The sequence below is a fragment of the Bos mutus genome, chromosome 7, assembly GCF_027580195.1.
Source record: "Bos mutus isolate GX-2022 chromosome 7, NWIPB_WYAK_1.1, whole genome shotgun sequence".
Lineage (NCBI taxonomy): Eukaryota > Metazoa > Chordata > Mammalia > Artiodactyla > Bovidae > Bos > Bos mutus.
In genome coordinates this window covers 49,819,584-50,033,482 of record NC_091623.1, presented here as the reverse complement: position 1 = coordinate 50,033,482, position 213,899 = coordinate 49,819,584, and the positions used below count along the sequence as shown (strand labels likewise).

The window sequence follows — 213,899 nt, the reverse complement described above, 5'->3', positions numbered from 1 at the left end:
CCACTGGGGATGTCCTGTATCCTTCTAAAAACAGTAAATTCTAAAGTTGGATGAGAATAATTTTACATGTGTAAATGTAATTTTTTGCATTATTTGTAAGGAAGCTGTTGACATACTTTGTTATATGAATCAATATGATAAACTTGAAGGGATTATCAGGATGTGTAGCTGTTTTGAGCAGTCAGTTCCCAACCTTCCACCTCAGCATACCTCAGTTGAGAGTATTCCCATTAGTTACAGACCCACTATAGCAGTCATACTTACATCAGTAGGGGGCTGAAGATTCTTTTTTTTATTAAGATGTAATTCACATACCATGAAATTTACCTTTTTAAAGGTAAGCTATTTCCGTGTTTTTTTAGCATAGTCACAAAGTTGTACAACCATCACAACTGTCTTAATTCCAGAACATTTTTATCATCCCAGAAAAAAGCCTCATACCCTTTCACCCCTGACAGCCCAGAAACCACTAATCTACTCTGTCTCTAAGGGTTTGCCTGTTCTAGGCATTTTGTATAAATAGAATCATTCACTATGTGGGTTCAGTATTTGGGTTCTTTCACTTCCTATAATGTTTCAAAGTTCATCCATTTGCAGCATGTATCAATACTTTGTTCTTTTTTGTAACTGAATAATATTCCATTGTGTGAACGTGTTAGTTGCTCAGTCGTGTCCAACCCTTTGTGACCCCATGGACTATAGCCCGCCAGGCTCCTCTGTCCATGGCATTCTCCAGGCAAGTATACTGGAGTGGGTTGCCATTTCCTTCTCCAGGGGATCTTCCCAACACAGGGATGGAACCTGGCTCTCCTGCATTGCAAGCAGATTCTTTACCATCAAGCCACCAGAAAAGCCCCATTTCATTGTGTGGATGAATAGATAGGTAGATAGATACTGCATTTTGTTCATCCATCCATTGATGGATGTTGTGGGTTGTTTCCACATTTGGTCTTTTATGAATGGTTCTATCAATATGTGTACTCAGATTTTCGTGTGAATGTACCTTTAATTCTCTTGGATATATCCCTAGGAGTAGAATTGCTGGAGTATATGTTAACTCTAGGTTTAACTTGTTGAAAAACAACCAGACTGACCTCCAGGCAGCTGTATAATCTCACTTTCCTGCCAGCAATATACAGGTGCTCCTGTTTCTCTGCCTCCTCACCAGTGCATATTTTCATTTTTCTAAAAAATTTTGCCATGTCTAGTGGGTTTGAAGTGGCACCTCATTGTGGCTTTGATTTGCATTTTTCTCCCTGGCAAGAATACTGGAGAGTCCCATGGACAGAGGAGCCTAGCGGGCTACAGTCTGTAGGGTCTCAAAGAGTCAGAGACAGCTGAAGTGACTGAGCACGCACGCATGAAAAATTCTAAGGACATTGAACATCTCTCATGTGCCTGTTGGCTACTTGAATATCTTCTTTGGAGAAATGTCTATTCAAGTCCTTTGCCCATTTTTAATTGAATTATTTGTCTTTTTATTATTGTGTTTAAGAGTTCTTTATAAAATCCAGATCCAAGGCCCTTATCAGGCTTCCCTGCTCAGATGGTAAAGAATCCACCTGCCATGTGGGAGACCTGGGTTCAATCCCTTAGTTGGGAAGATAGATACCCTGGAGGAGGGCATGGCAGCCCACTCTGGTATTCTTGCCTGGAGAATCCCATGGACAGAGGAGCCTGGTAGGCTACAGTCCGTGGGGTCACAAAGAGTCGCACATGACTGAGTGACTAAGCACAGGCCCTTATCAAATATATGGTTTGCAGATATTTTTCTCCTGTGAGTTCTCTATTCACTTTCTTGATAGTATCTTTTGAAGTACAAGTGTTTTTGTTTTGGGGGTTTCTGTGGGGGACTCCAATCAGTCTATTTTTTGTTTGGTTTGTGTTTTGGGAGTCATATCTAAGAAACCATTGCCTAATTCAAGGTCACAGAGACTTCCAAGAGTGTTATAGCACTTATATTTAGTTCTCTCATCCTTTTTGAGTTAATATATGTATATGGTGTGAGGTAGAGGTCCAACTTCTTTTTTTTTTGCATGTTGGATATTTATTGTCCCAGTACCATTTGTTGAAGAGATTATTCTTTTTTCCCAGATGAGTCGAGGCACTCTTGTCAAAAGTCAGTTAAGCGTAATACATGAATTTATTTCTGGACTCTGGGTTCTATTTTATTGGTCCCTATGCCTGTCCTTGTGCCAGGATCACGTGGTATTGATTATTGTTACTTTGCAGTAAGTTAGAAATTGGGAAGTGTGAGTCCTCCAACTTGTTTTCTGTTTTTTTTTTTTTCCCCAAGATTGTTTTGGCTGTTCAGAACATTGCATTTCCTTGCATTTTCATATGAATTTACAACAGTTTTTAATATCTGCCAAAAAAAAAAAAAAACAACCACCTGGGATGTTGATAGGGATTACCTTAATTTGCAAGTCATTTTCAGGTGGTAGAGTCATCTTAGCCACCTTTATCCTTGCAACCTTGCTAAACTCAGTTACTAGGGCTAATAGTTTTCCAGTGGATGCCTTAGAATTTTCTATGTACAAGATTGTATCTGCAAAGAGAGATCGTTTTAGTTTTTCATTTCCAGTCAGGCTGCCTGTTATTTCGTTTTCTTGTTTAGTTGCTCCTGGCTAGAGCCTTCATCAGTGGAATGTTGAGTAGAAGTGATACAAGCAGACATCCGTGTTTTGTTCCTGATCTTAAGGGAAAAGCTTTCACCCTGTCACCGTTGAGGAGGATGTTAGCTGTGGGATTTTCGTTGACATCCTTTTATCAGGTTGAAAAGTTCCCTGTTGCTTCTAGCTTGTTGAATTTTTTTATCATAACATTGATAAACATTAACGTTTCATCATAACATAACACAAGTTTACTTTTCCTATGCCTGTTAAGATGATTGTATGGTTTTTGTCTTTTATTTTATTAATATGGCATATTACATTAGTTGATTTTCATATGTTGAACCAACCGTACATTCCTGAGATAAATCCCAGCTGGTCGTAATGGGATTATGTTTTTATAAATTTCAGAATTCAAGTTGCTAGTATTTTGCTGAGCATTTTTGTGTCTACATTCAATGAGGGATATTGGTCTGTAATTTTCTTGTGATGTCTTTCTCTGACTTGTTATCAGTGTGATGCTAGCCTTAATTACAAAGTGTTTCCTTCTCTCTTGTTTTTTGAAAGTGTTTGAAAAGAATTGGTGTTAATTCTTAACTGGTAGAATTCACTGGTAAAGCCATCTGATCGTGGTCTTTCCTTTGTGGGAAGTTTTTTCATTACTGATATACTCTCTTCTTTTAGGCCTATTCAGGTGTTCTATTCTCGGTAACTCAGTTTCAGTAATTTGTGTTTCTAGGAATTTGTCCATTTCATCTAGGTTATCTAGATGAAATTAGATTACCTGGCATAAAGTTGTCCATAAGATTCCCTTATAATCCTTTTTATTTCTTCAATGTTGATAGTAATGTCACCTCTTTCATTTCTGATTTTAGTAGCTCGAGTTCTTTTTTCCTGGTCAAAAGCATATGCACTGAACATTTATGCATGGTTTAGCTAGTTATGCCTAGATAAAGATTTGTAAATTTTGATCTTTTCAAGGAACCAACTTTTGGTTTTATTGCTTTGTCTATTTTTCTACTCTGTTTTATTAATTTTCACTCACATCTTTATTCTTTTCTCCTTTCTGCTTACTTTGGGCTTAATTTTTTCTTCTCTTAAAGTGAAGATTATGTTATTGATTTCAGATCTTTCCTTTTTAATGTATACATTTTAGCTATAAATTTCTCTGAAACACAGTTTCACCCATCCATAAGTTTTGGTACGTTTGGCTTGTATATCATTCATCTTAGGAATATTTTCTAGTTTCCATTACGGTTTTTCTTTTGACCCATTGGCTATTTAGGACTGTGTTGTTTAAATCCCACATATTTAGTAATTTCTCAAATTTCCTTCTGTTGTAGAGTTCTAACTTCTTTCATTTTGGTTGGATAACGTATTTTGTATGATTTCAATCATTTTAAGTATATTGAGGCTTGTTTTATAACCTATGGTCTGTCCTGGAGAATGCTGCGTATACACTTGAGAAGAACATGTATTTTGCTCTTCCTGGGTGCGTGCTCTAGGTCTAGTTGGGAAATAGTTTTATGCAAATCCTCTGTTTCCTTCTCCATCTTCTATCTAGTTGTTCTGTCAGTTATTGAAAGTAAGGTATTAAAGTCTCCAGTGATTACTGTTGAACTGTTTATTTTTCCCTTTGATTGTGTCTAATTTTGCTTCATGTGTTTCAGGGCTCTGATGTTAAGTGCATATGGAGTTAGAAGATTTTTAAAAGCTGCACGCATTATTCATTACATCTTTTTTGTTCATTGAGCTTCACTGGTTCAGTGGTCCTCCTGATATTTCTAGCTAACTCTAAATACTAGAGTGTGTTTGCTGAGTGTGTTTCACCTTACCCTCCAGAATGGGCTCTGTTACCAAGACATTTTCCTCAATACCTACAAAATTGTTTTCACTTAGTAGTATTTTCGTAAATCAATAGTATAGTTTCTCCCCACCTTCCTTTATCCAATGGACATCAAATGAATCGTTCCCTCTCCTCTATTTCCCATTTATGGTGAATTATTTTCCTTCATCAACAATCAGAAGATGTAGGACTGTTTAATGCCAGTGTTACTGTTTTATTACTGTCCTTTCACCCTTTTCACATTATTTCAAGTTCTAGCAGAGAGTAGGACTAAAAAAAGTAGTGCTATTTCGGCCTAATATAAAATTTTTACAAAAGAAACAAAATGAGTGAATTACTAGGATATGGCTTTCCATTAATCTTAGAGAAAATTTGTCATCATCCATTGAAATTTAAACCTGCTGTATTGTGGCTTTGAGATTGAACTGACATCATCAAGTTTTTACATCTCAAGTATTCATGGTCTCAGTGCTCTTTTTTAAAGCATGGGATCTATTCCTTAGAACCAGAGTTAGAATTAGCATCAAAATGCAATTGCTTATGCTTCATGGGCATGGTGCTATCAACTAAGAAATCAACTTTATGGTTAAAACAATGTATGAAATTGAATAATTTTTTGTTTACTGTTTTAAAAATTATTGAGTGATTGGAGATTCAGTTCAGTTCAGTCTCTTCAGTCATGTCCGACTCTTTGCGACCTCATGAATCACAGCACGCCAGGCCTCCCTGTCCATCATCAACTCCCGGAGTTTACTCAAACTCATGTCCATCAAGTCGGTGATGCCATCCAGCCATTTCATCCTTTGTCGTTCCCTTCTCCTCCTGCCCTCAATCTTTCCCAGCATCACGGTCTTTTCCAGTGAGTCAACTCTTCACATCAGGTGGCCAAAGTATTGGAGTTTCAGCTTCAGCATCAGTCCTTCCAGTGAACACCCAGGACCAATCTCCTTTAGGATGAACTGGTTGGATCTCCTTGCAGTCCAAGGGACTCTCAAGAGTCTTCTCCAACACCACAGTTCAAAAGCATCAATTCTTCGGTGCTCAACTTTCTTCACAGTTCAACTCTCACATCCATACATGACCACCGGAAAAACCATAGCCTTGACTAGATGGACCTTTGTTGGCTAAGTAATATCTCTGCTTTTAAATTGCGATCTAGGTTGGTCATAACTTTCCTTGCAAGGAGTAAGCGTCTTTTAAAAAATTTCATGGCTGCAGTCACCATCTGCAGTGATTTTGGAGCCTCAAAAAACAAAGTCAGCCACTGTTTCCACTCTTTCCCCATCTATTTCCCATGAAGTAATGGGACCAGATGCCATGATCTTAGTTTTCACTTTCCTCTTTCACTTTCAACAAGAGGCTTTTTAGTTCCTCTTCACTTTCTGCCATAAGAGTGGTGTCATCTGCATATCTGAGGTTATCGATATCCTGGCAATCTTGATCCCAGCTTGTGCTTCTTCCAGCCTAGCATTTCTCATGATATACTCTGCATAGAAGTTAAATAAGCAGGGTGACAATGTACAGCCTTGACGTACTCCTTTTCCTATTTGGAACCAGTCTGTTGTTCCATGTCCAGTTCTAACTTGCTTCCTGACCTGCATATAGGTTTCTTAAGAGGCAGGTCAGGTGGTCTGGTATTCCCATCTCTTTCAGAATTTTCCACAGTTTATTGTGATCCACACAGTCAAAGGCTTTGGCATAGTCAAGAAAGCAGAAATAGATGTTTTTCTGGAACTCTCTTGCTTTTTCCATGATCCAGCAGATGTTGGCAATTTGATCTCTGGTTCCTCTGCCTTTTCTAAATCCAGCTTGAACATCTGGAAGTTCACAGTTCACGTATTGCTGAAGCCTGGCTTGAAGAATTTTGAGCATTACTTTACTAACGTGTGAGATGAGTGCAATTGTGTGGTAGTTTGAGCATTCTTTGGCATTGCCTGTCTTTGGGATTGGAATGAAAACAGACCTTTTCCAGTCCTGTGGCCACTGCTGAGTTTTCCAAATTTGCTGGCATATTGAGTGCAACACTTTCACAGCATCATCTTTTACGATTTGAAATAGCTCAACTGGAATTCCGTCACCTCCACTAGCTTTGTTTGTAGTGATGCTTCCTAAGGCCCACTTGGCTTCACACTCCAGGATGTCTGGCTCTAGGTGAGTGATCACACCATTGTGATTATCTGGGTTGTGAAGATCTTTTTTGTACAGTTCTTGCCACCTCTTCTTAATATCTTCTGCTTCTGTTAGTCTGGAATAAATATGGCATTTCAGAGTTTTTAAACTGTTCTTGGACAAACTTGTAATGTGTGAAGCATGGGTGGTTTCATTTTTTATACACACACCCATAGTATTTTTCAGGAGTATTTTATTTCAAGGAAGCCTCAGTGTTTACAATAGACCGAAAGTGGGTAAGAATTTAGTCCAAAGAGCCTCCAACAGGAATGTAGCTCACTTGATCCTACCCAACAACTTCAGTCCTGAAGAAATTAAATCTGATTTCTCTTTGGCCAGCTGGGTTGTAACTTTAAACTTTTTAGTAGTTGAGAAAAAAAGTCCTGACGGTTCCTTGACTTTTTATCTACCAAATTATTTGGTTATTCTAAATTCCTTACCAAGACAGTTTAAGAATAGAACTTAATGGCAACAAATCATACAGAGAATCCAGTTGAAATAGAAACTGTCATTCTAGATCTCTGCTATGAATCCAGATAGGAGAAGACTTAACAATAGCTAGCAGTTCAGATCGCAGGACGTGCCGAATACCATGCTGAATGGTTTAGGTGCGTTATAATTTTCATCTTGGCAGCATCCCAATGAAAGAAAGGATAGCTCTTTTTTCTCTTAGAAATTTTTCCCTTTAAGAAACTACAGCATAGAGGTCAAGTGACCAAGATTGCTCACCTATTAAGTGGCAAAGTCAGAAATGAGACCCTGGCAACCCCGGTCATTGTTCCTAGCTGCTGACCACCTCCCCCCTTTAATCCGTAATAACACAATAACAATAGCTAACCTGTAGTGCTTACTATGTGACAGGCACTCTTCTAAATATTTTGCATATGTTAACTTATTTAATCCTTGCAACAATCCTACTATTAACCCCATTTTACAGGTGAGGAAAGAAGCTTAGAGAAATCCAACAACTTGCCAAAGCTAAAATGTTAGTATGCAGTTGCAGCAGACAGTCTGGCTCCAGTATCTGTGGGCTAACCCCCTTTCTGTTTTTGTCGCTTAGAGAAGCTTGCCAAGTGGAAGGCAGACTACAGGGCGTGCTGACCACTGGACCCGTGTGTGCAAAGTAGGAAAGGCTGAAAAGTGTGATGGGCTTGGATTTGAGACACAAGCAGAATTGGTGCGAGAGGCTTCCTCAAGCTAGATGGTGATGCTCTGCACGGAGTGCGGGCTTTTCAATGGGGAGAGTATGAAAAGGTTTGTGCATTTTAGAAGGTGTGAATTAGATGCAGCCTGGCTCCTGAAGTTAAAATAATGAGGTCACTAAAGAAAGCAGCTAAAGTTGTCGATTTAGAACATTACCAGCTTAGAAACAGCTAGCCGATAAGAAATGGGATGAAAACTGTTGAGTCAGTGATGTGGGGAAGATTCTAGAAGCCTCATAAGTAAAGAGACCTTTAGGAAGAATTCACTCTGTACAGCAGAGCTTTATCAGTGTATATATGCCCTCTCAACAGTACTGCTCAAAGAGAAGTTTTGAAATTGTCTTGGGGAAATACTTTCTTTATTGAGGAGTCTAAAAACAGGTAGTACTTCCCTATAGCTCAAACGGTAAAGAATCTGCCTGCAATGCAGGAGACCAAGGTTCGATCCCTGGGTCGGGAAGATCCTCTGGAGAAGGGAATGGCAGTCCACTCCAGTATTCTTGCCTGGAGAATTCCATGGACAGGGAAGCCTGGCAGGCTACAGTTCATGGGGTCGCAAAGAGTCAGACATGCCTGAGCGACTCACACACACACACACACACACACACTAAAAGCAGATGTAAGTATCAGGAGCTAGGGCAGCAGCTGAACCTGAGTTTGGCCTGAGTATAGGTAGGGTAATGGCAAACCCACGTGAGGAAAAGATGCCCAGGATGGGTGTGCTGTATTGGCGGCAACAGCTTGGCCATTCTTTAATGAGGCTTCAGAAAACAGAAGAAATCTAGTAAATCTGTTAAAATTATTCAACTCCTTTACTCTTGTTTTCATTTTTTCTTTTAAGTAATACTTAAAAGTTTTTCATTAAAGTTCCTTTTGGGGAAGTTGTTGGGTGGTCTTTCTCATCCTGAGTGGGGAAGCTAAGGCACCACTGCCCTCTGCCTCTAGGAGGCGCCTGCGCCTTCAGGCTGCCGCTAACACTCATGGAGAGGTTGGGTGCCTGGCCAGAGCGGGGCCCACCCTGACCCTTCCTCCAGAAGGCTTCTCTCCTCGTGACCTCCACACAAGCACGCTGCCACACATGACTAAAACAAGAACAACTTACACACACGGACAATGAAGAATCATTCAGAAATCAAGGAGCAGGTGCTTTCATTTTTTTTAACCTTTTATTTTGTATTGAGGTATAGCCAATTAACAAACAGTGCTGTGATAGTTTCAGGTGAACAGCAGAGGGATGCAGCCATACATATACCTGCATCCGTTCCCCCCCAAACTCCCTTCCCCATCCAGGCTGGCATGTAGCATTGTGCTATACAGTAGGTCCTTTCTGGTTATCCATTTTAAATAGAGCAGTGTGTACATTTCCACCCGAAACTCCATAACTATCCCTTCCCCCCACCCTTCCCCCAGCAGCCATAAACTCCTCAAAGTCTGTGAGTCTGTTTTGTAAGTAAGATCATTTGTATCATGTCTTTTTAGACTCCACATAAAACAGATATGACACTTCTCCTCTGACTTACTTCACTCAGTGTGACACTCGGTCCGTCCATGTCGCTGCAAGTGGCATTATTCTTCTTAATGTCTGAGTGATACCCCGTTGTATGTACGTACCGCATCTTTATCCGTTCCTCTATTGATGGATGTTTGGTGGCTTGCGTGTCTTGGCTACTTTAAACCGTGCTGCAGTGAACATTGGTATGCCTGTATCTTTTCGGGTCATGTTTTTCTCTGGGTGTATGCCCAGGAAGGTCATATGGTAGCCCTATTTTTAGTTTTATAAGGAACCTCTATGCTGTTCTCCATAGAGACTACCAATTTACATTCCCACCAACAATGTAGGCGGATTCCCTTCTTTCGACACCCTCTTCAGCATTTATTGTTTGTGGATTTACAAATGATTTCATTTCTCTTATGTCCCAGAAAAGAGAGTTTTCTAGGATTTTGCTTCTGGTCACACACATATCATAACTATAATATAGGAAAGTTGTGTCTTAGAGGGTAGGGGTAGTTTATAAAGGCAAAAAAAAGTGTCACTCAAATTACATTTGGGAAAACCTCTCAAATCCCAGTGACATGCTGACAAGGGATACAGAAGATTGAAGCTTACTGAAGAAGCATCAGAGTCCGAGTCAGTCTCCCGGCGGGCAGACACTCCTGGTGTGGGGTGACAGGCTGACTCATCCCCACTATTAAGTGTTCTCTCTTCCCCCTTCCTCTTCCCCCTTTCACTTCTGGCATTTTTTGTTGAGTGAGTATAAATACAAGTTGAAACTCAGGCTCCCACTCTCTAAACCGGGCTGGAATCCTCTTCAACAGAAGTATTCGTGTGCATTCTAGGACAGACCGAAAAGGTCACAGCAGCAGAAAATAGTATTTAGGTTCCTGTCCAAGAACAGTGATAAGCTTTGGTTGAAACAGTTTGAATTTTATTGACCTTCTGAGTACTTGACTTTCACAACCAGCTAAGTTAACTGAACACCCAAAGCGCACCTCCTCGGTCCCATGGACTGATGGGATCCACACATTCAAATATGTAGTCAGGCAACTGAGGTGTGAATCCCAGGCCAGCCCCTTTGTGCCTGGGTCAGTCACTTAGCCTCACAGCCTCAGTTTCTCAGCGGGGGAATGGAAGTTATGGTAGCCACACAGGGCTGTGAGAAATAAATTTGTGAACGTGCCTGGCATATAGTGTCACCCAATAATGTGTGTTTCTTCCTTCTTCGTATGGAAAGATGGACTGATCCATAAAAGTCCTTCCTAGTATTGATGATAGGAAGGCCTTGCTCAGGCATCCTTCAGACCAGGAAAGGCCCCACACTCCCGAGGTTTTAGGACTGGTCTTCTCTTCTATGCTTGAGTCCGTCAGGCACCTCTGCCTCTCCCTCTTGTCCACCCATGGTCATCTTCATCAAAGAACAGGGGCCCCAGGTCCAGGGAGGAACTCATGCAGCCCTCAGAAAGGTCTCTGGGAAAAGCTGTCTCACTTCCAGCAGTGATCTCTGTTTTACACAAGGAAAGCTTTATGTGAAAATTCTGATCATTTGTCATTTTTCAACAGGTACAGCCACCATTAAACCCGGAGCTTTGCTGCTTATGAGCAAATATTTGCATCTGATCTAGAAATGGGGCCCACTGTTAGGCTAGAAATGATACAGATAAAATAGGAGAGAAGGGAAGGCGAGTGTAGTAACCCTCATCCACAGTAGCTTACACATCCACAGGCAGTGTAAGCAGTTAGCCTCACTCCGAGTGAACTCTGATGCCTCCCGGTGAGGTAGACTTGAGCATTGACTAATTTCTTTAAGAAGACACAAGATAAAGTTTGTAGATTACATTGTTACATTATAGGAATGTGAGGTTTCCACAGTGAAAGGGATTCTTAAAACTTGCCAGGTCCTTTAGTTACTTTGTAGTCTGACTCTATTACAGCACTGAGTGCTGAAAACTTGTGCCTTCACTATGTTCTTTTTTTAATTTCTTGAAAGAGAAATAGGAATATTGTACTTTTTAAATCCAAGTTGTTACCAGGGCCTTGGGAAGTTTGTGAAGGCCTTTGTAAAGGCCTTGGGAAGTTTTTGAAGTTTAATTTCAAAATTTTTATAGTCTCAGAAAAACTATACCTTCTCATTTTCTATTGCCATTTCTTATGCAGCATAAGAAACAAATCAGTTGATGGTGTTGCAACTAGGGATCTTTAAATTTCTTTTAAATATTTTCTGCAGTTTGATCATAATTATATTCTAAGTTATGTTTTAAGAGTACAAAACTGAAAGAAACTTCATTTTGGATTCAGATTTACTTGTATTCAACTTCTAGCTGTATGGTTCTGAGCAAGTTTCTTAATCTCTCTGAGCCTTAGTTTCCCTCTCTATGAAATAAGAATAACTTATCTATCTTGTTAGCTTGTTATGAAATTGTATATAAATGTTGTTTTTCCTTTTATCCCCTATCTCTTGTACTTAGAAATCATCTTAAATTATTTTTCTAAGTAAATATGTACTTGGCTTTTAAGAAGTCGAAAAAGTACAGAAGGGTATAAGGTGAAAAGTACGTCTCCCTGCCTCCCAGTGCCCCGGGCCTCATCCAAAGGTTTCTGTTGCCTACATGTACAGTTCCAGAGAGAGTTCATGCAGGTAGAAGCCTATTCCTTCACATGTACCTTTTTAAGACAGTTATTAGCATCATATATGCATTGTCCGTCCCCCAAAAATCTCTCCTACACGTAGTTTTAAATACATTATCTATCGGTCACCAATCTGTTAATTTGCCTTCAGCCCTGTGCTAGGTCGCTCAGTCGTGTCTGACTCTGTGCCCCCACAGACTGTAGCTCCTCTGTCCATGGATTCTCCAGGCAAGAATACTGGAGTGGGTTGCCATACCCTCCCCAGGGGAGCTTCCCACCTTTAGCCCTAAAGGGAAAAAAAGTACATTTCTAGGGCTTTCTGTCAAACAAAAGAATTCCTATCTTACTTATATCCACAAAAGAGAGTTACATGACAAATTAGCATAGGATGTTTCAAAAATTAAATGTTAACATCCCCAAAGAAAACTTTATACCTTTGAAGTCCAGAAATCTCAGAAAGGGACTCACAAATACTTTCACAAGACTCTCTCATGGTTTCATTTGTAAGCAATTAGGACTTACACTTTCGTGAATGTCTCCTGTCTTCATTTTAATACTTGTAGTGCCCCCTAAATGACTCTACAGGATACTGTTTCATTTTTGCATCTGCCTCAACTATTCCTTAACTATCCGAATTCCTTTTTACAAAAGCTTGCAATGTCAAGGCTGTTTGCTAGAACTGAATCAGAAAACATATACTTAAAATTTGAGACCAAAAATATAGGAAACAATATTATATAGGAAACAATCCAGAAAAGATACACAGACCATAAAACTCTTCTCCCCCAATATTTGGAGATTATCCCACATCAGTGCATATAGATCTGACTGCTTTATTTTCTTTAATATGAAAAAGTGCATCATGTAATGAATCCGTTCTCAACTAATGAACATTTCAGTTACTTAAAATCTTCATAACCTTTATGAATGTCATATAACTGCCAAAAATCAATGATAAACAGAAATAGCAACTGGTTTAATTTCTGGCTTTTTCATTATTTATTAGTGTGAAGGCCTTCTTTATTTCATGCTGAAATAATTCCAAGTTAAAATTATTTCAACACTAGCCTCAAGCAAAATCTCAAAAAATGACAGAATGATTTCTGTTCATTTCTAAGGCAAACCATTCAATGTCACAGTAATCCAAATCTATGCCCCAGCCACTAATGCCAAAGAAGCTGAACAATTCTATGAAGACCGACAAGACCTTCTAGAACTAACACCAAAAACAGATGTCCTAAAAAAAATAAAAGATGTCCTTTTTATAATAGGGGACTGGACAGTTAGAACTAGACATGGAACAACAGACTGGTTCCAAATAGGAAAAAGAGTACGTCAAGGCTGTGTATTGTCACCCTGCTTATTTAACTTCTATGCAGAGTACATCATGAGAAACGCTGGACTGGAAGAAGCACAAGCTGGAATCAAGATTGCCGGGAGAAATATCAATAACCTCAGATATGCAGATGACACCACCCTTATGGCAGAAAGTGAAGAGGAACTAAAAAGCCTCTTGATGAAAGTGAAAGAGGAGAGTGAAAAAGTTGGCTTAAAGCTCAACATTCAGAAAACGAAGATCATGGCATCTGGTCCCATCACTTCATGGGAAATAGATGGGGAAACAGTGTCAGACTTTATTTTTTTGGGCTCCAAAATCACTGCAGATGGTGACTGCAGCCATGAAATTAAAAGACGCTTACTCCTTGGAAGAAAAGTTATGACCAACCTAGATAGCATATTGAAAAGCAGAGACATTACTTTGCCAACAAAGGTCCGTCTAGTCAAGGCTATGGTTTTTCCTGTGGTCATGTATGGATGTGAGAGTTGGAGTATAAAGAAAGCTGAGCGCCAAAGAATTGATGCTTTTGAACTGTGGTGTTGGAGAAGACTCTTGAGAGTCCCTTGAACTGCAAGGAGATCCAACCAGTCCATCCTAAAGGAAATCAGTCCTGGGTGTTCATTGGAAGGACTGATGCTGAGGCTGAAACTCCAATATTCTGGCCACCTGATGCGAAGAACTGACTCATTAGAAAAACCCTGGTGCTGGGAAAGATTGAAGGCTGGAGGAGAAGGGGACAACAGAGGATAAGATGGCTGGATGGCATCACTGACTCAATGGACATGAGCTTGAGCAAGCTCCAGTAGTTGGTGATGGACAGGGAAGCCTGGCGTGCTGCAGTCCGTGCAGTTGCAAAGATTCAGACACGAGCAACTTAACTGAACTGAACCCCCTTCAGGCCATGCCTCAGTGACTCAGGCCTATGCCCCTGTACTAGCCCCTACTTTTCCCTGAAGAACATCCTGGAAACTGAGCTCACCAAGGACCTCTGGAAAAGGAAAGGCAAGCCAAACCATTCTGTTCAAAAGAAACCACAGTCTCAGTACCATAGACAAGCATAAGCAGTGCACAGCTCAGACCCCAAGCTTAAGTTATAAAAAGATTTACTTTGAAATTATTTTACTTACAAAAAAAGCACACATTTCCTATCACCCAGCTTCCTCTAATGTAAAAATCTTATATAATTATAATTCAATTATGTAAACTCAGAAATTAACATTGATACAATACTATCAGCCATTTACAAATCTTATTCAAGTTCCACCCAGTGTCCCACTAAAATATTAATAGTACAAAGACCTCTAAAACATGCAAAATTGTGGCAGACTCAAAACACACATCATTCAATTCTCTTTATATAAAATGTCCAGAAAAGGGAAATCAGTGGAAACAGAAAACAGATCACTGGTGGCCTAGGGCTGGGACCATGACTGGGATGGTGGTGTTCAGTCTCTAAGTCCTCTCTGACTCTTTGCAACCCCATGGACTGCAGCATGTCAGGCTTCCCTGTCCTTCACTATCTCCTGGATAGTCCATTGAGTCAGTGATGCTATCTAACCATATCATCCTCTGCTGCCCTCTTCAACTTTTGTCCTCAATCTTTCCCAGGATCAGGGTCTTTTCCAGTGAGTCAGCTCTTCTCTTTGCATCAGGTGGCCAAAGTATTGGAGCTTCAGCATCAGTCCTTTAGGATAGACTGGTTTGATTTCCTTGCAGTCCAAGTGACTCTCAAGAGTCTTTTCCAACACCACAGTTCAAAAGCATCAATTCTTCAGCACTCAGCCTTCTTTATGGTCCAACATTCACATCCATACATGACTACTAGCAAAACCATAGCTTTGACTAGACAGAACTTGTCAGCAAAGTGATGTCTCTGCTTTTGAATGCACTGTTTAGGTTTGTCATAGCTCTTTTTCCAAGGAGCGAGCATCTTTTAACTTCATGGCTGCAGTCACCATCTACAGTGGTTTTGGGGCCCACAAAAAGAAAATCTATCACTGTGTCTATTTTTTCCCTTTCTAATTTCCATGAAGTTATGGGACCAGATGCTATGATCTTAGTTTTTTGTTTTTGGGTGTTGGTTTTTTTTTTTTAATGTTGAGCTTAAGCCAGCTTTTTCTCTCTCCTCTTTTACCCTCATCAGGAGGTCTTGAGTTCCTCTTTGCTTTCTGCCATTAGAGTGGTATTACCTGCATATATGAAGTTGTTATTTTTCCTCGCAATCTTGATTCCAGCTTGTGATTCATCCAATCCAGCATTTTGCACAAAGTAATCTGGATAGAAGTTAAATAAGCAGAATAACAATATACACCTGTGTCACACTCCTTTCCCACTTTTGAACCAGTCAGTTGTTCCATGTAGGGTTCTAAAAGCTGCTTCCTGACCCACATACAGGAGACAGGTACGGTGGTCTGGTGTTCTCATATCTTTAAGAATTTTCCACAGTTTGCTGTGATCCACACAGATGATGAAAATGTTTTAAAACTGAACTTGGTGAAATTTGAAAAGTCAGTAAATTTGCCAAAAAGCATTGAATTTCACACTTAAGATGGGTGAATGTTATGGTATGTAAATTATACCTCACTAAAATTGCTTTTAAGAAACAGTACAAAGAGAGAGGCTTCCAGGTGGGCCAGTGGTTTAGACGCCACACTTCCGCCACAGGGGGTGCAGGTTCCATCCCTGGTGAGGGAACTAATACCCCACATGGTGCAGCTTGGCCAAAGCATTAAAAAAAAAATAGTACAAAGGACGCTTGTAAACGCTTCCCCTAGCTTCTTCAAAAGTTAGCACGTTACATAACAGTGGTAATGTGGTTAAATCCAGGAGACTAACATTGATCCAAGACTATTAATTAATCTGCAAACCTTATCCAAGTTTCAGCATGTCATTCATAACATCCTTCTTCTGGACCAGGACCATGTGTCCTCCAGTCTGAGCCAACGGGACGGGTCCTCAGTGTGTGTTCATCTTTTATCATGTCAGCACTGTTGTGGAATGTGAGTTCTTTCGTAGATGACCCTCAGTTTGGACTTTCTGATGTCTTCACATGATTAGACTGAGGTTATTCATTTGGGCAAGAATGCCACAGAAGTGATGTGTGTCCACAGTTCTTACCACAACCCTAAGCTTTACGCACAAAGAAATAACATTCAGGATGATGTCACGTCTTGCTCTTGACTTAACCCACTTGTTCCCAGCTCATGCTCTACACTGAGATTCGTGGCTCACAGTTCATGGCTCTGAACTTGGCCCTTCTCAGCATGATTCTCTTTGGGCACCTGGGGTCCCTTAGGCACCCCCAGGGTCTCTGTCACCCTTCCCTGGCAACCCTGTCCCTTTCTGTGTTCCTTGTTGGATTTCCGTCTCCCTACCCTTCCAGGAGTACCTGGGAGGAGATGACTGTCCTCTGCCTGGTCCCCAAGCCCTGTCCACGTGATGTAGATGCTCAGAGAAACATAACTAACTATGAATGAGCAAGTGAGTGGCTACCCAGGTGGCCTGGCGGCCTTTCTTTTCTCCCTCTGGAATCCATGGAACTGTCCGCCATCTCTGCAGTTTTATCTTTTCCATGCCATGTGATAGGAATCACAGTAGCCTTTTCAGATGGGCTTCTCTCACTTAGTAGTATGCATTTAAAGCTCCTCCATGTCTTTTCATGACTTAATAGCTCACTTATTTTCAGTGCTGAATTATATTCCATCGTCTGGGTGTACCAGTTTATTTATCCACTCACTACTGAAGGACATCTTGGTCGTTTTCAGGTTTCAGCAGTTATGAATAAGGCTGCTATAAACATCTATTCTATGTGCAGATCTTTGCATAGATGTAAGTTCTCAGCTCATTTTGGTAAATACCAAAGACTGTGATTGCAGGATCGTATGGTAAGAGTCTATTTAGTTTAGTCAGAACCCCGCCAGCTGTTCTCACAGCGGCTGTACCGTTCTGCACGCCCATCACAACGGGCGAGAGCTCCTGTTGCTCCACAACTTGGCCGGTATTCAGTGGTGTCAGCACTCTGGACTTTGGCCATTCCAGAGGATCTGCAGCGGTGTCTTGTCATTTTGATTTGCATTCCCTGATGACATGTGATGTGGAACACCTCTTCATGTGCTTATTTGCCATGTATGCCCTCTGGTGAGGTGTGTATTAAGGTCTTTTGACCTTTTTTTCAATTGAGTTGCTTTCTTATTGTTGCATTTTAAGTCCTTGGTATACTTTGGGGAATAGCCCTTTATCAGATGTGTCAGATGACCAGCCTTTTCTACAAATGCTGCTGGGACACAGGACATACAGAGGTGCATAAACAAACTTGCATTCGTATCTCACACATATCTGAGCAGTAGATCAAAATGGGTCATATTCTTAATTGTAAAGCCTAAAGCAGTAAAAGTTTCTTGAAGAAAACACAAGAGAAAGACTTTGAGACCTTGGCTTAGGCAAAAATTTCTTAGAACACCAGTGATCCGTAAGGGGAAAAGAATGAATTAAACTTCATCAAAATTTAAAATTTTTGCTCAAACATACTACTAGAATTAAAAGGCAATCCATAGACTCAGGGAAAATATTAGCAAACATATGTTTGATGAAGGATCTGTAACCAGAATATATAAAGAACTCTCATGGGATCGCATGTAATGTTTAAAGATACTGAATCACTATGTTAGACCCCCAAAACTAATATAATGTTTTGAGTCAATATATTTAGAAGAAAAAAAAAAAACTTTCCTATCTTGATAGCAAGAACATTTACTGCCAGGAGCCGGTGAGGCATTCCACTCGTGACAAAGGTCATGAGGAAGGAGGCTCGGCATACGCAAAGGCAGGATCGAGCCTCAGGAGTCTGCCCAGATATTCTCGAGCATCTACCCCCCAAAAAACCAGAGACTGCCTACTTTATTGCTTTGTGCTCTCACCTCTGACTTTACTGGGGGCTGTCCCCTACCACCATCTCGCTCTCTCTGTCAAAGAGTTAACTTACAGCTCCAATTAATAAAGTTCCTGGGCAATTAGGAGTGTTTAAATCCATACCTCTCAGATGGCTCTCTAACTCGCCTGACAAGTTTACCCGGACTCCTGCAGCTATGTGTACGATTGTTTACAGTCTCCCAGCCTCGAGAGGCACGGGAAGCTTAAGATATTCAAATAGCTTAGAGCCTCTCAGAGAGTTAGAAACTGTCAGAATAAGACTAGTAAGGGATTTCATTGATGAATCAATGCTTGTTGCCAAGTTTTCACATCCCCTGAATTGTATCCTTGAATGTGTATTAATTAATAGTTGGTATGTAGAAAAACTAAGTAGTGGCCTTGGTGTTAGTAACTTTAGACCCTTAAGGTAATAAATTATTTCCTTTGTTGTAAACCCATTACACATCCACCCTATAGGAATACAATTTTATCTTTGGAAGATGGCGCCAAACCTTAAAATAATTACTCTTAGAGAAAATAAGTCTTGTTGATAAGACTTGTCAAGACTTGTTGATAAGTCCTTGTCAAGAGTCATAAAATGTTAGTAGGCCTTCTGGCCAGAAGATGATGTAAATCACCTAAACCATTTGTATACGATAAATTTGCAGGAAAGAAACCCTGGTTTTTTATAAGAATCAAAGACTGCTGACTTTGCATCCCCTATTAGCCTCTATGTGTAACTTAGGGTATATAAGCCCCTGTTGAAAATAAAGCTACAGGCCTGGCTCACCAGCGCTTGGTCTCCCCATGTCATTCTTTTCACATTCTGGCTGAAGTCTCCATCTGGAGCGCGGAACCCACCACGCTTACTAATTATGCCTGGGCTTCTAAGACCCACTCGAGAAGGTGTCTAGGGTGAGGCACCTTCCGCTATTCGAGAGGGCGCCTGCGGCCTACGTAAGTGGTGCAAACTTCTTGTCTTGAAGTTTTATTGGTCTCCCGCGTAAACCAAGCTACTCAGCTTCTTTTCTCCACTGATTTTTCCTACTGAGCTATCCTCATTCTATTATTCTTTATATCTCTAATTAGCATATAAATAGTCGCCTAGGCCGTCTCTCCTTCGAATACCCTGGATCAGCTGGGGCTGGTCCCTGGCAATTTACCTTGGAAAAATTGGGCAGTTACCTTTTGGGCTTCCCTCATAGCTCAGTTGGTAGAGAATATGCCTGCAATGCGGGAGACCCCAGTTTGATTCCTGGGTTGGGAAGATCCCCTGGAGAAGGGATAGGCTACCCACTCCACTATTCTTGGGCTTCGCTTGTGGCTCAGCTGGTAAAGAATCTGCCTGCAATGCTGGAGACCTGGGTTCAATCCCTGGGTTTGGAAGATCCCCTGGAGAAGGGAAAGGCTACCCACTCCAGTATTTGGCCTGGAAAATTTCATGTACTGTATAGTCTGTGGAGTTGCAAAGAGTCAGACACGACTGAGCGACTTTCACTTTCAGGAAGGATGGAGGAAAGACTAGCCAGGCATTGCAGTTTTCACCAGGGGCCTGGCCTTGAGTTCAGTCAGTAGTTTCTGGGTCTGAGAACTAATTAAGGTCTGGAAATGGGATAAGGGATTATGAATTTTCCTGGGGCAGCTAACCTACCTTTCTGCTTGTCCATCCTTCTTGGCTGCAGCTGTCAAGCAGCCCATCTCTCCTGTCACTAGGAACATTGTTCTGTGAGCTGCCCCTCCAGATCCCAGCATCCTGATCTTGCTGACCATCATGGTCATCAGTGACACGTGGTTTCTGACAGTTCTGTGCTGCCATCTAACCTCTTTGATTTCTTTTTATTTCAACTAAGCATTTATTTTAAAATTTCTGAATTTCTAGCCTCTGTTATTTCTGACTCTTACTACTTCCTTCTTTCCCATGAAGTAAAGTGAAGTCACTCAATCGTGTCTGACTCTGCAACCCCATGGACTGTAGCTGTCAGGTTCCTCCATCCATGGGATTTTCCAGACAAGAATGCTGGAGTGGATTGCCATTCCTTCTCCAGGGGATCTTCCCAACCCAGGGATCAAACCTGGGTCTCCATCACTGCAGGCAGACTCTACCATCTGAGCTACCACCCAGTTCTATAAAGTCACTTCCTGTCCCCCACACAGACTGCAGAAGATGGCCACTATGGGCTTTTGAGCAACGCTTATTTGGCTCAGACGGTAAACTGTCTGCCCGCAATGTGGGAGACCCCGGTTCGATTCCTGGGTCGGGAAGATCCCCTGGAGAAGGAAATGGCAATCTACTCCAGCACTCTTGCCTGGAAAATCTCATGGACGGAGGAGCCTGATAGGCTACAGTCCATGGGGTCGCAAAGAGTCGGACACAACTGAGCGACTTCACTTTATGCCCCCATCACTAGTGCATCCATTGTTGCCTTGGTAAATGGCAGGCTCTAAGGAAAGGGGGATACATACTCTTGGGTCTTTGAGGAGACTGGGACACAGAGCTGATTTAACACTGACATCCAGGGACCTGAAGCACCATCACTGACTTCCTTCTTGGAGCAGGGGGGCAACCTAGGAGTCAGGTGACAATCCAAGCATACTCTGGCTTCCCAAATAGAGCCCCAGCCCGGGTCTTTTTCACATGAACCACTGGGTCCAGGACCCCTGAGTCAATTCCCTGGTTCCTGCATGCTTCATTAGTGTGGTCACATGGGGTGGTTGGCAGTGCGTGAGAAACAGCTAACAGTCCTGAGACTGATGTCCTTGCAACCTGCTTGCAAAGCATCTGGGAACTTAGATTTAGGAGGGTTCCCACCACTGATAAAAATGGCTCACTGTGTCAAAATTGTTTGGGTTTATGTTGAACATCTGCCTTCTTTTTGGGAGCCTGGAATCTTAGTACATGCCAGCAGAGGGCACCTGTGTGACCTGCTGCTAACAAAAACCTTGGTGCTGAGTCTCATGAGTTTCCCCAGGTGGCAGCTTTCCACATGTGTTTGTCATCATTGCTGGGAAAATTAAGTGAATCCTGTGTGTCTCCACTGACAAGAGACTCTTGGCAGCTTGAGTTGTGAGTCCTTATATTGATGACCTGGTGTGAATTGACCTGGTGAGCAGAAAGTGTTGAGTACATCAAGGCTTTGGTGAGACGCAGGCGCTCCGGAGCGTCGGGGGCTTGTCCCCTTGGTGAGGTCACCAGGCAGTGGCATCTCAGACATCGGCTTGGAGCTAAATACAGGCTACTGCACTTTGCACCTCCTATCATGATGAAAGGAAGAGTAAACTGGGTTTTGGAGGCGGCACAGTCCATACCTGGGGACCCTGCAGAGACACATACGCCAGGTGGCACAGAAGGCTGTGAATAGGGCCATGGGGAGGAAAGGCCTTTGCAGCAGGGCAAGCAGATGCTGCTTGGCCCACAAGACTCAGCAGGTCCCCGGGACTACAGGATCTGCAGTGGACACAGAGATGTGACGTGTTTCTGGCGAGCCCCAGTAAAAGTCCTAGAGCGTAACCTCCAGCTGTTTAGTCACTAAGTCGTGTCCGACTCCTTTGCAACTCCATGGACTGCAGCCTGCCGTGCTCCCCTGTCCGTGGGATTCTCCAGGCAAGAGTACTGCAGTGGGTTGCCATTTCTTTCTCCAGGGAATCCAGGGATTGAACCCATGTCTCCTGCATCGGCAGGAGGATTCTTTACCACTGAGCCACCAGGGAGGCCCATTTTTCTACCTTACCTTATTGTCAAAGTTTGATAACTTTGACACTGACATCTCTAATCCACTTGGAATTAAGTTGCTTTTTATGTCAGTATGGGGTTGCATTTTTGCCCCCAAACTTTTTTTAACATAATTTTATACTTAAAGCTTGCAAGAAGAATATAAAGAATTTCAATATAGCCTTAACCCAGATTTCTATTGTTTTACTATATTTATCTGTCTCTGGTCTCTTTCTCTCCATACCCACAGACACACACAGAGACATACATACACACACACACATATTATCCTTCTGAGGCATTTGAGGATAATTTGCATACAAAATAGCCCTTTGTTCATCAATATTTCTGTGTGTATGAACATTCTCTTGTACAGCTAGAGTACAATGAGCAACCTGTATGCAGGTCAAGAAGCAACAATTAGAACCAGACATGAAACAATGGAATGGTTCTAAACTGGGAAATAGTACATAAAGGCTGTATATTGTCACCCTGCTTATTTAATGAGCCTGGCATGAGAAATGCCAGGCTGGATGAAGCACAAGCTGGAATCAAGATTGCCAGGAAAAACATCAATAACCTCAGATATGCAGATTACACAACCCTGTGGCAGAAAGCAAAGAGGAACTAAACAGCCTCTAGATGAGAGTGAAAGAGGATAGTGAAAAAGCTGGCTTAAAACTCAACATTGAAAAAACTAAGATCATGGCATCCGGTCCATCACTTCATGGCAAACAAATGGGGAAACAATGGAAACAGTGAGAGAATTTATTGTCTTGGGCTGCAAAACCACTGCAGATGGTGATTGCAGCCATGAAATTAAAAGACACTTGCTCCTTGGAAGAAAAGCTATGACAAACCTAGACAGTGTATTAAAAAGCAGAGACGTTACTTTGCCAACAAAGGTCCATATAGTCAAAGCTATGGTTTTTCTGGTAGTCATGTATGTATGTGAGAGTTGGACCATAAGAAAGCTCAGCGCCAAAGACTTGATGCTTTTGAACTGTGATGTTGGAGAAGATTCTTGAGAGTCCTCTGGACTACAAGGAGATCCAGCCAGTCCATCCTAAAGGACATCAGTTCTGACTATTCATTGGAAAGACTGATGCTGAGGCTGAAGCTCCAATACTGAGGCCACCTGATGCAAATAACTGACTCATTAGAAAAGACCCTGATGCTGGGAAAGATTGAAGGTGGGAGGAAAAGGGGACGACAGAGGATGAGATGGTTGGATGGCATCACTGACTCAATGGACATGAGTTTGAGCAAGCTCTGGGAGATGGTGATGGACAGGGAAGCCTGGCCTGCTGCAGTCCATGGGGTCGCAAAGAGTCGGATACGACTGAGCAACTGAAAAACAACAATTACTGGTTGCTCATTGGAATGGTATACATCCCAATCAACTCAATTTTATAGAGTGTTTAGTGACACAATTTGAAGAGACTGAAACAAGATATATCTAATTTATATCCAAAAGTAGTTTTATGGTCTAATTGGGGAAGAAAGATAAAACAGCAGCAAGTAGGACAGCACACAGAATCAGGTGCTTATATTTCACAGAGAGCTGCAAACCCTTCTCTTGATTTAAATTGCATTCATCAGTTTCAGGGCTCAAAGGGCTAGAAGGGACTTTAATCCAAGGACTTTAATCTGCACTAAGAGAACTTTAAGCCATTGATAATAAATTGATCAGGTTTCCACTTCTGGTAATGTCATACTAGCTTTTTGCAGTCCAACCATCAAACCAAGCACAACCAGAAAATATGGAAAAAACATTTTTAAAACATTGCATTTTAAGACATTGAAGAGCTACCAGTGCAGTGAGGACTTTGGGAGCCACAAGCCCAGAGAAAAGGAAAGTTCAGTACTGGGCATTTGAGGCATTTGCTAATTCACAAACAATAGCTGTGAACTGGCCAAAATGTGGTGGCTGATAAACTAAGATAAGGAGAACTTAAGCAGTCCTGTTGAGTTTGTAGACAAAACTTGGAGTTCAAGACCTACCAAGGAGAATGAGCCATGATAAACACCCTTGGCCTTCCATTAGAATCCCTAAAGGCCTACACTATACAACTAGAGGATGAACCAGAATTTGACTAGCCTTCTCAAAAATTGGAGCCCAGCTTTGCATTTGCTTATTTTCTATTTGGATTCAAGTGATATACCCTTACCCTAAAAGTGATGTTCCCCCCTTCCAAGGCAATAGGAAATACTCTGGATCAAGGTACTGTCAGCAGCAGCCTCAGAGTATCACAATACTTTTCATATATCTCTAGCAATCCATCAGAAATAGCAGGTATACCAGAAGACCAAATGACCAAAAAGAGAGGGAGAGAAAGAGAGAGAAACAAAGAATAGATCCAGCCAGAAGACCAAATGACCGAAAAGAGAGAAAAAAAAAAAAAAAAAAAAAGAAATACATCCATAAGATATATAATTATTGGAAATATAATACATAGATTTTAAAATACCTTTTAAGTATTTTTAGGAAACCAATGACAAGATGGATAATTTCAGCAACTAAATTGAAACAACGTAGCATTACATGGAATGTGAAGGCTGAAAACTATAATAGTTGAATGTAACAACTCAATAGAAGGTTTAATTGAACTTCAGTTCATTCACTCAGTCATGTCCGACTCTGCAACCCCATAGACTGCAGCAGGCCAGGCTTCCCTGTCCCATCACCAACTCCCAGAGTTTACTCAAACTTATGTCCACTGAGTTGGTGATGCCATCCAACCTTCTCATCCTCTGTCGTCCCCTTCTCCTCCCACCTTCAATCTTTCCCAGTATCAGGGTCTTTTCTAATGAGTCAGTTCTTTGCATCAGGTGGCCACAGTATTGGAGTTTCAGCTTCAGCATCAGTCCTTCCAATGAATATTCAGGACTGATTTCCTTTAGGATGGACTGGTTGGATCTCCTTGCAGTACAAGGGAATCTCAAGAGTCTTCTGCAACACGACAGTTCAAAAGCATTAATTATTTGGCACTCAGCTTTCTTTATGGTCCGACTCACATACATACATGACTACTGGAAAAACCATAGATTTTACTATGTGAACCTTTTTTGGCAAAGTAATGTCTCTGCTTTTTAATATGCTGTCTAGGTTGGTCATAACTTTACTTCCAAGGATTAAGCGTCTTTTAATTTCATGGCTACAGTCACCATCTGCAGTGATTTTGGAGCCTCAAAAAACAAAGTCTCTCACTGTTTCCACTGTTTCCCCATCTATTTCCAATGAAGTGATGGGACTGGATGCCATCTTAGTTTTCTGAATGTTGAGCTTTAAGCCAACTTTTTCACTCTTCTCTTTTACTTTCATCAAGAGGCTCTTTAGTTCTTCTTCGCTTTCTGCCATAAGGTGGTGTAATCTGCATATCTGAGGTTATTGATCTTTCTCCTGGCAATCTTGATTCCAGCTTGTGCTTCATCCAGTCCAGCATTTCTCATGATGTACTCTGCATATAAGTTAAATAAGCAGGCTGACAATATACAGCCTTGACGTACTCCTTTCCCTGTTTGGAACCAGTCTATTGTTCCATGTCCATTTCTAACTGTTGCTTCCTGACCTGCATACAGATTTCTCAAGAGGCAGGTCAGGTGGTCTGGTAGTCCCATTTCTTTCAGAATTTTCCACAGTTTGTTGTGATCCACACAGTCAAAGGCTTTGGAATAGTCAGTAAAACAGAAATAGATGTTTTTCTGGAACTCTCTTGCTTTTTCCGTGATCCAGCAGATGTTGGCAATTTGATCTCTGGTTCCTCTGCCTTTTCTAAATCCAGCTTGAACATCTGGAAGTTCATGGTTCATGTATTGCTGAAGCCTGGCTTGGAGAATTTTGAGCATTACTTTACTAGCGTGTGAAATGAGTGTAATTGTGCGGTAGTTTGAGCATTCTTTGGCATTGCCTTTCTTTGGGATTGGAATGAAAACTGACCTTTTCCAGTCCTGTGGCCACCGCTGAGTTTTCCAAATTTGTTTTCCAAATTTGATGCAGCACTTTCACAGCATCATCTTTTAGGATTAAAAATAGCTCAACTGGAATTCCATCACCTCCACTAGCTTTGTTCATAGTGATGCTTTCTAAGGCCCACTTGACTTCACATTCCAGGATGTCTGGCTCTAGGTGAGTGATCACACCATCGTGATTAACTTAGACATCACTGAAGAAAGTATTTATGAACTGAAATACAGGTCAGGAGAAAATATTTCAGGCTGCTGCTAACCTGAAACACAAAAAGGCAAAAGAAAAATACATAAAAAGGCATAAAAGAGTTTAGATCATGTTGAAAAAGTCTAATTTACATGTAATTCAAATCATAGAAGGAAAGGATCTAGATTGAGGCAGAGCAATATTTGGGGAGATAATGGCTGGGAATTTTCCAAACCTAACCAAAGACACCAAACCACTGATTCAAGAAAACCACACCAACAGTAAAAGTAAGGGGAAAAGACAAAAAAAAATTTTTTAAGCAGTTAGAGGAATAAAAGTTATCAATACTTCCTTTTTGAGAAGAAATTCACATAACATAAAACTAATGATTTTAAAGTGGACAGTGGCATTAGTATATTCACAGTGTTGTGTAACCACCATTTCTATCTGGTTTTTAAAAGCTTTAAACATCCCAAAAGGCAACCCCTACACATTAAGTTCTTGCTCCCTATTCCACTCTCCCTTCAGCCCCTGGTAACCACCTCATCTGTGTTCTATCTCCATGGGTATACCTGATCTGGACATTCATATAAGTTGAATCATATGGAATATGTGACCTTTTGTGTCTAGCTTCTTTTACTTAGCATGTTTCAAGGATCCATCCACACCATAGTATGCATGTATCAGTACTTCATGCCTTTTTATGGTTGAGTAATAGTATAATAGTCTATTGTATATATGTCACAATTTGTTCATCCATTCATCTTCTGTTGAACGTTTGGGCTACTTCTACCTTTTGGCTGTTGTAAATAATACTGCTATGAATTGGTATACAAGAATCTGTTTGCAGACTCCCCTGGCCGCACAGTGGGTAAGAATCTGCCTGCCAATGCAGAGGACACGGTTTCAATCCCTAGTCCTAGAAGACTCCACAGACCATGAGGCAACTAAGCCCATGTGCCATAGTCACTGAGCCCGTGCTCTAGAGCCTGCCAGCCGCAGCTACCGCACCTGCGTGCCACAAGGACTGAAGCCCGCACACCCGAGAGCTCGCATGCCGCGATACGGAGCCTGCATGCTGCACGCATGCCCCTGAGCCTGTATGCAGAACCTGTTTGCTCTGCAGCAAGAGAAGTTACCACAATGAGAAGCCAGTGCACTTCAAGGAAGAGTAACCCCAACTCGCTGCAACTAGAGACAGCTCGAGCGAAGTAACGAAGACCCGGCACAGCCAAAAATAATAAAGAAAAAAGAACCTGTTTGCATCCCTCTTTTTTAGTACACTTTTAAAATTGTATTAAATTTTGGCTGTGCTGAGTCTTTGTTGTTGCAGGGGCTTTTCTCTAGTTGCAGAGGGCAAGGGCTGCTCTCTCGTTGCGGTGCCCCAGCGTCTCATGGCAGTGGCTATTGTTGTGGAGCGCAGGCTCCAGGGCACTCGGGCTTCAGTAGCTGTGGCACGTGGGCCCAGTAGTCGCTACTCCCCAGCTCTGCAGCACAGGCTCAATAGTTGTGGCATACAGACGTAGTTGCTCCAAGGCATGTGGGATCTTCCCAGATCAGGGATTGGACCCTGCTTTGGCAGATGGATTCTTTACCACTGAGCCACCAGGGAAGCCCTGCACCCCTCCTTTTAATTATTTTAAGTTTGTACCTAGAAGTGGAATAGATGAGTCATATGGTAATTTTATGTTTAATTTTTTGGAGTGAAGTCGCTCAGTCACGTCCCACTCTTTGTGACCGCAGGGACTGTGGCCCGCCAGGCTCCTCTGTCCATGTAACACAACATAGATAAGGTGGCTCACTGGTAAAGAATCCTCTTGCCAATGCAGGAGACGTGAAAGCGGGTTTGATCCCTGGGTTGGGAAGATTCCCTGGAGGAGGAAATGGCAACCCACTCCAGGATTCTTGCTGGGAAAATCCCATGGAAAGAGGAGCTTACTGGGCTACAGTCCACGGGGTCACGACTGAAGTGACTTAGCACAAGCACAATACCCTTTAAAATGGTCAAGATGGCAAATTTTATGCTATGTTTTTTACTATAATAAAAAAATCAATAATAAAAGAGTATCATGGCAACTTGTGGTAATAATCTCTAAAATTTAAATGAACAGGTTCCTTGAAAATACTAAGTACCAAAACTGACACAGAAGAAACAGGAAATCTGAAACAGAAGATCTAAATTCTCTGAATTTATTTCTGCCGCTGCTGCTGCTGCTAAGTCGCTTCAGTCATGTCCAACTCTGTATGACCCCATAGACGGTAGCTCACCAGGCTCCTCTCTCCCTGGGATTCTGCAGGCAAGAACACTGGAGTGGGTTGCCATTTCCTTCTCCAGTGCATGCATACATGCTAAATCGCCTGAGTCGTGTCCGAGTCTGTGCGACCCCATGGACAGCAGCCCACCAGGCTCCTCTGTCCACAGGATTCTCTAGGCAAGAATACTGGAGTGGGTTGCCATTTCCTTCTCCAAAATTTATTACTAAACCTAAGTAACAAAGTCATAGTTTAAACTCTTCCCTCAGAGAAACACTCCAGGGATAAGAGACTAAGAAGTACAAACTGCTATGTATAAAATAAGATACAAGGATATAGCATATGGAACACAAGGAATATAGCCAGCATTTTATAGTAACTTTAAATGGAGTATAATCTATAAAAATATTGAATCACCATGTGGTATACCTAAAACTAATATAATATTATATATATTATATTATGAGTGTTATAATACAGACTATACTTTAATTTTTTTAATGATTTTTTTTAAATTTGAACTCTAGACCTGGATGGTTTCACTGGTGAATTATTTATAGTATCTCATGAAGAAATAAAACAATCCTACACAAATTTATCCAGAGAACAGAAAAAGAGGAACAAACTAAGTTCCTCATTGCAGGGCTCAAGTCCTGCAATGAGACCAGCATAACATTAACACCAAGCATGACTAAGACATTACAAAAAGGAAAATTACAAGTTAATTTATTTTATCAATATAGATACACATATTCCAAATAAAATATTAGCTAAATGAATTGACAATATATAAGTAGGAAAAATTACAGCCAAGTTAAATTTGTTAAAAAATGCAAGGTTGAAACTCAGTGGGATTCAACACATTAACAGAATGAAAGTGAAAAGTCATATTTTTATCATAATAAATACAGAAAAGGCATTTGCTGAAATTCGACACCCATTCTTCCTTATCTAATAGAGTATTCTTCACTGATAAAAAACTAGATGGTAAGACTTTATAAAGGTATGGTAATTAAGATTGGGAGGTATTGATGCAAGGATGGATGTATAGCTTAATAGTACAGAATATGGTCCCCAAACAACCATGCATTTATGGGCACTTGGTCATGTGAAGGTAGCACTGTATAGTAGTGAGCATGAGAGTGGTCTTTTCAATCAGTGGTTGTCCATCAGCTGAATATCTATAAAGAAAAGCAAAAGTCGCTCAGTCCTGTCTGACTTTTTGAGACCCCATGGACTATACAATCCATGGAATTCTCCAGTCCAGAATACTGGAGTGGGTAGCCTTTCCCTTCTCCAGGGGATCTTCCCAACCCAGGTCTCCCACATTGCAGGCAGATTCTTTACCAGCTGAGCCACCAGGGAAGCCTAGGAATACTGGAGTAGGTATCCTATCCCTTCTCCAGCAGATCTTCCCAACCCAGGAATTCAACCAGGGTCTCCTGCATTGCAGGCAGATTCTTTACCAACTGAGCTACCAGGGAAACCCTATAACAAGAAAGTGAATCTTAATTCCTACTTTACACCATACTCAAAAATGAATTTGAAGTGGAACATAGATCTAAATGTGGAAAGTAAAACAATGGAGCTTCTGAAAGATAAAACAATATCTTCAAAACCTTGAGATAGGCAATTTCTTACATAGGAGTCAAAAGAGCTCCAACCATAAAATAAAAGATAGATAAAGTGATCCACACTAAAATTAAGAAATTCTGTCATAATACACTATTTTAGAAGAAAACCTATAACATTTATAGCAAAGTAATAAGTAGTATTTATATATTACTTACATAAAGTCATAACAAAGGACTCACACTCAGAATAAAGGAAAAGACTGACAACCTGATAACAAAATGAGCAAAAGAAACATTTCAGGATGAGCAAGATATACAAATAGCCTAAAAACATATAAAAAAGTGCTCATCCTTTTTAGTCATCTGCTGCTAAGTCACTTCAGTCATGTCCAACTCAGTGCGACCCCATAGACGGCAGCCCACCAGGCTCCCGCATCCCTGGGATTCTCCAGGCAAGAACACTGGAGTGGGTTGCCATTTCCTTCTCCAATGCATGAAAGTGAAAAGTGAAAGTGAAGTCGCTCAGTCGTGTCCAACTCTTAGCAACCCCATGGACTGCAGCCCACCAGGCTCCTCTGCCCATGGGATTTTCCAGGCAAGAGTACTGGATTGGGGTGCCATTGCCTTCTCCGTTTTAGTCATCAGGGGATATAAATTAAAACCACAATGAAATACCCCTTATATACCCACCAGAACTGCAAAACTTTTTAAGTCAGAAAAACATCAAGAATTAGTGTAGATATAGAGCACCTGGAATTCTCAGCCACTGCTGGGGGTAAAAATTGGTGCAGCCACTTTGGAAAACTGCCAGGATATACATCTACCTGAGACCCAGCCATTTCACCCCTAGATTAAACTGAAGAGAACTGGATCCACATGTGTGCAAGAGATACATAAAAATGTGTGTGTATGTGTGCTAGGTCACTTCAGTCACGTCCAACTCTTTGCAGCTGTATGGACTGCAGCCCTTCAGGCTCCTCTGTCCATAGGATTCTCCAGGCAAGAATACTGGAATGGGTTGTCGTGCCCTCCTCCAGGGGATCTTCCTAACCCATGAAAGTCTTTTGCATCTCCTGCATTGGCAGGCAGGTTCTTTACTGCTAGTGTCACCTGGGAAGCCCCCACACAAAAATATTCCTAACAGCAGTATTCATAATAGCTCCCAATGGAAACAATGCTCATGTCCATTAATAGAAGATTGGGGGACTGCCCTGGTGATCTAATGGCTAAGACTCCAAGCCACCAATGCAAGGGCCCAGGTTCAATCCCTGATCAGAGAACTGGATCCCACATGTCACAAATAAAAGATCTGCCACAACTAAAAATCCCACATGCCACAATTCAGGCACAGTGCAGATTAAAGAATAAAAATCTTCTATTTTTATTTTTTTTAAATAGAAGATTAGATAAATAAATTGTGGGGCAGTCATACCATGGAGTATTACACAGCAACAAGAGTGAACAAACTACTGCTGTATTCAATGACATAGATGAATGTCACAACATAATATTGTCTGAAAAAATCCAGGCATAAAAGAATATATACTCTGTTTCTATTCATGTAGAATTAAAAACAGGCAAAACTAAACCATGGTCTGAAAAGTCTGAATTGTGGTTTCCTTTGGAGGAAAAGAGAAGGTCTGGTGACTGGGATCAGTAGAGGTCCTTGTAGAGTGCTGGGAGGGTTCTGGTTCTTGACCCAGTGATTTCACAGGTATCTCCTCTGTAAAAACTCACCCAGCTGTAAACTTATACACTGTGCACATCTGTATACAGGTTATACCTCCATTAACAGCTTACCTAGTGACATCATGTCGCCGATAATAAGAATCAGTTAATCAGTAAACAAGGTGTTTCCAGGGGTTGAAAAATTTACCATGCTTTCTTGGCAAAGCCAGCATCATGCTTTTCTCTAAAATTCAGCTGCTTGTGTGTTCCTCTCTTGATATTTTATTTTTCTCAAGCAAACTGGTTAATAGCTGGGTAGATTACTAAGTAAATTCTGACCCATGGTTTATTACCAAAGATTTGGTGTCAGCTGATCAATACACTAACACAAAAAACTTAGGTCATTTCCACTTCTGGAGGCTTTAGTTCTTCCTGCAGAGCAGAAAACTTCCTCTTTTCTCAGTTTCTTTTGTTTTGTTTTTTAAATCTTTAAGCTTTAAGCCCAGTTGGACTGTGCAGATTCTTCTGAGTGCTGAGACTCAACAATCAGAGATCAAATATCCCATCTCTTACTTGGGACTCATCTTAAGAGGTCTGCTTATACAGATGGCACGCATCTTTTAATTCATCCCAGTTTTTTAAATACAGAAGTTTTTAATAAGGAAAGTTAAACAAGAAGAAGTGATCATGAAATGCTTTCATTTAAAACTATATATAATATCTTTCCTCTCCTCCCTGTCCATCATATCATTTAAAAAAATAAGAACAAAGTTACAGCAATTATAATACCTTATTTCAAGACTCAAAGAGCTGTAGTAATCAGGACAGTGTTGTGTAAGTGTGAAGATGGACAAATGAGGACTTCCCTGGTGGCCCAGTGGTTAAGAATCCACCTTCCAATGCAGGGGACATGGATTCAATCCCTCCTCGGGGAACTAAGACCCCACATGCTGCAGGGCAACTCAGTCTGCATGCCACAGCTAGAGAGCCCACGCGCCCCAACTGCTGAGCTCAGGAGCTGTGGGGTCACATGCAGCAAGTGGAGGACGCCTGCGTGGCACAGTGAGAGGCGTGGCACAGTGAGAGCACCTGCACGCCGCAACAACCCCCACGCGCCACCACCGAGACCTGCCACGGCCAAACAAACAAATCAACTGCCCAGAAAAAGACCACACCGATTGAATGATGGATTTTCTTTTTTTTTTTTTTTCCACCTTTTTAAAAAAATTGGAATATAATTGCTTTACAATGCTGTGTTAGTTTCTGCTGTACAATATTATGAATCAGCCATATGCATACATATTATGTAGAGATATGGATCAGCTCACAGTGGCTGTCTGAGAAAGGACTGGAAATTACTGGTCTTAACATGTGTAGAGCTAATCATGTAAAGGAACTTTGATATAGACAGAAACTTTTTCATGCATTCTGACCTGTCAGTCTGCCCAACTGATGACCCTGTGCCCTCTCCTACCTCCACCGGCCTGCTTAGCTCAGAACAGAAGCCTTCAAATGTATAAGTGGAATCTTTTTAAGAGCACCAGGCAGCTTTTGCTGGGAGAGCGCCAGTGGTTAATCTCTTGGGGATCCAAGCACTGACATTAATATATTTAAAGTGTGCTTACACTGAGGGATGTCTGTATTCTTTTCATAAGAGCCCAAAATGGACATGTTTGAGAAAATGTGATGCTTTGAAGATAATCCACGTTCTTTTCCTTCAAGCCAGGTGGGGAGTGTAGACCTGACAACCTATTAAGTCCATTTTTCTTGCTCCTTTTCCAGGTGGTCACTTCTTCCATCGGAACTCTCTGTCCCCTCGAAGCCTGGTGTACGAAAGTGAATTCTCCACAATCGAACCATCTTTGGACATGTATGATGAGAACAAAACCTGATTTTTTTAAGTGGACCGTCACTTCCCTTTGATTTATGATCGCCTTTCTTGTTTTGTATTCTTCTGTCAGTGTCCATTTTGGGAGAATGGCAGTGCTTTCCAGGCACAGGTTGGGGCTCAGGGTTACAAAGTCCCCCAAGGTGAGGCTTTGAGGGCAGCTTTATTGCCCAGGTGGCCTCATGGCACGGAAAACCTCCCCAAAGCTGGCCACTGAACATGGGCCCCAAGAAGCCTGGCTGTTTCCAGAGAAGAGGCGGGGCCCAGGGCTTAGGATTGCTTTGCCAATGGGCTCTGAATAATCACATGCTATTCTGTGTTGGGGTGACGCTGGGGTTCTTAGATAACTTTTGTGCTCCCCACTCATAAAGCATACTAAAGCCTGTCAGCACTGCTTCCCACGGGTGCAGGGCACATGTTGCCGCTTCGTGGACTGCTCTGTATCTTCCTGTCTCTGACTTTACTTCCTGTTAAAGGGCCTCCTTCTAAGGGTTCCTAATAGAAAGCCTCGTCTTTTGTTCCTCCTCTGAGGCTGACCCCGAGCGCTGCAGCGGGGCCGCAGGCTGTGCGGGGTGGGCAGCTGTTCATGTTGTTGCTGGCCCCCCTAGAAGAGCGTGGCATAAAGTGAGCAGTACTCCTGTGACCACTGAGACACGGAAGGTCTTGTCCCCGAGGCTGGTGGACCTGTCTTCTTGGCAACTGCTGAGGGGTATGGGGAGGGGTTGCTCAGGAGGCCAGCTGGGCATGGTGACCCCTGGGTGACGGCCCGTGGTTGTCAGAATGAAAAAGCTCAGAGTGCTTTCTTGAGAAAAACCAACCACCTCCTTGCTGTGAGATACCACATAAGCACCCCTCTTAAGTGTACCCACCCAGCCCAGTGCCCCCCCGTCAGCCTCAGCTGAAGCACGAAGTGGGCCCAGGAGCTCACGGCATTGCAGACATCAGAGATATGTGTTCTTCCCACGTTCAAGCTAACCTCTCAAGAAACATGTATCTCCAGAGAGCGCCCAGCACAGAACCACAGTGAGCTAATGGATGAAACCGACCGCGCGTCCTTTCTGCTCAAGAACACGCCATAGTTCCGCCTGTTCTCCTGCGGATATGAGCTGTGTAGAGATGCACCTGTAAACCCGCAGCTCCTCGTGTAAGACTGGGCACTTCAGTTCCATGTGCCTGGAATGTGATCCGGCAGCAAGCCACGCAGACTTGCCCTGTCATTCGTATTGACTCTGTAGGACAGAGCCTAAGGGGAACACTTGCCATTTCTCCTGTGAAGCTGGCTTCTCCTGCTGTGATGTGTTGCTCAGATGCCTCAGACACAGTGGTGCCTGGAACGCAACGCCTCAGAGAATCAGGGTGCGGTGTCACCTCCGAGTGACCGGCAGCATGCTATCATTTGAGGCGGGAGCAGTGCAGAGTTAACAGCTTTTTCTTTTGAGCTTTAAGCAAGGGCTTTTATTTGGTTTTCCTTTGTACTCTAGTCTTTGTACTATAAAAATATTTTTGATAAACAGTTCCAAGAGAGTACTGTTTAGAAAGACGGGTCTGCCCCCTGGCTTTACGTGAGAGAATGTGTCTCAAGGAGAGCAGAAGTTGGTCTATCAGAGGTTCCAGACACGCACCTGCGTTAGTGTTTCGTTTGGCCATCTTCCAGCGAAGGTGGCTCAGTTCTGACCATGTTGTCACTACCATGACCTTGTTTTCCTGAACCAGAACTTAGATCCCAGTGGAGCGTCTTCTGATTTGTGCATTATGAAAGCATATATGTTAAATTTCACTCCAGACATTCCTTTACTGAAAAGAAATGAAATTACTTGAGAAGAAACTAAAAATTTAGACCCTAAAAGTCTGCCTATTCATATAATATTTGAATTTCTGGTAAATCTAGGGCACACATCCACTGTCAAATAACCAAAGAGGCATTCCTTACGAGGAAATTCTCTCAGAATAGTGCTTCAGATCCCAATTCTTTCCTAAAACTTGGGGCCACTTTCCTACTCAGCTACAGAATGTCCTGCCTTTGTCCGGAGAGACAGTAACTTCTCCGGGAAGGTCATATCTTCCAGGAATAGTGACGGTAGCATTTTTTGTCCCAAACAACACGTTGTCTCTTTGCTGTAGCTGTGCCAAGGGGAAATCCTCTGTCCAGCCTCCACGCCACCCCCAGGGATCCTGGCAGAGGACGGGACCCCAGGCTGCTTGCAGAGAATGCACTTCTCACTATAGGCAGTCCTGCCCTGAGAAGCTTGAGGTTCGGGGAGCAGAGTGTCTTGGAAAGTTGGGGTTTAGAGACGTGTTTCTGCCCTATATCTCAGTTTTTGCAAGTCTTACAGCTGCAGTGGTTATTAGCCAGGAATGATATGATAATCTCTGATTGTTTTTTGTGAGTTTGAGGGGAAGGGGGCAGAGAGTACTATTCGAAGAGTGGGAGGCATAGAGGAGTGAGCTTCTGAGCTTCTTACACCACAAACCCTCTGACCCTTCAGGAGACTGCTCTGAGCTGAGCCTGGCTCCCAGTTCTCCCTCTGTAAAGACGGGCATGGCCTCCACCCTGTCTCCAGGCCGAGCTGGGTGAAAAGCCAGTAGGCACCACAGGACAAGTGTGGAGCTGGGCCTGGAGCAGCCACATCCGTTAGCTGATCTGTGAGGAACTGGGTTGTGACAGGTAAAATGCAAACTTGACAATTTGGTGGTTTTTAACTTCCTAAGGGAAGAACTGCCCAAAACCCTGCTTTCTTTTCAGGAAAGAGAGGGAGAGAGCAGAGGCGCTTGGTCAAGTAACAGCCAAGCTGTCCACAGTACAAGGGCTAGGCTTGGTGGTGTGCGTGGGCAGCGTGTCTATCCAGGGCTGCCCGCCTCTGCCCTCTCAGGGGGAGACAGGCTTTACCACCGGGAGCTTGTCTTGACAAAGTCTGGTGAGTCCCACTTTTGAAGAAAGGCCTGGCCCAGAGGAGTGTCACGACACACTTCCCTGAACACCCTGATGTAGACTGCACCAATCTGAAGCTGACAGCCCAACTTCTGAAAGGTGGGGCTGCACAAAGTTTAAGCAAAATAGAATAACTAAATTTGACTAACTTTATATTTACTGTGGGCTTTATAAGCTCTTCTCATATTTTAATACCCCTCACATCCAGTTCTTTTCTTGACTTATGTGTTTTATGAAACTGGTTTTAATGGAGAAAAAATCAAAATGTTATCTTGCTTCGTGTTCGCCTTTATCATCTAAGCGGTGATTCTGCAGGAAAACAAGGAGATGGTGTTAATATCTGGTCACCTGTGACAATGGTTGGTGCTCATAAACTTCATGAAACAAAAGCACCATTTCCAGGAAGCAGCATTGAGGGAAAAGGTAGGAAGTTCTCACTAGATGCCAAACACATACATAGGGAGTTACAGTGAATCCAGTGATCATTAGGCTGTTACTAAAACTGGCACATTATCAGCCAGCTGAGATGTGAGCCCAAATGCAATGGTGGTGAATGATGAAGAGGTTTCAGGGCGTAGATGGAAGGGTGTGGTGCAGCTCAGGACCCCCACCAGCAGGACCTGTGGTCGCTGAGGATGCCATGCAGGCCAAGGGGCTGAGACCAGCAAGGCCTTGAGTTCACCTCCTGGGAAGGGAGAGCTTTGCTGTGGGGAGGGCCCACATCTCAGCTTTGCAAAGAGGAGGAGCTGGGAGGGGGCGGGGTGAGCCGGGTAGGCCTGCGGTGCCTGGGTGCTGGCATCTGGCTGAGAGTGGGGGAGGAGGGAGTCCTCAGATTGATTCCGAAGCCTAGTGCTGGTCTCAGTGACCCAGGGGGTTGGTGGGACACAGGGGGAGAGAGACATGGGGACAGTTTAGATCTGAGGGCTGGCAGGACCTCTAGGGGAGGCACAGAGATACAGCCCTGGACCTCAGGCAGAGGTGTGGGGAGGCAAGGGTGGTCAGGGTGTGGCTCCACTGGGCATCAGAATACTGGAAAGCTGTGTTAAATGGACACATTACCTAGAGCTACCAAAGTAGGCACCATGTCAGCCAGTCCTCGCGTGCCCCAAATCTCTCCCTCCCCTCCTTCCCACACACACTCACTGGGGTTAGAGTCTCCTAAAGTGGGTACAGACAGGCCTGGGGGTCCTAAGCTAAGCTCAGATGATGATGGAAGCCAGAATAGGGCAAAAATTGCCCACTGATTTGAGAACCAGGACAATGACATTTGAGGACAGAAGGGGCTACAGACAGCAACTGACTTAGAAAAAGCCACTGAGCAGAACTTCCCTATTCAAGAAAAGTGGTAAGAAGAGAAAAGTGGTAGTCACTTCACTGCTGTGCCAGGAGAAGCCTCACTAATGCCCAGAGATGGGGTTTGGGGTTATTAAACTCAGAATTCACTCCCAACTCCATATATGGGGCAACTGCTATGACATCCACAGCTTAAAATAAGTGTCTTCCCTGTTAAAGGCAGTTGTTAAAAGTGAGATGCGTCGACTTTTGCCTTTTCTTTTGGCCTTGTTGGTAAATCACTCCAAAGTCCATTTGGAAAAGGATGAAATGAATGTCATGTTCATGGCACATCCATGGATGTGGTTAACATTCTTTCAGCAGGACTGGAGCACGCCTTAAAGATTTTAAGTTTTGTTATAGAGAAAATTCAGGGAAAAAGGCTACAGAGGTAAGGTGCCTGTGTTTCCTTCATGAAATTGTGTTTTTTTTTTTTTTTAACTGTCCTACATAGCAGCAGGAAAAACAAAGCATGCCAGTTCCCACAACCAGAGGAGAAGGGTTTCTCCCACAAGAGGCCGTGTCCCCAGCTGGCCAGCCCCTATCACTCCTCTGGGAGTCAAGTCAGGAAGTTTGCCCTCTTTCTTAGGGGTGCCCTGAAAGATCCCCAAAGGCTGAACCTTGGAGAAGAGTCCAGTGGGTCTCCAGTGGACATGGGGTAAAAGCAGTCACCTGAATTCTCCAGAGCTGCACCCCACTAGCCTTCAGTGATCACAGAGGAGAGGCGATGCTGTTGGTCTCGAGTGCTAAAAGAACAATATATTTGCCCAAGACTTGACTCTCATGGTCCCACAAGGCCCTGGGAGGCTCCCGGTTCATAACTTGGGACTTAACTGGGGTTTTGCCTCTTGCAGTTCACAATAGCTCAAGCCATTTTTTTCTTCACTTTGACTTGCTGGAGAGAAAGACACTTTGTGACAAACAGAAAACAAAGAAACTCTGAACTTTATGCAGACTTGAGTATCAATGTTTCAGAAGGATTCCGCGCTCCTGGAATCACTCAGACCTCTGTCCCAGGTCTCCTAGTTCCTCCCACTGGATCGCCCACACACATGTCCACAAAAAAACAGGGGTCTGAGGTGACACAGACCCGGCTCAGCAGCCTGAAAGGAGTAACTTTCTCAGAAACGGCAGGCCTGGGGAAGCACTGCCGGTGGCTCAGAGGCAGCAGCCAGAGCGTGCCTACTCAGGCTGACGGTGGCGTCCAGCTCAGCTGTAAGCACCTTTACAAACCGCACCCCTTCTTCTTCTGTGGAAGGGCCAAGAGCTGGAGGACGTCATTAGCACCCTTCTGGCAGCTGCAGTGGGGTCTTGACCCACTGGGACACAGCTTCTAGGGTCACCCACTCATTTAATGCTGGCCGGAAATGGCTCACTTCTCACCAGTCCGTTATAGTCCACTTGGGCAGGACTGTGTGCAGGCAAGAGGCGTTCTGGTCATCTGGGAAGTCTGACTAGCTTTCATCAGCTCCTTACCCCTCAGGTGACAATCACTCTCTCCAGCTTTTAGCAACTTAGAGCTATCAGCCTCTGTGGAGACTTACAGATGATTGTTCTGAGCTATTTTTACAAATTTAACCCAACACAAAGTGAATTCTAATTTGCTGTAGGAATTATCCTTCATCCATAATTATGTCCAGGTATATTTACACTTGGAGAAGAAAATGGCAACCCATTCTAGTATTCTTGCCTGGAGAATTCAATGAACAGAGGAGCCTGGCAGGCTACAGCCCATGAGGTAGCACAGAGTTGGACATGAGTGAGCATGCACACACATACACACATCCACACTATGTGATATTTAAGGAGTTTTCTAGTGACTGGGCAGTACTGAGCCAAATGTTTGTGGAAACAGAAGAGGTGGAGTAGGTAGGTCATCACGTCTCAGGCCATTTCTTTCCCAGCTGAGCAAGCTGTTCCTAAGCAGAAAGACTCACTGCCTACTGCCTACCAGCATGCCACAGGACCAGGCCAGTGGGTGTGACCAGCGCCAGAGTCCCACCTCCTCTGCTAGGTACCCAGCCTGAGCTGACACATGCCATCCTAGAGAGAAGTGAGAGGGTATCATGTCCATTCATTCCCTGGCAGCCCAGGCCTGTCTTGCTGACCCAGTTGGAGGAGCGGCACACTTGGCCCAATCTTAGGGCCAGAAGCTGGTGTCTTGGGCTGAGAATGGAAAGCAGGGTCCACTTCTGAGTGGCAATGACTCTAGCTAAGGAAAATGGACCCGGTGGTTATAAAAACAGGAAAAGACTCCAAGCTAGGAAATGCTATTTGGAATATGGGGAACCCCATCACCTAATAGAACAATCCTGTTCCTAAACAAGAGGAGATGTTGGTCCAAGTCCTAGGCCACATAGGTCACAATTGTTTTTTTACCTTCAGTAGCTTTTATACTCACGTTAAAGTTAGCGCTTTCATATTTCGGCCATTCAAAGAGCTCAGTGCCTCTTCCTCTGAGTTTCTGCAAACTATGCACAGCATCTCAGAGGGTGGCATACAAAACTATTTTTCTAACTATAGCACAGGAAGTTTGGGGTGGGGGAGGCTTGGGATATACCTACATGTAGCCAACGACTTATTTTCCCACCTTGAGGGATGAAAGGGAGACTGTATACCTGAGTTTAATTTGCCATTGGATCTCTTGTACCAGAAAAAACACATATCAAATATCCAAGAAGTAAAATTGATCACTAGCTTAATCTGGGGACTCACTATAAGGAAGGGTCACTTTGACTAGAACACAGATACCTACAAATACAATGTGAGCTGATTTCTTGGCAACCTTTAAAATGTTCTGGGCAGCACAACTTCTAGGTCTGTACAGTTGATGTAAGTATAATTAAGTAGTGAAATTGTATGGTATATACCTATATGCCAATAGTGTATACCTGTATGTGCAGGATTTGCTAACATAACCATTTCAATAAAAACTTATTGAAAAAGATGCATTGGCCACATGGAGTGCTGTTGGTGGAAACCTGTATCAGTGAGGACTCTCTTGGTTGCAAATGACTGAAACCCCAACCCAAACTGGCATAAGTAAAAAAATAGTGTGGTGTTGCCCAAATGCTAAGTCAAAAAAAAGTGTAGTGTCTCCCAAAAGCTAAAATGCCATGAGTATGCGTATATCACTTACGGAATGTTTTGGCCCTCAAATACTGAAACCAAGACACATCTGCTAGTTATAGCCTCGTTCGCACAAGAGCTGGTCTGCCTCCCCAGGAGACCAGAGTGGTATCTCCTTGACCCTGACTGGCTTGGTTGGAAGCACATGGCCATCACCGAACGAGCCACTGTGGTTACAGAGGTAAAATGTGCCATTAGCCAAGGCCAGAATTGGCTCTTCTTTGGCAGCCACGAGTGCATTCAGCTTCACCTGAAAGACAGGAGCTGAGAGTTGAAAGACGTGGTTGCTACAGCAAAATCATGATGGAAGGAAGAAATGGATGTTGGGGCAAAAACAGCAAATGTCCAATACATGTAGAAAAGAGTTGGAACCAGGAAGGTGTGGACATTAATACTACTTCTGCACTTATTAGTATGAAATTGGCAAATCACCTGTCTGGATTTCAGTTTTATCTCTTTAATATTGACCTCAAAATACCTATCTTCTAGGGTAAATGAGGGGAGAAGGCAATGGCACCCCACTCCAGTACTGTTGCCCGGAAAATCCCATGGATGGAGGAGCCTGGTGGGCTGCAGTCCATGGGGTCACTAAGAGTCAGACACAACTGAGTGACTTCACTTTCACTTTCCACTTTCATGCATTGGGGAAGGAAATGGCAACCCACTCCAGTGTTCTTGCCTGGAAAATCCCATGGACAGAGAAGCCTGGTAGGCTGCAGTCCATGGGGTCGCACAGAGTCAGACACGACTGAAGCGACTTGGCAGGCAGCAGGGTAAATGAGTGGGGATTGGATTTAAAATAATGAAAGAAATAGGCTTAAGATCATATATCCAGTTACAGCTCAACAATTATATTAAAATGGGCAAAGACTCTGAATAGACATTTCTCTAAAGAAGATATACAAATGACCATCAAGTACATGAAAAGATGCTCTCTCACCGTATCTCACTGTGTGCACTGTTGCTGAACCCATGGTAGGCAAGGCACGAACTAAGAGGCTGAAAGAAAGTGCAGGGAGCTGTAGGAACTGCAGATGCGTTTATTCTCTCCTGGCTGGCGCAGCAGACATGACATGACGTGACCGCACACCACCACAAGGGCTTTCCAGCTGGAGCTTATACGTGCTTACGGAACAAAAGTAGCCTATGGCCAAGCGAGTACCTTGTGACACGCCTGCCCAGTGCCATAAATGACTCAGCTGTTACATAATAATCATTATTACAAAATGTGGGGCAAGAGTGAGAGAGCCAGGCTGAGAGAACCTGACCACAGCCATCTTGGCTAATTTGCTCTTTCCCTGCTGCTGCTGCTGCTAAGTCGCTTCAGTCATGTCCAGCTCTGTGCGACCCCACAGACGGCAGCCCATCAGGCTCCCCGTCCCTGGGATTCTCCAGGCAAGAACACTGGAGTGGGTTGCCATTTCCTTCTCCAATGCATGAAAGTGAAAAGTGAAAGTGAAGTCACTCGGTCGTGTCTGACTCTTAGTGACCCCATGGACTGCAGCCCACCAGGCTCCTCCATCCATGGGATTTTCCGGGCAACAGTACTGGAGTGGGGTGCCATTGCCTTCTCCCTACAGATGCTTAATATCAAAAACCACTAGGGAAATGCAAATCCAAACCACATGAGATACTACTTTATATCTACTTGGTGGCTATAATAAAAAACATAGTAACAAGTGTTGACTAGATATGGAGAAACTACAACCCTCACACATTACTGGTGGGAATGTGAAATGGTGCAACTGCTTTGGAGAACAGTTTACAGTTCCTCAAATACATAGCTTTATCATATGGTCCAAGGGAACTGAAAACATGTTCACCCAGAAACTGGCACACAGATGTTCATAACCATGTTATCCATAACAGCCAAAAAGGGGAAATAACCCACATGTCCATCAACTGGTACATGGATAAATAAAATGTGGTATATATAAGCAACGGAATATTATTCAGCCATAAAAAAGAAGGCTAAAACACAGATGAGCATTGACTCCGTTACAGTAAGTGAAAGAGGCAAAACACAAGAGGCTGTATGAACCGTATGACTTCCTTTATATGTGTCTTCCCACTCACACTGGTCACCGAACCCAGGGTAGCTCAGGCGCAACAGGGGAAGCTGGAAGAAGACTCGGAGGAGCCGCAGGGACTGCAGGCGTGTTTATTCTCTCCAGGCAGCGGCAGCTGGGAGTCTTCAAAGACTACTGATAAACTACGACAGACAAAAGCGGCCCACGGCCGAGGAGGCGTGCAGGCCCAGACCAAGGTCAGCATCATCGTTGTTTACAGAACATAAGGTATGAGGCTGTGACAGTCACAGGCTGTGTTGTCAGTCACCCTCTCCAAAATATGAAAAGTCCAGAATAAGCAAAATTATAAGGATACAGATAGACTGATTTCTTGGGGTGGGGGGTGGAAGGGGTTGGGGTATAAGGAATGACTGCCAAGAGCTAAGAGGTTTCTTTTTGAGATGATGAAAATATCCGGAATTCTGCTGCTACCTCCCAGCCTAGCGTGCTGTGCTCTCTGCCTGTTCCCATCAGGGCTTTGCCTTCCTCCTGGCGTCGGATTCCCTCCTTCACAGAGTGTTTAGGGTCACAGAACTTTGGGAATACACTAATCACTGTCTTGTGACTTTTACAGCAGTGAGGTTTATGGGAATGTGAATTCCATCTTTGAGATTAAGGGAGGAAAATGAAGTAGGCTTAGCACATTCTAAGTGCTCTAAATGTTTTTTTTCCTTCTCACAAAGAATAGTTCTCCAAAGGTGGTCTCCAGATTAGCAGCATCAGTATCACCTAGGAGCTTATTAGAAATACAAATACTCTGAGGTGGGGCCCAGCAATCTGCTTTAACGAGCCCTCCAGGTGATACTGGCGCACACTCAAGCAGCTGCACCATTTCACCTTCCCACCAGTAATGTGTGAGGAATGAAGGCACAAAATAACCCTTTACCTCCCCTCAGGGGATTAACAAGTACAGTTGACCCTGGAACAACACAAGTTAAGGGCACCTACCCTTTGAGAAGTTGAAAAATCTGAGCCTAACTTAATGGCTCTCTGAATCCAAGGTTCCCCTCTATCTACACTTTTGCATCTGAGGATTCATGCAACCACCAATTATGCAGTACTGGTAGTGTTTAAATATTTTTTTTAAATGAGAATATAAGTGGACCAGTGCAGGTCAAACCCTAGTTGTTCAAAGGTCAACTGTACTACCAAATTCTTCAAATTTCCAGAAAGTACAATGCAGATCAGTTTAAGCTTCCAAGGTCTTAAAACAGGCCTCTGCATTCTGGAAGTTGGTTCGGATTCTCAAGCAATATTTCAGAAGACTTAATCACTCTGGCTGTTAACCATAAAACTACCTATTCATACCTATATCTATTCATATTAATATTAGATTCTTAAATGCCAGTGATAGAAACCCAATTCAAAACCACCTTAAGCCCCTATGAATGATTCTAAAGTGCCCCCCTTCCCTCTGGCTTCCTGCAGGACTCTGGCGGCCTAGTCCAGCAGACAGATACTGCATTCCGTTTAGCCCTGGTGGCTCAGCAATAAAGATCCCCCTGCCAAAGAAGGAAAGGCAGGTTTGATCCCTGGTCAGGAACATCCCCTGGAGAAGGGAATTGCTACCCACTCCAGTATTCTTTCCCTTCTCCAGGGGAATCTTTCCAACCCAGGGATCGAACCTGGGTCTACTCACATTGCAGGTGGATTCTTTACCAGCTCAGCCACAGGGAACCCCAAGACTACTGGAGTGGGTAGCCTATCCCTTCTCCAGCGGATCTTCCCGACCCAGAAATCCAATCTCCTGTCTTGCAAGCAGATTCTGTGGGTCTCCTGCCTTCAAGGCAGGAGAATCTGCCTGCAAGTCAGAAGACCCCAGTTGGATTCCTGGGTCAGGAAGATCCACTGGAGAAGGGATAGGCTACCCACTCCAGTAGTCTTGGGCTTCCCTTGTGGCTGAGCTGGTAAAGAATCCGCCCACAATGCAAGTAGACCTGGGTTGGGCAGATTCCCCTGGAGAAGGGAAAGGCTACCCACTACAGTATTCTGGCCTGGAGAATTCCAGGGACTATATATAGTTCATGGGGTAGCAAAGAGTTGGACAGGACTGAGCGACTTTCACTTTCCAGTATCCTTGCCTGGAAAATCCCATGGACAGAGGAGCCTGGAAGGCTACTCTCCGTGGGGTCGCAAGAGTCGGACGTGACTTAGGGACCAAACAGCAAATCTTGATTCATGCCTATTGCCCCAGGCGACATTAACACTTCCCTCTTTCACTCAAAAGGGTCTTGTGGACTGTGAAGCGGTCCACCCCTACAGGCAAGCACTGGGAGAGCAGGGATCCCACATGCCCAGCCTCCCTCTGCTGCTTACCCAAGCTCGTGCACAAGCCTCCTGGGCCCCAGGCCAGGTGCTGCCCCCGACCCCAGGCCCACCCAGCCTCAGTGACCCCATCCATCAAGTGAGGGGACTGCACTGGTTTCTGAGGACCCCGCCGGCTTCCTAACAACCCGCGCTGGACTCCTTGAGATTCCCTTCGTCTTAGGCCCAAGCGTCAAAATGAGTTACCACAACAGACTAACACTTTTCCAGCCACCCTTTCCAAATGTTAACAGGCACTGGTTTGCTCTGAACAGTCAGCTAAAAATGTATTTCCAAAGGCTATTCCTTTACATTTTCCCTGCAAACCCTGGATAGGTTTTTACAAAATGCCAGGCGCCCTGCTACCTGTGAATTCAACCATTCCGGCCACAGGCCATTGGCCCCGGGACTGAACCGCTCCTCGATGAGCCGGCCGCGCGAAGGCCTGTGGCTAGAAGGCCAAGAGGGAAGCGGAGAAGGCCGAGCTAATCCGGCCTGCGAGCGGAGGCCAGGGCCGGTGGGCGGGGAGAGCGGAACGCGCTGCGAGTCCCGAGGCCCCGCTGTCCCGGCGGCCGCCAGGGGGCGCCGCCGGCCGCGCGCCCCGCCCCGCCCGCTCGGCTCCGCGAGGCGACGGCGGCGGCGCTTCCGCCCGGCCCGCGTCGGCCGGGTGAGCGCGGCGCCGCGATGTGGCTGGGCCCGGAGGAGGTGCTGGTAGCCAACGCGCTGTGGGTGACGGAGCGCGCCAACCCCTTCTTCGTGCTGCAGCGGCGCCGCGGCCACGGCAAGGGCGGCGGCCTCACGGGTGAGAGGCGCGCGGTGGCCGGGCCTGTGGGCGCCGCCGCGGGGCGGGCGAGGAAGGAGCGCCGGGAAGCGAGGGCCGGCCGGCCGGCCAGCGCCGGACAGGCCGGGCCGCGGAGCGTCGCTGCGGACGCGCACGTCGTCGCGCGGCGGGGCAGGGAGGCGTGGGGCCGGGACGGGAGAGGGGCGGGAGGCCCGAAAGCTGGCCGCGGGCGGGCGATGGGGGCCGGCCGGGGTGGCGCCAGGTAGGGACGGGGCTGGGGCCTCGAGGAAGACATCTGCGCTCGCGTCAGGGGGGCGGCCGGGGAGCCTGCGGTCAAGCGGGGAGGCCAGAAGAAGGCTGGCGGCGGCCCCTGCGGGATTCGGTGCCTGGGACCTTCCCGGGGCTCAGCGGAGGCTTGTGCAGCTTCCCGGAACGGATCTCACGGCTGAGAGTTCGCGGGATCTCCTGGGCCTCTGCTTCCCCCAGGCCTCCCAGGAGGGGCCGAGGGACACAAGCATTCCTTTCCTTCTTCTTTCCCCGCTCACCGAAGAATTGCCTTTTTAGTGAGATCAGAGTTCCTCCCAGCTGCTGCCTGACTCAGCTTCCATCTCTCCAGCTTCTCCTCATCCGTCTTTCCCTCTTCTTGGTGCATTGGACCTGCAGAACGAGGCTAGCTGGATCACCGATATACGTGTTCTGATGACCTAGGCAGGGTGCCTCTTTGCCCATCTGGGCACTACACAGGACTGCATCTCCTGGGGTGTGTGGCATTTGGGTTCCCGGGGATGTCTCCTGGGCACTCCTTCTACAGGTGTTGTCCAAAGTCCAGGCACTGCCAAAGCAGACCTGGATCAGTCTTAGGCCAGACCAGTGCCCGTGCTCCTCTGGCGGCCCATTGTTGCCATTTAGGACCTCGGACCCAGTGTTGCCGGGTCTTCTAATTATCAAGAGAATTTTCTGTGAAACGTCGTAATGTTAAATATTAGAAGCTAGTATAGGCCTGTCAGGCGCAGACAGAGGCTTTCCATGGGAGAACGCTTCCTTCAGCCTCTCCTGGGCCACCTCCTGATGTGGAAGTTTGTGGGGTTACCAGGAAGACTGTTGTCTTCAGTGCCTTGAGCCCCCTCCCAGAGGCCTCTGGAATCGCAGGAGCCAGTTCCGGACCTGCGTCCTGGACTAGGCTGTTCAGTGGAGGTTAGACAGCAGCCCCTCTGCAGAGACTGACCGGTGGTCCACCTCGAAGCCTATGTAGAAATTAAATGCTTGGGTGCCCAGTACCTTCAGGTATATCAGCATACCCATATTTCAGTCTTAGTGCTTGCTCTGTGCTCTGCATTTCCACAGGTCACCTCAGTGCATGGCTGGGTCCCTCTGTGCTCTGCCTTCCTGTGCGGAGAAGGTTCTTTCTACCACACTCATCTCTCCATGTCCCCCAAAGCAGACTCTCCAGTTCCCCCTGGGAACCATGCCTTGAACTCTCTGCCTTAGCTATGATTAGTCAGTTCTGGCATGGCCTTTGCAGTGGCCTTCTCTGTGCCATGATGGACATTATGGTTTCCTGAACACACTCTTCTTGCAGGAGGGACAGTTCACAATGTGGTTTTATTCGGTCTGTCTTTTAAAGACAGATGCCAACCTAGTTCTTCATTGATGACTGTGATGACATGGTCTGCCATTAAAAAGCTTTCAAGTCTTGCAATATGGATATGCCAACGATATAGGAATTAAAATTTCTGAGACCAGAAGAGAAACCTCAGCATGAACAGTTAAAAAAAGTTTATTCCGAATACTGAAAAATCTTGAATATGCCCCTTTAACTGCAATTTACAGAGGCATTTTAGAACATTTCAGTAAAATAAACATTACAGACTCCTGACTTGGATGTATGTGAAAATTACCTTCTTTTGTAACTGATTATTTTGTTAGACTGGAGGGTGAAAAAGCAGATTAAAATGGAATATGAAACAAGTGTTAAAGTCAAGCAATAAAATCAATAGTAATTATTCTGGCATCAATAGGAAAATGGTAACAAAATATTTTCAGATCATACCAAAAGCAGCATTTTATTAAAAGGAAAAAATAGGGACTTCCTTGGTAGTTCCGAGGTTAAGAATCCACCTGCTGGGGTTTCCCTGGTGACTCAGTGGTAGAGAATCTGCCTGCCAATGCAGGAGATACAGGTTTAATCCCTGACCCGGGATGATCCCACGCGCTACAGAGCAACTGTTGAGCCTGAGTCATAACTGCTGAAGCCCACGCGCCCTAGAGCCTGTGCTCTGTACCAGGAGAAGCCACTGCGGCAAAAAGCCGTTGCAGCACGACTGGAGAGCAGCCCCCACTCACCACAGCTAGAGAAAAGCCCCAGCAACAAAGGCCCAGCCCAGCCAAAAAGAAAGAAAATTCGTTTTTAAAAAAGGAAAACTATAGGTCCAATATTCCTTATGAGCAACAAAAAGAATCAGCCTGCAAATGCAGGGGACACATGGTCTATCCCCCCCGCTCCAGGAAGAGTCCATGGAGCAACTGAGTCCATACTCTAGAGCCCACGCTCTGCAATGGGAGAAATCGTCACACTGAGAAGCAGCTAGAGAGTAGCCCACACAGAGCAATGAAGACCCAGCGCAGCCAAAAATAAAAAATAAATAAGCAAACCTCAAATATGAACAATGGACAGGCTTTTATTTAGCTGAATCATTCAATTAATGAAGAGGAATAAATCAAATAGTTGCAAAATGTAAACATTTCCTCTGATTTATTGGGGAAATAATGATGTTGACAAATGTTGATGACATTGTGATGAGAAGGAAAACTTGAAATGTCCTAAAATGCTTCAGAGATGGAAAAAAAAAAATGGGACAATTTGGACAATACTAAAAATTTGCCTGTTATTTTCCATCATGACTTTTGAGGCTACATTATCTTCCTGTTGTTGATGTGGAAAATGATGTTAAATATCATTGTCTTATGAAAAAGACATCAGAAAAAAAAAAAGAAAAAGACATCGGAGTATACAGCCAGAAACGTCAGAGAGACATGTCATAAGAAATGTATCTGGCAGTTAATAAATCACATTGTTTTTCTGGATTTTGTGATATTTGCGGTATTGTTTTGTTTAATATTTATTTGTTTGGTTGTGCTGAATCTTAGTTGCAACATGTGGAGTCTTAGTTGCAACCTGGTCTGGTTTCCTGACCAGGCCCGGAACCGGACCCCTGCACTGGGAGCGTAAAGTCTTACCCACTGGACCACCAGGGAGGTCTTTGTTGTTTTGTTTCGTTGTACTTCCTCATTCTGACAAATGCTAGTTTTCAAGTCTGATTTTGCATTTTTCTTGAAGACGGCCTACTGGATTACGTGAGCTTTGAGCCCCGTGAATCAGCCCCTGCCTGCAGGTGTTTCTGAGTCAGGAGGATAAACAGGAATAAGTAGGAGGGGATTTTTTGATAGGGATCAGAAACTGGCTGAAGGCTTTTGAGGAAAAAGAAGTAATTTAATGGACTCAAATGACGTATGATGTTTCACGCTCTGGGCTGGGGCTGTGGGGCAGTGCTCCCCTCGCGGCTGCCTCCAGCCGGGCTCATCTCCCAGCACAGCCCTCCCTCACCCTCCCCTCTCTCTGCCCTGTTGCCAGGTCTTCTTGTGGGCACCCTGGATGTGGTGCTGGACTCCAGCGCCCGGGTGGCCCCTTACCGCATCCTCCACCAGACCCAGGACTCGCAGGTCTACTGGACAGTGGCGTGCGGTAGGTGCCTTGAATCACCAGGGGTGCTGGGCAGGGCCTGACCCAGAGAGGGAGGGACTCAGCCTACTGAGAATCTGGTGCTGCCCTTTATTCAGACAGCACAGGCCAGGCCAGCATCCACCTTAGGAAGGCAACATGGCTATGCACGGATGCAGGGCAGGTGGAGGTGAGTGTCACGAAGCCCTGTGCCTTTCCAAGGGCTTGGCCTTGGGCAGTGTCCGTGTTCTGCTAACCTTTTGACAAGATGATACTATTGATCATTTTTCATGTACTACATAATTTTTTAATTCACCTACTCACTAAAAGTTATCTGTAAACCCCAAAATCAATACTTGTGATTGTGAACATCTGTTGAAGTATGTGTGTGCAGAGCAGTGAAGAATTTGAATCACCAGACACACAGGCTCCCCGCTGAGGTGGAGCAAGCCACCTCTCTGCCTTCTTGTTTCAGCAGTCAAACCATGAACATGTCTCCTTTTAGAAATCTAAGCGCTGTGCTTTTCATGTTTTTGAGTTACCTGTTGATGACTCTGCTGTTTAAAATGGCCCCAAGTATAATGCTAAAGTGCTGCGTGGCGTGTGGTGCTTTTAAGGGCAAGAAGCTGTGATGTGCCTTAGGGAGAAAATATGAGTTAGAGGAGCTTCCTTCAGGCGTGAGTTACAGTGCTTCTGGCTATGAGTTCAGTGCTAGGGTATTAAAAGTATGTATTAAATAAGATGGCTTTAAGCAGAAAGACATAAGACAAAATAGTATTTGGATCAGTTGATGAAAATGTCGCGACCAGAAGCTCACAGGAACTTAGCCCTGTAGCTCCCCTGGGAGCAGTATCAGCAAATTCAGTGTTCTAGGAAACTCTGTAGAACACAACCACTGTGAATAATGAGAATCGGCTATAGTTGTCCTAAGGGGAAACAGCCACCCTCCTGAGAATCCAGGAGGAAGTCCCCTTTCAGCGGGACCAGCCTGGCTGAGGTCCCTGGGATTGAACAGCAGTCATAGCTGGCTCTCAGACAGCACTTCCTGCCTGCCAGGTATGTGAAGCTCCCAACAACTCCAGAAGGGAGAGCGTTGGTTTCCCCTATTTTAAAGCTGAGGAAACTGTGCCCAGAGGGGTTAATAAACTTGCCCAAAGTCCCACGGAGCTCTAGATCAGACCCCAAGTGCCTGTGTCCACTGTGTCCAATGCTCTCTGTGCTAGCAGCCAGGGTCACTGCTCCCCAGGGTAATGTTTTTCCTTGGAGACCTGAGAAGGCGTGATGAGAGTGTTCACAGCTGGACTGCAGCTATAGGGGCTGGGATTGGGTACAGGGCACCCTGAGCGGGGCACTTGCAGGAGCCAGCGGCTGCCTGTGTGGGGGCACCCAGGGCAGTTGATGTGTGCCTGGGCCAAGAAGAGCTGCTTCGTGCTGAAATGGGTCCTCAAGGTGCTCATCTGCACCTCAGGATCCTCCTTCTCAGAGAGTGCATGGAGAGGGGGCAGTGGCAGTGCGAGCAGCCTCTCTGCGGGAAAAGAGGCGTGCGGTTGCTCCGGGGGCCTGTGGGAAGCCCCCAGGGGAGGGGTGCGCTGCACTGGGGAGCTCCTGCCCTGGCCAGGCCCCTCTGCTCATCTGCCTGTGCCGCTCTGTTTTTGCCCACACGGCTCTTCAGTTCTCCAAAGCCAGACCCCTCCTCACACCTGCCACTGAATCTTGACTCCTTAGGTCGCCATTAAAGGACTTTTCCCCTTTAAATTTTAAGTACTATTTCTGTTTTTCCAGAAATTTTTATGAGTTATCTTTTTGATTCTTAGAGCACCTCAGAGACAGGTACAGTTATTTTCATTTTATAGGATGAAGCTGAGGCTTATCCTCAGCTTAGGTTGAGCATGTAGCCCAGAGCCACCTCAATGGAAAGTAACCAAACCATAATGCTAATCCAGGCTGCTCATGCCCTCAAGGAGTTACTCGTCTGGCGGGAGAGCTACAAGGGGCTTCCCTCGTGGCTCAGTTGGTAAAGAATCTGCCTACAATGCAGGAGACCTGGGTTCGATTCCTGGGTCAGAAAGATCTCCTGGAGAAGGAAATGGCAACCCAGTCCAGTATTCTTGCCTGTAGTAATCCCATGGACAGAGGAGCCTGGCGGGCTACACTCCATGGGGTTGCAAGAGTCGGACAGAACTTAGCAACTAAACCACCACCAAAGGACTTTCAGGATCTGCTTGCCTCCACTTCTTCCTCCCCCAGCTCACACCTGGCCTTCAGCCAGACAAGACACTTGCAGGGCCTGACGTCCTTCACCACAGCTGTCCTGCTGATGTGCCTACAGCATCCCCCCGCATCCACGTTGCCTCCCCCTACTCTGTTGAGCACCTGCCTAGATGTCACACTGTATAGAAGCTTTCCCAGACTCCCCAGAACCACGTACCGCTTCTCGCTCCCTTGGACCTGCCAGGTCCCCAGCAGCACTTTTGCACTGAAGGCTTGCTGCTCTCCCACCAGACCAGCAACTCCGAGAGGGTGCAGGCAGCTGGGTTAGCATTATGGTAGGTCACTTGCCAGCGAGGTGACTCTGGGCAACATGCTCAACCTAACTGTGCCTCCGCTTCATCCTATAAAATGAAAATACCTGTACCTGTTTCCAAGGTGCTCTAAGAATCAAATAAGATAATTTATAAAAAGTTCTGGAAAAACAGAAATAGCACTTAAAATTTAATTAGCTATTACATTTTTTATTACCAGTACCCGGCATAGAGATAGTTTCAGTATTCACTTGGTACTAAATGATTTCCTAAAGGAAATCAGTCCTGAATATTCATTGGAAACACTTTGGCCACCTGATGCTAAGAACTGACTCGTTGGAAAAGACCTTGATGCTGGGAAAGATTGAAGGCAGGAGGAGAAGGGGACAACAGAGGATGAGATGGTTGGATGGCATCACTGACTCAATGGACATGAGTTTGAGCAAATTTCAGGAGTTGGCAATGGAGAGGGAAGCCTGGTGTGCGCTCATGACTGAACAACTGAACTGAACTGAAATGAAGATCAAGTTGCTTTTAACTAATAATTCTTTTGTGTGAATATGTGTAAATATTTATAATTAAAGTTCAGGCAGATCCACACAGGTATAGTGAAAAGATTCCTTTGTTTTAGGTTGCCAGCAACATGTGTGTGAGAGTTACATCATGTGCAAATTAAACCTTCACATTCAAATATGGGTTCTTGCAAAAAAAGCAAGCAAGAAAGAACTCCCTTCTCCTAACAACTAGGCCTTGGCCTCTATGGAAAAATGAAAAAAAAAAAAAATTCATGGATGATTTAGGAACTTCTGTTTATGGTTATCTCTTGCTATAATCATCTGTTGTTACGCTTATCGTCATGATTATCACTGTTAGTGTGTGATTCTGGGTTTAATCGTCTTCACATGGACATTTTCCCACAGACCGTGGGAAAGGGTCTTTCCACGCTGTTGCTTGTTAGGGTGGTGAACTGCTTGGGTAAATGTAAAGAAACAAAAGAAATCAACCCTAACCAAGACAGGCTGGACTGTGACTCTGGAAGACAGAGCTTGAGCAGGTAGCTGGGCCAGAGGAGATGGCAGGGACCAACTCGGCCTGGCCGGAATGGAGCCAGGACGGGGTCTTCAGCTGGTAGAAGAGTTGTGGCCAGGCAGGAAAGGATGGGGTGGCCAGGGATCTGTGGGTCGCCCACAGTCATGCGGAACTCGCGTCTCTGCTACAGCCCCCTCCATCGGAGTGTGTGGGCCTTCCCGCAGCCACAGAGACAGCGGAGCCTTCTGGGTGCCTGCAGTCGGCAGACGGTCCCAGGACACTGGAAAGGAAGCAGAGCCTTCACTCCTTTCCTTGTTCTTGTGTGAATTCATTTAGAAAAGAGTTCCTAAGTGCAAACCCCCTGCCAGACATGTGAAAACCCCCCAAAACTGGGGTGCCAGAGGGATGGGGAAGAGACTTGCCTCATTCTTTTACTTCTCCCGAGGCCCCTTTTCCCAGTTCCCTGATAGAGGCAGAGAAAGCAGCTGCCTCAGTCTTTGGGATGGCACTGGGCTGCCTCTGAGTTTTTCCATCTTCACAGGGCCTGCAGTGCCCTCGACAGGCCCTCTTCCTAAGGAGGACAGGGACCTCCCTCCTAGGTGAGGCAGACCCTGGGGGCCAGCTAGCAACTGAAAGAGTCAAACGGGGATGAAACAAAGGGTTCCTGGAAGAGACAGGATCCAGCTGGGATGTGAACTCGGGGGAGGAGGAAGAGCAGTCAGAGGCCTGGATGCGGCATCTGGTTCGGAGAGAGGGAGGGGGCCTCTGGCCCAGCAGGAGACCAGCCAGCCAGGGACCTGGAGTCCTGCAGGAAGCTCCCGCTGCCGCCTATGGAGGCCTAAATTCTTGGGAGAACTGCAGTCACTTAGACCAAGTCTGACTGTCTGGCTAATCAGCTACACGTGGAAAACCACATTAAGTCCTTTTGTCTCAAAGAAAAGTAAGTAAGCAAATGTGCACGTGTACAAACTATTTCTGGGAGGACACAAGAATCTAGCAGTCACTCTTGCTCTTGGTGTTAGAGGGCAATGGAGGCTTTACTTTTTTCGTGACTATCTGAATTTTTTTATTTTGTGTTTTTATCAGTACCATTTATGACTTTTGTTTATACACACACACACACACACATATATATATGGAAAGAGTAGACAGGTGAAAGATAGTAATCTTTTTTGTATAGCAAATTAGGTCACCCATTTTAAACTCTCTCTGAGTTTATGTTTAAGTCCTGGTGATTTTGTGATTTTCCTTTTCTTTATTCCACCAAACCACCCCTAGGTTCTTCCCGAAAAGAGATCACAAAACACTGGGAATGGCTGGAAAATAACTTACTCCAGACGCTGTCCATCTTTGACAATGAGGAAGATATCACCACCTTCGTCAAGGGCAAGATACACGTAAGACTCACTCTCCATACTGGTTCTGCCTCCCTTCTTTGGGCTAGCAGTATTCACCTATGTCATCCTCTGTAAACTTCAGACAACATGATACAGTTCTTTCCTCCATGAAGCAGAGATGGAATGAAGTGTCCAGTCCTGCTCTCTTGGCATTGAAAGGGGCAGGTGAACTCATTGTATGCAGGCCTCATCTTCTGGCCAGCCACCAGAGTCTGACTAAGCATAGCTGGGAGTTCCCATCCCCTTAGAGAGTGTTAGAACAAGTATGCAGATATACAGCTCTGTGACTAGTTCCTTGGCCAACAGAGGAAGAAGTTGGAAATGACAACTTATTATTAAAAATAATATGAAGTATATTTCTATCATAAAGCTAACATTACTTCAAAATGCACAGATATTTTGACCCAGCAGTTGCATTCCTTGGAATTTACCCTAGAGTGTATTCATATGTGCAGAATGACATATGTATCAGGATGTTCCCTGAAGCACTGCCAGGGAACAGTGCCTCCCAGTCCCGTGTTAAGAGGGAAAGCAGCTGTTCTTTCCTTTGCTAATCGAGAGTGATCATACTTGCTAACATAGTACTTATTTTCTATATGAATACTGTACTGAGCACCTTATATTCAGGGGACTTGATCAGTCATATATGATATTCTTAGTGGAATATTTTACAGGTAGCAAAATAATTATGAATGTGTAAAAACTTACCACGGCGATGTTTAGATTGTTTCCCCTTTAGGGAATAATTAGCATAATGAGCATTTATCTGAGAATGTATGTGTGTGAATCTGCCTCTTTTTCTTTCTGGTGGTTTATTGCCTTGGCTTAGATTCCTCAGAGGGCCCTTACTAGGTCAGAGTTTATGATACAAGCTTGCTTTGGGCAAGCCCTCGTGACTTCATAATGCCAGAGCTTCCTAGACCTGGGCAGATAGCACCAAGAGCTCCTCAGCAGTTCTCTGTGTGCCTTGGGGTTGGTTAGGACAGGACCTGTGTTGCCTTTCTAGTTCTAGGAAACTAGGCAAAGAGAGCAGAGGCAGGCCTTCACTCTCCTACTGAGCCAGCTGGGCAATAATAGCAATAACAGCAACATTATGGAATGCTTCCCTCATGCCAAGCCCAAACAAACTAACCAACAAAATAGACCAAAGTTCTCGATGAGTCAAATTAAAAATGGAAATTAGAAAATGTTGAGGTGAGGGGGGCTTCCCTGGTAACTCAGTGGTGCGGGATCCAATGCAGGAGACACGGGTTTGATCCCTGGGCCAGGAGGAGTCCACGGGCCACGGAGCAATTGAGTCCTTGCACCACAGCTATGAGTCTGTGCTCCAGACCCCGAAAGTGCACCCAGGGAGGCTCCGAGCTGCAGCTGCTGAAGCCCAGCCACCCCAGAGCCTGTGCTCCCCAACAAGAGGAGCTCCTGCAATGAGTAGTCCTCACAGCACGACTGAGGAGTTGCCCCCACGCAGCAACGAAAACCCAGGGCAGCCAAAAATAAATTAATTAAAAATTATTTTTTACAGAAGAAAAAATGTTGAGGGAATTCCCTGGCAAGCCAGTGGTTAGGACTCAGCACTTTTACTGCTGGGACCCTGGTTTAACCTCTGGTTGGAGAACTAAGATCCTGCAAGATGCATGGTGCCACCAAAAAAAAAGAGAGAGAACTGGACAGTTATAGAAATACTACTGTATATCAGAACTTGGGAGATGTAGTAAAAGCAGCACACAGAAGGAAATGTAAAGTCTTAAGTTTTATGTTTTATAATGACGTGATAAAAAAGAAAGGTGGGAGTTAGTGAGCCAAGTGTCCAGTAAATTAGAAGAATTCCAGAGAAACCAGGAAATTAGAAAGACAGAAATACAATGATCACAGAAAGATTTACTATTCACCCAAGACTCTATTATCCACCAGATTATAGTTGGCATTTTTTAGCAGTAAAATATTTTTTGATTAAGATAGGTACCTTTTTTTTTTTTAGACATAATACTATTACATATTTAATAGACTACAGTATAGTGTAGACATAACTTCTATATGCACTGTGAAACCAAAAAAATTGTATGACTTGTTTATATGTGCTTTACTGCTATGGTTCAGAACCATACCAGCAGTATCTCCAGGGTATGCCTGTAACAAAGGGAAGAAGTTAATTTCTTGGAAAATAAAGAAATGATACAGAAGAACAACAAATCAAAAAACAGATCTAAAATATAAATAAACCTGTGGCAAAAGTGATACAGGACGAAAGACAAAACCTCAAGCCATGTTGGGAATGAAATATTTAAAAAAAAAGCAGAGTTTAAAAAAAAGAAAATGCCATAAACAGCTTTACACCCATAAATTATAAGAATTAAGACAAGATAGACACTATTAAAATAATGTTTTAGTTTCCAATTGCTATTGTAACAAGTTACCATAAACTTAGTGATTTAAAACAGCAGAAGTTCTTAAGGCTTCCTTGGTGGCTCAGTGGTAAAGAATCCGCCTGCCGATGCAGGATACATGGGTTCGACCCCTGATCTGGGATTGTGTGCCGCAACTATTGAGCCTGTGCTCCCGAGCCGGGAAGCCACAGCTACTGACGCCCGTGCGCTCTGGAACCCATGCTCTGCAGCAAGAGGAGCCAGTGCAGTGAGAGGCTCGAGCACCACAGCCGGAGAGTAGCTCCCGCTCACTGCAGCTGGAGAAAAGCCTGACAGCAAGAAGACCCAGGACAGCCAAATGTTTAAAACACTAGTTTTAAGTAAGCACAAGTTTCTTATCTTACAGTTCTGCATGTCAGAAGTCTGAAATGAAATCTCATAGGCTAAAATCAAGGAATTAGCAAGATTGATTCTTGGAAGCTCTGAGGGGAGAATCCACTTCCTTGCTTTTTCCAGCTCTTAGGAACCTTGTAGGGCTTCCCTTTACTGACTCAGCAGTAAAGAACCCACCTGCCAATACAGGAGACACACGTTCAACCCTCGGTCAGGAAGATCCCCTAGAGACGGAAATGGCACCCCACTCCCAGTATTCTTGCCTGGGAAATCCCATGGACAGAGGAACCTGGCGGGCTACAGTCCAAGGGGTTGCAAAGAGTCGGACACGACTAAGCGACTAAATAGCAACAACAACAGGAGCCATGCATTTCGAAGTTTTTGGTCCTTAACTTTCTTTTTAATGCCAGCAGCATTGACGTCTTGATTGACTTGTTTAATCAATTAGTACCTCTCTTTCAACTCTTCTGGGAATTGGGATGTAACATCTTTAGTGTGTTAGTCTCTCAGTCATGTCCATTTCTGCAACCCCATGGACTGTAGCCCACCAGGCTCCTCTGTCCATGGAGATTCTCCAGGCAGGAATACTGGAGTGGGTTGCCATTCTCTTCTCCAGCAGAACATCTTTAGGGAGGCTGTTATCTAATCTGCTACATAATAGAACTGAAACTGAGACAAAGAAATAGAAAACTTGAATATGCCTAAAACTGTTAAAGAACTTAAATTAGTCGTTGAAAATCTACCCAGCGATCGTTACGGTGCACTTCTGTCAGCTAGCAAACAAAACCCGAGTCCTGGGGGCCAGGTGGTTCGTTCCATCGGTAGGGACCAGTACTCCAGGCCAGTGGGAATGCAGAGAAAAATGCAAAGCGGCCTGTCAGCCCCTTTGCTCCCTGCTTGGGGATCTCCCAGGTGCAGCTGAAGGAGTGGGGGCACTGGCTGAGACCCAGGAAGGGGGCCTGAAGGCCAAGGTGCCAGTGACGTCCATAGGCTGTCTGCGCTGTCTGGCGCTCACCATTCCGCTGGTGAGGCCCCTTCTCCAGCCTCCCAGTAGGCACGCTGGAGGGCAGCAGAAGACAAAGGTGGGGCCTTGGTAGTGAGGAGGGTGCTCAGATGTAGAGCTCGCTTCTGCAGCAGTGCTCTGGGGAGACAGAGAGGCAGCTTGAGAGAGAGAGATGTTGGGGTTGCAGGCACAGTGGTGCTGTCTGTACTGAAATGGAGGTGCTGCTCTTGGGTCCTCACCCCAGCTCCTGGCTGTATTTCCTACTCGTGGAGGCAGGGATATGAGGCTGCCAGGAGGCTCCGTGGAAGCATCAGTCTGGGCCACACCACTTGCCTTGAATTCCTTTAGCTTATCGAGTAGTCATACCCCCTGGAAGATTTACGTGTACATTTTGAGCCAGATATACTAAGAACCTGTTGTACCCCCGGGGGGTTTGGCTCTGTGGCCCAGGGGGATATCTCTGGGCACTGTGAGCCCACTAAAGATGCTGGCGGGACACAGCACTGACACGCCCTGAGCTGGGTGGGCCCTGCAGCTGGCCCGAAGGCCTTGAGCAAGGGCCAGAGGCAGCAGCCACCTGGTATGGGGAGGAGGGGGAGTGTCAGATACAGAACATCCTTCAGGACACTGGCATGAGGAATGCCCTTCATAGAACAGTGCCACAGCAAGATCCCATTTGGGCAAAGAAGGAAGGGAAAGAGCAGATGTGTGTATTTGCTTAAAGGTGCATCAATGCCAGCCTGTTTGGGAGAAAATCAGCAAAGTGGTTACAACAGCAGAGGAGATGGAGACTCCCTTCTCATTTAACTCCCTTTTCTACTATTTGCAATTTTTTTTTGCCATGTTTATGTATTATATTTTTCAGGTATTTACATTAAAATAACGAAAATGTAAATTTGAAAGTCTTTGCTCTGAGCTAGTAGAGAGAAAGAGCTCGGGGAGTTAGGGGAAGTCGCCTGCTGTGTGTGGCCAGAGCAGCTGTCGGGTCTCCCTGCTTGTGGCCCTGGGTCAGTGTCCAGGAGCCCCAAGTGCCGCTGACTGATTCCCTGTGTCCTCCTCCAGGGCATCATCGCAGAAGAGAACAAGAATGTGCAGCCCCAGGGAGACGAGGACCCTGGGAAGTTCAAGGAGGCCGAGCTGAAAATGAGGAAGCAGTTCGGGATGCCCGATGGGGAAAAGCTGGTCAACTACTACTCCTGTAGCTACTGGAAGGGCCGTGTGCCCCGGCAGGGCTGGCTCTACCTGACCGTCAACCACCTCTGCTTCTACTCCTTTCTGCTGGGCAAGGAGGGTGAGTGCAAGCAGCACGGGCTCCCTGCGTCACCCCCACCCTCCCTGCCCCAGCCTGCAGCTGGTGCTGGCATCCTCCTCTGCACTCACCCTCCACCTCGCCTCTAGAAAGTGCACCTCCTCCCCAGACTTCCGGACTTCCTGAGGGCTCAGCCTCCTCAGCCCCCAGATATTCTGTCCCCACACAACCACCAGAGTCTCCCCAGAAGACAGTGACCCATGAGCAGAACGCCCAGACTTGAGCCAAACATCACCTGGCCCTTGGGGGCTTCTGTCATGTCTGCGTCAACCAGCACAGCTCTTCACATGGTGACTTTCTACACAGGGCCTCCCCTCTTTCACGTAGAACATACCAGCGCCCCCCTCATCCCTGAGCGGCTGCAGGTTCCATGGGGCCTTGGACGTGCGCCTCTGCATCCACCTGCTGCGGGGCCCTCCGCCCAGGAAGCCCTGGCCTCAGGACAAAGAGCAGATGCCCAGCCAGCGCCCTCTGCTGCCATGTCACCCCCGGAAAGCAGCCCCAAGGCTTCAGCTGCTCTCCGTGTTCCCTTTCCCGGGCCCAGCGCCCAGCCATGCACACGCTTGTCCCAACCTCACCTGTCTCTCCTGCCTTCACATCTGCTCACGAGGCAGGGCCAGTGTCCTCTCTGTGCCGGCCACACCGTGTTGTGACTTGCCCCCAGAGCAGGACACTCCCCTCAGGTGGGGCTTTTCAGGTCCCGGGGCTCAGCTTGCTCACCTCTGCTTGTTCATTCATGCCGTCCGTCAGCCATTCTGTGGGCAAACCCAGGAGGTTCTTGGGACTGGGAGCTGGGTCAGCCCCGCACAGCCGGGCTCGGGCTGGGCACGGGGGGAGTCAGGAGCCGGCTGCCCGGCCCTGCAGCGGGCTTGCCCTCATGCCGTGTCTGTCCCCCCCGGCGTCCAGTGAGCCTGGTGGTGCAGTGGGTGGACGTCACACGGCTGGAGAAGAACGCCACACTGCTCTTCCCTGAGAGCATCCGCGTGGACACGCGGGACCAGGAGCTCTTCTTCTCCATGTTCCTCAACATCGGGGAGACCTTCAAGCTCATGGAGCAGCTGGCCAACCTGGCCGTGCGGCAGCTGCTGGACAGCGAGGGCTTCCTGGAGGAGAGGGCGCCGCCCAGGCCGCCGCGGCCACACAGGAACATCTCGGCGCTGAAGCGGTGCGTCGGCCCGGCCCGGCGGGGACCCGCCCTCCTCACCCGGCACAGGCACCCTGCGTGGGAGGGGCCCGCTGGAGGGTGGTTGCGGTAGTGCACGGAGGGCAGGAGCCTCACAGAGGCATCATCCTCAAACCTGCCGCTGACGCGGAGGGAGTGTCTCATGTATCGCTTCTCCAGCGCCGGGGCGGGGAGCGCTCGCGGTCTCCCGAGTCTGAGACAGGAAGCTGGGGCCCCGGTAGACAAGAGTAACTCGCCCCCGGCCCCCGGCCCTTGGCAGTGAGTGAGCGCCAGCGGAGCCCAGGACCGCCGCCCACCGCGGGAGCCGGGGTGGCCTCAGTGAGTCCCGGCTCAGGGAGCGCAACCGCCTTCCCGCCGGCCGGACGGCTCGGCTCAGGACCCGGGCGAGCGCCCTGCGCGGCTCTGAGGCCCTGCCACTCTGTGTGTGGGAACCAGCGGACCGAGGAACGCGGCGCGGGGCCGGCCTCGCAGAGCAGCTCTGTCGTTGCTGCTCCGTGGCAGCCTCAGGGGGCGCTCGTAGGCCAGGGGGAGCTCAGAGATGGCCGGAGTGAGAGGCACGCCCTTGGGCTCAGAGACCCCGGTCTAGGCCCAGACTTCTGCACCGTCTGGCAGGACGCTGTCCAGGGACGGCACTCGTCTCATGCAAGTGACCGGGTGGCTCTCAGAACCTCTGGGAAGAAAACAAGCAGGGCGGGACTGGGCAGGCTCTGGCACTGTCCATCGAGGGCGCCCGCCAGGCCCGGCTCAGGCTGCTGGCCGCTCCCCTGGGGCTGGGGGGAGATGCTCACAAGGGTTGGTCCCCGCAGGACGAGAAGCAGGCGGCCGGGCCCGCCTCACACCGTCATAGGCCCAGCGAGGGTGTGTTTCTCCTAAGCAACAGCACCCCGTGTTCTATGTTTTTTGAGGTTTTTGGTCCAAGCCACTCAGCAGGAGAAGGCAATGGCATCCCACTCCAGTACTCTTGCTTGGAAAATCCCATGGACGGAGGAGCCTGTTAGGCTGCAATTCATGGGGTCACTATGGAGAAGGCAATGGCACCCCACTCCAGTACTCTTGCCTGGAAAATCCCATGGATGGATGAGCCTGGTGGGCTGCAGTCCATGGGGTCGCTAAGAGTCGGACACGACTGAAGTGACTTAGCAACAACAACAACCAGGGATTGAACCTGCGCCCCCTGCAGTGGAAGCTCGGAATCGTAGCCGCTGCACTGCCGGGGAAACGCTAGCACCCCGCGTTTTCGTCCTCACTCCACACGTGCCTGTCGGCAGGCGCGTCTGGGTTCCCGGTGGGGCCGGGTCTTCCCAGTGAGAAGCCGCAGGGTGGGCGCAGGCATCTTCTGGGCACACCAGGCGTGCTCTTATTTGACCGCTCCTCTGCTGACCATACGGATGTGTGCATTTTCCTCCTGGATCATTCAATGTGCCTGTTCTATTGAACTCTGAGATCCCTGGGCACAACTTGCTCACAGGAGGACCCCCACGAGCCTGAGTCCAGTGTGGAAGCTGAGGACATGAGGCCCCCTAGTGAGTGTATCAGCCCTGACTCCTGCCCCCTTTCCCACCACCAGAGACCTGGACGCTCGAGCCAAGAACGAGTGCTACCGTGCCACGTTCCGACTGCCCAGGGACGAGCGCCTGGACGGCCACACAAGCTGTACCCTGTGGACCCCGTTCAACAAGCTGCACATCCCCGGCCAGATGTTTATCTCCAGCAACTACATCTGCTTCGCCAGCAAGGAGGAGGATGCTTGCCACCTTATCATACCACTGCGGGAGGTGAGCCCGACGTCCTCGCCAGCTCTCCCCTGACGTGCCAGGGCACCCGGCCAGGTCCCCAGCCTGGGAAGCCCCTCAGGATTTGGTGGCATGAGCAGCGAGGGCACACGGTTCAGCACCTCCCCGAGCACGTGTCATCCACCAGGCCCCATGGGGTATAGGGTGCACTGGATGCCCGCTCAAGGGTCACCCTCACCTGGTGGGAAGACAGGGTAGGCTTTGGCCTGCCCTCAGCACTCACACTGGTACATAAGGAAACCTCAAAAAGGACCCGCTGGGTCAGCCCAGCGGCCTCCTGTGTCCCTTGGTCCTGCCTTCTTGGGTCTTCCAGTTGGACTTTGGCATATCCCTGCTTTGGCTGGGCCTGGAGGGCACTGACCATGCCCCACCTACATCATGTCACCCTCAGAGGCCCCCTCACTGACCCCTCCTGACACCTGCCTTGGCTGGGGCTCAGGCTCTGGCAGTCATCGGAAGTCAGCTCTTAGCCTTTCAGGAGGAGGGTCAACTCTCACCCGGAAGCTAGCTCTTACCTGTCACAGGGATTTTTTTCTCTGGTTTCTTGGGCTTCCACAGTGACTCGTGGAAACAAGGCCATTTGCCCTGTGCTGCAGTGAAGGTTGTAGATAGTGAGGGGGAGCACCCCACCACCATCACCCAGACAGAACGCCCAGACCCTGAGGTCAAGGATAGATCCCAACAAGACATACTGGCTGTTTAATTACTAAAGCACAGTGAGGTTCTTAAATTAGAACCTAAATCACGGTAGTCTGATTCTGTTTAAAACAGAATGATGGGACCTCCCTGGCCTTTGTACAAAGCTCTGAAGTTGTGGGTATAGTCGTGAATAGGTGTGAGGTGCTGTGCTGCCTCAGTTTCCCCAAGGGAAGTCAGAGGCAAAGACTTAAAGGAGCCACAGCTCCAGGCTGGCCCCGGGCCCCACACTCCGTTTGGCACTAGGCCTGTGGGTTTGTCCTGGCTGCTGTCCCGACCTGACCCTGAGATCTGGGGGCTGGCTACAGACTCATCTTAAGCCCAGCTCCACTTCCCCTGAGGGGTCCTGACATCCTGACATCAGAGAGCTCTGGCTAACCCTGGAAGCTCTTGGACTGTGGCCACAGCTGGTCAGGATAGAGCCCCCTACCCAGCCCTGACCTCAGCATCCCATCCAGGGGGCTTCCCAGGGCCTCCTCACTCAGAGCCAGCCACACTCAGGCATCCACTGTGCTCAGTCACTTGAGTCATGTCCGACTCTGTGGGACCCCGTGGACTGTAGCCTCCCAGGCTCCTCTGTCCATGGTATTCTCCAGGCAAGAACAATGGAGTGGCTTGCCATTTCCTCCTCCAGGGGGTCTTCCCAACCCAGGAATCAAACCCCTATCTCTTAGTCTCCTGCAGTAGCAGGCCGGTTCTTTACCACTAGCGCCACCTAGGGCCGTTGAACCAGAACTACTGAGCCTGCGCACGAGAGAAGCGACCACAGTGAAAAGCCCGCATTAGTAGCCCCTGCTCGCCACATCTAGAGGAAGTCTGTGAGCAGCGGCAAAGACCCAGCACAGCCAAAGCTTAGTTAATTTTTCAAAAAAGAACTGGGCCCGTGACACGCATCAGGAAGTGCTGAGGGAGTGAGGGCTGTGGAGGTGAATGACTTCTTGCCTCGCTTTAGGACGGGGGCAGGACTGTCAGCCTTGAGGGAGCTGGTCAGGGAGCAGCTGGGCTCAGGCTCTGCATTCCGCCTCGTCCCCCTCAGGATGGTCTTCCGAGGCTGACACCCTCACACTCATCAGCAGTGGAGAAAATGGGGCTCAGATGTGCACAGGACACCCACAGCAGCGAGTGGCAGAGTCAGGATAGGAAGCACTCAGGCCTGCAGAGCCCTGCCTCCCCTCCCCGCCCTGTGCCCAGAAGGCAGCCTGAGCCCACCGTGTTCTCGCCTTCACAAAACCACGTGGCTTTACATCCCAAGATGCAGACCCCCAGATGGTGGTTTTGGCTTCTCAGGTGACCATTGTGGAAAAAGCCGACTGCTCCAGCGTCCTGCCCAGCCCTCTGTCTATTAGCACTAAGAGCAAAATGACCTTTCTGTTCGCCAACCTGAAAGACCGTGAGTTCTTGGTTGAGAGGATCTCTGACTTCCTCCAGAAGATGCCATCCAAGCCATCAGGTGGCAGCCGAGCAGAGAGTAAAGCCAGCACTGTGGACGCAGCCCCAGAGGTGAGGGGGCCCCCCAGAGCAGCGGGGCGGGGGCGGGGGCAGGAGGAGAGCCCTTGGGTGGAGAGGGCCCCCGCTTGGCGCCGCTGGAAAACCTCACCCAACCCCAGTCTCAGAGGCACTAGCCATGCACACAGGGCCCAGGGTCTCAGACCTCTCTGTACCCCAAGACTCCCTCAAGTCAGCCTGCCTGCCTCAAGCGTACTCCACACGAAAAGCCGTCTCTGCCTGGACCAGCCCCCTTCATCTCTGTCCCTCATGAACTTCTCCTGCACTGGGAGCCACACTGTTGAGGCCTGCCCCTTTGGGTTTATTTACCTGGCATTTCTCCCTTCAGTCTTTCTTACAGGGTTACCTTTTACTGCAGTCTCCTTACTATACCAACAGTATTAATAATTCTTTAACATCAAATACTCGTGTTTATGGGCTTCCCTGGTGGCTCAGCTGGTAAAGACTCTGCCTGCAATATGGAAGACGTGGGTTCGAATCCTGGGTTGGGAAGATCCCTTGGAGAAGGGAAAGACTATCCACTCCAGTATTCTTGCCTGGAGAATTCCATGGACTGTATAGTCCATGGGGTCACAAAGAGTCAGACACGACTGAGCGACTTTCACACTTGTGTTTACATTTTCCCAGATGTACAAGTACCTTTTACAGTTTGATCAGATTTGAATTGAGGTACACATAGATCATGGAGAAGGCAATGGCACCCCACTCCAGTACTCTTGCCTGGGGAATCCCATGGACGGAGGAGCCTGGTAGGCTGCAGTCCATGGGGTTGCTAAGAGTCGGACACGACTGAGCGACTTCACTTTGACTTTTCACTTTCATGCATTGGAGGAGGAAATAGCAACCCACTCCATTGTTCTTGCCTGGAAATCCCATGGACGGAGGAGCCTGGTGGGCTGCAGTCCATGGGGTCGCACAGAGTCGGACACGACTGAATCGACTTAGCAGCAGCAGCACACATAGATCATATATTTGTTACAGTGGATTGTTGTAATCTCTTTACAGGTCTCTGCTCCCATCTCTTTCTCCCTCTCCCTCTCTCTTTTCTTGCAGTATTTTATTGAAGGAACTGGTCATTTGTGCTGTAGAGTTTCTCACAGCCTGGTGTTTGCTGATTGCCTCCCCTGCAAGCATTTAATGGGTTCTTTTGTGCCCTAATTCTTGTAAGTTGGTGGTTGAGTGGTGAGATCCAGCTCGACTTTTGATTTAATTGTTTATGTTGGTGCGAGGTGGGGAACAGGCACTTGTAGGCAGGATTGAGCTGTGTACTTCTACCAAGAGGTGTACAATACCTGATTATTTGACAAGCATATCCTAAGTAATGCCCTAGGTAACTCATTAGGATTGCAAATGGGAGCACTCTTAATTCTATCATTTCTTCTGTTCATTAGCTGAAATACTTTTGTATAGAGAAACTTACCCTCATCAGCTATTTGGTCACCCTGAGGCACAGTTCATATAGAAAAGGCAGAATAAATCCTTTATTTTTTTATTCACCAGTTGTTAAAATGACAAGTTGGTTTTCTAGTATTCTCCAAATGTGACCAATTCAGCTTTTGTGTTTACTTTTTAGTATAATTATGAATTTACATATTTAAGCATCTTGATTTGTTTCAGCTCAGGAGAGTTTTTATCCTCATTCAGTCTATGACCAGAGGACAGTTGTTCAGGTGGCATGAGTCCTTTTGACATTACCGTGGCTTTGTTTGATCACTTCCTTCCTTCTTGGTATAACAAGATGTATGTGCTATTATCAGTCTAGATTTGTGAAAACATTAGAAGAGTCCATATAAAAATCCACCTGTCTGGCTACTCCAGGAAAATCAGGAGCTCTGGCATTGCAGGGCCTACATTCCCACCAGGTAGCATTAGAGCCATGAATTTTCCACCCACTAATCAATGCTCAGTAAACTATTAAGTAGACAAAGAATGGATGGGAAAGGAGCAGGCAGAATCAGTGCATGTTGGAGACTTTAAGAAAGTTTCTTAGAGGAGGTTGGGCTTGAGCTGTGATTTCAAGAAATAGTGAGGTTGGTCTGGTGAAAAGGGATGTGAGCAGGAATGTTGAACTGCCTTTTCATTCCCAGTGCCACAGATGACAGGACCTGAGCAGCCAGACTAAGCTTGGCCCCATGGCCCCTTCTGAGCACCTGCCCTTCTTCATCCAACACATCTTATTGCATTCCTGTTAAATGTCAGATACTCTTCCAGGTACTAGAAATAGAGCTGATTAGACAAAACTCATGCCCTTTTAGAGCTTATATTCTACTGAGAAAGACAAGTCAGTAAGGAAATAAACATTAAATATGTCAGGTGGCAGTAAGGGCCATGGGAAAAATAAAACAGGATAAAAGGATCAGGAGTGCCAGGGGACAGGAGGACTCTGATCAAGTGGTACTTGAAGGAAGTAAGGGACCAGCCAGAAAGTATCTGGGGAAAGGGCTGCTGAGAAGAGTGTAGACAGGGCTCAGGTCTGAGATGAGAGAGGGAGTGGGAGCCCAGAGCATATGGAGCCCATAGGCCTTTGTAAACACTTAGCCTTGACTCTGAGTGAGGTGGGAGCCAGTGGAGAGTTTGGACTGGAGAAGGGACGTGGTCTGTTTGTGTTGTAGCAGAGCTGCTCTGGCCGCGTGTTGAGAATGGAATCAAGGTGCAGCTGTCAGTACAGAAGCCACAGATGGCTACTGAGCACTTGAATGGCAACCAGCCCATACTGGAATGTGCTCTAAGCATAAACTGCACGCCAGAGGTAGAAGATTCAGAAAAGAAAGAGGAGAGTCCAATAGAAAATAGTCAAGAGACGCAGAGAGGGCAGTGGCACCCCACTCCAGTACTCTTGCCTGGCAAATCCCATGGACGGAGGAGCCTGGTGGGCTGCAGTCCATGGGGTCACTAGGAGTCGGACACGACTGAAGCGACTTAGCAGCAGCAGCAGCAGCAGTCAAGAGACGTGAGAAACAACTGAAGCAAAGAAGATCCAATGTCTGTGAGACATAGCTCCCTAAAGATGAAAAGAAAGCCACGGAATAACAGCTGATAGGAACTGCGATTCAAGAAGCTTTCTGAATATAAAAGAAAACTTAAACCCGCCTGGTAGAAAAGCATCTTGTACATCTGGAAAATCAATATGAAATAGTATGTAATATGTACACACTGAGATATAATCTAGCAAAACTGTGGGACTCTAAAGATTAAAACAAAGTCTTCTGGACAATCAGTCAAGAAACACCAAGTTATTTATGAAGGAATGGAAATCAGAGAGGCATCAGGCATTTTCATAGCAGCATTTTATACAAATAGAGCAACATTTTAAAAATATACAGTAAAAAAATGCTGTGGTCCCAGGATTTTCTATCTGGGAAACTGACATTCAGGTATCAAGACCACAAGCCATCAGGAACATGCAGGAAATCAGGGAAGCCATCAGGTTTTGATGAGTCTAATAGTGAACAACCTCAGAAAAGCAAGAAACAACCAGAGAGGCTTTGGCAGGTGCCCTGGTGGGAGCACTGAGTGTGTATATGAGGCGTAGATACAAGACGAGGAACAGGTGACAAGACACGTGTGATTCTATATGCTCTGGCAGCACAGAGTGTGATGCAAACGTGACATCAGGAAGTATGGCGAGCAGAATAAGCTCACTGACTGCCTTTTTAAGTAAGAACAAAAGTCTGTCACTATATGGCGGCAGGGGAAAGGATGGGGTGGGAAAAACAGAGCTACTGGCCAATTTGAGTATTGTCCCTAGGAGGCAGTCCAGTGTCTAAAAAGAGGGCACCCAGGGTATTAGATAAAGACATCATTAGGATGAAGGTAATTATTAGAACATAAATGTACACTTTCTGACACTTTCTCAAGTGAAAAAAAAAGTAGAGAAAGAGGGAAAGGTACAGTGAATTTAGGCAACTCTTTCCAGAAACTTTGTAGAAAGACCAGCTGAGACCCACAGGGGTGCCTTCAGGGACTGACTTTGTAATCAGTGTGTGATGTATATGCTGTAAAGTACATGGATCCTAAAGGCACAGCTTGGTACACTTTCACAACGTGTGAGCACCATCCAGATGAAGAATGAGGAGGGCTGGTAGGGACACCAGCATGATTTCTATACTGATGGTAATGAATCCAGTGGAGAGGGGTATCTTCTACACATGCCGGAAGAAGCTCTTAGAGGCCAGAGCGGTAGGATCTTGGGCTCAAATGGATGGAAAGTTGGGCCTGGCGTACACAGCCTCAGATGCAGGAGGGCAGGCCAGCAGGAGTGACCACGGATGGCCGTCAAATTGCTCATGCTTCTGCATGCTCAGATAAATAGTTGGCTGTAGAAGTGAGGAAGGCAGGTGGTTTGCGAGGTTGGTGCTGCAAGAATGGATAAGACAGTTACTGAGGGGAAGGAGAGAGAGACTGGATTAGGAGAACACAGGATTCCCAGGTGTGGGCTTCGGCTCACCATCACCCCAGGAACCTGTATGTCATGAGGGATGGTTATCGCTGAGGTCACATCCTTGAGTCAGTCTCCTTTCCAGCACTGAGGTTTTTGATTCTCTGCAGTGCTCTGTGGCCTGAAAGTCCATCTGTGTCCTTGTCTCTGCTGGGATCCTCGGGCCAGAAGCAGAAATCTCTGCATCAGGATGCTTTCAGTCTAGGGTCTTGCCCCTGGATTCAGACAGTTTGTCTTGAAAATTTGTTTGTAGTTGATCTAAAGTCCATTTTGAAAACACCAGTCATGGGCAGAGGACAGACCATGGATGTGAGAGAAAGAAGAAAGTGAAAGCCGCTCAGTCGTGTCTGACTCCTTGAGACCCCATGGGCACAGTCCATGGGATTCTCTAGACCAGAATACTGGAGTGGGCAGCCTTTCCCTTCTCCGGGGGATCTTCCCATGGACGTGAACCTAGCAGAATTTTCTCTCCTTTTTTCTTTTTTGTTAAAAACGTCTCTACTGAGGTAAGCTTGACGTTCGTATTGAAAGAGTACAGTTTGATGAGTGTAGAATATGTTCCCTGCAAAGCGGTCACAGCTGTGGTTCTTGTGTAGGGAGCGTCCGTACCCCTGCTGCATACCAGATGGGCCACGGCCGAGGGGGTCAGAGCTGATGAGCTCAAGGGCAGAAACCCAGCTCCGACCAAAGCATGCAGAGCTCCCTGGTCGCACGCTCAGCTGCCTGTCAGCAGAGCTGGGCTCTCTACTAGACGTGCTTTTCAGCCAGGAGGTTGTCATCCCCAGTTGTGTGTGACCCCAGGATGGCGGCACCACCCTCTGCATCCTCCTTGGCCTGTCCTGACATTCCCCGCAAAGTGACCCACAAAGTACCCCCAAGCCCCTGAGCCCCGGGGCGGCAAATACTAATTAGTTTGTGGCCACCACCCCAGGCTTCAAGGGATTCCACAAAGTGTGGGGCCAAGAGTAGAGAGAGATGTGCTGTGTCCCCCCAAAAATGGGGAGCCCCTGCGGCAGCAGAAGTGGATTTGGGGAGCCAGTGATCAGTGTCCATCCAATAGCGGTGTTCCTGCTGGTGGGTGCCCGGGGAGGGAGCTGAGGGGAGAGCAGAAAGTGCGCTCTGGCTCTGGCCTACCTGACCCTGGGCCCTGGAGCAAGCTCCCTACACAGACCATCGCCTATGACCGAGCGCTCACCTTGAAGTCAGGGACCTACAGGTGGAACCCAGACCACAAGCAGGGGACAGAAGTCTGTTGTCATCTACACTGTACTTGAAGGGGCCTAAAAACTTACTCTCTAGCCCTGCTGGGTGGAGACTGGGGGCCACAATTCCAGAAAGCCAGGGAAGAACCCTGAATATCAGGGCTTCCTTCTAGACTGTTGTCCCTCGTGCCCCTCTTTTTTTCTCCCAGCCCCAAATGCCCCCCAGGATATTCCCAGAACCCCCCAGGATCCATTTCTCTTGCTGTTTGGCTGGAGTGCCCCCTGGGAAGGGCCTACAGCCCTACCAGGGACCTGTTGACGGTTAGAGACGGCCCACGGGCAGGGACTCCCCACACACACACCTGGTTCTGGGTCTGTCTTGCATCTCCCCTCCCGGAACCCCAGCAGCCTTGTCAGAAGCGTGGCAGAGTGCTAAGGAGAGCCCAGTGTCCTGGAGGGGCCCTGGGGCTCTCTCCCGACCCTTCCCCCCAGGCTGGTCACTGTGGTCAGGGGCCTTGTGGGGCTTGGGGCCCGAGGACAGCCGTGTCTCCAGGGGTCAGCAGGGTCTGCACCCGAGGCTGGAGCAGGAGCAGGTGCTCCCCAGGGAGCATCCGTGAGTGTGGCCTATCAGGCCCTTGTAGGGGACACAGTTCAGAAGAACTCTCCTGGGAGCTGCTCCTCTCCTGGCCCTGAGCTCACGGAGAGAGGGTCTGACGGGACAGGCCCCAGAGCCTGGCCCGGGTGCCGGAGGGCAGTGAGGTGTGTGCTCGGCCAGAGAGGAGGCAGGGCTGGGCCATCTGGTGGCCTCCTGCCCGTCCCAGGGCACTGCCCGCCGGCCGTGGGGCTGCCACCTCGCTCAGGGCCTGCCTCTCTGCTCTGTTTCCCAGCCTTCCCCCGCTCCCCAGGAGCTGTCGGAACAGCCCGCCGGCCCGACCTCGCCCCTCGGTGGCCTCCCAGGGGGCCGTGCACAGGAGGCACCAACCGCCTCCCAGGGCCTGCTCAGACTCTTCCAGAGAAACACGCCCGTGGAGGACCTGGGCGCCAAGGGGGTAAGCCCAGACAGGGAGCCCCACCGCCGTGCAGGCCTGGCCGGCGGGGGCGGGAGGCGGGGGTGGCGTCTGTGACCCGCGGGTGACCCTGCGCAGTGCCAGGGACACCCTGCCTGACCAGTGCCACAGTGCTGACCGTGGGCTTACAACCGCCCACGGGGCCCCAGGGATGCCGAGGGCGGTGCAATGCGCAGCACCACCCCAGCCCTTGGAGGAGAGGTGGAGGTGGCATCTGGGTCAGCCCCGCAGACCCCCTGTTTGCGGCTCCCCCAGGCCAAGGAGAAGATGAAAGAGGAGTCGTGGAACATCCACTTCTTCGAGTTCGGACGCGGCATGTGCATGTACCGCACGGCGAGAACGCGGGAGCTGGTGCTGAAGGGCATCCCAGAGAGCCTCCGGGGGGAGCTCTGGCTCCTCTTCTCTGGTGAGCTGCCCTACCTCCCTGCCCCACGGCCCCCATCCACGCAGGAGCTCCACTGACCCCAGCCGGCCTCCTTTGAGTGGGCAGGCAGGGACTGCCACTTTTAGAGGGCAGGAATAGGGCTCTCGGCCGTGATGAGGTGTGTGTGCCAGAAGGGGCACGCCTTCCCACCGGCCATGGGAGGAGATCCGGCCTCCTGACGCCTCCTCTCCACGGGCAGGTTCTGACAACATTCACACCCTTGGCCACCTGAATGCTTTCAGGAGGGCAGGTCAGCCATTTGAAACGTGGTTGGGTGACTCTTCTCAGGAGCAGTCATGAGGGAAGCTCTGCCTGGCACCCAAGGGCCCCTGCCCATCTGTAGAGCATTGATGTCTCCACCCTGCCCTGTCCCTGCCCTCAAAGTCCCAGGCGAGGAAGAGGAGGGAGCCAGCTGTCAGCTGTGTCTCCACAGGGGCCTGGAATGAGATGGTGACTCACCCCGGCTACTATGCCGAGCTGGTGGAGAAGTCCATGGGGAAGTACAGCCTGGCCACAGAGGAGATCGAGCGAGACCTCCACCGCTCGATGCCGGAGCACCCTGCCTTCCAGAATGAGCTCGGGATCGCGGCCCTCCGCCGGGTGCTGACCGCCTACGCTTTCCGAAACCCCACCATTGGCTACTGCCAGGTACGGGGCTCAGCAGGGGCAGCTGCACGTGGTCCTGACCCTGAGTGACGGCCTTGCACACTTGCTACTGTGCCTCGGCCCCCCAGGAAGATCCTGATCCCAGAAAAAGATGAAATTAGAAACAGTGTTTGTCTCTCCCCTCATCCTCATGCTGTCTATTAAGCTGTCTTCTGTGTGCTTCTGGTCTGGGTCCTGAAGGCGTTGGATCGTTTTGTGTGTGTGTGTGTGTGTGTTATACACATAACATAAAACTTTCCATCGTAATCATCTGAAGTGTACAGTTCAGTGGCACCAGGTATATCATTGTACAACTGTCACCTGGTCACATTGATTTCCTGCAAATTGCCTTTTGGCAAATTGCCTAGAGTTGGGTGGGACAGTTTGTCGTTTCCAGGCTTGCTGGTTGGGAAGGGACAGCTCTGTGAGCCCCCCTCACTCTCTCTGTGACCACAGGCCATGAACATCGTCACCTCAGTGCTCCTGCTCTATGGCAGCGAGGAGGAGGCCTTCTGGCTGCTGGTGGCCCTCTGCGAGCGCATGCTGCCCGACTACTACAACACCAGGGTGGTGGGTGAGTGCCCACGGCTGGCAGCTCCCTGTGGGGTGGCAGGCCTTCCTCAGCACACAGCCCACAGCTGGGCTGCTGGAGGCCTTCTCGGCGCACAGCCCACAGCTGGGCTCCTGGAGGCCTTCTCGGCGCACAGCCCACAGCTGGACTCCTGGAGGCCTTCTCGGCGCAGAGCCCACAGCTGGGCTGCTGGAGGCCTTCCTCAGCACACAGCCCACAGCTGGGCTGCTGGAGGCCTTCTCGGCGCACAGCCCACAGCTGGACTCCTGGAGGCCTTCTCGGCGCAGAGCCCACAGCTGGGCTGCTGGAGGCCTTCCTCAGCACACAGCCCACAGCTGGGCTGCTGGAGGCCTTCTCGGTGCACAGCCCACAGCTGGGCTCCTGGAGGCCTTCTCGGCGCACAGCCCACAGCTGGGCTCCTGGAGGCCTTCTCGGCGCACAGCCCACAGCTGGGCTGCTGGAGGCCTTCTCGGCGCACAGCCCACAGCTGGGCTCCTGGAGGCCTTCCTCAGCACACAGCCCACAGCTGGGCTCCTGGAGGCCTTCTCAGCGCACAGCCCACAGCTGGGCTCCTGGAGGCCTTCTCGGCGCACAGCCCACAGCTGGGCTCCTGGAGGCCTTCTCGGCGCACAGCCCACAGCTGGGCTGCTGGAGGCCTTCTCAGCGCACAGCCCACAGCTGGGCTCCTGGAGGCCTCGTAGCCTCACCACTGGTCTCCCACTCCATAGGTTAGAAAGCTGCAAAATCTTCACACAGCTAGAAGGTGGAAAGCCAAACACAGACCCCAACCGTCCCTCCCAGACTTTATGCGGATTCCCTAGGAGTTGCTGGAAGTGAGAGAAGAAGTTAGCTTGGGGCCTACATTCACATCCAGCTAACTCTCATTAAACGTTTTTATTGTAGAAAATTTCCAAAATCATAACTAGAGCATATAGTATATACCCCCGTGTTGACTGTTATGAGGGGTAGAATCTGTGACCTTGTAAATAGATTTAGTTACATATATAATTAAGTCTGTTATCTAAAATGTCCTTCCTGTGCTGTTTTGGTGGGTGTCCACTCTTGGGGTCCTTCAGAATTGCCTCTTTTCCCCAGCTTCAGGCCAGGAGACACATAAGCTACTCAGAGCACTGTTTACTTCTGACATCCTAGAGAGAAATTAGTATTTCCCAAAAAGGAAATCCAAGTAAAGTGAAAGAAATCTTTTCTTTTCACAAAATGGTTTGGAAGCAGTAGAAAGGAAACTTACAGGATTTTTTCCTTTATTCCTTTCTCCATCCCACCTGCCCCTACCAGCCCTCAGTTGTAAGCAGAGCTGGCCAGGGACCAGGGGGAGCTTCCTGGACCTCAGACCCCAGGGTCCCACCTGAGGGCCTGCCTGAGCCAGGAACGTGAGCTCACTATTCAGACTCCTTTGTCCTCTTCCTAGGGGCCCTGGTGGACCAAGGCATCTTCGAAGAGCTCACAAGAGACTTCCTGCCCCAGCTCTCCAAAAAGATGCAGGACCTGGGGGTGATTTCCAGCATCTCTCTCTCCTGGTTCCTGACCCTCTTCCTCAGTGTCATGCCCTTTGAGAGCGCTGTGGTCATCGTTGACTGCTTCTTCTATGAGGGCATCAAGGTGATCCTGCAGGTGGCCTTGGCCATCCTGGATGCCAACATGGAGCAGCTGCTGGGCTGTGGCGACGAAGGCGAGGCCATGACCGTCCTGGGCAGGTAACCGCGCCAGCCTGCCTCCTCTTGTTGGGGAGCTGGCCAGTGCTCCCCTGGACCACACGACCAGCCCCTCCCCAGTCCTGGGTGCTCCTCAGTCAGCGTCCTGGGACTGTACCTACCACATGCTCAGCCTGGGGTAGACCTAGGGACACTGCAGAGGCAGGAGAGGGGCTCCTTTCTGGGAGAAGACAGAACAGCACTGGAGCAGTCGTTGCTTGGGAGAAGCAGTGGTTAGAGGGTGAGACCGTGGCGGACCAGAGCACACTGCACTGGCGGGCTTGCTGCGCGGGAGGCAGGTGGAACTAGGCCGAGCCTCCCATCTCCTGCAAAGGCTGGCTGGCTGTTACTCCCGCAGAGCAGTCCTGGTGCGCCGTCCCTGGCTCAGGAGCATCAGTTTCTCCAGGGCAGCTGGACAGGGAGCCCGTGCTGGGCCTGCTGTAGCTGCACAGGCTGATCTCCAGCTAGGCACACCTGCGGCCCAGGTCATCCTGGCCGCCGCCGCCTCCCTCAGTGCTCACGCCCCATCCTCACAGACTCTGAGATCCAGCCCCTTCCCTCAGTCCCCATACCCTCAGGGCCGGCCCCCGACAGCCCTTCCCAGGGCCCTGTGCCCACATCGTAACAGTTGGCTCTGCACCGGTTTCACTCACCAGCATCCCACAGGGCTCTTCCTGATCAGAATCTGACTCTGTTCCTCCCCGGGGACGTGGGGATCCCCTGTGGCCCTGGTGGTTTTTTGGACAAAGGAGCTAAGTCCCCAGCCTGACCTTCAAGCCCTTCATATGCAGGTGCTCTTCTGGGGCCTCCCTCTGGCCCAGGCCCTGAGCTCTGTACAGTCCTGCCAGCCCATAAGCATGTATCTGCTCAGCCTGGAACACCCCCAGCCCCCCAGGACTGCCAGGGACACCGTCACCTGCGTGCTGAGCTGGCCCAGGTGCTGACTGGGAGCCTGCAAGGGTCCCAGGCTGGCAGAGCTGTGGCTGCTCTGCTATGGGCCATGCCGGCTCTCTGTCCTGACAGGCAGCCTGTGGGCAGAGTGGGCAAGTGGTTTCCATGCCTGTCTCCCACACCAGACAGAGACGGGACCCTTCCCACAGAGCAGAGCCTGAGCAGGATCAGGGCCGGGGCCAGTGGGTGTGGAGGACCCACCACTTTCTCCCTCCTGAGTGTCAGGCCCAGCCAGAGTGTCTGGAAGGGTTTGAGGTCCTGGCTGGGCTGGTCCCACTGGAGTCAGGCCCGGTCCCGAGACTGTGCTCCTCGGCAGGGCTTCTCCTCCTGGAGCACTCCTTTGGTCTCTGATTCTTCCTGGCCAGAGCAGGGAGTCCTCACATCCCCAGGGACCCACCAGACAGAGGGAGTGTGTCATCACTCCAACTGGGACACAATTTTCTCCTGGTGTAGTAAGGTCTGGAGTCATAAAGGGTCCCCACTCGTGGGACCCTGGTGGCCAGCCTAGCTTTCTCAGAATTAAGTGCTCAAGCCTTCAAGGGGGGAGGCCTTCTCCCATTTCCTCCAGGGGGCACCTCTGATTTGCCAGGGCACCCTCCAGGGCATGCCTCTCTCTGCAGTGACCCATCTTTCACCCTCCTGGAGGATGCCCGGCCCTCAGCATGCTCGCTTGAGAGTCTAGGTAGATTAAGTCTCCACATCATTCAGCTGTGGGTGAGACATCCTGTCACCTGTGGGGGATCTAGACTCCTGTCCTTCAATCCTTACAGATACCTGGATAATGTGGTCAATAAGCAGAGTGTCTCTCCTCCTATCCCACACCTCCATGCCCTGCTGACCAGTGGAGATGACCCTCCTGAAGAGGTGGACATCTTTGACCTCCTGAAGGTGTCATATGAGGTCAGCACTCTCCAGGGCTATTTGGCCAGACCGCTCCATTGGACTATGTGGGTGCAGTTGGCCGTGGTGGGTGGCTGGCCTCTGCTCTGTGGTTCCACCTGATCTCACCAAATCACTTCTGACTGGTAGAAATTCAGCAGCCTGAGGGCGGAGGACATTGAGCAGATGCGGTTTAAACAGAGGCTTAAAGTGATCCAGTCCTTGGAGGATACGGCCAAGAGGAGTGTGGTACGGATGGGCCTGGGCTCTCGTGGCCCCAGGGTGCGAGCTGGAGCTGGGGTTGGGACGGGACTAAGTGGACTGTGTCAGCCGAGCCACCCCAGACTGCCCTGAGAAGCGGGGTGCAGGGCCCCCCAGCACTGTCCTCTGTGGGACTAGGATGCAGAAGTGGAGGTACAGATTTGGGGATGTGGAGAGAGGGCTGGTCACTGTTTTCTGTTGCAGATTGGTCACAGGGAAGCTTCTCTTTTGCCTTGATGCCTGAAGGCCAAGCACGAGCCCACTCTGGACTGAGCCCGCCAGCCTGGCTTTAACCCACCCCCTGGGTAGTGACAGCCCCTCAGCCCCTGCCCACTCAGCCCGCTGACCTTGCTGTCAGATTTTGTCCTCTTGTCTCTATAGGAAGAAATCACTAGGAAGTTCTAAGTTATGTTCCAAAGAGCTTTCCCAGGGCCTTTCTAGGAATCCAGATGGCAGTTTCTAGATCACCACCCCTCACCCTGTGTCCCAGACTCGGTGTTCAGAACAAAAAGGCCTCCCAGCTGGCAACACCAGAAGGGTAGTTGGCGCCACATGGGGATTCCCTCAAAGAACAAGACCTTGAGAATTCATTAATACATCTTGCATCTCTTTCCTTCTAGGTCCGAGCTATACCTGGGGACATTGGTTTCTCAATTGAAGAACTGGAGGACCTTTACATGGTTTTTAAGGTGATAGCCAAGAGCAAGGGAGGACCAGCATCCCATCCTAGTCCCCTAAATTCATCCTCTGTGCAGCAGCCTCCTGCCAGGAGGGATGTAAAACATTTAAAAACATCCTCAGATGCAGTTATTACAAAGTTCACATGGTAGAATTTAATCCTTTCCAGAGTTTAGGCAAGATACTCTTTTAAGTGGCTGAAAATTTGCTGAAGTCAGCTTACACAAGACGGAATGCATTGGCTCATGAAACTGAAAAGTCTAGAAACTGAAAAGTCAGACAGGGCCGGATCTAGGTGTTCTGACGTCCTGTCAAGCTCCGCTATCAGATATCACGTGGACTGCTCTTCCTGCAGAGCGGTAGGACTGTTGTCCGCAGCCTCCAGGGTCATCCTTGCCGTAACCCCATGAAAAGAGAATTTTCTCTCCCAGGTGGTTTTAACAAAAAGCCCAGGGTTGATTGCTGGAGTGACTCAAGTTAGGTTCTGTGGCTACAGGACGCTGTTCGCAGCTGACCCCAGGCTGGGCCGCATGCACACGCCATGGCCTGGGTTGGGGACAACAGGGGCTCTCCAGGAAAAGCTCGGGTGCTGGTAACAGAGGAACGGGAAAGGGCATGAAGAACAAGCAGAAACAGCCATGTCTGCGCTGCCTGTCTGCTCTCCCTGTCATGTCCCATCTGCCCTTCCCGCTGCCCGGGATTCAGCCCCCTAGGGAACCACCCTGGGATGGCCTTCGGGTCAGAGTGGTCCAGCCAGTGGTCCGCTGTGCCTGGTGGTCCTCAGGTCCTGTCTCGACTCCCACGGCTCTAAACAAGGGGGTGACGGTGCCAGCACCTGAGGTTCTGTGAGATGCTGTGTCTAGCCCAGCGCGCACTGCTCAGGAGGCTGTGGACCTGGATAGAGGAGGCGGGTGAACACACCAGTCAGCCTGGTGACCCTGAGCACCCAGGGCCCAGGAGGCCAGGCTGTCTCACCAGGCTGTGCCCCCTGCAGGCCAAGCACCTAGCAAGTCAGTACTGGGGGAGCAGCCGCCCTGCAGCTGTGCGTCGGGACCCCAGCCTGCCCTACCTGGAGCAGTACCGCATCGACGCCCACCAGTTCCGGGAGCTCTTTGCCAGCCTGACGCCCTGGGCCTGTGGCGCCCACACGCCTGTGCTGGCAGGGCGGATGTTTCGGCTCCTGGATGAAAATAAGGACTCGCTGATCAACTTCAAGGAGTTTGTGACGGGGATGAGTGAGTGGCTCTAGGGCCTGCAGGGACTCGTCCCTACCCTTGCCCTTTCTGAGGAAACTTCCAGGTACCAGTCCCAGCCAGCCTGCCCACCATAGCGAGCCTAGGGCAGCCTAGAGCCCTTAACCCTTGATAAAGGAGGGCAGTTTTCCCACAGAGATACATGATGGGAGCCTTCCCCACCCTCCCCTGCCCTCCCTCAGTTTGCTGCTGGAGGCTGGGTCTGCAGGCCCCGAGAAGGAGCAGGCCTGAGGCCTGGTGCTCACCCTCGGGGCCTCTCCAGGGAGAGAGTCAGGCGGTGAGGAGCATCCCGCTGGAGCCCCCTGGAGGAGGAGGACTCAAATGTGGCCTGGCCACGGGGCTCTCGTGCCCTCCTGCCAGCCTGCCTTCCTGCTGGCCTTTCCCCACAGGTGGGATGTACCACGGGGACCTGACGGAGAAGCTCAAGGTTCTCTACAAGCTGCACTTGCCTCCAGGTGAGCGCCGCCTCTCCCACTCCCCAGCAAGGGCTCTCCAGAGTGCAGAGCCAGAGCTGCGGCCTTCCGAGGCACAGGCCTCTGTGCGTGGCTGGGCCTCGTAGCAGCTGGGCTCCCAGCACAGTGGAGGCTCCCTCATCCTGACAGAGTGCAGAGCAGCCAGCGGATGGGGCTGAGGCCGGGTCAGTCTCTGTCTGAGAGCAGGGCCGGGCCCTGCATGGCCTGGGGGCACGTGTGGGTGTCTCAGGGCTCCACGCATGGGCAGAGGCCCAGACGCAGCACCAGGCCCCTCCATGTACCCCCTGAGAGGGGTTGGCCACAGGAGTGGAGACTCAGGTTTGAGTCTTCTTAGTTCATTGGCTTGTCCTTAAATCTGTCAAGGACTCCTGTCTGTCACCAGAGGAGCAGCCTGGGGGCACCGCTGAGGCCCAGGGGAGGCTGAGGAGCCTGTGTGGCTCTCTCCCTTGCCTTCTCTCGCAGTGCGGGGCCTGCTGGGACACGGACAGTGGGTAGCCTGTGTCAGCCTAGCTTACCCGGCCCAGCAGACATAGCCACTCAGAATTCTCCAAGGGCCGCGGATGGGCTTCCGTATTTTCACAGAGGGTGCTGAGACTGGGGCAGGCGAAAGTTCTAGCCCCAGGGGTTCTGCTCTGGGGTAGAGCTGTCCTGGGTTCCTGCTGTTGTCCGTGACCCTGCCCCCACCAGGGACTCAGGAGCTGCCTCAGAGTTGGCCAGAGTAATTTTTCATCCCAGAGACCTGACTGACTGAGGGCAGGGCCCAGACTGTGGTTCTGAAGCTCCCTACAGGGCTCTGCATCCAGAGTTGGAGAGCCCTGCTCCCGACACACGCAGCGCAGGGATTCTTACCTGTGGCTAGTCTTTCCCTCTTGCAGCAGGCAACACTGGTCTTGGGTACACCTCCTCGGGAAGATTGGCACAGGCACTTCTCATTCTGCTGAGCGAGGCTTGAGCTGGGCAGACCCCACTGGGCCAGGAGCCTACGGATGAGGGCACCTGAGGCCGGCCCTGCCACTCCCAAGCCACCTCTGTCCACCTTGCTCCACCTGGGGCCTAGTGACGGCCCATACCTGCCGCCTCCCCACAGGCCAGGCACCGTTAAACCTTCCTCACTCCCTCCCCCTCCACACAGCGGGGGGAACGGAACCAGGAACAGAGACTGTCGCAGAGTGAGACAAGCCAGTACGTACTGGTGTGGCACAGTGCCCAAGGGTATGATGTGAGAACAGGTTGTCTGTGCCTGCCTGGCCCCTGCGCACGTGCCTGCAGGAGCTGGGAACATCCCAAAAGGATCCTCTGGGCCACAGCATCACGGAGTGGGGCAAAGGATGGCCGTTCAGCCGACTCCTCTGACTGGATGTATATTGCAGTTTCAAACACAGTGTCCAAGTTAACCGGAAGCAGTCACCAGCTGTTAACCACTGTGACTACACACCGCGTTGGTGGGCACACTCAGTAGGGGAGGGGGGGTTTCCTCTGGTGAGAGTCACATTGTTCCCTCCTGCCCTCACTCTCCTCTCTCTCCGAACACAGCCCTGAGCCCCGAGGAGGCTGAGTCAGCCCTGGAAGCAGCCCATTATTTCACCGAGGACAGCTCCTCAGAAGGTGAGTGCTCTCTACCACTGGCCTCAGGCCCTGTGCCAAGCAGAGTTGCTGAGGGCCGTGCGGGTGGCCTGCAGCCCTCCCCGGGTGTGGGGGTGTGCTGCACGGGGGAGCTGCAGAACAAGGGCCAGGGCCCCAGGAGTATTCTCACTCCTGTTTCTCTTGTCTCTGCCTTCCTGGACCCTGGCTCCTCCTTCCCTCTGCCTCTGCTCCTCCTCGCTGTCCCTTCCAGCGTCTCCTCTGGCCTCCGATCTGGATCTTTTCCTGCCCTGGAAGGTTCAAGGTCAGTGCCTGGGGGGCAAGGGTGCCCCCTTTGCACTTGGCTTCCCCAGGGCCTTGGGATTCGTCTTCTGAACACTCCCCTGCATGGTCAAGAGGCCTGGAAGCTCTTGGGCCCCAAGATGCTCCTGTGTGGCTAAGTTCTGAATAGCCAGCTGCAGACCTGGGTAGAGAGCGGCAGCTGCCGTTCTTGTTGTAGGGGCAGAAAGTGGTGACACACAGCATCGTGGTGTTGCACAGGTACCAGGGTATCACCTCCAGGCCACATGGAAAAACGATTCTGTCATCGTGGTCATAGGAAAAACACAAAATACTATTGTTGCAAAACTGTCATCGTGATGACACAGATGAGTGGAAGTAGAAAAGAGTGGTGGAGGCTTTCTTTGGAAACAGTTTTGTGTTCCATACAACTTTTTAGTTGAGGAAAAATGTGTATGTTGAGTGCCTGTTGGAAGTCAGCCCTGTGCTTCATTTAAAACCCGCAGGGAGCACTGAGCCCAGGGCGGTGGGGTATTCTGGGCTGGGATTTGGCAGTCAAGCTGGCAGTGTGTAATGCACCCAGAAAACCGACCAAAACACCACCCTATCATTGCTCACGGGGGATAGGTAATAACACATCAAGGATAATACACACTCAAAAGGGAAACTAAAAGATACTATCAAGATACCTAAAGCAATCGTACTGACAGTGTCAAAGGCTTACTTGACTGTGAAGCTTGAGGACTTTGATTTCAATTATACAAACTAAAAAAACAGATGTATCTTCTGTCATACTTGGAACCTAAGCAAATAGGCCTGTCCCAGGCACCTGAGGAGAGGCCACGGACTTGGGGTACAGAGCCCTGTCCTTGGAGCTCACGTAACCCCCGGGGAAGCGGTCTATTCCCTGATGAAAACCCTGAGCCCAGAGGGCTGCACCCTTCCCTGCCACTGCAGAGTTGCCGAGGGTCGTTTGGAGCTGGCACCTGCCTCCCCGCCTGACGTTCCCCCAGCCACACCCCCTCAGGGGGCAGGTCTGGGGGAGCTGGCACCTGCCTCCCCACCTGACGTTCCCCCAGCCGCACCCTCTCAGGGGGCAGGTCTGGAGGAGCTGGGCAGCCTGCTCTCCCCAGATCCACAGTGCACACATATGTATCACTTTAAGAGATACAGTGCTGATCACAGGACTCAGGAACGTAAAATTCTCCATCAGCTGGCGTGGCAGTTACAGGTTGAATTGGTAACCCAGACTCCCCTGAGTTTGACCTTTATCGGCAGAAAGTATAGAAATTGTTGGTCTCAGAATTTTTGCCTGTAACATGCATCACCGTTGATTTAAGAACTGCGTGGTATGACTCGTATTCTTTGGAAAGAGAAGATGTGAGAGTTCAGTGGTTCTCTGGTTTGATGTAACCAGGTGGAGTGAGCCGGCCCTGTGTGGGGCAGAGAAGCAGCAGCCTGCAGGACCTGCTGGGCCAGGGCCCAGGACCAGGTCCACTTCCACAGGAAAGCACAGGCCAGACCTTAGTGGTCTGGAGTCATAACAGAAGACTGTTCTTGTTCTTTTTGTTGTCCAGAAGTATTACAGCAGGAGGAGCGAGAGGAAGCTGGAAATGACATCCAAGATAAAAGAAGAGGTGTGTGTGTGTGTGTGTGTCTGCGGTGCTGGAAGAGGTCCTAGGGTGTCTGGGATCTGGTCGCCCTGTCACTGTGGAATAGCCCCCGTACCTTATGGCAGACACATGCCTGATAGCAGAGCTCTCCCTGAGGTAAAGGCCCAAACATCAGCCACCCAGCTCGCACTCATCAGTCCCAGGCCTGAATTTCCTGTGGCCACGAGCACCCCCAGCCATCACTGCCTCCCTCTGGGGGTGCCCTGGCTCTCTGTGCCACCCTCTCTCCAGCCCCCACATGGTCCCATCACCATCTTGGGGAGGACATAGTGGGGCCATCATCATCAGCTTAGCTCAAACCTACTTCAGCATAGCCCAGGGGGGACCCTTGAGTGGTCCTTCAGGGGTCCCCAGCCTCCAGGATCCAATGCCTGATGATCTGAGCTGCAGCTTATGTAATAATAATAGAAATAAAGTGCAGTGAATGCAATGCACTTGAATCATCCTGAAACCATCCCACCCCCATACCCCCAGTCTCCAGAAAACCTGTTTTCCACGAACCTGGGCCCTGGTGCCAAAAAGGCTGCGGGCTGCTGTGTGCTTTTTCCCATCACTACCTCCCCAAACACCAGGGTGCTTTGTAATAGGGCCCAGGTAACTTCATGCCAGATAATCCTTAAACCCCCTTATCCCCTGCTACCAGCCCCCAGCCCTCTTTCTCTCATTTGACAGATGGAGATTAATCTTTTTCTTCCAACTCACAGAGGAGAAGGGAACTAGCCCTCCTGACTATCGGCACTACCTTCGAATGTGGGCCAAGGAGAAAGAGGTTCAAAAGGAGACGATTAAGGATCTTCCCAAGATGAACCAGGTAGGCCAAATCAGAACACCCAAGAGATGTTTCTGGAAAATTCCGACCAAGTCTGGACCCTCCCACCCTCCCCGCACCCCTGGAATGGAGGGATTCTTCTGCCTACCTTTAGACCCACCAGTCAGCGGCAGTCAGGGACTGCCTAGGAGGACAGGGGCTGGTTTTTCCAGGGCCTTGTTCAGAACACTCCCTTGCTTTGATCGGCATCCGTGAACCAGAGAAGCGCTGGGGAAGGTCAGCCTCAATAGGCAGAAACTCACTGCCGTTCATGAGCCAGTGTCACGGCACTTGTCCTTCCAGCCTGGCTCCGAGCCGCGCACACAGGCCCACTTGCCCCCCCTGCCGATAGTCACATGCGGGTCTCCAGGTCAGGACTGCAGCCTCCAGAGTCTTAACAGCCAGGACCACAGACATCTAACCAAAGGCCGCTGCTGAGCTGCAGCCTGATCACGGCCTGCTCTGCCCAGAGGGGTCCCTTGGCATCTGGGTGCTCTTTCATCCACAGGCCTGAAGAATGGGATGCCCTGTGGGGGGAGGTTTCATCCCGTTCTTAGGCCAAGAGGCCTAAATGTGGTTTCAGGATCTGAACTTGACCTCTTCATCCCTCTCAACTAACCCAGGCTGCCTTACCTTGTCATCACTCTCTAAAGAGCTTTGTTAAGGAGAGTTGAAGTGGCTTCTAATTAAAGATCTAAAACACTCAAACTGATTCTAAAACACAGTGAAGTCCTTGTAGTCACTGGGTTTGAAAAGTTATAATAGACATAGGTCTGTCTCTGCTAACAGAACAGGCACAGAGAGACTCCAGATGTCTCTATACGCGCTGAAAGAAAGACAGCTGGAAAAGAAAGCCTTTCCCTCTGCACCTCAGTGTCCTAATCTGTGAAATGGATATGTCAAAGCACAGGTATATGAAGATAACTAACAAGACGACACCCTCACACCAGTCAGAATGGCCAGCATTGTGAGACTGACTGATCGGAGGTAGCCTGGCCCATCTTTTATCATCTCCCTGTCCCTTTTCTGTTTTCCCCCTCAAAAGGAGCAATTCATTGAGCTGTGCAAGACACTTTACAACATGTTCAGTGAAGACCCCATGGAGCAGGACTTGTACCACGCTATTGCCACGGTGGCCAGCCTGTTACTCCGCATCGGGGAGGTGGGGAAGAGGTTTTCTGCATGGCCAGGCAGAAAGTCCAGGGACAGTGCCCCCGATGAGGATGAGTCAGCAGCCCCAGACCCCCCTCAAGACCCTGCCTGGGAACTTCAGCCACCAGCTGCAGGGGACCCCCAAGCCAAAGCAGGTGGAGACACCCACCTTGGGAAAACACCACAGGAGAGCCAGGTGGTGGGTGAAGGGGGCGGCGGTGAGGGCCGGGGCTCTCCCTCCCAGCCTCTGTCTGATGACGAAACCAAAGACGACATGTCCATATCCTCCTACTCCGTGGTCAGCGCTGGCTCCCTGCAGTGTGAAGACCTGGCTGACGACACAGTGCTGGTGGGCGGGGAGGCTCGCAGCCCTGTGGCCACCACCCACGGTGGGGGTACCGTTGACACAGACTGGTGCATCTCATTCGAGCAGATCCTGGCCTCCATCCTGACAGAGTCTGTGCTGGTGAACTTCTTTGAGAAGAGGGTAGACATTGGACTCAAGATCAAGGACCACAGGAAGGTAGAGAGACAGTTTAGCACCTCCAGTGACCATGAGCAGTCTGTGGTTTTGGGCTGAGGGCTCCAAGGCCTGCGGACTGGCCTCTCTTCCCTCCTTCCCTTTGTTTTCTCCTTAAGGACACATCCCTCCAGTTCTCCCCAGAATTGAGTTGTAAATAGAAAGAAGGCTGAACAGTCACAGTTGGGGCCAAGGCAGGGGGTGCCCAGCCCCTCATTCTACCTTGGGCCTCCTGGGCCCTGCAGTGTCGGGGGCTCTATGATCTGCCCTTGCTTGCCCTGCACTGTGGCCAGGCCACACCCTGTCCTCCTCCTCCTCCTCCCCTGCAGCTGCGTGCTCTGGGGGCTTTCCTGCCACTGGGCACCAGGTAGGGAGGTGGTGTGCCTGTTGGGCACCAACGTGGTGAGAGCTTCGAGATGCCTTCCAGGAGCCCTGAGCCTGCTTCTGGTTGAGGACACGGGCAGAAAGCATCCACTGCATCAGGGTGGGTTACCTCCAGCACAGGTGTTCCTCTCAATTCTCTTTCAGCTCGTCATCCTCACCATTAACCTTAAAAACATATCCCTCGGGTCCTGATATGTCTCCTTGTATTCATTTCAGTTGGCTAAAAAGAATCACACTATGCTCAATGCCTTAATAAATCCCTGAAAGAATGAAAAACCACACTGTGTATAGAGAATTAATGTGACCCTCAACCACTGCTTCAGCCTCCTGGCTTCTCCCCAGGCAGGTATGGGGCTGAAGCCGTACTCCAGAAGTTCCCAACACTTAAGTCTCTCACAGGAAGTGAGGTTTCAAGACCCCAGGCAGGACGGGGACACGGAAGCTGCTGATGCAGACCGGGCAGGGCGTGCGCAGAGCTGCACCCACAGAGAAGACCTGCTCTGCGGGGGCCAACAGCCAGGGTCTAGAGGTAGGAGCCATGTGCTCAGGCCTGGCTGCAGTAAGCCTCTGGGTTCAGGAAGCAGAATGTAGGGACGTGCGCAACAGGCTGAGCCAAGACGACCCCCTAGCTTTGCAGCAGGAGCTGATGATCATGTCCAGTATTTGCCCCCAACACAGTCACCCCTCATTTTTACTAAAAGATAACATCTCTGTGGCTCGTTTGGTTTCTTAATTGAATAGCCTTATTGAAGCAAAACTTACATACCATAAAATTCAGTTGTTTGAAGCTACAATTCAGTGATTGCTAGTAAACTGAGAGCTGTGCAGCCATCGCCACAATTCAACTTTAGAATATTTCCATCACCCCAGAAAGACCCCTCCTGCCCATGTGCTGCCAACGCCTGTATCCCCCCTCCCTCCGCAGCTCCAGGTACTAATCTATTTTATAGCTCTTTAGATTTTATCGATGTTTTTGAAAATAAAAGCCCCCATGATTTTACCTTGTGCACAACTGCTGAGTCACTTTTCAATAAATACAGCAAAACGACATCAAGGAAACGTAACAACTTTTCTTTCTTAACAAGTCGGTAATGTAATTTCCTTTCTAGTGTTTACACAAGCTGACTACATGCTTTGTCATAAATTAATTTCAAAGGATTTACTGCCAGAAAGACTGTAATGAAATTATAGTTCTTGGCCATAATGAAACTAAGCATATACATAAGAATTCCATGAAATTGGCAGTTTAAAATCAAATTGGTTATAATCAATTAGAAAGATTTAAATAATTTGGAATGTAAATAAATGTTTTATACACCATGTAGAAGTATAAATCTGAGAGTATACTGAAGAAAGTAAACAATATAAAAGAGGACATTAGCCTTTTTATGTGATAAGTGTATAAAAATACACAATATACTTTCATCTGTTAATCATTTAACCTGGCATGATAGTCAAAATGTTTAATAACAAGAACATTTCCTGCATTAATGGTGGATTCTTTACCAACTGAGCTATTAGGGAGGCCCAATAACAAGAACAGTAACACTAAACAATATGTGGATAATAAAGTTTTAAATATATTTGGATTCTGTAAGTAAACAGTGTATATTTTAAAACTCCTTACCAAGTGATCTGTTGTACCAAACTATTCATCGAGTCATTCTTATAATTTCCAAGAAAAAAATATGCATATGAATTTTAAAGGATTACATGTTTGTTGCAGAAAAAGGGAAAAATACACAACAGTAGAAAAACAACTTTTCTTAGTATTTAAGACTACTATTCATTAGTCATTATTTTGGTGTTTTTTCCCCTGTATTTATCTTTTTCAAAGTTGAACTCACATCATTTATGAAATTTTTATTCTGCCCTTTTCATTAACCACAAAACATTCTTTGTAGCTGCCAGAAACTCTCATCCACAATGATGAGACTTGGAGATAAACAAAAACCACCCAAATGAGAACAGGAACCATTTATCAAGAGCTTGCTATAGAAGAGAAGTCAGCCACCATTACCTGTGTTTGGCAGAGACTAAAAGGTAGTCAGAAGAGTGGGAACGCCTTATGGTGAAAGCAAGGGAGGGCTTCAGGTATGCTCTGATCAGAGGCTGCTGGTGGGGAAGCAGGATGCCTTATGTGTTTGGTTTGGGGCGCATAATCGGCTTCCTCTTGATTGGTGGAGAAGTCTAAAAAGGTGGGCAACTGGTAGTCATTGACCAAGTCCTGACTGCTGTAGAAGTTGTAGTTTGGCTGGGGGGTGGAAGGGGGTCCGGTTGACGCACAGGTGGTCATAGGTGGCTCCAGTCACTGTATAGTCAGTCTCAAACATAATTTTTTAAGTTAACTGGCTTTTTCTAATATATGCTATTGTGCAAAATTTGGAAAATATTAAAAATTTTAAATCACTTATAAAAAGGCATTTATAACCCTTGCCCATGCACATTATATGTAAACAAATAATGCTTGGTTTTACCTAACTGCTATTGTGTATACTTGGTAACTTCCTTGCTTCCTAACAATACACATGCTAGCATTTTCACTTCAAACTCTGTAATGGACCTGCATGATGGTCCATTCTTCAGAATACTTATTTCCACTTTTTTCCTGTTATACTTCGGTTAACATTCGTGCATAAATAATACATTTGGGTGATTCAGATTATTCTTTGGATCGAGATAAACGCCAGATTGTTTTCCCCTTTTACCAGCATCCTATAAGAAAGGTTCCTCTCTAACCCCAGCCTTGTCACGACTGGGCGTTTTAAATTTTAACAAGATGATTTATATTGTCAGGCACGTGGTAATGTCTTGGCGGAATGGCGTTAGGGTCCCGGTGAGGTTGGGACATGAGGGATGCAATCTTTCCCCTCTGCTCCAAACGGGACTTGGTCTTCATCTTTCAGAGCAGAGCTTTCCTGGGATTGCAGGAAGGACTGATTTCGTTTTCAACCGGCGGGCGTTTCAGTTTCCCTCTCGGAATAGCGTAGGGCTGGTGAACTGCCTATTTCCGCAGGATTCTCGGCGCTCCGGCTCAAACGTTAACTCACCACCTTTGATCAGAGGTCCTGCAAATTCCAACCGTGGGCCCAGGGAGTCGGCCGGAGAAGGGAGGAGACCTCCGGCTTGCTCTTCCCCTACCTGAAGAGGCAGAAGAAATGGGACCCGGAAAGACCAGACCCCAAGAGCCGGCTGGAGACCCCGCCCCACCAACTTGAACATTCCCAGGGAGTCCGGGCTCAGACGGAGAACCGGTGACCTGACTAACGAAAATTCCAAACAGTGCCCAACTCGCAGCACAGATACCCGACTCCTGAGGGCGCCCAGGATCCCAGCTGACCGCTGACAAACGCTGGACATCCCACCTGCAGAGGTGCGCAGGCGGGCCGGAGCCCAAGGCGCACGCGCGTAGGAGGCGGGGCCGAGGCTTGAGCGCACCGAGCGCGTGAAGGGCGGGGCCGCGGCGGACCGGAAGCCGGCGAAAACGCAGGGGCGAGGGCGTCGCGATGGCACCTCAGCAGGCGCGGGTCCTTCGTTGCTGCTGTTGCAGCCTTTTCCAGGCTCACCAGGTGGGGCCTCCCCTCCCCCGAGCGCGGGGATGGCGGGCGAGACGAGGTGGAGCCTTGAGAGGCTAGACCTTTTCCTCACGCCCTGCTCGCAGACATGGGCTCAGTCTCGTGGGGTTGCGGAGTGTGCTTGAGGCCTGGACAAGTGATGGTATCAGTTGTGAGAATTAGGTTTTATTGATGTCACTTCTCCATACCCGTTGTTGTGGCCTTTGGGGAGCATTTTGCTTTTTGGATGTAAGATTTGTAGAAACCAGGACTTCCCTGGTGGTACAGTGGGTCAGAATCCGCCTGCAAATGCAGGGTACAGGGGTTTGTTTCCTGGTTGGGGAAGATTCCACATGCCTCCAAGCGCTTAAGCCCATGTGCCAAAACTTCTGGGCCCCATGAGCTACAGCTGTGAGTCCAGGAGCTCTAGAGCCTATGCTCTGCAACAGAGAAGCTACCGCCATGAAAAACCCTGGCACCACAACTAGAGTAGCTCCCGCTAGCTGGAACTACTAGGAAGACCCAGTACAGGCGTGCTCAGTCGCTTCCGACTGTTTGCGACCCCGAGGACTAGCCGGCCAAGCTCCTCTGCTGCTGCTGCTGCTGCTGCTGCTGCTGCTGCTGCTGCTGCTGCTGCTGCTGCTGCTAAGTCGCTTCAGTCGTGTCCGACTGTGCGACCGCACAGACGGCAGCGCACCAGGCTCCCCGTCCCTGGGATTCTCCAGGCAAGAACACTGGAGTGGGTTGCCATTTCCTTCTCCAAAGCTCCTCTGCTAGGCCTGTCCAATTGCAAAGATCCTTTTATACCGTATTCTCTCTCTCCCTCGCTCTTTCTAGCCCCTCAGAGCTAGTCAGTTACTGCTTGTCCTTCCAGAGCTTTTATTATTTTGTATTGCATGTCTTACTTGTATATGTAGCTATAGAAAGTACACAATAGTTTTATGGTGTTTGAAAGTAGATGCTGAAAAGTAGAATCTTAGGATTATACCCACTTAAATTTGTAATAGATGTTGTTTGTCCTCTCTAGAATCCTTTTAGGTAGTTCTCCAAAAGACCCGATGATTTTTGTTTCAATTGTATTTATTTTTATGAATCAACCTAAACATCTTCATGATGTTAAGCATGCTATCTCTTTTCTAAAGAGTTTTTATTGTTAGTATTAATTTGCTTTTGGCTGCGCTGGGTCTTCATTGCCTTGGCTTCTCTTGTTGCAGAGTGTGGGCTGTAGCGGGGCAGGCTAAAGCAGTTGCAGAGCACAGGTCTAGTTGTGCAGAGGCCTAGTTGCTCTGAGGCTGTGGAGTTGTCCCAGACCAGGGGTCAATGGTCTCCCCTGCGTTGGCAGGCGGATTCTTAACTGCTGGACCACCAGGGAAGCCCTCATTCCACCTGTTAAAGCACCTTTGGTGCCTCTTGGTAACATTTTCTTTGTTGCCATTATAAATGGACTTTTTTTTCATTATCTCTTCTAACTATATGTTTGCTTATAAACAATATTAATTTTTGAAGATACATTCATTTTCTACCTAGCGCCTATGTTAATATATTGTCTTACTGGTTTTAGTAGTTTTTCATTTGATTATCTTCAGTTTTAAAGAAATAAATCATAATATTCATAAATAAGGTTAGTTTTTTTCCCTCCGTTTTCATACCTCTTAATTACTTTCTCTTTTCCAATTCTATTGGTTAGCACATCCGAAAAGACAGTAAATAATAGTGCAAATCTTTGACTTGTTCTTGACTTTCATGGGTCTGCTCATGGTGATTCTGCAGCTTTAGAGCTGGAAGTAAGCCATTTTATTATGTTGAGAGACACCCCATCTAGTCAGATTTATCAAGACTTGAAATGTTATGGAGTTTTTTGAGAATAACAGATAGTAGAGATCTAATTTGATTTTGTTTATTAATATATGGATACCCAGTTTCCCAGAACCACTTATTAAATAGGCTCTTCTTTCTTCACCTTTATAATATACTAAATTTTCATACATGTGTTGGTTTGTTTCTAGACTCTATTCTTTTCCACTGATCTCTTTAAATTACTATTTCTGATCCAGTTCCAACTGTTTCAAATAATTATTGTAGCTCTATTTCTGAAATTTCATTATAGGTGAAAAAGAGTCTCAAGTGGACATGCAAAGCTTGTGGAAAGAAGCAGTCATTTTTGCAGGTGAGTCCCAAGAAGCAGGGTGTCTAATACCCTTACCAGAAAGCAGGTAGGACCCAGCCATGCAGAAGTATGTTTCTCATGGAACCCAGTGTTCATTATTGACTCAGGTTCATTAGATACAGAGCTCCTGCTCCTTAAGATCATCTTCCTTCAGGAAGTGAAGTGGATGGAGCAGTGCCTGGAAAGTGACCTTCCTGTGTTTATTCAGTCAGTCAGTATTTACTGAGTACCTTCTATGTGTAGGCATGGGAAACAGTGAAAGGTAAGAAGGTGTCCTTATTGCCTGTACAGATCTGCCCTTGTGAAAGGGGAAGAGAAACTAAAACCACACATGTAATTTAAAATTAAACTGAGTACAATGAGAGGAGAGTGCAGAGTCTGTAAGAGTAATCAGACCTAACCGGGGATGGACAGACAGCTGTTAGGGATCCAAGGGTGTGAGAACGGACGAGCAGGGTGTGAAGGTAGTCAGGAGGTGAAAGAGCACATGGACTGAAGGGAGCATATTGTAAGTGCTCTTATTAGCCCAATTTTTTCACCCAGATTACGGTTTTTTTCTAAGTCTGTTCTTACTGACCCACCTGATTTCTAATACCACAGTCTCCTCACTGAGCCCTTTGTTCACCTGCTCCAACCCTTGATTCTACCTCTGCAGCCTCGTCGCATCATTCTCGTCCTTCAGCTGCAGGGGTTTTTCCCTCTGACCTTGAAACAATCCAGACCTGCTTCCCTCTGTGTGCTTGTTGTTGAGGCATCCCCTAGTTAATCTCGCTTCCCCATCAGAAATATATTCAAGTGTGTTTATGTGAGTATTGTCCGTCTCAGACTGTAGGTCCTTGAGAGTAAACGCTTTGCCTCTTTTATTTATATACATTTTTTAAAAAATTGAGGTATAGTTGATTTGCAGTATTATGTTAGTTTCAGGTATATAGCAAAGTGATTTACTTATACATATTTTTTTCCTATTCTTTTCCATTACGAATTATTACAAGAAATTGAATGTAGTTCCCTATGCTATATAATAAATCCTTGTTTATATGTAGTGGTGTATATCTGTTAATCCCATATTCCTAATTTATTCTTCTCCCCCTCTTTTGGTAACCATAAGTTTGTTTTCTATGTCTGTGAGTCTGTTTCTGTTTTGTAAATAAGTTCATTTGTATTATTTCTAGATTGCACATATAAGTCATGTCATATACTATTTGTCTTTGACTTGCTTCACTCAGTATGATACATTCTGGGTCTACCCATGTTGTTGCAAATGGCAATATTTCATTTTTATGACTGAGTAATAATCCATTAGATTTATATATACAGACATACACCCACACACTTCACATCTTCTGTATCCATTCATCTGTTGATGGACACACATATACCCTTTTTTCCGACATTTTACTGTATACTTTTGGTACCTAGCACAGTGCCTGTGAGATAGTGCTCGCTCGAGGAATGTCTGTTGAATGAATAAATGACCAGCCCCACATTGATGGGCACTTAGGTTGATTTTAATTTTCATTATTATGAACAACTCTGTAGTAAAAGAAAGTGTAGTCGTTCAATCATGTCCGACTCTTTGTGACCCCATGGACTGTAGCCCACAATGCTCCTCTGTCCATGGAATTCTCCAGGCAAGAATACTGGAGTGGATTGCCATTCCCTTCTCCAGGGGATCTTCCCGATCCAGGGATTGAACCCAGGTCTCCTGCATTGCATGCAGATTTTTTACTGTCTAATCCACCAGGGAACTCTGTAGTGAAGCTTCTTACAAATACCTCTTTCTTTACTGGACCAATTATTTCCTTAGGACAAATTCCTACAAGTTAAATCAGAGGAATTCTTTCAACCAAGGTTCTCTTAGTTGCAGATTATAGGAAAAAACACTTCAGCAAAATTTTAAATGCACTGGCAAGGTACTGGGATATCTTGTGGGGATCAAGGGAAGAACTGCCCTTGACCCTTTGAAGAACCAACCCCAAGACCTGAAGAGCTGCCAGCCACACAAGCATCTTCTTTTCCCTCCCTCCTCCTCCCTTCACCGAGTTTCTCACTGTACCTCCCTCCTCCTCTCCCTTTCTAGCTTTCCTTTCCTTTCTCTCTCTTTCCAGATCACAGTAACATACTCCACTCACAGACCACAGAATCTCATTTCAAACCAACTGAAAGCTGAATCCCAGTTATAAAGTCCTGGGAGAAATAATCTGATTGACACGGTTGACTCAGATATCCACCTCTGTTTCCTGTCACTTGGGATGGGTAGGAGTGGGGACAGTTAGGTCATCTGTCGGTGAGTAGGGCAGCTGAGGCCTACCTTGAGATGGGGTCTCAGAAGTCAGGAGGCTGGCTGATGACTGTACACGTTTTAGATATCAGCCTGTATTTCTGAATTCTTGAGGAAGGTTTGCCTTCCTCAGCGCCTCCCATGCTTATGCAGTGGCGTGTGGCTTAGGACTGACTAGGCCACATTAACAAACAGGCACCACGATTGTGGCTTAACACAATAGAAGTTGTTTCTCTTGCTATTTTGAACAGTCCTGGGAGAGTTTGAGATCAGCAGGGCAGCTGTACGTGGTGTGATCATTCGGGGGCCCCTGGCACCTGTCATCTTGAGGTTCTGCTATTCCCTGAGGCTTATCTCCTGCTGCCGCAAGGCCCTGAAGGTGCAAGATGAGGAAGACGCTACCCAGGAAGAATCTGGAAGTGGTTCACATTCCAGTGGAAGGAACCTAGTCTCATGGCCACAGCTGACTGCCAGAAAGACTGGAAAGTGTAGTCTGGTCTGCTCTCAGATGAGGAGAGAATGCATTTCAGCGTTCAGAGAGCAGTTTCTGCCATGCAAGAGAGCACGCACCCTCCCAGTTATGCCATACATAAGTTGTCAGTCTTTTGGGAATTTATTTTTCAATTTATTTCACTAAAGTATAGTTGAATTACAATATTGGGTTCATTTATGCTGTACAGCAAAGTGATGCAGTTATTTGCAGAAACTGTATGTGTGTGTATACACACACACACACACATCCATCCTTTTTCATATTTTCCATTATGGTTTATCACAGGATATTGAATATACTTCCCTGTGCTGTACAGTAGAGCACTATTGTTGATCCATTCTATATGTAATAGTTTACACCCACTAACCCTGAACTCCCAGTCCAGCCCTTCCCCACCCTACTCCCTCTTGGCAATCATAAGTCAGTTATCAATCTTTTTAAATTTTGCCTTTACTCTCTCCAGTTCGTCTCCTCCCATTCTCAGTTGAACTTGCCCAAAATGGGATTTCACTCCCCACCAGTCTACTAAAATTGTTCATGTCCAAGTCATCAAGGGTTGGTTCTCAGTCCTCAGGTGACGTGGCTTATTGGCGGCATTTGTCAGAGTTTTTCCCCTCCTCCTCCTCCTTGGAGTCTTCTCCTGGGCTCCAGTCGCCCTGCCCCTGGTTTTCCTCCCGTCTTCCCAGCTGGTGTTTCAGTCCTCTTTGCCAGTTTCTCCCATCTCCTCGTCTTCTAGACTTTGGAGTGCTCTGGGACTCAGATTTTTGCTTTGTTTTTCACCTCTTCTCTAGCTACAGTCATTCCCTTAGTGGTCTGAGATAAGACAGTCTGACAATTCTCAAGTGTCTGTGTCAGACCCACGGCCTGCCAGTGAACTTGTATATGCTTCCAGCCACTTACCTCTCTGCTGGATATCTAACAAGCACCCCAAACCTATATTCCCAAATGAGCCCTCCCCTCCCTTTCACCTACCTGCTTTTCCCACAGTCATCCCCATCTCTTAACTGCCCAGTCTCTCTTTCTGGTTGTTTGGGCTACAAACCTTGAACTCATCCCTGACTCTTCTTTTTCTTTTATACTCTTCACGTGATCCCTCAGCAAATGCAGTCAAAACGTACCCACGTTGTGCCCACTTGTTATCACAGCAGGCTGAGTTGCCGCGGTATTTGCAGCCCCCTCCTGACTGGTCACCTGTTTCAGCCATACAGTCTCAGCACCACGGCCAAAGGGTCCTACATGCGCAGGATCATGTCAGACCTTCCAGGTTGGAGTAACATATATGTGCCTTCAGACAGGGCCTGGACGGGGCAGGAGACAGTGTAAAATGGAAATGTGGGGCCCCTTTGCAAAAGCAGAAAAAAACTGCTATTAAAGGTTCCAAATATTAAGCCCTTCTTTCATGATCTCCTGACTTTTCCTAATGTTTTTTATTTACTAATGGTTTAAATATTTATTTCTATTTATTAAGTAATTTGACTGCTCTAGGTCTTAGTTGCAGCATGCAGGGTCTTTCAGTTGAAGCATGTGGGATCCAGTTCCCCCACCAGGGATAGGACTCGGGCCTTAGCCACTGGACCGCTAGGAAAGTCCCTATTTGGTATTTTTTTAATTTACTGTATGATTTGTTCCTGTGTAAAGAAAAACTAACTAAATGCTAGTGTTAACCAACATTTTAACATGTTAAAAGCTAACATTTAAATAGTGCAATACCATTTAGACTGTGCAACACTGGTTTTAAATGCTAAGAACATTTAGTACGTATGTGGAACATATACAGAATAATATAAGAGCATTTAGTACACATGTAGAATGATCAAAATTGCAGTTTTTCTTTTGTAGCTCATATATGCCTACATATTTTATTCTTAAGAGTGGAGATGTTGCACAAAATTAACTCAACTATTTTTACCTCGTTGCTTGACTCACACACATTCTACGTACACTCTCAACCTTCCACTCACTGATTAGTCAGGAAGTACCGAGAAGAAGAGGAACTGTGGATTGTGCTTCTCTCCCATTTTCTGTGGCGTTTTCAGCACAGGCTATTCCAGGGAGGTAATAGGGGTAAGAAGAGATATGATAGGTTTACTTGGTTGTTGATGCTTTTAGTGGAATACCCTTGTCTTCTTTCTGCAGCTAAAGCAGGTTCTGGTCCCCCTGGGAGCCCTGGCCCCTCAGGCACAGGTGCCCCTCCCGGACTTAGGCACAGGCAGCGCACGCCACCCATGCCTGGAGCCTCACTGGGCTCTCACGCCCTGCGGGCTCACTGGGACTCTGTGCCGCAGGGGCATTGGGCATGCCCTGTGCAAACAGAGTGGCAAAGAACGGTGGGCACATTCGCTGTCCACGACTTAGAAGCATGTTTCATCATCTCATCAGACTTCACTTATACAACACAGGTTCAAAGATGAGATTATTAAGAATTTCAAGAAAGAGAGCAGAGCAGATCTCATGCCCATAAGGCTGACTTTTCCTTTAACAGGGCCTGCACCCTCAAACCTCATCTCCTACCCTCTTTGCCCTAGACCATTCAACTCCAGCCACTTGGCCTCTTCGCTGTTTCTCCAAAATGCCAGGCTCAAGGTGTTTGCACTCCTTTCTGTTTCATTGCTTCTGCTATCTACATGATTTGTTCCCGCTTATCTTCCTGTTTTGTGCTCAGATGTTACCCTCTCAGTGATCCACTCGTGGACCTCTTGAACACCTCGTATAAAATTACCTACTGTGTCTCCCCTCTGCCCACGCCCACTGCATTGCCTTGCTTTCCTGTGTAGCGCTTCTCACCATCTGCTGGCCGTAAAGGTGTCTTCTGTGCTTGTTATCTGTCTCTTACACTGCAGAGCTCCGTGATGACAGTGATGCTTATACACTCTTGTATTGTCCTTACCTAGTTCTCGTCCTGGCACATAATAGGTACTTAATAAATATGTATTGAACAAGTGAGTGACTACTAAGTGAAAAATATGTATCTCGTCTGTTTTATGTTGTTTTGATTATGAGTGAGGGTTAAGTATCATTTCATGTTTATTGGCAATTTGCGTTACTTCTCTTCTGAATTCCTTATGTTTATTAACCAATTTGTGTGGGGTTTGGGTTGAGTTTGGATTTGACATGTAAAATTCAGGGTGATGGTGGGCAGCCAGATTGACTGAAATTAGTCACTGAGACTGTTAGTTTGTAAATCCCTGCAGAAATGGCAATCATTGTTTGAGTTCCTGCATGGTGCTTCAGGCCTTGCACAGTACATTTTTACCCTCCCTGAGTTGTGTCTCGAATGGGTCTGTTTCTCAGCATTCTGTCAATACTTTTTAAACTCATATCTATGTTTGTTTCTCAGGCTTACGGTGAGGGCTCTGGTGCTGACTGTAGACGCCATGTCCAAAAATTAAACCTGCTGCAGGGACAGATTTCGGAGATGTCACTCAGGTATGATAGTTTGAGGGAGGCCTGGTTATCTGGCCCTGTTTTCATCTCGAGTGGATGGTGGGAGTATATGATGGAGAAATCCCTTAGATTTCCATTCTAACAACATGGCAATTAGATACTGAACAATCTTCCCACTGAAGTTAATTTTCAAATGCCAGCCACGATATTTTAAAGGCACTGACGAGATGACAAGAAGGTAAGTAGCCATCAGAGATCAAAAATGAAGCAAAAGCCAAAATCCAGAGAATAAGCTGGGCTGCTGGGGCGTTTGAAACCTGTTGCCCTGCAGCTTCCATGTAGCTGGGAGGGGGGCAGGAGACAGACAAAGTCTGGCCAGTGTGGGAAGGTCAGTCGGAGACCACCACGTAGAGCTGAGTGCCCAGAGGACTGCACCCCTGGTGTACAAATGACCTAGAAGTGCACCCCTCCGAGGTAGGTTGACCCAGCCTGTCTTGCCCTTGGCACTGGCTGAAGAGGGGAAACACTGCTCCAGGCTTGTGTAAACACAAAGATGCTGTCACGTGACCTTTCACCCTTTTACACATGCTGTGTGAAAAGTCTCAAGCTGAGGACTTAGTTTATTTTATCGACTGTGCTGGGTCTCCGTTGCTGCACAGGCTTTTCTCTCGTCGCAGCAAGCCAGGGGCTGCTCTCTATAGTGGCAGTGTGTGGGCTTCTTGTCGCGGCTGATTCTCCTGTTGCAGAGCATGGAATCTAGGGTGTGTGGGCTTTAGTAGCTCCCAAGCTCCAAAACACAGACTCAATAGTTGTGGCAGACAGGCTTAGTTGCTCCATGACCCGGGGGATCTTCCCAGACCAGGGATCAAACCCATGTCTCCTGCATTGGCAGGCAGATTGTTTACCACTGAGCCACCAGGGAAGCCCTTCAAACTGATTTTTAAATTGTCCCAGGAAGCAGAGATAAATGTAGCTCCTTTTTGGAGCAATACAGCTTCAACCCAGGCATCAAAGGATATATAAAATTCCAAGTGGCATATACCCAAAGTTAAAGATCATTTAACTTACTTAAGGAAGCATGTCGCCGTGAGCAAGAGACAGCAGAAATGACAGAGAAGTCAGATCCAAAAAGAGTTCAGAATACATAATATTGTATGTCTAATATATTTAATGAAATTAAATGAGTTTGGTTGATATAGGAAGAGCAAGAGACTTTAAAAAAATAACCACTTTTTTAAAGAACAACCAAAAAGTTTGTAGAAATGAAAAGTTTGGTCACTGAAATTAAAAGTTTAGTGGCTTCCGTGTTGGCCCAGTGGTTGAGACTTCGCCTTGCAAGAGACACTAGTTCGGCCCCTGGTACTGGGAGATCCCACGTGTCGGAGCACTCAGGCCCTGCACCACAGCTGCTGAGCCTGTGCTCTGGAGCCCACAGGAGGCAACGCAGGGAGCCTGCATGCCTAGAGCCTGTGCTCTGCAGCAGGAGAAGCCACCGCGGGGAGAAGCCACGCCCCACAGTGAAGGAGCCCCGCGCACCGCAAGCAGAGAAAGCCCAAGCGCAGCAACAGAGACCCAGCACAGCCAAAGTGTAAGTACATAAGTAAGTCTTTTTAAAAACAGTTTAGTGGACTTAGTAAGCCGATTAAGTGCAACTAAAGAGAGAATTGGTGAAATGGAAGATAAATCTGAAGAAATGATTCACACTGTCAAGGTGAATAAGACAGAAAGGTAGAAAATATGAAAGTTCAGAGACAGGAAAGACACAGAGACGAGTTCCAGCAAGAGATAATAAAAAGAATGGGAAAAGGCAGTGTTTGCAGAAATGGACAGAACTTTTTCTAGAATCAAAGGGCTCACATTCTTAGATTCAGGAAGTGCATCTAATCCCAAACTGGATAAAAACATTGTGTCTGTAGCGGATCCTAATGAACCTATCCAAAAGCTACTAGAACTAATAATTTAGCAAAATCACAAGGATACATGGTCAATATACAAAACTAAATTTTATTTTTATATAATTGCAGTGAATAGTTGGAAAACAATTTTAAAAATCAAATACCATTTATGATACCATCAAAAAACAGGATACTTAGGGATAAATAATAACCCAAAAATGTGCAAGATATTTTCAGTAAAAATTACACAACTTTGCTGAGAGAAGTTTTAAAAAGATCTAAATGATGAAATATGTTCATGGATTAGAACATTCAGCATTGTCATGATGTCAGTTCATCCTAAATTGATCTATAGAGTCATCTCAATCCCAGTCAAAATTCCAGCAGTTGTGTCTTTTTTTTTTATGAAATTGACAAACTGATCCTAAAATTTATATAGAAATGCAATTGCCACATCGGTTTTGATAACAAAACTGGAGGACTTCTACAACCTGATTTCAAGATTTAGTGTAACTCCACAGCAATCAAGACAGTGTGATTTTGAATATACATTTTGTGGTATTTTCATACAGTAGAATACTACTCAGCAACAAAAATGACATGGGCAAACTTCACACACGTTGCTAAGTGAAAGATGTCAGACACAAAAGACCAGATACTTGTAAGGATGAGTGGTTCTCACCTACAAGGGCAGATAAGGGAATTTTAGGGTGATGAAAATTTTCTAAATCTTGCTAATTATATATCAATAAATTTTCTATATCTTGACTGGAGTAATAGTTTCAAAAATATACTTTACCAAACTCATCTGATGTACCAACACTTAATTTGGTACATTTTAGGATAATTTAATTATAAATTATACCTCAATAAGTTAATTTTAAAAGATAAAATCCACCCTTTGACACAACAACATAATGAAACTACAGAACATGGAAAACAAAGGCAAGAACTAAAATGTAGCTGGAGAAAAGAGAAACCACCTACTGAGAAATAGTAGATGCCCAGTTCTCAGGGTAACAATAGAAGTGAGAAGACAGACCATACCTTCATATTGCAGAGAGAGGTTCTGTAGTTGATGGAGCTGAGTTCCCAGATCATAGTATGGTGAGCAGAGTTCTGGTCAGTAGCAGACAGGACACTGCTCAGCTGGACTGGGGTATCCAGTGTAGGCATTTGACATGCATGACCTCATTTCATCTTGCTCGTCACCCCATGAGGATCATTGGCTTTGGTTTACAAATGAAGAAACTGACATAGAGGTGCCCACATTTGGTGGACTTGGGTTTCCACTGTAGGTCAGTAGAGAGAGTTCCATTGTGATCGTGTGAGGTAGCAGCCCTGTCGGACATGGGTGGTTGCGGCTTCAGTGCTAGCCTTCAGCCCTTGAACAATGCGTGTTTTAGTTGGCCATCCGGCTCCACTCGAGGCTGCAGAGGCTCCAGCACCTCACTGTGCTCTCTGTGTGATGAACGACCCCTGCTATCCCTGGGAGGGTGGGTGAAGATACATCTGACTGAGGAAAAGGCCTTATCTCGTAGCGGTTGAGATACCACACAACTGTAAAGACACTCCTATGACCCTCTGCAGTGGGGACATCGCCGCTGCTGATGGGAGGGACTGTCAGAGTTCAGCTGAACTAGTCTCTATTCAGGCCCTGAGCAGGGCAGGTGCACATGTGTTGTCTCATTTATCTTCACAGTCCTCTTGCGTTATTATCCCCATTTGTACGTAAGGAAACTGGGATACAGTGATGTACCCAGAGTCACACGGTCTGTGACAGCCAGTCTTTGGCAAAGCCACGATACCAGCTCTGGTCTCTGAGTGAAGAGCGCCCCTTCTGCCCTGTGTTACTTTTCCTGTTGCTCCAAGGAACAAATGGTCCCTCTGCCTTCTGACGGAGAAGGCGATGGCACCCCACTCCAGTACTTTTGCCTGGAAAATCCCATGGACGGAGGAGCCTGGTGGGCTGCAGTCCATGGGGTCGCTAAGAGTCAGACACGACTGAGCGACTTCACTTTCACTTTTCACTTTCATGCATTGGAGAAGGAAATGGCAACCCACTCCAGTGTTCTTGCCTGGAGATCCCGGGGACGGCAGAGCCTGGTGGGCTGCCGTCCATGGGGTCGCACAGAGTCGGACACCACTGAAGCGACTTAGCAGCAGCAGCAGCTGCCTTCTTAACCGCTGGAGGATGTCCAAGTCACATCGAAACAACGGAGATAAGTTCAATCAATAAGTTCCCCTCAGCAGGCTTCGATAGCCATTGTTAAGTCTGTGCATCCTACTGTTCCCGTCTTCACTGTCCTTCATCTTCCTGGTCGTTTTACAAAGAACAGTTGTACAATCTTTCCCTAAGGTCTCTGGGAGAATCCATAAGTGCCAACGAGGAAGAAAACGTGGGTCCTTGGCAGGCTGCCCGTGCAAGTCCACAGGTAAGCCAGCAGCACCACCTCAGCCCAGCTGCCTGAGCCGGCTCTGTCACCAGGAGGTTCCGTTCATTCATTCATCATTTGTTCTGTAAACAGATGTTGATGTCACTGACTGATGAAAACTTGGCTTAAAGCTGCAGGGGATACAAAAATGAATAAACCTTTCCCTTTTATAAGTGTGTAGACAGCCATGTTAACAAATATTTGCAATACTATGAAAAGGGCTCTTTCTTCTGGCTGCTTGGCTTTTTCTTCTGATCCTAACTTGAACTTCACCTCCTTGTCCTCCTCCCCTTGTTCCGAAGCACCCTGGGCGGGGAAAGGATGCTGTTGTCGAGTGCCTGGGTTGCCGTGTCCCCTTTATCTAGGTGGAGCCACACAGCAGGCTCACGTGCTGCCGTTCTGTCCCGAGGCCTCAAAGTAGGTGCTCAGTGTTGGGTGGGCAGTGTGTCAGAGCTCCAGGGGCTGAGCAGATGACACCATTGGTACATCCAGGATGCCATGGTACAAGATCACTGTCCTGCCAGGGACAGGGCAAACAACTCTCTGACAGGCTCCCTGGAGGAGCTCCGCCTTTGATCACAGAATCATGCTGGCAGCGTCTGCACTCCAGGCTCTCTTCGTATTTTTATTGTAAATAGGGGAGATGGTCTTCAGCACACCACTTTAACACATCAGCTCTTGCATGCTTCAGTCTATCCTTTCAGTTTCTTTACTTACAGACCTAATCTTTCACCATCACTTCTGTAACAAATACTTGTTTGCATCATCCTGGAATTTTCACTTGTATCTTCTGTGTTGCTATATAGCTTTCAACTATTTTCATTTTTAAAAAGTATCTGCAGAAGATAGTGGATTTGCCAATATTTATTCCCTTCTTGTGGAGAAGGAAATGGCAACCCACTCCAGTACTATTGCCTGGAAAATCCCATGGACAGAGGAGCTTGGTAGGCTACAGTCCATGGGGTCGCAAAGAGTCCGACACGACTGAGCGACTTTACTTTTATTCCCTTCTTATTGGGCATTTACCAAACTTCTGCTATTATAAATATTTGCTATTATTGGTAACACTTTAATGAGCATCTTCATGCCTTCATCTTCATTTGAAACCACTGGACCAGGGAGTGTGGACCTTCGCAAAGGTCTTGGTAAGTTGTGTCTTGAAGCTTTCCCCAGGTGTGTGCCGGGTGCTCTGTTCAGGATATCTCTCTCCCATGACCTGCCGGTCAAACTCCTTTCCTGGTGGTGGTGTAGGCATGGGTCCTGCGGCCCTTGGGCCTCAGCGTTGCACTGGGGATTCTCAGTAAAGGTGCCTACTTTTGAAAATAAATTTACTTCCCAATTCTGTAGGAAACACTCCAGCCCTCAAAGAACCGCTGGCTGAAGTATCTGGAAAGGGACTCCAAAGAACTGGGGCTGAAAGGAGGAGGAGTGTGTTTCAACAGTCAGCCTTCATCTGAGACAGAAAAGCCAGACCCTCCGTTCAGCACAGGCCTGCCTAGGAAAAGGTGCCAAGCCCGTCACCAATCTAGCCTCACCCACCCCCACCTAACTGCCCCGTGGTTTGGGGACGGACAGGCGGCTTCCATGGTTGGCAGGGAGTCTGAGGGTTGTGAGCCAGGAGGCACCGTCAGCACAGGCCCCTGGCCAGGCTGGGCACCAGGCGCAGAGGTGGGAGCTGAGCAAAATGCCAGTGGAGGCGCCTCTTAGGAGTCTCACTTAATTCAGAACATCCAGACTGCGCTGACCTCAGGGAGGAACTCAAGGGCAAGGTTGACAAAGTGAAGTGTGGCCAGAGAAGCCAATGGGCCTGGGAGATTTTAGCTGAGAGCAGGAAAGACCTGATTGTCATAGGTCTCCTCTCTCAGCTTAACCTGCATTTCAGTGAGTTTTCTGAGAGACCACCTCATCTAGGTTTAGGGTGGCTCTTCCAGGGCAGATGCTTTGGGGAGGTAGATTCCAGTTCAAAATAAGAACTTTCTAGCAACTGCAAGCTATAGAGCAGAGAAATGGACTGCCTTGGATGTCATTGGGCAACCTGTTGTTGGCAGTAGGCAGAAGCTGAGCAGCCATCTGGGAAGCTATAAGGGATGGCAAGGTGTCAGAGCAGATGACCACCAAGTCTGGATCAGACCACTGCTCAACGGTAGGACTAGGTTGTATTTTTTTAATTTTACTGAAGTATAGATGATTTATAATGTTGCATTAGTTTCAGGTTTATAAAGTGATTTGGTTATATATATATATAGTAGTAATAATACATATGTGTGTGCATATATGTATTCTTTTTGAAATTCTTTTCCATTATAGATTATTACAAGGAGGACTGGATCTTTTTTTTTACATTGTTAAGATTTTTTTTTATATGGACCATTTACAAAATCTTTGTTGAGTTTGTTCCAGTATTGCTTCTGTTTCATGTTTTGGTTTTTTGGCCAGGAGGCATGTGTGATCTCCTTGACCAGGGATTGAAGCCTGCACCCTTGCATTGGAATGCAAAGTCTTTACCACTGGACCAGGGTAGTCCCAGGACTAGATTCTTGACAGCATTTTCTCTGCCAGGAAATGGAACCAGAGCACAGTCCAGCCTCTATGTGGCCCTCATGTCCAGGACTCCAGAAACTGTGAGGTCACCTTGAAGTCCTTGAAGGTCAGTGTCCCAGTGGCCATGGAGCACATGCTGGATTTAATTGTTTTTTGGACTATTACAAGACTTATACCCTCCCCCTGTCCCCAGAGTCCAACTTCCCATGTGTCTTGTTATGTCTTAAGCCACCTCCTGTCTCTGGCTTGCACTGTTTCCCTGCTGTTACTGATGTGAACTGGGTCAAAAGGGCAATTTGATGCCTTGGAGACAAGCGAGGTTGACCAGTAGGACTTTTCTGCATCAGGCCCGTCCTCTTCATCCTACATGGGGTGCCAGGTCTTCACCAGACTGTTCAACTTGGGACCTGCCCTGCATTTCTGAGGAACTGCCACCTTCATTTACCCAGGTGGGTCTTGTGAATTTGGGGCACTCTCTTCACCCAGGACCTGCTCTTGTTATTGATGCTTCACACCTAGCAGACCCCACCATACCTTCCAGGCCGCAGAACGAGGGTTTTGCTTTATGCTGTCGTGGGAGCCACAGGCGTCCAGACAGAGGAACTCTGCCAGGCGTGTGTCAGTGCTGCACCAACATAGGCCAGGGTTGACCTGACCAGCTTCAGACTGTAGGAGAGAGCACCCATTCAAAGCCAAGAGGCAGAGATCAAACTTGGTGTTGCTACTAACTAGCTTTGTGACCCCCAGGTAAGGGTATAGTGCTCAGTCTCCAAATTAGAGAATAATGAGTGTGACAGTTACTGATGTACCAGTCCCTGGGCTAAACATTTTAACTGCATTGTCTAATGCTCACCACCAGCCTGTTTTGTTTTGAAGGTGAGGAATCAAGGCTGGCATAGGTCCAAAGAGGTCACAGCAAGTCAGCCCGAGAGCTGGCAGCCTCTGATCACTAACAGCTGCCCAGAGCCTCTTCCACGCTGCCTGGGGGCCCCTCCTGTCACTGCTTTCACACTCCTTTGTAGGCAGTGGCACTCATTTTGCAGTGAACCCTTGTTTCCTGAGGGAGAGGGAGAAGCCAGGCCCCAGCGGCAGTCACATCGCGTATCTGCAGCTTTAAAACCCTCGACACGGCTAGAGAGCTTTCCCCTGCCTGGCGATGAGCGCATGGTGTCCCCAGACGGTTGTAGGGTCCTTCCTGCTAGCACCCAGGCACTCCCTCATCTGATTCTAAGGTCCCATGAGATAGATCCACTGACCACATGAGAACGTCTTGCTCTTTTGGAAAGCCTAGTCATGGAATTTGGAGTGAGAGAGAGGGCATTTATTTGCTGTGTTTTGCTTCATCTCAAAATCAAGGCATATCCCTGGCCTGCCAGCCTACAGGATAGTAGACAACACGGAGCAGCAATTGTCAGTGCCCAGAGGTACCATCCAAGACTAGCGCAGGCCCAGGACCCACTCCTCCCTGTCCCTTGAGGCTGCTGGGCACCTGTTCCTCTGAAGGGTGAACGTGCCATCACCTCATGTCTCCCCTGCAGGACCGTGCTGGCCTGGCAGGGAAGGGCAGAGAGAGCAGTCGTGAGGACCTGGACACCACGGAGCTTGTTCCCCGGGGGGAACCACCGTGTCCTGCCCAGCAGGTCAGGACCATGTCTAAGTGGGAACAATGTCTTGGAAGCAGCTCACATTTGGACACAGAGCCCCTCACCCCTCTGCAGAGAGGCCTCAGGCCAATCCAGGCAGCACAGGCTGAGCAGGGGGCCCCCAGGGCCCAGACTCCAAGGGAAGGAGGCCTCTGCAGGCTCCCTGGTGCACGCCAGTCTCCTCAGACCACACACACTCCCATGCCTGGGCCCAAGTGGCTCTGTGGGAGGATCCCTGAGCAGTCACAGGGCACAGGCCCCTGGGCAGAGGGTGTGCCCTTGGTCAAAGGGATGCAGGCACGTTCTTCACTCATGCGTCTGTGTGACCTTTTTAAAACTGGAGAGGACTTTGATGACGATCTGTGAGTTGAAACTAGTATGTTATTCATGTAGACATATTTGTCACATGAACCCTTCAATTCAGTGACCTCTGTGCCACTGAAAACAGGGTTCCCCAGGTTGCTTTCAAATAGTAGGACTGAGGATGACTTATGGGAACTACAAGAAGCGACGATAAATATGACCATCAAACAGATTACCTCTTGTACCATCTTTGATTAAAGTGCTTATACCTTTAATTAATTAAAATTGTTTACAAATAGAATGGTTACAAAGCGATTTTCTTAACTTTAAAAGCAGCTGACAGGTTTGGAAACGGTAACTACAGTGGTTATGAAATAGGCAGTACTCTGAACAGCATCAGTTCCTCTGTCAGCCCTTCTTTATTCTCAGATGTTAGCCACAGTCCTGAGCTGTAATTGCTACAGGACAGCCTCTTCCACCCCGGGTGAATGCTGGTGATCCTTTAGCTAAATTCAGAGGATATCAAACTTCTAGCAGAAAATCAGTTACATATCAGTGTCCTATAGTCATTAAAAAAGAAAGAAAAAGCAGAAAGCCATTTCGCAAGATCTCTTCTGGACTGCTGGTGTAATCCTGCAGGGAGAGTACGGATAAGATGCAGTATGGTCTCCACATCCTCCCCAGCGAGGAGTCTCTCGCTCTGCCCCAGGGCGGGGTCCCCTGGCTGGAAGGAGCCAGACATCCATGGGAAGCTGATCAGTGTTTCTCAGAATCCGCACTCACACCCTTGGAACTCCCCCCGTGTCACTTGTTCTACTGCCCTAAATGGCTTTGTGCATCCCCACCCCCCAGATTCTGAAAGAAGAATGACGAGAAATTGGGACTTAGAGGCACTGGGGTTCTACACTAACTCAACACGACTATGAGACAAGAAAGGGGACACAGAATGGGTGAGCAAACATTGTCACAAAGGTGGTGGGTGTTTTGAATACTGGATGGTGTCCAGGGCAGCCCCGATGTCGTAATTCTTGGTCTGCAGAAGCCTGGTGAGCCAGCCACCTTCATCAGAGAACCCCATGGACAGCATCTGGGAGAGGGACTCAATCAGCCGGGGGTCAGCTTCTGCCAGAAAGAGTAATGACAGCTATGAGGAAGAGGCACTGCGCCCCAAATGTGACCTATACCTGGCCCTTTTACAAGGTCTTAATCCTCACAGGGACCCTCCAAGGCAGGGACTATCAAGCTTTTTCTGTAAAAAATCAAGAGTAAATATTTTAAGCTGCTTTGCAGGCTATTTGGTCTCTGTCACAAAAATTCAACTCAGCTGTTGAAGTATAAAAGCAGCCACACAATAGGTAAAAAATTAGCATGGCTATCTATGTTCCAGTAAAACTTACATTTATGAACACAAGATTTGAATTTCATCTCATTTTCCCATCTTGACTTCTTTCCAACCATCATAAAAATGACAAAGTCATTGTTGGCCCATAGGCCATAGTTTGCCACTCTCCGCTTCAAGGCAAAGAAGAGAAATACTGGCAGCCCAAGGGCTGAGTTCGGCGCATAGATGGGTTTCCAGCTGAATAGCATTTTAAACGGCCCTGCCACGTGACAGTGATGAAGCAGAGCAGGATGTGAGTGGCCTCATCTACTCAGTGTGTGTCCTCCAGGCTGCCACTCTCCACCCGGCCCTGCTGCCTTCCACACCACCCACTCTACACCATGGCTTCCTGCCTGGCTCCTACTGGCACCGTGACTGTGACCCCTGCTCCGAGATTAGCACTTGCCGTGAGCAAACAGTGGAGATGGACTCCGAGTCCACTTTCAGCAGTGCGTGGCAGTGCCCAGAGCCAGTGCTGCCACCATATCACATCTGCCTCCATAATTCTGGGTCTGTGTGTTAAGTTTTAGAAATTACTAAAACTGCTGAGCGTACTAAGGCTCAGTATAGACACAGAGGACAAAACCAACTCCTAGATTTCTCTTACATCAATAGACAAGCCCTGCAGTAGAGAAGGTAATGCCTGTCTGTGTTGCTAGAAGCAAGTGATAGGAGGCTCTGAATGGAAAAGGGAGTAATACACAACTATCTGAAATCCCTTGCCTGGTGGCAGATGTGGGTACAGTGCAGCTTCCTTCAGTCCTGTGGGTCCTTCCTGGGAAGGATCCAGAGAGCTTGGCCCTTCAGACTCAGGCATCTGTAGAGACTGCAGTTCACCTGTAGACGGGTCCACCTCTTTTGAAGACAGATGAGTCCAGTCATCATCTCCTCCTGAACAGTTATCAGACTCCATCTGTTCCTGAAACAAAGCCCCAGTGAGCACAAGAATGAGAACAACAGGCCATCTGACCACAGCCTCAGCTCTGCGAGAGACAGGGCACGCAGGACTAGCAAGAGTCCTTCTGCTTTACAGAGTTCTAGTGGAGGGTTCACAGGACAACTTAAATGCCACCAACAACTCAACGGAAATGGGTTCTGCTGGCCATGTGAGTGCCGGGGAGGGGCTATGACTCGGGTGCTGGGAGAAGCTCTGGATGTGTTAGGGGGGCACTTGCCTCAAGCTGACCCCCTGACTCCAGGGCGATCTTATTCATCTGCTCCGTCAGAGACTGTGCTGTGCCCTCCACGTCCCTGTCTGGCTTGCTGGGGTCAGAGCAGCAGCTGCTTGGCTGAGAGCTACACTTCTCCTCTGTGCTGGAACTGCCTGCAGAGGTGGGGGTCAGGCGGCTTCTCTTGCCTCCGTGTTCCACATCAATATCGACTTCAATGCCTAGAAGCCGGGGGGGAAACAAACACTTGATTAATAACGTCATCCCAGGTCAGCTTCAGACCCACGAAGTCCGTAAACAGACTCTGTTTCCCCTCACCGTGCAGGACAGCAGCTGCACAGCAGGCACGGCCAAGCCCTCAGAACAGGGTGAGAGCTTGTGCCACACAGCCAGCCAGAGCCACCTGCACCGCAGTGCGGAGGACGTTCTTGGCCTCACTTGAGGCATCCACTTGCGTGCAGGCGCCGAGTGATGTGAAAAACACGCACGCTGAACACGCTACCCCTGCTTAGGCAGGCAGCCCATGCAAGCTTTGTGTGACCCATGAGACGGCGTGTCCACCTCCAATCTCTCACACTCTGGGCACATGCTCACTGAAGGGAAGGGAGGGCACACTCACTGGGTTTATGTTATAATTCGTTTTACTTTCTCCAAGGACACGCCCCATGTCTTAGAATGAAGCAATTTCAAAAGAACGGGCCTTCCCTGGTGGCCCAATAGTTAAGAATCGTCCTGCCAACGCTGGGGCCATGGTTTTGATCCCTGGTCTGGGAAGATCCCACATGCCACAGAGCAACTAAGCCCGTGTGCCACAACTACCGAGCCTGTGCTCTGGAGCTGTGAGCTGCAAGTGCTGAGCCCGAGTGTCACAACTACTGAAGTCTGCACTCTGCGGCCGTGCTCCACAGGAGAAGCCACTGCAGTGAGAAGCCTGTGCAGGACTAGACAGCAGCCCCCACTCGCCCCAACTGAAGAGAGCCTGCACGCAGCAGGAGACCCAGTGCAGTCACAGGTAAATGTAAAAAATTTTAAGGACTATAGGATGGATAAACATCAAGGCCCTACTGTATAACACAGAGAACCATATTCAATATCCTATGATAAACCGTAATGGAAAATACATATATGTGTTACTGAATCAGTTTGCTATACAGTATAATTAACATTATAAATCAACTATCCCATGGACGGAAGAGCCTGGTAGGCTGCAGTCCACGGGGCTGCCAAGAGTCGGACACGACTGAGTGACTTCACTTTCACTTTTCACTTTCACGCATTGGAGAAGGAAATGGCACCCCACTCCAGTGTTCTTGCCTGGAGGATCCCAGGGACGGGGGAGCCTGGTGGGGTCACACACAGTCGGACACGACTGAAGCGACTTAGCAGCAGCAGACTTCAATAAAATTTAGAAAGCAATATAGATTCCCTGCCCCCACCACACAGCCTGGCCCACCCTCCAGAGACAACTTTTAACTGACAATGTGCTTTTTCTGTCTTTCCTGACTACTTAGGTTTACCATTTATTTCTAACTCTAGATGATCAACACTTCCCCTATCCTTTCAAAAACTCACATTTTGGTAAAAACAATATTCAGTGTTTATGTTAGTGCCGCTATATATATAGTGTTCTTTGCTGGCTAAGGAGTGGGCTTATTTTCTCAGAGTTTTCTGTATTTATAGCAGTAACGATGCTTTCTTTTTCACTTAGTAACGTTCCCCATATTCTCTCACAGCTTCTCTGTAGCGTTTTCTACACAGATTAAGTGTATCAGATACCCCATCCATTCTGGTTTTTCCCCTGGAGACCATCCCAGGCAGGCATGGAGCCTCCAGCTCCAGCCTGGACAGGCAGCTGTCTGGACCAGAGGCACAGCACCTGTGCCTTCCTTCCATCCTGGCAACTACCGTTGTCACTCTCGTCTGGTGGGTACCATTTTCCAGTACCCACCATCTTTCTTCATTCTGGGCTTGTTTCTTTATTTTGGCCAGAGAGACAGTTCAAGCCCAGGTAAGATGATTAAGACCTTGTGTCAGTTTCATTCCTGACAACTTTGTTTTGCTCCCACACTTGATCATTTTAGTTGGGTACAGAATTCAAGGCTGAAAATCAGATTTAGATGAGACTTTTGAAGTCAGTGTCTTCTAGCTCTTAATGTGCTCCTTAAGTTCCCAAGCTATTACAGCAGCCTTCAGAGTTTCAGGAGTCTCTGCCCCAAGGGTTCTGACAGGACAATTTTAAGCTCCGGCATGGGGTCTTTTTCAGTCCTTGTCCAAGGCATCTGGGGCCCTTTTTAATCCAGAGGTTAGTGTCCTAGTGCCAAGAGACCGTCTCGTGTTTGTCCATTTCCTGCCTTCAGTTTACACTGTTCTCTCTCTGGAATTCTTTCATCCTGTATTGGGCCACCAGGATTAATCCTCAGATTATCCCACCTTGGTTACTTTCCTCCATGCATTTTCCATCTTCCAAAGTTTGATGAGATTGTTTTATCTTGTCCTCCATTACTTTTTTCCCTTTTTCATGATCCATGTTGCTTTACTTATTTTGTTTAACCCCTTCACTATTATTTTAGTAGAGTATGAGGAGCAAGCAGAGAAAATAAAAGCAGGCTTAGCAACTGGTACCCCTATCTGCAATATTTACATTGTTTCCCTTCTTCCATTTCCCCTGCAGTTTTCATTATGAAACATTCAAATAATCAGAAAAGACAGAAGAACAGTACAATGGACACCTATATACTTTCTAAAATGGGTGAATGATGCAACTCTTCTGTAATGGATTACTGAGATTATTGAACTAGCTTTTCCAACTTGATGATAATCTGAGACTTCAGGGCTTAAAAGACTGTACCACGTCTCTGCCCTGCTAGCCAAAGCCTCTGCGTAGGGGATGTTTGTGGAAGGTTCCACGGCCCTGCTGCTTTAAGTCCTAGGTGTCAGTGGCTGTGACCTCCAGCCAGTACAGCCCTGGGCTCATGCTCTTGCTCAGCTGGCTCTCACAGTGCCGCTTATCACAAAACTTATCACACTTATCAAGAAAACGTTTTAGTCGCTGACTCACTGCACAGACTGCCCTCTGAGAGGTATTAGTGGTTACCTCCCTCTGGGCCCCTGCTCTTGGAACTAACGTTCCCTTCTAGGCAATTAGTAGACTGAGTCATCCTGTTAGTTCCTCAAAAGAAAGGAAAATAAATACCCGTAACTCCAAAGAGAGTTTAATCCATTCCTCGAATGGCTGTCTTCAATAGCTACTCAAAAACACATTCCAATGAAACTTGTTTTGTAGGGTTCCAGACTCCTCCTGAGTTAGCAGAAAGCACTCCATCCACTTTGAAAGACCTGAGGCCTTAATTCTTACTGCCAAAGACCTCTGAGCACTTCTAAAATTATTCCCTGGTATCCTGAATGGAGAATCCACTCAGATAGGTCTCAGGATGGAGAGCAAGTGTGACAGTCTCCTGGGAAGCCTTCAGAACACACAGACCCCTCATGCCCTACCCAAAACCCACTTAACGAATCAAGGGACCTGGAACTCTTCACTGTTTTAAAGTCTCCTACCTGAACGTAGACGTGGTTTTGTGACTTCCCAAGTTATCTTGTTCATTCTTTCAAAAGAAAACTTTTTTATTCAGGATAATCCGTTTTAATAGTTTCCATCTACCAAAATATATACCCTCCCACAAAAAAAAAAATTAAAATCAAATAAAAACCAACCTTTCGTTGGTGATTCTGATGTTCAGTGGACTTGAGAACCACTGTCCATTTACTATCTTCCAAAGAAAAATTTTCTGTGGGCCTCTAATTAACAACCCGTTAGTTGGGATTACTTAAAATCCTACTACGTCTTCACTATGTCTTGAGTGAGTGGCAGAGTTTAGGAATAACCTATCTCCCAATTATTTCATCACTACTCCACTGTTACCCTCCTTGCTGCTGCTGCTAAGTCACTTCAGTCGTGTCCGACTCTGTGCGACCCCATAGACGGCAGCCCACCAGGCTCCCCCATCCCTGGGATTCTCCAGGCAAGAACACTGGAGTGGGTTGCCATTTCCTTCTCCAATGCATGATAGTGAAAAGTGAAAGGGAAGTCGCTCAGTCATGTCCGACTCTTCACAACCCCATGGACTGTAGCCCACCAGGCTCCTCCGTCCATGGAATTTTCCAGGCAAGAGTACTGGAGTGGGTTGTCATGTCTTTCTCCAGTTACCCTCCTTAGAAAGCATTAAATATAGCAATTGTTTTTCCTCACTCACTCAAGAGTCTTTAACTCCAATACAGAAACCATGTGAGATCTGAGCTATTTCATGTAGCAGCAATGCCAAGATGTCACTGCTACTTCAAAGCTGCTTCGTCAGCAGAAATGACCTCAGGTTGGAAGCAATGGCAGTCATGCTCTGTGAGCCACAGGGCGGGTGGTGGGTGAGCTTGGGTACCCTGCTACAGCATTCTTTCAGACACTGGACACAACTTTTGGACAGACCAGGTAGACACTTCCCGCCACTGCAGTCACAAAGATGATATCATGGATCCATCGTAAGTCACCTTCATCAGCTGATTCTTATGGCCACAACCCAGCAAGTGCTTTCTGAAGTTTTAGAGGTTTTAGCCTTGGGCCAGGTCACACTATGAAGGTGCACAGCTCACCCACCCAGACACCTACCCTGGGCCTGCACACTGGGAATCCAGCAGTGGATACGAGAACCTCCCTCCCTTACTCCTTTCTCTCTGGCACTGGCACAAGCCCAGTTCTTAGGAAGCACCAGGCAAGGTTGGAGGTTGCAAAAAAGGGAAGAAAAGCAATATGGCCATCTGAGTTAACTACTCACTTAAGTCCTTAAAGAAACCCCAAGGCTCAAGTAAGGAGAAATACGGACTGGTCTTCTCCCAAAGGACAAGCAGGAAGAAGATGAAGGGCAGCCTTTAAACTGAGCCCGGTCACCCTCCCTAGTGGGATTACCCAACCAAATTCTGGCTGATTCTTGGCTGATTCCACTTCACTCTGTGTGGAAAGCTGAAGAATTTGTCAGGGAGTTCAACCTCAAGTGGCCTGTGGTGCAGCACTTGGTCAAGACTGATTGATCTGAAGCAACGAATCCTTACTGGTCTCAAAGACACATCAGCTGCCCCTCCTCTGCAGTATCCCAACTGAAAGCCACAGAATAGCCGCCTGCACTCTGGTTACCAAATGCTCTGCTGATGTCAAAGGAGGGGCACTTACCCAGAGGGCTGAGGGCAGCCGCCACACTCTCCCCTACGTTCTTGAGGAAATTCACACTGGGATCTTCCGGTGGACCAGAGGCTTTGGTTTCAAAAAACAAAGATACTTTTAATTCAAAGCATCTCTCTCAATGACTGAAACCTGTCACAGTCCTGTCTGTCCCAGAAGCCCTACTCCCGGGGCCTGGTCCCAGCAGCCTATACTCTATTGCTTCCCTCTCTCCCCCTCTCTAGGCCACCTCCTGGGCCTCTTTGTCTTTCACACCACTCCCCCTTCATCTACATTCCTGGTGCCTAGAAACTCTGTACACACAGTATAAAGTATTATTTACCCCTCCCCCCCAAAAAGTATTATTTACTCAAATCAAACAAATACCCTCATCTTTGTCCCTAAAGACAAGGTAAATCAAAGGACGTGGTAATAAAATCAGAATAAAACTAGAATCTAAAAGTTCAGAATGCAAGCTATGTGTAAATTTTTAACTTGGGAACTGTTTTACAAGACTTGAGCAGATCTGGCTCTGACTTTCCGAACAACTAGCATGCAGAAGAAGAGAGCAGACTGTGGAGACGCAGGTGCTGGAGGGACCTCCCGAATCTCCATGTGAGGGCCACCAGGGCAGGTGCGTTAGTGGCTTTGAGCACCGAGGCACCTAGTTTTCCCAGATGTACAATGGAGATGATGCTTGCACTTTGCAGGATTTTATGAGGATTAAATGCACGAATGGCCACGAAGTGCCTAGGCCAGCCACAGGCATGCAGGATTTCAGGACACAGGGAAAGCCCTCCAGCTCTGCTGGCCCTCACATCTCACCCTTCAGAGGCCAGCAGACACAATCCTCACCTGATTCCGTGGCAGGGCCAGGGTGGGCATCCCCTGCCTGAGGAGGACGTGGGCTCCAGTTCCCCGGTGTGCCCATCTCCCAGGCAGGCCACCCAAAGTGCCCATGTTTCAGCTTCCGGAGCCAGCGGCTGTGAGAGAAGCCCTAGGAAGGGGCAGGCAGAGGGGTAAGGTGGTGCCAGTCAGGGGGCTCCTGCTACCCGGCGCCCACCCACAGGGAGGCCCCACTCACCTCAGAGAAGTGCCCAATGGGGCTGGGGAAGGCCAGCTTGCCGTGTTCCCGGTGCAGGCCCTTGCCCTCGCAGGCGGAGCACAGGTCGTAGTCAGGGCAGACGCTGCACTTGTAGCGCGTCCCCACCACGGGCCCGTTACAGCCGTCACAGATCACGTTGGGGTGCACCATGTTTCTGGGCACCTCCTGGGCACACGAGGGGCGCTGATCCCTCCGACACTCCTTCTTCTCTGCAGGCAGGGTGGAGAGCCGAGACTCTCGGTGAGCCGCGAAGAATCGCACTCGGGGCCATCAGTCAGAAGGCCCACAGTGCCACCTTTCAGACACTGAACCCACCCGGAATTCAGGTGCTCAACTGACGGTAACAAAGCAGCTTCAGAACCTGCTAAGAGGCTCCAATCCCTGCACCTGTGACCTGGGGACGTGTGGCCCAGGCAGGAGCAACGCACCAGAGAGCTGTGTCCGTATGGCTATGGTCTTGGCCCGCACTAAACTAAACTTCAAAGCTGCCCTGGCCCATGATCGCAATCAAGAGGGAACCCCCCTCAAGAAAAGAGTGAACCCAGAGACCCTCCAACCTCACCCCCTGTGGTGGACACAGACTCCTTTCTCAGGTCAAGCAGAGTAATGACTGTGGTCCTGTCTTAAAGAGCCCCAGTCTCCTCACCCCTTCTTTGGAGGAACTTCTCCATAACCTCAAGCCAGCTGCACTCAGCAGGGAGCACTAGGCTTTAGGCAGCACCCCAGAGCAGCCCCTTACCTTTAATGTAAATGCGGAAGATGTCATCCTTCACATATGACATCGCCATCGTCAGCTCCTCGTCACTGGAAAAGGCAACCAAGTCCCCATCCTCATCTAGATTGTTTAAAAGACAGAATGTGAGCCCCAGCATGTCTCAGCTGGACACAAGCTGGTGAAAAGGGCTGAGGCTGGTGCTGAAGGGCCCTTGCAAGGCTATAAACCGAAGCCCACCTGTCTGGCCCAGAGAGAAGCAGGGCTGAGGGCAGACCACCCACTCACTCTGCCACTGCCAGGAGGGCAGGGGCTCCAGCCCAGGCCCCGGACACGTGCCAGCAGCAGTGTGCAGTGGCAGCCCCTGCCCACTATGCCCTGCCTCTGGGCCAGCTGCCCCATCAGAAGGCTGCTATCTCTGGGCACATCCAGCCAGACCAGTCCCCATGTCAAAGTGGAGATCCCCACCTAAGACCTGCTCCCCTTGGACCGCTTGTGGCTTAGAAGACTAGAGCAGAATACATCTGCCTGCTTCCGCCCCCAACAAAGTTAAAATTATGTATTTGTATGTAGTCTCCAATTTTTAGATGTTGGCGCAAATGGTTTAAAACACCACCATGCAGGACAAACCACACCATACATCTGCAGGCTAGATCAGGTCTGTGGGTCACCAGATGCAACATCTACCATAAAAACAGTGGCTGAATCAAAAGCCAGAAACAACTCAAATGTCCATCAACTAATGAACAGCTAAACAAAATGTGCTGTCTCCATAAAATTGAATGTTATTCAGCCACAAAAAGGAATGAAATACTGATACATGCTGAACATATGTGAACCGTAAAAACATGCCAAATAAAAGAAACCTACATATTTCTATATGAACTGCCCAGAACAAGGGAATCCATAAAGTAGGTTAGTGGTATCTGACGGCTGGAAGCATAGGATGGGAGGATAGCTAAAGGGTACAGAGTTTCTTCAGAAGGTGATGGAAAGATTCCCAGATGACTGTGATAGTGGCTGCAGAAATCCGTGAAAATGGTAAAAACTGTACACTTTAAATGGACGAATTCCATGGGGTGGTAGCTCAATAAAATCGCTAATTTTTAAACAGGTTGAAAAAAAAAAGTTGGGAGCCTGGCAGCAGTCCAGAGGAAGGTCCTAGTACCGCCCCACGTACACGGGCCCGCCTCCCTCCCAGCACAACAACCTCCCCTAACCCCACACCCAGCAGCCAGCTTCTCACCCGCGCAGCTAGAAACAGCTGCCTCCCGGGCTCTGTCCCTACACCATTACTTCTAAAAACGTTTTCTCTTGTGCCTCTCATCACTGCCAGTGAGATAACGTCTGGATTCCGCCTAGCCCTAGGTGTTCGTGAGGCCGCCCGACCTGTGCCAGCCGCCCGCGAGTTGCGGGCCAGGCCGCACCACCGAGCGCCTAGCCTCCCGGGGCGTTTAACGGCGTCACCGCTCTCCCCGCCGGCCCTTCCGCGTCTGCCCGCCCCGGCTCTTCCGGGTTCTCTCCACAACCCCACCTGGCGCTGGCAGACCCGGACTGCGGCACCCAGGAGTCGGTGTAACCCGAGAGGCGCTGGGGGAGCAGGTGAGGACGCCCTGCGTCCTCGCCAAAATCTGCACTATCACCGCGGGGAGGAGGAGGCCTCTCACGCCGCCAGGCCTGAGACTCGCCGGGAGGGCCTGGCGGCGCCAGACACCCGCCTCAAGGGCTGGCTGCGGCCACCGCTCCTCGTTACCAGGGCGGCACCAGGACCGAGCTAGGGGCCCACGCGGGCCGCCGTCCACCCGGAGAGCTGCGAGAGAAAATTCCCGCGGGCGCCGCCAAGGCCGAGGCGAAGGGGCCGTTGACCCGCCCGGCAGGGCAGGGCTGCGTCACGTCCCCGCACCGCTCCCGAGGGCGCCGGGCCCGCTCACCGCGGTAGTGCGCCTGAAAGCCGCCGGGCCGGAGCACAGGAAAGAGCGCAGCCACCCGGCTCAGCAGCCGCTCACAGGGCCGGGAGCCAGGCGCGGCCTCGGCTTCGGCCTCGGGCTCCGGGCTAAAGCAGAAGCTGAAGCGGCGGATCTCGCGGGCTGCGTCCTCCTTGCCCAGAAGGTAGGCCTTCACCGTGAGCGACGCCATCACCGCCACTCGAGGAGCTGGAGCACAGCTGGGCAACAGCGGGCGGAGGCGCGCGGCTTTTGTAGAGACGAGGGAAGCCGCGCCCCCACCGGCGCTCTGGGGGCGGGGCCTCAGCGCCCGGCCGGGGCTCGCGAGCCGCCCTCCGGGAGCCCTAGGCTCACTGCCCCCTCATTGCCGCCCCCTTTCCTCACTGCCCCTAATGCACCAGGCACCCCAAGAGGCCAGCCCCCTACTCCGACGTCAAAGATCTTTAGCCAGCCTCTTCACCTGGAGACCCCTCCCAGGTCTGGTCCTGGCTGTGACTCAGCAAGGCAGAACCCAGGCGGCCTGGAGATGCCCAGTGCAGGAGGAAGGTGGGCGACAGAAGCCCGAAGCCAGGAAGCTTCTAGGCGCTCAGCGGGCACCGCCATCTAGAACAAATTGGCTCCTGGGGGGCTGTCCTGACATTGCCACTCTTGGCAGAAGCCCCTCCCTTTGAAGCCATCAGCCTCTCAGGTGGCAGCCCACTCCACCATCCCCAGCATCCTCCATGACAGCCCCTTACTGAGTGGAGGGACAGACCCTCCCAACTGAAGCGCAAGCAGCAGAGGAGCTCCCAGTTTGACAGAGGGTAGAGTTGAGAGGTGCCAGGACAGCACAAAATATTCCCACCCCCACCTGACACGGAGGGCTTGCTAAGGCTTCCTGGAGCCTCAATAGCCACCAAATGTTCAATGCTCCCTAAAAGACTCGCCATTGCTGCCTGGACACCCATTTGTCATCAGGTGGTACCCAAGGGCCTGAGGGGGTCTCAGGTCTGTTGGCCTCATGGGCAGCCCAATAGGCAGATCAACAGCCTACTTCCTTCCTGTGCTGGGCATCTCCAGCTTTATGTGACTAAAGTGACCTGTTCAAACAGCCTGGGGGAAGGGGTTGGGATGAGTGTCTTAGAAGAAGGTAGTCGGGAAGTTATGTCACCCTATGAACCCTCCCAGGTATGGTTCTGTGAGTAGAAGGTCAAACCTGCTGAGTCAAATTCATGCTTTTTCATGGTGGGGTTTGTGGAAGCAGGTAAAACTTAAAGGAATAATGGGAAACCTGGAGACCACAGGAAGGTCAGTTGGATTTGGCTAGTCAGATACAAGGGTGCCATGCTTGTGGAAGCACAACTGGGACCAGTTCACAGGGGTGGCTTGTCCTTCCCAGAGAGCTCCAGAGTAGGCAAGGCTTTGAACCACTGTCCAGAACCCTATAGAGAGGACAGTCTGTTCTCAGGCTTCTCCCAGCATCCCTACTTTGAGCCTAGGAAAGGACCCTCTCTGCCTACTGCCCTACAGACAGAGTCAAGGGACAAAGAGGGAGCAGTGCTGGGTGGAGGCTGTAGTGGCCCACAGGCGCCCCTGTGTGACTCAGCAGCTTGAGAGTCACTCAGCCCTGGGCAAGGCAAGAGCTGGTTTCCTGACCCCCTGCCAGAGCGTCATCGTCCCCAGCTGAGAGTGTGAGGGGTTCACCACCAAAGCCCTGTGGTTCTAGGGAACCTCAGATTTCAGGAAGGACTCTGTGTTTACATAGAGGCAGCTGAGACAGAGATTGCCCCTAGGAAAACATCTGCTTTCTAGCCTCATGATGTTTGAGACAGTGGTAGGTTTGCAGGGACGAATGGAAAGCTCAGGGAGAAGGTGGGTGGGAGGAAATGGTGCCCTGGCAAGCAGGCAGACCACCCGCAGCTGGGGAGCCCGAGTTCTGGCCTTCCCAGCATGCCTCACTCCTGAGCCTTGCCCTCCCCCGCCCCTCCTCCAAGCCTTGCTAGAGGTAAACAAGGCGGCAGCCGGGGAACTCCCTGGCAGGGCCCTCTCTGCCTGCGCTTGTGGTCAGGTGGTCTGGCCGGCAGTGAGTCAGCATCCCATGATCAGCCGTCATAACAAGGGGATCCCCAGCCCCCTTGCTGCCACCCACTTCAATGACATCTTATCAGGCAGGCAGTCAAGGTGGGGAGCTGTTGCATGGGTCTTTTCAGGCCCCGGGGGCCAAAAGAGCAAGTAGATACCAGGGTGGCAGACAGCTGGCAACCAGAATCTGTCCCCATGATCCAAGGAGGAGGCTCTACTGGGGCCCCTGCTGCAGCAGACTGGAGGGAAAACAAGGAACAGGTTGCTTGGGGGGCTGTGAGTTTGTTCCTTATATGGGGGTGAGGGTATGCCGTGTATCCAGGGGCCTGACTGGAGGGGTGGCTTGGGTGGTTTGCCCACCCCTTATGTGGTGTTGAATGCAGGAGAGCTGGCTCTTCAGAAGTGGCAGTTGGTTTTTCTGTCTTTTTGTACCTTTTGTGTCTATAATTTTTCCCAATTACTGTATGCACATAGCTGTTTTAGTCCCTTAAGAATTTCTTTGTGGGCCTCTCTGGTGGTTCAGTGGTAAAGAATCTGCCTGCCAAGCAGAAGACTCAGGTTTGATCCCTGGGTTGGAAAGATCTCCTGGAGAAGGAAATGGCAAACTGCTCGAGTATTCTTACCTGGGAAATCCCATGGACAGAGGAGCCTGGTGGAGTCCATGCAGTGGCAGAGTCAGACATGACTTAGCAACTAAACAATGATAGTCTCTTTGTATTTTGTTGCTTGAGAAGTGTGTCCAGGCACAAACATTGCACTGCTGCAGCAAAAGTTCTCAGGTCCCACCCAACCTGTCCCAATCCCATCCCTTGACAATAGTTTTCTTGTTTCCTTTATTTTCTTTGCCAAGTGGAGCCAAGCTTAGACGTGTGTGGTGGGGCAGCCAGAAACAAACCCAATGCAAGAGTCGGACTGAGCTGCTCTGGGCCACCATTTATATGGAAGATTACAGGAAATCAAGCTTTTCCCCACCCCAACATTAGGCCCAAGGTTTGAGTTTGTTTCTCCACGTGAAAACAGTGTGATGAGTAGGCTGCCTCCAGGCCACAGGGCCCTGGGTCCTGTCTGCTATTCTCTTCCTCTCCCTAACAGGGAAGGGACACACCCTCTCCCAACCAAATACTCAACCTGGTGACTTTTTCCTGGCTCCTCCCCTTTCCTGGGCCGCTTTCCCCACTGCCTCCCCACTGTAACCTCTCACCCTAAATGTCACCTCAGTCGGGCCTTCCCTGACCACACCCTCGGAAAAATCCCCAGGCATTGGGTATCACCCCTTTTTAGCCCTAAAAGCACACAGCTCAGCCCACAGGGAATCATGGGGGCAGGAGGGAAGCTTCTTAAAGAACAGGAGCTAAAAAAGTCAGTGGCCCTGGGGAAAAGGAGATGAAGGTACGGAGGAGACCTGATTGGAGAGTTAGGTGATGCCAAGCTGTGGGCCTCGGGGGGCCCCGGGGCCCTCCTGCCTGGCTGTTGCCTCCCTTCTGGCTGGGCTGCTCGCACTAGACGGGAGCTGGGGGCCGTCAGGCCCTGTGGGGGTCGTGGGGGCGGCGCGCGCGGAGTGGGGCGTTGCGCAGAGGGCAGTGGAGACAGCGCTCACCTACGCGGAACCCGGGAAGGGAGGCCTAGGGGCGGCGCCAGGGGCCTTTCCCGCTGAGACCCAGGCCCAGCGCGCCTGCCGGGGAGGAACAGGCGGCCCGAAAGGGGTGCGGCCGGAGCTCGGGCTGCGGAGTCACTAGAGGGGAACAGCGGGCCCCTGGGGGGAGGCTGGAGCCGACCCCAAGCGCCGTCCGCCGGCCAAACCCTTCTCCAGTCCGTGTCCTTGGACTGCCGGTGCCGGGCGGTGTCACTGCCGTACTGAAAAGCCGGCAGGAGCTTCGGTTTTTCCGCAGTGACAGGGAGCGAACACCTCGCTCTAGGCGGCAGACCAGTGGTGTAGTCGGTCGCAGGTGCCCTAAACCGCTGGACAAAGCGACGTGGACCCTGCCCCTGGCCGGAGGGTGGGCGGGGCGCTCGGAGGAGGGTCGCGATTGGGATCCGAGAGCCCGGCCCCTCGCGGGCCTTTTCAGCCCGCACTGGAGACCTACCCCCGGGCGCCCCTCCAAAGGAAAGGTCCAGCTTGACTGCGGAAGGCTGGGAGAATCAAGGCAGGAGCCATGAGGTGTGGGGGCGCGGAACTTGAGGAAATGGTGGGGCGACCCTTGACGGGATCTGCTGTCGCAGGCGGAGACCCACGGTGGTGCCTGGGCCTTCCGGGCTGGGGGACGGCCGCTCAAGGCAGAGGGGTGCCGGGGGTCCCAGCTGGACTGCGGGCAGCAGCCTCCCAGGAGCGCCTCTCCGGCCGAGCCGCGAGAGGGGCGGGAGCCGGGAGAGGCGCTTTCCTGACGGGTTCGGAGGTTAGGATCACGTGGAACGGACGGCCGCTGCTTATCAGGGTCCGGTCAGTGTCCCTCCTCTCCCCGGCTCCTTTCGAAAACCTTCTGGAAAAGTTATGTGGCGTTCTCTTGTGCTCTGAAGTCCCGCCCTCCTGCCAGGCTCCCCACCAGCCGCTGCCTCTTGGTAACAGCTAGCTCCCCCAAGGCCTTGGGCGCCCTCTGCTCCTGGCGCAGGGCACCCCTTTTGCTCAGCCTGGGTCCCAGCGCCTGAGCTTTGGGGGAGCTCGGGTAGTATTTGCGGGGTCGAATGTTGGACGTAGCGCGTGCCTTTTATCGTGTAACCCTAACTCTCGAGCTGGGATGGCGCTGCTCCTCCTCCGAGCTTCGGTAAAACGGTGTCTCGGACGCCCCCTTCCGGTGAGGGCCGCCTCGCGCAGCAACCGCCAGACCAGCCCTTGAAAAGGTGCCGCGAGCCGAGGTGGGCAGCCGCAGTGCCGGGGGGTCTCGGTGTTCCAGCCGCTCTGTCGCGGGGGGAAAGGGTGTGCCTGGGCTTCACGCAAGCGACTGGACAAGAGAAGGGCGTGCGGTGGCCTTGGCAGGCCCTGATGCTGGGTGCTCAGTATCCTGCTCTGCCTGGCGCCCGGGAGCTATTGTGTGGCAGGCCCTGAGCTAAGGAGAGAGAAGAGGACAGGAGAGGCACGAAGCCTGAGCGCCCTGGAGGTCACGCCAAAGTTGGCAGGATGGCAGCCACTGCGCCCTGGCTAAAATTGTGTCAGGTGGGGAGAAATCACAGCGCATGGGTCACAGCTTCAGAGAAGGGCGCCACCCTCTCCACCACCACCACCTCCCCGCCCCACGCAGTTCTGGGGAAGGAGCTGAGGTTTCCTTAGAAGAGAATTCTGAAGAGAAAAAGGGGCTAAAGCCCCTCTCCACCCCCGGATTTTGCACTCCCCAGTCCCTGTGTTAACACCTGGGCTCGTGGACTCTTTAATCAATAGAAATTGGTAAAAGGCCAGCCAAGAAGGCCGTCGGAACTGGTTTCTTATGTCAGGTAACTAGAATAGCAGGAAAAAGAAAAAAAGAGTCCAAAATGGTGGAACCAGGCAGAGGGAAAAGGGAAAGAAAAAAAAAGGCCCATGAAAGGGGCAGTCCAGGACCTGAATGAGAACCTCTGGTCTTGGGCGTAAGCAATCAGGCAAATACGGGTACCACCCCGTATTTGCATAGCGTGTAACGAATCAGGTTCCAGGGGAAGGAGACAGAAACTATAAAAAAGCAAAACGAGCGCAATAGGGGCAGTTTATGGGTGACTTCAGGTTTTCTTTTTGGTTCAGTGTTGAAGAATCTACCTGCCAAGCAGGAGCCACAGGTTTAATCCCTGGGTCAGGAAGATCCGCTAGAGAAGGAAATGGCAACCCACTCCCGTATTCTTGCCTTAAATCCCATGGACAGGGGAACCTGGTAGGCTACAGTCCTTGGGGTCACAAAGAGTTGGGCACGACTCAATGACTAAATGACACTGGGTTGGCCTGCACTTGCTCCATGGGAGTCTGCTGCCTGCTCCCACCTTGAGCTGTAACTAGTTTGTCCTTACAAATACTGCCAGCTTAATAAAATGCTGTTTCAGCTACACTTGGTCCACCATTCCGAATCTCTGATAGAAGGAGACAAGAGCCAAAGGAGAGTACACCCACCCGACACTTAACATGGGATGAGGGTAGGAGAGGGTTGGTGGCTCCACCCTGGAAGGGTGGCTTAGCTGTCTGCCTACTCTGCTGCTCTCATGTGCAGGGATCATGTGATACCCAACTTCTGCTCCAGGCACCTCAGAAGCAACAGCTGGGTTTTGGCTTTTTTGTCTCCTGTTGCTCATAATTTGCCCCAATTGTGCATGCATGCAGTTACTTCCAGTCCCTTATCATTTCTTTGTAGTCTGTTGCTGAAGGAGATGTTGTAAAGGGTCCCAGGTCTCAGCCTATTTCACCCTCACCTGTTCAATTTCTGTCCCTTTTCTGGATGGAAATTTTCCTTTGAAGATTCATTTCTCCCCTATCATTGTGGATAGGGTGGAATATACATATTACCCAAGCTTAGCCAGATAGCGTCTGTAGCCCCCTGGGTCAGAGGTGGGCATGGAAATGCACACTGGTGTTCCCTGAAAGCAGGAGCCTGCCTGAAAGCTTCTGGGTCCCTGCAGGCCTAATGCTGGCTCAGGAAATGGCTTATACCAGTTGACGCTGGTCTTTTTTCTTCTTTTTGTCTGTGCTGGGACGTCCTTGCTTTGCGCGAGCTTTCTCTAGTGCAGTGCTCAGGTGTCTCGTTGCAGTGGCGTCTCTTGTCTCAGAGCACAGGCTCTCGGCAGGCAAACCAGTTGTTGCAGTGGTTGCAGCACACAGGTGCAGCAGTTGTGGCTCACAGGCTCTAGAGCACGGGCTCAGTAGTTGTGTGTGGGCTCAGTCACGCCTTGGCATTTAGCATCTTCCTGGGGAGCAAACCCGTGTCCCCTGCATCAGCAGGCAGATTCTTGCCCACGGTACCACCAGGTAAGTCCTGACTTTGGTCTCGGTCAGTGTATCCAAAAGTACAGAACCACCAACTCCCACTCCGTGCCTGTCGCAGGGCTCCCAGTGGCCGTGATGGTCCCCGCAGCGCAGACCAGAGGCGTGGAGGGTCGGCTGTGGCCGTGAGGGCGTGGCCACGTCCTGCTGACTGTGCTCCCGGAAAATAAAAGTAACAACACCCTCATAGTGCTCCTCTTACGCCAAGAAGCATTCTGAAGTGTTGTTGTTTTTTTTGCCAGTTCTTTGCTTTCATGCTTTACTGAAAGTAAAATGAATCAAAGACTGGTTTTGGTAAGCAGATTATGTCTCTAAAAGAATTACTTTCCGTTCAGAGTAGAATGTTGTCCCATCCACTGTGATACAAATCCTGTTTGGACCAGTGCATTCAATATAAAACTCAGGCAAGGAAACAGAACTTTATTCTCTCCATGACTATAAATCTCATATGAAAACATGATTTACTGATACTGCTACTAAACTTTTTCAGTCCTTTACTTGCCCCTTCTCTCCCACCACCCCCTTAAATATAAAATTTGCAACATTTCCTTCAAGTCTAACGGCCTTCAGTACAATCTGCTTTATTTGACATCAGAATCATTTTGGGTCACTTTTGAATGGTTTTCTGCTTTTTGGAAGAGTCATGTAATGGTTTAATTCTTAAATCCACCTTTTCTTTAATGTCCTAACATGTCAAACTCCTCTTCTCTTCTGGCCATTTCTTAGTAGTCAGCAAGTGTTCAAAAATTTAATGTCCAAATAGACCAATACCTTTAGACCCTTCTTCTGGCATACACACTTGCATGACATCATCCCTTGCAACATAATCTGCAATTGGTCATCAGCCTTTCACAAAATGACAGCTGAATATTTTATATAGATTAACTCACCTGCTCCCTTGAGGTCAGACCTTGTGATTAGCTCTGGTCAAGAATCTGAGACAGAAGAGCCATGTACCTTACAGGCCAGAGCATTTCTTTATTTGCCAAAGCCAGAGTTTCTAAAACGCATTCCCTTTTCCAGAAAGCCTGCAGTGTTCAGGTGGTTATTCTTGGAGCCTCAGCAGGAACTACCACAAGCAGGTCAGACCATCAGGCTTTGAAAAATGTACCATTATTAAATCATAGAGTCTTGCAGTTATTGAGCAACATAGTGCACAGAAGGCATAAAGTAACTTGCCCAAGGTAAGACAGTTTGAGCCACGGTAGTAGAGCCAAGATTATGAACCCAGGCAGGCTGTCTCTCTAGGTTACGTTCTTGACCTCAATGATTAAAAATCTTCTAAAGAATGTCGTGAACCCATTTTACTTTTCATTGCCAGGACAGTCCCTCTCCTAGCTGCATATGTCAGGGCAGAAAACCTTTTTCTCTACCGTCTTAGATTCAGTACTTGGGGCCTGAATTAAACCAACAAGAGACAGATTAGCAAGAAAATGTTTTTATTCATGTACTAGACAGAATTTGAGGCTTATATACCAATTTAGTGGGGGAGCAAAGGAGAGACAGGGAGAAAGGTACTTACATGGAAAACACGTGACTTTTAAGAAAGATAAATGGATCTGATCTCAGAGGGAGAGCAGTGAACAGTCCTAAAGAGAGATCTTAAGTTTCCTGTCCAGGAATTAAACTTAAGTAGCCTGGATATTCATTGGAAGGACTAATGCTGAAGCTGAAGCTCCAATACTTTGGCCACCTGATGTAAAGAGCTGACTCATTGGAAAAGACCCTGATGCTGGGAAAGATTGAGGACAGGAGGAGAAGGGGACGACAGAGGATGAGATGGTTGGATGGCATCACTGACTCAATGGACATGGGTTGGGGTAAACTCCGGGAGTTGGTGATGGACAGGGAGGCCTGGCGTGCTGCAGTCCATGGGATCACAAAGAGTCAGACACGACTGAGCAACTGAACAACGACAACAAAGCCTGGATGAAAACTAGGAATCTTAGTCACTGGACCACCAGGGGACAGAGGCTAGAAGGAAAGTTCCCTGGCTCTTCCCTCTCATCTGAAAGCAAGGTTTCAAGGAGGCAAAAACTGTAAAAACAGATACAAAGTTTATTAGAGACACAGCACAATGTAGGAGACAGCACACAGAGAGACATTTTAGTTACGAGAAGCAGGGCAGAAATACGCACCCAGAGAGACAGGATGTGGGTGTCCTCTCTAAGGGCCACAGTGTCAGCAGCTGGGCCGAGATAATGTATCCGGTGAAGGGGGTGGATGTCCTAAATGAGGAGTGCAGCAAAAAGGTGCTTCACTTAAACATAGGACAGTCCTTCCAGGCCTCTGTTTACCTTTGACCTTTATCATTTCTTTCTTCACACCTGACTGCCCTAAGACCTTCCCCCAAATATGTGCGCACTTTTTTCTAAGATGGATCCCACCACAGAGGCCGATGGGTGCATGCCTGTCCACACTTACTATGGAGTGAGGCCCCCTCCCTCTTTGACCCTCAAGAAGCCTTCCTGTGCGTGTGCAGACAGGGAAGTCTTCCTTGACCTCATGGCACCCCACTCCAGTACTCTTGCTTGGAAAATCCCATGGACGGCAGACCCTGGTGGGTTGCAGTCCATGGGGTCGCTAAGAGTCGGACACGACTGAGCGACTTCACTTTCACTTTTCACTTTCATACATTGGAGAAGGAAATGGCAACCCACTCCAGTATTCTTGCCTGGAGAATCCCAGGGACGGGGGAGCCTGATGGGCTGTGTCTATGGGGTCGCACAGAGTCGGACCCGACTGAAGTGACTTTACCTTTTTACTTTAGCAGAGCTCAGCTTTTGCCACTAGCTTTGTCCTTGGAGTGTCTGGGTGAGAACAAAGTGTCAGTTTTACTCCACTTGACAAACACCACCTGTCTGGCCCAGGGGCCCATCTGTCTTGGATCCTTAGGAGACTATTTGGAAGTTTTGTGACAATCTGTCTTTGGGTTATCAGGTGAAAAGAGTCAACCTGTTACTGAAGAGCAAGTTTGTGAGCCTGATGCAGTGAGGCCACACAAGCCAAAACATCGGAGTTTGCAGCCAGGAAAGGTTTATTGCAGCGTCACGTGAGGATAAGGGGGCTCATGCCCCTCAAACCTGGGACTCCCCAAAGGGTTGCAGCAAAGCATTTTTAAAGGCAAGATGAGGGAGGGGCATGGTTGGTTGTTGCAAACTTCTTGGTCCACATAAGCCAGATCACAGTGTTCCTGTAAAGCTCCAACAAGGCAAATGTTACTCTGTTTGCGACTTTTTATATGAATGGAAAAGTGTTATATCCTTAAAGGTCAGAGCCTTGATAATGGGCTAGCCTGTATACAGGCTGTATTCAGGCTATCTGCAATATTTTAAACTCAAATAGAATACAAAGGTATTATTAATAGAATACCTTTGTATTCTATTTGAGTTATTAATAAAAAGATATTCTAAAAATATTCTAAAGGTAAAAGAAACAGATCTAATATGAAGTCAGATATGTTCTTCCCTATTACAAATCTTTCTCTCATTGATCCTAGGGAGGGGATTTAGGACACTGGAATTCTTTTGGGAGGCTCTGCTTTTAGACAAGGAGAAGGCAATGGCAACCCACTCCAGTACTCTTGCCTGGAAAATCCCATGGATGGAGGAGCCTGGTAGGCTGCAGTCCATGGGGTCGCACAGAGTCGGACATGACTGAAGCGACTTAGCAGCAGCAGCTTTTAGACAAGTGAGGGAATTCCAGGGCAGGGGCCGGGGGGAAGCTTATTCTCCAATGTCTTCAGTTCAAAATTCTTGTGTGTCTCAGTGTCTCCCTGTACCAGTGCCTGGCTGGCCTTCCCACTTCCTCTCTTAGTCTCTTCAGTCCCTTCTCCATGTGCACCAAAGTGGTCATTTCAGAATGCAAATAAGACTGTCATTCCCACCACAGGCCCCATTCCGTTTCCCGCTTTGGACAGATCCCACAGTTTCAAGGGTACAAACACAAATCCCTGACAAACTGTGCTATATCCCAGTGTTGTGCCCTGCCCCCATCCGTTCCAGACTGCTGGGGACCAGCCCCAGCTGATCCAGGGTATTCGAAGGAGAGACGGCCTAGGCGACTATTTATATGCTAATTAGAGATATAAAGAATAATAGAATGAGGATAGCTCAGTAGGAAAATTCAGTGGAGAAAAGAAGCTGAGTAGCTTGGTTTACGCGGGAGACCAATAAAACTTCAAGACAAGAAGTTTGCACCACTTACGTAGGCCGCAGGCGCCCTCTCGAATAGCAGAAGGTGCCTCACCCTAGACACCTTCTCGAGTGGGTCTTAGAAGCCCAGGCATAATTAGTAAGCGTGGTGGGTTCCGCGCTCCAGATGGAGACTCAGCTGGAAGTTAAAGGGAAGAATGACATGGGGAAACCAAGCGCTGGTGAGCAAGGCCCGTAGCTTTATTTTCAACAGGGGCTTTTATACCCTGAGTTACACATAGAGGATAATAGGGGATGCAAAGTCAGCAGTTTTTGATCCTTATCAAAAACCAGGGTTTCTTTCCTGCAAATTTATCGTATACAAATGGTTTAGGTGATTTACATCATCTTCTGGCCAGAAGGCCTACTAACATTTTATGACTCTTGACAAGGACTTATCAACAAAGACTTATTTTCTCTAAGAGTAATTATTTTAAGGTTTGGCACCATCTTCCAAAGATAAAATTGCATTCCGATAGGGTGGATGTGTAATGGGTTTACAACAAAGGAAATAATTTATTACCTTAAGGGTCTAAAGTTACTAACACCAAGGCCACTACTTATTTTTTTCTATATACCAACTATTAATTAATACACATTCAAGGATACAATTCAGGGGATGTGAAAACTTGGCAACAAGCATTGACTCATCAATGAAATCCTTTACTAGTTTATTCTGACAGTTTTTAACTCTCTGAGAGGCTCTAAGCTATTTGAATATCTTAAGCTTCCCGTGCCTCTCGAGGCTGGGAGACTGTAAACAATGGTATGCATAGCTGTAGGAGTCCGGGTAAACTTGTCAGGCGAGTTAGAGAGCCATCTGAGGGGTTTGGATTTAAACACTCCTAATTGCCCAGGAACTTTACGAATTGGAGCTGTAAGTTAACTCTTTGACAGAGAGAGCGAGATGGTGGTGGGGGACAGCCCCCAGTAAAATCAGAGGTGAGAGCACAAAGCAATAAAGTAGGCAGACTCTGGTTTTTTGGGGGAAAATGCTTGAGAATATCCGGGCGGACTCCTGAGGCTCGATCCCGCCTTTGCGTATGCCGAGCCTCCTTCCTCATGACCTTTGTCACGAGTGGAATGCCTCACCGGCTCCCGGCACCAGACCTCTCTCACTGAGCTCCACCAGACTGGCATTGATTGCTTACACTGATCAATCCTTTCCCAAGAACTCCTCCTCTCCCCTGGGTCATACGGTTAATCTCACTTTCCCAGTGAGGCGCTCTATCCTTCTGTGATCATTCCCCACATGATCAGCTCTCTGAGCCCCACAGGCCTTCCCCTCCCAGCACTGTGGCTGGGCAGGACTAGGTTGAAGCCAGTGCACAGCGCGTCTGTGTCGCCAGAAACTCGAGCAAGATCTGGCACGGGGTGGACGCTTAGAACATTTGCTATGAATGAATAAGGAAACGAGGTTGAGACAGGCTGGGACCTGAAACCAGGGACCCTTTGCTTCAGTGCTTGCCCCTGGACAGAGCAACAAAATACAAAGGAAACTATAAGAGACTAAAAGCAACCCAGCATGCATGGATAATTGGGCAAATCATGAACAAGATATAAAAAGACCAAAAACCCAACTGCCTCTTCTGAGGAGGCAGGAGCAAAAGCAGGGCACTGTGCATGCACCCTGCACATGGCACCATCAGGACGCTGGGCAGACCACCTGAGCCGCCCTTCAGGCCTGAGCCCTCACCCGCCCTACCCCCACCCCATAGAAGGATCCCGCTTATCCCTCTCTATCAGGGACCCAGCAGGGGAACCTCTTCCTTGTGTTTTCACCCTCCTGCTGCAACAGGAGTCCCAGCCTCGCCAACCTTTCTTGTCTGGCCTCTTACCAATTTCTATTAATTAAGGAGCCCAGGAACCTTTATCAGTAACATACTCTGCAAAGAGACACAGTCCCCTTCCTGGGAGAGGATCTGGGCCCCTCCAGGACCACCGAATGCAGCATCCTTTTGTGTGACAAGCAGCCTCCTGAACCTCTAGTTTCAGCATCACCACACTTGGTAAGTCTGCCTTCCCAGCCCCTGAGGGCCTCAGTACCCTCATTCAAGCAAACCTTTCTTCTGCCCTTTATCCCTTTACTCTCACTGCTTTCCCCTCCCCTTTGCCCCTTTTCTCCCCTGACATCTACTCCTCTCTCCATCCTCTCTGTCTTCTCCTGCTTCTGCCCTACCCTTCTGAGGGAGTGGGCATCACACAGCCACAGTGTCGCTCCTCTCGGTTTGTAAGACCTGCTCCCTCTGGCCAGCAATGGCTCACCTTGATGGAAGACTGAGACGGGAGAGGCTTGCCTCACACCTTGCAGATCTTGGTCTAGCAGGCTGTCGTTGACCGGAGATTTATGAGAGCAACAGAGGTTCAAACCTCATATCCTGTAGTGGCCAGAAGTCTGATCATCCTAATATTCTCACCTTTATTTTCCTGATGCCAAGAAGTCTGGTTGGGATGGAACAGGCTAAATCAGCAGATTTCTCCTTTGCGACCCCATGGGCTGCAGCACGCCAGGCTTCCCTGTCCATCACCAACTCCTGGAGCTTACTCAAACTCATGTCCATCGAGTTGGTGATAGCATCCAACTATTTCATCCTCTGTCGTCCCCTTCTCCTCCTGCCTTCAATCTTTCCCAGCATCAGGGTCTTTTCCAATGAGTCAGTTCTTCACATTAGGTGGCTAAAGTACTGGAGTTTCACTTTCAGCATCAGTCCTTCCAGTAAATATTCAGGACTGATTTCCTTTAGGATTGACTGACTGGATCTCCTTGCGTCCAAGGGACTCTCAAGAGTCTTCTCCAATTAAGTTCGAAAGCATTCACAAAAGCATCAGTTCTTCCACACTCAGCTTTCTCTATAAGTCCAACTCTCACATCCATACATGCCTACTAGAAAAAGCATAGCTTTGACTAGACAGACCTTTGTTGGTAAAGTAATGTCTCTGTTTTTTAATATGCTATCTAGGTTGGTCATAACTTTCCTTCCAAGGAGCAAGTGTCTTTAATTTCATGGCTTCAGTCACCATCTGCAGTGATTCTGGAGCCCAAAAATAAAGTCTGTCACTGTTTCCATTGTTTCACCATCTATTTGCCATGAAGTGATGGGACCAAATGCCAGTTCAGTTCAGTTCAGTTGCTCAATCATGTCCGACTGTTTGCAACCCCATGAACCGCAGAACGCCAGGCCTCCCCGTCCATCACCAACTCCTGGAGTTTACCCAAACTCATGTCCATTGAGTTGGTGAAGCCATCCAATCATCTCATCCTATGTCGTTCCCTTCTCCTCCTGCCCTCAATCCCTCCCAGCATCAGGGTCTTTTCAAATGAGTCAGCTCTTCACATCAGGTGGCCAAAGTATTGGAGTTTCAGCTTCAACATCAGTCCTGCCAATGAACACCCAGGGCTGATCTCCTTTAGGATGGACTGGTTGGATCTCCTTGCAATCCAAGAGACTCTCAAGAGTCTTCTCCAACACCACAATTCAAAAGCATCAATCCTTCAGTGCTCAGCTTTCTTTACAGTCCAACACTCACATCCATACATGACTACTGGAAAAACAATAGCCTTGACTAGATGGACCTTTGTTGGCAAAGTAATTTCTCTGCTTTTTAATATGCTGTCTAGGTTGTTCATAACTTTCCTTCCAAGGAGTAAGTGTCTTTTAATTTCATGGCTGCAGTCACCATCTGCAGTGATTTTGGAGCCCCCAAAAATAAAGTCAGCCACTGTTTTCAGTGTTTCCCCATCTATTTGCCATGAAGTGATGGGAATGATGCCATGATCTTAGTTTTCTGAATGTTGAACATTAAGCCAACTTTTTCACTCTCCTCTTTCACTTTCATCAAGAGGCTCTTTAGTTCTTCTTCATTTTCTGCCATAAGGGTGGTATCTGCATATCTGAGGTTATTGATATTTCTCCTGGCAATCTTGATTCCAACTTGTGCTCCATCTCATGATGTACTCTGCATATAAGTTAAATAAGCAGGGTGACAATATACAGCCTTGACATACTCCTTTTCCTATTTGGAACCAGTGTGTTGTTCCATGTCCAGTTCTAACTGTTGCTTCCTGACCTGCAAACAGATTTCTCAAGAGGCAGGCCAGGTGGCCTGATATTCCCATCTGTTTCAGAATTTTCCACAGTTTATTGTGATCCACACAGTCAAAGGCTTTGACATAGTCAATAAAGCAGAAATAGATGTTTTTCTGAAACTCTCTTGCTTTTTCGATGATCCAGCGGATATTGGCAATTTGATCTCTGGTTCCTCTGCCTTTTCTAAAACCAGCTTGAACATCTGAAGTTCACCGTTCACATATTGCTGAAGCCTGGCTTGGAGAATTTTGAGCATTACTTCACTAGCGTGTGAGATGTGTGCAATTGTGTGGTAGTTTGAGCATTCTTTGGCATTGCCTTTCTTTGGGATTGGAATGAAAACTGACCTTTTCAGTCTCATGGCCACTGCTGAGTTTTCCAAATTTGCTGGCATATTGAGTGCAGCACTTTCACAGCATCATCTTTTAGGATTTGAAATAGCTCAACTGGAATTCCATCCCCTTCACTAGCTTTGTTTGTAGTGATGCTTCCTAAGGCCTGCTTTACTTCACATTCCAGGATGTCTGGCTCTAGGTGAGTGACCACACCATCATGATTATCTGGGTCATGAAGATCTTTTTTGTACAGTTCTGTGTATTCTTGCCACCTCTTCTTAATATCTTCTGCTTCTGTTAGGTCCATACCATTTCTGTCCTTTATTGAGCTCATCTTTGCATGAAATATTCCCTTGGTATCTCTAATGTTCTTGAAGAGATATCTAGTCTTTCCCATTCTGTTGTTTTCCTCTATTTTTCTGCATTGATCACTGAGGAAGGCTTTCTTATCTCTCTTTGCTATTCTTTGGAACTCTGCATTCAAATGGGTATATCCTTCCTTTTCTCATTTGCATTTCACATCTTTTCTTTTCTCGGCTTTTTGTAAGGCCTCGTTGGACAGCATTTTTGCATTTCTTTTTCTTGGGGATGGTCTTGATCTCTGCCTCCTATACAGTGTCACGAACCTCCGTCCATAGTTCTTCAGGCACTGTTTATCAGATCTAATTCCTTGAATCTATTTGTCACTTCCAGTGTATAATCATAAGGGATTTTATCTCTATATACTGATATATGTGCAGGTGAAGGTCCCATCTGGGTGTTGGAGTCCCACAGATGACTTACAATTGGCTGGTTTCAGGCCTGATGACCCTGGTGGGCAGTGGACAGGCTGTTAGCTCCTTCACTGGCCCATTCTGGAAGCACCAAGTCTGGTGCCTGAATAGACATCCACAGGAGGTGGGTTAGAACAGCAATCTCTTTCTCTTTTTCAGTCTTTTCAGCCCCGCCTCCCTTTACCTTTCCCTTGGCTCTCTTACCTACACTCCCATCGTTTTCATCTTGGAGACTCCTTGTTGGCTCACCTTTTTCATGAGCCCCCATATACCGGGGTCCAGCCCTGGTTGGATCCAGGGATTCCCTCAGGATGACGGCATTGGCGATAAGGAAAGTACAAGGGGAGAGAAAGAGGCTTGATCTTCCTTGGTTTACACAGAAAGCCAATAAAGTTCCTGACACAGAACTTGCTCTGTTCACGGAGGCCACAGGTGCCCTCTCGGTTGGGTGAGGATGCAGGATGCCCTCTCCCTGGTGAAGACACAGGGCGCCTTCCCGATCGGGTCTTAGAAGCCCAGGCAAAAAAGTGAACAGAGAGCCTTTGTGCTTCAAGTAGTCATCCTGAAAGAAGAACAGACAGATAAAAGGAGAGAAAAGGAAAAAAAGAATGACATGGGGAGACCAAGCTCTGATAAAGCCGGGTCTGCAGCTTTATTTTCAAAAGGAGCTTTTATACCCTGAGTTACACATTTCCAGAAGTGAAAGATACAGAGTCATGCAGAGTCAGCTCAACATTACATCAGTTTCACCTTTATCAAAACCAGGACATTTTCTGCATAGCTTTTCATAAACAAGGGTCTTATGTTGTGTACATCATCTTCTGACCCTGTGGCCTGTTAACATTTTGTAGCTCTTTCTTGATAAAGGTTGGTCACCCACAAAACCTGCTTTCCCTTTATCTTTCCAGTCTGCAGTCCCCCTCAGGAAACAGAGCTATATTCTTATGGAGCAAAGGTGCAGTGAGTTACAACAAAGAAAGAACTTACTGACTCAAGGGTTTTATGTTGCTAATGCCAAGGCTACTGCTTGTTTTTCTTGCATACCAACTATACTTGCTAATGCACTCCCAGGCGCACATTGGGTAAAGGACAAGGAAACTCGGTAGCAAACAATGGCTCAACAATGCAGTATTATTCTAATAAAGCTTTTTTTATCGCTCGAAGGTTATGTTTGGGGTGTTGTGAACAATCATGTGCGTTAGTTGCAAGAGTGTAGATAAACCTGCCAAGCAAGCTAAAATAGTAACAGAGGGGTTAAAGTAAAAATGCTCCTTTCAAGCCCAGGAAACTTATTAACTAGAGCCCTAAGTTGATTTTCTTCAGAGAAAGGTGGTCGGGGATAGCCCCCTGTAAATGTCAGAAGAGTTGGTGAAAGGCATAATATAATAAACAGTAGACAGACAGATTTTAGTTTCGGGGTAGATGCTCGAGCAGGTCCAGGGAATCCCTCGAGTCCTGTTCCGCCTTTGCCTGTCAGGTCCTCTCCGCATGACCTTTGTCATGGGTGGGATCTCCTGTGGTGGCTCCCGGCACCCATACTTTTCTGTTTTGTGTTCCAGCTGGCAGAAGGGCTAGTTGAGAAAGGAGCTGGACTGGACAAAGTCCTCCAGAGGCCACCTTGCAATAATACCATGTCTTTGTTTCTTGTTTGTGCCTTTAAGTTTCTGTCATTGATACATGTTGACTCTCAGTCAGTGAATGTATCAGGATCTTTGTTTTATGTGCTTTTGTCTGTCCCATCACTCCTGCAAGTCTCCACCTCATTGTGCGTATGGGTTGAGCACTTTAAGCCTTAAAATACAAACACAGCCCATATTGCCTGAGACTCCAGCCTTAGGTTACTTCAGTTCAGTTCAGTTCAGTCGCTCAGTCGTGTCCGACTCTCTGCAATCCCATGAATCGCAGCATGCCAGGCCTCCCTGTCCATCACCAACTCCCGGAATTCACTCAGACTCACATCCATCGAGTCAGTGATGCCATCCAGCCATCTCATCCTCTGTTGTCCCCTTCTCCTCCTGCCCTCAATCCCTCCCAGCATCAGAGTCTTTTCCAATGAGTCAACTCTTTGCATGAGGTGGCCAAAGTACTGGAGTTTCAGCTTTAGCATCATTCCTTCCAAAGAAATCCCAGGGCTGATCTCCTTCAGAATGGACTGGTTGGATCTCCTTGCAGTCCAAGGGACTCTCAAGAGTCTTCTCCAACACCACAGTTCAAAAGCATCAATTCTTCGGCATTCAGCTTTCTTCAAGGTCCAACTCTCACATCCATACATGACTACTGGAAAAACCATAGCCTTGACTAGACGGACCTTTGCTGGCAAAGTAATGTCTCTGCTTTTCAATATGCTATCTAGGTTGGTCATAACTTTCCTTCCAAGGAGTAAGCGTCTTTTAATTTCATGGCTGCAGTCACCATCTGCAGTGATTTTGGAGCCCAAAAAAAATAAAGTCTGTCACTGTTTCCACTGTTTCCCCATCTATTTCCCATGAAGTGATGGGACCAGATGCCATGATCTTCGTTTTCTGAATGTTGAGCCTTAAGCCAACTTTTTCACTCTCCACTTTCACTTGGACTTTAAAGAACAGGGAGTAGGGGGAAGGAGCTTGCATCTCTCTCTCCAGTCTTTAAAATGTAACTGTTCTGCCTGGGCTTTCAGGAACTATCTGATCCAAAATCTGTAGCCCCCAGACTGAGGAGGAAAAGAAAGAAGCCTTTTAAAACTCAAGCCAGAAAACTATATGGTCTTCAGTGCTGTGTCTCATTATGTAAAAATTAACTTGTAAACGTAAACACTGACTTGTAAATTTTTAAGTTAGAAATTAACTTGTAACTTTTACAAGTTAACTTTTTACAAGTTAACCTGTAAAAAATTAATTTATATTTATTTAACATGTTAGAAAATTAACATGTAAATGAGTATTTAATTAGCTTAAAGTAAATTAAGCATTTATATAAATTCTAAGCAATACAAAAGAAATTCACCAGAAATCATGTGACCTGGGAAACAGTCAATATTGAGTTAATATCTAGAATAAAGTTAGCTTAAGCTTGTAGGTTTAATTAATACACACCTGTCTTTCGAGTCATCAACATTAAGTAAAATACTTTTATTGTTCCTAGAGTTACTGAAAGTAAGTGCACATTGTTTCTGTTATAAAAGCTGTCAATGAGGAGAATAACGTGATATAATTAAACTTTTAAGTAAATGTAACAGTGATAACAGCTTTTTGGTAAACTCTATAGGAATAATTGGGGCTTCCCAGGTGGTGCTAAAGGTAAAGAACCCACCTGCCAATGTAGGAGATGCAAGAGATACAAGTTCGATCCAAGGGTCAGGAATATCCCCTGGAGAAGGAAATGTCAACCCACTCCAGTATTCTTGCCTGGAGAATGGACAGAGGAGCCCGGCGAGCTACAGTCCATGGGGTCACAGAGAGTCAGACACGACTGAGCACAAACACACACGTAGGAATAATAAGTTTTGAAAATGTCCATCTAAAATAGTTTCTCTAAATCTTGGTAACTTGACACTGAATTAAGTTAAATGATAGGAACTCATTGAATATTCACGGCATTTCAAATAAGATAAAATATTGGAACATTAATTGCTAAACAGGTCTAAATTTACCTATTTTTCTCTTACAAGAGGGAAAGTACAGATGTTGTGTTTATTAGACACATATCTTGTACCATGTTGAGGAAAGAAATAATGCTTTGGGAAGATGCATGTTTCTAGAGGTTATGAGATATTCTGATCAGAAAATGCTGATATGAAAGTTTATAATTACTTGCTTCTTAGTTTTTGCTAGAAATTAATGCTCTAAGATTAAGAATTATCAGGAAAACATTTCAGTAAGCAAGGAAAATAGGAAACATGTTTTTAGTAAATGAAGGTATAAGGATGGAAGTGCATTTTATTAAAAGGTAAGAAGTGGTTTTGTCCTAGAGCTGGTTGTTTCTAAATGAAAAAGAAAATTAGGGACAGAATAATATAGGATACAGAAAGTTGGAGAAGTTTCTAGAAAAGGAACATTGGGAAAAGAGTTTTGCACGTGGTCAGGATTTTCTTAAGATTGGATTCAATTTTAACTAAGTAAATGGATTAAGAGTAGATGGCATAGGACTGGATTTTGTTTCTTTCTCTAAGAGAACAAAGTTTTCTTGGAATCCTGCTTTTACTAACAGATTGTGCAGACTTCTTTGCTTTTAAATTTTAAGCTGTTACTTATTTGCCCTTTGAAATCTTTTATTGTCACTTTGGTTAAATGAATAAGTATTGTTTCACAGGGACCTGTGAGCCTATTTGACCAAGTGTGTTAAAACTTTTTAGTATTTTTTTTACACCTTTCAAATATCAAATGCTAATTAAAGTTATTTTGACCTCCAGCTGAAGCATCCCAATGAGAGATCCTAAACTAACTGGGTTTATTTGGTATATTAAATTACACGGGAAGCATTGTCAAATGAGTACTAAACATTCTTAGGTTGCATAATATGGATAAATGTTATTGATATAGATACTCTAGAAATTATATGAAATTCTTAAAAATCTGGTATGTCCTGATAAAAATATCAGTCACAATTTCTAGTTACTATAACCAAGTTTGTTTGTCAATTACATTGTTATTAGATGTTCAACTGTGCTTTTTAAATGTTTTGTCATTCATAGACAGTTAAGCTGATGCTTTGTAAAAATGCTTCATCTTCAAGAAGATTCACAGAAACAGCATTTTGACAAGTACAGGTTTCTTATAACTTTCATATCATACCACTAAATTGGGTAAACTTGATGACCTTATAAAACTGCTAAATAAGTGAACTGAAGGATACGGTTATAATATTTCAGTTTTGTCTGAGACATTACTGGCTTTTATTCAGTGTTTTCCAGATATAAGGAAACTCTTCCCATCAAGCTAATTATAATTTACAGCAATTTGGTAAGTTACACCCCTAAGTAGAACTGAAACATTCCCTCTACCTGATCCCTCCAGAAACTGGAAACTAAGGTTCCCAGCAGCTTTATCAGGTAAATAAGGAATGCCACTTCCTAACAGGTTAAGAATCTCAAGGTATTTTGAGGAGACTTCAAAAAGGGAGGGATTCACCCAAATCTGTACAGCAAAATCTGTGATAAGCCCTTGTCATCACTTTCCATAAGAAGGTACAGAAAAACCAAACAAACTTTTTGGCCAACCCAATAAAATAACCTATATAACCGTACATAAGTAACCAGGTCAATTTCTTGAAATCAGACTTAGTTTGCAATCAAATAAATTATAATTTGGCTATATTTAATAAAAACGAGGGTAATTTTAGAGAGAAAAAGATTGTTTCAGTGTACATCAAATTCTGATTCTGTTTTGAGGTCTGTACTTACTAAGACTACTTCCCAGATAGTTCTTTGTTGTAAAGTTTAATTGTGTTATTAATAAAATACTCTAAGCTCGTTTCTGAAGCCTGTCACTGTCATCTGTCTTTAGGTGAGAATCAAATGCCCATTGCCGGGAGCCACCATGGGAGATCCCACCCATGACAAGGCCATGTGGAAGAGCCATGACAAGCAAGGCGGATCATGGCTCATACCCTCATACCCTCAGGATGACGGCTTAGGCGAAAGGACAGCAAAGCAAAGAGAGAGGCTTGATCTTCCTTGATTAACACAGAAAGCCAATAAAGCTCCTGTGTTCCAAGGAGTCATCCTGAGAGAAGAACAGAGAGAGAAAAGGAGAGAAAAGGAAAAAAAGAACGACACGGGGAGACCAAGCTTTGGTGAGCGAGGCCCATAACTTTATTTTCAGAAGGAACTTTTATACCTTGACTTGTACATAGAGGGAAATGAAAAATGCAAAGTCATACAGAGTCAGCCCAAACATTACACCTGTTTTGTCTTTATCAAAACCAGGATTTTTTTCTGCATATCTTTCCCATAAACAATGTTGTGTACATTATCTTCTGGCCTTGGAGGCCTGTGGACATTTTATGACCCTTTTTTGATAAAGGCTGCTCAACCAGAAAACTTATTTTCCCTTGGAGTGTTTTTTCTTTATATTTATAATCTATGTCAGCCTCAGAAAGTGCTAAACAGAGTTATATTCTCACAGAGCAAAGGTGCAGTAAGTCACAACAAAGAAAGAACCAATCAGCTCAAAGGTCTGATGTGGTTAATTCCAAGGCTGCTACTTGTTTTTTTTTTACATTCCAACTATGTTAACCAATGCACTCCCAGGTGCACAATGGATAAGAGATATGGGCACTTGGCAGCAAGCATTGGCCCAATAATGAAGCCCTTTACCAGTACTATCTATTCTAATAATTTTTCATCCCTCAAAGGGCTCTATGCTCATTAGGACTTTTAGAATGTTTTGGCTTCCCGTGCCTTTCAAGGTTGGGGAGTTGTGAACAATCATGTGTGTTAATTGCAAGAGTATGGATAAACCTGTCAGGCAAGCTAGAATGCCAACAGAGGGGTTAAAATAGAAATATTCCTTTCATGCCCAGGAGACTTATTAACTGAAGCCCTAAGTTGACTTTTTCCAGAGAAAGGTGGTCGGGGATAGCCCCCTGTTAATGTCAGAAGAGTTGGTGAAAGGCACAAAATAGTAAAACAGACAGATTCTGGTTTGGGGGTAGATCCTCTAGCAGATTCAGGGTGTCCCTCGAGCCATGATCCGCCTTGCTTGTCATGGCTCTTCCACATGACCTTGTCATGGGTGGGATCTCCCATGGTGGCTCCCGGCACCCCATGACCTGTGACCAGGCTCTGTCAATAACTGGGAGCTGCTGTGTTAACTGTACAGTGGCCCTAGTACTTAGGAGAGCTGGAGAAATGTTACCTGCTAGAGATTCTTTCATAAAACATAAACACTTAGTTCTGACTCTTTCAATAATCTACTGTAGGAGCCATCAGAGGGATGGATCTTCTGTGAGCCATGGGGACAGCAAAGCGGGCAGAACTGCAAAGTGGGCAACTCGACTAAAGAGCCTGAGCAAGTTAGGCCCCTGGCATCTGTGCCCCCGGACTCCCTAGCTGTCCCTAGTATTCTCCACAGGAACAAGGAAAAGCTGAGAAATGGAGCTGTGAGAAAGCAAGCATAAACAGGGGAACAATGTTCCAATCTCTGAAGCCCAACAATAGAAACTTGCTAAGAGTTTACATGATGCCACCCACTATGGGAGGGATGCACTACAGGAGTTGACTGAAAGAGTTTTTCAGGGAAGGGACTCAAAAAACACAGTAAAACAAGTAACCCTTGCCTACGATTGGCCTAACCCGCAGGCCCATTCAATTCCCCCTTCATTATTCAGGCCAGGTCAACATACCTGGGGGAAGACTGGCAGTTAGGTATCACCCAAATGCCCCCACAGTCAGGATATAATATTTTCTTATGTTCATTGATACTTTCACAGTATGGGTTGATGCTTCCCCTACCCAGTCTGAAAAGGCTACTGAACTCTGTAAATCCCTTTTAAAAGAAATAATTCCTGGGAATTCCCTGGTTGTCCAGCAGTTAGAACTCTCTATTTCCACTGCATGGGGCTTGGGTTCAATCCCTGTTCAGGGAACTAAGATCCCTTAAGTTGTATGGCATGGCAAAAATAAAAGACATAATTCCTCAGTGTGGACTTCCAAAGTCTCCCTGAGTGATTGTTATCCCTCTTTTATACCCAAAATCACACAGGGGCTCACAGCAGCCCTAGGGATAAACTACAAGTTACACTTATTGGCACCCCCAAGCTATGGGAGATGGTGAAGGACAGGAAAGCCTGGAGTGCTGCAGTCCTTGGGATCACGAAGAGTCAAGCACGACTGAGCAGCCAAACAACAATCTTCAGGGAAGGTAGAGAAAATGAACCATACTTTAAAGAAAACCTTAGGGAAAAAAAAACTGCCAAGAGACTCACATTGCACTCCTTAGGGTTCATGTACCCTCAGGAGTAATTTGAAATGACCCATGGGAAGGCTTTTCTTACTATTGACATTCTGCTAGATGAAGAAGTGAACAGACCCTGAAATATTATGAATCTAGGACAAGTTCAGAAGGCAATCCAGGACTGTGACAACAAGGCACTGCCACCTTCACCAGAAATACAGTGGAAGGGGTAGTCCTTCACAAGGAAACCCTGGGGACCAAGTTCTTCTTAAAATCTGGAAAGAGGGGTCCCCTGAAGACCAATTATTACCAAAGTAGAAAGGCCCCTATAACATAATTTTACCCACCCCCACTGCTGTCAAATTGTAAGGGATATCTAACTGGGTACATTTGTCCAGACTAAAGCTTTTACCTCCAAAAGTCTCACAGGTCACAACAGAAGAACAATACACCTGTGAGCCAGTGGAAAACCTGAGATACCTATTCAGAAGACAGGCACCATTGACAGATAAGTAAAATGATGTGGTGAATTGGACTCCTACGTGCTGTTGTAACTCTTGTTTGCGTTCTACCAGTTGGCTTAGCCACCCCCGCCCAGGAAGTGGCTCTTTTGTCTGTGCTGGGTTTAAGGGAAACACTCCACCCCAGAAATGCTTCCCCTACTGACTCTGTCTGCTTTACCAGTCCCTGTAACTAAAGGACAATGGCAAGAAAACTCACTTATCAACATTTCCAGAATCATATCCAAAGGAGAACGTTTAAAAGATGCTGGATGTGCCATCAACACCCCCAGCTGGCCACTGGGCCTCCTCTTGCATTCTCCTGAAACTGCCAATTCCAATGGTAATTAACAATCTAAACCAGGGACAATTACCACCCACCCCAAACCTCTGCTGGGCACATGTGCACCTTCCAGGCTATTCCAGTTCTTTAACCCGAGTCCCCCATATGGACACACTATGTCAAAAATTGCACAAATGGCATTTCTTTCACATGTCTCAAGAACCCTCCAAGATATAAAGGCACCAGATATCCTGCCTCTGTTTTTTTTTCTTTAATTTTTGGCTGGATCTTCATTGCTGTGCAGGCTTTTCTTTGGTTGCATCAAGCAGGGGTTATTCTGTAGTTGTGGTGTGCAGGCTTCTAATTGCTGTGGCTTCTCTTGTTGCAGAGCACAGGCTCTGGGGCACACAGGCTTCAGCAGTTGCGGCCCAAGGGCTCAATAGTTGCAGTTCTTGGGCTCTAAAGTACATGCTCAGTAGTTGTGATGCATGGGTTTAATTGCTCTGCAGCATGTGGGACCTTCTTGGACCATGGATTGAACTGTGTCTCCTGCTTTGGCGGGTGGGTTCTTTTTTATTTAAATTATTTTAATTAGAAGCTAATTACTTTACAATATTGTGGTGGGTTTTGCCATACATCAACATGAATCAGCCACAGGTGCACATGCATCCCCCCATCCTGAACCCCCTACAACTTCCCTCCTCACCCCATCCCTCTGGGTTGTCCCAGAGCACCAGCTTTGAGTGCCCTGTTTCATGAATCAACCTGCACTGGTTATCTATTTCACATATGATAATATACATGTTTCTGTGCTATTCTCTCAAATCATCCCACCCTCGCCTTCTCCCACAGAGTCCAAAAGTCTGTTCTTTACATCTGTGTCTCTTTTGCTGTCTTGCATATAAGGTCATCATTACTGACTTTCCAAACTCCATATACATGCATTAATATACTGTATTAGTGTTTCTCTTTCTGACTTACTTCACTCTGTATAATAGGCTCCAGTTTCATCCACCTCATTAGAATTGACTCAAATATGTTCTTTTTTTATAGCTGAGGAATATTCCACTGTGTATATGTACCACAGCTTTCTTATCCATTCATCTGCCGATGGACATCTAGGTGGCTTTCATGTCCTAGCTATTGTAAACAGTACTGCATTGGGGTACATGTGTCTCTTTCAATTCTGGTTTCCTCAGCGTGTATGCCCAGCAGTGGGATTTCCAGTTTTTTAGGGAATCTCCACACTGTTATCCATGCTGGCTGTACTAGTTTGCATTCCCACCAACAGTGTAAGAGGGTTCCCTTTTTCTCCACACCATCTCAAGCATTTATTGTTTGTAGACTTTTTGATAGCAGCCATTCTGACCAGTGTGAGATGGTACCTCATTGTGGTTTTGATTTGCACTTCTCTGATAATGAATGATATTGAGCATCTTTCCTTGTGTCTGTTAGCCATCTATAAGTCTTCTCTGGAGAAATGCCTGTTTAGTTCTTGGCCCACTTTTTGATTGGGTTGTTCATTTTTCTGGTATTGAGCTGCATGAGCTGCTTGTATATTTTGGGGATTAATTCTATGTCAGTTGTTTCATTTGCTATTATTTTCTCCTATCCTGAAGACTGCCTTTTCACCTTGCTTATAGTTTCCTTCATTGTGCAAAAGCTTTTAAGTTTAATCAGATCCCATTTGTTTATTTTTGCTTTTATTTCCATTAATCTGGGAGGTGGGTCATAGAGAATCTTGCTGTTATTTATGTCAGAGAATGTTCTGCCTATGTTTTCCTCTAAGAGTTTTATAGTTTCTGGTCTTACGTTGAGATCTTTAATCCATTTTGAGTTTACTTTTGTGTATGGTGTTAGACAGTGTTCTAATTTCATTCTTTTACAGGTGGTTGACCAGTTTTCCCAGCACCACTTGTTAAAGAGATTGTCTGTTCTCCATTGTATATTTTTGTCTCCTTTGTCAAAGATAAGGTGTCCATAGGTGTGTGGATTTATCTCTGGGCTTTCTATTTTGTTCCATTGATCTATATTTCTGTCTTTGTGTCAATACCATACTGTCTTGATGACTGTAGCTTTGTAGTATAGTCTCAAGTCAGGAAGGTTGATTCCTCCAGTTCCAGTCTTCTTTCTCAAGATTGCTTTGGCTATTTGAGGTTTTTTGTGTTTCCATACAAATTGTGAAATTATTTGTTCTAGTTCTGTGAAAAATACTCTTGGTAGCTTGATAGGGATTACGTTAAATCTACAGATTGCTTTGGGTAGTATACTCATTTTCACTATATTGATTCTTCCAATCCATGAACATGGTATATTTCTCCATCTATTTTTGTCATCTTTGATTTCTTTCACCAGTGTTTTCTAGTTTTCCATATTTAGGTCTTTTGTTTCTTTAGGTAAATTTATTCCTAAGTATTTTATTCTTTGTGTTGCAATGGTGAATGAGATTGTGTCCTTAATTTCTCTGTTTTTTCATTGTTAGTGTATAGGAATTCAAGGGATTTCTGTATGTTAATTTTATATCCTTCAACTTTACTATATTCATTGATTAGCTCTAGTAATTTTCTTTAGGGTTTTCTATATAGAGGATCATATCATCTGCAAACAGTGAGAGCTTTACTTCTTTTCCTATTGGGATTCCTTTTATTTCTTTTTCTTCTCTGATTGCTGTGGCTAAGACTTCCAAAACTACTTTGAATAGTGGTGAGAGTGGGCACCGTTGTCTTGTTCCTGACTTTAGAAGAAATGCTTTCAATTTTCACCCTTGAGGATGTTTGCTGTGGGTTTGTCATATATGGGTTTTATTATGTTGAGGTGTATTTCTTCTATGCCTGTTTTCTGGAGAGGTTTTTATCATAAATGCGTGTTGAATGTTGTCAAGGCTTTCCCTGAATCTATTGAGATAATCATATGGTTTTTATCTTTCAATTTCAATTTTATCTTTCAATTTGTTAATATGGTGATTTGTGAATATTGAACAATCCTTCATCCCTGAGATAAAGCCTACTTGGTCATGATGTTAAAAAGATAACAATATCTTTTTAATATATTGTTGGATTCTGATTGCTAGACTTTTGTTAAGGATTTTTGCATCTATGTTCATCAGTGATACTGGCCTGTAGTTTTCTCTTTTTTTGTGGCATCTTTGTCTGGTTTTGGGATTAGGGTGATGATGGCCTCTTAGACTCTGTTTGGGAGTTTACCTTCCTCTGCAATTTTCTGGAAGAGTTTGAATAGGACAGGTGTTAACTCTTTTCTAAATTTTTGGTAGAATTCACCTTTGAAGCCATCTGGTCCTGGGCTTTTGTTTTTTGAAAGATTTTTGCTTACAGTTTTGATTTCCATGCTTGTGATGCATCTGTTAAGATTTTCTATTTCTTCCTGGTTCCGTCTTGGAAGGTCATATTTTTCTAAGAATTTGTCCATTTCTCCCAAGTTGTCCATTTTATTGGCATATAATTGCTCATAGTCTCTTATGATCCTTTGTATTTCTGTGTTGTCTGTTGTGATTTCTTCATTTTCATTTCTAATATTATTGATTTGATCCTTCTCCCTTTTTTTCTTGATGAATCTAATGGTTTGTCTATTTTATCTTCTTGAAGAACTAGCTTTTAGTTTTGTTGATCTTTGCTATAGTCTTCTTCATTTCTTTTTCATTTTTCTGCTCTGATTTTTACTTCTTTCTCACTTTCGACTAACTTTGTGGTTCTTCTGTTCTTATTTTTCTAGTTGCTTTCGGTGTAAAGTTAGGTTTTTTATTCGATGTCTGTCTTGTTTCTTGAGGTAGGCTTGTATTGCTATGAACCTCCCTCTTAGCGCTGCTCTAACAGAATCCCACAGGTTTTGCATTGTTGTGTCTTCATTTTCATTTGTTTCTGCATATTTTTATTTCCTTTTTTATTTCTTCTGTGATCTGTTGGTTATTCAGAAGCATGTTGTTTAGCCTTCATATGTTTGTGTTTTTAGTAGTTTTTTTCCCCTGTAGCTGACATCTAATCTTACTGCACTGTCATCAGAAAAGATGCTTGAAATGATTTCAATTTTTTTTTTAATGTACCAAGACTAGATTTATGGCCCAGGATGTGATCTATCCTGGATAATGTTGTGTGTGCACTTGAGAAAAAGGTGAAATCCATTATTTTGGGGTGAAATGCTGTGTAGATTTCAATTAAGTCTAACCAGTCTATTGTATCATTTAAAGCTTGTGTTTCCTTGCTAATTTTCTGTTTGGTTGTTCTATCCATAGGTGTCAGCAGGGTATGAAAGTCCCCCACTATTATTGTGTTACTGCTAATTTCCCCTTTCATACTTGTTAGCATTTGCCTTATGTATTGATGCATGTTGGTTGCATATATGTTTATAATTGTTATATTTTCTTCTAGGATTGATCCTTTGATCATTATATAGTGTCCCTTGTCTCTTATCATGGTCTTTATTTCAAAGTCTATTTTATCTGATATGAGTATTGTATATTGCTACTCCTGTTTCTTTTGGTCTCCATTTGCATGAAATATCTTTTTCCAGCCCCTCACTTTCAGTCTCTATGTGTCCCTAGGTTTGAGGTGGGTCTCTTGTAGACAGCATATATATGGGTCTTGTTTTGTATCCATTTGGCCAGCCTTTGTCTTATGGTTGGAGCATTTAACCCACTTACATTTAAGGGAATTATTGATAAGTATGATCCCATTACTATTTACTTTGTTGTTTTGGGTTCATTTTTATAAACCTTTTCTGTGTTTCCTGTCTAAAGAAGATCCTTTAGCATTTGTTGAAGAGCTTGGTTGTTGAAGTTCAGTTTGGTGGTGCTGAATTTTCTCAGCTTTTGCTTGTCTGTAAAGCTTTTGATTTTTCCTTTATATCTAAATGAAATCCTTGCTGGGTAACCTCGATTGTAGATTTTTCTCTTTCATCACTTCCCTTCTGGCCTGAAGAATTTCTATTGAAAAATCAGCTGTTATCCTAATAGGGATCCCCTTGTGTGTTATTTGTTGCTTTTCCCTTGCTGCTTTCAATACTTGCTCTTTGTGTTTAATTTTTGTTACTTTGATTAATATGTATGTTTGGGTGTTTCACCTTGGGTTTATCCTGTTTGGGACTCTCTGGGTTTCTTGGACTTGGGTGGCTATTTCCTTCCCCATTTTAGGGAAGTTTTCAACTTTTATCTCCTCAAGTATTTTCTCACACCCTTTCTTTTTGTCTTCTTTTGGGGAGTTTAACATTGTCCCAGAGGTCTCTGAGGTTGTCCTCATTTCTTTTAATTATTTTTTCCTCTCTGCTTCATTTATTCCATGATTCTATCTTCCACTTCACTTATCTTCTCTTCTGGCAGGTGGATTCTTTACCACTGAGCCACAGGGAAGCCCAGCCTCTTCCATAGGGATAAACTATAAGGATAAACAACCTTACCCACTAGTGCCCTGTTTCAAACTATGGCCCACACCCCTAAACAAAACAGAAGGGGAATATAAGTGGTGTGAACAAAATGTCCCATCCACCTGGTCGATCCAGTTCAACCCACCTGTGCAATCCTGGCCTATCAAGTGCCACCCTCTGATGGTATCAGCAGGATCGTACATGAACATCTTGTTTAAAATATCATAGAGCTTTATATGCTTAATTATCAACATAATGGTCCACTGTCCCCTAACTGTTCAAATACTAACAACAGTTATGTCCTTCAAGATTGTCCACTCTTAACAGTCATGAGACAGAAATTCAAGTTTGCCTCATTGGCGGGTTTGTTTTCCTCTGCGGACACTCAAGCCATTGTATTTTACAGAATTATGGCCAGGCCCTGTCCTTTTTCAACCAAGCTATGACCTATATATGCACTGATATGTCCATTTCAAAGGAGAGTGCACTATAGGGACTACAGAGGTAAAAGATTTTTTTAAATCTTTAACAGGACACTCTGGCTCACCACCAAACCCAGAGAGCACTAGGAATGATCTTAGCAAGGGCAGGGCTGACCATAGGACTGGTAGCTCCATGGGGAGGCTTTCCCTATCATAAAACAACTCTGAGAAATCTCACCAGACAGCTTGATTATATGATGAAACAGACAGGGCAAGGCTTAACAAGACTTAAAACCTCTCTTGTTTCTTTGGCTAACTGTCTCTTTTTCTTTCCCTCTCTCTTTTTTGTCTAACTCTTGATTACCTTCTGGCAAAACAAGATGGATGGAGCTTGTATGATAACGAATACTTTCTGCTGCACCAGGATCAATGCAACAGTACAGGTAGAAGTTAATATTAAGGAAGTATACACTCAAGCAGAATGGCTTCACAGTTTTGTCAGGAGCAATATTGCCTCCACTGTCTGGTCAACAGTTAAGGAAGTCCTCCTAAATTTAACCTGGTTCCTTCCCTTTCAAGGCCCTTTAATGGCTATTGGTGTTCTTTTCCTTTTTGGCCCCCAGTGGTATAACTTTTGGTTAAGTTTTTGTCTTCTGTGCTGTGCTAAGTCACTTCAGTCGTGTCCAACTCCATGTGACCCTATGGACTGTAGCCCAGCAGGCTCCTCTGTCCATGGGATTCTCCAGGCAAGAATACTGGAATGGGTTTCCATTTCCTTCTCCAGGGGATTTTCCCGACCCAGGGATTGAACTGGCATCTCTTACATCTAACTTGCATTAGTGGGCTGGTTCTTTCACTAGCGCCACCTGGGAAGCCCATTTTTGTCTTCTAGGCTTCAACAATTTCAAGTAAAGCTCATGATGGCTCAAGGAATTCAACCCATTCCGGCAGAGGCCAGCCCAGACCCCAACAAGTCCTTGGAGAAAAGTCAGTGAGGGACTTATGCACCTCTAGGTTGGGCTAGGGTCTGTGGTCCCTGTACAGCAGGAAGAAGTTTTACAAGAGATCTTTGCCCTTAAAAGTAAGAAGTAGATGGGCCCCAGGCCAAGCAGCTGGTGCTTGTCAGGCTCAGCAAATAAGAGCGTGTCTCTTGCTGACAGATCAAGAAAAAGTTAACAGCAAGAGCAGAGAGAGACTAAGCTCTGCTGGTGTAAAAACAAAGATGACCACATCTTTCATTCTTGAAGCCAGGGAGACCTCCCCACCTGCACGTGCAGAGAAGTTCAGAGAAGAGAGAAGTTCCTCGAGAGCCAAAAAGGGAAGGGGGCACCACCCTGCAATATGTGTCACCAGCCTCCCAGAGGCCCTCATGCTGGGATCCATCTTGGTTAGAAGGCATCTGTGCACACTAGGGAGTGCCTTGAGTCAGACCAGTTATGGGCAATGAGCCAGGTGGCTGGCCAAAGGGTACAAAGAAAACTGACCCTATATAAATGATTAAACCACCCCTTTGGTGCACTCCTCATTAGCAAGGACATCCACACTCTTCTCTGAGTATGTGGCTCTGCTTTGTTCTGTCCTAAACAAACTGCTTCTTGTATGCTCTCTCATGCATATGAGGTGCTAATAAACTCAGTGCTTGTTTTATAACCTCAGTCTCTTTGTAAAATTCTTTTTTCAAAGGAGACAAGAACCAGGGCTCTACTTCTACCCACTAGTCCCTGGTGTCCTAGCAGTTAGGAGTCCTGGTTTTCACCCAGGTGGCCCAGGATTGAGTCTCCAATAGAGAACTATCTCACTTCAAGCCACCACACACTGTTGTCACCCCAATATCACCTTAACCTGTATAAATAAAGGGTGAAAAATTCCTCGGGGGAAATGACATAGGCTGGTACTTGAAACCTGAGACCTTTTGCTTCAGTGTTTGCACCTGGACAAACCTCCTTGGAACAATAAAATACAAAGAAACTGTAAGGGACTAAAAATAATTGCGTGTGCATGCAGAGTTGGAACAAATTATAAACAAGAACCCAACTGCCAATCCTGAGGAGCCAGGAGCAAAAACACAATATTGCACATGCACCCTGCACATGGCACCACCAAGATGGTAGGCAGATGACCCAAGACACCTCCACTCTCACGTCTTACAAGGAGCCCGCACGCTCCCCCACTCAGGGAACAAGGGAAACAAACTGTTACTCGTTTTTCCTCCCTCCTGCTGCAGCAAGATTCCCAATAAAGCCTCGCCTGACTCATTGGAAAAGACTCTGATGCTGGGAGGGATTGGGGGCAGGAGGAGAAGGGGACGACAGAGGAGGAGATGGCTGGATGGCATCACTGACTCGATGGACGTGAGTCTGAGTGAACTCCGGGAGTTGGTGATGGACAGGGAGGCCTGGCATGCTGCGATTCATGGGGTCGAAAAGAGTCGGACACGGCTGAGTGACTGAACTGAACTGAAACAATATGCTAGTTAACAACTAATAGGTCCCTGAAGAAATCATAGAGGAAATAAAAAAACACCTAGAGACAAGCAAAAATGAAAGCACAATGATCCAAAATCTATGGGATGAATTTCCACATGTCACATGACATGGCCAAAAACAAACTAAAAAAAAAACCACACACAGAAAACCAATCAAACAAAACCTATGGGGTACAGAAAGCAGTTGTAAGAGGGAAGCTTATAGCAATGCAATCTTCAGAAAACAAAAAAAATCTCAAATAGACAACCTAAGCTTATATCTAAAGCAACTAGAGAGATAACAAATAAAACCTAAAGTTAGTAGAAGGAAGAAATCATAGATTGGAGCAGAAAAAATGAAATAGAGATGAAATAAACAACAGAAAAGATCAATGAAATAACAGCTAGTTCTTCAAAAAAATAAAATTGATAAACCTTTAGCCATATTCATCAAGAAAAAAGAGAGAGGGCTTCAAACAATAAAATTAGAAATGAAAAAAGAGAAGTTACAACTGACTCTACAGGGACAACCTGGAAGAAATTGACACAATTTTTAGAAAGGTACAGTCTCCCAAGACTGAACCAGGAAGAAATAGAAAATATGAACAAACCAATCACAAGCACTGAAATTGAAACTATGATTAAAAACTCTCAACAAACCAGGGCCCGATGGCTTCACAGGCAAAGTCTATCAAACATTTTAGAGGAGAGCTAACACCTATCCTTCTACAACTGTTCCAAAAAATTGCAGAGGAAAGAAAACTCCTAAACTTATCCTATGAGGCCACCATTACCCTTATACCAAAACTAGACCAAGCAGTAAGCCTGGGTGGGGGTCCGAACGCACAAGGCCCGTGAGATGTAGTGGGGCGGGTGGAGGCCCTTGCGGCTGTTTAGCCCGGGTGCTCATCGGAGATGGCCGCGGCGCAGCACCAGCAGCCCAGGGTGTGGTGGGGACGACCCCTGATCTCCGGGGATCGCTGGCTGTTCGAGCCCCGCCGGTGCTCGCCAGTGTGCAGGGTCAGGGCAGCGAGGCCACAGCGGTGCGGGTGAGGAAGGAAGAGTGAGCGAGGGGAAAATACAAGGAATGGAAAGTGCGGGTGGCTGCGAGGCGCCCTCAGCTTCAGGCGCCGTGCAAGTCTGGTCCGAAGATCAAGTCTGGTCAATTCTTTTCGGAAGGAAGAAGAATAATATTTATTCCTTGGTGTGGAGGGCGCTTGCACTTGGGGTCCAAAATTGAGGTGCATGGGAATATATAGAATTTAAGCCTTCTCTCAGAACTGTATTGGTAGAGTTGAAAAAGACAGCCAACCAAAGGTCATCTGAAATTGTGACTGGCTGCTAATCCCAGGACAAAATTAGAGATCACTACTCAAGCATAAGGCCTCCACAAAGATGTTTCATTTAAAGGCTTGGGCTGAGTATGTTGTGGAATGGGCTGCAAAGGACCCATATGGCTTCCTTACAACAGTTATTTTGGCTGTAACTCCACTGTTTCTAGCAAGTGCTGTGCGGTCTTGGAAATTGGCCAGGATGATTGAGGCCAGGGAAAAGGAGCAAAAGAAGAAACAAAAACGTCAAGAAAACATTGCAAAAGCTAAACGACTAAAAAAAGGATTGAATGAATGTACAGGCTGTGTGTCCAGAGGAAAATTGTTTGGAAAATTATGCATCTTTGAAAGGACCCATCAAGGTTTGTTTTTGGATCTTATGATGGTATTACTAAATGAAGTCTGAGTATATGGAGGAATCATGTTAGTTCTCACCTGTACTGTAGCAACTTTTTGGCTTCGGTATAGAAGTCTGTTGACAGTTACTGTAATTGGTATTTATTATGCTACAAATTCTTATAACTGATTTTCATTTGCCTTTTTGCAGCTTTTGTATACATACTAAAATGAAAAGATCCTGTGGAGAAAAGGGGCTTTAGATTATGAACTCTATTCAAATAATGACTTCAAATGGGTCCTGTTCTAGACAAAGGAGATTAAGAATGTAAAAATCAAAATTGTTCTGAGCAGAAAAGCATGGTTTGGCTTAAAAGATATATGGTGTGTTACATCTCATCATTATTACTTATTTCTTGGAATAGAATCATTTCTGGTTTCCTCAAAGTGAAATATTATTCAATGAGTACTTCTATTTTCTGTATTTTTCTCATTTTTGCTTTTGAGATACTGGTAATAATCAGATATTCTGCATTTTAAAAAATCTAATTTTATAAAGACTTCTCTTGTTATCTTGACTATGTAGAATACCACCTACTGGATATAATAATTTTTGTACTTAAGAACACTGCCATTTTCTTAGAGATTACTTAAGTAGAGTAACACTATGATTTAAAGCTGAAGAGGAAAAATGCCAAACCTTGTAGTACCTTGGAACCAGTTTATTCTCACTTGTGCTAAGCACAAATGTGAAGCAGTTAAAATGTCTTATCAGATAATTTGCTGATTATATAGATACCACTTTTGTTTTTTATTCCATTATTTGTTTTAATTCATGTGGTAGTGATGTCCTTTACTTTTTGATTAGACAGGTTCACAGTGAAAATTAAAATTTCAAATTTCTTTTAAGGAACTTTTAAAGAGTTACAATTATGTCATATGTCATATATTGTAAAGTCTTAACATTTGGAAAAATTTTGTTTACACTGTATTAACTGGGTGAAAAAGGTGTAATTATGTCAAAATGAGAATGTTATAATTAGAAATAAAGAGGTAAAGGAGATTTCCTTTGGTTAAATAGTATAATTGGAACTTTTTACTCTTTAACATGGCTTTTTTAAATGCATGGTTGATAATTTTATTTGTTTTCAATAACTAATGGCTTATTAATGTTTTCCTCACCTGTAATAATGAATTTTAAATTGCAAAAAATTGTCCAATAATTTTAATTTTAAAATGAAACTAAATATTGAAATAGTTCTATACTTAAACCTAGACCAAGATACCACCAAAAAAAAGAAAGTTACAGGCCAATATCACTGATGAGCATAGATACAAAAATCCTCAACAAAATACTAGCAATCTGAATCCAAAAATTCATTAAAAAGGATCATACACCATGATCATGTGGGATTTATCCTAGGGATGTATGGATTTCTCAGTATCCGCAAATCAATCAGTGTGATACACCACATCAACAAACTGAAGAGTTAAAAACCATAATAATCTCAATTGAGGCAGAAAAGGTTTTGACAAAATTCAACACCTATTTATAAGGAAAACTCTCCAGAAAGAGGGCATAGAGGGAACATATCTCAATATAATACAGGCCATATATGACAAACCTACAGCTAACATCATCCTCAACAGTGAAAAGCTGAAAGCATTTCCTTTAAGATCAGGAACAAGACAAAGATTTCCACTCTCTCCACTTTTATTCAATATAGGTTTGGAAGCCCTAGCTATGGCAATCAGAAAAGAAAAAGAAATAAAATGAATCCAAATTGGAAAGGAAGTTAAACTGTCACTATTTGCAGATGACATGATACTTATACATAGAAAATCCTAAAGATACTATCAGAAAACTACTAGAACTCATCAATGAATTTGGCAAAGTTATAGATTACAAAATTAATACACAGAAGTCTATTGTTTTTCTATATCTATCAATGAAAGTTTAGAAAGAGAAATTAAAGAAACAATCCCATTTACCAACACATCACAAAGAATAAAATACCTAGGAATAAACCTACTGAAGGAGACAGAAGACCTGTACTTTGAAAACTATAAGACACTAATGAGACAAACTGAAGGAGACACAAATAGACAGGGAGATACACCATGTTCTTGGACTGGAAGAATCAACACTGTCGAAATGCCCGTACTCCCAAGGCAATCTATGATTCAATGCAATTCCTTTCAAATTACCAACAGCATTTTTCACAGAACTAGAATAACAAAAAAAAAAAAAAATTCTTAAAATTGGTATGGAGACACAAAAGACCCTGAAGAACCAAAGCAACCTCAGAAGAAGAACAGAGCTGGAGGAATCAGGCTCCCTGACTTCAGACTATACTACAAAGCTATAGTCATCAAAACAGAATGATACTGGCACCAAAACAGAAATATAGATCAATGGAACAAGATAGAAGACCCAGAAATAAACCCACACACCTATGGTCAATCTGTGACACAGGGGACAAGACTCTACAATTGTGGAAAAACAGCTTCTTCAATAACTGGTACTCAGAAACTGGACAGCTACATGTAAAAAAAAATTAAATTACAATATTGTAAGTTCAAAATGAGATTAAAGACCTAAATGTGAGACCAGACCCTATAAAACTCTTAGAGGAAAACATAGGCAGAACACTCTCTGACATAAATTGCAGCAATATCTTTTTTGATCTGTCTCCCAGAGTAATGGAAATAAAAAAATAACAATAAACACATGGGACATAAACTCAAAAGCTTTTTCACACCAAAGGAAACCATAAACAAAATGAAAAGACAACCCACAGAATGAGAGAAAACGTTTGAAAGTTATGTGGCTGACAAAGAATTAGTCTCCAAAATTTACAAACAGCTCATGCAGCTCAATATCATCAAAACAAACAACTCAATCAAAAAATAGGCAGAAGATACAATACACATTTCTCCAGAGAAGACATACAGATGGCCAGGAAGAATATGAAAAGATGTTCAACATCACTAATTATTATAGAAATGTAGAAAAAAAACTACATTGAGATATTACCTCACACCAGTGAATATGGTTATTGTCAAAAAAATCCACAAATAAATGCTGGAGAGGGTGTGGACGGAAGGGAAAATTCTCCTACACCACTGATGGGAATGTAACTGGTACAGCCACTATGGAGAAAAGTATGGAGGTTCCTTAAAAAACTAAACACAGAGCTACCATATCATCCTGCAGTCCCATTCCTGGGCATATATCCAGCAACAAAAACCCAGCACAGCAAAAATAAAAATAAATACACTAATATTTTAAAAGAATGAAATGATGCTATTTGCAGCAACATGGATTGACCTAAAGCCTATCATACTGAGTGAAGTAAGTTAGAAAAGTGAAGTATCATATGATATTGCTTATATGTGGAATCTAAAAAAAAAAAAAATTATACAAATGAACTTATTTACAAAACAGACTCATAGACTTAGAGAAGAAACTAGGGTGGGGGAAGAGGGGGAGAAGGGATAGTTAGGGAGTTTAGGAATGACATGTACACACTGCTACATTTTAAATGGTTCACCAACAAGGACCTACTGTATAGCACATAGAACTCTGCTCAATATTATACAACAACCTAAATGGGAAAGAATTTGAAAAGAAACAGATATGTGTATAATTGAATTACTTTGCTATACACCTGAAACTAACACATCATTATTAATTACCTATACTCCAATATAAAATGAAAGGTTAAGTAAACAAATAAAGGGAGGCCCAGAATAAGAGCTCAGGTGAGGGCCTGTTTGATATTACTAAAAGCCTCTTCTTGTTCCACAGTCCAAAGTAATGGCTCTGTATCTGGGCATTTAGTGGCTTCATATAGAGGCTTAGCCATTGGACCAAATCCTGGAATTTAAATTCCACAAAATTCTACCATGCCTAAGAAGGTACAAATATGTTTATCTTTGGGATGTTTAGGCCTAATATAGCTTGTTTTCTATCTGGAAATAACTATTTCCAGGGTTTATAACATATCCCAGATATTTAAACTGTTGCTTTGAGATTTGTGCCTTTATGTGGGAGACCCTTTAATCCCAGGCCTCAAGGAAACCAAGGACTTCAAGGGTATTCTGATCTGAGGTCTCCATTGTGGGCTACATATTAACATACCATCCACACACTGTAGAATCATCCTTCTTTTAGGTGTATTTCCTTCCGTTCCTTTCCTAGGGCCTGGGAGAACAAGCGTGGGCTGTCCTGAAACCCCTGAGGCAATACTGTCCAGGTATATTCTTGCATTTGGCCTGAGTAAGGGTTAGTCCACTCAAAGGCAGAGACTGTGATGAGCAATGAACTGGGGTGAAAAAAGAAGGCATTCTGAAGGTCAACCACAGTAAACCATTAGGCATCTCTAGGAATCTTGACTAATACAAGGATTGGCCAAGAGGTGATGTACAGGGACCACTACATCACTTACTGCTCGAAAGTCTTGTTCCATTTGATATTCCCCATTTGACTTAACAACTGGCAGAACAGGGGTATTGCTGAGAGACGGACAGGGCACTAAGAGGCCATGTGTTAAGAATTTATCTATGAAGGCTGCAAATCCTTTTTGCTTCCAACTTTATGGAATACTGTCTCTTGTCAGAATAAGCGACTTCTGCCTTAAAGCTAATTTTTACAGGTTGGGCATTTATAGCCTTCCCAGGGATTCCTTTGTCTCAAACTGTGGGGTTTACTGTGTGTAGAATACGGCTGGGAAAAAGCCCTTGTTCCTCTAGCTGATTTAGAGTCGAGAAAAGGGGCTGCCTGGTGCCTCCTAATCATAACATGGCTCTGAAGGAGCCCAGATGGTCTCTCCCCAGCAGTGGGGCAGGACTGCTGCTGTGTAGCCACTCAGTTGTGTCCAACTCTTCGTGACCTCATGGACTATAGCCCACCAGGCTCCTCTGTCCATGGGATTCTCCACGCAAGAATATGGGAGTGGACTGCCATTTCCTTCTCCAAGGGGTAGGACATTTAGGCACAGCTAAAAAGGCATGTGAAGCCACTGTTCAAATTGGCAAGTGAAAAGGCCCAGTGAAGTAATGGGTGCAAGGCTTTCCACTGACATCACTCAACGTATAGCTTTTAGAGGAGAGGCCCATTATGAGAGATTAGGACAGAGTGAGTAGCTTCTGTATCAAGTAAAAAAAAAAAAAAAAAAAGGATTTTCTCACCTGCTACATCAAAAACCACCCAGGGCTCCTCAGTGGAGATAGATATCTTATGTGGGAGGAAGGTACCAGGCTTCCTTGGTCACCCAGCATGACCACCTCAGGAATGGGCATCCTCTTCCCCTTTGAACCAGGAAAGGTCCCACTTGCAATGACCTTGGAAGTGTGTTTGAAGACTGGGCATGGACCAGTCTGAGCATGGACCAGGGGACTCCTTTCCAGTATGTACAGGCCCAGTGGCCAGCTGACTTGCATTTGAAGCCCTTGCTGGGTTTTGTTTTTGTTTTACGGTTTAATAACTTTACTAGACAATAAGCCGGAGAAGGCAGTGGCACCCCACTCCAGTACTCTTGCCTGGAAAATCCCGTGGACAGAGGAGCCTAGTAGGCTGCAGTCCATGGGGTCACTAAGAGTCAGACACGACTGAGCGACTTCACTTTCACTTTTCACTTTCATGCATTGGAGAAGGAAATGGCAACCCACTCCAGTGTTCTTGCCTGGAGAATCCCAGGGACAGAGGAGCCTGGTGGGCTGCCACCTCTGGGGTCACACAGAGTTGGACACGACTGAAGTGACGCAGCAGCAGCAGACAATGAGCAGTTAGTTCTCATCCACATTAACTGTAGATTTTTAAAGTGGTGACAGGCACATGGGTAACCAACATATAGAGCTTCTTTGGTGAATCTTCATTATATTTTCAGGACAACCACACACAGATACGATATGGGACACTTCTTATTCCTTTGGCCCAGGCAACTTTGTTGAACTTGGTGTCAATGCATACATCTGGGGTTCCCATCTCCTTCATGGCAACTTTCTGGGTTTCTTTGAGTGCCTATGGGGCACGCTTTCAGAAACCCACTCCATGGATATGCTTGTGAATGTCAAGTGTATTCTCTGGTCACTACCTTATTGATGGCAGACCAGCCCTTCTTGCTGTCCTTCTTTGCTGGTGCCATCCTGCCAAGCCAGGGTTGGAAAGGAAACCCCTTGCTGGTTTATCTCCAAATGAATGTTTAAACTTCCTTCGCTCCCTTGGGTAGCCCTGAGGTTGCAAGGTATGACTGACAGCAACAGCCATCAGTTAAGCATGAGCCCTGGTCTGCCTATTTTCACAGTGGTTCTTTCTTCCTCCTCAACTTGATCTCGATTATTAAATACCACAAAGGCTACCTACCTCTAGGGGTTTTGTGGGCATAATACCAGGGTTGGACTGGCTGATAAAATGTTGCAGAAGCAGGGGGTTGACACTCAGGAGTAGGAGAATCAATATTACTAAATTTTCTAAAAGGTTCATAAGCTGCTCCTGAAAAAAAGCTGAATTTTCTTTTTCTTCTTGGTTCACTTCTTTAAACTTTTTATAATTAACTGGCCTTTTTTATATACTTTCTCATTTGTTCTAATACACATTGGGTCATGTGGTTCCTTGGCTTTTGCTCCCTCCAAGGAATTATATTCAAATGGGCTCCTAGCTTAGAAGAGGATCCTCCCATGTTGAGTAGACTGCAACTGGTAAAGAGCATTCCTAGAAATGAATTCGAGCATCCCAGAGACATTCACGGCGAGGCTTTTGCCACAAGTGGGTTGGAGTGTCCTCCAAATTCCCTTCTTACCCAATGGGACTTTGAGCATCCTCTACTTTCCCAACTGGAGTCTCTGATTAACTGGACATCTAACTAGACACCACTGGTTGACTTGGCCTCTTTCACAAGGGTCATGGGCAGGGGGAGGTTTGTACTGGGGCACTGCCAGGACTCTCCCTGAGGGGGTCTGTGTATTTAGAGCTTATGTCCTATAGTAAGTTTCCTTATGCTGGGGTGTATTCCTCGAGACTGAGCATCTATAACGTTTATAATGTGGGCTTCTGGGCAGCATCCACCTAAAAGGCTGTCCAGAGCAGTGTGTGGGCTGCCAAGGCCTGAAGTGAAGGAAGTGAACTGAAGTCGCTCAGTCGTGTCCCACTCTTTGCGACCCCGTAGACTGTAGGCCACCAGGCTCCTCCATCCGTGGGATTCTCCAGGCAAGAATACTGGAGTGGGTTGCCATTTCCTTCTCCAGGGGATCTTCCCGACCCAGGGATCGAACCCAGGTCTCCCGCATTGCAGGCAGACACTTTAACCTCTGAGCCACCAGGAGTGACTTGAAGTGAAGGGGGTCCTAGCAAAAAGGAGCAAAGGAAAATGCCATGGGGGTCAAGAACTGAATTCCTAGAGGTGGGAGTATCCCTACAGGGGATTTTTGGACAAAGAGTAAGGTAAGACATTAGACAGCAGAAGAACCCCAAACCCTCTCCCCTATTTCTTTGGTGGCTATCATAAAATTGAGAAGAGTCTGATGATTCCATCTAACATAGGCAACAATGAGTCTGGACAGTGTTTCCCATGTAATTTAACATACTAAATGAACCCAATTAGTTTAGGATCTCTCTTTGGGATGCTCTTGGGTCCCTGTGAAGCACCCCAAAGTCAGCTGAAGATCTTTAATTGGAATTTCACATTTGGGAAGTCTGTCAAAAACTTCAAAAAGTTTTTATGGCTGCACTGTGCAGTTTGTGAGATCTTACTTCTCTGATCAGGGATCAAATCCATGTCCCCTGCAGCACAAGCACAGAGCCCTCACCATGGGACTGTGAGGAACTTCCTTCAAAAAGTTTTAAAACACTTGGTTATATAGGATTAAAAGTTGTGAAACAATGAGGTAAGGTGAAAAAAATATTTCAAGAATAAAATAGAGATCATGTAAAGGCACCCACTCCAGTATTCTTGGGCTTTCCTGATGGCTCAGCTGGTAAAGAATCCGCCTGTAATGCAGGAGACCTGGATTCAATCCCCAGGTTGGGAAGATTCCCTAGAGAAGGGAAAGGCCACCCACTCCAGTATTCTGGCCTGGAGAATTCAAAGGACTCAGTCCATGGGGTCACAAAGGGTTGGACACGACTGAGCGACTTTCACTTCACTTTAAAGGCACAGAAACTCACACGTTTTATCAAAAGCAGCATTCCAGGAAAACTGTTCTCTTGTGAGACAGAGAAGCAAATCCAGTTCTGCATCAGCCTACTATTAATAAAATCCATTTCCCTGATCAAATTTAATCCAACCTTAGAAAATCCTGACCAAATCCAAGACTTTTCAGAATGTTCCTTTTTCTGCAAACTTTTTGCAACTTTCTGTAGCCATGTTATTTTGTCACATTTTTTTAAAATTTATTTATTTTAGTTGAAAGATAATTGCTTTACAATATTGTGTTGGTTTCTGCCATACATCAACATGAATCAGCCATAGGTATACGTATGTTTCCTCACTCCTGAATCTCCCTCCCACCTCCCACACCCTCTAGGTTGTCACAGATCCCCAGTTTGAGTTCCCTGAATCATAGAACAAATTCCCATTGGCTATCCACTGCAAGGAGATCCAGCCAGTCAATCCTAAAGGAAATCAGTCCTGAATATTCATTGGAAGGACTGATGCTGAAGCTGAAACTCCAAAACTCTGGCCACCTGATGCGAAGAACTGACTCATTGGAAAAGACCCTGATGCCGGGTAAGACTGAAGGCAGGAGAAGGGGACAACTGAGGATGAGATGGTTGCTTGGCATCACTGACTCGATGGACATGAGTTTGAGCAAGCTCTGGGAGTTGGTGATGGACAGGGAAGCCTGGCGTGCTGCAGTCCATGGTGTTGCAAAGAGTCGGACATGACTGAGCGACTGAACTGAATGGATCCACTTTACATACGGTAGTGTGATACATTTCCGTGCTACTGTGTACATTTGTCCCACCCTCTCCGTCCCCTCTTCCCATGTCCATAAGTCTGTTCTCTATGTCCGCATCTCCACTGCTGACCTGTAAGGAGGTTCATCAGTACCATATTTCTAGATTGCATATATATGCATTAAAATATTATCTTTTTCTCTTTCTGATTTACTTCACTCTGTATAATAGGCTCTAGGTTCATCCACCGTATTTTCACTGACGCAAATGTGTTCTTTTTTATGGCTGGGTAATATGGCTGGTACATATAATATTGTATATACGTACACCACAGCTTCTTTATTCATTCGTCTGTCAGTGGACATCTAGGGTGCTTCCATGCACTAGCTATGGTAAACAGTGCTGTAATGAACATTGGCATCCATGTTTTATTCAGTTATGGTTTTCTTAGGGTGTATGTCCAGTAATAGGACTGTTGGACCAAATGGCAGGGTTATTCCGTTTTTTAAGGAATCTCCACAGTGTCTTCCATAGTGGCTGTATCAATATACATTCCCACCAACAGTGCAAGAGGGCTCCCTTTTCTCCACACCCTCTCCAGCATTTACTGTTTGTAGACTTTTTGATGATGGACGTTCTGATCAGTGTGAGAGGTAGTTCACTGTAGTTTTGATTTGCATTTCTCTAATAATGACTGATGCTGAGCATATTTTCATGTGTTTATTAGCCATCTGTATGTCTTCTTTGGAGAAATGTCTGTTTAGATTTTTGCCCACTTTCTGATTGGGTTGTTTGATTTCTGGTATTGAGTTGCATGAGCTGCTTGTACATTTTAGAAATCAATCCTGTCAGTTGTTTCATTTTCTATTATTTTCCACTATTCTGAGGGTCGTCTTTTCACCTGACTTATAGTTTCTTTTGCTCTGCAAAGCCTCTGACTTTAATTAGGTCTCACTTGTTTATTTCCATCACTCTAGGAGGTGGGTCATAGAGAAGCTTGCTATGAGGTATGTCATAGTGTTCTGCCTATGTTTTCCTCCAAGAGTTTTATAGTCTTTGGCCTTACATTTAGGTCTTTAATCCGTTTTTAGTTTTATTTCTGTTTATGGTGTTAGGAAGTGTTCCAATTTCATTATTTTACATGTAGCTGTCCAGTTCTCCCTGCACCACTTATTGAAGAGGCTATCTTTGCCTCATTGTATATTCCTGCCTCCTTTGTAAAAAACAAAGTACCCATAGGTGTGTGGGTTTATCTCTGGGCTCCCTATCTTGTTCCATTGGGCTATATTTCTGTTTTTGTACCAGTACCATACTGTCATGATGACTATAGCTCTGTAGTATAGTCTGAAGTCAGGAAGGTTGATTCTTCAGCTCTGTTCTTTTTTTTTTTTTTTTAATTGGAGGCGAATTAATTTACAGTATTGTGGTGATTTGGGCCATACATTGACATGAATCAGCCATGGGTGCACATGTGTCCCCCCATCCTGAACCCCCTCCCACCTCCCTCCCCACCCAATCCCTTGGGTTGTCCCTGAGCACCGGCTTTGAGTGCCCTGCTTCATGCATCAAGCTTGCACTTGTCATCTATTTTACATATGATAATATACATGTTTCAATGCTATTCTCTCAAATCACCCCACCCTTGCCTTCTCCCACAGCATCCAAAAGTCTGTTCTTTACATCTGTGTCTCTTTTCTCCAGCTCCATTCTTCTTTCTCAAGATTACTTTGGCTATTCAGGGTCTCTTGTGTTTCCATATAAATTGTGAAATTTTTCTTTCTAGTTCTTTGAAAAATGCCACTGGTAATTTGATAGGGATTGCAGTGAATCTGTAGATTGCATTTGATAGTATAATCACAATACTGATTCTTCCAACTCAGGAACATGGAATATCTCTCCATCTGTTTATGTCTTCTTGATTTCTTTATCAGTGTTTTATAGTTTTCTGCATACAGCTCTTTTGTTCCTTCAGTCAGTTCAGTTCAGTTCAGTCGGTCAGTCGTGTCCGACTCTTTGAGACCCCATGAATCTCAGCACGCCAGGCCTCCCTGTCCATCACCAACACCCGGAGTTCACTCAGACTCACATCCATTGAGTCAGTGATGCCATCCAGCCATCTCATCCTCTGTCGGCCCCTTCTCCTCCTGCCCCTAATCCCTCCCAGCATCAGAGTCTTTTCCAATGAGTCAACTCTTCACATGAGGTGACCAAAGTACTGGAGTTTCAGCTTTAGCATCATTCCTTCCAAAGAAATCCCAAGGCTGATCTCCTTCAGAACGCACTGGTTGGATCTCCTTGCAGTCCAAGGGACTCTCAAGAGTCTCCAACACCACAGTTCAAAAGCATCAATTCTTCGACACTCAGCTTTCCTCACAGTCCAACTCTCACATCCATATATGACCACTGGAAAAACCATAGCCTTGACTAGATGGACCTTTGTTGCAAAGTAATGTCTCTGCTTTTGAATATGCTATCTAGGTTGGTCATAACTTTCCTTCCAAGGAGTAAGCGTCTTTTAATTTCATGGCTGCAGTCACTATCTGCAGTGATTTTGGAGCCCAAGAAAATAAAGTCTGACACTGTTTCCACTGTTTCCCCAACTATTTCCCATGAAGTGATGGGACCAGATGTCTTAGGTAGGTTTATTTCTAGATATTTTATTCTTTTTGTTGCAATGGTAAATGGGATTGGTTCCTTTATTTCTTTTTCTGATTTTTCATTTTTAGTGTATAGGAACACAAGTGATCTATGTATTGATTTTGTATCCTGTGACTTTACTAAACTCACTGATTAGCTCTAGTAATTTTCTGATAATATCTTTAGGGTTTTCTATGTATAGTATCTTATCAACAAACAGTGAGAGTTTTACTTCTTTTCTGTTAAGTTTTACTTGTTTTCTTTTCTTTAATCCTGTTCTGGATTCCTTTTACTTCTTTTTCTTCTCTGATTGCCATAGTTAGGACTTGCAGAACTCTGTTGAGTAACAGTGGCAAGAGTGGGCACCCTTGTCTTGTTCCTGATCTTAGAAAGAATGCTTTCAGTTTTACACCATTGAGAATAATGTTTGCTGTAGGTTTATCATATATGGGTTTTATTATGTTGAGGTTTGTTCCTTTTTGCCCATTTTTGAAGTTTTTATCATAAATGGGTACTCAATTTTGTCAAAATCTTTTTCTGCACCTATTGAGATTATCATATGATTTTTATCTTTCAATTTGTAATATGGTGTATATCACATTGATTAATTTGTGTATACGCAGGAATCCTTGCATCCCTGAGATAAACCGGACTTGACCATGGTGTATGAACTTTTTAATGTGTTGTTGAATTCTGTTTGCTAGAATTCTGTTAAGGATTTTTGCATCTATGTTCATCAGTGATACTGGCCTGTATTTTCTTTTTTTGTGCTGTCTTTAATCTGGTTTTAGGATCAGGGTGATGGTGGCCTCATAGAATGTGAGTTTGGAAGTGTTCCTTCCTCTCTAATGTTTTGAAAGAGTTTAAGAAGGATAGGCCTTACCTCTTCTCTAAATATTTGATAGAATTCACCTGGGAAGTGATCCGGCCCTGTGCTTCTGTTTTGGGGGAGATTTTTTATCACAGTTTTGATTTTTGTGCTTCTAACTGACTTGTTCATAATTTCTATTTCTTCCTGATTCAGTCTTTGAAGCTTGAACTTTTCTAAAAATCTATCCATTTCTTCCAAGTTGCCCATTTTGTTGGCATACAGTTGCTTGTAATAGTCCCTTATGTCTGTCATAACCTCTCCTTTTTCACTTCTAATTTTATTGATTTGATTCTTCTCTTTTTTTCTTGATGAGTCTGGCTAATGGTTTGTCAATTTTGTTCATCTTCTCGAAGAACCAGCTTTTCGTTTTATTAATCCTTACTACTGTTTCATTCATTTCTTTTTCATTTATCTCTGCTCTGATCTTTATGATTTCTTTCCTTCTACTAACTTTGGGAAGGTTTTGTTCTTCTTTTTCCAGTGGTTTTAGATGTAAAGTTAGGCAGTCTATTTAATGTTTTTCTTGAGATAAGATTATATTGCTATGAACTTCCCTCTTAGAACTGCTCTTGCTGCATCCCATAGGTTTTGGGTCATCATGTTTCATCATTTGTTTCTAAGAATTTTTTAATTTCCCTTTTATTTCTTTAGTAATTTGTTCATTATTTAGAAACGTATTATTTAGCCTCCATGTGTTTGGTTTTTTTACATTTTTCCCCCTGTAATTGATATTAGTCTCATAGCATTGTGGTCAGAAAAGATGTTCAATACAATTTCAATTTTCTTAAATTTTCTGAGGCTTGACTTGTGACCCAAGATGTGGTCTATCCTGGAGAATGTTCCATGTGCATTTGAAAAGAAGGTGTATTCTTCAGCATTTGGATGGAATGTCCTGAAGATATCAACTATATCCATCTGGTCTAATGTGTCATTTAAGGCTTCTGTTTCTTTGTTAATTCTCTGTTTTGATGGTCTGTCCATTGGTGTGAGTGGGATGTTGAAGTCTCCTACTATTATTGTGTTACTGTCAGTTTTTCCTTTTATGTCTGTTAGTGTTTGTCTTATGTATTGAGATGCTCCTATGTTGGGTGCATAAATATTTACAATTGTTATGTCTTCTTCATGGATTGACCCCTTGATCGTTATGTAGTGTCCTTCCATCTCTTGTAATGGTCTTTATTTTAAAGTCTATTTTATCTGATATAATTATTGCTACTCCCGCTTTTTTTGATTTCTATTTGCATGGAATATCTTTTTTCATCCTCTCACTTTCAGTCTGTATGTGTCTCTAGGTCTAAAGTGGGTTTCTTGTAGACAGCAATGTATGTGGGTCTTGTTTTTGTGTCCATTCAGCCAGTCTGCATTTTTTGGCTAGTGCATTTAATCCACTTACATTTAAAGTAATCATTGATATATATCTGACAAGAATGCAGGAGACCAGGATTTAATCCCTAGGTTGGGAAGATCCCCAGGAGAAAAGAATGCCAATCCATTCCAGTATTCTTGCCTGGAAAATTCCATGGACAGAGGAGCCTGGTGGACTACAGTCCATGGGGTTGCAAAGAATCAGACACGACTGAGTGGTTAACACTTTCACTTTTCACTTACATTCCTAGGAGGGCCGACAGGAGCTACTCCACGTTCAAGGTCAGGAGGGGTGGCAGTGAGGAGATACCCCTTGTCCAAGGTAAGAGAAACCCAAGTAAGATGGTAGGTGTTGCGAGAGGGTATCAGAGGGCAGACACACTGAAACCATAATCACAGAAAACTAGTCAATCTGATCACACGGACCACAGCCTTGTCTAACTCAATGAAACTAAGCCATGCCCTGTGGGGCCACCCAAGACAGACGGGTCATGGTGGAGAGGTCTGACAGAATGTGGTCCACTGGAGAAGGGAATGGCAAACCACTTCAGTATTCTTGCCTTGAGAAACCCATGAACAGTATGAAAAGGCAAAATGATAGGATACTGAAAGAGGAACTCCCCAGGTCGGTAGGTGCCCAATATGCTACTGGAGATCAGTGGAGAAATAACTCCAGGAAGAAGGAAGGGATGGAGCCAAAGCAAAAACAATACCCAGTTGTGGATGTGACTGGTGATAGAAGCAAGGTCTAATATTATAAAGAACAATATTGCATAGAAATCTGGAATGTTAGGTCCATGAATCAAGGCAAATTAGAAGTGGTCAAACAGGAGATGGCAAGAGTGAACATCGACATTCTAGGAATCACAGAACTAAAATGGACGGGAATGGGTGAATTTAACTCAGACGACCATTATATCTATTACTGTGGGCAGGAATCCCTTAGAAGAAAAGGAGTAGCCATAATGGTCAACAAAAGAGTCCGAAATGCCATACTTGGATGCAATCTCAAAAATCACACACAGTATGATACTGGTACTGTTCGTTTCCAAGGCAAACCATTCAATATCACAGTAATCCAAGCCTATGCCCCAACCAGTAACACTGAAGAAGCTGAAGTTGAACGATTCTATGAAGACTTACAAGACCTTTTAGAACTAACACCCAAAAAAGAGGTCCTTTTCATTATAGGGGACTGGAATGCAAAAGTAGGAAGTCAAGAAACACCTGGAGTAACAGGCAAATTTGGCCTTGGAGTATGGAATGAAGCAGGGCAAAGGCTAATAGAGTTTTGCCAAGAGAACGCATTGATCATAGAAAACACCCTCTTCCAACAACACAAGAGAAGACTCTAGGCATGGACATCACCAGATGGTCAACACTGAAATCAGACTGATTATATTCTTTGCAGCCAAAGATGGAGAAGCTCTATACAGTCAGCAAAAACAAGACTGGGAGCTAACTGTGGCTCAGATCATGAACTCCTTATTGCCAAATTCAGACTTAAATTGAAGAAAGTAGGGAAAACCACTAGACCATACAGGTATGACCTAAATCAAATCCCTTATGATTATACAGTGGAAGTGAGAAATAGATTTAAGGGACTAGATCTGATAGATAGAGTGCCTGATGAACTATGGACGGAGGTTCATGACATTGTACAGGAGACAGGAATCAAGACCATCCCCATGGAAAAGAAATGCAAAAAAGCAAAACAGCTATCTGAGGAGGCCTTACAAATAGCTGTGAAAAGAAGAGATGCAAAAGCAAAGGAGAAAAGGAAAGATATAAGCATCTGAATGCAGAGTTCCAAAGAATAGCAAGGAGAGATAAGACAGCCTTCCTCAGCAATGCAAAGAAATAGAGGAAAACAACAGAACGGGAAAGACTAGAGAGCTCTTCAAGAAAATTAGGGATACCAAGGGAACATTTCATGCAAAAATGGGCTCAATAAAGGACAGAAATGGTATGGACCTAACAGAAGCAGAAGATATTAAGAAGATGTGGCAAGAATACACAGAAGAACTGTACAAAAAAGATCATCATGACCAAAATAATCATGATGTTGTGATCACTCACCTAGAGCCAGATATCCTGGAATGTGAAGTCACCTAGAGCCAGACATCCTGGAATGTGAAGTCAGTGCTTAGAAAGCATCAGTACGAACAAAGCTAGTGGAGGTAATGGAATTCCAGTGGAGCTATTTCAAATCCTGAAAGATGATGCTAGGAAAGTGCTGCACTCAATATGCCAGCAAATTTGGAAAACTCAGCAGTGGCCACAGGACTGGAAAAGGCCCGTTTTCATTCCAATCCCAAAGAAAGGCAATGCCAAAGAATGCTCAAACTACCACACAATTGCACTCATCTCACACGCTAGTAAAGTAATGCTCAAAATTCTCCAAGCCAGGCTTCAGCAATACGTGAACCGTGAACTTCCAGATGTTCAAGCTAGTTTTAGAAAAGGCAGAGGAACCAGAGATCAAATTGCCAACATCCGCTGGATCATGGAAAAAGCAAGAGAGTTCCAGAAAAACATCTATTTCTGCTTTATTGACTATGCCAAAGCCTTTGACTGTGTGGATCACAATAAACTGTGGAAAATTCTGAAAGAGATGGGAATACCAGACCACCTGACCTGCCTCTTGAGAAACCTATATGCAGGTCAGAAGCAACAGTTTGAACTGGACATGGAACAACAGACTGGTTCCAAATAGGAAAAGGAGTACATCAAGGCTATATATTGTCACCCCGCTTATTTAACTTATATGCAGAGTACATCATGAGAAACGCTGGGCTGGAGGAAGCACAAGCTGGAATCAAGATTGCCAGGAGAAATGTCAATAACCTCAGATATGCAGATGACACCACCCTTATGGCAGAAAGTGAAGAGGAACTAAAAAGCCTCTTGATGAAAGTCAAAGAGGAGAGTGAAAAAGTTGTCTTAAAGCTCAACATTCAGAAAACAAAGATCATGGCATCTGGTCCCATCACTTCATGGGAAATAGATGGGGAAACAGTGGAAGCAGTGTCAGACTTAATTTTGGGGGGCTCCAAAAATCACTGCAGATGGTGACTGCAGCCATGAAATTAAAAGACGCTTACTCCTTGGAAGGAAAGTTATGACCAACCTAGACAGCATATTCAAAAGTAGAGACATTACTTTGACAACAAAGGTCAGATAGTCAAGGCTATGGTTTTTCCAGTTGTCATGTATGGATGTGAGAGTTGGACTGTGAAGAAAGCTGAGTGCCAAAGAATTGATGCTTTTGAACTGTGGTGTTGGAGAAGACTCCTGAGAGTCCCTTGGACTGCAAGGGGATCCAACGAGTCCATTCTAAAGGAGATCAGTCCTTAGTGTTCATTGGAAGGACTGATGCTGAAGCTGAATCTCCAGTACTTTGACCACCTCATGAGAAGAGTTGACCCACTGGAAAAGACTCTGATGCTGGGAGGGATTGAGGGCAGGAGGAGAAGGGGACGGCAGAGGATGAGATGGCTGGATGGCATTACCAACTCGATGGACATGAGTTTGAGTGAATTCCGGGAGTTGGTGATGGACAGGGAGGCCTGGTGTGCTGCAGTTCATGGGGTCGCAAAGAGTCGGATGTGACTGAGTGACTGAACTGAACTGACTAGAACAAATAAAGAATAAACAAACAGATGAACACAATCACTGAAATAAATACTGTAAAAGGAATCTATAGTGGAATAACTGAGGCAGAAGAATGGATAAGTGAGTTGGAAGATAGAATTGTGGAAATAACTGCTGAAGAGCAGAATAAATAAAAAATAATGAAAAGAATTCAGGATAGTCTTAGAGACCTCTGGGACAATATTAAACACACCAACATTTGACTTAAAGGGGTCCCAGAAGAAGAAGAGAAAAAGAAAGTGTCTGAGAAAATTTTTGAAGAGAGTATAGTCAAAAACTTCACTTATGTGGGAAAGGAAATAAATTAAGTCTAAGAAGTGAAGGGAGTCCCAAACAGGATAAACCAAAGGAGAAACGTGCCAAGATACATACCGATCTATTCTTTGGAACTCTGTATGTAGATGCTTATATCTTTCCTTTTCTCCTTTGCTTTTCACTTCTCTTCTTTTCACAGCTATTTGTAAGGCTATATTTTATTTCTGTAAGGCTTTATTTCTTCTAAGTCCTTGTTAAATGTGTTAATTGATTCTTGCATTTTCTCTATTCTATTTTCAAGGTTTTAGATCATTTTTACTATTATTACTCTGAATTCCATTTCAAGTAGTTTGCCTTATTTCCTCTCTCTTTATTTGGTCTTGTTAATTTCCACCTTGTTCCTTCATCTGTGCAATACTTCTGTCTTTTCATTTTTTTCCTAATTTACCGTGCTTGAGGCCTCCTTTGCCCAGGCTTTAGGGGTCGTATCCTTCTTCCTTTTGGTGTCTGCCCTCAGTGGGTAAGCCTGGTCCACTGGTTTGTGTAGACTTTGTGTTGGGAGGGACTTGTGTCTGCATTCTTGTTGGAGGAGGTGAGTTTCTTTTCCCTCTGCTGGGCAGGGTTGTGCTAAGTGATATGTTTTGGGATGTCTGTGGGAATCCTGTCTGTTGATGATTGAATTTGTGCTTTTGTCTTGCTTGTTGTTTGCATCTTGCACTGGGTGCTGCCAGCAGTTGGGTGATGCTGGGTCTTGTGTACAGGTGAAGACCTTTGTTTGAGTTTTCACTAATTAATACTTCCTGGGGTTAGGAGTTCTCTGGCAGTCCTGGATTCAGCACTTCCACTCCAAAGGCTCAGGCCCAAGACCGGTCAGGGAACTGAGATTCCACAAGTCGCTGTTATGGCATTAAAGGGAATTAAAACAAACACACGAAAACTAAAAACAAAACAAGAAACAAAAGACAAATCCCATATAAATGGTACAAACAAAGTCAGACAAATAATAACAAAAACAATGGACCACGCACACACAAACAAAACCAAAACAGTCCAAAGAAAAGAAAATACAAGAAAGTGACCTAGCAATTAAGGAAACCAAAAGTGTTATTTACCAAATAAAAACAAAACTAACTAAAAAAACTAACCAGGAAAGAAAACCAAAGCAGAATGCCAACTGGGGGATAAAGCAAAAAAATAAAAAAATAAAAAAAAATCAAACTAATAACTTGATGAAAAAAAAAAAAAAAAAAGAAGAAAAAAATAGAAAAGCAAAGTTAAATAGAAGTATGTAAAAAGATTTATGTATATTAAAGAATAACTATAGCAGGATAAGAACAATAAGAAAAACATACAAAATAAAAAATTAATTAAAAAAATTTTTTTAAGAAGAAAAAGAAAACAAAAAAGCCCACAGACCTGCAAAAGGCGAATGTAGAGGTAGAAGTATATAAAGGAAATAAAAAGTGTGATTTAAAAAAAAAAATTCTCAGAAGCTTAAATAGAGTTAATAGTAATAATAAAATCAACAACCACAGTAACAGAGGGGGTAAAAAAAAGGAAGAAAAAAAAAAGTCCAGAACCAATCACAGAACCAATCAAAACATGAGTAATAATAAATGTTTTTCTCAGATCTCAGCGTCCTTTCCCTTGTGAGTCACAGTCCACCTCCACTTCCCTAGGATGCTCTCCAACACTGGGCTGGTCTCTGGACCTGCTGTGGGGACAGCTCAGACTCTAATCTGGCGCTACTCCTGTGTATTCTTTTCTCCAGTGTCCACAGTTGCCAGAGCTACTGCGTTTACTTTTATGGGAACTCTCATTGTCCTTTTATATATTCCATAGATACAGAGTCTGCCTCGTTAACCATGTGGGTTTAATCTGCAGCTTGTACAGCTGGTAGGAAGATTTTCCATCCTCTTCCTTAGTCACACTGCCCCTGGGGTTCAATTGTGATATTACCTTCACCTCTGCATGTGGGTTGTCCACAGTAGTTTGCTCCAGAGGCTTCCCTGGAGGACTTGGGTGTGTCCAGTGAGGACCAGATACAGAGATGGCGCAGCTGCTTGGATTGCAGGGACCCCGGCAGTGCCAGGGACGCAGGAGAGCTGGCAGCCAGGGGAGCAGGAAATATAAGCACTTAGGGCCTTCTGTAGCCTCTAGCAGCTCTGCCTCAGAAGGGATCAAGCACGAAAATAGTGCAGCTGCTTGGATCAGGGGGTTTGTCCCTTATTCTTTCCCCATTCAGAAATAACAAGCTTAGAGAAGGAAATGGCAACCAACTCCAGTATTCTCGCTTGGAAAAGCCCACGAACAGAGGAACCTTGTGAGCTACAGTCCATGGGGTCGCAAAGAGTTGGACACAACTTAGCGACTAAACAACAACCACCTCAGATCATCAGGCATTAGATCCTGGAGGTTGGGTTTCCCTGCTATAGAGTACTGTTTTTGTGAAATCTCTGACTGCTTGCCTCTATCAAAATACTTAATAGGCATTACTATTTATAAAATAGATAATCAATAAGGACCTACTGTACAGCACAAGGAACTCTAAACTAAATACTCTAATGGCCTCCATGGGAAAAAAAATCTGAGAGTGGACACGTGTATGTGTATAACTGATTCACTTTGCTGCACACCTGGAACTAACACAGCATTGTACATCAACTATATTCCAATAAAATTAATTTAAAAAAGAAGAAATAACAAACTCCAGGACAAAATATTGGAGAAGGCAATGTCAACCCATTCCAGTACTCTTGCCTGGAAAATCCCATGGACAGAGGAGCCTGGTAGGCTGCAGTCCATGGGGTCGCTAAGAGTCGGACACGACTGAGTGACTTCACTTTCACTTTTCACTTTCATGCATTGGAGAAGGAGATGGCAACCCACTCCAGTGTTCTTGCCTGGAGAATCCCAGGGATGGGGGGCCCTGGTGGGCTGCCGTCTATGGGGTCGCACAGAGTCAGACACAACTGAAGCGACTTAGCAGCAGCAGCAGCAGGACAAAACATATTTCCATTCCACATACCTTCTTTTACGGAAAGCACACATCCTACTTTCCTTAAGCAACCATGACCTATCTTTTACATTAGCATTCCCTGATTGGACTATCCCATAACCTCTAGAAACATGCATCTTCCGAAAGAAGAACTTCTTTCCTTAATGTGGTCTGTGGTAAAAGATATGTGTCTGAGGGCACTCAGGGCTGTGCACTGGGACGACCCTGAGGGATGGGATAGGGAAGGAGGTGGGAGGGGGATTCAGGATGGGGGACACATGTACACCCAATGGCTGATTCATGTCAGTGTATGGCAAAACCACTACAATACTGTGAAGTAATGAGCCTCCAATTAAAATAAATTAATTTTTTTAAATAAGAAAAAAGCTATGTGTCTGATATACTCAAACATCTTTAGTTTCCCCCTCATAAGAAGACAAAAGTAGCAAAGGAGTAAATTTGGATCTGCTTAGCAATTAATGTTCCAATATTTCATCTTATTTGAAATGGCCTGGATCCTCAATGAATTCCTATTAACTTAATTTTGTTTCAAGTTATCAAAATGTGGAGAGACTATTTTAGATGGATATTTCCAAAACATGTAGCTCAGCTGGTAAAGAATTATTCCTATAGAGTTTACCAAAAAGCTCTTACCTCAGTAACCTTTACTTAAAAATGTAATCATATCAGGTTATTTTCCCTGTTGACAGATTTTATAACAATATGCACTTATTAACAATAATATGCACTTATTAACTTCCAGTAGGGTGTTCTTTGGAAGGAATGATGCTAAAGCTGAAACTCCAGTACTTAGGCCACCTCATGCAAAGAGTTGACTCATTGGAAAAGACTCTGATGCTGGGAGGGATTGGGCGCAGGAGAAGGGGACAATAGAGGATGAGATGGCTGGATGGCATCACTGACTTGATGGACGTGAGTCTGAGTGAACTCTGGGAGTTGGTGATGGACAGGGAGGCCTGGCGTGCTGCAATTCATGGGGTCGCAAAGAGTTGGATATGACTGAGCGACTGAACTGAACTGAACCCTAAGTACAATAAAAGTATTACATTTAAAAAAAAAAAGTATTACATTTAATGTTCATGATTCTAAAGATAGGTCTATATTAATTAAGCCTACAAGCTTAAAACCAAGCTCTAATACCAAATATTAATTTAATATTATCTCCCAGATCATATGTATCTGGAATGTATTCTGGTGAGTTTTATATTTCTGAGTATGTATATGAGGACTCAGTTTCTTTTAAGCCAATTAAATACAGTTCATTTACAAGTTAATTTTTACATAAAGACAGACAACAGAATCAGAGATCTTTTAGTTTTCCTGCTTGAATTTTAAAAGGTCTCTTTTAATACAAAAATACTTATTCAAAAAGATAAATGCACCCCAAAGTTCATTACAGCATTATTTACAACAGTCAAGATATGGAAGTAAACTAAGTGTGCATCCATGGATAAATGGATAAAGAGATGTTCATCTTCTTCTCAGAAGATAAAAAAGAATGAAATCTTGCAATTTGTAACAACATGGATGGAACTTGAGGGTCTTAAGTGAAATAAGTAAGGAGAAAGACACATACTCTATGATTTCAATCATGTGGAATAAAAACAAACACAACAAACAAATAATATAATAGCAACAAACTCAGATTTGTTGAGACAAATCAGTTTGTTAACTCAGCAGAGAACTGATCAGTGGTTACCAGAGGGCAAGGGACTGGGTGAGGGGGGAGCTACATGGTGATGGATGCTGACTAAACTTACAGGGGTGCTCACTCTGTAGTATATACAGATGTTATTTTATAATGCTGTACACTTGCAGCTTACATCATCATGATCATCTTCACCATCATCCTAAATAAAAAAGAGGTGTAATTCTCCCAAAATAAAATGTCTCTTTTTCTTTTCCTCAGTCTGGGGGACTACAGATGGATCAGAAAGTTCCTGAGAGCCCAGGCAAAATAGTTACATTGCAGAGGCAGAGGTAGAGGAGGGGAAAATGCAAGTTCATCTCCCCTTTTTTTTCTCTTTAATGTCTAAGTAACCCAAGGCTGGAGTCTCAGGCAATGTGGGCTGTGTTTGAATTTCAAGGCTTAGTGTTCCATCATGCCCACAATTTTAGCAGAGACTTGCAAAACTGCATAAGATGAAGATCCTTATTTAACATGTACCAGTGACAGAGCTTGACACAAACAAGTTTTCAGGATAACAGGGATGCGAGCGCAGATATAAGGATCAAGGGAGAGGTACAGGGTGAAAGAGCAGAAAGACTGGGGAAAAAAAACAGCAGGAAAATAAAGGTGAGAATACTGGGAGGATAGGCCTTCCAGCCCCTACATGATACGTTTAAACCTCACTCACTATCCTAAATCTCCCGTCAGGGAGAGCCCACTGGACCGAGGTTTGCGCGGTGTTAGGCCAGCCTCTCCCACCTCTGCTTGTCACCTGTCAAGGTGAGCTGTTGCCAGCCACAGGCTGAGAGCAGTGGTTAGCTGCAGGAGGTCCACTCTCCCAGAAGGATACAACAGAGGAGTAGAACAGAAGAAAGAAGTAGAGAGATAACAAGGTGAAAGAGACAAAGAGGAAGGGTTAAGCTTTGCCTGAATGAGTCCCCAGGTGGGACGAAGTGAGGTTCAGGTGATCACTTGTCACCAATGGTGATCCCTCAGGTGCCCAGATCTTCTCCTGGGAAGCGGACAACTGTCCCAAGTTGGGTGCCAAAAATCTGCTACTGATCTGGGTTCTCGGCCTTCCTGAATCAACAGAAATTGACTAGAGGGGAGACAAGAAATTCAGGTAAGGCTTTATTGGGGTCCTTGCTAGCGCAGCAGTGAGGGAGAGTAACCGGGTCCCTTGCTGGCTCCTGAGGGTTGGGGGGGGGCGGGCAACCTGGTTCCTTACATGGGGTGAAGGTAGGGGTGTGTCTAGGGGTTAGTCAGGAGGGGTGGCTTAGACCGTTTGCCCATGCTTCAGGCCAAGTGCAAGGGGCATGCACAGTACTCTGTTTCTGCTCGTGGCTCTTCAGAAGTGGCAGTTGTGGTTTTGGGTCTTTCTATATCTTGTTCATAATTTGCCCCCACTGCCCACTCACACAGTAACTTTTAGTCCCTTGTAGCGTCTTTGTCAGAGAAGGCAATGGCACCCCACTCCAGTACTCTTGTCTGGAAAAATCCCATGGACAGAGGAGCCTGGTAGGCTGCAGTCCATGGGGTCGCTAAGAGTCGGGCACGACTGAGCGACTTCACTTTCACTTTTCACTTTTATGCATTGGAGAAGGAAATGGCAACCCACTCCAGTAACTTGCCTGGAGATTCCCAGGGACAGAGGAGCCTTGTGGGCTGCCGTCTATGGGGTCGCGCAGAGTCGGTCACGACTGAAGTGACTTAGCAGCAGCAGCAGCGTCTTTGTATTCTGTTGCTGGATAAGACCTTTGTGCAGGTGCAAGCACCGCAGCTAAGGGCTCCAGATCCCGGCCTGTCTCACTTCTGCCTAAACCCCTCAGACCTGGGACAGGGGCCTGAGGGTCGTCAGTTAACCCGACTGAGGTCCAAATATGGGTTGGAGAAGTTCATAAGGAAAACATTGAGAAGGGGTTGGGGACTGACGCACGCCGCCACCACAGCGGACCGCACAGGCTGGCAGGTCCCTGCTTCGACCTACCTGAGCGCAGAGCCCAGGGCCCGCCACCCGCACCCCGCGAAGTCCAGGACGTCTAAGCCCGCACGCGGGGCCGGGGCCGCGGCCGCGAAGCGGACCGGCGCGATCCCGGGCGTTCGTCCCCCACCCCGCCCCTCGCGTACCGGTGTCGGCAGCGGGTGATGCGGCCCCTTTAAGTCCCGGCCGCCCCGCCCTTCGCAGTCAACTCCGCGGCGGCCCGGGATCCAGGCCGGGCCGCGGCTCTCGCCGCCCAGCCTAACCCAGCCCGGCCCGGCCCGGCCCGAGCGCCGAGCCTAGGCCGTCCGTTTCCCACAGCCTGGAGGAGCCGGCGGTGCGGCGCCCGGCCCGGTCCGCAGCCCGGCAGGCCGGCCCGCACCTCCGCCCGGCCCCGGGCTCGCAGCCCCTCCCCGCCCCGGGGCCGGGGCCCCTGCAGCCTCCCGGTCCCGGCGCTCCGGCCCCGGCCCCCCGGGCCATGCGGCCTCGGCCCCGCCGGCGCCCACCGCGTACCTGAGGAGATGAGGCTCCGCAATGGCGCCTTCCTGACGCTGCTGCTCTTCTGCCTGTGCGCCTTCTTCTCGCTCTCCTGGTACGCGGCGCTCAGCGGCCAGAAAGGTGAGCCCCTCCCCGCCGGCGCTGCCCCGCTCCCCTCCCGCCCCGGGCGCCGGCCTAGGCAGCGGGGCTCGGGCGCCCGCCGCGGACGGCGGCCGGAAGCCGGCGCCGGCGCCCCCTCCCCGCCGGCCGGCGCGGGGGGACGCCCCTCCCTGCGCGCCCCACTTGTTTGCTGCCGGAGAAACGAAATTCTCCGCGGCCCGGGGCTGGGCCTCGAGGCGGGGGCCGGGCGGGCGCTCGGGACTGGCCTCGGCGAGTTTTGCCCGCGCTGGGGCGGGTCGCCCCCTCTGGCGAGCGGGGACCTCAGAGTTCTCAGAGAGGGGAGGGAGACACAGGGGCAGAGGCGGCTTCGCCGGCTCCGGGCACATGGATGCCCCGTTCCGGAGAGCCGCGTGAAGTGGCAACCGGCCGCGCAGGCGGCACTGTCACTTCCCACCACCGCTCCGCCCCGGCTCCTCCGGAGCCTCTGGCCCCAGGACTCCTCCACGGGGAAGCGGGCGCTGCGGAAGCCTTCCTCAGGCTGCTGGCCTGCGGGGTGCCTTGGGGGCCTCAGAAGCAGCCCACCTGGCTACCGGTTAACTTGCTTTATGTGGCCTCACGTGAAGTTTGCTCCAGCTAGCCAGTCCACCGCCGAGGACCCCCGAGTCTACTAGCACACTTCGGGCTGAGGGGGCAGACCGCAGCACTGGCTCCATGTTGGTTGGGATGGATGGGGCTGAGTGGAGCGTTTGCTGAGGGCACAAAGCTGAGGAGGCCCTCGCAGGCCTCTGTCGACCCAGCTTGCAGCACCAGAGGCAGCAGGAAAAGCTGCTTCCTTCCTGCCTTTAGCTTTCCCTGCAGGAGGCCTAGGCAGGCTCGGGCTGAGGCTGCTGACCTCAGCCTCGCCCCCACCTCCTGCTTCCCTGTCCCCAGCGGAGGCCTCAGAAGGAGCCTTTCTGACCCTCGACGTCCCCGTGTCCCCACCTGGCTCCTGCCCGCCCAGCTCAGCCCAGCCCTGTTTGGGTGGAGGCTTGGGCTGTCCTTGGGGCACCAGAAGGCCTGGAAGGAGAACCCTAGGACTTGGTACATGGAGGCCACGGCTGGAGCAGAGTTCTCTGTAGGTCTCTGTATGTGGAGTGTTCGACCCAGGGAAGGGCATGTCTGGGGCAGAGTTCTGTGTAGGTGAGGTGTGTCACCTAGGGGAGGACACTTTGGACCCTCAGCAGAGTGGCCACGTAGGCAGACTGGCTTGGAGGCCAAGGTGGGGCCGTACCTCATGGGCTGGGGCACATTTGTTCAGTTGTGAGTGAAGTAATGAGCCCTTGCACCCTGCCCTGGGCGAAGCCACATTTCCTAGGTGCCTCTTGCAGCAGCCGCATGCTCTCAGCTGGATGTCAGGAATTGCAATGTCAGACCCCCACCTGTGCCAGGACTCCAGACTGTGAGTCTGACTAGCCACAGTGTCCAGGAGCATGGGAGTGAGGGAGATACCCATGGCTCCATTTAGGCCTACTCTCTCTAGGGGCTTCCCAGGTGGCCCTAGTAGTAAAGAACCTGCCTGCCAATGCAGGAGACTTAAGAGATGCGGGTTCGATCCCTGGGTCGGGAAGATCTCTTGGCATGGCAATCCACTCCAGTATTCTTGCCTGGAGAATCCCATGGACAGAGGAGCCTGGCAGACTACAGCCCATGGGGTTGCAAAGAGTCCGACACAACTGAAGCTTCTTAGCAGCAGCAGTAGCAGCTCCCTAAGCGAAGCATCCAGGAGCCTGGTCAAAGAAGTGGGGTTCAGATGCAGGGTCCTTGTCCCTGGGGCCTGAAAGCCCAGAAGCCTGTGACATGTGACAAGAGGGTCACCTGGGCCTTCCCTACTGAGGGCTGCTACTCTTTTGGGGGGCCCAGTAGGATCTGGTCTTTGAAGGCCTGAAGGGAAGCCTGAGTCTGGGCTCTTACATGAACCTTTCTCATTTTTACATTCAGATGACTGTATTAAGCCTGTAGGGAAGCCAGACTAAGTCTGAGACCAGACTGGACCTTGGCTTCCAGTTTGTAGTGAATACAGAACTCAGGAGAAGGCTGGCCCCAGCAGGGATGCTTAGAGGAAAAGCAGAGGAACCCAGATCTGTAGGGAAGGGAAGAGGTGGGCAGGGAGCCAGAGAGAAAGGAAAGTAGGAGCAGGTGGCATCCTGGAAGCCAAGGGCCAGGAAGGACACATAGGCCTTGGCAAGACCCTGGATGCAGGTTCCAGGCTCACTTTCACATCCAGCCTTGACAAAATTTGTGCATCAGCTCCACTAATGCTCCGGTTATAGCCCTGCGAAAGGTCCCCAGGGAAGACAGCAGACTCTCCAGGGGATTAGCCTGAGCCACACAGCCCTCCCCGTGTCTAGGCTGTCCTCTCTCTTAGACTTCAGCAATGATGGATGCCCGTCTTGACCCCTGGGAGAGTGGAAGCAAATCCTGGAGAGGAGGTGGCCACCTGCCCCCTTCTCCATGCTTCTGCCCCACTGCAGGTTAAGAGCAGACCTTCACTGGGCCCGGCACCTGTCTGTGCTTCTCTGAGCCTATTTTTCCATCCCTCAGTACAGGGCACAAGGTCTGTACTCCTGCTTCAACCTTGAAATCTGTTTCTTTAATGAAGAGGGACCCAAAGGGAAGCTTGTGGTCTGTGGGCCTCAGATATCTTGATTATTTTGCCTTCTGGTAGAGGGAGGCGCAGGAAAGCCTCCAGTAGTGTGACCACAGCTGCCCCCAGGACTTGGAAAGAGGAAAGCTTCTGGCAAGAGGACCAGGGTAGGGAGCAGGCTATGCCCAGGCCTCAGTGGTCAGGGTGATTCAGGTCAGCAGAGCCCACCTCTGGGTCCACCTAGGACAGGCTAAGGTTGGACAGAGCTCAGCCTGCTTAAAAATCAGAGAAGGCCATGCGTGGGGGAGCAGGGCAGCAGGCAGAGAGAGTGAGGCCTCCTTACACTCCCTCCACCTCACAGAGGGCCCCGCTGCAGGGGGCTTCCTTGGGTATAGCCAGTATCATTGGGGTGGGCATCAGGGACAATAGGTAGGTAGGTGGAGACTGCAGGAGGGAGGCCACCTACCTGCTTGGGCAGCTCTGAACCACATCCTACTGGGCCTCAGCACTCCCCAGTTAAACTTCCTGTTGGCCGCTGGTCAGGGGAGTGATGGGGGTGGCCAGCTCCCTGTTTAAAGGGTCAGGTTTCTGGGGTAACCTGGCCTCAGAACCCAGAGCAGAGCCTCAAAGATCTGGTAACCTGACTCCTAACTCCCTCCCTAGTGGAGCTGTTCTGAGCACAGAAGCTTGAAGTGGCCTGGCCTTTGGCCCCAGGGGCAGTGTGTGGGGAGGGAGACTGGGGCAAGCTTCTGACTTTGGAGTGCCTTATCAAGGACCTGCTTGGCTCCCCTGCTCTCCCCCTCTCCCCCTCCCCGCTCAGGCCTCTCTGTCCTTCCTAGGAGCTGCTCCTTTCTCTTTTTCCAGAACTTAGCACTTAGGCCTCTGCCCTAGCTACAGAAGGGGGTGTCCTGGGATGACCGAATTTTGCCTTGGTCATGACCTTTGGAGTATCTGGTTGTGGCGAAGTGACACCATCCCAGGGCATTCTGGGGGTTGTGATCCCCCTGAGGGATCAAGGAATATAAGAGCTGCCTGAGGATGAGAGGGGAGAAATCTGGAAGGCTTCCGAGACTTGGAGAGTTTTGCACTGAGGCCTTGAAGGCTCCACGGGCTTTCATTAGGCCCAGAAGAGAAAAGGGAATCCCAGGCAGATGAAACAAGCATGTGTGAGAGCATAGACGTCAGACGAGGAAAAGGCAGTGTGTGTGATAGCAAAAAAGGAGGGCAAAAGCCAGATTCGAAGGGCCTTGAGAGTGAACAGCCTGGCAGGACCTGGCTGCCTCAGCAGCAGCAGCAGATAGCACTGTTGTTTTTGTCTCATGCTTGATGGCTCGGCCCTGCCAGGCCAGTGGAGCCAGGTACTTGACACCCTAGGGCTCCCTGTCCACTGTCAGGCAGCCCCACCTCTGTGCTGCTTCAGGCCCATGTCCACCTCGGAGCCTGCAGATGGGACCCCGCTGGAGGTTCTGATCCAGGTCCCTCTGGGTGGCATGGTTCAGGCCTGGGACAGCTCTTCAGAGAAGCAGGCCTCAGGGCATTCAGAGCTTGTGTTCCCTCTCTGCTGTTGCCTTGCTGAGGGACCTGTGACTCGTTTTTCAACTTCTTTTGTTCCTCTGAGCACTGGGAGCTGTAACTGCAGTGGTCTCCCCACCCCCCCACTATGTGCGATTATGAATCCAGAGCTGGTGTCTAGTGTAGAATGACCGCCATGGGGACAGTGGTGAATGCGTATCCGGGGCTCCGTGCTACTTGGTGGATAGGAGGGGATGTTCAGGGAGGTTTTCTGTCCCCTAGGAGCCTTGGGGATGGGGCTGCCTGTGATCTCTGTGAAGTAGGGTGGGAAGCGAAGTGCAGAGGCTGAAAGAAGGAACAGGGGAAGGCTGGCCTCAACATAAGAACTGCTGGAGGAAGGCGGGTCTTGGATGGGTCCTTGGATGTCCTGCCTCCTGGAAGGAGGAGATGCTGCAAGGAGAAGCAGGAAGGGGCTGTGAGAGCTACTGGGAGGAGAGAATTCAGTCCTAGGCTTTTCCACCTCCAGCTTAGTTTGTCCCACCTGGGCCTGGAAGTGATCTTGCAGCCTGCACTAGAGAGGACTAATTCCCCCTGTGGAGGCTTTTCTTCTGCAGGTGTGAGTGTCACTGTGACTGCAGAGTGACTTTTATGTAAGCCCATGGGACTCACATGTAGCAGGCATGAGAACAGATGTGAACAGATGTGTGTGCTGACACCCTCGGGGGGCAGCGGGTCAGCTCTAGGCTGCCCCCTGGTGACAGCGTGCACACCACTCAAGGTGATGTGGTGGACGTCTACCAGCGGGAGTTCCTGGCCCTGCGTGACCGCTTGCATGCAGCAGAGCAGGAGAGCCTCAAGCGCTCCAAGGAGCTCAACCTGGTGCTGGATGAGATCAAGAGGGCCATGTCCGAGAGACAGGCGCTGCGAGATGGAGACAGCAATCGCACCTGGGGCCGCCTACCTGGTGAGGCGCGGGAGCGGGACGCAGTGGGGGCGTGAAGCTGGTGGTTAAGCTCTTTGTCTGACCTGCCCCTTCCCGACCCCCCCAGAGGATCCGCGCCTGAAGCCGTGGAACGTCTCGCACAAGCACGTGCTGCACCTGCCCACTGTCTTCCACCACCTGCCACACCTGCTGGCCAAGGAAAGCAGCCTGCAGCCGGCCGTGCGCGTGGGCCAGGGCCGCACCGGAGGTAGGGGGCCTGGGAGAGGCGAGAGGCGGGCGGCGGGGCGATCCCCACGTGTGCCCGGGGCTGACCCTCCGCGTCCCCACAGTGTCGGTGGTGATGGGCATCCCCAGCGTGCGGCGCGAGGTGCACTCCTACCTGACTGACACGCTGCACTCACTCATCTCGGAGCTGAGCCCGCAGGAGAAGGAGGACTCCGTCATCGTGGTGCTGATTGCAGAGGCGAGTGGGCGGGGCCAGGCCGGGGCGCTCAGTGCAGGGCGCGGCCTAAAGGAGCGGGGAGAGGAAAGCTGCAGGGTTTCAGAGGAGGAGACTCAAAGTTCAGTTGGTTTCATTCACAAACTTGCCAAGGTAAAAAATTGAAAGAGACAGTTTACGTTCTCCTCCTGGGGATGTGAAGTTACCTAGTCCGCCCCACCCCTTGGCCCCAGGTATCGAGAAGGGCTTTCTCTGAGGCACCTATGGCCCCTAGGCCCAGCCTTACTTAGCCTTTAGGATGGTGGGAGAAAGAGCTTTGTCCTTCCCCCAGCCTTTTCTTCCAGGCCATTTGGGGTGACAGCCTGACTCAGGGAGGGCACTTGGTCTTCCCACAGACTGACCCACAGTATACCTCGCTGGTGACAGAGAATATCAAGGCCTTGTGAGTACTGGCAGCCCAGCAAGGCTGGTGAAGGGAGGACTCTTTGTGAGGTGCTGGGCAGGCAGGAGCCTTCCATCTGTGGGAAAGGGTGCTTCCCTTCTTGGCTGTGGGGGTGGGTATGTAGAGATGACCCAACCCCTCTGAAGCCTCTGTGTGTCAGCAGGATGGGTGTGATATCGGGGGATGTCTGCCTGGTGGGCTTTAGGTAAAGGACGGGGTCTAGCTAGCTCAGCTCTGCCCCTGCTCTGGTCCCTGGAGTCTGCAAACTCACTGGGCCTTCCTGTCCCCAGGTTCCCTACGGAGATCCATTCTGGGCTCCTGGAAGTCATCTCCCCTTCCCCCCACTTCTACCCTGACTTCTCCCGCCTCCGAGAGTCCTTTGGGGACCCCAAGGAGAGAGTCAGGTACTAGTCCTATCCCTCTCCCTGTGCCCCCAGCCACCTGCCCCCCTGTGCTAAGGAACCTAGCCTGTGGGTGTCTTGAGTCCCGAGTCCTTTTCTGCACTGCCTCCATCGTTCCATTGGAGGACCGCTGCATGGGGGGTGCCTGCTACCCACTCAGTGGCCTCTGTGGTGGCCACACTGGAGGTGGAGGGGTCTGAGCTCTTGAGGCCCCTTCCCCTGGTCCGCAGGTGGAGGACCAAACAGAACCTTGATTACTGCTTCCTCATGATGTATGCACAGTCCAAAGGCATCTACTACGTGCAGGTGAGCACTGATTCCCTGCTCTGGCCCCCTTTCCCCCTGCCCGGGCCTGGGTGGTGAGCCCTGCCCTCCCTGTGCCCATCCTGAGTCCTGGCCCCCTTCTACCTTCCCACCACTGTGCAGCTGGAAGACGACATCATAGCCAAGCCCAACTACCTGAGCACCATGAAGAACTTTGCACTCCAGCAGCCCTCGGAAGACTGGATGATCCTGGAGTTCTCCCAGCTGGGTTTCATTGGTGTGCCAGCCCCCTCCCTGCACAACTGGCCTGACCAGAATATCTCTCTCCAGCCCACTTCTATCTCTGTCATCAGCTCTCAGCCCCCTGCCCTGTTCCCAAGCCCAGGTCAGGCTCTGAGTCTTTTCCTAGAGTGCCCGCTGTAGCCCCTCCTGGCCTATTCCTGCCTGCCCCTCTGCATCAAGATGTTTGGGCTCACCAGCCCATCCGCCCTCTTCTTACCCACACCTGCCTGCAGCCAGCCAGAGGTTTTGCTGTGGGACCCTCCCCAGAGTCCCCCACAGGGATTAAGAGGAAGTAGGTCAGGGCAGAGCTGCCTTCTCAGCACCCTTTTCCCCCTACTCCTACCCTCAGGGAAGATGTTCAAGTCGCTGGACCTGAGCGTCATTGTGGAGTTCATCCTTATGTTCTACCGGGACAAGCCCATTGACTGGCTCCTGGACCACATTCTTTGGGTGAAGGTCTGCAACCCTGAGAAGGATGCGGTGAGCAGGGCCTGCACAGAGGCGGGCGGGGCGGTGGAGCCAGCAGCCTCCTTCAGGGACTGTTTGGTGATCGTGCGCCCGACAGGAGGAGACTGTTGCTGGCTGGAGAGTTTGTCTTCAGCCCGTGTGTCACCCTCCCTCCACAGAAGCACTGCGACCGGCAGAAGGCCAACCTGCGGATCCGCTTCAAGCCTTCCCTCTTCCAGCACGTGGGCACTCACTCCTCACTGGCGGGCAAGATTCAGAAACTGAAGGTGGGCGGTGCCGCCCTGGGGCGGGTCGAGCACAGCAGAGCCTGGGCCGAGCTCAGGCAAGGAGGCGGCGGGCAGCCCAGGGCCCACCGAGCACCTGTGTCCCTCCGCCACCAGGACAAGGACTTTGGGAAGCATGCGCTGCGGATGGAGCACGTGAACCCACCAGCAGAGGTGAGCACGAGCCTCAAGACGTACCAGCACTTCACCCTGGAGAAGGCCTACCTGCACGAGGATTTCTTCTGGGCCTTCACGCCCTCTGCAGGGGACTTCATCCGCTTCCGCTTCTTCCAGCCGCTGCGACTGGAGCGGTCAGTGCCAGCGCCCACAGACCCACTTTGGGGGAGGGGGAGGGTGGCTACCGCGGTTCAAGCCTCACCACAACTTTCTGACCCTACAGATTCCCCTCTGTGACCCCCCAGCAGATTATTTAATGTTGTTAGGTTTTCTTATCTGAAAAGTGTAGCTCAGAACAGTAGCGACAGAATTCCCTGGTGGTCCAGTGGAAAGACTCAGGCTTTCACTGCTGTGGAACCGGGTTCAGGCCCTGGTTGGCGAAATAAGATCCATAAGCTGCATGTGGTGAGGACAAAACAAAAAGGAACAGTAGCTACTTCATAAAGGCAAGTCCAGCATCGCCCGCAGGAGCTTGGTGACATTGCCGGTCACCATCGGCCTTATGAGTAAGTTGCCTTGTACAGTCCAACAACTGCTTTGGGTGGTGCCCAACTTGGCCCAGTACCACAGGGCCCACTGAAAGGCTGTTGCTGAGCCGTGAAAGACTCCGGCATTCTTGGCCTCCAAAGGAGAGGAATTCAATCCGGGGCCAGAGATAAGGCTTGATCGCTCAGAGCTTTTGTGTGATAAAGTTTTATTAAAGTATAAAAGAGATAAAGCTTCTGACATAGGCATCAGAAGAGGGCAGAAAGAGTTGCCCCCTGCTAGCTTTTAGCAGTATGTTACATACCTATCAGCAGGTTGCTAAGAGAAAGGAGATGTCTCAAAACTCAGGGTGGCACCAGGCCCCTCACCCACAACATGCATTTTGAGATAACATTGGCATCAGGTGAGTCATCCCTGGCCATAAAACGATTGACATGAATCATGAAGAAAGGCAGGTTTCCGAGTAAATACGTAGCTTCATTAACATAGATTAGGAGAACAATGTGAGTAAAATATTCCGGTTTGTTGAGCCCCTACTGGTCTGAGTCTTAAGCAGAATCAACTTGAAGAAAGACACAGTCTAGGGTAAATACATAGTTCATTAACATGGCTTAAGAAAACCACTTCCATAAGAAAAACATTGGTTAGCTCAAGGTTTGAGAAAAGTTAGGTTCGGGTGGAACCAGGTGGTGTCATGGCAACACAGAATTTTACCTCCTTTTAATTTTGTATAGAGAAGGAAAAAAATGTCTAACACTTGCCTGTTTCCTCCATTTGGAGAACCCTGGCCTTCCTTCCTGTTCCCCTCTCACCACCGACTGCCGTCCTGGCCCAGGCCTGGCCTTTTCTCTGCTGGGTGTCATGCCTAGGCAGTGCCCCACCCCTGCAGCAGCTCACAGGCCTGTCTGGCCGCAGGTTCTTCTTCCGTAGTGGCAACATCGAGCACCCAGAGGACAAGCTGTTCAACACGTCTGTGGAGGTGTTGCCCTTTGATGTGAGTGTGGTGGGGGGTGGGTGTGCACTGAGGCCTGCCCTTCCCACAGCCACCGGCTTCAGCCCCTTGATTTTGCCCCCAGAACCCCCAGTCAGACAAGGAGGCCCTGCAGGAGGGCCATTCGGTCACTCTACAGTACCCTCGGAGCCCTGATGGCTACCTCCAGATAGGTGAGTGAGGGGCTACCGAGCGGAGGTGGGGGCGAGGCTCGATGAGCAGGGCTCTTGGGGCCACCTCTCACTGCTGCGCTCCCCCAGGCTCCTTCTACAAGGGCGTGGCACAGGGTGAAGTGGACCCTGCTTTCGGCCCCCTGGAAGCACTGCGCCTCTCCATCCAGACAGACTCACCTGTGTGGGTCATTCTGAGCGAGGTGACATGGGGCAGGGGATGGGGAGCTGTACCCAGCAGCTAAACCCCAGCGCTCCCTGAAACCCCAGCTGACACTGAGCCTGGTTCTTCCAGATTTTCCTGAAAAAGGCTGACTAAGCTGAGACTTCCAAGGTGCATTTCAGCTGGTCCTGAAGCCCGGGAGACCTGAGATGTCGCCGCTGCCCCCGGAGGGCCAGGCATGGCTGCCCCAGTCTGCTGGGTTGTGCCTGGGACCGCGCTCCGCAGGCCTGGGGTGGCCGCTGGCCCGGAGGCCCCAGGAACTGGTGCTGCCCCGCCCGCCGGCCGCGGGGAAGAGGCAGGCGGCGCCTACACTGTGCCTGAGGCCGGCGCGCCGCCCGGAGCCGCTCCCTCCTGGCCCCCTTGGGCCAGGCCGTTTTAGAAGAGCTTTTTCCTGGACACCCACTGTCTCTGGCGCGAACACTGGAATGCATATACTACTTTATGTGCTGTGTTTTTTATTCTTGGATACATTTGATTTTTTCACGTTAAGTCCACATATACTTCTATAAGAGCGTTCCTTGTAATAAAGGGTTAATGACGTGTTCGCCTCTACTCTGGCTGTATCATCAGGCGCCCCTGCCTTGCAGCATGGCCCAGCACGACCTAGCCTCCATTTCCTGGGAGTGGCGGCTTGGTAACTAGGTAACTGATGGAGCTAGTGTGGAATCTGGGTCGACCCCCCGCCAACTTCCAAAATGACCTTCCTCAGAGCCCTCCCCCTAGCACCCATCATAGCTATGGAAGTGCCTGCACCCGCCTCTCAAACAAAGGCACACCCCTGTCTCCTCTCCCCACGCATTCGTGGGTCTCGCCCTGCTTTGACCCCCGTTTCCAAGGCCCTGCTCCAGTCCCTGGTCTCTGACCCATCTTAGGGTCTCTCAGCCAGCTCAGGGCCTTTGCTGTTACCTGGTTCCTCTCCTCTCCATTCTCGTTAAAAGCCACCTCTTTAGGGACTATTCCTGGTGGGCATTCCTTCGAGATCTGGGCCCCAAGACTCCCAAACGTTCACCGGAGAGCGCCTGTGCGTGCGTGCTAAGCTGCTTCAGTCCTGTCTGAGTTTTTGCAAACCCTTAAACTGTGGCCCACCAGGCTCCTCTGTCCTTGGGATTCTCCAGGCAAGAATATTGGAGCACGCCAATCAACCAAATTGGTTACATTCATCGTCTTTCCCAGCTCTACCGGCTGCAGCAGGTTGCCCGGAACACTTGTGCTCAGTCGCGCCCGACTCTGGTGACCCCATCCCACCACGCTCCTCTGTCCATGGAATTTTCAAGGCAAGAATAGTGGAGTGGATTGCCATTTCCTCCTCCAGGGAATCTTCCCTACCCAGGGATGGAACCCATGTTTACTGTGTCTCCTGCATCAGCAAGTGAATTCTTTACCACTGTGGCACCTAGGCATCTAGATGCTGGTAACCCAGTACCGATCCCAAAAAGTCCCTTGTGTTGGCTGTGAAGGCCAGAGTACACGGAATAGGGCGGCTGAGGGTCAGCGGAGAGGCAGGATTCATAGGAGAGGGACAGGCGAGGAAAGCACTGACCGCAGTGAGAAGCCCTGGGTGAGCATCGGCGGGAAAGGGCGCCTGCGCCCCGAGCGTGTGCCTCGGGGGTCTGGGAACAGGACAGGACCCAGGACCTGACTGAGCTCCCCCGGGGCGGGGCGAGGGGAAGGGGAGGGCGGTGGAGAGGGGCGGCCTCGTTCCTTTCGCAGCCCCGCCTCCGCCAGGCAGCCCACTCATCTGCTACGGGCTGAAGTTAGGCCCCTGCACGCTCTACAACCCGCATTGCGCGACACATTTCGACCGAGAGACTCGGGGTCCTGTCATGGACGCTTTAATGAGAAACTGGAGGAGGCTCCGGCTCAACTGCAGATCCGTCGTCCAGGGGTCCTCCGTCTCAGGACCTCAGCAGCAGTTTCCGGAGCTGTCCAAGGAGCGCGGCGCGCAGCTCGGCCGGGAGGAAGTGGGCGAGCAGGCCAAGGGCCGCCAGGGCCACGAGAAGCCAGAGCGCGCGCGCGCTCGCGTACAGCGGGGCCAGCCTGCGAGTGGGACTCAGCGACGGCGGGGCAGGACGCCGAGCCCAGCCCGACCCCACCAGCCCGTCTCCACCGGGAGCCCGCCCACTGGACCCCAAAAGGGACCCGCCTCCAACCAGCAGCCCGGTCCCGCCCGCACTCCGCTGGCGGCCTCAGCCGTCACCGTCCTGCCCATCTACCACCTTTCCCCGCCCCGGCGGACCTCCGGGGAGCCGCCCCGCCCCGCTTCTCACCTCTGCTGCGCAGAGCGCGCGTAGCCCTGGAAGTAGCGTAGGCGTGCGAACAGGTAGACCAGACCACACAGTGCTGCCGCACCTGGGGCAGGGGAGGGGACGGCAGGGCAGGCTGAGGTGAGCCCGATGCTGCGGGGACCCCCAGGCTCCAGTGCACGCGCCCCTAGCCCGTGTCCAAACCTTCGTGAAAGAAGATGCCGGCCACCCAGAGCATGGCGAGGAACAGCGGGAAGTACTCGCTGCAGTTCACTCTGCGGTGCGGGCGGGGTTAGCATGAAGGCGCCGGCCTGCTTCCTCAGAGCCTGCCCGCCCGGGGGCTGCCTCGCTGCCCACCCCGCGCCCTCCCGCCGCGGCTCACTGGGCTCGGTAGATGCGCTCAAACTCCGGCGGGCCGGTGGTGAGCGGCGGCGACACGCGGAAGGCCCTGCGCGCCGAGATCACCTGCAGAGAGAAGTAGGCTGGGGACGGAGGTGTTGCAGGAGTCAGACTCCGCATCCTGACTCCCGGCCTGGCTGCGCATCTTCCCTGATCCCTGCTCCATGCCCTGCTCGTGGAGACTCCCCTTTAAAGCCCAACATAAGAGGACCACCGGACCCCGCTCGTCTCCGGTGTCCATGACACTCAATAGGGAGGGCAGGGTGTGGGCCTGGGGCTCTGAGAGGTCCTGTCCAGCCCAATGAGTGTAGGAGGAAGGGATGACACCTCACAGGACACCTGCCCTCGAAAGGACTTTGCTCCTGAGTTAGTTTGACTTGCAAAATGCAAGCAGATACCCAATTCCCACCCTCTAGGCAGGGACTGTGGCCGACAGCCAAAGTGTTCGTCGCTCAGTCCTGTCTGACTCTTTGAGACCCCATGGACTGTAGCCCACCCAGCTCCTTTGTCCAAGGGATTTTCCAGGCAAGAATACTGGAGTGGGTTGCCGTTTGCTTCTCCAGGGGATCTTCCCGACCCAGGGATCGAACCTGGGTCTCCTGTCTTGCAGGCAGGTTCTTTACCAACTGAGCCACAGCTGGCTGCATCCTTCCAGATTCAAGGGAGCACACACCTTGTGGCCATCGTCCCTGCTCCCCCACCCACAGAGTTCACCAGGAGGGGCCTCCTGGATTGCTGTGCCTGCAAACTGTGGCGTCCGGTCCTGCCTCGGTTTCTCTGTTCAGGCTCTCTGGACCCTGCCTCAGTCAGGGTCTAGATACCCTCTCCTCTGCCCCCAGGTGGTTAACAGCTGGGACTGTTCTAGTCCAGCTCCAAACCACCGGCCTCTGCCCCTCTGCCTTCCGACACCCATGGGTACAGAGAGAGTGGGGGCTGACTCTTGAGAGCCTGAGTGCACAGGAACCCTTCTACTTGGTCGCAGGCCAGGTGCCCACCACACACACAGTTGCAGTACTGGGTGTCTCCAACTATCTTCCTGCAAGTTCTGTGGCTCTGATGCCCTTGGTGCCAGGCTTCCTGTAGGGCTCAACCTGAGTGCCCTGTGAATACCAAGGGTGGCCTTGCCAGCACCATGCAGGGCCACCTGATGGGTGAGCTCACTGGTATGGCTGGAGATCAACTCAGTCTGTGTGCTCAGCGGCTCCAGGGCCCCTCCCTCAGGCTGTGTCTTGTCCTAGGGCATGTCTGTCCCAGGAATGTGTCATCTACGGCCAATCTGAAAAGAGCACTCAGCAGGCACCTTTGGGGGTTTCAACCCTGTCCAGCTTCCAGGATAAAAAGAGTGCCTTTGAAGGCAGGGCCAGGGGATGGGGTCCTCCCACTGGGACACCCAGAGAAGAGACAGTTGGAGAGGGCAGCGGGCATCTGGAGTAGGGCTGCCTCAGGCCCATGGCTGTCCCACTTCTATACCCAACACCAGAACATCCCTTCATACTGGCACCCTGCCCTCCTGCTCAGTCCAACATGGCTGGATGCCCCACTTTCTCACTGAAAGCCCTGCCCTCCTCCAGGGCTCTTTATGCTGCTCAGGGGACCACCCCCAGCCCCAAGCCAGGCATCCCGCATGCCTACCTCCCTCATCCCTCAGGAGCCTTTTCCATTTCCCTGCCCATCCCCTAGGTCAGGCACCTCTCAGCTGTGGTCCCTGCCCAGAGTTTCACAGTTTGCCCTGCAGACACCCCTCCAGGGCCTCTCCCCTTCCCACTTGGGGAAAGTGCCAGGCCTTCAGCCCTGGAGCATCCCTTCCTCTGGGGCCAGCAGAGCTCGAGTACTGGGAGTCTGGGCTGTCCCTCACCTAGGCCTGGCCTTTCCAGCACCCCTCCCCCCCGACCCTGCCCAGAGCCTGGAGGGAGGAAGGAGTCCGAGGCCCACCCACCTCCAGAGCAGGAGCCAGCCTACCTTGCAGCAGGACGCCCAGGAGGGTGACAGAGGCCAGAAGAGCTACCTCGTCCTTCATGGTGGCGGCGGCTCTGGTGGGCCAGGCTGGCCTGTGAGCGGGTTATCTGCGGGGCTTTATCACCCTGTCTGCTGCTCCGAGGCTGGCCAGGGAGAGGAAGAGTGGCCCGCTCTCCCCGCCCCTCCTCAGTGGCCGTGGGTGGGAAGGGGCGTGGCCACAGCCTGGGACAGCCTGGGCAGCTGAGCAGGCGGAAACAGGACCACATGGAGCCTGGGCAGGAGAGAGTGTTTGCCTGGGGACAGCCCAGCCTCCTCCTCCCAGTCCTTTTGGCCCTTCTTGGCCTAGCCTTGCGCTGGCAGAACTCAAACTGTCCACCCTAGGCTTGCTTCAGCTGCCAGATCACCCGAGTGTCCCCAAAGGCCCCACAATAGCAGCAGATCCCACCTGGCCCTCCAGACCTTCTCTTGTCCAGGATCGGATCTCAGGAATCGAGACGCTCCTACTTGAACCACCCATCGCCACCATTTCCCAAGTCCCATTCATTCTCAAATCCACCCCCTGTGCCGCTTTCCAAGGCACCCTGCCCAGTCACCTCTTGCTTGGCCACGGGGCACGGGCCCCTCATGCACTCCTGGCCCTGGCCCCCTATCAACCCACTCCTGTATCTCCCACTCCCCAGCTGGGGTTGTTTTATAACATGCAACTCCGACTACAAGGTACTCCAAGCACCCAACCCACACGGGCACAGCCAAGTCCTCGCTCCCTTCCAGAAAACCTGATGTCCACCAGTTCTACAGCTGCCTGGGCTCCATGCACGTGGGCCATCCCAAAGGCCACTGGGCTGGCCTGGTCAGCCCCCTTGGGATGTCTGAAGCTGTCCTCTCTGGGCCTCTGGCCCTGGTACCCACAGTCACCTGCCATTTCTGCCTGCCCAGCATCCCTCTTCGTGAAGCCTCAGCTCTGCCCATACTCAGCTTCTGAGCCCTGGACAGCCGCCTCCCACCCCCAGGCCTGCGGGACGGACACGTGGGCCAAAACTGCCTGTGGGGCCCAGGGCTGACCCAAGATGGTGAGCCGGAGTCCTGGCAACTTCCTTAGAACTTTAGGGAGGGGAACTCGGAATGGGAGGGAGATTCCTGAGGGCAACTTCCAGCCTCTCGTCATCCTGAGGAAGACAGAGCCAACCCAGGGATAGGCTGTGAGAAGAGAGGCAGCTTACGTCCTGAAGCCCTGGGGCCACCTTGCCTGAGACAACCCCCTGACTGTTCAGCTTTTCCATTTTGTAAAACGGTCACTTCTCCTTTTTGCTCAAGTTGGTTTGAAGTGGGTTTTGGTCAGTGGCAACAGAGTCCAGACTGGCAAGCGAGCACGAGCCATGCTGTGGGAGGGACAGAGCAGCTGGATTCTGGGGCCGCCTTTGCTGCACTGGCTGGTGGGCTGCCAGGACGCCCTGGCACCCCTTTGCCTGGTCCCACTGGAGAGTCTCCGTGTATCATGGTGCTGTGACCTGGGGACCTCCGCCCTCGCCGCCCAAGCCTGGGTTCCAGCCTGAGGGCTTTGTTGCCTGTTAGGCTCCCCAAGAATTCCCTTTGGCCTCTCATCACCTGCTCAACACCCAGCGAATGCTCTTTGTCCATCACTGTCCCCTGAGAACCAGCTGCACACCAGCTGGGGTTGCTGGGAGCTCCTCAGGAGCAGGGGTGGGTCTCCAAGTCTGGGCTTGCTTTGGACAAGTCTTCCCGTAGCAGTTAGTAGGTGCTCTGTGATGTGGAAATGACTGAAACAGAGACAGGAGTACCAGGGAGCAGATGCAGGATGCGTCTTCCAGCTCTCTCCACCAGTTCAGCCCCTACTAGGACCCCTGCTCTGATCTTTCCTCCAGCCCTAGACAGGCTCCCTGAAGGGTGGGACACATGCGCCACGGGTGGGCTGTGTGCCAGTGTTCACAGGAACCTGTGTGTCTCCATGCTGCGATCCCATGGGTCAAGGTGTTTACGATTATTTTGAAGCTCGTTCATGGGCCTCTGTGTGTCCATGCGTCTCTGCACATGTTCAGGCTGTCTTCTCTGACAAGCTCTCATTTCCTCTGAACCGAGACAGACTCTGTTCTGAGCTGGCAGCAGGAAGCTGAGGCCTAATTATCAGCAGCTTCTGAGGAAGTCCCTGGGCAGATGTCCAGGCAACAGCTGTGGGCTCAGCCCCTGAAACCCTCTCCAGATCTCTTGATCCACACCTCCCTCTCTCTGAGCTTCCGCAGTCTCTCAGGGTTGGACCTTGCTCAGGCTGACAGAGGTTGAGCCTAAGGCCTTCCATGCAGAAGCCACCCACTCACCCTCCTTAGCAGCCAGCCCTGGAAGTGCCAACATTGAAGGGCAGTGAAAAAGCCCCTCCCTAAACCCCTGAAGAAACCCTAAGATCATGGCATCCAGTCCCATCACTTCATGGCAAATAGATGGGGAATCAATGGAAACTGACTATTTTCTTGGGCTTCATAATCACTGCATGTGGTGACTGCAGCCATGAAATGAAAAGACACTTGCTCCTTGGAAGAAAAGCTATGACCAACCTAGATAACATATATAAAGCAGGGACATTACTTTGCCAACAAAGGTCCGTCTAGTCAAGGCTATGGTTTTTCCAGTAGTCATATATGGATGTGAGAGTTGGACCATAAAGAAAGCTGAGCGCTGAAGAATTGATGCTTTTGAACTGTGGTGTTGGAGAAGACTCTTGACAGTCCCTTGGACTGCAAGATCAAACCAGTCCATTCTAAAGGAAATCAGTCCTGAATATTCGTTGGAAGGACTGATGCTGAGGCTGAAGCTTCAAGAGTTTGGCCACCTGATGCAAAGAAACAACTCATTAGAAAAGCCCCTGTTGCTGGAAAAGATTGAAGGCAGGAGGAAAAGGAGATGACAGAGGATGAGATGGTTGGATGGCGTCACCGATTCAATGGACATGAGATTGAGCAAGCTCCAGGAGGTGGTGATGGACAGGGAAGCCTGGCATGCTGCAGTCCATGCGGTTGCAAAGAATCAGACACGACTGAGCGATTTAACTGAACTGAAACCCCTGCAGGCCATGCCTCAGTGACTCAGGCCTACGCCCCTGTACTGCTGCTGCTGCGGCTAAGTCGCTTCAGTCGTGTCCGACTCTGTGTGACCCCATAGACGGCAGTCCACCAGGCTCCCCCGTCCATGGGATTTTCCAGGCAAGAGTACTGGAGTGGGGTGCCATTGCCCCTGCACTAGCCCCTACTTTTCCCTGAAGAACATCCTGGAAACTGAGCTCACCAAGGATCTCTGGAAATGGAAAGGCCAGCCAAACCATTCTGTTGAAAAGAAACCACACTCTCAGTACCATAGACAAGCATAAGCAGTGCACAACTCAGACCCCAAGCTTAAGTTATAAAAAGACTTACTTTGCAATTATTTTATTACCAAAAAAGTTGTAAAAATAGCACACATTTCCTAACACCCAGCTTCCTCTAATGTTAAAATCTTATACAATTCTAATTCAATTATGTAAACTCAGAAATTAACATTGATACAATACTATCAGATATTTACAAATCTTATTCAAGTTTCACCCAGGGTCCCACTAAAATATTAACAGTACAAAGACCTCCAAAATGTTATGCAAAATTTTGGCAGACTCAAAACACATATTCAATTCTCTTTATATGAAATGTCCAGAAAAGACAATCCATGGAAACAGAAAACAGATCACTGGTGGCCTAGGGCTGGGACCATGACTGGGATGGTGGTGTTCAGTCTCTAAGTCCTCTCTGACTCTTTGCAACCCCTTGCACTGCAGCATTTCAGGCTTCCCTGTCCTTCACTATCTCCTGGATAGTCAGTGATGCTATCTAACCATATCATCCTCTGCTGCCCTCTTCAACTTTTGTCCTCAATCTTTCCCAGGATCAGGGTCTTTTCCAGTGAGTCAGCTCTTCTCTTTGCATCAGGTGGCCAAAGTATTGGAGCTTCAGCATCAGTCCTTTAGGATAGACTTGTTTGATTTCCTTGCTGTCCGAGGGACTCTCAAGAGTCTTCTCCGACACCACAGTTCAAAAGCATCAATTCATCAGCGCTCAGCCTTCTTTATAGTCCAACACTCACATCCGTACATGACTACTGGCAAAACCATAGCTTTGACTAGACAGAACTTTGTCAGCAAAGTGACGTCTCTGCTTTTGAATGTGCTGTCTAGGTTTGTCATAGCTCTTTTTCCAAGAAGCGAGCATCTTTTAACTTCATGGTTGCAGTCACCATCTGCAGTGATTTTGGAGTCCAAGGAAAGAAAAGTCTGTCACTGCTTCTACTTTTTCCTTTTCTATTTGCCATGAAGTTATGGGACCAGATGCCATGATCTTAGTTTTTTGGGTTGGTTTTTTTTTTTTTTTTTTTTTTTTGAGCTTTAAGCAAGCTTTTTCTCTTTCCTCTTTCACCCTCATCAAGAGGCTCTTGGGTTCCTCTTTGCTTTCTGCCATTAGAGTGGTATCACCTGCATATATGAAGTTGTTGATATTTTTCCTAACAATCTTTATTCCAGCTTGTGATTCATCCAATCTGGCATTTTGCACAAAGTAATCTGGATAGAAGTTAAATAAGCAGGTTAACAATATACACCTGTGTCACACTCCTTTCCCACTTTTGAACCAGTCAGTTGTTCCATGTAGGGTTCTAACAGCTGCTTCCTGACTCACATACAGGAGACAGGTAAGGTGGTCTGGTGTTCTCATATCTTTAAGAATTTTCCACAGTTTGCTGTGATCCACACAGATGATGAAAATGTTCTAAAACTGAACTTGGTGAAGTCTGAAAAGTCGGTAAATTTGCCAAAAAGCATTGAATTTCACACTTAAGATGGGTGAATGTTATGGTATGTAAATTATACCTCACTAAAATTGCTTTTAAAAAACAGTACAAAGAGAGGAGCTTCCAGGTGGGCCAGTGGTTTAGATGCCACACTTCCACCACAGGGGGTGCAGGTTCCATCCCTGGTGAGGGAACTAATACCCCACATGGTGCAGCTTGGCCAAAGCATTAAAAAAAAATAGTACAAAGGACGCTTGTAAACGCTTCCCCTAGCTTCTTCAAAAGTTAGCACATTACATAACAATGGTAATGTGGTTAAATCCAGGAGACTAACATTGATCTAGAACTGACAATTAATCTACAGACCTTATCCAAGTTTCAGCATGTCATTCCCTAACATCCTTCTTCTGGACCAGGACCATGTGTCCTCCAGTCTGAGCCAACGGGACGGGTCCTCAGTGTGTGTTCATCTTTTATCATGTCAGCACTGTTGTGGAATGTGAGTTCTTTCGTAGATGACCCTCAGTTTGGACTTTCTGATGTCTTCACATGATTAGACTGAGGTTATTCATTTGGGCAAGAATGCCACAGAAGTGATGTGTGTCCACAGTTCTTACCACATCCCTAAGCTTTACGCACAAAGAAATAACATTCAGGATGATGTCACGTCTTGCTCTTGACTTAACCCACTTGTTCCCAGCTCATGCTCTACACTGAGATTCGTGGCTCACAGTTCATGGCTATGAACTTGGCCCTTCTCAGCGTGACTCTGTTTGGGCACCTGGGGTCCCTTAGGCACCCCCAGGGTCTCTGTCACCCTTCCCTGGCAACCCTGTCCCTTTCTGTGTTCCTTGTTGGATTTCTGTCTCCGTATCCTTTCAGGAGTACCTGGGAGGAGATGACTCTCCTCTGCCTGGTCCCCAAGCCCTGTCCACGTGATGTAGATGCTCAGAGAAACATAACTAACTGTGAAAGAGCAAGTGAGTGGCTACCCAGGTGGCCTGGCTGCCTTTCTGTTCTCCCCCTGGAATCCATGGAACTTTCCTCCATCTCTACAGTTTTATCATTTCCATGCCATGTGATTGGAATCACAGTAGCCTTTCCAGATGGGCTTCTCTCACTTAGTAGTATGCATTTAAAGCTCCTCCATGAAAGGAGGCAAGAACATACAGTGGAGAAAAGACAATCTCTTTAACAAGTGGTGCTGGGAAAACTGGTCAAGCACTTGTAAAAGAATGAAACTAGAGCACTTTCTAACACCATACACAAAAATAAACTCAAAATGGATTAAAGATCTAAACATAAGACCAGAAACTATAAAAATCTTAGAGGAGAACATAGGCAAAACACTCTCCAACATACATCACAGCAGGATCCTCTATGACCCACCTCCCAGAATATTGGAAATAAAAGCAAAAATAAGCAAATGGGATCTAATTAAAATTAAAAGCTTCTGCACAACAAAAAAAACTATAAGCAAGGTGAAAAGACAGCCTTCAGAATGGGAGAAAATAATAGCAAATGAAGCAACTGACAAACAACTAATCTCAAAAATATACAAGCAACTCCTGCAGCTCAATTCCAGAAAAATAAACGACCCAATCAAAAAATGGGCCAAAGAACTAAATAGACATTTCTCCAAAGAAGACATACAGATGGCTAACAAACACATGAAAAGATGCTCAACATCACTCATTATCAGAGAAATGCAAATCAAAACCACAATGAGATATCATTTCATGCCAGTCAGAATGGCTGCGATCCAAAAGTCTACAAGCAATAAATGCTGGAGAGGGTGTGGAGAAAAGGGAACCTTCTTACACTGTTGGTGGGAATGCAAACTAGTACAGCCACTATGGAGAACAGTGTGGAGATTCCTTAAAAAACTGGAAATAGAACTGTCATACAACCCAGCAATCCCACTGCTGGGCATACACACTGAGGAAACCAGAATTGAAAGAGACACATGTACCCCAATGTTCATCGCAGCACTGTTTATAATAGCCAGGACATGGAAGCAGCCTAGATGTCCATCAGCAGATGAATGGATAAGAAAGCTGTGGTACATATACACAATGGAGTATTCAGATCAGATCAGATCAGTCGTTCAGTCGTGTCCAACTCTTTGCGACCCCATGAATTGCAGCACGCCAGGCCTCCCTGTCCATCACCAACTCCCGGAGTTCACTGAGACTCACGTCCATCGAGTCAGTGATGCCATCCAGCCATCTCATCCTCTATCGTCCCCTTCTCCTCCTGCCCCCAATCCCTCCCAGCATCAGAGTCTTTTCCAATGAGTCAACTCTTCGCATGAGGTGGCCAAAAAGCCAAAGTTGGAGTTTCAGCTTTAGCATCATTCCTTCCAAAGAAATCCCAGGGCGGATCTCCTTCAGAATGGACTGGTTGGATCTCCAAGTATTGCTCAGCCATTAAAAAGAATACATTTGAATCAGTTCTAATGAGGTGGATGAAACTGGAGCGTATTATATAGAGTGAAGTAAGCCAGAAAGAAAAACACCAATACAGTATACTAATGCATATATATGGAATTTAGAAAGATGGTAATGACAACCCTGTATGCGAGACAGCAAAAGAGACACAGATGTATAGAACAGTCTTTTGGACTCTGTGTGAGAGAGAAGGGGGGATGATTTGGGAGAATGGCATTAAAACATGTATAATATCATATAAGAAATGAATTGCCAGTCCAGGTTCCATGCAGGATACAGGAAGCTTGGGGCTGGTGCACTGGGATGACCCAGAGGGATGGTATGGGGAGGGAGGTGGGAGGGCGGTTCAGGATGGGGAACACGTGTGCACCCGTGATGGATTCATGTTGATGTATGGCAAAACCAATACAAAAGTAAAAAAATAAAAAAATTTAAAAAAGGAAAAAAAAATAAAGCTCTTCCATGTCTTTTCATGACTTAATAGCTCACCTATTTTCAGTCCTGAATTATATTCCATTGTCTGGGTGTACCAGTTTATTTATCCACTCACTACTGAAGGACATCTTGGTCGTTTTCAGGTTTCAGCAGTTATGAATAAGGCTGCTGTAAACATCTATTCTATGTGCAGGTCTTTGCATAGATGTAAGTTCTCAGCTCATTTTGGTAAATACCAAAGACTGTGATTGCAGGATCGTATGGTAAGAGTCTATTTAGTTTAGTCAGAACCCCGCCAGCTGTTCTCACAGCGGCTGTACCGTTCTGCACGCCCATCACAACGGGCGAGAGCTCCTGTTGCTCCACAACTTGGCCGGTATTCAGTGGTGTCAGCACTCTGGACTTTGGCCATTCCAGAGGATCTGCAGCGGTGTCTTGTCATTTTGATTTGCATTCCCTGATGACATGTGATGTGGAACACCTCTTCATGTGCTTATTCGCCATGTATGCCCTCTGGTGAGGTGTGTGTTAAGGTCTTTTGACCTTTTTTTCAATTGAGTTGCTTTCTTATTGTTGCATTTTAAGTCCTTGGTATACTTTGGGGAATAGCCCTTTATCTGATGTGTCAGATGACCAGCCTTTTCTACAAATGTTGCTGGGACACAGGACATACAGAGGTGCATTAACAAACTTGCATTCGTATCTCACACATATCTGAGCAGTAGATCAAAATGGGTCATATTCTTAATTGTAAAGCCTAAAGCAGTAAAAGTTTCTTGAAGAAAACACAGGAGAAAGACTTTGAGACCTTGGCTTAGGCAAAAGTTTCTTAGAACAAACACCAGTGATCCGTAAGGGGAAAAGAATGAATTAAACTTCATCAAAATTTAAACATACTACTAGAATTAAAAGGTAATCCATAGACTCAGGGAAAATATTTGCAAACATATGTTTGATGAAGGGCCTGTAACCAGAATATACAAAGAACTCTCGTGGGATCGCATGTAATGTTTAAAGATATTGGATCACTATTGAATCACTATTAGTTATAGACACCCAAAACCAATATAATATTTTAAGTCAATTATACTTTTTAAAAAAACTTTCCCATCTTGATAGCAAGAATATTTACCTGGGTAAACTGCGTAGACCCCTTTCGGGAAGGATGGAGGAAACACTGGCCAGGCATTGCAGTTTTCACCAGGGGCCTGGCCTTGACTTCAGTCAGTAGGTTCTGGATCTGAGAAGTTAATTAAGGTCTGGAAATGGGATAAGGGATTATGAATTTTCCTGGGGCAGCTAACCTGGCTTTCTGCTTGTCCAACTTTCTTGGCTGCAGCTGTCAAGCAGCCCATCTCTCCTGTCACTAGGAACATTGTTCTGTGAGCTGCCCCTCCAGATCCCAGCATCCTGATCTTGCTGACCATCATGGTCATCAGTGACACATGGTTTCTGACAGTTCTGTGCTGCCATCTAACCTCTTTGATTTCTTTTTATTTCAACTAAGCATTTATTTTTAAATTTCCAAATTTCTAGCCTCTGGTATTTCTGACTCTTATAATTTCTGTCTTTCCCAAGGAACCCAGTTCTATAATGTCACCTCCTGTCCCCCACGCAGACTGCAGACGATGGCTACTCCGGGCTTTTGAGTGATGCTTATGCCCCCATCACTAGCGCATCCATTGTTGCCTTGGTAAATGACAGGCTCTAAGGAAAGGGGGATACATAGTCTTGGGTCTTTGAGGAGGGTGGGACACAGAGCTGATTTAACACTGACATCCAGGGACCGGAAGCACCATCACTGACTTCCTTCTTGGAGCAGGGGGGCAACCTAGGAGTCAGGTGACAATCCAAGCGTACTCTGGCTTCCCAAATAGAGCCCCAGCCCGGGTCTTTTTCACATGAACCACTGGGTCCAGGACCCCTGAGTCAATTCCCTGGTTCCTGCATGCTTCATTAGTGTGGTCACATGAGGTGGTTGGCAGTGCGTGAGAAACAGCTAACAGTCCTGAGACTGATGTCCTTGCAACCTGCTTGCAAAGCATCTGGGAACTTAGATTTGGGAGGGTTCCACCACTGATAAAAATGGCTCACTGTGTCAAAATTGTTTGGGTTTATGTTGAACACCTGCTTTCCTTTTGGAGCCTGGAATCTTAGTACATGCCAGCAGAGGGCACCTGTGTGACCTGCTGCTAACAAAAACCTTGGTGCTGAGTCTCATGAGTTTCCCCAGGTGGCAGCTTTCCAAATGTGTTTGTCATCATTGCTGGGAAAATTAAGCGAATCCTGTTTGTCTCCACTGACAAGGGACTCTTGGCAGCTTGAGTCGTGAATCCTTATATTGATGACATGGTGTGAATTCACCTGGTGAGCAGGAAGTGTTAAGTACATCAAGGCTTTGGTAAGACGCAGGCGCTCCGGAGCGTCAGGGGCTTGTCCCCTTGGTGAGGTCACCAGGCAGTGGCATCTCAGACATCGGCTTGGAGCTAAATACAGGCTACTGCACTTTGCACCTCCTATCGTGATGAAAGGAAGAGTAAACTGGGTTTGGAGGCGGCACAGTCCATACCTGGGGACCCTGCAGAGACACATACGCCAGGTGACACAGAAGGCTGTGAATAGGGCCATGGGGAGGAAAGGCCTTTGCAGCACGCAAGCAGATGCTGCTTGGCCCACAAGACTCAGCAGGTCCCCGGGACTACAGGATCTGCAGTGGACACAGAGATGTGACGTGTTTCTGGCGAGCCCCAGTAAAAGTCCTAGAGCGTAACCTCCAGCTGTTTAGTCACTAAGTCGTGTCCGACTCCTTTCAAACTCCATGAGCTGCAGCCTGCCATGCTCTCCTGTCCGTGGGATTCTCCAGGCAAGAGTACTGGAGTAGGTTGCCATTTCTTTCTCCGGGGGATCTTCCAGACCCAGGGATCTAACCCATGTCTCCTGCGTCAGCAGGAGGATTCTTTACCACTGAGCCACCAGGGAGGCCCATTCTCCTACCTTACCTTATTGTCAAAGTTTGATAACTTTCACACTGACATCTCTAATCCATTTGGAATTAAGTTGCTTTTTATGTCAGATTGGGGTTGCCTTTTTGCCCCAAAACTTTTTTTAACATAATTTTATACTTAAAGCTTAGAAAGAAGAATATAAAGAATTTCAGTATAGCCTTAACCCAGGTTTCTATTCTTTTACTATATTTATCTGTCTCTGGTCTGTCTCTCTTTGTATCCACAGACACACACATATTATCCTTCTGAGCCATTTGAGGATAATTTGCATACAAAATAGCCCTTTGTTCATCAATACCTCTGTGTGTATGAACATTCTCTTGTACAGCTAGAGTACAATGAGCAAAATCAGAAAATTAACATTAGGGCAGTCGGCTTCCTTGGTGGCTCAGGGGTAAAGAATCCACCTGTCTTTGCAGGAGATGCAGTTTTGATACCTGGTCCAGGAAGACCCCCTGGAGAGAAAATGGCAACCCACTTTAATATTCTTACCTGGAAATCCCCACGTATAGAGGAGCCTGGCAGGCTATAGTCCAGGAGGTCACAAAAAGTTGGACACAATTTAGTGACCGAACAACAACAGCAACAGTTGTCAATACACACAAATATTGAATTGTTATGTTGTTACACTTGAAACTAATATAATGTTATGTCAATTATATCTCAGTTTTTAAAAGGTCAGTATCATTATCTAATCAATAACACCTTAACCAGATGTTGCCAATTGTCCCAATAGTGTTTTGGTTTTGTTTTGTTATTTCTGTATTTATTTGGCTGCCTCAGTCTCCGTTGAGGCATCTGGGAGATCTTTGAAGTTCATTGGAGCATGCGGGATCTAGTTCCCTGACAAAGCATTGAACCCAGGCCCCCAACACTGGGAGCGTGCAATCTTAGCCACTGGAGTACAAGGGAAACCCCCCAGTACTGTTCTTATGGACTCCAGGATTACATGTTGGGTTCAGCTGTCAAAAGTCTTCAGTCTCTTTTTAGTATGAAACAGTTTATGAGTTCATGTATCTTTCTTGGTCTTGTGTGATCACAGGTCACTTATTTTGCAGAGACCTCCCTATTTGGGTTTATCTGAGGATTATAACTGATGACGAAGTTTGGGCAGGAATGTCAGAGAAGTGGTGTCCTCAGCACCAGTGATGTCAGTCTGCTGATGCTTCCCTGTGCTGTTAGCATGGTGTCTGCTGGTTTCTCTATGAGAACGGCAAGAACTCTCAGCCCACACGCCCTGGAGAAAACCCTTCCCCTAAAGGACTTTGCCGAAACTCAGCCTGAGGCTGTGCCTATCCCTGGGATGACCCCTTGAGGGCCACGAAAAGCTCTAGGCTGACACAAGAATTTGCCGTTTGTTCCAGCCAACACCTAAAGTTAGGCTCCTGATTTCCCTGTTCTTAGAGGATTTATTTTTAAAAATCTACAATTTGTAAGAACTTCCTCTTTCCCTTTAAGATGTGTTTGTATCTCTTACATCCCAGGAGTGTCTTTCTCAAGGAGTGTCATCCCCTTGAAACTTCATAATCAGGAAGACAGGGGCCTCTTCTACCAGTGTTCGGGAGAGAGAGAAAATCTAACTTCGGTAGTACCAGTTAGCAGACATGAATGGCCTAATCACTTTGACATTGGCCGATTTTCTTACCCGCTTTTTGTAATTTTTCACCTTCTGAACACTGCTGGAGTCCTTGCTCCATTACCTCCCCTACTTGTTGTCTGACTTTGTTTATCTTTAACATTTTTTCCCCCATTGAGGTAAGTACTTTTGTAGAGCCAGATTTTGAGAATATGTAAAAACTCCTGTTTCTTCTCCAACTTTCACCCCCCTATTTTAACAAGTATTAGTGATTCTTGCCTGAAGATGGTGGTCAAATATGATTTTCTAATTCCATCATTCTTTTTACCTTTATTACTAAGAAAGAATTCCTTTTCTTTTCTATTTATTTACTTATCTGAATCATTGGGAACTCAAATTCTTAAATTAAAAAAAAATAATTTTACTTAATGGGTTATAATATTTTATTGCCATTATTTATTTTGATGTACATATTGTCCGAGATTTGGTCGGTGGGTATGCCTTCAAAGGGGCTTCCCAGGTGGCACTAGTGGTAAAGAACATGCCTGCCAAAGCAGGAGACCTAAGAGACCTGGATTTGATCCCTGGGTCGGGAAGATCCCCTGGAGAAGGAAGTGCAACCCACTCCAGTATTCTTGCCTGGACAATCCCATGGACAGAGGAGCCTGGAGGGCTACAGTCCACAGTGTCGCAAAGAGCCGGACACGACTGAAGCGACTTAGCATGCATGCACGGCACGTATGCCTTCAAACTGGCTTCTGTATCCTTTTGACTTGCACACATCTTCCTCTGAGCATGTCCTTGTTTTCTATCACAGTAAGATTCTCAGAATGCATCCAAGTATTTCCCTTGTTCCAGCACTGGAATCAGCCATTCCTCCAAGGACAAGAAGACTATTCTTTTTAGTGGACAATGGTATTTAGAAACCAAAGTCTGGGCGCAGGTGTGCTCACCGCAACTATGGTATCATTGTGTCCATGCCTTCTTGGGGGAAAAAAACTGGGAAAGAGATGTATGTATACACACACACACACACACACACACACAGGTTGTGTGTGTATGTATATGTAAATATATGCAATGTGTATATGTATATTTATGTGTGTGTATATATGTGTAAACACACACACACACATAGAGATGCATATCTTTACCTATATCTCTATGTTAAAAACCGTGAGTTTGCACTGACAGTTTTAAATCTTAAACCACAGGGTTCATTCTATCCTTCCTCCTTTCCATAACTCCAAGTTTCACCAACAGTAAAAAATCTAGCTCCCATCACCCAAAATGTTATTTACATACTTGCGCAGGCGAGAGTTCCAGAACTGCTAACTTTTGCCTCCAGAAACCTACAAGCTGGAGTTGCATATTTGTCTAGTTTTCTCTTCGTCTTCAGCCTGAGGGCATGTAGTCCAAACGATACATGTGTTTCTCATCCTTATTGACTTTATTTATTATCTCTTTTTCTTTTTGACTTTTGAGAATATAAATATAAGACATTCACAAATTTCCAAAAGTCTGCTCAGAGAAGGGTCTCTGCTGCCATCCCATTCCCACCCACACTCCCCTTCAGTTTCTGGTTCGTCTGCCCTGTGGTTTTCTTTCCTTCTTTCTTATTTTGCATATATGAGTAGACACATGCAAATTTTCTGATTTCTTCTTTTTTCTTATACAAAAGGTAACATACTAGATATACTCTTCTGCAGTTTGCCTTCTTTCCTAAAGAAATACAGCAAAACATCCTGGACAGCATGCTGAACCAGTTCATAGAGCTCTTCCTCATTCTTTCTTGCTGCTGTTGGTGACCCCATTGTGGGTGTTAGAGTTTATGCAATGATCCTGCTGCATGGGCAGTTAGGGTCACTCCAATATTTTGCATTTACCGCTGAAGCTTCAGTGAGTAAAAGTTTTCAATATAATGATTTTATAAAATTTAATTGGTGGCATGTGGGATCTTAGTTGCCCAACAAGGGATTGAACCTACATCCCCTGCATTGTAAGGCAGATTTTTTTTTTTAAAGATTTATTTACTTATTTTGGTTGCGATGGGTCTTTGCTGCTGTTCATGGGCTTTTCTCCAGCTGTGGCAAGCAGGGGCTACTCTTTGCACAGGCTTGAGGAGTGCAGCCATGAGAAGCTGTGGCACATGGGCTCAGTAGCTGTGGCATGCCAGCTCCAGAGCACTGGCTCAGTAGTTGTGGCCTGGGCTTAGCTGCTCTGAGACATGTAGGAACTTCCTAAACCAGGGATTGAAGCCACAGCCTCTGCACTGGCAGGCAGATTCTTAACCACTAGACCACCAGGGAAGTCCCCTTTGCACTATTTAAAAAAAAAAAAATTTATTGAGGTATATATACCAGAATATTCATCCATTTAAATTTACCCATTTGTGCAAGCATCATAATCTGATTTTAGAACATTTTCATCTCCCTGTAAAGATCGCAGCCCCAGGCCACCACTGATCTGTTTTCTGGACATTTCATATAAAGGGAACCAACCATACGATACGTGGTTTTTCGGGTGTGCCACAGCTTCGCAAAATGTTTTTAGGTCTTTGTATTGTTTTCACAGCTCTTTTTGTAACTCTGAAATGATTTGAAAATGAAAAGCAAGGGGGGCAAGGTGGGGGAAGAAGGAAAGAAAAGAAGAGGTGAATGTCTGCCCCTTTCCAGCATGGAAGGGGCCAACGTGCCACCAAGTGGCCGGCTGGTCTACTCGAGGGATGAGTTGCTTCACAGGCTTGGCCCTGGTCCCTGTCACTAGCAGGGTGGATATTCAGCAGTGTCAGAGCTAAACAAGCCTTGGTGAGTTAGGGCAATGCTGCTGGGATCATGCAGAGCCCCCACCACTGATCGTAATAGCTTGTTTATTCATAAGCCCCTTTTTTCAGCACCAGGGTGGCTGACAGCAGAAGCCGGCTGATGTTTGTTGACGTTTGAACTCAACTTGGCTGAGTTCACAGCAGTCCAAGTCTTCCGCCAGCGACTATTTGCTGTTTGTAGGGACTGCTGGATTAAATGAGCATATGTGAGGGAGACCAGTACCCCTGCATACACTCCATGGAATTCTCCAGTCAGAATACTGGAGTGGGTAGCCTTTCCCTTCTCCAAGGGATCCTCCAACCCAGGGATCGAACCCAGGACTCCTGCATTGAGGGCAGATTCTTTACCAGCTGAGCCACAAGTGAAGCCCAAGAATACTGGAGTGGGTAGCCTACCCCTTCTCCAACAGATCTTCCTGACCCACGAATCGAACTGGGGTCTCCTGCATTGCAGGCAGATTCTTTACCAAGTGAGCCACCAGGGAAGCCATAAGGCTTTTAGGGTGGTACTAATCTCAACTTTTCCCTCCAGAATGCAGTATTACTTTTTATACTCTCTTTGCTGGGAGAAGCAATTTCCAAGGCTTTCACCAATGGGAGGGTTCTGTAATGATCAGGTGTGCCCGTTCTGATTGAACATCAGGGCTAGGGAAGCAGGGAGGTGGGTCTGTGGCTCCAGTGGTTCCATTGTGAGTTAGACCTGGGCTAGGACTCTGTTTCCTGTCTCCTCTTACTCCCCTAACCTAACGAGGGAGTCATGAAGACACTCGGCATCCCCAGGTGTCACTGTCAGCTCAGACCTGGTATACAAATGACCTAAAAACATTTAGGTATTAGCTATAACTCCCACTGGGGAGGACAGGGAGAATCATTGTATCATTCACAGTAACGGGTGCCTGTCTGGAAACTGGGCAACGTCTTGTGACTTTTGGGGCGGCTTCCCTCAGCCACCCAATCAATGGCCCATTGTCGAGTCCTTCTGCTTGTATAGAGGAAGCCAGCCCCTTGTCAGCTGCTTAGCTAGTCGTCCCTGGGTACACTATGATCCGTTAACAGCTCCCTAGCTTTCTGTGGGTTGGGTCCTCCAACCCGGCTGCTTGTTCGCCAGCTGTTCACATCTGGCTTCTGAAGGTCCGGGCTGCCACCTGGCCCCATTGCTTGGGACCCCCATGACGCCATTACTATCAGGGAGCCTGGTTCTATTATATCTCCTGCTCAGTCTCAGCCTCGGAGGGGTGGCCGTCCACCTTCTCGTAGGGGCCACCCGGGTCCTCTCTTCTTGGTAAATGGGATGTCCTCTGGATCCTCTTGAAGAACATAACTAACTGGTAGATTTTGAGGCCCATCCCAAATACAGCCTGTCCACTCGAGCATACCTTTCACGGAGCACGTGGACCTCTACTCTGCTGATTGCTGCAGCAGCTACTGCATTTCTCCTTCCCTGAGCACGGGCCATGGCTTTCTCAAGGCCTCCGAGAGCCACGCCAGGGGCCTGTTAGCGTGGCTCCTGGGAGTGCAGCACCAGTGCAGGTCGTCCCGTGTTACAGCAGGGCCGTCCCACACGGAGGAAGCCTCCCTAGGCTGGTCTGCCATTGGCACCACCTTGCCCACACCCGACTCTTCTTGGTCCCACACACGCAGCTCCTGCCCATCCATCTTGGCAAGGTCCCCGACTGCCTCTGGCATATTGTCCCTTTCCTCTCTTGGCAGGCCCAGCTTTCCCAGCCAGGTTGTTATTACATAACCCTCATCATTGGTCCAGCGGCCAGGAGGGGAAGTGGAAAGAGGCTTGTGCATGACTTTTAAGCAAGAGAAAGTACCAACCCTTAAGGGGGAGGAGCAGGCTGTGTTTGTGGGCCTCGAGGTTGCACGGGGACCTGGACTTCCAAGACTTTCTAGGGCATCAATCAGATGTTACCCCCCACCCCAAGTGTCAGGATCCCTCTTCTTCCTAACAATGACAGTAACCTTTGTGTAGCAGATTTGGTGGGCTGAAAGTTCAAGCTGCACTTTTAACCCCCAAGTCCTGCCCTGATCCCCTCAGTCTGTCCGCCCTTCTCAGAACCTGCCAAACAGGCCCTTTGGTTTCTTAAGTTGATGCTTAGTCATCCTTAGCTTGTCAGTCTTTCTTCACTGCATTGGTGATGGCCCCAGGAATAATCCCCTGACACCATAGTTCTTTTAAAATTTTTATTTTGATTAAGAAGACTTAACATACCCTCTTAAAATTTTAAGCGTGTAATACAGTGTTCTTTATTCTTGTTATAGAGACCTCTAGAGTTTCTTCATCTTGCTTCGTTGAAACATTTCGCCCATTGATTAGCATTTCCCCTCCTCCAGCCCCTAGCACCACCACTCAGCTCTGATTCTGTGAATTTAACTAAAATACCTCATGTAAGTGGTATTTTATATCTTGGGTTTCCCAGGTGGCACTAGAGGTAAAGACCCTGCCTGACAGTGCAGGAAACATGAGAGATGTGGGTTCGATCCCTGGGTCAGGACAATCTGCTGGAGGAAGACATGGCAGCCCACTCCAGTGGCCTCTGTACCCCCATGTGGGCCAGGTTCCAGAGGTGGGCCACCCCTGAGCCACAGGCAAGGAAGGCAGCTCCCTTCCACTGAAGGTGGACACAGCTGAGAGCCGGCAGCAGCCAGCATTCCCGGCATTTGGTGAAAGGAGCCCCTCAGTCCTAAAGAGGCGGCTGGGCTCGCATCGTCTGTGGGAGCAGGACTGGGCTCAGACCGTCTTGCTCTCTTGTCCTAATATTCCTTTAACACCATGGCGGGGCTAAAACGATGGACGGCTGGAGAGAGGAGCCAACAGAGGAGGTTGGACAGGTTCAACAGGAGGAACGAGAGGCAGCAGCAGAGTTTAAGAAAAGCCATCTTTTACTGCACAAGCAAGGATCCAAAAGAAGAAATGGCACAGGGGGAGATACGGCTAATAAAACAGATTTGGACTTTCTTACTACTTGGGGGCAAGGACCCCCTGGTCTCTACCTCCCATGGTAACATGACATGGTAGGAAGGACAGTAACATATGCAGCTCTTGATTTTGAAGATGACTGTATGTGGTCGGGCTCCACCCTGCGTTACACAAAAGAAGTGAGTACCTAAGACAGTATGCAACCAGTCTAGAGTCTTAAAACTCAAGGTGAGAGATGGTGGTGGTCAGCAGTGATAAGTTCAAAGGTAGAGCAGGGAGCACGCACCTCAGCTGCATCAAGTGGAGCTAGCTCCTTCACAGTTTAAGTACATGGAACCCCAGCTTTTCTTTCCATAACCTGGAAAAGTTCTGCTTTCCAGATACAAAGACAAACGGAGCCTTCTGCTTGGACTTCCGGTGCGGACCTGACAGCCCCCACGTGTGAGGCGCCCGTCGGCCAGGACCCGCAGAGTCACCTGCAGCAGGGACTCTCCCCGCCGAGCCCCACCAGACAGAAGAGGGCTCTAGAGCTCCTCGCCAGCTCATCACGGCACATCACGGCACAGCCGCTGTTTGTTACCAGGTCTCTTTCGGCAGTGGATGGCCTCTCCTTCTCTGCGGGCTGCCTGAGTCTCTGCATTCCAGGACACCGGTATCAAGGCGGATCCGTGTGTCCTGTCCTTGCCCTGCTGGATTCCACTTTGAGTGAGGGTCTGAAGCCATTTCCCCCTCGAGTTTCATGAAATGGTCTGCATGTGCCAACTAGGGTCTGCAGCCCTGCTTACTGTAACCATTTAGAGGGCAAATTATCTGAAAAGTGGCGGATGCGCCATCAGCTTGAAGACCAAAAGGGAAATGTCCAGTAGGCAAACTGATCCCACGTGCAGATCCGTTTCTAAAACATCACCCACCATTCCCGTGTCAGTCCTGGAGGGCCCGGAGCTTTCAGCTGATTAGTCTTGGAGCAAGTTCACAGGCAACCATCATTTTGCTTCATTTAACAGCATTACAGCTACATTGCCATTTCCGTGCCCTCATCAGCTGACTGGCCTTAAGGCTGACTGATAAACACGCGAATGATGGCAGAAGTCACCCGAGGGATGAGCACAGCACCCTATTGTAACTTCAGCATCTCCCTGGCTGGACTGGCAAAGACCCCAGAGTAGCACAGGCCTCCGGATGCTGCAGTGCTGGGGGCACCTGGAGAGGGGCAGTTTTTAATTGAACATTTTTCGGGCATCTGTTCATTTTGCTCTCTCAGCACTCCTTCTTTCCTGTTAACAGCACCCTCTTCCTTTGGGGACTGGCTTCCCAAGTGGCACTGGAGGTAAAGAACCCACCTGCCAATCCAGGAGACATAAGAGACATAGGTTTGATTCCTGGGTTGGGAAGATCCCCTGGAGGAGGGCATGGCAACCCAGTCCAGGATTCTTGCCTGGAGAATCCCATGGACAGAGGAGCCTAGAGGGCCACAGTCCATGGGGTTGCAGAGTTGGACACGACTGAAGCGACGTAGCACAGCGCCTTTGGGGAACTTCCTCTCCCATTCCATGTGGCTATGAAGTGCACTTCCCCAGGCCTCTCACTGGCTCCCGTCGGCAGCCGGCCTGTTAGTTATCTCTGTCCAGGGCCCACCACATCTCAAGCCTCTCAGGCCTCCCCCAACCCCCTCCCTCCCGGTAGCCCCAGCACAATCTTATCGCTGCTTCAGTCCCTTCCTGACATTTCATCATTTTGAAACCAGTCACGCATTTAGGACACCCCTTCCACATGCTACTAGAAGTCCCCGCAACAGGGCCCTGTTCTCCCGCACTGCAGCTGCACCCCCTGCTCCTGACACAATGCCTGGCCAGGCACAGCACACGCTCACAGCAGGTGAGTGAACCTGCCTCCACACAAGCCTGCCTGGTGACTCTCAACACACCAGAACTACCTACCCTTGGCACTCCTGAGGCCTAGCTTGTTCAACATCTCCTTTGATTCTGGGAGTTACCTAGTAACCTAAAAAGCAGACTGGGGGCAGGGAATTTTCAGGGTTAGCCAGTTTTTCTGTTTGCACCCAACAGAAGCTTGATAAAACCAGCACTAAAAGTTACTATGTTCAAATCCTTCCCAAATAGTGGGAGCAGCTGTTCAGCACAGGGAGGTCAACTTGGCACTTTGCCATGACTTGGGGTGGGGGTGGGATGAGGGGGCGCTAGGGAGGCTCAAAAGGGAGGGAATTTATGTATACTTAGGGCTGATTTGGGGCTTCCCAGGTGGCTCAGTGGTTAAGAATCTGCCTGCCGAGCAGGAAACACGACTTTGATCCCTCGTCTGGAAAGATCCCCTGGAGAAGGAAATGGCAACTGCAGTAGTCTTGCTTGGAAAACCCCATGGACTGGTAGGCGACAGTCCATGGAGTTGCAGTCAGACGCAACTTAGTGACTGAACAGCAGCAGCAGCATAGCTGATTCACGCTGTTTTACAACAGTAAACCAATCACCCTCCAATTAAAATTTTTTAAAAACCTTCTGAATATTAAAAAAAATATATATATATAATATCTCATCAGGTGGAAGTACGGCAACTTACTTAACTAATCCCTTCTGACAACTCTTTGTCCGATTCTCCTAGTTTTCTGCGGTTACAAACACTACTACCAGGAACACCACTGTCGTCAACTTTTTCTGCTCCTGGATTTATTTTCAAGGATGGCTTCTCAGAGTTGGAATTGCTGGGGTGGACAGATGGCATGAACACTTTAAAGGAGCTTACTACCTTTTTCAAAATCTCTTCCCACAGAGAACGTCGTACCGCAGCCTGCCTCATCACGCTGCAGCGGGCACTCTTAGCTCTGTTGCTCTGACCAGCACAACCGCCTCACTTTTGTTCTGTTTCGGACTTCTCTGACCACTAAGGAGAGCAAACCCCCTGCCCCCCGCACACGTTCTGTGCATTCTCAGCCAAGACTTCATGAGTCTGGTGTTCTTCCCTTCCCTGTGCCCTACATTCAGGGCTTCATCAGAGTAATCATATCTTTAATTCCACCACGTGACAGGCTTCCTCCCTGAAGGCTGCTCTCTCCTGCTCTCCCGAGAGCTTCAGCTTCTCCAGGCCTGACCCTCTTCCAGCTTGTGCCTGAGGTGAGAGGTCACTGAGAAGACGCGCTTTCCAGGTTCCTGGTGTGTCTCCATTTGATGCCCTTGACAATGTGATACCAACAGGAGTGAGGGGGTGAACGTGCCAGAGCACACGTATTCTTACAATAAAAAAAGGAAACGAAACAAGACCCAGAGAACTGCATTGACAATAAACCCAAGGGTTTTAAGTGAAACATTTGAACTGCTAAGGACCTAAGGTATCCCTGAGTTATCTGGTCCAACTTTCCTCACGTTAGACTCAGGACATGGATGAGCCAGAGGGGAAAGACCGGCAGCCCTGGGCAAAGTCAGTGCTAATTTTCTATCTATCTATCAAAAGTAACGGAGAAGGCAATGGCACCCCACTCCAGTACTCTTGCCTGGAAAATCCCATGGATGGAGGAGCCTGGTAGGCTGCAGCCCATGGGGTCGCTAAGAGTCAGACACGACTGAGCGACTTCACTTTCATGCATTGGAGAAGGAAATGGCAA

At 47.5% G+C, this 213,899-nt stretch overlaps 6 protein-coding genes and 1 pseudogene across 9 annotated transcripts; 4 read left to right on the top strand and 3 right to left on the bottom strand.

The window, feature by feature from the left end:
- The first annotated feature begins 45,827 nt into the window (after positions 1-45,827).
- On the top strand, positions 45,828-86,135 carry TBC1D9B (TBC1 domain family member 9B). 2 transcript variants are annotated; one of them, XM_070373488.1, is made up of 22 exons: positions 45,828-46,012; positions 49,623-49,733; positions 54,539-54,657; positions 59,479-59,707; positions 60,632-60,890; positions 62,476-62,683; positions 64,685-64,897; positions 71,431-71,592; positions 71,866-72,016; positions 72,468-72,682; positions 73,136-73,253; positions 74,680-74,965; positions 76,684-76,813; positions 76,943-77,041; positions 77,674-77,742; positions 78,726-78,966; positions 79,374-79,439; positions 80,991-81,062; positions 81,292-81,342; positions 82,895-82,954; positions 83,695-83,801; positions 84,844-86,135. In XM_070373488.1, the coding sequence occupies exons 1-22, from the start codon at positions 45,895-45,897 to the stop codon at positions 85,528-85,530; spliced, it is 3,771 nt and encodes a 1,256-aa protein (XP_070229589.1). In that variant the 5' UTR covers positions 45,828-45,894; the 3' UTR covers positions 85,531-86,135. The 2 variants fall into 2 exon arrangements, with proteins under 2 accessions (XP_070229589.1, XP_070229590.1); XM_070373489.1 differs by lacking the exon at positions 81,292-81,342.
- A 900-nt stretch (positions 86,136-87,035) lies between these two features.
- Positions 87,036-106,613, top strand: MRNIP (MRN complex interacting protein). The gene is made up of 8 exons (XM_005893435.2): positions 87,036-89,423; positions 91,516-91,575; positions 97,687-97,775; positions 101,988-102,063; positions 103,411-103,568; positions 104,623-104,710; positions 104,952-105,053; positions 106,143-106,613. Exons 1-8 carry the CDS (start codon positions 89,361-89,363, stop codon positions 106,611-106,613), a joined length of 1,107 nt encoding a protein of 368 aa, XP_005893497.1. The 5' UTR covers positions 87,036-89,360.
- A 186-nt stretch (positions 106,614-106,799) lies between these two features.
- SQSTM1 (sequestosome 1) lies at positions 106,800-177,902 on the bottom strand. 2 transcript variants are annotated; one of them, XM_070373493.1, is made up of 8 exons: positions 177,884-177,902; positions 116,148-116,243; positions 115,388-115,617; positions 115,159-115,300; positions 114,316-114,396; positions 109,107-109,321; positions 108,655-108,850; positions 106,800-107,672 (listed from the first exon to the last, which is right to left on the bottom strand). In XM_070373493.1, exons 2-8 carry the CDS (start codon positions 116,194-116,196, stop codon positions 107,515-107,517), a joined length of 1,071 nt encoding a protein of 356 aa, XP_070229594.1. In that variant the 5' UTR covers positions 116,197-116,243; positions 177,884-177,902; the 3' UTR covers positions 106,800-107,514. The 2 variants fall into 2 exon arrangements, with proteins under 2 accessions (XP_070229594.1, XP_070229593.1); XM_070373492.1 differs by lacking the exon at positions 177,884-177,902 and adding an exon at positions 118,052-118,299.
- On the top strand, positions 145,239-154,096 carry LOC102281413 (small integral membrane protein 15). Its single transcript, XM_070373495.1, has 2 exons — positions 145,239-149,335; positions 150,053-154,096. Exon 2 carries the CDS (start codon positions 152,752-152,754, stop codon positions 153,091-153,093), a length of 342 nt encoding a protein of 113 aa, XP_070229596.1. The 5' UTR covers positions 145,239-149,335; positions 150,053-152,751; the 3' UTR covers positions 153,094-154,096.
- LOC102278880 (large ribosomal subunit protein eL31-like) lies at positions 158,814-159,172 on the bottom strand (annotated as a pseudogene).
- MGAT4B (alpha-1,3-mannosyl-glycoprotein 4-beta-N-acetylglucosaminyltransferase B) lies at positions 177,576-188,191 on the top strand. Of its 2 annotated transcripts, none has more exons than XM_070373491.1 (15): positions 177,576-177,988; positions 182,904-183,066; positions 183,152-183,292; positions 183,375-183,508; positions 183,880-183,926; positions 184,217-184,330; positions 184,558-184,633; positions 184,754-184,868; positions 185,223-185,353; positions 185,500-185,607; positions 185,722-185,915; positions 187,183-187,261; positions 187,344-187,431; positions 187,519-187,631; positions 187,724-188,191. In XM_070373491.1, exons 2-15 carry the CDS (start codon positions 183,006-183,008, stop codon positions 187,745-187,747), a joined length of 1,425 nt encoding a protein of 474 aa, XP_070229592.1. In that variant the 5' UTR covers positions 177,576-177,988; positions 182,904-183,005; the 3' UTR covers positions 187,748-188,191. The 2 variants fall into 2 exon arrangements, with proteins under 2 accessions (XP_070229592.1, XP_070229591.1); XM_070373490.1 differs by having other exon boundaries at positions 182,881-183,066.
- A 1,276-nt stretch (positions 188,192-189,467) lies between these two features.
- On the bottom strand, positions 189,468-192,425 carry LTC4S (leukotriene C4 synthase). The gene is made up of 5 exons (XM_005893434.2): positions 192,253-192,425; positions 190,277-190,376; positions 190,099-190,169; positions 189,919-190,000; positions 189,468-189,688 (listed from the first exon to the last, which is right to left on the bottom strand). The coding sequence occupies exons 1-5, from the start codon at positions 192,308-192,310 to the stop codon at positions 189,547-189,549; spliced, it is 453 nt and encodes a 150-aa protein (XP_005893496.1). The 5' UTR covers positions 192,311-192,425; the 3' UTR covers positions 189,468-189,546.
- Positions 192,426-213,899: the final 21,474 nt, after the last annotated feature.

What these genes read in the sequence shown, in the direction of transcription:
- LTC4S (XM_005893434.2), bottom strand. Translation starts at nt 192,310, where the DNA reads ATGAAGGACGAGGTAGCTCTTCTGGCCTCTGTCACCCTCCTGGGCGTC. An exon ending in CCTGGGCGTCCTGCTGCAAG is followed by an intron (nt 190,377 to 192,252) that starts GTAGGCTGGCTC and finishes CTCCGTCCCCAG; the next exon opens with CCTACTTCTCTCTGCAGGTG. An exon ending in GAGCGCATCTACCGAGCCCA is followed by an intron (nt 190,170 to 190,276) that starts GTGAGCCGCGGC and finishes CCCGCACCGCAG; the next exon opens with AGTGAACTGCAGCGAGTACT.
- MGAT4B (XM_070373490.1), top strand. Translation starts at nt 177,892, where the DNA reads ATGAGGCTCCGCAATGGCGCCTTCCTGACGCTGCTGCTCTTCTGCCTG. An exon ending in GGCGCTCAGCGGCCAGAAAG is followed by an intron (nt 177,989 to 182,880) that starts GTGAGCCCCTCC and finishes ACACCACTCAAG; the next exon opens with GTGATGTGGTGGACGTCTAC. An exon ending in GCAAGATTCAGAAACTGAAG is followed by an intron (nt 185,608 to 185,721) that starts GTGGGCGGTGCC and finishes CTCCGCCACCAG; the next exon opens with GACAAGGACTTTGGGAAGCA.
- SQSTM1 (XM_070373492.1), bottom strand. Translation starts at nt 118,256, where the DNA reads ATGGCGTCGCTCACGGTGAAGGCCTACCTTCTGGGCAAGGAGGACGCA. An exon ending in GGCTGCCCTCAGCCCTCTGG is followed by an intron (nt 109,322 to 114,315) that starts GTAAGTGCCCCT and finishes CCCGGCTTCTAG; the next exon opens with GCATTGAAGTCGATATTGAT. An exon ending in GTACCCACATCTGCCACCAG is followed by an intron (nt 107,673 to 108,654) that starts GCAAGGGATTTC and finishes TCTTTCTGGCAG; the next exon opens with AAGCTGACCCCCGGCTGATT.
- LOC102281413 (XM_070373495.1), top strand. Translation starts at nt 152,752, where the DNA reads ATGTTTCATTTAAAGGCTTGGGCTGAGTATGTTGTGGAATGGGCTGCA.
- TBC1D9B (XM_070373488.1), top strand. Translation starts at nt 45,895, where the DNA reads ATGTGGCTGGGCCCGGAGGAGGTGCTGGTAGCCAACGCGCTGTGGGTG. An exon ending in GCCATGACCGTCCTGGGCAG is followed by an intron (nt 74,966 to 76,683) that starts GTAACCGCGCCA and finishes CAATCCTTACAG; the next exon opens with ATACCTGGATAATGTGGTCA. An exon ending in CATCCAAGATAAAAGAAGAG is followed by an intron (nt 82,955 to 83,694) that starts GTGTGTGTGTGT and finishes TCCAACTCACAG; the next exon opens with AGGAGAAGGGAACTAGCCCT.
- MRNIP (XM_005893435.2), top strand. Translation starts at nt 89,361, where the DNA reads ATGGCACCTCAGCAGGCGCGGGTCCTTCGTTGCTGCTGTTGCAGCCTT. An exon ending in AGAAGCAGTCATTTTTGCAG is followed by an intron (nt 91,576 to 97,686) that starts GTGAGTCCCAAG and finishes TTTGTTTCTCAG; the next exon opens with GCTTACGGTGAGGGCTCTGG. An exon ending in ATTTCGGAGATGTCACTCAG is followed by an intron (nt 97,776 to 101,987) that starts GTATGATAGTTT and finishes TCTTTCCCTAAG; the next exon opens with GTCTCTGGGAGAATCCATAA.